Below are 246,253 nucleotides of genomic sequence, written 5' to 3' on the forward strand. Positions count from 1 at the left end.
CTTAGAATGTTTGACTCTGTTCTTCTGGCTCTGTCTTCTAAACCTGAAAACATTCTAAATCAAAAGTTTAGTCTTTTCTTCTTTTTCAGCATACTAACAGTGTACAGTGGATCTACCCTTTTCTCTCTGTTCCTGAAGCCCCCGATTCCATGCAAATGAACCACAAAGGGCATGCTGGGCCTCTGTATCTGAATGGACACAAGGAGCCTTCTACTTTTTTCCACAAGCCCTCGTAAAATATTATCACAGTTACTTACATTCCACAATTAGTGTTCCTCCTAGAATCTGAATATCTCTGCCGGACAGGATGGTTAGGGAGGGAGAGATTCAACACGTCAGCCAGAGCCAGGTATAAAAGGCTTGGCAGAGGAGCATCATGTCTATCAAGGGTCCTGAATCTGGTGCAGGGGTGGGGGGTGGGGGGGGGATGTGATAATCTGATCACCAGGCCACTTCCTGCCCCTGGGAAGAGCGGGGTGGTCCCAGTGGCTCTGATCTCTGGTGCCCATCATCTAGCCTTCTTCCGCCTTCTCCTCCAGTCTTTCGCTCCCTGCCCCCTCCCAACAGGAACTACATCCCCGCCCCCTCCCAGACGCTAGGCAGCATCTATTCTCACGCCTCCTCAGACAGCGGCTCCAGATTCAGGTAATAAATTGAAGTACAGCATTTCATGGAATGAAACTAACTCTGTCTATACGGACAGAGAGACCCAGTCTGAAGTACTGATAAGAGCTGACCATTGGGGCCAATTGGTTTAAGTAAAATTAACTGTTGAGCAAAAGGACTTTAGAATCAACCTGATGATGTACTTTAAGGCAGCCCCAAACACTGAGTATGTGTTCCCTAGGGACTGCCCGCCTTCACCTCCTTTGTTAAGGCTCTGAAAGCCACAAAGTCGTCTCTGTGTAGACCTCTCCTGAAATTATATTCTTCCTTTTAAACTGTAATGAGAGGAGAAGTTAAATAATAATTATAATAGGCACCGGTATTAACTGAGCCTTGTTAATATGAAGCACTTCATATGCATTATCTCCTATAATCCCTACATTCACGATCTCCGTTTCACTAATGAGAAAAACAGAGGTCTTAAGACCTGAGTAACTTGCCCAGGTTTTAAACCGAGTTCTAAGTACAAAATCTGCATTCTTAACAGCTATGCCATAATGCCTGCAGAAAATTAACTTCTTTTTCCGTTCACTTTGGTTTATGTCTTCTCTGTAGTATAAGGGTCTCTTCTACACATTTTGATGTACAAGGGTCTTAGCTAATATGCCTCCATGAAATTGGCTTTACTTTTTTTTTTGGTCTTCTTAACACTTCCATGTTATTGTTCTTTGCTCTTCCACATTTGTTGGATTGGTTCAGTAGAAAATAAGTCTGCAGCTTCATGCTTTTATTTTAGCCAACTGGAGTACTGCCTTTACAAAATGCTTTTTTACATATAATATTTAATATACGAAACTGGGAATTAAGCATCATACTACTTTTGCAGATGAGGGTACTGGAGTTCAGAAGAATGAAGCAACTTAATGTCATATTACTCCAATATCAAATACAGGCCCTTTATCTCCAAATTGTATACTCGTTGCACTGGACTACATTGCTTCCTAGTCCCATATATTGTGCCAATAATATATGCTTACCACTGCTTTATCACAAAGACTCTGGCTGAATTAGTTTTGTTTTGCTTTTTATACTAATAATATAGCAGGGCTCTGAAGTCAGGCTGCCTGAGTTAGAATTTTGGCTCCATTGCTTACTGTCTTAATGAATTATTTAACACCTCTAAATGTCAGTTCTCTCATCTGTAAAATGGGAATATTGGGGCGCCTGGGTGTCTTAGGCGGTTAAGCGTCTGCCTTCAGCTCAGGTCATGATCTCAGGGTCCTGGGATCCAGCCCCACGTTGGGCTCCCTGCTCAGTGGGGCTCCCCTGCTTGCCCCTTCCCTCCACCCACCCCCAGCTCGTGCTCTCTCGTGCACACTTTCTCTCTCTCCCAATCTCTCTCTCTCTCAAATAAATAAATAAAATCTTTTTTTAAAAATGGAAATACTAATAGGGCTCTTATAGAAGGTTGTTACAGTTATGAAAAGTGATGGTGCCAACACTACCAAAAGTAAAGTGTCCAACACAGTGACTGATGCATAGTGAGTTCCCAATACAGGATACCTATTATTGTTATTTATAGATAATGACTCAAATACACATATATGGAAATTTCTTTGAAATTTGCATACCCTGTGATTTAGAAATTGCTCTAATGCTCCATGCCATCCACACACAGTTTTAGAGTTCCTTAATTTGTAATTGGTTCAGGTATTTGCCCTAAGATCTTGACATAAGCCCCCAAAGTTTACAAGCTTAGCTTCTAATGGGAGTAAGATTGAGGATGAGCAGACCAGTTGAAGCCAAATATTGTGTTTAAAAGTAATTTGTGTGATAATAATGTAATATATGGTGATTAACATAACAATAAAAAATTTAAAAAAAATAAAAGTAATTTGTGTGAGGTGAAGACAATTTACCCTAACTCCAGAGAAATGTAGAACCAGTTAGAGTAGATTACTACAAGTTGAATTGAGTTAAAGCGATCAGTTAGTTGGTTTATAAGAATGTCGTCTCAGACCCCTCAGCTCCATCTCAGCTGTCCTCTTGCAGTCTGTCGCCGCTTTCCTTCACAGTTCAGAGTTCACTGTTGTTAGTTTTAAATGTTGATCCCAGGAGGCTCCAGTTAAAAGATGTTCATTTTCTGAATGGGGCTTTCTAACAGGCTGCTTTGATCTTAACATGAGTCAACAACCATTATGTCATCCCTGTCACATGCATTTGGGTGAAGAGCTTAGCTACCAATAATAAGGTGGTCTCTTCGTTTGTGGAATGTCATTGTCATTTTCCCTTCCTTAGTGAATGTAATTCGGTTTGAAAACATTGCAACTCTATGCTAAAATGCTGAATACACTGGGAGAATTGCATATTTCATATTTGTGATTGGATTTCATGCTTTAGTTTTTATATTGTAGACATACTAGTTAAAATTTACTTGCCTAACTGGAGACCTGTCATTAGTTAAATCTGACTGGTTTGGAAAGAATCCTTAGGATTTTACCATTTTGGCTTTTGTTGTTGTTGTTGTTAGAAGTGATATTTGTTGTTGAAAAACAGTATCTCTGTTAACTAACGGACTTCCCTTGGTGATTTTGTTGATGTCATTTCCATTAACCCTTGCTCCTCACCTCCTAGAAACCTGTGGTTCATGGCGGCTCTTCCTTCTTCACCTGACCTCCTAGTTCATAGGTAACATAGTGTTATTTATGGTGTTATTTACATGTTAAAAGAGAAAAAAAAAACAGAACCTCCAAATCAGCCTATTAAGATGAATACATATACCATTGCATAACCAGCTAAGGTAGATAAATAGTACCTAGTCAACTAATTAAAAACACATAACAAAAGAGCGCATTGAATAAAATGACAATGTCAGTAAACATTACGAACCTGTTGCTTCGTGAAGCAGAATTATTTGAAAGAGGATTTCTGAAAATATTTTTATTGCGTTTTAAAGCATGGTGCTTTGTCAGCATCGAAGTTATTTTTAGGTAGAAACAGTAGTAAAGGTATCTTCTGTACACGCACAACTAAATTATATTAACGTCTTGCGTTGCTTAAGGAAACAAACAGATTTCAAAGGTTTATTCTAGAAAACGGTGTTTAATCAATTTCTTATACGGTCTTTGAACATAATCTAGTAAGCAGATGTGGAGTTAACGGCTTATTATGTTCTCACTCCCTGTATCCATTCAGAGTCTGCCAGGCTGGGAATAAAAGTCAAGACATGTGCACATAGAAACTCTGTAGATGTTTGTAGCATTTGGAATTAAAATAGTGAGAAGGCTGCCTGGGTGTCCCTTCAGACATGGCACAGTAGAGCAAAGGGGACAGGAAATATGCCAGACTGCCTCTGCAGGAGACTGCTGAGAACACGTGCATCAAGGAACAAGGAACTGCTTAATGATTAATCACTGTCAACCTTTGTTCTCGTTAAAGACTTGATTGTCGGACAAGGCTTGTAATGAGGGACTGTTTTGGTGCCTGTTGCTACGAGATGGTGTTCACTGATCCTCCGTGGATGTAAGCCGCCGTGCCTGGCTTGCCCAAGTCGAACACATTAGAATGAAAATGCTCTAACAGTGCCCGCTAGTGGTGCTGGAAGGAGAGGCTCCAGACATTCTGTTTCCCGAACGTTACTCCCAAATTAGAGGACGGCTATCCAAGGGTTTGGCTCGGCCGACTTTTGGCACATGAGATTTTAGCAAAATAATTTTGAGCAAGTTTAACAATAGAAGAGATAGACAGAAGTAGATTTATGGTAGTGATGGTTTAGAAAGACTCTTCCCCAGCCACACACACACACATACGCGCAGACACCTTTTCTTTTTGACAAACACAGATACTCAGAAATCAAAATTTAAAGTCGTGTTACCGTTTCTTTTGCCTTCTATAAATAATATATTGAATCGTGCTTTGCAAACCAAATCCTTAACCACCAAATCATGTGAGGCTGAAGTGTGTGTTGGCATCGTTCTAAAGGCTAGGGAAAAAAATCCCACTTATTCTGTCATTGACTAGCTGGCTTATGGACTTCTGCGTAACCGTTTTTTAATCTTTATTTTACTGCTATAAAAAGATCAATGGGACATTTTAAAGGAGGAAAAATGCTATTTTTAAACGTAAAAAATTATTATTCTGGGTTGATGTGACCTTAAAAAACTCTAAAATTCTTATAAACGTCACTGCATCATTATCATGAAATTACTTCTAAAATATATCCTTCTGTGGAAGAACTAAAAGATACGGAATAACTAAAACTGTTGGTGATACTATCAGATTATACCTACTACTCCCTAGCCAAAAAGAGTTCTCTATAACAAATAAAGCCTGCCACGGTTTTTTGATGTCTGCACGAAGCAACTTTTCTTCTGATTTAAGCCTCATTTAATAACTGTTTGGTTCAAAATATTATAGGTCCTCTTCTTCCTTCCTTTTTTTCCTGTTCCTCCTAATTCATCCACAATATAATCAGGGAAGTTGAATAGGGACTGCTGGACCTCCAGCAACATAAAACGGGGCCCCTGCCAGCATCCTGTGCCCCTACGGAGTCTGCGGATAACTGAATATTCTGCCCATACCAGAAATGATCGCGTATAACTCAGGGAACTGCCTCTCCAGAGTGTCCCCTGCATATAAAGGTAGCCGGGGGTCTGGGAAAGCCCCTTTGGTCTGCCCCTGTATCTCTCAGTAGATTTGCTCTAAATCCTCCCAAACAGGAAAGTCGGTTTTTATTTACATCTCTAAATAGCAATCCAGTCTGCTTGGCAGAACAGTCACAGTATATAACCTATAAACACCAGTTTTCATAGTCTCACCTCTGTGTTTATATACGTATCCACATGTGACTAAAGATATGGAATGGAAATGTTCTCTGATTGCAGTATTTATCTGCTGAGGTTACAATGAGGAAATACCCTAAATTAAGACAGAAATCAGGAGGTTTTCAATGATACTGATAATTATAACTGGCTTGGTCATTTAAGACATATTAACGGTGTGTAGTAAGTAGATCATCCCCAGTGCTACAAACTGTTCCCAATTCAGTTCATGGAACTGCAACCCTCTAAGGAATTGAAATATGAAATATGAAAGGATTTTCATAAGCCATGCTTTATAAATCCTGGTAGGCCTGATTGGTTTTTTTATCCTTGACCATAGATAGAGACGTTAAGGAATACTCGACCATGTTGTGAGGGAGAGCCTTGAACAGACGTCCTTGGACAGTATTTCTAGTGGCTAGCCTAAAATCCTGGCAGGAAGAACATATTGAAATAAATCACTCTTTATACAACAAGGTGAATTATTATTTGCATTTAAATAGAAACGCTGCAGCCTTCCTGTACTGTAATAGATGCTTACAGGTAAATTACCGCACTTTTTATGGCTTCCCTAAGAAGTGAAGGGATCATATATCAATGCCCCTGTTTTCTTCTACCCTCTCAAGACCAGTGTAGTAGTAAGTACCCAAGTTAGTTTCACTGTTGATAACTTGCCTAAAAGTTATTCTCCAGATACCAATAGCCTCTCTTTGATCTTTGTAAATGATCAATATGATCAAATTACTAAAATAAGCTATATTATCCAAATGTATTGCTTTTCCTCCTAAAAGCAGTGATCACCTCACTTGCTTTTATAACCAAACGCCAGGTAAGATCCCAAGATTAATATCTTCTTGGTACGGAAAGCTATATAGCAGGGTATATGAATGAATGGTGTATTACCTAGGAGAAAACCACGAACCCAGCTGCCAAAAAAAAAAAAAAAGATTCAGGTAGAGTAAAAAAAAAAAATGTGAGGAAAAAATATTCAGATTTAATTGAGAAGTAAAGGAAAAGTTGTAGCACTAGGGGATAGAAGAACTGCTGTACATGAGGATGGCCATCTTCAGCACTGAGTGGGCTATTTATTTCTTTTAAAGGAACTGAATTGCCCTACCTTTTGGTCAGTTGTGCATTAACATGACATCTACCAATGTTATTTTGTTTCTAAAGAGCTCAAAATACTTTAGCTTAATTAACCCTCAAAACATTGATTAATTTAATCACATTTCTAAAATGGAATACTGGGGTGCCGGGCGGGGGAGGGGGGCTCAGTTGGTTAAGCGTCTGCCTTCGGCTCAGGTCATGATCCCGGCGTCCTGGGATCGAGCTCCGTGTCAGGCTCCCCGCTGATCAGGGAGCCTGCTTCTTCTCCCTCTCCCTCTGCCATTCCCCCTGCTTGTGCTCTCTTACTCTCTCTCTTAAATTAAAAAAAAAAAAAAAAAGACCTGGCAAGGATTAAATAATATGGTGAACTTCAACCGAAAATCTATCAGGTAAATCAGGTCCTTAGAAAAGATAATCAAGCTGTCTCTTACCAAAAACAACTGCTTGATTGAGTTAATTTGTTTAGTTGAGTAACATTTTCAAGCCAATTATTTGGCAATATTGTAGGCAAAGAAGATAGTTGGCGGGTTTTAAGTCTCCACCATATCCAGTATTGTGACATTTCACATACTCGGCCCCCATTCTGTTAAGTTTGTGAACAGGCTAGAAATTTTAAAAATTATTTTTGTGGGTTTTTTTTTCTTATGTGGATGGCTAGATAACAATATTTTTCAATTATAAAGGGAATCCAATTGGCTCAAATTTAGTCACAGTTTTGATTTAAATATTCAGAAATCTCAGATATATACTAAATGAACTGTTACTTGGATGCAGCCAGCAGCTGAAGAGCTGTTGCAGTCCCAGATGTATATCCTTTTAAAAAGTACCGCCTGGATCTGGAAAACACAAAACAGTGTAAACACTGGTAACTGTACAATATGTCAGTCTCCCCTCATGCATTCTCTCCTGATCGGCCGTTAGGAACATAAGCCACAAATGTTTACCCAATTGAAAAATCACTGGACAGTTATGTTCAAATCAAGGATCTGTTTCCAGTTACAAGTAACAGAATCCAGTACAATCAACCTACCCAGATTGCTGAGGCAAAAAAAGTTTAAAAGTTCACAGAACTCTGTATGTGCTAAATTTAAGGTCAAGTTTTAATTTAGAAGCAAAAAGACTTGTATAGTATCTTGAATTGACAAATAATATTAACTATTCTTAGGTGAGGCATTTTGTATGATATTTGATATTAATGTTATTTCACTGAAAACTTTTGATATATATGTTACTTTCTTAGTAACACCTAAATAATTGCAAATCATCTTATAGATTAAGTTTATCTGATTTTCAAGTTGTTGCTTAATTATTTATTGAACAACAAATATATTCCAAGTATCTGTTTTATGTCAGGCTTATGTGTGCTAGTAGAAATGCATAGATGAATAAAAAGTCCAAAAAAGTCTTTTTGAAGTAATAACAGTGACATAAGAGAAGACATACATGTAAATAAATAACTGATATATTCTATGACAAAGAAAAATACAAGATGTGATTAGGACTCAAGATGTGATTGGACAGTGCCAACATAGATTGTCTTACTCTGAATTCTCTATTCAGATGAATTGGTGGGTTCAGCTTGTGAACCCAAAGTTATACTAGAAATCCTTGTAAATGAAAAAATGTCATAAAAAGTGCTCGATGTCCAGAAATATTTTAGTAGTCTCCACCATCTTGTAATCCAAACAGACATGGAGAAGCTAAAACACTGCGTGTGTGTGTGTGTGTGTGTGTGTAAGACATCCCCCATTTTATTACTCAACAGCATTGATAAAATTTTTAGGTACCTTCTTTCTAGATTTATAACCATAAAGTAACAGCAGATCTGGTAATAGTTGTACAGCTGATTTGATCAATGTAGACAGATAATCAAACCAAAGAAAGTTGACCTTCATCATTCTTTTCCACGGTGGACTTTTCATTTAAGGTTATCGTTTTTCTAAAACATTGTTTTGGTACTCTGCAGATCAAAATGTGTTTGTATGGTTAGCATAAATAAGATTTGGTAAATAACCTGATTTTCTGGGAATTGATCCAAGTGAAACCTCTAATCTTTTGAAGCTCATCCCTTAGTGAGTCTTAGGGAGAACTCAGCTTTTTTGAAGTCCCACTGAAATATTTAGTGGCTTGCTTTGCTAATCCAAGGGAGACTTCAGGGCTACATTTAACAGAGAACAGATGGCTCCTTTTTAAATGTCCTTTGTGGTCATTATAATAATACATTCAAAAATAGCTAATCATGTCACAGTAGAGTATTTGGACACATTTGAAGATATTGGCCACAGTCACTATTTTTGTGTCAGTGCATCGAGTTCCATGTTTACTAGATAACCTGCAATCACCAAGGTATTCTCTCATTTCTCTTACAAGGAGATATGTCAGAATATGTGGGCTACTTTGTAGGTTAATATATTTTGTATATTTTAGCCCAGAATGGATAGCCAAAGCATAAAAATTACCTCTAGCAAAATGTTTTGTAGATTGTTTTTTTTTTTCAGAATCAGAGAAAAAAACCAGACTTTTTATAGAATCAGTTCAGAAAAGTCCAATGTTATTAGGAAAGCTATATATATATTTTTATGTTGTGCCTTCCTCAATGAAGTATATGAACAGATCCCGAATTAAGTTTGAAATTTTTTCAACATTCCCATCCCTAAAGCCTCAATTTTTGTTTACCTCAGTCACTTCAGAAGAAAATAACCAGTGTGATTTCCTGCTCCTCACCCCCAACCAGATCAGTCCAGTATTTGTACATTATAGTGGCAAAACCACTGCATGGCATGTTGTTAAGTTGCATTGTAGACTCCATGAAAAAGAGAAATTGAATTATTTCATGACAGTGGTATTTATTGTTAGCTTGATCCAATAAAAATGGAATTTCAACAACTCTAGCACTAGAATGGAATTTAGAGATTATAATCTAACTTCCATTATCTTAAGATTGAAGAAAATAAGGTCTAAAGAGTTTAAAAGAGAAGACTATGAAATTAGCAAGGTGCGCAGGTCACATGAACCAGATTCCTACAAGAATCAATGAAATAATGTCAGTTTGTGTAAGTAAGAAGAATAAGGAAAAATTATCAAAGAAAACCATAGTTTCAAATAAATGCTAACTTTTCTTGCATACCTCCTATGAGCCAAAGACTGCCGCATATTTTACCTACTTAATTTTATTTAAGCCACACAGCAATTATATGAGGAAGGCAGTGTTATTTGCCCCTTAACAGAGGAGAAACTGAGACATTGAGACTTTTATAACTTGCCTGAGAACAATTAGTAAGTCATGGAGGAAATATTTAAACCTGGGCATGTTGACTACAAAGGTTACATTTTTCATCATTATAGTGTTTTGTCATGTGATACCACAGGAGGCATGTAAGAATTTTCTTAGATTTCTCACTTCTCTATCTTAAAGAGATAAGAAGCTAAAAGTAGTCTATAAAATTTTCATTAAAGTGAAATTCTAGAGTCAAAATTCTGTATTATTTTTTTTTATTATTATTTCCAAAGGAAAAATCTTACATTTCTCTCCAAGTATTAGAAGCCACCTAGGGAAATCAATTTGTAAAAATCCCAGATTTGTTTTGTGTATAATTTGGACATCATTTTGATTTGAGAACCAGCCCTTTAAACTGTTTTTTCCTTCCTTCTGAACAGTGGCGTCACTTACCTCTTCTTCCTTCTTTGTCACTACTTGTTTACTGGATTGCCTTCACTTTCAGTGAGAACAGAAAATGTTGATATTTATCTCATCCAAAACCATAACACCTTCCAGACACTTCTAGAGGAAAAGCACAGTTTTAGGGTAGAAAACCGGTTCCTGATATATGTCCCTTTGAAATGAATGTTTTTGTACAGAGGAGTTATAAGCCTAATGTAGTTACACATTATACGGAAGGAAGAAGAGGAAGGGATTAATATCAACATGAGTTATAGAATAGGCTCAACAAAAGATAACATTAACCTTAAACACAATTCCCTAATCTTGTTTTAATTGGTGGAGACAGTGGTGAAATGCTTCGCTATTGTGAAGTGACTGAGCACATCTCTGGACAATTATTGCTTGTTGGTTCATTGCTGGTATTATTGTAAACAGCATGCTGTCCTCACTATCTGAGGATCAGAAATTACATTTTGTTTAGTCTGGTACCTTAATGTGTGTGTTTGATATTCAGTAAATATCAGATTTATTTAAGAAGAGATAATATTTATTTCGAGTCTGTTGCATACCAGATACTACTATACTAAGCACTTCACCTACTTTCTGCCATTTGTTGAGGTAATATTGAGGAAGATATTATTACCCCCATATTTGGGGGTTATTTGGGATTGGGATTTGGACCCAGTTCTGCCTGATTCCAGAGTCTACTTTTCACTATTGCTGTCTACCCACTCAAATTGCTTTTAGAACAGAGGGATATTTTTTAAATATTTCGCCAATTACCTTATTCTGTTAAGCCTTTAAGGTTCTTTGCATTTTAAAGGCATATGTTTTTTTAAAAAGACAAATTTCTTAACCTATCTCCTCATCTTAAAATGGGAATCATAATTAAAACAATTATTGAGGAGATTAAATGAGGTAATAAATGTCAAGCCCTCAACACAGGGCCTTGTACATAGCTTTCAAAAAATGATAACTATTGGTAGAAACTGTACTCCAGTGGTGTGCCTTCTTCCTGCCTTCCAGCATATCTACTACTACCCACTACCACCATCATCATGTTCTCCATCATTGCTTACCACTAGCTCTTTTTCTTTCTAGAATATCCTTTATGCTGTGGGCCATCCTAAAGTGATACACTCAGAAAAGCAACACTGGATTCTACAGTGTTGCTCAACCTTTGCCTCTCTGTCCTACATTGGCTTTCCAGTTGCCTTTGAAAAGAGCTAGGATTTTTATCCCATGTGCCTGACAGCAGGAAGTTCTGACCCCATTTTCTACTTCATGTGGCTTCTTCATTTATCTATGTATTTATTTATTAAAAAAACACATGTATGGAGGGTCTGCTGTATACCAGGAAAAACATGATGAACGTCCCAGCCTTCCAAGCCCTTCTACTGGGAGGTAGATATAAGCAAACAAAAGTTGTGATACAGAGTAAAAAATGGTCCCTAATGAGCCAGTACCAGTTGTTACGGAAGCACAGAAGAGGGGCACCGAAGAGCGCTGGGAGGCCAGAGAAGACTTCCTGAAAACACGACATCTGAACTGAGCCTAGAAAGAGTGAGTGATCCCTGGGTAGGGAGGAGCAGGGCCAGAGGGCTCCAGGCAGAGATGTTGCGAGCAAATGCAAAAATTCAGAGAGGAGAAGGAGCTCTGTGAGTTTGAGGAATTGCAAGTAGGTTAATTTCACTCTAGGACAGAGTGAAGAAAGCATGTGTTGAGAGATGAGACTGGGGAAAGATGCGGAGGCCAGATCAGGGAGGGCCTTCTCTGCCATTTGCAGGGGCTAGGACTTGATTCCAAAGGCCGAGAGGAGCCAGGGATAGTTTTAAGCTGGGAGTGCAGTGTAGGGGATGTATCTGAGTGGAAAATCATTTCGTTACTTTCATAAACACTAATCTTTGAGGGGCAGAAGGTGGAGTTCTAAACCTGAGGTCAATGGATGGTCTGTGGATGTTTAGAAAATGTGTAAACTCCCTGAAAATGTAGACAAAATTGTTAGTTGTATGTGTACGTGGGGGGGGGGCGCGAAGGGAGGAGAGGCAGAATCCATAGCTTTGTGAAACCTTGCAAAGACTGTGTTATCCAAAGAAAAGTTGGAAACCACTGCTCTAGGGACAGAAAGCTAAACGCTAACTTACAGAGCAGAAATTTCAGGTCTGCCACAAAGAGCCCTTCTAAAGTTAAAGAGTTTCTCTTTTAAGAAAAATTTCTCATTCCTTCCCCTGAATTACCAAACTCTTCCCACTCCGCCCTGACCCACTGACGTTATGTTCCTGGCTGCTCTCCCACCTAAATGCTGTTTCCTCGCTCATGGAACTGGTCCTCTGTGCCAACCCATAATAAGTGTCCACCCCAGAGGCTAAGAATAGATGCAGTGTCCTGGTGACTTGAAAATTAGGTAACATCTGAAGGATGAACTCTACAGTGACCACAAACTTCATTCTGATCATTTGAACCAAACAAATTATAAACATATGATCAGGGTTTCCCTGTAGGGTAAAGGAGGAGGTTCCGAGCAAGCAGAGAAAAATGCCCTATTAAGTAGAAGGAAAAGGCAGCTACTATTCGTAATTGCAAAGGACAAAGAAAAATACCAGTCCAAATAAAATCTTCTGTGTTTGCATGTTCCACCTTCCCACATTTTCCCAACCCCACCCCTCACCCCTAACAAGCCAGTTCCATCAGACAAGCTACAGTTCTCCTAGGCAGATAGGTTTGGTTCCATTGGTCTCTCCTTAATACATTTTCCTGGGTTTGTGTTGTGTTCTTCATCTTTTAGGTAGGTCTGTGACCTCGTGCAAGTCATTTTGTTAAGCTTTCTGGGCAGTGTCTTCATCTGGAAGATGAAGCTGGATGCTTTTTCAGCTGTCACAGTTTGTAGTGGTGGCTGGAGTGGAGGGTGATTGTAAACAGATCTCTTGATAGCTGTTTCTCGTTCCCAACTCACCAGTCCCTTCCAAGGATTGCTGGGTACTTTCTCGAAGGCATTTTATCAATTTCACATAAGCAGTTCCTTAGCCAGTACAGCCAAATAGGGCAAGGATCAGGAAACTCTATCCACGAAGGGCCAGATAGTAAATATTTTAGGCATTGGGGTCCATGAGGACTCTGCCACGGCTCTTCAGCTCTGTCATGCATGGGAAGGTGGCCCCAGACAACACGGAAATGCACGCGCATGGCTAGGTGCCAGTAGAACTGTGGTTACCAAGAAAGATGGCAATCTGGGTTTGACCGGTCGTGCCACAGTTTGCGGACCCTTGAGATGGACGACAAGCAGCCTGAAGACAGGAGTGTTTCATCCCTTCAGTCTTTCAGTTTGAAAGTTGTTTCCTGGACAATTTCCTGATAATTGTTTTTTTGTCATTGTTGCCATGAAGGGCAAGAACAGTTCGATTATTTTAGCCCCACACAGCCACCTCACTCTCTGTGCCCCAAATAAATAACTTTAGTGGGGCTGCCAGCTTGCAGGGAATCTGAAACAGTTCAGGCAACTTGTTTCTCAGGCGTAGAGATAAATAAATGGCTTCATAAGTAGACAGTTCAGAAGATGAATAGCCTGGAGGAACAGTTAAGCAGTTAGTTCATGGAGACAGGCAAAGAAGAGGGAGAGAGAGAAGAGCGGGGAAGAAAGATTGAATAGCAAACCAGTTTATGAGATCTACTGTACAAACTTGCCCAGCTGGGTACTTTATCTTGAATTTGCTTTGCAAATTGCAGATGCCGAGCTCTGGAAGCCAAGAAAAAGAAAGGGCAGTCATCCCACGCCAAAATACTCTCGTGGATCCCAAGTAACTTACATTACTTCATTTTTGTGGGGGGAAAAATCATTATATATCCCCCTTCCAAAATAAGAAAAACAGAGAGCCATTTTACCCAGATGCCCGGAAGAAGACAAATATTTTTTAGAGTGTTTTTTTTTTTTTTTAATATTAAGAGAACAATACCTGCCTGGTAACTTTGCTTGCTTTGTGAAATGAACGAGGTCACAGTGTTCAGTCCACAGAACTGTTTTAACAGTAAAAATGGCTGAGTTCAATGAGTCTTAATATCTCAACATACTTCAATGAAACCGGGGATATTTTTGTTTGCTGCTTGAAGACATGTCTAATTGGACCCTATTCTAACTTTTGCTGAAATCAATCCTGCTTGACAGAGCCTTTGCATTCCATTAAATGGAAGAAAGTGGTAATCACAGTATTTTTATTAGTTAACATCTTTTTGAAAGATCCCTCACATATTAAGCATGGCTTACAAAGACATTTTATCAAAGTAAAACCCAGTGGCCAGGACTGTCCTCCAATGTGTGGTACTAAGAGTTACAAGATTTTTTATTTTTCCTACATTCTCTTTAAATTTTGATCCCTGACATTTTAAAGAGGTCTTGGTGAATGAGCTGCTAGGGCTAGAATAGTGGAATTTATTTCTAACTGTACAATTTGGACATTTTTTCAAAGGGACTTCAACCTGGCTTTGAGAGAAATAGTTAATAACAGGAAGAACAAGTCATTTGTCCCCTAAAGAAAAGGGTGCCCATTTACAAGAGTTCAAGTATCTCCTTAATTTTCTGCCAGGTCTTCGAGACACATGTTTTGCCTCCTTGCTGAGTTAGCACTTCCCATAGTAATCTGTGGACAAAATACTAAGCAACAAAGTAACAAATATGGGAAAGCATTCTTTTACCATGCTTTCCATACATTAAACATGCTTCTAGCTTCCGATGAACGTAAATCAACCTCACACACTGCCACTTACCTTTGGGCAAACAGCTTTGGTCATCACACACCTGATTTACCAATGGTTTTCTAGCATCCTTGAGACCATTCTGGAAGATATATTTTCCATCAGTAGTCCAGCTGGAAAACTTGAAAGTATAGACAAGCTGCAGGGTTTTTTCAGCAGGCTGCCTGGACTCTGATCCCCAAGGCCTAGAAGAATGCATAATGCATAGTAGATGCTCAACAAATATTTGTTGAATAAATGAATCAGGTAGAGTGAAGATAATAATTCTAAAGACATAACTTAATTATTGGCAGAACTTCATTAGAAGAATACAGGTATGCTTTCATTGGCCTGGTAGTCCTGTGCTGGTGAAAAGAAGGATCAAGAAGCTTTAACCATATCTCAGCGCTGGCGTACTACTCTAACTCAGTGGCTTACCTAATACTATAACAGGACTTTAAACTCTTAAATACACACACACACACGCACGCGCACACATGTGCAAATGTGAAAAACTAAGTGCGTATTAAATGTAAATTTATATTAAATCCCAGGAGGATAGGATCAGAAGCCTATTTTGTAGGTTAGCATCAAATACTGTAATTTTATTGGTAGAAGGAGAAAATACACACACACACACACACACACACACAAAATGAAAGATCATTCAGGTTCATGATTTGAACCAATCATATGGCTGTTATTAGCTGCCAGATCAGCCTTTAACTCCAGTTTCTCTAGAAAACTGGGTTTTCTGTCATAAAAGACTGCTTCAGTGGAAATGGCCTAAATCATTCACAATCTCTCTCTCTCTCTCTCTCTCTCTCTCACACACACACACACACACAGACACTCATCTACAGGCTGAGGATGTGCCATTTTTACCATGGTCTTCATGAGCTTTAAGGAGACCATGCGTGTTGAAATAGAACCAGACTGATTTCTATAAGGCCACGTTCTACATGGGCTGAGCGGAAGGCAAAGAGTGAGGCTGAATATGGAAATCAAACCCAGCGCAGCAGAGCATATTTTTCTTTCAAAATATTTTATGTACTGAAGTTTGCACAACATCTTGGCAATGACAGCAAGCCTGTGTAAGGAGGTGTTTCGTGTTTCATAGCGAACATAAGGGCAAAAAAGTGTAGCACCAGCCAAATATTACTTCAATCATGCAATGAAAGAATGTGCATGGTGGAGTACATGGTAAGGCCCACGGGCCAGAAGCTACAAGGCTTAAAAATCTTGTACAGAATTCCAAAAGAGAGCTTATCTCTTATTTTTATATCTTTTGGTATTGTGAAGGGATGAAACTAAATTTAGTTCCATCCATCTGTTTGATTAGAGAGAGAAAGAGATGTAGTTGCATTTTCTTGGTAGGCAGATCTTTTCTAAATCTTAGAGGAGGCTAGTTTTCCAGATTTCCCTGGAAATTAATTTGAAGTTCACCAATTTTGCCAACACTAAGCATTCTGCCCACCTCTTTCTCTTCATCTTTCCCCTTTCTAAATAATTTTTTAATCTCTAGAAAATCTCTAGAAAAAAATAGAAAACTGCCTAGCATATTGTAGATATTCAGTAAAATTTATCGGAATTCATGAATGGACGGATGGATGCACAGGTGACTAGATTAGGCATTAGAAGATCTGGATTTTAATCATAAAGCTGCAGTAGGTATCATACCACCTAATGGAAATTGTTATGCATTGCTTTTTCCTGCAGCAACTTTGAGTGAGGATGTCCATGGGGGTATGTGATGTGTGCCTCTTAGATTCCCAGATAAAGGATAAGCCAGAGATCTTATCTTCAAGTGCCTACATGAGCCAGGCAAGTGATAGAAATGAGGGAAATGGGCAGATATAATAAAATAAGAAATAGTGGGGACTATGGCCCACTGGAGGGCACAACTTGTGTTTAAAATATGATGGGGGCATGGAGTGTGCTCAGAGCAGGGAACCTGAAGAAATGGCCCCTCTGTTTATAACACACCCAACAGGAATCTGGGTTCGCTGTGACAAGGGGCACAAAACGTGTGGCCTTCCTATGAACAGACACCCTACATGTGTCCCAACCTGCATCTCCACATGGCTTCTGGATAGGACCAGCAGCCTAAGGCTTTGTAGGCCTCAATCCTGGAGGCGGAAGCCCTGGGAGTGAGCGTGGGAGTGAGACATGGGCTGGAGGGTCAGAACAGCCCCCCACCCCCACCCCCAGGAACTGAGCTGCAGCACTGGGCCTGGGAAGGCGCCACCTGGGAGCCACTGGTACAACAGGTTTTCCTGGCTGGACGCAGACGTTTATCATCCTCCCGCACTGAGGTACCTGGAATACAAGAAGATCCCCAATAGCAGCCCAGTGGAGTATGAATTCCTCTGGGGTCTGAGAGCCTTCCACAAGACCAGCAAGGTGGGTGTGCTGAGATTCATCACCCAGCATCAGAACCAAGATCCCGGGAAGGGAAAGCTCATTTCTTAGAGGCTGTGGATGATGCGTTCAAGATGATGGATGTGGATATGGCTGAGGAACATGCCAGGGCCCAGATGAGGGCCCAGATGGACATCGGGGATGAAGCGCTGATTGGATGGTGGAGCTGGGATGACACACAGGTGGAGCTTCTGACGTGGTATTAGGATGGAGATTTTAGCAATCGCTGGGCCGGGGTTCCCTTGGCTTTCTGGGCTAGATACCATCAGTAATTCTGAATGGCAACCGTGCCAACTGGAGAGGCACCAGGAGAGCTGGCATCAGCCGTGGCTCCAGTGGGGGGGCCAGCACCACATTCTTGATGGGCCCAGCACCAGCTCCATCATCCCCGCCAGAAATGCTGCCAGAGCAAGTGCCAACTTCTCCCAGATCCATCAGTGCTGATGACCTGCAGCAGTCACTCACCAAGCCAGAGTGCCTCCTCAGACTCCTTCTTATAACACAGCACTAGGGGCACCTTCTACCTGCCTATCCAAGGTGGCACGCAAGAGGAAGCTGTCTTCGCCCTTCCTGCTTTCGTTGTGTGCTTTTGTCCTGTTGTCATGTTCTTGGTATCAGTATTATATTAAAGTTGCAACCTTAAGAAAACAAAAAAATAAATTAAATAAAATATGGGAGCTAAACACACCACATCTGCAATCCAAATACACTTACGGCATAAGCTTCTTAACAAACATAATTGTTTCTAGAACATCTCTGCCATATGCAAAATAATAAAGGAAGAAAGAAGAAAAATAGTAATTGCTAAAATGTAATCGAGTACCTACAAAGTGCTTAGAACTGTTCTAAATTTCATCTGGTTTAATTTTATGTCATTAATATAATTACTTCTGTTTTACAAATGAAGAAATTAATTCACAATACTTAGTAAGTGTATATTGGCTGCTCTATTAATAAATAATTGGATGTTAAGAAATAAAAACTAGCACAGAAAAAAACAACATATCAGGGCCCTGAGCCAAACCCCTAACCCTGATGAAGGAAGCACCCTCCAAAAGAGCTTCCATCAGAGAATGGCTCTCAGCTCCTCTTCCGACATCTCCAGGTAGGAGGATGAAGGTCATTCCCCGAGCCCATCAGTAGCTCACTCTCCGCAATGTAACTGAGACCTCGGCATTTCTGATAGAGTCGACACAGAACAGCTCTGTGCCATCTGCAAGGCCCGTCTCCCTTGTTTCGCAGTCAACAAACAAAACAGACTCCTTCTCCTGTGTGTGGATATAACGCTAACAATTATGAGCAGCCGTCGCTTATTAAGTGCTAACTCTGTGCTTAGTGTTATTGGCATTGTAGCATCTCCTCTCATTCTCACAAGGATCTCATGAAGTCAGTACTGTTCTTGTGCCCATTTTACAGATAAGGACATTGAAGCTCATGGAGGTAAATTAACTTTTCCCAGATCACACAGCCAACAAGTGCCAGAACTGGGATATGAATTCCAGTGGGCTCATCTGCAGAGCTCATGATCTTGTGATCGTGCAAAGAAGACTGAGAAGCAAAATGCATTGAGTTTTTGTGTATGTTTGTCAACCAGTTTCTTAAAACATGAAATCCTCTTTTCACACACAGTCTTGGCACTAAACTTCAAATTATTATATCCTAGAAAAGAGCAGATGGTTTCTATTCTGGTTGAGGGTGGAGAGTGAAGGGCCAAACACTGCCTCCACTATATTCTCTCTCACCTTGATTTCCTCTAGCATCACTGTTGGTCATCTTTACTCTTGTCTGACGCCCCTCCTCCTGCCCCCCGTTTTTCCCTGTTGCAGGCTCTGCTTTGCTCTCATTCATCTGGGCGGACCAGAGATTAAACACTCAGTCCTCCAGGTACTCCCTTCTCTACCTGCCCTCCAAGAGCGCTCGACACACAGATCATCCACTGCCATTGTGTTAATGACCCTCATGTGCTTGTCTCCAGGCCCATATCCCTAGCGGCTTGTAGGACATGTGGGGTGAGCATTTTCCCCCAAGAACCAAGATGGATTTAACTCTGAGAGAACTGACTGGGCATTGTGTGCAGAGGTGTCAGAGGATGGTTATTTAAAACTGCACGGAGGATGTGTCCGCTTCAGAGATGGCTCCCGTTATTTTTAGGTAACTGGTGAGGAGGACCGCCCCCTCCCAGACCCCACAGCCTGCCCTTCTCCCCACCACACTCCCTTCCACGTGCCTGATTGAGGGTGTTCACCCATGCAGAGGGTGTTCAATCAACATGTGCTCCATGGGCAGGTGGGTCTGCACAGTTTAGAAGCATGAGCACCTTTTTCCTCAACATGTCTGATCCTAGCTGAGAGACAACAGGTACAGTGATTGAGAAAGAATTCTGAAGTCAGACAGACCTGGCTTCAAATCTTCCTCAACTACTTGTGTGATCTCTCAGCTCGGTTTTCTCATCTGCAAAATTGGGACGATATTATTAGTTCTTGCTCATTGTTTCGTTGGGAGGATTAAAAATGTGGTCAATCACATAACACATTGAGGACAGGGCCTGGCCTGTAATAAGGCTAAGTGCCTGGTCATCTTTAGGATTATTTTGTATCCCTTTGCTTTTGAGGTCGTTGATGAGCTCTGTAGCCCCAAGAATTACTAAAGCAAGGTCACATTTCCTACTTCTCCAGGCTGTGGACTTTTTTTTAAAGCATAGCACATAACTAAAGAAAAAGAAGGAGATAAAAGGGAAGAGACTTTCCACAAATGGAGTATATACAACTGCTCATCAGGCATCATGAGAGTTGCTTTATCTTTTTAATGTCTTGTAACTTCACACAGTCCAGATGGGGAATGAAAGTTGGATTTTATTGCTCCCACATGCCAGTGTTTCTCAAAGAGCATACTCTGGACCAATGAGTATTAGAATTTCCTGACCAGGGACCCAGTCTATAGCCTCGGAATTTCTGGAGCAAGTCCAGAGCATCTGTCTCCCCAATGAATATCATCAAAATGTGAGGACCTTTGACTTAGTACTTGTATCATATCTAAGACTTGATCCTGTATTTTCTTGTATTTTTACATATAAGCATGTCATTTCTTCCCTAACTAGATACATTCTTCAAGGTGGGAAGAGTTCTTGTAACCCCAACTGTGTACAGCTAGAGTTTTCTAAAGTTCTTGTAACTCCAACAGTGTCCAAGCCTGCACATGGCATTGGGAATTCATGAAAACGTTTGGCTAGGTTTAGCTTTCTGCCCTGCAGGGTCAATGCCTTAAGACTGATAGAGACCTTGGGGCCCTGGGTGGCTCAGTCATTAAGCAACTGCCTTTGGCTCAGGTCATGATCCCAGGATCCTGGGATCGAGCCCCACATCAGGCTCCCTGCTCGGTGGGAAGCCTGCTTCTCCCTCTCCCACTCCCCCTGCTTGTGTTCCCTCTCTTGCTGTCTCTCTCTGTCAAAATATAAATAAAATTAAAAAAAAAAAAAAAAAGATTGGTAGAGACCTTGAGTTAGAATGGCAGTTCACCAATACCCAGTATTACTACTATACAATGTTGAGTTTTTAATCTATGCTTTCTCATTGTCGGTTGGGTGTGCTTTTACTGATTGATACACTGAAATTCCTGACTTCCTGACCAGGGAGCAAAATTGACAAGTCTCTGAAAACTAAAGTCCCTTCCAGGTTTCAGAATGTTTGTAAAACAGAAACTCACAGGTCTTCCCATCTTAACACAGAAAGCTGGGCCCCTCCTGACCAAAATGGTTATTCAACTTTTGAACATATGCCTTAAAACATAATTTTCGTTGCAGGATCAGCAATGATCTGTGCTAGCTTTAAGGAAAAGGAAGAACTTGTTACTTTATGATGTGTTTGTTCCTGAGCAATTGAGAGGTTTGCCATACGTTTTTATGGTCGTTTTCTTTGAGGTTCCATAAATGCCTTCTGGAATGTGGAGGTTCCACCATCAGAGTCATATGGGAGCTTTTCTAGTGCCCTAATGTCATTAACCCAGCTGCTTTGTTTGCTATAATACGCATTGATTTCTCCTACATTTGAAAGGCAATTCTCTGATCTCCAACCCATTTAACCATGTTTGATCTCAACAAGATGAAAAATGTTTGGAATCTAAGCTTATGATCTTTGTGCTACATTTTTCTTCTTTTAATTACAGTAGCTTCCCCTTCTTACCCCCTTCTCTCCTTTAGGATCAACACTCTGTGGTAGGCCAGAACACAGGCCCCAGTCCAAGTCCCAACCCCTGCTCAAATCCAAACACCGGAAGTGGTTATGTGAACTCCCAGCCATCACTGTTGAATCAGCAATTGATGGGAAAGAAACAGACTCTACAGAGGCAGATCATGGAGCAGAAACAGCAGCTTCTCCTCCAGCAGCAGATGCTGGTTGATGCGGTAAAACTTTCTCCTAATTTCTACTACACGTACCTATTAGCCTAACAGAGGGAATTAATTATTTTCCCTTTCTGGTCACTGCCTTTTTCTCTGTGCCTGCTTAGGTGAGAGCAACAAGAGTATCCTGGCTATAAGAGAAGCTAATTCTATACCTAAGTTAAAGTGCTGCAGGGAAAAAAAAAAAAAAAACACTTGATTTACCAGCTGGTGGACAGTTGGAATGCATGGCACCCCACCTAACTAGCCCTGCCCAGCCCAGGAATGTTAAGAACCACCAGCATGGGTGTTTGAATCAGGCAAAAGGAGCCATTTTGGGGCTATAGCCCCGAGGAGCAGAAATCGTGGACAGAACTTTAATCGACTTGAATTCAAACTGATTTTAGAGATAAAAGGAGTTTCCAAAACAGTTGTAAAAGCCAGCATGGGGTTTCAAAACTGAAAATTTGACTTCCAAAATAAAGCATCTCAGAAGGGGGGATGTTTTTAACGAAAACTGAGGATATATTTCCAACTTTCACCATAGTTAACTGGTCTTAAAGAAAGGCAAGATGGTTATTTCCCCAGCAGGACCCGAGCATTAGCCCTTCTTCACTGTTATCTGCTCTCCCTTCCGCGTCCTCAGACATACACTCAGGCACAGGTTCAAACCCCCCTGCCTCCGAACACCAAGCCCATCTCCAAGTTTCATTCTCTCCCTTTAGACAGTTTGGCAAATGAAAGAAAAAAGGGGCAAAGTTAACCATCTCCAAGTTGATAGAGTCACGGTACACAGAGATGTGAAAAACAAAACAAAACAAAAAATGTTTATACTCAAGGAGCTTTGTAGTAAAAGTCAGAAATCTAGGATGTGGTAAGTGCTATCATTCGTTCGGTAAATATTAGTGAATTTACGCTGAGAAAATGGCTATAAATAAGATAGACCGTGTCTTTGTCCTTAAGGAGCTTAGAGCCCACAAGGATGTGAAATACAGGTAATTGGAAGGCAGGTGATTAAATGCTGTAATGTAGTGAGTACTGGAAATGGTTTCAGAGAGGAAGTTATGTCTACTGAAGATCTGAAGGTGAAGTAGGTGATGGGAGAAAGAGGAGGGGAGTGTTCAGGCCAGAAGAACCAGCATATTCAAAGACTCAGAGACAATAACGTATAATGATGTAGTAGATGGAAGTAGAGGTTAAGGAAGTAATAGGCAAGGAGACCAGAGATGAGAGGCCCTAGGGTAGAGCTTGATAAATTCACACTGTCTGAAAAGCAAGGGAGAGGACTTTAAGGATTTGAAACAAGGAAGTGCTAAACTCAGATTTGCATTACAATAAAGGTGTGAACAGAGGAAGAGAACAGGTAATGGAGGAAAGATAACATCCATCCTGGAGAGATTAAAGAAAGTCTCCTAGAAGAGGTAAAATTTGACTTTGACTTTGACCTTGAAGACTGTTGGATTCTGATGGATAGACTAGGTGAGGAGGGGCCAACAAAAGGTACAGCCCAGGTGTATATTTGTTGATGGGCCTGAGACTATATTCTAAAATATTTAATACAAGATGAAAAGTGTAAATAGGAACATAATCATTATTTTTGAGGAATGACAAATGGAGTAAGTTTGGAGTCGAGAGCAGGAGAGAAGATATAGTTAGGGATGAATAAGGAATAGTGAGCAATAAGTGTACAGGTGACCTTGAGTACTGCCCTAAGGTACCAGGTATAGGGGTGTCAAGGACTCGATCACAAAGCAACACAACCAATTTCTTCTACAAATCTTCTGTAAGTTTTGGAAACTCCAGCTGTCCCACCAACTCCCTCCCTTTTTTGATCTTCATCAGCTAAATAGCTCAGAAACGAGGGCGCTGGGAGAGAAAAACATGCAATCTCCGATTGACTCTCATTATTCCCATCAGTACTCCTGTGTTGAATTATAACATGCAGAGGTCGAATTTCTGGATTTTCAGCTCTGATTAAAAGGCAAGGAAACGTGCCCCAACGGTCGTGTCCTGGCGCTGGCCAGACTCTCACTGGGCCCCAGTTGAGTCACCTCTGGGACAGTTGCAAAGGGCAGTGGCATAAGCTGTGAGAGATGAATGAGAAATGGGACTGCTGTTTTGTGCTTTTTACAAACCACTCACATTGGTCTTTGTTTGGACGCCATTGAGGGTGCCTGTGCTTTTTAGCATATCCAGGAAGAAACAGTCTTTGATCTGGCTTTACATTATCATATGCTAATGTAGTCATTTCCAATCAGTTGGCAAGGCCAGAAAGGCGCCTAAATTGAGACATTTTCTCATGAAAGTGCGTTATCCTTACTCCCCGTTATTCTCCCACCAATGAAGCCCAAAGAGGAAAGACGAGTCATGAGTAACACGATGGGCGTCATGATAACCAACACATTTCGTGCACCTTCTGTGTGCCAGGTGCCATGCCAAGCTTTCACAGAGGTAAAGGACTGGTCCTTACAATCGGAGTTATGAGGGAGGTCCTAGAATTATCTACATTGCACATTTTGAGATGGCAAAACTGAAGCAGGACCGATAAATGCGACAGAGATTATTTCTATAGTAGGTTTTCAGGTTATTGGGTTGAATTATTGGGTCCGAGATGAGACATTAGTTGAGAAGTTCAATTTCCTGTAGTCTCAGGGATGGCCTGTGAGTTTACGCTTACACAGAAGGGGACTGTCATCCTCTTGCATGGAATGGGAATGGGAGCAGCCCGCATTCCCTGTCACAATCGGGTCTTTGCTACCTCTCAGCGTGAAGTGACAACAGGGCCTCTCCATGATAGTCCTTATACCAGGCCGTTAAATCTAACTCATGTGCGAGCAAGTAGTTCAAGAAACTCAGGTGTCCAGAGATGTGTTGTTAACCCTTGGAGCAACCTAATTTAGGCCTCAGGGAAATAAAAGGTCAGTAAGTAGATTGAATATACATAAAAATAAGTTCAGATTTGAGATCTAGTCTTTAGTGGGGAACCAAGAGCCCGACCCTCTCTTCTCTGTTTCTCTCTCTCTCTCTGTCTCCGTCTCTCTCTCTCTCTCTCTCTCTCTCTCTACACACACACACACACACACACACACACACACACACACACACCCATGGACAAATCCTGTTTTCTTCAGTATAAACAGCAGAAACACCTACTTACATAAGAAAAAATGATAGAAAAAATGATAGAAATTCTTCTCTTTTGAAAAAGAGAAGAATTCAGAAAGTCCCATGCTTGGCAAAAAAATCAAAACTGTCAGCTTGCACAATAGTTTACAATAGGCATGGTTGAACATCACCACATTTGGGTTCATGGAACATCTCAAGCTGTTTCTTAAACATTTAGGGTTTGGGCAAAACCATAAAGACTTTCACCAACCACTTTTTTCCTTAATTTGTAAACCCATATTTAAAAGAAATGTAATCCATATGTTTCTGATTCATTTACACTTAGCTCATCAAAATTGTGTTTCATACGAATTACTTGATGCCCCAAAACCCCTGTGAGTCTTTCAAGTTTTTTTCTTAGAACCAAAATTTGAACTTGGTTTGTTGTTGTGTTAAGGTCCTTTTTTTTTCCTTTGTAGTAGATTTGTTCTACTTTGAAAGTTTGGAATTTGATGGGAAACTGAGAAATACATGGTTCAAATGGGATCTAAGTTGGCCAGTGCACATTTGGCCTCCATCTAATTTATCCATCTATCTTTACACAGTTTTCTTTTCTATTTATTGACTTTTCTATAATTATATTGTTCTCTGTCTACCTATGCCAGTTATGTTTATCTTTGAAAATGGAGGTTGCTTTGGGGTGCATACAAAGTTGCAGTAAAGCAATTCTAAAAACTTCCTGATCCACGTTGAGGAAAAAAAAAAAAAGCAGTCCCTGATTGTCCAGATGGATATGACACTTGCAGCGAGGCCATTTTGGTTTTTGTCAGATGAACGAATACCAACCTCAGATGGGATTACTCTGAGACCATGATAAAATGAGACAAAATAAGGCCACTTCATAATTTTATCTAAATACAGACACAAGGTCACTCTGTAACCCACAAAATACCAACCCCTCCTTTTGCTAAATGAGCAACGGCTACTTCTTTACTCAATAATGGAATCAACCTCACTTTGACAGCTTACAGCCTAGAACAAATCATTGCTTCCTTAGACCCTCCCTAAATCATCCAATCAATGCCCAAATCCTAGGATAGGTTCTTTCTAACGCTCTAGTGCTGAGACACCCCAGTGTCCCCCATGCTGCAATGAGTAATAAACCCAGCAGGTGTGTTCCTGGTAGTCTTCGGCTAAAGGCGTTGACAATATAAAAAGAACGTACCCATTTCCTCTCTTAGCTCCCAAACTGACCTCCTCTAGAGATCTAAAGGTGGCTGATTCTGGAAGGAAGAAAAGAAGGGGACCTGGGAAACTGCTGTGCTTTGAGAATGGGGCACAGAGAAACAGAGAAGCAAGTATTGTATTGTGTGGCAGGGAAAGGGCCAGAGTCTTTGACTCAGGATTCGATTTCTGTTCTACTGCTCTGATCTTTGGCAAGTTACTTGGCCTAAGGAAGCTTCCATTTCTTCATCTATTAAGTGGGAATAATCACACCTATTTCAAGCGTTATTTTAGAGGGGGGAAAATGAGGTAATAGGTAATAAGGCCCCTACCAATACCTGATAGGATATCTGCTGGCATCTTCTCTTATCTGGGGTTGCCAGACTTAACAAATAAAAATATAGAGTTTCCAAGTGTCCTGTATTTTCTCTGGTAACCCTACTCCTATGCCTTCCACACTCCATGGGACCAGAATTAAATAATAGGTACCAAAGCATATCAGGTGTGCTACAAAATAAAACTAGAAACACCATCTCAAAAATCACAGGAATTTAGCTCTCACTGAAATCTAATGGCAAAATAAAGAAAATGAGATTAGTTGCTAGACCCAAAACACACATTGAGTGTTGAGGAGAGGTAGAAATTATACTTCCACGCAGGAGATTTATTGAAATTGAAAAGACCAGTTTCTGAAGTAACACTAGTATATAAGGTGTATGATTTGCAACAATGGCTGCAAAATTTTTCTTGCAGTCTTACTTTTTTGAATGACAGTCTATAAATGTTTACAAGTGAGAAAGTAAGCATGCAACTTAACGTGATTTCATTTGTATATTCAAGGAGAAGATTGCTCCGCAGGATCAGATAAATAGACATTTGACAAGGCCACCACCAGATTACAAAGACCAAAGAAGAAACACGGGCAATATACAGCCAACTGCTGCTCAGTATTCTGGTGAGTAGTCTTAAAAATCAGTTAAAAACGGGGCACCTGGGTGGCTCAGTCAGTTAAGCATCTGCCTTCGGCTCAGGTCATGATCTGGAGTCCCGGGATCGAGCCCCGCATCGGGCTCCCTGCTCAGTGGGGAGTCTGCTTCTCCCTCTCCCTCCAGTTCTCCCTCTCCTTCTCCCTCCGCTCCTCGCCCCCGCTCATGCCCTCTCTCTCTCTCTCGCTGTCTCTCTTTCTAATAAATAAATAAAATTTTTAAAAAATCAGTAAAAATCATAACTGTCGAAGAAAAAAACTGTTCCGTTTTTAACATTTCCTCCTCTCCCCACCTCATAGGGAAATGTAGCATCTTTCTTAGATCCTGCGCTAGCTCCCATTTAGCTTGCAGATCAAGACCAAAGTTGAGTGGTGTTTAGTCTTTTCATCATTTCTTGCCAATTCTTGTCCTCTATTCATGTATTTCACCGCCCTTCGAAGTACCTCTGAGGGTTCAAGAGAGCTTCAATATTTTCTAACTCCTCGGTTCCACCATTCTCCTCCCAGCAAGGTACCCTGACCCAGATCATGGAAGGTAAGCCGACATCCTTCCCTCTTGGCACTTGCATAAAGCCCGATCCTCTTGTCTCCACTTGTCCTCAGTGCGGCGGAAGGACACGATGGAGGTTCATTGGGAACATGGCTTCTTACACCATGGCCTATCAGTGGGTTCAGAGGAGGCTAGGAGCCTTGGAAATACTATACAAAATTCAAGGTGGATGTTTGGGCTTTTCTTTTCCCATTCATATAAAAGAGTCTCAAGGATTGCAGTCTCAGGCTGATTAGGTGGCTGTACAGTGTTGTCAGGGGTCAAGGCTTCTTCCATCTCCCTACTCCACCGTCTTTCACATGGAGCTTCCACCCTAAGGGCTGCCCTGTGGCCACCACACCACCATCCTTCATCGTATTCCAGGTAGAAGGATGAAAGAAAGGAAGAGGTAAAATGCCCTCCCAAATGAGTCAGATTCTCTTTTTAGAAGAGGTTTCTTGAGGGGCACCTGGGTGGCTCACTTGGTTAAATATCTGCCTTTGGCTCAGGTCATGATCTCTGGGTCCTGGGATCGAGTCCCACGTCGGGCTCCCTGCTCAGGGAGTCTATGCCTCTCCCTCTCCCTCTGCTTCCCCCCCCCTTGTGCTCCCTCTCTCTCTCTCTCTCTCAAATAAATAAATAAAATCTTTAAAAAAAAATAAAATAGGTTTCTTGTAACTTCTACTTCTAGCCAAAATTTACCTAGTAACTTCTGCTTCTAGCGAAAATTTATTCATCTGGACCCCTCCATCACTGAGGAAGTTTGGGAAATGTGGTTTTTCAGCTTGGCACATTGCTGCAAAATCAAGGGTCTGTTTCTAAGGGAGACAGGGAGGTTGGATGCTTGGTAGGCACCTGCGAGTTCCTTTCACAGTGCACATGGGCTTCTTCCTAAGGGAGGGATCCTTGGCATCCAATTGCCGACCCCCAAATGGATAAGAATCAGTACTCTAGAGTATTGTACTTCCCATGTCTTCTGAGAATGAAATAACCAACAAGCGCAACACAAACTCTTTTATCATTTTTTATTTTAATCTCAGTGCAGTAATAGTCACCTTGCCCAAATTGTTAATATTAGAGATGATGTATGAAAAGTACATGGAACAATTTTTACCACATATTCGGGACTTCTAAATATTAACTGTGATTACTATTTTGTGACCTTTATGGAAATTCTCTCTATTGTGGTTGTTTAAAACTATTGCTCTCCTCTTAAAAACCTTCTCAGGGCTTATTGTCAAAATAGAGGGCACCTAGAGGGAATGATTTTTAAAACCTCTAAATTTTTTTCTCATAGCACTTTCATAGTGTCCATTCCCTTCCCGTGAAATCCTTAGATACCGAGATGCTGTTGCTTACCCTCATTGGCTGTCTGTCAACTCTTTACTGTTCCAGCATCTCATACCCGACTCTGATCCCTCTTTATCAAACTCTTCCTGCCCTCCCAGTGCAGGGCTTGTCTGGACATACAGGGAGATACAAGAGACTGTTCCTGCCTTCAAGGGGTCTATAGTCTAATGGGAGACATTTTAAAACAAATAGCAAGGACTTGAGCCCTTCGGGGTAGCTCGAAGCTAACCATGCTAGCTATCCCCAAACCGTTCTGGGGTTCCCTAGAGCTACAACCACAGCCATGTTCTTCTCCTACAGTAATGTTCTGATATTTCTGTGTGTGTCTAATTCTCCTTCCTTAGCATTTCTGATTCTCTGGGCATCCCTGCATCTGTGCAGGGAGAGTACTTTAAAAGAGTATCTTTCTGCAAGTTATATATTTGCTTCAATCTCTCATTTACTCATTCATTCATTCAATATAAATCAAATACCTACTTTGCACCATCCACTAGACTTTTCTCTAGGACAGTGAACCAAACAGGCAAAAATGCTTTCCCCCGTGGAACTTAATCATCCACCAGACACTTACTTTTTATCTTTCTGACATTCCATTTTTGCTTCTCAAGATGTCTTCCCATGATGACTTTCACCTCCCTGAGTCAGGAAGATTTTAACATGTTGACTAATCACTATCTGATACGTGATACGCCTCCCTATCTGGCAGCCTATGATTCATGGTTCCACTTTGAGGTTCCATGGATTTCCCAATACAGAAGCTTTAAGTGCTAAGTGAAAACTTCAAAGAGCAAATCCTGCTGGAAAGAGCAGGCTGGAGTATCAGGCGAAGCTCAGTGAAGGAGCTTAGACTTTGGCCTGAGCTTTGAAGGAAAAGTAGGGTTCGGGGAGTTAAGGGCATCATATGAAAGGGACATAACATGAGCACAGGTGGCTCATGGTATGTGGATAACAATGCAATAGTAACTATACCTCCTGGAATGGAGGGCTTTCTACATGGAAATCATCACTGGAACATGGACACCTTGAATTCCAGATGTTTAAAGAGATGGGAATTTTCCCTTTGGACAGTTGGGGGCCACTCATGGAAGCTTCTTGATGGGGATGATGCGGATGAATAACTGGACATGATTTTCATGGCCATAGGTGTGGAATATTAATCTAGCAGCCATATATAGGATTCATCCACACTTTCTTATTTGGACCCTGAGGTAACCAGTAGCCTGGATTTCACAATAGCTGATTAATCAAGGTTCTAGCCTTTGGTCTTGGAACAGAGTAGAGCTAATTCAAAATGAAAGGAAGATTGACCATCACCTCCCCTCAATGACTCCAGAAGAGGAATAAAGTAAAACCTAAAAACCAGAGCCATTTTACCGTAGGCTTTTTCTCTGTAATATGTAAACTCTTGACCAAGGGATGACCTAGATGATACTTCCCTCCAAAAGCTGTCTTCCTCCTTTTATATAAGATGCTGTAATGGTGGTTTCTCTTTATTTGTTCTTACACCTGAAAACAGTTTCAGAGTGGATAAGTTATTGCAAACTGCTATAAAAGAGGAGATAACCTATGGTTATAAACTAATATAATTATCTTCTTTTTCTCAGGTGGCTCATCAGCTGTGAGTTTAAACTCTAACCAGGCTTTGGCAAACCCAGTTTCAACACATACCATTTTGACTTCGAATTCCAGCCTCATGTCTACTTCGCATGGGACGAGAATGCCATCGTTACCCACAGCAGTTCAGAATATGGGGATGTATGGAAATCTGCCTTGCAGTCAACCTGGCACATACAGCGTCACTTCAGGAGTGAATCAGCTGACCCAGCAGAGAAACCCAAACCAACTGATAGCAAATCAAACCACCCCTCTGATGCCACGGCCACCTACCTTAGGGGCAAGTAATAATAATAATAACGTGGCCACTTTTGGAGCTGGACCTGTTAGCAGTTCGCAGCAGGTAAGACCAAATTTAACCCACAGCATGGCAAGCATGCCAGCGCAGAGAACGTCGAATGTAATGATCACATCCAGCACAACAGCACCAAACTGGGCCTCTCAAGAAGCAACAGCCAAACAACAGGAAGCCCTGAAGTCCACAGCAGTCCGCTTCCCCACAGGTGCACCTGCAGCCTATACTCCAAACCAGTCCCTACAACAGGCAGTGGGCAGCCAGCAGTTTTCTCAGAGGCCAGTGGCTCCTCCTAACCAGCTCACACCAGCAGTGCAGATGAGACCCATGAACCAAATGAGCCAAACATTAAATGGACAGACCATGGGTCCACTCAGAAGTCTGAACCTCAGACCCAGTCAGCTCAGCACACAAATTTTGCCTAATTTGAACCAGTCAGGAACAGGGTTGAGTCAGTCGAGGACAGGCCTGAGCCAGCCGCCATCCCTGACCCCGGGCAGTTTCCCTTCGCCCAACCAAAGTTCCAGGGCTTTTCAAGGAACTGACCATGGCAGTGACTTAGCTTTTGACTTTCTCAACCAACAGACCGATAACATGGGCCCTGCCCTGAACAGCGATGCTGATTTCATTGATTCTTTATTGAAGACAGAGCCTGGTAATGACGACTGGATGAAAGACATCAATCTTGATGAGATCTTGGGGAACAACTCTTAAAGGAGAAGAGGGAGACAATTAATAAACTCCACGCACTAAAAGGCAGTATTTCACAAGGACTCTGTAAAGGCCAAACTCTTGACTTTTAGTTGGACTATGTGAAGATACCTTGGCTTACACGTGGAAGCAGAAAGTTAACTGCAGTGCTTGGTTCAAATGTTTGTTTTAAGTCTCAAACCTGAAAGTAAAATCTTGGGATCACCTTTCCCTATCTAAACTCCAGGACACAGTATCCAGTTTTCCCAAACAGAACTGTGATGTTGATGTGTAATTAGTTGTGTAAAATAGGCTTCCCAAGCTCCTTTCCTCCCTGAAAGAAAAGTAATAGAGCTTGTCGCTTGCTAAATCCCATGTCATATGGAGGTTCTAGTTCCCAGCAACAAATTCCTTCATTTGCTCTAATAGATAATAAGTGTGGTTTAATCTTCACACTCCTGTCTTTTCATTTAGTTTTCCTAAGACGTCCAGGGTAGATTAAAATGTTATAGGTTTGTTTGGAGTAACCAAACAGTGCCCCAAGTAGAGCAAAGCCAGAGAAACTAGAGAACATCCAATGGATTATAGAGTTTCTTCCCCAGATTCACCTCTCACTTGGTCAGTTTTCCCACATACGCCATACTTCCGCAACATGCCATGTCTAGTGGTGAAACAAGATTGCAGCTCTCCAACTTTATTTGGGCTTCCACAATCAATTCCTGAATCCATTTCCAAGTCTTAGATAAAAATCACAACTTGTCCTAATCATACTGAAATATTGGTGCATATATGTCTGCATCAGATTTCACTATTTCAAAAAGAAAACATCCCATGGGACATGGCTACAAAGGAGATTTATCCAGCCACAAATAACCTGGGGTGTTGCTTCTTGTGATCAAGCCTGCTGGTTAGTTCCCATGCCGAGTGAAATTGAGCCTTGTCTTCCCTGCTTATTTTGATGACCAGAGACTGACTTGTAAGAAAACGGAGATAAGAAGGTATCTTGTTTTGATTGGAGATAAGAAACAGAAGATCAGGACAAGAAATGGTGGGTATGGTTGGGTACAGATCTATTTCACAGGGTTTGAAGGAAAGCATAATTGAGAGAGAAAACAATCTGTCCTGATTTGGGCATATTTTGGGTGAACAGCTAAAGAGAATGTGATCTGTTCCAGTAGCAATGTGTTCATTCTTGGCTCCCTGATATGATATATCTTCACCACATGCTAGACGGACCCTGCATTATCCAGGTTTTCTCCCTCAGGGCTGAGCACTGTATCAAAGAAGGAGTTTTTGTTGAGTCATCTCACCTCAGCGCCCACACACAGATCAGCTATAAAATGGGGAGGACATGTGCTGATTTGGAATGGATGCAAAATATCACTATCATTTTCCTCGTTACAGAAGAACATAGGTTATCTTCAACCTTTTTAGTTATATGCCCACATACTCAATTATCAGATGTAATTTAACTGGACTTGTTTAATAACTAAGTCTTTTGATACCTGTGCTAAAAAAGATCATATTTTGAAAGTTCTGCAAAGCCCTCTCTCAATCTTTAAAATGTCTAGAAGAACACTCTTTCTTTTACACAATACCAACATCACTGGCCCAGAATCTTTTCTGTGCTAGGTTGTAAATATGAATAAATGACTTGTTTTGTAAACTTTTGTAAAGAATATTTTGGTAGAAATACTTAAAACATATTCTTTGGGTTATATTTATACATATGTGAAATAAATATACTATCAAAAGGTTATATTTTATACAAAAAGTAAATTGTTACCTTTTGTATGCTAATATACAAAGTTTTGTATAATATGGTTTATTTTTAGCTCTACACTTAAACCGTAAGAGGTCAAGTGGGAACTTTTGAAAACTATCAAGAGGCTTGTTAGACAAATTTATATTCTGAAACCTCAAGAAGAAAGCATTCCAGGTTTCAATTTTTTCTTTTTTTTTTCTGCTCCCAAATTATTTTTTAAACCCATAGTTCTTTTGTCTTATTTGATCCTACTGCTGTGCACATTGTATTGGTTCTTGTTGCATGTGGTCTACTGTGTGTTTTCCCATTTTATAAAACAGTGTTTCTCCATGCAAAAAAGGAAAAAAAATATGTACATATAAACACTTTTATTTTATGACTCCTCCATGTTACTGTATATATTTGCCAGTACTTCCCAGTTACACTCCTGTGATTCAGCTTATTTTTACCCTAACATAAATAGTATGTTTTGTAGTAGCTATCAAATTTAAGAGATAAAGCAATCAGAATGTTTGGATTTTCTTCTATCTTAATGTGAATTTCATAATTAATGTCTATTTATTCAGCTACTCATTAAAATACAGGATTCTTTGGAAAAAAATGGTGTAGTCTATAGTTTCTGTTTTTTGGCAGCCTATGACCAAAGATGACGTAATTTTCCTGAAAGCTGAGATGATGACAATTTGATAGACAGAATATAGCCAAAACTTGAAGATTTACAACGTAAAAGCTATTGGAATCCAATCTCCCATTTATAAAGATACCGGACTACTTAATTCTTGGCATTGTTTATCATTCTAACATATTAAACAGGAGGTAGAAGTCATTTTTTTTTTTTAATTCAAAGACTAGTAAGCAGTTTAGGCAAATAATTCATTCTTGGCTTTGTGTTAAGCCCAATGAAGATAAATAACCTTGCTCTGAGTGAATGCACTAATATTACTTGCATTACTGTAACTGTACCCATAACTGTAAAGATTTCAACTTGTAAAACAAGTATTTTGTATTGTGTGTAATTTCATGTGTTAAAAAATAGTTTTAAAAAATTCGGAAGTGGTTCTCTTGTATGAAATCATACTTTCAGTCACCAACAATATTGTTGCTATATCACAGAAAGTTCTGAGAACTATTAATAGCGATGGGCAGATTTAGTCTCTGGGAAGCTTCTAGTGAAATGCTGTCTTGTCTCTTTTCAGTGCTCTTTAGTTCACTTAGAAGGTTTGTTTTAAAATCCTGTATGCACAGCACCAATAAATACCGAAGAAACACATTCTCAGGCATGGTGGGCCTTTGCCTGGGCACCTGTTCAGGCCAAGTCTGAGTGAACACAAGGCCAGGTAAACACAGCTTCACTGAGCATATTTACACATTCCTTCTTGAGGGTCAAAGAGGTTAAGAAAAAGGTGGGAGGAGGCAATGGGAACCTTTCTCACCAATGTTCTTGCTCCCCTGTTGAAGTATGTTGCTGGGATTCCATTGTCCCTTCCCCCTCTGCCAGGAAGATGTGTGGCATTATCCTCTTTATTCGTGTTATTAATGGAGCAATAATAAAATTGACATTCTATGTGGTCCCGGTCCAATGACTCTGGGAAGTTCAATAGTAAACAAAATCAACATCAATAAAAATAAAGAAAATACACACAAATTAAGGGAAAGAATTGTGTAATTCTAAAATTGCCTATGGATCCCGGGTTGCACCCATGGAAGCAGGCTTGAGAGAAGAGAGAGTAAAAGCAAGTACGAATAAACCAGGAGCTTTGCTTCTTCCCATGCTGTGGTTGCCAAAGGCAGTTCAAATTCTTAAACATTTTATCTATTTCCATTTGGTATCTCTGTAACTATTGTTTCCTCACCCAGAAATGAGAGCACAGGGCTGAAATAGTTCTATATTCCTTTTCAACTATAAAATTCTGATTGTTGTTTTTTTTTCAAAGCTAAATGGAAAATGAACCACAAAAAACTCAAATACCATTATTATTTTTAAACTAAAGAACTCACTGTTCAACCTTTTGAAAATCTTCAGGTTATCAGTCAACTTTACGGAACAAAGCAGCCACCTCCTTTAAAATTAAATCACATGAGGGGCACCTGGGTGGCTCAGTCGGTAAGCGTCTGCCTTTGGCTCAGGTCATGATCCCAGGTCCTGGAATAGAGCCCCGCATCAGGCTCCCTGCTCCAGGGGAGGCCTGCTTCTCCCTCTGCCACTCCCCCTGCTGTGTTCCCTCTCTCACTGTGTCTCTCTCTGTCAAATAAATAAACAAAATCTTAAAATCAATCAATCAATCACATAAAAAGAGCGCTCCTCATAGTGAGCCAAAACTAGACCGTTCACAAACAGGCAACGTCTGTGATTAGCCCACTGACTACAAATCAAGTCCTAAAGATTGAAAGCTGGAATATAATATTAAAAGGTCATTTTCCTGTGAGATCATAGGATTTCATAAAGAAAATATTTGCCTGCTAGGAAGGAGGAAATCAATACTTTGAGTAGTGTCCGCCATGGGGATATATTAGGGTTTGTGAGTTTAAATGATAGTAATATCTTTTAAGTATACTTCCTAAGTTGCTATAATAAAGTACAGGTAGTGGCCTAGGATCAACTTCATTGGCAGCTTTAACATAACTAAAACATTGTATCATGGGAGTTAACAAAACACACTGACCTTAGATTTTTAAAAAAAAAACAAATGGTCTAGTCACCTCCTTCCATGCAGTAATAAGAGGGTTGGGGCGCCTGGCTGGCTCAGTCAGTGGAGCGTGAGACTCTTGATCTTAGGATTGTGAGTTCAAGCCCTGTGTTGACTGTAGAGGTGGCTTAAAAATAAAATCTTAAGTTCCTGGTGGTCGGTTGTCGCGGTTGGTGGATAGAAACTGAGCCAAGATGTGGAATCTGCTGGCTCTTCGTCAGATTGCCCAGAGGACCATAAGTACTGCTTCACACAGGCAGTTTGAAAATAAAGTTCCAGAGAAACAAAAGCTATTTCAGGAGGATAATGGAATTCCAGTGCATCTAAAGGGTGGAGTAGCTGATGCCCTCCTGTATAGAGCCACTGTGATCCTTACAGTTGGTGGAACAGCATATGCCATATGTCAGCTAGCTATGGCTTCATTTCCCAAGAAGCAGGATTGACTTCAGTTTATCATCTCAGCAGGCGGTTGGTCCAGTTTCATTCAGCTCTCTATGGACCAGATAAATGAGTTCTTCTTTGGGGATCAATATTTATTGACATACTAACTGCCACCAATAAAGCAGACTTTACCATGAAAAAAAAAATCTTAAAAAAAAAAGAGGGCTTTTGTTTATTTACATAAATGGCATTTAAGTTCTCTTTTAACCAAATTTAAGTCATTTTTAGCTCCAGGACATGCATGAGCATACATACTTTTTTATAATATTTAGGGCTCTTTCAGCAGATGGGAGGGAAAGAAGAAGGAAAAGAGAAGGAAGGAAAGAAAACATCTCAAATAGGCTTAGGAAAAGGAATTCACTGGTTGACACAACTGAAAAGTTTACAAGGTTTAGGCACAGCCAAATCCCTCAGGTAAACCATGTCATCGATAATTGGTTCTTTTCTGTTTCTCACCTTTGCTTCCCTGTGCCTTGACTCCATTCTCAGGCAGGCCCGGCTCTCATAGTGGCAAAACTGTTGCTAAAAGCTCCAGGCTTAAATCCTCACAACTCCAAGTCCAGCATAAACAATAATGAATGCTTTCCTTTCAAAAAATCAAGCTTTGCATCTCAACAAGCTTTGACTTGGCCAACAAGAGTCGGTGTTCTAATTGGTCAGGCTTGAGTCAAATGCCTATCCCTGGAGGGGATTAATACCACCAAACCATATGAACTAAGAGAGGGAAAGAGGTGATTTCCCCAAGGAAAATCAGGTTGCTATTATCAGGGGGAAAAAAAAGGTAGAGGGAAAAGAAAGAGAGAGAGATGTAAAATAAAACCACAAATGTCTACTGTCCCTTTCTGGCTGTTTTATTTCCACACACACTTTTTTTCCCATATTTTCAATTTCAAAATGTCACTAACCCAAGTACTCACCTCCTCCCCATAAGGAGGCAATCCAAATGTCACCACATCTTATTCTGTCGCATCTAAGTGAGGTAAACTCTTTTCTGCCAGGTCAAGATGAACCAGCAATCTAAGTCCAAAAGATGCTTATCTATTACCAACGTATCCAAGTGGAGAGTGGAAAAGGTAATAATAACTTCTATTTGGAAGAGACACTAACATGTAGATCACTTCCTTCTGAACAAGAAGAATGAAGACTATTTTGTCTCTGGGTTTCCAAGTCAATGACCTGGGGAGGAGAAGTATTAAAAACTCCCCTCTTTCCACTCTTTCCTCCTGTCCCCCTTCCCAGGATGCAGGCCAGCTGCATTTTGCAATGGGAATAATCACCCCTTCCTCAGGGAGGATATTACATTCACTCCTGGGGAGGGGCCCAGGGAATCAGACTTGAGTTCTCAAGTTCCAGTCATATCTCCTGCTACGAATCCCATCTGTTTGACTTGGCGTGCAATAATTTTAGCCTAGGACTGAGAATTCAACTTTTCTCCCTGGTTTTCAGTCAGGGAAACAAAAAACCACTTTAAATAGTCTGACTGTCAGAGAGATTTTAATGCAAGGCATTGGTTACACAGATGATGGATGAGCTGAGAAGCCACATAGGGGATGGTGAGGCCATCTTGAGATGAGCAAAAGCAGGAAGACACTACCATTCCTAGGATGGAAGGACAAAAAGACAAGGGGCCAGGAATCACTAAGCAGATGCTGCAACATTGGCTGGCCTGTCCGGTAGGAGCCAGTCTGGTAAAGAGTTTCAGTTGTAGAGATGCCACCCATGACAGGGAGGAGAAGGAATACAATTCTTCCTTCCTCTCTTCTACTCTCCAGGCAACACATCTCAGTGGCTGAACTCAGCTGGTCATAGTTCACCCAGAGCATGGGGGAACATAGCCTGGAGCCTTACATCTCAGGCTAGGAAAGGGCAAGGAATAAATCTGCCAATAAACAGGCCCAGATCTGACACAACATGCCTGCAGATTTCTGGATCTCAGCCATTTTGGACTGCTGACCTGGAGCAAAAAGCAGATTTCCTAGCAAAGCCCAATTTTCTTCCCTACCTGCTTTCAGATACATTAATTTTGATCTAAATTTGTCTACTTATTATAAAATGGCATCAATTAGGAAACTGTTCAATTGCAACTAATGGACATTTAAAAAAAGGTTTTTAAAAATATTTTACTGACTCCTAGAAACACGTTTTTCAAATTTTCTTGTTTATAAAATAAGGTTATTATTTACAATGATGTGAAAAGAAAGCATATTATTGTATAGTTATCAGCACCTTTTTTCTTTCTTAATGATACATAAAATAATGCTGTGTCTTACAATCTATGACATCTTGGATGATGAAATGCAATGCTGCAAATGCCTCATGCAACAAGGGGTCTGAGGTGGGCAGTCCTAACTTAGTCCAACAATGCTATCAGGTACCCAAGCTATTTCCATCTTCATTTCTGCCATGAGGAAGCACAGAAATTTTCTTCCTCATTATTGTCAAGTTGTGGTGACAAGATAGTTACCTCAGCATCATGCCTATGTTCCAAGCTGGAAAAATGGAAGGGAAAAATTATGAAAAGAAAAAGGATTGTCTATAGCAAGCCTTTACTTTCATCTGGGAAAGGTCACCCTACCCAGAGACTTACCCATGCTCATTAGTCATGACTGAGTCTATGGACCTTCAGATCTTCAAGAGAAGCTGGGTGTCAAGGATTTAGTGTGATAGCCTCTATAGCAGAGGATGGCAAGAGAACAGGCTGTTGGAAATGATGGTAAATAAAAGTATAAGACATTCTTGGGAATGATAAACATAAATTCAGGATAGTGATCATCATTGAGGGAATTTAAAGAAATGTGATTGAAGAGGTATACACAGGGACTTAAATTATGTTATTTTCTAAACTGGATGGAGACTACATGATTGCTGCATTTTTTAATGTCTTTCTGTATACCTGAAATAGATCATTAGAAATGAAAAGAAAGCTAAGTTAAATTATTTGAAGTTCTCACTAAAAGCATTCTGCTACAAATAAATGAATAAATAATGATTGACTTAGATTTATGGCAATATGCAGATGAAACATACTGAAAGGTCCTCCTGACTAAAATAACTAAAATGCTAGATTTAAAAATAGAAAGGAAGATTTCAAAACTTCCTAAAAAGCTACAAAAATAAAAACCATGTGGTTTTATACTGGCATGAGCAAAGACATAAAGACCCATAGAACAGAATTGAGACTCCAAGAATAAACCCTAACATTACTAGTCAAATGATTTTCAACAAAATGCCAAGACAGTTCAAAGAGGGAAAACAGTCTTTTAAAAAAAAATATGCTAGGACGAGTGGATATCCACTTGCAAAAGAATGCTATTAGACCCCTACCTCACACCATATACAAAAGTAGACTCAGAATGGTTCATAGACTTAAATTAAGAACTAAAACTATGACGTCCACAGAAAAAAACAAATGTAAGTCTTTATGACCTTGGATTAAGCAATAATTTCTCAGATATGACACCAAAAACACAAGGAACAATAAAAACAGATAAATTGAACTTCATTAAAGTAAAAAACTTTGGTGATTCAAAGCCACTATCAATAAAATGAAAAGAGAGCTGTGTTAGGAATCTCCAGAGTAAAAGACCCACAGAACTAATAGGAGCTAGATCTATATATCTAGATCTATATATATGTTTATATCTGTATCTATATCTATCTATCTACCTATCTATCATCTATCTTATATCCAGAGAGAGAGAGAGATTTATTATGAGAAATTACTTCATGCAGTTATGGAAACTAAGAAGGCCCATAACCTACCATTTGCAAGCTGGAGACCCAGGAAAGCTGGTGATATAACGCAGTCTGAGCCTGAAGGCCTGAGAACTAGGTGAATGATAATGTGAATCTGAATCCAAGGGTGGGGGAAGATGAGATGAGATGTTCCAGCTCAAGAGGTATGGCAAAAAAAAAAAAAAAACAGAAGAAAGAAAGAAAGAAAGAAAGAGAGAAAGAAAGAAAGAAACGGGATGAATTCCTCCTTCCTCCTTCTTTTGTTTTATTCAGGTTTTCAACAGATTGAATGATGCCCACTCACAGTGGGGAGGGCATACTTTCCTGAGTCCACTGATTCAATTGCTAATCTCATCCAGAAATGCCCCCAGAGACACCTTCAAAAATAGTGTGTAATCTGGGCAACCTGTGGCCCAGTCAAGTTTACACATAAAATTAACCATTAAAATAGCCCATAGAATAGGACAAAATATTTGTAAATCATATATCTGATAAGGGACTTGTATCTAAAACATATAAAGAACAGTTACAATTTAATAATAAAAAGACAACCCAATTTTGGGGTCTCTGGGTGGCTCAGTCAGTTAAGTGTCCGACTCTTGATTTTGGCTCAGGTCATATCAGGGTCGTGAGATCAAGCCCCTCATTGGGCTCTGCTTGGGATTCTCTCTCTTTTCCTCTCTCTCTCAAAAACAAACAAACAAACAAACCAATTTTAAAATGAGCAAGCTCAATAAATTTTTCACCAATGAAAAATACAAATGGCCAATAGCACATGAAAAAATGCTCAATATTTATAGTCATTAGGGAAATGCAAATCACTTCACACATACTAGGATGTCTATAAACAAAAAGACAGACAGTAGCAATGTTGACAAGCATGTGGAGGAATTGAAACCTTCATATACTGCTGGTGGGAGAGTAGAATGGTACAATCATTTTGAAAAACAGTCTGGAAGGGCCTCAAAAACTTAAACATAGAATTTATGTGAAATATATATCCACTCAAATATTTATCCATGAATATTCATAGCAGCATTATTCATAATAGCCAAAAGCAGAAATATTTCAGTGTCCATCAATTGATGAATGGATAAACAAAATATTAATATAAGGGATTATTATTTGGCACTGAAAGGAATGAAGTACTGATACATGCTACAGCATCGAAGAACCTAGAAAATGTTAGCTCAGTGAAAGCAGTCACTGAAGACCATGTGTTATATGACTGCATTTCTAGGAAATGTCCAGAGGCAAAGCCATAGAGACAGAAAGTAAATTAGTGGACACCTGGGTTGCTCAGTCTGTTAAGCATCTGCTTTGGCTCAGGTCATGATCACAGGGTCGTGGGATCAAGTACTGCATTGGGTTCCCTGCTCAGTGGGGAGTCTGCTTCTCCCTCTACACCTTCCCTCTGCTTGTGCTCTCTCTCTCTCATGCTCTCTCATAGGCTCTCTCTCTCTCTCTCTCAAATAAATAAATAAGATCTTTAAAAAAAAAGAAAGTAAATTAGTGATTGTCTAGGGCTGAGGGGTGGGGGGAGAGGAGAATGACTGCTAATGGGTAAAAGGTTATTTTGGGGGTGAAGAATATGGTTGCCCAACTTTGAAAATTCTAAAAATCACTGATTGGACACATTAAAGGAATAAATTTTATGGCCTCTGATTTAAATCACAATAAATCTACTTTAGAAAGAAAAAAAATACAGAGGCATTTAAAAATAAGTCAGTGAGTTGCCACAAAAGTAAGTCATATACCATACCCAGAAGTGAAGTAAAACCAGGAATCCTTGGACATGCAAGTATCAATGTCGGCTTTGCCCCTGACAGTTTCTGCTGATCTCTGGAGAACTTGAAGCTGCATTGTGGCAACTTCCCAGGGGGTTGGGGACAGGATATACAGACTAGGCATGTTGAAGGTGAGGAGTCTTTCATAAGATCCCCTATAAAAACTGGTACTCCAACAGAGTAAGGGTGAAAATGAAATAAATCCTGGTATATTACAAAGGGGAAAAAATTCTTCCTTGGAAACATATACCAAACGTCCACATTCATATGAGTTTGGATTTGTATTCATAAAAATTTGTGTATTCAAAAACAACAACAACATCAAAACCTGACTGTAGAATTTTATGTGAAGTTCCCCCCCGCCCCAGTTGGGTGCACCCTCAGGAAACAGAAGAAAAAGGCAACTGATCTTATGAGGCTTCAAAAAATCCCCACAAACTTACAGACAAAACGAGCATCAGATCCATTATCAAAAATCACAAACACATGAGTAAACAAAGCACCATGAGGGAGAACCAGCACAAGCAAGGGTCAGCAGCAGAAGACTCACAAAACCTTAGATACTGGAAATAAGAGACATCTATAAAATATGTACATTTAATATATTTTCAAAAAATAAATAGAAGCTTAGAAACATCACCATGAATTGAGTATTGTCCCCAGAGAAGGGAGAATTCTTTTTAAGCGTACATAGAATATTCATGAAAAGTGATAACATTATAATGCCAAAAATAGCCTTGTTAAATTTCAAAAGATTGGTATTGTACTGACCACATTCCCTATCTACAATTCATTTAAGTTAGAAATGAATTTTAAAAGATAATTTGGAAAACTCCATGAAAATTAACTGGAAATTAAAAAATTAAAGATGGAAAATGGAAATTAAAAAATCTTGGAAGTTTAAAGAAATACAACTCATGGGACAATGAAAACACTGTAATAAAATATATAAAATACTTGTAACTAAACAATAATAGAACATGTATGCTGCTTAAGGAGTTCTGGGAAAGAAATTTATTCCCTTAATTGCTTTTCACTGGAAAAAAAGGCTCAGAATGAATTTTTAAAATCCAACTTAAGGAGTTAAAAAAAGAATGCAAGATAAATCTAAGAAAGTGGTGGTAAATAATAAAAATAGAAAAAAATAAAAATAAGAACAGAAACAAACATATAATTGAAAGACTTAAAGCCAAAAGTTGCTTATTTTTTTAAAAAGATTTTTATTCATTTATTTTACAGAGAGAGTGAAAGAGCACAAGCAGGGGGAGCAGTGGAAGGAGAGGGAGAAGCAGGCTCCCGGCTCTATCCCAGGACCCTGGGATCATGATCTAAGCCAAAGCCAGACTCTTAACCATCTGAGCCACCCAGGCACCCCAAAAGTTGGTTCTTTAAATTAACAAACTACTGGAGAGACTGATCAAAGGGGGGGGAAAAGAGTATTAGGAATTAGAAAGGAACACAAGTATTAAAACTGTAAGTATTAAACAGATAATAGGATACTGTGAATAAATTTATGGCAATAAATTAAAAAATTTAGATGTAATGGATGAATTACCACAAAATACAACTCACCAAAACTGGCTCAAGAAAAAACAGAGAACCTGGATAACCTGATAATGTTAAAGCAATTGGGATACTTGTTCAAAATCTTGTTATCAGGAAAACAGCAAGACAAAGCAGCATAGCAGAAGCATTTTACTAAATAGTCAAAGAATAGTCTTATTCCCAGTCTTATGGGAATTTTTCCAGAAAATTGAGAAAGAAGTAATACTTTCCAACTTTTTTTTTAAAGCTGGCATAACCTTGATACCAAAACAAGACCTGGAATGGCACATAACAGGAAATTACAGACTAGCCACACTCATGAACATAGTTCTGAATATCCTAGACCAAATTTTAGCCAAAACAACCTAATAGTATATAAAAAAACACAGTACATAATGACCATGTTGAGTCTCTCCCTGAAGTACAAGTTTGGTTTAATATTTAAGAATTGATAGGGATAATACAAAGATGCTCACTGTTATCACTTCTACTCAGTCTACTTAGTGCTGTAAAACAAACAAACAAACAAAAAAGAAATAAAATTCATCAAAGTTGCATAGGATAACCAAAACAAACATTATTTGGATAATCACAAATTGATATGACTACCCATTTAGAAAACCCCCAAGGAATCCAACAAATTTTCTTGATATTAAATCGATACATAAAAGCAATTTTTATACATCACCAACTACTAAAAAGTATGACTTGAAAACCATGTAATTCATAACATCAAAAACATTCAAAAAATCTAGATGATATATATATAATATATATCCTGTGCATATTATATAAAGCCATACATGAATAAAATTGACAAATTCTAATTTTAAATAACTTAAAGACCAAAAAAAATAGAAAATTATACCATGTTTTTGTCCAGGAAAATTCTGTATTATAATGTCTTCAATTTTATCCAATGCAAAGGAATTTGGTGCTTCCATGCCCAATGATAATAGCACATAAGAAATTGCAACAAACTAGTCTTGAAAAAAGTATGATAACCAAGGATTCAGTTCCCTCAAAGATGAAGGATGAAGTCATCCTACCATGCAATCATCCAAGAGAATTTCTAGCATACCTAGAGAAATCTACAATGGGTGGTAAAAGACAGGTGAACATCACTTGCAGCCTTAGGACCAACTACAGACTCAGGGACTGTACTTTGACCCATTAATCCACCTATTGTTGCCTTTTACTATTTTTCCCCTTTTCAGGGACCTGCACCTTAAACCTCGAAAAATTAGTGGCAGGATAGAGTAAACGTAAGTGGGGCTTGAGTGGATCTGAGTGGTACAAGAGGTGCATTGTAGCAGATCCAAAAAGGGTCCCACCTATACGCACTTAACCTATCCTGGAGGGTTTCTGAGCAGGATGATTGCTTCCTGCCTCTCTCTGCCTGGGGGCATCCTTAGTGTTAGGAAGTTAATGCCCCGGGGTGACCTTTAACCAATTTAGAACAGGAATTGGTGGATAAAGACTCTAGCTTCCTCCCTTAGTGGATAAATCTCAAGTGTGTTTCACACTGTCTTTCAGAGGTCCCAGCAAGAATAAGCCCCATAGCAATAACTAGATCATTAACACACACTCCTTCTCAGTGCTTCCCAGTGTCACCTCCTAAATAAGCTACTTGCACCCAAATCTTTGTCTTAGGACCTACTTTGGGGGGGAGGTAAAATACAGCCATTCAGTAATGTGGCAGGATACAAAATAAATGCACAGAAATCAGTTGCTTTCTTATACACTAACAATGCAACTGTAGAAAGAGAAATTAGAGAATTGATTCCATTTACAATAGCACCAAAAACCATAAGATACTTCGGAATAAACCTAACCAAAGAGGTGAAGGATCTATACTCTAGGAACTACAGAACACTCATGAAAGAAATTGAAGAAGACACAAAAAGATGTAAAAACATTCCATGCTCATGGATCAGAAGAATAAATGTTGTTAAAATGTCTATGTTGCCCAGAGCAATCTATACCCTCAACGCCATCCTGATCAAAATTCCAATGACATTTTTCAAAGTGCTGGAACAAACAATCCTCAAATTTGTATGGAATCAGAAAAGACCCCAAATCGCCAAGGAAATGTTGAAAAAGAAAAACAAAGCTGGGGGCATCATGCTGCCTGATTTCAAGCTATATTACAAAGCCATGATCACCAAGATAGCATGGTACTGGCACAAAAACAGACATATAGACCAATGGAACAGAATAGAGAGCCCAGATATGAACCCTCAACTCTATGGTCAAATAATCTTCGACAAAGCAGGAAACAATATGCAATGGAAAAAAGACAGACTTCAATAAATGGTGCTGGGAAATTTGGACAGCTATATACAGAAGAATGAACCTCAACCATCCTCTAACACCATACACAAAGATAAACTCAAAATGGATGAAAGACCTCAATGTGAGACAGGAATCCATCAAAATCCTAGAGGAGAACATAGGCAGTGACCTCTTCAACATCGGCCACACCAACTTCTTTCAAGATACATCTCCAAAGTCTAGTGAAACAAAACAAAAAATGAACTTTTGGGACTCCACCAAGATAAAAAGCTTCTGCGCAGCAAAGGAAACAGTCAACAAAAAAAGGCAACGCACAGAATGGGAGAAGATATTTACAAATGACACTACAGACAAATGGCTGATATACAAGATCTATAAAGAACTTCTCAAACTCAACACCCAAAAAACAAATAATCAAGTAAAAAATGAGCAGAAGACATGAACAGACACTTCTCAAAAGAAGATGTACAAGTGGCTAACAGACACATGAAAAAATGTTCATCATCATTAGCCATCAGGGAAATTCAAATCAAAACCACACTGAGATATCACCTTACACCAGTTAGAATGGCAAAAATTGACAAGGCAAGAAACATCGAATGTTGGAGAGGTTGTGGAGAAAGGGGAACCCTCTTACACTGTTGGTGGGAATGCAAGTTGGTACAGCCACTTTGGAGAACAGTGTGGAGGTTCCTCAAAAAATTAAAAGTAGAGTTACCCTATGACCCAGCAATTGCACTACTGGGTATTTACCCCAAAGACACAGATGTAGTGAAAAGAAGAGCCATATGCACCCCAATGTTCATAGCAGCAATGTCTGCAACAACCAAACTGTGGAAAGAGCTGAGATGACCTTCAACGGATGAATGGATAAAGAACATGTTGTCCATATATACAATGGAGTATTACTCAACCATTAGGAAGAACGAATACCCAACTTTTACATCAACATGGATAGCACTAGAGGAGATTATGCTAAGTGAAATAAGTCAAGCAAAGAAAGTCAATTATCATATGGTTTCACTTATTTGTGGAACATCAGGAATAGCATGGAAGCCATTAGGAGAAGGAAGGGAAAAATGAAGGGGGGGAATCAGAGGGGGAGACAGACCATGGGAGACTATGGACTCTGAGAAACAAACTGAGGGTTTTAGAGCGGTGGGGGGTGGGGCAATGTGTTAGCCTAGTGACGGGTATTAAGGAGGGCACGTATTGCATGGAGCACTGGGTGTTACAAGAAAACAATAAATATCAAATGAACATCAAAAACTAATGATGTACTGTATGGTTACGTAACATAATGAAATAAAATAAAATTTAAAAAAAGTGAAAGCTACATTACAGTAGAAGGGTATAAGCTAAGCACATCAGCATACTGTTGAGGGGAAGAAGCAAGTCACAGAACAATGCTTACAACTCTAGTCCATTTATTTAAAAAAATAGGGGGTGGGGGGGTTGTGGGCCTGGGTGATGTACACTGGGGCGGGTATGTGCTTCGGTAAGTGCTGTGAATTGTGTAAGACCAATGAATCACAGACCTGTACCCCTGAAACAAATAATACATTATATGTTAATAAAAAGAAAAAATCGTAATGACATATATGGGACAGCGAAACTGGAAAGAAAAACGAGAGAATGATTATCATAAAAGTTGGCCTGATGGTTGCCTCTGGGGTGTGGAACCAAAGGGGTTCTTAAGGGACTGGTAATATTCTATTTCTTAACCTGGTTGTTACACATCAGTGTTAGTTATATTTTTATTCCTGAAATGATACATCTATTTTTTATTTACACTTTGTGTATTTGATGTTTCATAATAAATAAGCTTTAAATGCTATCAAATTACTATGTGGAAGACAGAAGGGGAATTGTAATCAATCAGCCAATCTATCATTAAGTACAAGGATTTTGCACTTGGATTGCTTTGAATGTGTTTTAAGTTTTCATTCCATTTTAATGAAATCAGAACTTGAAATCACAGAAGATACATTATGTATGTGATTCATGCAAGAAAGACTTCAGAGACCTCCCATCAGCAAAACCATACTAAAAAGAAACGCCTTGGTACTAACATCAAAAGATTTATGAATGAAGGCACTTTATAAGCTATAAAATGTTTAAATTTTATGTTTTAAGTTAAAACATTTAATGTATGTATATTTTTATGTAGGTATGCATGTATATCTATGTGTTATCTTCTCTTTAATCCAATTTTATTTATTTTTTCATAAATTAACTGACCAACTATCAGTTTTATTCATACCATATAGGAGGACATCTACTCTATTAAACCTTATGGAAATGAACTAAGATTTTGATTTTTTTAAGACTTTGTTTAGGAACTAATGAGAGGTAAGGATAGAATAGCATAGAGGTTATGCATGCTGGAAAAATAAGCTTGACCTTTAACTTTTATTCCTGAGAAAATATAAAACTTAAATATTAAGAAAGATTATCTCCAATATGAGTGAATATAGCATAAATCATCTTCAAAGCAGTTTTTTCTCATCACTTATTCTCATACTAACTTGAAAGCAATATGTCACTTTTCAAACCACTGAAGCAAAGTTAAATATATAGAGAGAAAGATAGATATATAAACCTCATTTATATATATGTGTCTCCATTTGTATAGGTCTGCCTTTCAACACTAACTGGGAAAATAGAAGATTATTCTACATCTGGTCTTTTGGTTAAAGTTAGCAGTGATTCTTTGGTTAATCTTTGGAGTGATCAGGAGTTTTGAAGGATGTCTTAATCCTGCTCTGACTGTGTCAAAGTAGATGTCTTTGTTCATTTCACAAAACCAATAAGAGTGTTGTTGTGAGGATTAGATTTTGACAATTCAATCCAGATGACTACTTTATTATGGAAAAGTATTCTGCATCCCTATCTAATCCAGAAAGTATATCCATAGAGAAGTCACTACTCGCTATAAAACAGTTGCAAATATTAAAATTAAAGGTTGTAAGAAGAAACACAGCTGTTAAAGGGCAGTGACTGAGTGAATTCATTTCAGTGTTACATATCTATGATGATGTGGATTATTCAAGATTTTTTCCAAAACTCATTTCAAAGGCTCTCACTTTAGCATTTCAAAAGTGGTGGATAATATTTGGGGGAAAAAAAGTTTCACTTCTTTTAAATAAAATAATAATAGAGTTTGAAAGCTAAATATGCAAAGGCTTATAAAATAATGTGTGCCAGGGAGTTCTGAATGTCAATTGTGTGCACAGATGTCTCAGTTGGAGCATAAAATATTGGCATGTTTCATAAGCAGTTTTTCTTTCTGGAAGAAATTACTTGCACTCGTGCAGTGACAGGAGCTTTCTTTATGACATAGAGGAAAACCGATAATCTCCAAAAAAAATGGGTAAAAATGTGGATCTCCAAGTTTAACTGATACTGGGTGTGAGTTATTAAACAAATAAAATGTTTCATATGAGTATTATCTGCTTTTTTGCTTCTATTTTAAAAATTCAAAACATATCAGGGCCTATTTCACCTCAGAGAAGTATGTTCAAACTATCTTAAGCTTTAAAGTTAAAACATGTGGTGCTCCATTCCTGAAAGTCCAGATTTTAGAAAGAACATTGATTTAACTCTACATTTTCCTAAAAATATGATGCTTCTCTTCCCATTGCAATATAAAGTCAGAGGCTACTTTATGAATATTTGCTATTAGTCTCTTAGTGACACAATTGGATTCAGAGATTGTAAAGACTTTGAGAGTGAGATTTTCCACCTCTATGTGTAATTCTTCTTCTTGAAACTCTGCTTCCCAAAGTGTATTTCATGAACTACTTAGTTTGGGTCTTTGCAACATATAGTCATACAAAGATTTCCATTGCCAAAGTAGGTTGAAAAGTACTAGAAGGCATCCATAGAGATATATGAGACACTGGTGTTTTGAAATTTTTCTGTAGCAGACAAAACTGTTTAATTTACTTCTAAAACTGGAATTTCCTAGTTTGCTTGACTTTTTGCACATAACTCCAATTGATATGCTACGGTATGGGTAGGCAAATGCTGTCCTATGTAATGTAATCGAGGAATACATTCTGGCTGGCCTTTAAACAAGTATTCATTTCTACAAAATGTAAACATTAATATATTTATATTTATAATAAAAATACTTTGTATGTAATCGTCAATAAGAGCCTGGTATTTTACTGATTTCTCTTCAAGATCAGCGCCAGGCTTCCCAGAGATTATATTTGTTTGTTTATTCTGCCTAACTACAGTGGTACAGAGACTAAAGAATTTTGGGGAGTATTGTCTCATAAAATATGGGATACTTTTTAGATAATAATATCAAGAAACTAAAGCTTTCAAATGAGAGAACCAGAGTGAGGGAAACTTGAAGTTCTATCCTCTAAAGAAGGACCCAATTTGTGTTCTTTTGAGGACTCCATGCATTCCCAAACCCATCTCAGGGCCTTTTTGTATTTTAGGAATGTTGCCGGGGTTTGAAGGGCAGCTGTGAGCACATTATATTATGTGACCTACATGTAGTTTTTTCCCCCATTTTCATCTCTTCTTATAGGAACCAAGCCAAATTTAGTTTGAGATGGGACTACTCAGTTGAAGTTTCTAGAATAGTAGCGGCTGCAGCTTTTGTTGAGTTACTCGTATGAACAAGAAATTGCTCATTAATTATGCCATAACTACATTAACATCAGAGTACTCCAAGAGCAAGGTACTGACCTTGAAGTTTGCTCTGTTGCAAGTGCCCTTCCTGCCTACCTTCCCTGGGCTAACTCATACATCTCGAGGTCCTATATTATCTCTGGGAAGCATCCCAGACTAGCCCTATTCAGTGCTCCCAAAGGAACTTGTACTTATTTCTAACCATGTCATCCATTCATATTTTAAAAACTATTACAAGAAATAGTCATATAATACAATGGAATATTACTCAGCCATCAGAAAGGATGAATACCTACCATTTGCATCGACATGGATGGAACTGGAGGGGATTATGCTAAGTGAAATAAATCAAGCAGAGAAAGACAATTGTCATATGGTTTCACTCATATATGGAATATAAGGAATAGTGCGGAGGACTGTAGGGAAAGGGAGGGAAAACTGAATGGGAAGAAATCAGAGAGGGAGACAAACCGTGAGAGACTCTTGACTCCAGGAAACAAACTGAGGGTTGCAGAAGGGAGGGGGGTGGGAAGATGGGGTAACTGGGTGATAGGCATTAAGGAAGGCATGTGATCTGATGAGCACTGGGTGTTATATGCAACTAATGAATCATTGAACAGTATCTCAAAAACTAATGATGTACTATATGTTGGCTAATTGAATTAAATTTAAAAAAAGAAATAGTCATATAAAATAAGCCACTGCACTTATTATAAAAATGCTGTTGAGAATGTTATTTTATAAATCACTCTATATCCTTTATATAAAATTTCAGAGAGCTATTTCTTGTATAATTCAGTGCTATAAAAAGCTTTTGTCTCTTCTCAAAGACTCATATGATTCTTCTTTTTGATAATGAGAATGATATAACTGATTATGTATTTACTTTTAGATATGGCTGCCAGGAGGCTTAGGGCCAAATCTAAGATTTATTTCAGAGAAAATTTTAAGGTTCTTGTAAGGCTGTTTTTGTACAACTTTTTGGTCCTTTTTTCTTTTTTTTGCCATTTTGTTTGTTTTAATTTTATGTATATTTTGTCATAAGCCGCCTCACAACTTTTGTGAAAAAAGTAGCGCTTTGATAAATATTTATAAAAATAAAATGTAGATGAAGAGGCCAACTGTCCAGTGAATTCCTTTGTTCTTGAGCAAACGTGTATTATTAAGTCAAAATCCTTTATTTGTTTTTTTTAAAGATTTTATTTATTTATTTGACAGAGAGATACAGCGAAAGAGGGAATACAAGCAGGGGGAGTGGGAGAGGGAGAAGCAGGCTTCCTGCAGAGCAGGGAGCCCAATGCGGGGCTCGATCCCAACACCCTGGGATCATGACCTGAGCCGAAGGCAGATGCCCAATGACTGAGCCACCCAGGCGCCCCTATTGGTTTCTCTATTTAATTTGGGTTCCTCTTTTGTTGTCAGTTGCATCAGTTTAAACCTGTTTGAATAGTCCTAATGAATCTGGTTTTGGTAGGGAATAAATTTATTAAACCTGAAATTATATTCCAAAGATTTAATTAAGGAGGTTTGGCCCTTGTACAACTCCTCCTGAAAGCACACTTCACAATTAACCTCCCTCCAGCTTGTTTGCACTCATCTCGTTTTTTCCCCTCAATTTTGCTTAAGCACGTTTCCTTAATGTAAACCTTGCTGACCTGGGAACACATATATAAATTCTCCATATTTTGAAACTGTAGCCCTGAAATGCTGGGGTTGTTTGCGGGGCATTTTCTGCTGGCGTTTCTTCTGTGCCATTAAATTACTCCTAAGCATGTCACTGTTTTTTTGAGATTTCCTATTACTTTGCTTTTCAATTTTTTAAAAAAGTCAGTATTTAACTTGCCTTAAGTCTTTCAGAGTATATGAATAATATTTAACAACAGCATTGTGATGGTAAAATCCAAACTTCGGAATTTAGACCCAGAGATCCAAAGATCCCTATTTTGGATCCCTATTTGGGTCTGTTGTTTGTTTTTTCATTTTGTTGTACTGCACAGATGTTCTATCTTGAACTATAAGTGTATTAAAAATCATGAATAATGCAAAAGCATTGCAAAGAAATGAACATGCATTTTATTATTTTTAAAGATGTATTGATTTATTTTAGAGAGAGAGTGAGGGGCAGAGGGAGAGGGAGAGAGAGAGAGAGAATCTCTAGCAGACTCCCCACTGAGTGTGGAGTCCACCCCATGATCATGAGACCATGACCTGAGCCAAAATCAAGAGTGAGCCACTTAACCGACTGAGCCACCCGGTGCCCCTGAACATGCATTTTAGAATTAAACCTAGTGATGGAAAGATTGCCTGAAAGAAGAAAGAATACAAATATATTCTGCTGAGGGAACATATTCTTCGGAAAGTCATCCCTCACCCAAAATTGTTAAGAGTGAACACCATTTTCCCTTGTGATTAGCTGTTCTCATGAGCACTATCAAATCAGGTCAAGAATTTTCTTAGAGGCACCTATGAGACAGTCATTCATTTATTCATTCAAATATATATTTATTGAATGCCCACTTTGTCCCAAGCATTCTTCTCTGCTTGGGACATATCAGTGGGCAAAACCAGCAAGAATTGCTAGCTGGCAGTGACACTTAATAGCAATAGACAGAATAAGTAAGGATAAAATAAGCAGAAGGTGACAAGTGCTATGAAAAACATTAGAAGAGGATAAGGAAGATATGAATGTGGGGGTGTATAGGAAAATTTTAAAGGATATTCAAGGTAGAGAAGGAAACTTTTTTTTTTAAAGATTTGTTTACTTATTTTAGCAGGGAAGGGGAGAGGGAGAAAGAGTCTTAAGCAGACTCCCCACAGAGCGCAGAGCCCGACACAGGATTTGATATCAGGACCCTGAGATCATGACCTGAACTGAAATCAAGAGTCCAACACCTAACCAACTGCACCACCCAGGCACCCTGAGAAGGAGACATTTAAACAAAGATTTGGAGAAGGTGTGAGAACATTCATATGAGGATAGAAAAGTTGTTAGCAAAGAGATGTCAAAATCAGCTGGCTCTGACAAGAGAGAAAGAAGCAAAAAAAGATGTCAAGTTATTTTGACTCAATTTTATCTTCAGATCTGAATGTTTCAGAGTAATTGCAGCCCTAAGTGAAGATAAGTAGGTTTTTTTTAATTAGTTTTCAGTCCCAAACACAAACTTTATTTAAAGTTAGGAAGGGGTGGTTTTTCTCAAACACCCCCTACAGTTATCATGAGTTGGAACAGAAAAGCAGTAGATGACCTTGAAAGTAACAGCAACTCACACCACATAAATGTGATATACATTTGATACCTAACATTAGACACTGAAAACAGGTACCAAAGCTTGACAGTTCATACAACATTTTCCAGGAGATTCAATAACAATACATCAAGATGTAATCTCTTGCAGGACAAATTCATCCTTCCCAAGATGCCAGAAATCTTTTATCTGCTTCCCAATGCCTGAAGTCATATATCAGGCAGTCATGAAAATGCCATGAATACAAAAGTAATTTTAATGAATCAAAAACGGAAGGCAACATGTCCACAGATGTGTAGTTTAGGAACTGTGATCAAACGGACAATTTAACTTATTCAATGTAAAAGTGACTGTTGCTAGATTAAATCACAATCATAGAGATTATATTACCTGAAAATATGAGATGAATAGATTCAAAACAGAGATTTAAAAAGATGTATTTTCAGATAGTTCAGTCTATTGATATTGTTTAACAGGTCCCCAAGGTCAATAGAAAAAACTAGATGCTGAGGTCTTCAATTACTGCCAAAACTCCAGCAATCCTCAGCCTCTGTTCTTTCATCTGTTCTCCTTTCACCTCTACTGCCTTTTCTTATTCTTTTAATGAATTACATAGAGAACTACCATCAGAACACATATAATGTACCAGGCGCCATCCCAGGTGTTTTACATGTATCATCTCACTTAATTCTCACATTCTGAAATGTATGTGTGTGCAGCCACCTGTGCATGATGTAGCAAGATGGGGGTAGAACGTGGAATCTGAGCGACATTTTACAGGAGCTCAGAGAGGATGACTGCTTTAAATTCAAACATGTAGGAAGTATTAAAGCCAGGATTCTGCTCAGGTTTTGTAGCCCTGTTGAGCCATCTGCTACTTCAGAGAGGCCACTATGATATTTACTATTTGCATAGCATTGTATTGTTTATAAAGTACATTTATATTTTATTTATTTAATTATATCATGATCCCTAAGATCATTATCTTGGTTTTCTTGAAAATTATCAGTCTATGGTATTGACATAACTTTGAAAACCCTGCAGAATGCACAAAAGCCACATGCCTATCTTTTGTGTATGAACAATTATAAACTCCACTTATATGACAGACTCATTGGATTGCCTCTATCTGAAGATAAGGAAGACTGGATTTTCAGTAAATAAAATAATGCAAAGTATGGCAAATTACTTAAGAATATTTCCTCCACTATAAAATGAGGATAATAATATCTACCTACTTATCTACCTCACAGGATTATTGTAAAGACAAAGTGGGATAATATTGTATAAAAGAAATATACATACAATCAATACAAAGATAATGCAATATAAAAGAGAATTATTATAATAATGTTTTACATTATTTAATGATTACTATTAAAGATTATAGGTATCTTTATAATATATTTGCTTCTTTATCTTCATTGCTTTTCAACTTACATAAATACATGCTTGATATTAAAGGTTTTTAACATATCAAAATATATGGAGAAGAAAGTTAAAATTTCATTTCATACTTACCTTCCTCAATTTAACCAATTTTCCTTTTCAAGAGATGATAATGATTACTAATTTGATACTTGTTCTTGCAGATCTTTTAATATTCATTTATATTCATGAATGTAAATGTTTTAATTTTTCTAAATACGTATCAAATATATTTTACTTGACATTTTTGTCTGTTTGTTTTTGCTTAACAATGTGTCCTGGAGATCTTGAATAGCTATGTAGTAGTGTAGTACTCTATAATGGATAGTTAAGTTATTTCCTGGGATGCCTGGGTGGCTCAGTTGTTAAGCATCTGCCTTCGCTTGGGTCGTGGTCCCCAGGGTCCTGGGATTGAGCCCTGTGTCCCTGCTTCTCCCTCTCCCACTCCCTCTGCTTGTGTTCCCTTACTGGCTCTCTGTCTCTTTCTCTGTCAAATAAATAAATAAAATCTTTAACAAAAATTTAAAAAAGATGTGGTGTATATATGAAATGAAATATTACTCAGCCATAAAAAGAATGAAATCTTGTAATGACATAGATGGACCTAGAGAGTATAATGCTAAGTGAAATAAGTCAGTCAAAGACAAATATCATATAATTTCACTCATTTGTGGAATTTAAGAAAGAACAAAGAAAAAAGAGATAAACCAAAAAGCAGACTCTTAGAGAAAAAACTGATGGTTACCAGAAAAGAGGGTTGGTGGAAGGATGAGTGAAATAAGTGAAGGGATTATGAGTGTTATTATCATGATGAGCACTGGTGATGTACAGAATTGTTGAATCACTATATTGTACACCTCAAACTAAAATAACACTGTATGTTAACTATACTGGAACTAAAATTAGAAAGGAAAGGAAGAGAAAGGAGAGGAAAGGAAAGGAAAGGAAGAGAAGGAAGAAAAGAAGAAAGACAGAAAGAAAGAAAAAAAGAGAGAACGAGCTTTGTAAGCATATTGTTTTTTTTTTAAGATTTTATTTATTTATTTGACAGAGAGATAGACAGCACAAGTAGGCAGAGCAGCAGGCAGAGGGAGAGGGAGAAGCAGACTCCCCACCGAGCAGGGAGCCCTATGTGGGGCTCGATCCCAGGACTCTGGGATCACGATCTGAGCCAAAAGCAGATGCTTAACTGACTGAGCCACTGAGCCACCCAGGCACCCCAACATATTATACTGTTGCAATAAATTTGTGAAATATAGCTTTCTTGGAAAAATGCACAGATTACAGAGTGATTTACTTAAGTATATTAGCATAATTTGCCAGCATCGTTTGTTTTCTGGAATCTGGGAGAGAACCATTAAATTTTGGTTGGGTGAGTTTTAGGACACTTCCAGACTAAAGAGGAATTTAACTGAGAAGCTTATAGAAGTACACTGTAGCAAAGGAAATTTTGTGGCCAATCCCCAATCAACATTTAACTCAAAGGCTTGTTGTGAGAATTACATGAATTATTCATGGAGAATCACAGCACAGCGATTAAGAAGATGGGCATCAAAGTGAAGTTGACCTAAACTCTAGACCCTATTCTGCTTTCTGTGACCTTGGGATATTTAAACTTCCTAGGCTTCAGAATTTTTTTCATCTATAAAATAGGGATATTTTATATCCCTATAATAGGATATAGGGATATAAAATAAGGGATATTATATCCCTATAATATCTTAACAATAGGATTCTTAGAATTCACGTTGAACCACTTCACATAAAATACACAAACTTTGCAATTATATAGTCCCATTTACAATGAATCCCTGACAAACGCTTTGCTCTAATTTTCATGTATGTTACATACACATACATTATAAACTCCACAGAAAATGTTGTAATGTTTGCTTTAAACAGTCTCATGTATTTTAAAGAAATTAAGAGGGAAAATAGTATTACACTTACCTAGATATTTCTGATTTTTTTTTTTTAAGAGAGAAAGAACATGAGTCAGGGGAGGGGAAGAGGGAGAGGGAGAGAGAGAGATTCTCATGCAAACTCCCTATTGAGCATGCAGCCTGACACAGGGCTTGATATCATGGCCCATTAGATCTTGATTTGAGCTGAAATCAGGAGTCAAACAGTTAACTGACTGAGCCACCCAGGAACCCCATATTTACCATTCTTAATCTTCATCCTGAATACCCAAATTACCTTTGGTAACATTTCTCTTGGGCCTGAAGAATTTTCTTTAGCAAATTTTGTGCTTCTGTTGGCAACACATCGTCTTAATTGTCCTTCATCTATTTTTTTTTTTTAAGTAAACTCTATGCCCAATGTTGGACTTGAACTCACAACCTTAGATCAATAGTTACATGCTGTACCAGCTGAGCCACCCAGGTGCCCCTGTCCTTCACCTAATATATATATTCTGTTTTGACTTTTTATCTTTAAGCACTTTAAAGATGTTGTTCTACTGTTTTCTATCATCCATATTATCTGCTGGGAAATCTGTGACTTTTAGAATTGTGGTTTCCCTGTGTGTAATGTGTCATTTCTCTCTTGCTGCTTTGACGATTTTCTCTTTATCTTTGGTTTTTATGATGTGCCTGGTCACGGTTTTCTTTGTATTTATACTGTTTTGTGTATGCTGAGCATCTTGAATTTATAAATTTATGCTGTTGGACATATTTGGTAATTTTTTGGCTATAGTTTTTAAATAGTTTTCTCTAATTTTTTCTACTTCTTCTAGGATTCCAATTATTTGCATATTAGGTCTTTTGATATTGTCCCATATGTCCCTTGGGGTCTGATAATATTTTTTTTCTGATAATGTTTTTAAAATATTTTTCTCTTTTTCATATTGGACAATTTCTATTGATTTGTCTTCATGGTCTTATATTTTTATATGTTAAGTCCATTTAAGTCCTTTTATTTAGGGATTGAACTTTTCCTAAAATTTTTATTTGGATCTTTTTTATGTATATGATTCCCCTGCTGAGTTTTACTATCTTTTCATTGATTACAGTATATTTTCCTTTACCTCATTGAACGTAGTTATATTAGTTGCTTTTGAGCCATTGCCTGATAATTCCAACACCTGTGTCATCTGAAATTTAGCCTCTCCTTATTGTCTTTTCCTTTAAGAATATATCCAATTTTCCTATTAGTTTTTATGCTAAGTAAATTCTAAATTTTGTGCTTGACATTATGAACATTGTTTTGGAGTTTCTGGATTCTGTTTTATTCCTCTATAAAGTGGTGAGGCTTTTGTTTAGCAAGAAGTTAACTTAATTTGAAACAAACTGAAAACTTTGTCCTGCAAATAGTGGGTAACAGCTTGAATCTTGCTTCAGTTCTTTTATCTGGAAGAGTAGAAGGATATTCGATCTTGAGTTCTTTTATCTGAGCAGTTTGCATTCTGTCTTTGTTATTCAAATTGAATTAGGGCTTAGCCAGCGATTGTCTGAGTTTATATACAGAGTTTAGAGTTCTCTGGTTCTCTTTTTTGGAATTCCTCCCTCATTCTCTAGCTGCCCTGGGCTCCTTTCTCTTGGTTCCTCAGGCTAGAAAGACAGCAGGCTTTGTATATGAGTTTTTGCCACCTTGTACCACACCACAATTTTTGTCTGTCCATAGGTCAAAGCCACTCGAAATGGGAAATGATTCTGTGTTGGTCACTTCCTGCACATTTTGATTCTGTGTACTTCGGTCCACTCTCTTGACTCCTCAGGTTGTTGTTTTACTGTCTGGAGTTTCCAGTTGTTACCTGTGGAAAGGTCAACCTGTTATAAGTCTACTTCTCCATACTAGAAGAGGAACTCTCCAAATCAAAGTAATAAAAAAATTAAATTTTTGCATATAAATAATAAATTATTAGAATTATGCATGCTTGGGGTACCTGGGTGGCTCAGTCAGTTAAGTATCTGACTCTTGATCTTGGCTCAGGTCTCCATCTCAGGGTCAATGGTTCAAACCCTGTGTTGGGGGCGAGGGTGTGCCTGGGTGGTTCAGTTGGTTAAGCATCCAACTCTTGATTTTGGTGTCTCAGGTCATGATCTCAGGGTCTGGCTCTGTGCTGGGCATGGAGCCTGAGTAAGATTTCCCCTTTCTCTCTGTTTAGTTCCCCTCTCCCCCACACTCTCTCTCTCTGAAAAAAAAAAAAAAAAAAAAAAAAAAAGAATTATGCTTGCTTGATCTAAGGATTATATTTCTGGCATGTGTGTTTAAGAGAATTTTCCCTCTACTTGTCCATTCCTAACCACCATTTTACTATCATAAGAGAAGTTTATTTTCTTATTCTGCTTCAGATTGTCTAATAAACACCCTTTGATAAGCTGATAGGCAACAAACCTATAGATCCAAGTCAGTGCTATTCAAATTGTGGTTTACCAATCAGTGCCTGTACATGAACTATTTATTGCCTGTCCATGATGAGATGAGAGCAGAATTGAGAATATGTGCTAAGGAACCTTCATGTAACTTTCATGAAGTCATTTTAGATCCATTACTTATAAGAAAAAAAATTGGCCTTGCATATTGCATGCCTTCAGGTTTTGTTTAAGTTTCATTTATTTAGTAATTAATTCTTCTATTTAAAAAAAACATTGGTTGATGACAGCTTGGAAATTAAAAACAAAACACTTGTTCTTCCCACAGATCATTTGAGAAACACTGGCCCAGATTTCAAATAAAAAAATTACTTTTGGGAAGGTCTTAAGTTAACCATTTAATAGGAGAGATTGAAAGAGGACTTCAACTACCTCCATTTTGACCTCAGTCTATACCTTTTAATTAAGTTCCTCTTTCCAGCTTATTTCTTAACTCAGGCAAAAGACCCTGTGGGCAAAGCATCCCTGGACTGGGAACAGAAACTACCCACTTAAGCAGTAAGGACTGTCCAGAGCCAGCAAGACTCCGCCCATGGTCCATGACTGACTCCAAGATAATGATCAATTTACTTTACTGCCCACCTGCACATACCCACCAACTTTGTTCCCATTTTTCCTTATATAAACCTGGAAGTATTTTCAGCACTTTGAGATAGTCGAGAGGATAGTCTGCTGTTTTCCCAGCGTTGACCTCACTGTAATAAATTCCTTTCTTGTTTCACCACTACTAGTTTCTCTGCCTTTGGATTTTGTAAGCTGGGAGTGGCTGAACCTGGTCTGTTTGGGATCCCTGGAGCCAGGTGCTCTTGCACACCTGCACCCCGGCTACAAGATGAACCTATGCTGTAATTTAACTTTAGCAATAGTTCCTGAAGACCTGGGATAAGCTAAAGTGTTCTGTTAAAAGACAAGAAAACTGGGACGCCTGGGTGGCTCGGTCGTCAAGTGTCTGCCTTCGGCTCAGGTCGTGATCCCAGGGCCCTGGGATCGAGCCCTGAATCGGGCTCCCTGCTCGGTGGGAAGCCTGCTTCTCCTTCTCCCACTCCCACTGCTTGTGTTCCCTCTCTCGCTGTGTCTCTCTCTGTCAAATAAATAAAATCTTTAAAAAAAAAAAAGACAAGAAAACTGAGGTGCAAAGTCCTAATCAAGGTGATTTCTCTTGGGTATATGACACAGCAGCCAACATGTCAGAAAAAGAATTAAGCACTAATTTAACTTTCAGCTGAAATTAAAGTATTCTTTGCTTGTTATTCATTCTCAGAAATCACTGCTTTAATATTTAGAAGTAAAACGTAAGATCAGAGGAAGAACACATAATAATAGCAACAGATCCATTGACTGAGATCCTTCTGCAAAACCAAATCTGTATAGGGAAAAACAATCCTTTTATGTGGATATTTTTAGAGATGAGAAAGCAGTGTTGGAGAAGCAACTTAATTGAAATCATGTGAGAGAGTCAGATCCCAATTCAGATTTGTCTGGTTCTAAAATCTCTACACTAACATTATTTTTTTCTTTTTTAGATTTTTATTTTTAAGTAATCTCACCCCAAAGTGGGGCTCGAACTCACAACCCTGAAACCAAGAGTCGCACGCTCTACCAACTGAACCAGCCAGACACCCTGCATTATTGTTCTTTATTAATCACCAGATAGATTCATATACAAATTGTTACATCATCAGGCAGGCGGTTTCAAGTGCTCTATTAACACAGTCCTAGAAACAACTGGGCTGTAGAGAGAGCTTGGATCTTCCTCATCAGTCTTCACCAAACTTAGCTTAGCAAAATCTATGTCAAAGTATCAAGTGACAGTGAGTCAGCATTTTGGAAGGCAGGTAGAAACTAGGAATCAATAAGCAAATTCTTCTATGAATCATCGTAGATGTTTATGCTTGTTAAGTGTTTCTGCCTATTTTCTTTGCCTATTAGAGGAGTACAGTTAAGGTCCTCTTTAAAAATTATATAAATAAAAACTATCAGCTGCCATCCTATCCTTGCCAAGCTAGAGAATGGAATAAAAAGGCAAAGGCTTTTAAAGTGCTTAAAAACATTTTATTTTAGGGACGCCTGGGTGGCTCAGTCACTAAGCATCTGCCTTCAGCTCAGGTCATGATCCCAGAGTCCTGGGATCGTGCCCGGCATAGGGCTCCCTGCTCCACAGGAAGCCTGTTTCTCCCTCTCCCACTCCCCCTGCTTGTGTTCCCTCTCTCGCTGTGTCTCTGTCAAATAAATAAAATCTTAAAAAAAAAAAACCCAACATTTTATTTTAATAAGTATGCTGAACACAACTAGGTTAGGTTGTTCTTTTGGGGAATGTACTTCAAGTTAATACTTCACTGGCCCTATACTTTAAGATTTTCTTAAAACATCAGTTGTCAGTATAAATTAAATCTAGTTTAAATGAACATAATTCTATTTATCCTAGCAGGGAAGGTTTTTTAAATGATTCATTGTTATTTTTTTTACAGAAATAATCCTTGCATCATTTTATACTTCACACGAGGTAACTGTGATTCAGTCTCAACCAGAAAAATCCCTTTATGCTTTCCTTCTTTTGTCCTTCCTGTGTCTTCCATAACAGAAAATTACCAGCAGAAGCATTTCCCCTTCACCCAGTTCCTATTCTCTTATCACAGTTCTATCTCTCTACCCTCCCTTCCTGCTCTGCAGGGGAATTTGAGAGGGCCGGGAAAGATTGCTTGTTTGTCCCCTATCCAACATCACCACATACAATAGTGTATGTGTCTAATTCTCTTTGCATATTTATCAGATCCCATTTTCCTCTTCCATACCTCCTTGGGTGTACAATGGACTAATGCCAAAGTGCTTTGCCCCTGCACCCTTCCAGACCACACAGACTTAATCCAAGTCATAGTTTGAAAATTTCTGCTTTTCTAGTGCCCTTTCTACAATACTGGGAAGGTGGTAGAATGAAGATAGGAGTTGAATCACAGATCTGTACCTCTGAAACAAATAATACAATATATGTTAAAAAGAAGAAGAAGAAGAAGAAGAAGAAGAAGATAGCAGGGGAAGAATGAAGGGAGGGGAACTCGGAGGGGGAGATGAACCATGAGAGACGATGGACTCTGAAAAACAAACTGAGGGTTCTAGAGGGGAGAGGGCGGGAGGATGGGTTAGCCTGGTGATGGGTGTTAAAGAAGACACATTCTGCGTGGAGCACTGGTTGTTATGCACAATGAATCATGGAACACTACATCAAAAACTAATGATGTAATGTATGGTGATTAACATAACAATAAAAAATAAAAAAAAGCATTAATTTTTTTCCTAAATGTCCTGTACTTTCTCTACTACCTTTCCCATACCAATCACTTCTCTGCCCCCTTCCTATATATTCCTGCCCTATAGCTACCATTTTTTGAAGTTGTTTTAGAAACCGTTTATGTGCATTAATACATCACATCCTAACAACACTTATGAAGTAGGTAGTAATGCTAACAGCTAATATTTGAGTGCTTACTATGCGCCAAAAATTTTTAAAGCATTTTATATGTATTAATTTATCTAATCTGTGAAGTTATTATTTTTCCTATTTTACAGATAAGGAAGCTGATGTTCAATATCTTGGGTTACACTGCAAGCGACCGGCAGGGGCAGGACTTGAATTCGTGTCTGACTGGCTAAAGCAACCTTTAATCACTATTTAATTATTAATCATTTAATTATTATTTTCAGCCCCAAATCTGGTGAACACTTTGCCATCTCTAGTACCCTCACCCTTTGTGTGCCCCTATGTTCTCTTCCTCTCTTCGTGCACCCCCCCCCCGTCCTCTCCGCCCCTTCATCCTACTGTTCGCCCGCACGCCTTTACTACCCCGTCTTCTCCACCATTCCTGTCTCAGGCATCCCCATCCCTATGATCCTCGCCCCTAGTATTCCCTTACTCTTCTCTCTTATTTCTAAAATTCCCCCTTCCTCCCAAGGGGTCCTCATCTCCCCCAGCCTCAAGGTACCCTCTCACCGCGGGAAGGGCCACTTCCCCTTCCCAGCCCAGAAGAAGCGCGCGGTACGCAGCGAGCGCACGTAGGGAGCGCAGCGCGTCGGGGCTGGAGTCGGAGGGGAGCCGCGGGGTCCTCCCGCTCCTCGGCCGTCCCTGGGCGCGGTGCAGTCTGGGGGAACATGGCCGCTTCCGGTCTCCCTCCCGGGCCGGCGCGGGCCTGACCGCGGCCCCTGCCCGGCGCACTCCGCCCTCCGCTCCTCCCGCCCCGCAGCCGCGGAGGTCCCTTCAGCCTTTCCCTCCCGCTGCCCCCGCCGCGCCATGGAGAAGAGCTCGAGCTGCGAGAGTCTTGGCTCCCAGCCGGCCGCAGCACGGCCGCCCAGCGTGGACTCCCTGTCCAGGTAACCAGGATGCCCAGGGCCCCGCCCAGCGCCCGAGAGGGATGGAGAGGGGCCGGGGACCCGCTGGATGGTGCCCCAACTCTTGGGCTTGCTTCCCGAAGGCTGCGCCGAAATTCCTTTCCTGGGACTTGGGAACCACTTCTTCCTCCCTCTTTGGGGTTTAGAGGCTGGGGAAAAGGGAGGTTAAAACTCACTGCTGCTTTATCTGTGACTCTACGTATAACGATCTCTTTTTATCCCTGGTTGAGGGAGTCCCAGTTCATTAGTTTGTCTTGTTTCTCATTCCCTCTTGAATTATTTTTTTGGACCGCCCTTCCCCCAGCCACCACCCCTCATTTCCTCTCTGCCTGCCTTTACTCTTTTCCAAACCATTCTCCAGTCTTTCTTCCATCTGTCCATGTTTCTTTGATTTTGGGATTCTTGCCCATCCTTTCCTCTTTTTTCCATCACTTTACTTCCGTATCTGTTTAATGATTTTCCCTATACTCTGACCCCTTCCCCCCATTTCGTTTTAAAAATGTAAATAAAAATGCCTACTGTACGTCTTTTCTAAATCTTGCAGCTGAAAGTCATTATCTAGGAATCTGAGCAGCCCTTAACCCGGAGTGAGTAATGAGTGGTAGTTTTCTTCCTTCTTGGGCTACCAGTTCTCCTGGTTATTTCTCTTGTTCCAGATGGGATTTTTTTTTTCCTGGAATTTTGAGGAGTACTTTAGTATGCAATTTTGTAGACAGCTGTTGTGAATATTAACTAGACATGTTTTAGATGAATATTTTCCCTTTGGTTTTAAAATAGTGATTTAAAATTTTAGGAAGAAATAATAGAAGACCTGTGTTTGTTATGTAGCCACAATGAAATCGGTTCTTTCCCATCAAAAAACAGTCTAATTATTATTAGAGAGTTTTTGGATACTAATCTGTGTGAAAACATTTCATTTTCCTCTGAATAAATTGAAGTTTCTTTCTCTTAATTTACTTGGGACTCCACTAAATATGGGTGACACAGCTATGTTTTCCTATTACTGTTCAGACCTTATGGGAAATTATTAGCTGATTTCATCATTATAAATTAGATTCTCTAAAGCACTCATAGCAGCCTGCCCACACCTTTTTCAGAGTTCTTAACAAACAGTGTAATTGTTGGTTTAATTGACTTTTCTCCTTTTAATTAAGCTACTGTAGGACAAGGACCATATCTTACTTATCTTCTTGCCCCAAGCATTTAACAGAGACCCTGCATGTCAGAGGTGCTCAATAAATTTTTTTTTTTGAATCTGTAGATGTAATTATCCAGGAGAGAAGAATTTTTCTTTGCATTCAATCATATTTACCGTACATTTAAAAAATTTTATGTTTATTACTCTGAAATTTAGGAAGTGGAGGATTTACATTCTCAGTCAAAATTATGCAGAAAACAGGTTGGAAAATTGTAATTTTATAGGAAAGTTACAAATGGCAGCTATGGTTCAGAATAGAATGTAAAGAAAACAAGTGAAGCAACCAGTAATCTCACCCAAGCAAGAGGATTTAGAACCACAGGAGGCAGCATAGTCTGTTAGAATGAAGAATGTACTGGAAGTTAGAAGGCTCAGACTCTTAAAAGTCCTTGGCTCTGCTAGCTTCTTGGCTTGTATCATTTAACCTTTCTAGTCCGCAGTTTTCTCATCTTTCAAAATAAAGAAGTTGATCTAGAAAACCTGTAAGGTCCCTTGGCAGTCTAAAGTTCTATCATTCTTTCTCAATGATAATAATGATTAAGATGCATTCTTAACTACTAAGATATTCCCTTTGCGGATTTTTGAAATTATACAAAATCCCTTTATGGATTTTGAAATTATACTAAATAAATAAATTTATTACAAATTAATGTACCTAATTGTGCCATTTAAGTACATTTAATTCCCCCCCAAAGAAAGCCCAGTAACTTTAAAGTTTATATATGCATTCTAATTCTTAATTAAAAAATTATGGTGACTAGCAGAACATAATAAAATTTAAAAAAAAATTATGTTACTGATATATGAATTTGAGGAAACTAACTCCTTGAAAGAGTTTGGACTAGAATATGTTAGCCTCGTCCTCTCTGGACAAAAACATAAGTATGATCTACTTTCCATAGGAAAATGACAGCTTTCTCCTTTCCTTTGGAAGGTAGAAAAAATTACATTTATTGAATGTCTGCTATGTAGAATTCACCCTGCTAAATTTTTTCATGTCTTTTATTTTATGAATCATTACACCTGGTTGATCAACAGTATAGAATAGCTGCATTGTAGATGCTTGTTAGCTTAAATTTAAACTTCATCTAGGCAAACAATCAATTGTAGATGATTCTGATACAGAGGCAGGGTAGACAACCATGATTATAATAGCTATGCTAAGTGGCTATCCAATTGTTTAAGTTTTTCCTTTGATAGTCTATGATAAAGCAGAATATCTATGTTTGGACTGTATTGTCTCAGCCTTTTGCAGAAATGTTGCCCTTAAATAGTTTATTTTTATGCTTTCTGTTTTTTACAATTAGGACATTTTCAATTTCAAATTTTCAATTTTTCAATTAGGAAATTGCCATGTGAATTTGTTTTGATACCTCCCATACAATAATAGTTAATATGTTCAGTGTGTTCCATATGTCTTTTACAGACTAGATTGACATTCAAAAAAAAGTGTGCTTCCTATTTGTTTGAAAATGCAAACTATGTTACTGCATGTTTCTCTTCAAATTAGCAGAAAGACTTCAGTCAGATTTGTAACTGAAGTTGGTAATATACGCCTATCTAATTTCTTCAAGTACTTCTATTAGATGAATTCAGTTTAAATATTATATTTAAATGTGTTAATTTGTAAGTTTTTTATGTTTTTCTGGGAAATAGGAAGAATATAAATCTGAAAAATTTTACACTAATCCGTCTGGTTGCCCATTGTTTTTTTGAAAATGACACACTCATTGAAGTTGGGTGACAGGCTCTTGTGGGATCTGTAGTTCACACTAAATGTATGCTGAGTCTTGGGGCGCCTCAGTGGCTCAGTCAGTTGAGTGTCCGACTCTTGGTTTCAGCTCAGATCATGATCTCGGGGTTGTGGGATTGAGCCTGGAGTCGGGCTCTGTGCTCATTGCAGAGTCTGCTTGAGGTTCTCTCTCTCTCTCCCTCTGCTCCTCCTCCAGGCGTGCGCACTCTCTCTCTCTCTCAAATAGATACAATTTTCAGATGTATGTTGAGTCTTGATATGTCTGTCTATCTGTCTACCTATATATGTGGTCGTCTCAGAGCTGCTACTGCTTTTGGCTTTGCCTTTTAGGTCATCATAGGCTTGATGCTTTTGGCCACAAAGGAGTGATTTAATTTTTTTATATGATAGCTGGCTAGCAGTTTCCTAGTCAGCTGTAGTTATGTCATTCTTCATCCTTAAAAAAATGCAGTTTTCTTTGGTGAATCTTGCTTGGTGTTAGTCTACTTCAATGAGCTGTTCAGCAGCTCTTGTATATCCTGTGTTGTCCATTCTTCAGTGTGTCCAGCCCCAGAGAGAGAGTTGTGAAAAAGTTCACTTCAGCACCCTGATAATCTGGCTGCATTCCATAATTTAATTCCTGTTGCCCTTGCTCTGATTCTTGACCTAAGTATGATTTATACAGGATATAGATAAAACAGTACTGTAGGCTACATATGATAGCTAGGGTAGGCCTGAGCCTTAGAATTGTATAAGTTATACAGCAGGATTTGTCGCTATATTGATATTATTTCTGCCTTCTTAGTCTGGCTTTCCATTTTTTGTTTGTATACTGTTATAAAATGCACTGCCTGAGTGGGTTTCTTTGATTATTTTTTATTATGCATAATCACATGCTATTATATCTAATGCCAAATAGGTGTCTAGTAAATGTTTGAATAAAGAAATGTTGAATGTTCACTGCTCCTTATTTGCTGTCTCCATTCAAAGGATTACAAAGGGTTTTCTTATGTTGAATTTGGCCAGTAAAGATACAACTTCAAGTTCAAGCTAAAGTTATTCTTGCATGAAGCCTCTTGACACGCTGAGCTGATTTTATTGGCTACATTATCTTTTCTGTGCCCAGTCATATATTTTCACAACATTGTGTTCCTTTAACCTACCTGCTTTTCCATCTGCTACTCTTGATTATTTTGGTCTCTTTCTGTCTAACTTATCTTGTCATTTTATTTAATATCTGTTTCTTTCATCTTTTATATACCCTCATATACTCTAGTTATTCTGGGCACCAGTTGTTTGTCTCAGATTATTTTGGTTTATCAGTTGATTTCTAGTCTATAAATTCATTAGCATTTATATTTACATATTTATATGTATATACTTACATTTAACTTAGATAAAAAAAATCAAAGTATGGTACATTGAATATACTCAGAAAAGTAGTCTTCAACTAATTACATTTTTAAGTTACATGTCTTCCTTTAAAATTATCATCATCTGAAAACAGCAGATTCTGGTTGTTTCCATGAATTTTGATGGTACTTATAGTCTGAAAAGGGAGAAGAGTTTTTAAGATTTCTGAAACACATTTTTTGTAAGATTTCATCTCTAGTTTCAGCCTCAAGTTCACTTAGAGCTGATATGTTGGTAGGAAATGTGTTTTGGGGTTGTTTTCCAGTAGTGGTGATAGATTTGTGTCCAATCACACACTCTTACCCACTGACTCTTGGCATGTCTTCTGAGGCATCTGGCCAGGATTAGTGGTAGAAACTAGTTATGGAACTAAGTGAAACTTGCAGGTTGAGCTTCCAACCTTGGCAATATAATTAGGACCTTGTGTCAGACATTGGACATACTTACTTATTTTGTATTTCATTATTCCAGGACCCAGAAGTACTTTAAAGTTCTGTCAGATAAGATCCAATATTATTGTGAACTTCAGTAATTACTGTATAGATTTTTTTCTGAAAGACAATTTAAAAAGATTAATTACTAGTCAAAAGTATACAAGTGTACTAAAATTGAGATTGGGTCCCATATGTGTTTTTTTCTTTCCTCTTTATGCTGTCATCAGTAGTCTTCTGTTAATGTCGATCAGTAGTTCCCAGATCAGTAGCATCAGCATCCTTTGGGGATTTGTTAAAAATACAGATTCCCTGGTCCTACCTCAGATGTAATTGGATAAAACACTCTGGCAGTGGGGCCTGCAGTTTGTTTAAGCAAGTCCTGCAGGTGATCCTAAACTAAAACTAGAGTTTGAGAACCACTGCCTTAGGTCTTTTGCTAATTGTTTTCTAGTAACTCCATCAATATTTGTTGAAACAAACTAAGTTAAGGTCTGTGTTCCCGCTACCATAAGCCTATTACTTGAAAGCATTTTTGTAGAAATATTGATTGAAGTAGTGAAAGGTAAAAGTCATCTCTTTAGGGATTTATGACATCTGATTTTTAGGAAATTGCCTGAGGTTTTTTTCTTTCTCAGCTATGAGTAACACATCAGGAATACATGTTTTAGGTCTTTTCTTAAAAATAGGTCCTTGGGGTGCCTGGGTGCCTAAGTTGGTTGAGTGTCCAACTCCTGGTTTCAGCTCGGGTCATGATCTCAGGGTCATGAGATTGAGCCCTGCAAGGGGCTCCGTGCTCAGCAGGGAGTCTGCTGGAGATTCTCTCTCTCCCTCTGCCTCTCTCCAACTCGCGCATGCACGTTCTCTCTCTCTCAAATAAATAAATCTTAAAAAAAGAAAAAGGTCCTTGGTGAAATCCATTAGTGGTAACATAAATTGAAAAGAATATAAATAAGTAATTCCAGGAAGCCATCACCTGAACGAATGAAGTCTGGATTACGCCCAAGGGAAGGAAATAACCCAGATACAGATGTCCAGAAATCAGTTAAGTTTATTTTGTAAAGCTGCCAAGTTCATGCTATTGTATTCAAAATCTCTAGGGCCAAAGTTTGCATGTGAATCAGGACTTGACCAGTGGAAATTCTTTAGATTTTAGTAGAGTACTTTTTCTTTTGAAGAAAATTAGTTTTGAATAGGTAAAGCACTTGCTATCTTTGTCCCATTGTTTGAATTAGTTAAATCTGTGGATAGGACTAAAAACTATTGAGAGTTGATAGTTAAGGATAGGCAGTGATTTTATAAGACTGCTTCCCACAGGAAGTCAGGTTAAAAATGGAACTATCAAAAAAAAGATTGGTACAAAATTATTAAAATCAAAGGGACTAGAGACGATGCCCTCTTAGTGAAAATAATAATCTCCGTTCCCTTTCCTATAATTTTATTACACAAAACTAGTTGTGCGGTCCCTCTTACTGTGCTTCTGTGTATGTGCCAGTCCTGCCATCACTATAGACCATGAATGTGCCACCTTCGTAGTTCTTCCCCCACTGCGCACCTGGTACTTACCATGGCAGGCATCGCTGATGACTTTTCAAAGGCTCTTACTGGATGAGATTAGCTCTTGAGCTCTTTAAATACTTTTTAGCCTACATTAGGTAAGGGCAGATGCTATGTTTTCAGTATAGTAAGAATTCACTTTTTTTTTTAATTTTTATTTTTTATTGTTATGTTAATCACCATATATTACATCATTAGTTTTTGATGAAGTGTTCCATGATTCATTGTTTGTGCATAACACCCAGTGCTCCATGCAGAACGTGCCCCCTTGAATACCCATCACCAGGCTAACCGATCCCCCCACCCTCCTCCTCTCTAGAACCCTCAGTTTGTTTTTCAGAGTCCATCGTCTCTCATGGTTCGTCAAGAATTCACTTTTAAAGTACCTTTTGAACTAGATACTTCAAAAACCCTAAATACTGATACTTGGAAAATTCCTCTTATTTTTTTAAAGTTAGGGTTTAAGTTTAACAGATTATAACAGAAAATCCAAACTAACTGTGGCCTAAAACAGATGATTTTAGTTTCTCTCACATATAAAAGCCCAGAGATAGTCCATACTGATCTGATATAGTGGACCTGAAGTACCAAGAACACAGTCTCTCTATTGCAGTGTTACCTCATGAACCAAAATTGCTGTTGGAACTCTAACCATTGCATTTATTGTAGTCAGAAGGAAGGATGAAGGGAAGAAGAAAGGCATGTTCTCTTTCTTAAGGGATACTTTTTTGAGGTTATATATAATCTTTTAAGCTTACATCCAGTTGGCCAGAACATGGTTCCATGGTCATACCTAACCACAAGGGAAGGCTAGGGTGTGTAGTCTCTTCTGGGAAGCCTGTGCTGAGCTAAAAATTGGAAGTTCTTTCCAATAGAAATAGTAGAAAATGGGTATTGGAGACAGCAGCTTCTCCATAGCATAAATGAATCATTTTAGCAAGGAAGACATTTTCCCATTAAAGTCAACAATACTTCACTTAGGGCAGAGACATTCTTAGACTTGCAAGAGCGGTGACCAAAGTAGAAAATACGCTGAGAGACATGATATATTGTAGCAGGCCAGAAAAGAAAACTGTATCTTGGAACACTCTAAACTCAAGTTTTTTAACTTTATACTTTTTTGCGTGTATTATCTTGGGCCAGATTTTTGTAATCCTAACCTGGGATCATAACATAAAAGGGATACATTTCATAATTGTCAACTTTTAAGTGAAAGGTAGATGGAAATCAAATGAAGAATGATCAGCCGTGCTATTTCATTTTTTATTTCATTTGAAGAGCTCAAGGAATTGCATGGTAAAGTAGTGGTGGTAATGAGGATGGTGGCCGACACTGCTTACTCTTCTGCTCTTTCCAGTTTGCTTCCCAGCCTTGTGTCCATGTGTTTTATCTCCCCCCAAAAATATTGCCTCAGGTTTCCACTTAGGTATTTTCTCTCATTTCATTTCTAAAGGTTTGGTCTCCATAGGGGAAATAAAACTGGCCATTTGGGACCATGTTAGTTTATGAATGCTTTTGCAATATGTTTTGTGTGCTTTTGTATCTTTGACCTTAAAACTTGAAAATTCAGAGAAATCCATGTTTATGCATTTTTGTTTCTGAACTTAAATATTAATATTTTAAGCATGTAATGTCAAACATAGGTGTTTAATCATTTGGAAGTGGGTAGAAGAGGGTAGAGAAGGTTCCTCTGGATTGGTAGGGCATTGTTCTCTGGGCTCAGAGGATTTAAAAGGCATGAGTTATATGCCTTTTAAATATACCCATCTCCTTTCCTAGCAAAATTGCCTTTACAGATCACTGCAAGTAGGACTTTGTTAGAAGGTTGTGTATTAGCAAAAGGAATAATAACTGGCTGAAGACAGACTAGTGATTTCAAGCCTTAATTTTCTTGAGCTAAGCAGGATGCCCAGCAAGGTCAAAAATAAAATTTTATATGATACAGATGTCCTCTGTTACTGGTATTGGATAATATTCTTCCATTATAACCAAAGGCAGTATGTAAAAATAGAAACACCTAGGATAAACTTTGCTTTTCAAGTGGTAGACAGTTGTTCTAGAAGTAAAATAATATTGTGATTGTTAATACTAATATAAATAATGGCACTTAACATTTTTGAGTGCTTGCTGGGCATGGTGCTAAATCCCTTAGTATACATTTTCTCATATTATCATCATAATTATATAAAATAAACAGTATTATTGTTTCCATTTTACAGAGGAAAAAACCGAAGATTAGGGAGAGCAGTTTGACATTTGGACCCAAGTCTGTTTAATGTCAGGGTCTTTGTAAAGACCTGATCATGCCTGAAGACCTAGGTCTAGGCCCAAACCATGTTCTAGGTCTAGACCCAAAAGAGGGGCAGTCCCAGGGCAGGATGATTGGGTGGTAGTGGCAAGGAAATGAGTTTCTTTGATTGGCTGCACTGATGAGCAGGAAAAGGCTAATGTATACACAATACATCGGTGAGTTCAGAGTGTCCATATTTGGAGAGAATTTTCTCTGACTATGAATGTTTTTTGCTTCTGACAGAAGATAGGATGATTTTTTTTTTCTTTGCTTGATGATTAAGAGGACATTGTCATTAGAACGATATTACATTTTGAACATTGGATACATTATGAAGCAGGTAAACATGGTACCAAAGCCTCCTCCCCCCGCTCCCTCCCCTGGAGGCTTTACAGAATAACTTAGAATACTTTACTGTAGGGTTCCTTAAGTATCTGAATTCCCCTAAGTTCCTTTGTGTGTTTGTTTACAGTTAATGTGTTAAGAGCCATTGACATTTGAAGATCATCAGAAGTGAAGATAAAACATCTCAAAAATTATAATGTAAGTGAATGGGAAAATGGAATTAAAAAAAATGGACAAAAGTTAATATTGTCACCAATATTTCTGGAATCCATATACTTTTATCCCAAATGAAATTTGTGCCTTTGAGAAACCAGTAACTTCAAACTTTAGTCCCAATTCCAAGTCCCAGTCCTTAAAATTCTGTGTTCTCTTCTACCCGGAGTAAACAGTTGCTATGTTTTAGTCACCAGTAATTTTCCATTAAAATTCTTTTGGCTTCTGTGTACTGTTTTTTTCCCTTTTTCTCTTTAGTAGTTTGCTGTTTGACAATGGCTCATGTTATATTTAAAATTGAATGTATGTAGAGACTGAGGTCTTTGCTCTTTGGCTGCTGATGTTTTACTCAATTTTAATTTTACTTCCATTTTGTATGTTTCTTAGCCAGAAATATGACCAGTTAGCTAGCTAGCCTCCTCCCTTCCTCCCTCCCTCCCTTTGTTCCTCTCTATAAGTATTTGTTTAGCATCTACTATGGCCTGCACATTATGCTAGATCCAGAATTCCTAACACCTTGGTGCTGAAATGAGTTGTGTCATCTTTTTATACAGTTAGGGACGTTAGAGATCATCTGGTGTGACTAGGACTTGTGATGACCTTAAGTGTGGCTGAGGACCATCTGCATATTTCAGTTACCTGTGATACTTAGGAGACATTTAGCTTCCTAGCTTTCAGCGCAGACATTCTGAAACACTGGGAGTGGGCCCAAAAATCTGCACTTAAAGTGAGTACCTTCAATCCAGATACTTTTTGGACTCTACATGTTTGTATAGATGCAGAAAGAGACCTAGAGAAGTTTAATAACTTACCCAAAGGTATAGTATGTGTTAGAAGGCCAGAGACGATTGGTCTTGTTGCCTTCAAAGTCACAGAGCTAATTAATGTTAGAAGTGATCTCCTGACTCCCAATTCTAGACTTCACTAAATCACATAGTGACTTTTAGGCCAGGCAGCTTTCCTGTGTATATATAAAATTGTAATGAATCCGTTACTATTATTGAAAAAATTAACTAAATGCACATACGGGTTTTGTGCATGAAAAACATGGACTATTTCTCCAGTAGATATGTGACTGGTTCTGATTTTGAAATCATTGGGTAGAAAAAGACCCTAGTAGTCCAAGTAGAGGACCACCCCCCCCCCCCCCCCCCCCCCTGGTACTATTCCAACTTGGCCTTTAAGTTTTATGCTTCTGAGAAGAAGGGATTTGATTTAATTTTTGAATGATGGTAGCTAGCATAGTGCTTTGCAAATAGTAGGTGCTTGCTCAACTGTAATATGAATAATTTAATGTTAAAACTTTGTTTTTTACCCCGTTTGGATTCTGTGAGGTACTTTTAGAAGTGGTTTTATTTTCTTGGTTCAGAATCTGATACTTTATATACCAAGCCAGAGATATTAAGCAATTGAAGTTATTTTATATTTTTAATACTGAATTATTATGGCTGATAGTCACAGTATCTTTGAGTGACTGAAATAGTCTAAATTATTTTCTGAACCGTATGAGTTTAACTTAGTTTTAGTATTGTGTATGGTTTATATTGTATTGTGTATGGTATACTGGTACTGAATGATAATCTTACATTAGTAAAAGTAGTTATCCAATTTTGGGGAGATACTCTGTAATTCTCGAATTTATTAGTAAGTTTAACTACAAAATGCCACTACCCAATTTTCTGGGTATTTTGAGACATGTCTTAATTATAAGATTTAAAAAAAGTGATAATCATGTATTCATTTCTAATAGGTTTAAATGTTATGCATTTTCTTTCCATTAAATGGTTTTTGCTCTTTTTTAGCCGCAGACCCAAAATCACAAATACGATAGCTATAAAAGGGAACTTTATTATGTAGTCTAACTCCTTCATTTTTTATGTTGGGACACTAAAGAGTGTCTGAGAGTGGAAGTTTTATGAATGTTAACATATGTTTGTGAACAAACAGAACAACGTGGTATTTCTGTGATGACACGTGTGAAATGCTTTCAAAACTGTAAAATGTCACATAAATATAATGTATTATGATTACTGCTATGATGATCATATGTCTGCTGAGTTTCCTTGTGACTTAATTGAAAATATTCACTATCATTTAGTCTATAATCAGAAAGAGAAATACATATGTTTGTTTCTTGGTCTTTTCTCTTGTTTTCTGTGGTCAGATTTTACTAAGTCTCCTTTAAGCACATGGTTTTAGAATTGATACTTTGCAGGTTACCTGAATTTCTCTTTCACTGTGTTAATCTAATCCAGATTGTCACCTTATGAAATTACACAAAATACTCAGGGTGATGTTTCTATATTGGAAGAGTTCTGTCAGCCATTTTCTATGGAAGAATGAATGAATGCTCAGTATTATCCCTCAATGTAATTAAAGTAGCTAATAGTAATGTTAACACATTTGGGTATAGTTTTTGTAGTTACAATGCTGTTTGTCCTACATCAGCTCCATTGTTTCTCATAACAGCTTCGTGAGGTCAGTTTTCATCAGACAAATGAGTAACTGAAGCTCAGAAGTGACATGACTGTTCACTGTCTCCTGCTTATAAGAGATGGAACTGGAACTTTGACTCTAAATGCCATTCTGTTTCCACTGCCCAGCATGAATCATAACATGGAACTCTTGAAGTTTCATGGGGTATATACATCTTGCTCTTTAAAGGGAATTCTGAATATTGGAAAATTGATGACAGGTTCATCTCATCCAGCCAGCCTAATTATTCAGTGCATACTTCTTTTTAGAAGTCTGACTCGTGAAGTACTAATAAGAGATGCAGGTATCTTTTGGATCAAAGACTCATTCTCAGCATTGTTATCAGTGTGTGCTGCTTAAAATTATTTGAGTGTTTAAATGTTTAAAACGATAGTAATTATAGTCTTTAGAAGTATATTGAACTATATAAACTCAAAAAAAATATACTGTGATACGATACAACACAATGTACTGAAAAATCTTGATTCCTTCTTAGTCCTTGGTTCTTTAGTTCTGATTCTACTTCTTGACTGTGACTCTGGATGTGTCACTTGATTTCTGTGAGCCCGATTCCCTTATCTGGAGTAAGGGTAAAATGATACCTGCTATACTGCCTGTACAGGATTGTTGTGAGGCCTAAATATGAAGATTGATGATGACAATAAGAAAAAAAAAAAAGCTGACAGCTATGTAGTATGTACCAAGTGGTAGGTGCTGTTTTAAGTATTTTATATAAATTCATTTAGTTCTCATAACAGTCCTGCGAAGTATAGGAATTATCATTATTCCCACTTTGTAGATGAGGAAACTGAGAGGTGAAGTAACTTCCTCAAGGTCATACAGGGTGATTGAATCAGAACTTAGTACCAGGCAATCTAGCCCTAGAGTTGGTAGTATGTATGGAAGATAATGTATGGATGAGAGCACTTTGACATTTGTAAATGACTATGCTAATGTTCAGCATTAATATTTAAAAAAAATGTTTAAAAAGAGAGATGTGTTCCTCATCCTTATTATACAGATAGAGAAAAAAGGCAAAAACAACTAAGAAAAAAGTGTCTTGTTATGATTTATGATTTTTAACAATTGACTAATCTCGTAAATTTGGAAGAGTTTTCAAAATTATGGAGAGATACATGACTGAATGATGCTAATACATTTGATTTTTAATTCCTTTTCAGGCTAGAATGAGAGACATTGAACCCTTTTCCTACTGAATGTTTTAACTTAATGGCTGCAAAACAAAACAAAATACCTGTGTTAATTTATGGGATTTTGAAGTTTGTGCAGAAAAGCTTTATCTCATTACACTGTAGGAGTGACCAATTAATAGTAATAATTAGTTTTTCTCTGTCTAGGATTAAAAAAAAAAAATCTCTCTAGGTAACCTGAAGAATGGATATGTGACTTTCTCATTTTAATACTGAATTCAGATTTGCATGCTGGGGTAAGAAAATTACAAGTGAGGTCATTTATCAAGGCATAAATTCCCTATGTGTTTTCTGTTTGTCCAGGTAAAAGTGTTTTTGAGCAGGCATTTATTGCATAGGTCAACTCTCCTTTTTTAGTATTTTTGACCTTATATTTCAATTTGGATTGGAAGTGTTTCTAAAAGGAAATGTAATTTCAGAGTCGTGTGCTTTGAGTTCTAATGCTGTGACCAGTTTTCAGTTGAGTATGACATTTTCTGAGCTAAGCTGAAATATAAATAACTTTTCCCCTCTAGGCTACTTATGAATCCATATAAGTTTTAATTTTAGCTCTCGTCTGAGTTTGAGTCAGATTTAGAAGTTCTGAGAAATTCTTTTAAGAGGTTGCTGAGGGTGTAGGGATTGGCACTGGGACTCAGGCTGCCTCCTACTCCATTTTTCCCCATCCCCTATGGACACATTCCTTTTGGCTAGAATGCTTTGGCTTTTGCTTGTTTTACCTATTTATATTTCCAGATAAGAGCTTTGAAGGCAAACTACTCTGCAGAAAAAAAGAGAAGTATGTAAGGCATTTCCTTTACAGCCTGGTTTTTCACACTTGCTGGTGGATTACCAAGTTATATGCCTAGACTTTCATTTTGGGAAATATGGTTGTTAGATCTGAAAACAAAATAATGCGAATTAAACTGTACCCAAGGTCACATGTACCTTAGAACCTTGGGATTTTCCAGACTAAGTATCAACGTGCTCCAGCTGTCCCAGAGCTCAGATCCCCTTTGTGTCTGAAGAATGCAAAATGTTCTCTCTCATCTCTGTCTATCCGATGCCATGATGATAAGATCAATAATGCCGTATCTTTTGTTCTACAGACTGGTTAAGCAATTTAGGATTCTGGTGTAGCATTTCAAAAAATCATTATAAGCTGTAAATTAATTTGTTTTTGGTAGTTAGTTGTTTTTCTATTTGGGGGATCCTGCAAATATTCTGACAATAAGTCTTTTGTTTCCCAATGTTTTATACACACTGCAGGCCTTTTATTATTTTTTTAATAAAATTTTGAACAGAATGACTAATAGAGCATGAACATTGGGTATGACACTGTAGTCCATTGTGTAAGTACTGAAAGCAAATTTGCATTCCTCGAAAAGCTTGTTCACAGTCAGAATATAGACCACGTTCTTTAATGTTCTTGGGCAAACGTTATATATGTGCTCAGGACATTACTTACGAGAATACTTTTTTAAAAAGAACCTTTTCTTTCCATGGAATACTGAAGATAAGTTAAATTGGCGGATAGGAGTGAAGCGGTTTGAATAAGGCAAGTGGTTTAGATTTTAATGTAATGACTGTGGTCACTAATAACTGGAAATAAAAGACATGCAACCTCTCCCAAATCCTCTGGAGACATTTGTTTACTAGGATATAGGAAAAGATAGGTGCCTTGTTTTCAGATTGTTCTGAATTAAGAGTGTATAATGCTTGGTATGTTTATCTGCACCTTTAGTTTTCAGACATGGTAGAAATGTCTTTTTTGGTAGAAATGTTTTTATTGGGTTTTGAAATATTAGATCAGGAGAGGTAAGAGTAAATATAGTTATGGCCTCTGTTAGGACTTGGATTTTATATTTCTGTTCATTATTATGAAATACCTCCAAGTGTACTGTGAATGACAGTAAAGTAATGATAATTCCATTAACAGTCCAGCAAACTAGTAGAGCCAGAGGGGTTCAGTGCTTTGCTAATGGATACATTGGAAAATACAGGTAATGGTTTTATGATCGAAGCTTTTGGCAGTGTTCTGTTTTGATATATCAGAAGTTACATAAGATGTGTCTGTGTCTCTATGTGTGTAATATATGTATAAATATAAATATGAAAACATTTGTACATAAGAACAAAAATATAAAAGCATAAATATAACATATTTATACATACATAAAAAACTTCACTTTGATATTTGTTCTTTAAGTGATTCATCCAACTCTTTTTAAGTTTAAAAGTTTGTACATTCAGTTATCTTAATCAAATGAGGGCAGTTTACAGTAAAGATCTAAGTGAAAAGTACTTTTAGGGCCAAGTCCTTTTGCTCCATTTTAATTTAATTAATGGGTTCCTTCTTAAAAGGAGACCCTTCTGATCTCATCTTGTTTTCCCTTCTGAAGAGGATACGCTTGTATTTCCACAATGCTATTTGTTGAACATTTTCTACCACTGCCAGTTATTTAGCATGAATAACTTCATATAGATCATGTTTTTGATCCTTATTACAGTCTTAGAAGGTATCATTTTATTTTATAAAGAAAGAACAGAGATGGGGGCTGGCCCTGGCTCCACCCCTCCAAGCCCAGTGGACATTGGGTGCTGGAAAGGAGGCTTTTTTCCTTTTTTTTTTTTTTTTTTAAAGAAAAACACATCTGAAAGAAAAGAAATGCACTTCATCCACTCAAAAAAAAAAAAAAAAGAACAGAGATTAATTTACCTGAATTATTATTTGCTAAGTGGTGAAACCAAGTCTCTCTGACCCTGAAGCTTATGTTTTCGGCCACTAAGCACTTCAACATCTTGTTCTGTGCGTTGTTGTCCTCTTCTTTACTTTGCATCCTTTATATTCTTCCATTCCTATACTGTACTACTGTGAGATACTTATAGATTTGGCACCTTCCTTATTAGGCTGTAAGTCCCTTGAAGAAAATGAATCTGTTGTCAGCTCTATCCCCAGTACATAATACATTGTTGATGTTAGTGGACGTCTGTGGAAGAGATAGATGGGAGGCTGTGATAAGGGAGACTCAGGAGGTTCCTGCTCCCCAAATGGAGGGGAGACATGGGAAGAGCAGGAGGGCAGATGGCTGAGAGGCCTCTAATTGGAGGTAGACATTCTTAGTCTCCATCCTTCCAAGGAAGCTGAAGGGTACTTTGAGGCATGGGAATATTTGGAGGTGAGAGGCTGCCTCTCTGGAGGCAGATTTCTCTCCCTTTGCAGCATTAACAGTGATGCTTGTAAGTTTAGTAGTATTGAGGCATGAAATACTTCTGTAGTAGGTACCAAAATTTATTTGTTTGGACATAATTGTCTTAATTTGCAAGTTTTTAGCTTGACTAATTCTGAGGAATGAGTATAATTTTTAAAAAATGTCCTAACTGAAACAAAAAATAGAAAAAGGGAGAGGACTTTATCTTATTTACGCATGTAGTGATATTCACTGGAAAAGCACCTAAAGAGTAATTCCTGTCCCCCTACCAATAATTAGTTTGTATAACTCTGTTCACCTAAATGCTGTACTTTGAAATAGTAGAACTTTTGAGACCAAAAGGGTGGAACATTGTTCTTAGGAATAGTGTGGCAAGGAAAAAGACATTCTGTTATAACAACAGCAGACCAGTAAATGTGGGGGAATGACTAAGAGTCAGATGATGGGATTTCTGTTTTGGTCTTGTGGTGGAAGGAAAACTGTGTCACTCTGGCTAAGACAGTGGCAGAACTATTAAAAAACAGTATGACTAGTGCTGTTCTGTATTGTGCCTTTCTTACTCACTGTAAACCTAAGTTCTGTTCTTCAGTATGTATGTGTGTATGTGTGTTCATTAGGTTATTTTGTGGAACCAGAAGTTAGCATTTAAATAAGATTGATTTGATTCTTTTTAATTAGGAATCGAGAGAATAATGTGGTTTAGGATGGAGTGAGGAGTGGGTTAAGGAGGGGGGAATTCTGGTGAGAGTGACTTCTCATTCACAAGGACCATTGCTCTGCAAATTTGGATAAATGCATTTGTGAATGTAAATTGTTTGCATGTTCATGTAGTCATTAACTGCTCTTCCTAAGAGTTGATAACCAATCAGAATTTACTACGTTAGACTACAATTATAGTTTTATTCTAAGAGGTATTTTGAGCCTCTTAGGAAATGGACTCTGTATATGAATAAGTGTAAAGAATAATTGGTATTATTAACATGCATATTCCACAGTGCTAGTTATGTTTTGATCAGTTTTGTTGCTTTTGAGAAAATATTCTTCCTATAACAACTTGATTACTTTCTAAAATGTGTGTTTTATTAGAATTTTTTTTTGACATAGCACACTTGACTTATCCAAATAAAGGTATTGATGCTCTTGAGGGCAGGAATATGTTTTGCCTACCCTAGAGATATTATGACTGTTTTTATTTCAAAGTACACTTAAGTCTCCATTATTCTGAATCTTTTTTTTTTGCTACTTTTTAAAAAAAACTTAAATTCAGTTAATTAAATTGTAGTGTATTATTAGTTTCAGAGGTAGAGCTCAGTGATTCATCAGTTGTATATAACAGCCAGTGCTCATTACATCACATGTCCTCCTTAATGCCCATCACACAGTTACCCCATCCCCCCATTGATCTCCCCTTCAGCAACCCTCAGTTTGTTTCCTATGGTTAAGAGTCTCTTATGGTTTGTCTCTCTCTCTGATTACATCTTGTTTTATTTTTCTGTCCCTTCCTGTATGCTCCTCTCTTTTTTTAAATTCCACATATGAGTAAAATCATGTGATAATTGTCTTTCTCTGATTGACTTATTTCGGTTAGCATAATACCCTCTAGTTCCATCCATATCATATAGCTTATATATTTAACCTTGTCAGTGGTTTTTTTTTTTGTACCTCCATTGAAGGACTGATAGGAACAGAAGGGAATCATGATTATAACTTAATTTTATTTCTTTTTTTAATTTAATTTATTTACTTATTTATTTTTTAAGATTTTATTTATTTGACAGAGAGAAAGAGCAGGAACACAAGCAGGGGGAGTGGGAGAAGCAGGCTTCCCGCGGAGCAGGGAGCCCGATGCGGGGCTCGATCCCAGGGCCTCGGGATCATGACCTGAACCGAAGGCAGATGCTTAACGACTGAACTGCCCAGATGCCCCATTATTTTTTTTTAAAAGATTTATTTATTTAACAGAGAGAGAGAGAGAGAGAGCACAAGCAGGGTGAGTGGGAGAGGAAGAGCAGGCTCCCCACTGAGCACGGAGCCCGATGTGGGGCTCAATCCCAGGACCCCGGGACCATGACCTGAGCCGAAGGCAGATGCTTAACTGACTGAGGCACCCAGGCGCCACTTAATTTTATTTCTTAATAACAACTCTGATTAGAGATTTGAGCAGAAAAGTGCCCACCCTAATTAAAAATGAGGAACAAAATCTCATGTTGTTGCAGTTGGGTGAGGGTCTTCCCATGGGGAAAGTTTATGCAGTATAGCTAAGAAATGATATGGAAGGACAAGTCTTTGAATCACATTTACATGTGGGACAATAGTTCATTTGTATATGTGTGCGTGTGTGTGTGTGGGAGGAAAAAGTTGGGGGCATTTTAACTATCAAGAGATGAAGGGAATATAAAACATAGTAGAACCCAGTTTAGCACATATTGCCAGTATTTAGAACTGTAACTCAACTCATTTGTGATCCCAGAATTTTGTTTTTGCTCTGAATCATAGATCTTAGCTTTGAACTTTGAGACCATCTTGTATTGCAGCTCAACCCTTTAGTCTTCCTTATGATTTGAATGTCACCATTTTGACATTGAATTCTTTTGAATGTCATTGAATAACATCATTCACAAAGCCCTACGTCTTCAACACTTCCTGCTCTGTTTGGAAGACCACTGTCATGATGAAAAGAGGACTTGGATATAAGAAATGATGCTTTTTGTAGCCAGTCAATTAAATGGAATATGGATAATGGAGAATGATGGCTTAGTCTGGAAGCATAATTGTATTTTTCAGTTAAGCATGCATTGGGAGAAATCTGTGCATGTAGGGGCAGGGGAGGTGGCATTTACTGACTGAGGCAGATACTATGCAATGAATATAATTTTATTTGAATAGTGACACCACAGTTCTAATCTTGACTGAACTCTCTCTGTGAAACTGTTACAAAATAAGGGCCATTTAAAAATGTATTTGAGGGGAGCGTGGGTGGCTCAGTCGATTAAGCATCTGCCTTCAGCTTGGGTCATGATCCCAGGGTCCTGGGATTGAGCCCCACAATGGGCTCCCTGCTCAGCAGGGAGTCTGCTTCTCCGTCTCCCTCTGCCTCTCTCCCCAGCTTGTACTCTCTCTCTCAAATAAATACATAAAATCTTAAAAAAAAAAAAAATATTTGGACCACTAATCTATGAATCTTTATATATCATCTTTCCATTTGTTTGCCCAAATTCTTAAGTTGGCTTTTGCCAAAAATGAGATAACATGTTTTTTTTTTCATATTTTATGACATTCCCCACCATTCTTTTATTCTTTGTAATGATTGAATTGATCATCTTAAGTATTTATTTGATGTTTTTTCCTGTAAATCAGTTTTTCCTTTAAGTTATTCTAGTGTAAATAGATTGGGCCCATTATTTTATTGATGCCATTTTTAATACAATGGGTATGTTTTAAATGCTAATCTCTAAAGAGTTCTGATTTTCATTTGGGAAGTTTTCTTGGCGAATACGGGTTTATCTAGTCTGTGCATTTTATCAAACTAGGAAACATACATTGGCTTGACAACATTAGCAAAGAACTAGTAAGAAATAGCTATGAATTTTTTTTTTTCCTAAAGATTTTATTTATTTGACAGAGAGAGACACAGCGAGAGAGAGAACACAAGCAGGGGGAGCAGGAGAGGGAGAAGAAGGCCTCCTGTGGAGCAGGGAGCCCGACGCGGGGCTCCATCCCAGGACCCTGGGATCATGACCTGAACCAAAGGCAGATGCTTAACGACTGAGCCACCGAGGTGCCCCAAGAAATAGCTATGAATTAAGGACGAATGTGCTGAATGAAGCTGGAAAGTCTTCCTGAAAAGATGTCTTGTTTCTTAGAAAGCCCCATACGTATTTATTTTTTTGCTTTAAACTTAAGTCTTAAACATTTTAACAGTAACTTCATTTTCCACATTTTAGCACATTATCAGTTGCAGGATTTCCATTCCATCCCCCCTTTTTTTAGTAATGGGATTTACCCATAAAAGAATCTTACAATGCAGATAGCATTTTCAGTTGTTTTTTATAGCTACCCAGTGAGATAAAAAGAGCAAGTATTTTTATTTCTACTTGTAATATGAAGTCAGTGCTCTGAAAGGCTAATCAACTTTCCATGATTTATGAGACCAGTTTTTTTCTTCCTCTTCTTGTAGTTTAAACTCACATGTCCTGATTGGAGTGGGAAAGTAGCTTATCTGTGTGCTAGCATTTGCCAAAGTGTCCCTTGCTTCATATGGTGAAGATGCTTTTTTAGTATGATGATATAATCCACTATTAAATGCTTAAGTGTGGACATCCTTTTTTGGTTATGAAATAAAGTAGTACGTGGCATTTGTGATGAAAGCAGAAAGGATCTATGTTTCCAGCAATGATTTAATAATTGGAATGGATTGCTAGAAGGGAAATATAAAATTTCCTTTTCTAGAGGTTATTTTTGTTTGCTTGTCTTTTTCTTTAAAGATTTTATGTATTTATGTATGTATTTATTTATTTGAGAGAGAGTGTGAATAGGGGGAAGAGCAGAGGGAGAGGGACAAACAGACTCCATGCTGAGCACGGAGCCTGATGCAGGGCTCAGTCTCACAACCCTGAGATCATGACCTGAGCCAAAGTCAAGAGTCAGACACTTAAACTGACTGAGCCACCCAGGCGCCCCTGCTTGTTTTATTTTAAATGAATTAAGTTTTCTGTGGCAGAGACTGTTTGATTATGGACAGTTTAGTTCCTTGGTTCCTTAAGGATCAAATCATTAGAGCCTCATTTGTTTCACTCCTCCAGTCCTGTGTTTGACCTTAGTCTGATAAACTAGCATTTTCTGATGGCAGTCGGAGGGGTCCTATTCCAGTCTCCCTTGGTAAAAATACTTTACATAGTTTTGTTGTTTCTGTTTGTCAGGTAATGTGCTAAACTCTTTGCATGCGTTGTTTTATTTAATCTTTATAAGTAGGTGAACTCTTCCTGGCATATTGTAAGCAGTCAGTAATTATTAACTAAATGGAGGAGATATAAAATAAATAAGTAAAACACAAAGTATGTCAGATGATAATAAGCACTCTAGGGAAAATAAAGCAGGATGGGAATAGAGAATGAGTTTAGAGTGGTTTGCACTTTTAAATAAAATGACCGGGGCGGTCTTACTAAGAAGGGAGCATTTGCACAAAGAAGCTGAAGGAAGTGAAGGAAAAAAAAACAGGGGAAATATGGGAGAAGAGAGTTAGAGGTAACTGATGTGTTTGAGGACCAGCAGGCGTCTATTTTAGTGCAAGGGAGCGGAAGGAAGAATAGTAGAAGTTAAGATCTGGGAGGCTAGGGTGGGAGCAGATTGTGAAAGGCCTTATAGGCCGTTTTAAGGACTTTGGTTTTTATTCTGAGTGGGATGGGAAGGTAGTGGAAGTTTTTTTTGCAGAGGAGTGACAATCTCAGATGTTTCAAAAAGATCACTCCAGCTGCTGGGTTAAGAACAGACTGGGATGAGAGCTGAGGGTGATCTGCCTGTCTAGGTGAGTGTCCCATCCTCCCTCACCATTCCATGTGCATGCCTCCCAAAGCTGTTTTCTCGGTCGAAGAGGATGACTGTCCCTGATAGAGGAGGAGCGTTCTTCTTAGGTCAAGGGTATACGAGTAGCTGCGCTGCCCTGCTCTTGCCTCCAAACAAGCTCTCAAGGTGCATTAGGGTAGTTGAGTTTCCAAGACTCCAGTTACATCCAGATGAGGTGCTGCATGAGGCAGTCTGCATTTCTTAAAAAAAAAAAAAGAACCAAAAAACCCCCACAGAAACAAACAAAAAACACTGGGATGCAGAAGCAAGGAGACTGGTTTACAGGCAATTGGAATCACCCAGCGGAGGGAAATGATAGAAGAGGTGGAGAGAAGTGGTTGGATACTGGACATGTTTTGAAGGTGCAGCCAACAAAGTTTCCTGACTCCAGAGTTTTTGGTCCAAGAAAGTAGAGAAGGACAGGATTACCATTTACTAAGATGTTAGAGCTGGTTTCAGGACGAAGAGTAAGAATTTGGTTTTTGGCATCTTAGGTGTCCACCTGGAGGTGTTAAATAGGTTATTAGAATCTGGAATTCAAGAGAGAAAACTGGGATAGCACTATAAATTTGGGTTAATCGACTTAATGCTCTTAAAGCGGTGAGGCTGGGTGAGATTATTAAGGAGGGGAGCTAGACATGGAGAAGATAAGAGGTCAGGGACTGAGAGTTCAGGGGTACTCCAATGTTAAGAGGTTAAGAAGGTGAGAAGGAACCATAGGAGATCTGTGAGAAAGAGTGGCTAGTAGTTAGTAGGGTAGCCATGAGTATAGTGTTTTGGAAGCCAAGTGTAGAAAGTATTTCAAGGAAGAGAGATCAATTATCAGTTAAATGCTGCTGATAGATGAGGACTAAGTATTGACAACTGAGTTTAACAAAGTGGATGTTCTTGATGACCTTGACAAAAGCATTTTTGCTGTCCTGATGGAAATGGGCTCAAGAGAGAATGAGAAGTCAGGAATTGGAGGCAGTGAGTTTAGACATCTCCTTCAAGGAGTTTTGCTAGAAAGAAGCTCAGAGGAATGAAGTGGTATCTGGAGAGGTTGAGAGAAATAACATGTTTTAATGCTTGTTGGAATGATTGAGTAGAGAAGGACAATTTTATGATGCAGGAACTGGAGGGAAGAATCGCTGGAGATTTTCTTGTATAGACGAGACGAGCTGGAGTTCAGTGGAGGGGCTGGCTTACCTGAGAGTATGGACAGTTTCTCCAAAGTAAGAGATGCACGTGAGTTGTAGTTGGGGAGCTCATGGAATATCTCCTTTGATTCCTTCTGTATTTTTCAGTGAAATAGGAATCTAGATCATCTACTAAACTGTAGGATGGAGAGGGTAGTAGAGAGTGGAGAAAGAAAAGACTGAAAGAAAGACCTGAAATAGTTGGGAAGAATGGGAGAGCCTATGGACTGGGGAAATGTGGTGTGATTGCTGAGCAGTGTTAAGGGCCTAGTTGAGGGAAGTTAGAATTCAAACCCAGTCCAGGCTCTATGGTTGTATGGTTTTCTCTGTACTGATTCATCTGTGTGGGTGCCGGTCTGAAGTAGGCAGAGAGGTGGCTTTAACTAGCATTTGGGTGTTGCCAGGTTAGTACCATGAAGCAATCAAGGGCAAGGGAGTGATTGTCATGAGAGGCCAAGAAGTTAATAATTGGGGAAAGACAGAAGTGAGGACATGAAATAATAGGAGTAGTGGAGGTCTTGGCAGGATTGAACAATTAAATAGATTAGCTGGTATGCTAGAGAGAATGAGCTGGAGGTCAGACAGCAGAATGTTTGAAATTTAAATTAAGGAGGGCTTACAGTTAATTGGTACTACCAGTGTTTAGGGTATGATTATAATCTCTGAGGTAGAATGGAGGACAAGATCATTGGAGGAGAGGAGGTCCAGGACCTGAGAGGCCAGGATGTTGAATGCTCATTGATATTGGATATTGAAATCAGTAAGAATTTTGGCAAGTGTATTAATATTAAAATGATGTGAGCCTGGAGCTAATTCTTCAGGGAATGAGAGAGAGTGACTTAGAGGTTAGTAGATGACGTCAACAAGGACTGGTCGTGGGTGGTATGGTCTAATGGCATGAGATCGAAGGCTTGAGTTGTTTCTGAACACAGACAGGAAGAGTAGTCTGCAAGTGGCAGTGAGGAACAACGCCCGGTTTGCAGACACAGTGGTGGGAGAGGGCTATAGGACAGAAAATGAGGCCTTATTTTTCCATTTGAAAGATCTGTGGGGAGAGCAGTGACCTTGGGAAGACCAGGCTTTAGTTAGAGCGAAAAAGAGGCCATTTGAGAGAGAGAAGAGGAAATTTTGCTGATGCTTGACCTTGAAAATCCAAAGTACAGGAGTTGGGGGTGAATGGAAGATAGGATCAGAAGAGGCGACGAGGGTCTACAGTTCTGACTTCTTTTGGGAACTGTTGAAAACAGCTAAAGGATATGATGAAGTTAGTCCTTACATTTTTTTAAGATGGAGTGTGGTGAGACTGTGAGTGTTGAGGGGGGAGGGAGGGTTAAGCTCCTGCACGGGTCCCCCACAGTACCTCTTTACTTTTCCCAGTGGTGGTGGTACGGCCGGGGGGAGAGATGGAGGGACAGTCTTACTCCTCCAGAGCATTTGGATTTCTGATGCCCTTTCTTAACTCCTGTTGATGGAGGGTAGGTGCTGGGGAAGAGTGGGTGGCCTTACTTGGAACACAGGGAGCTGAATAAATGACCAAGTATATGAAGTAGATTTTATCATCTCCATTTTACACATAAAGAAACTAAGACTCAGAGAGGTAGAGCATCCTTCCCAAGGCCACATGGCTACTGAGTGGAGTAAAAGGAAATGAAGCACTTGTACATAGTGAAATGGATGAGGAGTCAAGGAGTAGTAACCTTCTGTCAGATAATATTAGATTGTCATTGGAGCCTTATCTTTATTTACTTCAGATCCTGCAATATCACTTGGCTTTATATTGAATTCTAAATGAGGGATTTAAGTAACAATCTAGTCTTCTCATAGACTGTGTTCTCTGTGTTTGTTGTCTAAAAACTTAAAGGAATTATGGGAAACGGGCCTAAAGGTACTGATTTCTGGTAGTCTTATTCTTTTTTTAAAGATTTTATTTTTATTATTATTTATTTGAGAGAGAGAGAGAGAGTGAGAGATAGCACGAGAAGGAAGAGGGTCAGAGGGAGAAGCAGACTCCCTGCTGAGCAGGGAGCCCGATGTGGGACTCGATCCCGGGACTCCAGGATCATGACCTGAGCCGAAGGCAGTTGCTTAACCAACTGAGCCACCCAGGCGCCCTGGTAGTCTTATTCTTAACCCACATCTAAATCCAGTTCAACTTTATCTTCTCCGAGGAGTATTCTTTGATTGTTCTTAACTGATCTTCATCCTTATGCAGTGAGCTTATGTGGAAGAAATACTGGTGTGTCTGTGTTGTGCATGTGCACACACATGTGTATATGCGTGTGTGTTTTATCTCCCCAGTTAGAGAATAAGCACCCTGAGGGTATTTCTCCTTTTGGTTCTGTACTCCATGTACAAAGCAATGTGATTTAGTCAAAAGGGGGTCTGATTCTATAGCTGGCTCTGTCACTAATTTGGTAAGATATTTCAAACCATTCCCTTCACTTTTCTGTGCTGTACTTTATCTGTATAAATGAGAGGAGTTTCACTAGAGTAATCTCAGAGGTCTTTGGAAGTGATAATATCCTATAATTCACTGGCTGACTATCAGAATAGTTGGTTAACTGATACTTCTATTTGCATTTGAAAGAAACAATTTGAAAAATATTATCTGGTGTTAGTTACTTATTACCCAATTTAATGTTATCCTACGATTCAGGCAGTCGATTCAGGCAGTCGCCAAGCAAGATCAGAGTGAGAAATAAGATTGGAGAGAAGGTGGGGCCAGATGGTCACAGTAGCAAGTATTTGTGGATGTGGGACTGAGAAGACTAAAGATCTGTTTGAAAATCTTTTGCACAGAGGTGTTAAGTGAAGCTGTGGGAGTCTGTATTTCTGAGATTGAGTACAGAGAACAGAGCCAAGGTTAGAACTTTAAAGAGAATCTATCTATGTTTAGAGGGCAGCTGGAAGAAAAGCACCTAGAGAAGAATATTTGAGTATAGAGAACTCTAGTAAATTTTAATGTCAAAGGAAGTTTAGAGAGAAAAGCATCCCAAGAGGGAGGCAGTGATAATAATATCACATACTGCAGAAAGGTTAAGGAGGGTGAGCACTGGAGAGTGGTATTGGTAGAGTAGTTGAAGGTGGAATTCAGTATGTTGTTAATGATGCCGAGCAACTCACCATTGAGTTCCTGCTAACTGTCCAGTGTTGTGTAAAACCTGTGCATGTACACACATGCACACATGCACATGCACACACGCTTTCCAAAGGAGACCAGATGGAATAAAATGGAGAGCCTGGGAGGAAAGACTGCCCTTGAACCTGAGAAGAGACATGTCATCCATCATCTAAGGGAGAAAGAATTGGTTTGTATGTAGATAAATTTGCTGAGGAAGGGGCAAGAAGTTGAGACAGTTCATGCCTCATTATCTCAGTTTTTTTCATTCATACTAGATTATTGTTGCAAAAACGTTATATAGACCATGTTGACATATTAGTTGATTTAACATATATTAATAAATCCATTGGATTTTTCTCTTATTTTCCTTTGCTGTATAGTGTTGCATACTGTTAACTATTGATTTTTTAAAACACTCTTCTTGGCTTTCACTACACTTTTCTTTTGATTTTTCCATCTATTTTTTTCTGTACTTCTACCTCTCTACTTCTGCTTCTCCAGTCTCTATTTTGTGAAAATAAATGTAATTCCATTCACTAAATCTCACATCTCTTTTTGCTGTATATGCTGTTCCTAGGCTACATGACTCAGTGTTGTGGGTTTAGCTAAATAAATGTAGCTGTAACCTCTCCAGGAAATCTGAAAACTGGAAAAGTATTGTGTTGCCACTTACTTGGTAAACACATTCACTTAGGTATTTTGTGAGAACCTCAGATTCAACAACATCATCATCAACATCAAAATCTAGTGCATATTTCCACATACCTCATTCAAACTTTTTCTTCTGTATTTCCTATTTTTGTCATTTTGTGGCCTATTTCAGTTGTCCATTAAGACCTAATTCACTAACCTATTAACTAAGTTTCTGTAGAATTCCGCCCCCCCCATCAATGCTTCCTAACTCCAGCAGAATATATAACACTTCTTAGAAATGTTTGATGGCCTCCCACTGTCTCCAGAATGGAGTGTGAGCTTTTCATATCCAGGTTTCTTCATGAAACATAGTTCAGCCTTTCTTGCCTCCACCCCTGCCGTGACCCACAGAGCCAGTCATATCGGCTTCTCCAAATCATCTATTTATGCTGTTCTCTGTCTCCGATGTTTTCCCTCTTCCACTCTACCATCAAATTCTAACAGGCCAGTGTCCCTCAGAAATGACACATCTTTCAGGTCGGCCTCAACCTTTCCCAGCCACATTGAATCTTTTCTTCCTTTATTCTCCTATAGTATTTTTTAACTGCCTGTAAAGCATTCATCACAATCAATTCCTAGATATTTAAATAGGCGTTTGCCTTTCCCATGAGGCTACAGTTTAGGAGCACATGGAAGATTGCTGTATCAATATATTGTCACAGTGCACTCATCCAACCCTGAGTAAGCAATAGCTCAACACTGCCCGAATGAACGAATGAATGAATGAACAAATGAACGAATGAATGAATGCATGACCGGGTAAAATCTGACTGAAATCTTTTGGCCTACTAGTGTATGAGGTGCTGCATGTCTTCCCTGTGGGTGCCTTGAGGCCACCTCAATCTTAAAAATTTCAAGATGGAACTCTCAGCTCACCATTCTACCTCCTTTTCTTTTTTGCTATTTTGGCACACTGGTTTCTGAGTCAGCAAGACTTGGAATCATATTTTGACCCTTTTCTCTCCCTTTCTCATCATGTCGAGTTCTTTGCCAAAGTCTGTTGATTCTGTCTCCATGGTGTTCCTTGCATCCACTCGTGTTTCATTTTTACTGCTAGCTTAGGCCCTCAGTTCCTCTGACTTGGGAAGGTCTCCTGATAGATTTTCCTGCCCTTATCATCTGTTCTTTGACCTGTTTTTAAAATAATCTTTCTAATAGGGGCATCTGGGTGGCTCAGTTGTTAAGTGTCTGCCTTCGGCTAAGGTCATGATCCCAGGGTCCTGGGATCAAGCCCCGCATCAGGCTCCCTGCTCTGCGGGAAGCCTGCTTCTCCCTCTTCCACTCCCCCTGCTTGTGTTCCCTCTCTTTGTCTCTCTCTCTGTCAAATAAATAAATAAAATCTTTTTTAAAAAAAATCTTTTTAATAAAAACTTTCAGTAGCTTCTCACTGCTTTCAGAACTAAATATCTAAATATCCACGTATTTGTCATGACCTTCTACAGTCTAATCAAAACCTGTTTCAGGCTTATCTCTGATTGTGTGTTGTAAGTATCCTGAACTCCAACCAAAGTGGTCTATGTCTTGCAATAGCTTTAATATCCCCTAATTTCTCACTTCTTTGCTTAGTGAAATTGTTGAGAAGGTGTTGAACCTCTTCTATATTTTCACTAACCTCAGATACCATCTCTTTCATAAAACCTTTCTCAAGCCCATAAATTAAAGCTGTATGTGAGCTTTTCAATTCCAGACCTCTAAGTGCTTTATTTCTCTCTTGTTCATTTTTTTTTAAGATTTTATTTATTTATTTGTCAGAGAGAGAGTGAGAGCGAACAAGCAGGGGGAGTGGCAGAGGGAGAAGCAGTTTCCCTACTGAGCAAGGAGGCTGATACAGGACTCGATGCCAGGACCCTGGGATCATAACCTGAGCCAAAGGCAGACGCTTAACCGACTGAGTCCCCCAGGTGTCCCTCTCATTCATTTTTCATATTCTACATTGTGGTGTATGTATGTATGTATGTATGTATGTATGTGTGTGTGTGTGTGTGTGTGTGTGTGTACTTAAGTACATTGGAGTAAAAAGTCAGCAGAGGCAGAAAGCCTGTTATCTCTGTATCTTTAGGAGTTCCTAAAACAGTAGAACCTTGAGTATAGTGGGTGCTCAAGAGTATTGATTACTCGTCACCTGAGATATGAGATAACCAAAACCATATGCTAGTGAAAGGAGATAAGAATTTATAGTATCAGAACCGAGAAAAGAGCATTTAAAAATTAAAAAAAATTTTTTTTTATACAATTGAATCATTAGTAATCACAGAGTCATTTTACGGGATTCATTAGGGGCAGAAGCCAGATGGCTAGGGATTAAGGAGTGGGTGGGTATTGAAAAAATGGAGCCAGTGAGGATAGATACTTTGTTGTGATGTGGAAGGTAGCAAACCTTGTAAGAAATGGAATATGATCTGTAGATTTGGAAAGAGACTTGTGAAGGAAAACCACAGGTGGTGTTTGAAAGAAAAATGAGTGTGCTGTCAGAGATCCAAGTGCCAGAATTACTCCAAATCATACGTTTTCATTTTTCACCTTGGCGGCGGAGTACTCCAGATGAGTCAGGCCTCTGAAGCTAATACCAAGTTTCAGTGGCCTAAGGTCACAAGGTTAGAGTAAATGTGCACACCGTAGAATAAGAAGCCTTGTAAACATGACCATGTTTAGGACTGGCAAGGGTGATGTTCCCGAGTCAATTGAGTTTATATTTCTTTGTTCCAGTTCAATGTGATGAAATTATTTAGAGAGAAGATTTACTGAGCCCATCTTATATATATTTTTAGGGGATCTCTTCCCTTAGTTATCACACATATATATTTTAAATGTAATAAATTTGAAAAAGAATCATTACTTAGCTAAATTAGAATATTTTTCCAATACATTTTAAAAGATCTAGTTTCTGGTAAAATCACTTAATATGAAAACAATAAAAATATTTAAAGAAATTGTAGCTTATATTTCTTGATAGGATGTCATTTCTGTTTACCTATAACCAGGGTGTTGAATTTACATAGTGATAGCCCAGAGCTCCTGAAATAAGTGTAGCTATTGGGTTTAGTTTCCCTTTGACCTTATTATACACAAATATTCTCTTAAAGACTTTATTGTAAGAAATAAAATATTAGAATCTTTCTATTTAGTCTGAGTCTTCATATTTAAGACTAAGGCTGTGATTATAGAATTAGAAAATATAGATACACACACATACACTTTGTGGACAATTTAATTTTGCAGTATTTATTTAGATACTGTATGGATATAATGAAAGGTAGAATACTCATTTCAGAAGCCCTAGACTACATTGAACTAAAAGGGGCGCCTAGGTGGCTCAGTCAGTTAAGTGTCTGCCTTCGGCTCAGGTCATCTGAGGGTCCTGGGATTGAGCCCCATGTTGGGCTCCCTGCTCAGTGGGGCGTCTGCATCTCTCTCGCCCTCTGACCCTCCCCCTGCTCATGTGCACGCGCGCTCTCTCTCTCTCAAATAAATAAATAAAATCTTGAAAATAAAGGGGGGGGATCATCTAGGCCAGCGTTCTTAACCTTAAAGTCCCTGACATTGTAAACAAATCAGAGAATAGCTTTGAGATTCTCAAAGAGGTAGAAGACCACCAAAAAGCACCACTAAAATAGTCTAATTGTTACTTTTCACAGATAATAAAACTGTAACGGGGAATGGGGAGTAAGTCATTTGGCCAAGGATACTGCTGTTAGCTTGATAGTACTAAAGTTCTGGTTTTTCAATTCCCAACTATTAACCATCCCAGTGGAAATAACACATAGCCCAAACCAATTCCCAGCGGTTAACGATTAGTTGTCATTCACTTAAGACATAATCTCTTTAAAGAAATGTTTGCCCCATGTGCTAAGAAATGTTTAAGTGGAAATGGGACACTATGATATATAAAATAATATACGCACAGTAACTCCAGAAGGCAGATGAGATCATTTATCTTCCTCTGTCCTTGTTCTGATCCCTCCCTCCCTTTACCAAATTTCTTTTTAATTTTGTCTTGGATATTCTAGTTATGGTCTCTGATGATTTTGATTAGAATAATCCAATCTTTTGATCATTCTCCTTCATTCTTTCACTCATTAATTAATTCAACAAATATTTCCTGAGTGGTCCTGGGAACAGAATGGTGAGCCAAATTGACATGGTTCCTTCTTTCTTGAAGTGTGTGGTCTTAGGGGACATGGATGTTAATCAAACATTTGTAAAGAAAAGTAAGAACAGGATTTCTCTCTCTTTTTTTTTTTGTAAGATTTTATTTATTTATTTGACAGAGACACAGCGAGAGAGGGAACACAAGCAGGGGGAGTGGGAGAGGGAGAAACAGGCTTCTTGTGGAGCAGGGAGCCCGACGCGGGGCTCGATCCCAGGACCCTGGGATCATGACCTGAGCTGAAGGCAGACCCTTAACGACTGAGCCACCTGGGCACCCCAGAACAGGATTTCTTAGGTAAAAACTAAAAACACAAAGTGCTATGAGCCAACAACTGCTGAAGGATCTGGTCTGAGGCATCTGGTCAGATTTCCCTGAAGAGGTGGTGTTTCAGTTGAAAACTTAAGTCAAGAAGGAGTTTGGCATAACCATGCTCCCTGCAGAGGGGCCAGCATGTTTCAGGATCTCAAAGAAGACCAGTGTGATTGAACTGAGGAAAAGCAAGGGAGAGAGAGAGATGCACAAGAGGAAGCTGGAGAAGGAGCTGGGGAGCAGATCCTGTAATGATTTGAAGGCTATTTGAGGTAAGAGGAAGTGGAAAGCCATTGGAGGATTTCTAGCAGGGGGATGACATTGACTGGTTTGGACTTTTTGGCCATTATGAATAATGCTGCTGTGAACATTCATGTACATTCATGTGTATTCATGTGTTCTTTCGTGTGGACATATGTTTTATTTCTCTTGGGAATATATTTAGGAGTGGAATTGCTGGGTCATTTGGAAGTTCTGTTTCATATTTTAAAGAACTGCCAGACTGTTCTCCAAAGTGGCTCTTACCATTTTACAGCCCTACCAACAGTGTAGGAGGGTCCCAGTTTCTCCGAATCTTTGCTGACATTTGTTATTATATATCTTTTTAATTGTAGCCACCCTAGACGGCCTTACTTTGAGCCCCTTGCCTTTTCCTAGCAAGGCTTTTAAGCCTGGCATTTAGGATTCTCAGTGGTCTGGCGCCAGGCTACCGTTTTGCCCTTTTATCCACTTGGTTTGAGTAAACTACTCATTGTCCACAGAATATGCCCTATACTTTCCCAAGCTGTTTTTTAAAATTTCTTTTCGTGTATGCATATGCTTGTAATATACAATGCCCTGATCTGTGCCTCACAATCTTTAAAGACCCAAGTAGATTTTTTTCTGTCTTATTCATTTTATCACATTGAGCCATATGGAATAGTTGATATTTGACCATTTTACCTGTAGAAGTAGCAATTTTAAATGCTTCATTTTAATGTATGTCTTGCTTTCCTCTAAACCTGAAATTACTTCCATTTCCTTTGAGCCTTTTCTCCTAGTACTTGTTTGTACCTCTCATGGTATTAGTGATGTGCTCATGTGGTATGATGTCTCTTATAGGACTGAAATCTCAAGGGCGGAGGCTATTCTGTAACCCAGTGTTCTGTACATGGTAAGGGTTTGGTAATTGTTAACTTTCTTTAAAAGGAGTATGTGTACTATATAATGAGTCAATATGAACAAAACGAATCAATATAAACTTAGCATATCCATATAAACATAACTGTAACTGAGTACACATGCAAAGATGTTGGAATGCCTAGATTTACTGGAAGGATCCAGAAGAATAACTTAGGACTGGTTTCTTGTGGAAAATGAACCTTCATCAGAAGACTTAGGTAGTAAAAAACCACAGTTGGTCAGAAAAGACATTTAGAGAGTAAATTAAAAGATATTCAAAGTAGAAGGTAGGAAGAGTCTGATTCTCATGACCAGTGGCAAGGAAGAGGTTTGTATAGCTTTAGGGAATGTAAGTGTGGGCTAGAATTAGGTACGGTGGGGAGCCCTGACACTCTGAAAGCTATGATGATGAGATTTAATTCGATTTGGAGGCTGTTGGGTGCCTGTATAAGCACCTTTGTCATAATAAATGCAAGTGCGAAGGATTTGTTGGAGTGATGCTTGAGGAAAGTTATGCTTGTAGATTTGAAAATATAGCAAGGACAGATGAGACTAACATCTCTGAGGTGAATGTAGGTAGGAGCTGGTTCTGGCTTTTTCAGCCCAGTTTTATTGCTAGACTGAGACATGAAAATGGGAAATAAAACTTATATTCAATGTGAAAGAAAAGGGAGCAAGAAAGGAAAATACAAACTGTTTCTTCTTGGAAACTGTGCTTTGGAGTATCTATTAAGTTGAGGTAAACAGTTCTGGGAAATGTAGTTCCCTGGAAAACAAAAACAGGCCAAATGAATGAATATTCATCGTCTACTCACAGTTTTCTCAGAGAAGTGTTTTTCTTCTTATTTACCTACTCTGGATCTGGACAACGCTGGCTCTTCACTAACTAGCTGTGTGACTTTGGGCAAATTACTCAACATTCTCTTTCTAGAGCACTTAAAGCTGTTTTTAAGAAATTGGGAGAAAAGCCCATGGTCACAGATTTCTTGTTTGATGATGTCAGAACTATAACTTAGGCCAATTGATTTTCATCTAGTAATATTTCCATCTTCCACCGCTGCTTTTTTTTTTTTTTTCTTTTCCCACCACAGCTTTTAAGACTGCTGCTTTTCAACAGCTTGGTCGTTGAGTTCAAATAAATACTGAGTTCTTAAAATTACTAGTATTTTTTTCTTTTTTTAAAATTCTAAAGCTATTATATTTTTAAAGAAAAAGATTTTTTAAAGATTTTATTTATTTGTCAGAGAGAGAGAGAGAGAGAGCGAGCGAGCACAAGCAGGGGGAGCTGCAGGCAGAGGGAGAAGCAGGCTCTTCGCTGAGCAAGGAGCCCGATGCAGGACTCGATCCCCATGACCTGAGCTGGAGGCAGACGCCCAGCCGACTGAGCCACCCAGGCGCCCCTAAAGAAATTTCCAAGTGTATACAAAAGAGAGAATTGTACAATAATCCTCTAATGACCCATCACCCACACTGAATAGTTTGTCATACTTGCTTTATCTCTTTTCCTTGTTCTTTTTTTTCCTGAACTGTTTTGAAGCAAATCATGTCTTTTCATTCCTACATACTTCAGTGCACATATTTAAAAAGTAAAAGCATTTTTTTTTTTTTTTACATAATCTCATAATCACACCTGATAGAATTAGGATCAGTTCTTTTTATTATGTAATGCTCCTCCATACCACAGGATGGCTTAACCAACAGTAATTTATTTCTCCCAGTTCTGGTGTCTGGGAAGTCCAAAATCAAGTTGCCAGACAATTCCGTTCCTAATGAGGTCTTTCTTTGACTGTTATGTAGATAGCTGTCTTCTTGCTATGTCCTCGAATGGCCTTTCCTCTTTCCTAGGTGCATTCATTGTTGGGGGGGGTGGATTGGGGAGGGAAGGAATTGGGGGAAAAGGGGTGGCAGGCTTTTTCTCTCTTCTTCCTATAGGGCCACTAATCTTATTGGATTAGGAACCCCACCATTATGACATCATTTAACCTTAATTACCTCCTAAAAGCCCTGTCTCCAATTATAGTCACATTGGGGGTTAGAACTTCAACATAAGAATTTGGGGTGGGGGGCACCTGGGTGGCTCAGTCGGTTAAGCTTCTGCCTTCAGCTCAGGTCATGATCTCAGGGTCCTAGGATCCAGCCCACGTCAGGCTCCTGCTCAGCAGGAAGTCTGCTTCTCCCTCTCCTCCCCACTCGTGCTGTCTCTCGCAATCTCTGTCTCTCTCAAATAAATAAATAAAATGTTTAAAAAAAGAATTTGGGGTGGGGGCATAATTCAGTCCGTAGCAATGACAGACTTCATTTTTAAATGGCATTCACAGTGGGACACCTGGGTGGCTTAGTTGGTTAAGTGTCCTTGATTCTTGATCGCAGCTCAGTTCTTAATCTCAGCATCGTGAGTTCAAGCCCCGCATTGGGTTGCACACTGGCTGTGGAATCTACCTAAAAAAAAAAATGGCGTTCAAAGTGCCAAGACACGTGCTTCTATAATGATGATAATATTCATTTTTCTAATACTTCTAACATAATACTGTCCAAGAGACATAATAACTTATTATTTTGTCAATACCAGGTCTTTAATTGTAGTTCTTGCTGTTTTTTCCCCTTTAGTAAATCTTTGGTTACAGTCACTGGGGGGATTTATATTCTCACTTGTAATATGTCACGGCAGAAATAGCATTAATAAGAGGTGACACAGCAGCTTTGCCATTATAAGTATTTATGCAGCTAATCTGACTTGGGGAATAATACATGTGCAGTAATATTCATTTGTCATAAATAATAACTAACACATGTGCCTGATAGTCTTTTTTCAGACACTTTCCGTGTTTTATTGAGAGCAAGGAGGGGAAATGGTCTGTGGTAAAGAAAGAATCTTGGAAAAGTATACAATAGTATACTATTGTAGTATAATCTTGGAAGATAACAATACTGTTATATTAGTAACAATATAAGAGGAGGAGCTTGTAGATGATTAAATGCAATAAAGTATACAGTTATTATAAAAATGTATCTAGTGTACAGTAAAGGAAGAGTCATGCCTACAAGATGAATAGGGGCAAAGAGGGCATGGAAGCCTATGAAGGACACTGCAGGCAATGTCAGCAGGGGTAGCAAAGGAACAGAGGCATGAAATGGCTAGAAGATATGGGGAATCTGCAAGCCATTCCCAACGGCTTCAGGTGAGTTGAAGCTACAGCTAGTTATGTAGAACAGGGGCCAGATCATGGAATACTTCAAGTGTTATGCTAAGGAGTTTGGGCTCAATTTGGGAGGGATTGAGGAATTACTGAAAATGTAAGTCGGAATGATATTATCAGATCTCTGTTTTTGAAGGATCACTTTGGTATTGGTTTGGGGTGACCTATTGGATGAGTAGGAGAAAGGAGACTGGTGATTTGCTATAGTCCAGGTAAGAGGTGTTGAATTAAGGCAGTAAAAATTAGGAGGGAAAACGGATGCGTTCGAAGTGATAGGGAGGTGGACTCTGTAGGACTTTGGGTTGATTGGATGTGATGGGCTGCTGACCACTGCCCTGGGCCTAGCTCATGCTTCTAACTGTGAGTCTTAAGCAGTCCCAGTTTGCAGATTTCTTCCATAATAGCTAAGCTTTAGCACAGAGATGATAGATAGTTATATTGATACAAACTTAGGGATTAGCAGAGCAGTGATGGCCAATGGATAAGAAATAAGGATGCTGAAGGCTTGCCAAAGAGATTTGAAACTATTACTGTACATTTCAGGTAAGACAGAGAAGTGAGAGGAAGGAGAGCAAAGAAGCATGAAGGGTAATGACCAGTGGAGGGGCTGAGGGATGATTTGTCTTCAGCATGTTGAAGACTAGATGAAGGAAAAGTTAAGAAAAGTGAGATATTTGGAAAGGATACCATCTGTAGACAGGGATTGGTTTCCTTGAGTGTAAGATTATAGACACTGAGTAATTCCCAGAAATGATGAAGTCCAGGCTATGACCAAAGAAGCACATTGCTGAAGTGGGAATGTGGGTGAGGGGCATAGGAACTGAGGAATTTTGAGATAGGTGGTTGCTGGTTTATCCTTGGGGACGTTAAAATTCCCACGATGATGGCTTTGGAGCAGAGGGAAGCTTTGGAGAAGAGAAAGTCAGACAACTGAAAAAGTCCTTACTGAGGGAGTGGGGAGTAATGAAAAGGTAGGTGGCTGACAGTAACAGGGAAGCTGTAGATGCAAATGCCAGAAGGAGGAGGAAGAGGAGGAGTCAGTGTTTTACATATGAAGATGGAAAAGTAATACTAGTGTAGAAACGTGAGTGAGCTGGGGAAGTGCTGGTTTCACCTCTGGGTTTAAGATGCTGGAGAAGAGTCTCCTTTAGAAAAGGCTACAGGGGAGTGGGTTCCTGGGAGGAGGGGTCAGCTGAGGCAGAGAGGTGGAGGGAAAATTCCGTGGAAGATGTGAGGCATTTGAGTCACTCTGAAGTAAAGATTCCGGTGTAAAGGTTAGGAACAATTAGTAGCTGAAAGAAGACCTGAGCAGGGAAAATGGATGGAGGAAGCATAGACAAGAAGGTCTGGCATTTTTGCAGAGAGGCTTGGGATGAACAGGATAGCAGGAATGTTTGGACTGACTGCCTTGAAGTTTGTGGGCCCAAGAAAAGTGGTATTGGTTACTTAATGAGGTTAGCAGACTGCAGTCTTTGCTCTGAGTTCAAATGCCTTGCCAGTTACAAGATTCTTATCCTCTAGCAGTTTATAATTTAAAAAAGAGGTGGCCATGTAACCCAAGAACTCTGGTCTAATGTGGCAAGTGTTTGGTGTAATTACAGAGTATAGGCAGAAGTCTGTGAAAGTGCAGAGGAATAAGAGGTTAGTTCTGGCTGGAACAGCAGGGGAGGACTTCTTGGAAAGCTTGCTTTTTAACTGGGTCTTAAAGAGTCGGTAGGATGTTAATAAATAGATGGGGATAAAGAGGCATTCTGTTTTGGAATGGCATGCGCAAAGATGTGCATTCAGGGAAATACAGAGCTTGTTTGTGGAATGGTTCATAAAAGATCAACATAGAGAGTTTGACCTCAACATAAGCAAGGGAGCAGTGGACATTAGGTTGTATTATACCAGTGGCCCGTGGCGATCAGAAGCATGCACAGAGCGCATCTGACAGAAGGAAAAAAACACTGAAAATAGAGCTCTGCTTTCTAGGGTGTCTGTGGCCACCTCCATTCTGGCCTAAAGAGCAGCACTTCCTGTTTATACCAGGAGAACTTTGAGTAGTTCTCCTGGGGTGTGTATGCGTATGTGTATGTCTGCCATCATCACAAGAACAGCACTAGGATATACCCTAGCCCTGTCTCTTCCAGTCTCTCCTTGCTTGCCTGGGGTTTAAAACCTTTGTAAACTGGTCACATTGAACTACACATCAGTGCTTCTTCACATATAACACGGTGGATTATAATATCTACTACCCATGTTTATGCATGTCTGGAAAGAGAAGTTAATAATTAAAAGCTATTTGCCACATTTATGCTTGAAGGACTGATTCTTTGAATCCGAGACTGCAAGTTATTAGTTACAGAACCTGGTTTTGTTTATTTCCCTTAGATATATTTACTTCATACTTTGACTTTAAAGAACCCTTTGGTTTCTCAGTGGGACATGCTATTATAGCTTCTCTGTCAAAATTATTTTTTCTAAGTAATATACTACCCATAATTCCAAATTGTGTTTTATTGCCATTAATTTTATCTTCTCTCAGAAGGTCATATGTATAACAAGTAGTATCATACATTTGAACTTGTCCAAAATAGACTTTATGAGGTGCTGGTTGCCATATCATTTAGAACTGTGTTTGGCTATACAGAATATAAAACTCTATTACAGTGATTTTAAAAATTGAATTTCAGAGGTGCCTGGGTGGCTCAGTTGGTTATGCATCTGACTCTTGGTTTTGACTCAGGTCATGATCCTCGTAGGTTGTGAAATCGAGCCCTGCCTCGGGCTCCATGCTCAGCGGGGAGTCTGCTTGAAGATTCTCTCCCTCTGCACCCTCTCTCCACTCGTGCATGCCCTCTACCTCTCTCTCTCTCATAAATAAATAAATCTTAAAAAAACTGAACTTCACTTTTTTACATAAAAAAATCCCATAAGTAGGGAGTTGGTGTGGATTCAACTGCTCAGTGATACCATGAGGACTTACGTTCTTCCTGTTATTTGGCTCCCTGTTCTTAATAGGCCAGCATGTTGGTCATATTTACAGGATGGCTACAGTATTTCTAAGCTTTACGTTCTTGTTCCAGTCAAGAAAAAGTAGGAAAGGTTAAGGGCTAACCTGCTGTTCCTGCTCACCTTTATTATGAAAATAAAAAGTTTCCGTAACTATTAACATAGTTCCTCTTAAATCTCATAGACCATAGTTGTGTCACATGGTTCTCCCAGCCACAGGGGAGCCAAAAGCAGGCATGTCATGTTGGACTGGGCACAAACTGCCCTAATCAAAGTCAGGGGGAAAAAAAAGAGGTATGTATATATACGGAGTAGGCAACAAATAATGTCTCTCAAAGTACTGTGCCAAAGTTTGATTATTTTACCTGTTATTTTAACACAGATGGCATTTAATTAGTAAGAAATTGGCTACAACAACAAAACAGAAAAAAGAAGAAAGGGAGAAAACATTCTCTGTCAGTTTCTCTATACTTACATTATAAAACTAAATAGAATTTCTTATGACTGCTCCTTTGTGTAATATTATACGTTGTTGGATATAAACAAATAACAACTACAGTCATACCTTGAAATAGTTAATAAAATAAATATATGTTTGCATTTGAAAAAATGTTATGAAGTGTTCCAATTGGAATACTGTTTTTAATCCATTTAAGTGAATTTCTTTTGGGAGAGATGATTTTCACGTTGTATGAATATATAAAAACATTTTGCAGGGTGCCTGGGTGGCTCAGTCAGTTGCGTGTCTGCCTTCAGCTCAGGTCATGATCCCAGGGTCCTGGAATTGAGCCCCATATCGGGCTCCCTGCTCCCGGGGAAGCCTGCTTCTCCCTCTGCCTTTGCCTGCCACTCCCCCTACTTGTGCTTTCTCTCTTTCTCTGTCAAATAAATAAATAAATAAATAAATCTTAAAAAAAAAACAAAACCAAACATTTTGCAGATGGCATGATCTTATAAATGGAGAACTGTAAAGGCTTTACCAAGAAACTGTTACAACTAATAAACAAATTCAGGAAAGTTGCAGGATACAAAATCTACATGCCGAAATCAGTTGTGTTTCCATATGGTAACAACAAATCCTCCAAAAAAGAAATTAAGAAAACAGTTCCGTTGTAGTAGCATCAGAAAGAGTAAAATACTTAGGAACAAATTTAACCAAGGAGGTTAAAAACTTGTGCAAACTATAAAACTATGATGGAAGAAACTAAAGGCATAGATCAATGGAAAATTATGCTGTGTTAATGGAGTAGAAGAATTAATCTTAAGATGTCCATGCTGACCAAAGTGATCTACATTTTCAACGCGTTCTCTGAAAATTCCAGTAGCATTTTTCATAGAAAAAAACAATCCTAAAATCATTGTGGTAACACAAAAGACCCCAAATAGCTAAAGCAGTCTTGAACATGAAGAACAAAGGGGGAGGCATCATACTTCCTATCTTCAAACTATATTTCGAAGCTGTAGTTATCAAAACAGTATGGTACTGGCATAAAAAGACACATAGATCAATGGAATAGGATAGAAAGCCCAGAAATAAAACCACACATATCCAGTCAACTTGGCTTTGAAAAGGGTGCCAAGAATGTAGAATGGTTTTGGTAAAAATGGATATCCACATGCAAAAGGATGAAATTGAACCCTGATGTTACACCGTACACAAAAATCAAACCAAAATGAATTAAACATTTAAATGTGAGGCCTGAATCTGTAAACATCCTAGAGGAAAATAGGGGAAAATCTCCTTGGCATTGGTCTTGAGAACGGTTTCTTGGATTTGACATCACTAGCACGGCAACAAAAGCAAAAATAAACTAGTGGGACGACGTCAAGCTAAAAAGTTTCTCTACAGCAAACGAAACAACAAAATGAAAAAAGGACCTACAGAATATGAGAAAATATTTTGGGCGCCTGGGTGGCTCAGTTGGTTAAGCGACTGCCTTCGGCTCAGGTCATGATCCTGGAGTTCCAGGATCAAGTCCCGCATCGGGCTCCCTGCTCGGCGGGGAGTCTGCTTCTCCCTCTAACCCTCCCTCCTCTCGTGCTCTCTCTCTCTCTCTTTCTCTCTCTCAAATAAAATCTTTAAAACAGAAAATATTTCCAAACCATAGATCTGAAGAGGGGGAAATGGAGAGATACTGAGCAAAAGGGACAAAGTGTTAGATATAAAGTGAATAGTTCCAGGGACCTAATGTATAGCATGGTGACTGTTGTGAGTAATACTGTATCATATACTTGAAATTGCCAAAAGAGGATCTCAAATTTTCTCCCCCCCGACACACAAAAAGGTAGTGTGAGGTGATGGATGTTTTCGTTAGCTTGGTTGTGGTACTCATTTCATGGTGTATACATATATCAAAACATCATGTTGTACACCTTCATGTGTCCTACACAGTTCTGCTTTAACAGTCACACCCCAGTAAAGCTTAAAAATGGAACAAGAGAAAATGAGGTGACAATTTTTTTTGGAGGAGATGATTTTCACATTGTATAAATAACTTAGTTATTGTTACAGGCAGGTTTATGGTGGACAAATTTTAGAACAATCTGGTTTTTAAGTATCACATCTCAAGATGGATTATTTTATCAAAATCTAATGAAAAAATTTTGACTTTGGGTGTGAGGAAGACTTTCATTATGTTGGGAATGGAGCTTTAGAAAAATATATTTTTTAATTAGAACTTTAAACTTCAATGTGTCTGAGATTTTTCCACCATTTTTTTTTACTTTAAATAATTTTAAATTTGTTTTACTGATAAAAGGAAATGATGTAAATCATTCAGTTTGTGGCATAGGTATATTGTCACTATGTTTTGGAATTTAACAAACATAATACTCGTTAACAGTATACATAGGCACTGAGGTAGATTTTGTGGAAAATGAAGACACAATTCTCCCTTTTGGGGTAATTGGGGTAATTAATTAAATTGTGATTACTTAATTATTTAATGGAAGAAGTAGATATTTAAGACAGGCTTATACAGAATTTGATTTGGTGGAAAGATACAGGTGCAGAGACAAGCTCATCTTTCTATAGCTTTTGTCCCTCTGCTTCTCTAGCCCTGTTGAACTCTTTGTAGTTTCTCAAGTGTTCTGGGCTCTTTGATTATTCTGTATCTTTGCAGGGCTTTTTATTTGTATGTTTTTAGAATTCCCTTACTTGTTTGTCAGCTTGGCAATTTCCTGTCTTCCAAGACTGTTCAAAGAACATCTTCTCTGTGAAATCTTCCCTGAACTTCCTGGGTAAAGTTGGGTTCTTCCTTTACCTTTCTCCCACAGTGCATTTTCTCTGTTTCTGTCTCTGTCTCTGTGTCTCTCTCTGTGCTTGTAGTGTGTTAACCTCGAAAGTAAAACTGTCAGTTACATTACCAGCAAAATGGATTTATTGAGGAATAACGGAATTGCAATTTGAGACATGCAAGTTATGGCAAAACCATAGGCAAGTCTAGAGAACAAAGGAAAGGAATGACTCTTTAATGTGGAAAAGGGGGCATTCAGAGAAGCAGTTATAAACTTTGTGTTATAAACACAAAGCCCATTGGACTAAACTGGGTGTTTGAAGTATAGTGGCTTTATTTGGCTGAGTTGTGACAGTCTCTCTTTGGCTGGGCTGTTGTCAGGCAAGGAGAAAATCTTCCTCCTACTGGGGTAGTAAAATATAGGCTTCTTCCTGTTGGGAATGCAGAGGGCTGCAAAGAGTAGTAGGGTGTGAGAGTTCCCCCTTCTTGTCTCCTGTTTCAAAGGGGGCTTCCTTTATTCAGTTTCACAGGGCTCAGTGTCATTATCACAATACACCATTTATTTATTTGTCTCTGCCACAGTTTGTGAGCTTCATGAACATGAGGGCTAAGCTATATCATATTTATCTCCAAATCCTAGTGCCTGGTGTAATGGTTTTATATATTGGATCATTCAGTGAGTGGTCATTGGATGAATGAATGGATGGTTGAATAAAGAGAAAGCATTAGCCCAGAGTTTATTCAGGAGTACTGGGGAAGTCTATCCAGAGGGAATGTGGTGAGAATACTTATCCCTGCAGGTATGGAGAGTTTGTAATTTATCTATATTTAGAGATAGGCTTGAATAGGCAAAGTAAGACTGGTTGGCAATGGAAGTTTTAATAAATAATGGAGTAATAATTAGTAAAAGTTCTGAAATTGTTCTTTAAAGCCCCCATTGTTGAAACACACTTGCTTTTGTATTTCGTAGTGCTTCCACGTCTCATTCAGAGAATTCAGTGCATACAAAATCAGCTTCTGTAGTATCATCGGACTCCATTTCAACTTCTGCAGACAACTTTTCTCCTGATTTGAGGGTATGTACGCTATTTTTTGGTGCTGTTTTGATGTATCGTTTGTTAGCTGTTTGTGGCCAACACTATGAATATAGCCTTGCACTAAGTAAGCAGGAGATCTTGATGGAGTAGTCTCCCAAGACTTACGTCTCTATAAAATAGCCCAGAACAGGCCAGCAGATTTAGAAATCTTACTTATTTGTAAAAGAAAAATGTGTAATTCATTCCTAAGTTTGATAACTTTGAAGTTCTTTACAAAAAGATAATTAATGGGTTTTGTTGTGGTATAAAAGATTTTCATGATTTCTCCCATAATGATGGCCACTAATAGCTAACCTTTTTTGGGTACTTACCATGTCCCGAGTGTTGTTCTAAGTCCTGTAATGAAATATCTCTTGTAATAGTTTTTCCAGTTCTATGAAGTAGAGACTGTTTTCATCACCATTCTAGGGATAATAATAACTCATAGAGATTAATAACATGTCCAAAGTCTTATCGCTAATAAATTCTCTAGCTAATCTTCTAGCTCACGTAGTCCAGTTTTAGAGCTAAGTCACTTAAATATTGTACTATAGTTGCTACACATCTCATTATAGTTTAAATATTCTTGTATTTGTTCAAGGTCTTGTTGCTATGAAATTAACCACACCAGTGATATCCTGTAGCACTTTGTATGTTTTTGGATTCATCTGCCTTGGAGAAAATGAATTTCATGTGCAGTGCTAACTCTTAAACCTTAGAGTCTTTTTATCCTGACAAAGTGGCTTCTTTCCCAGTGGTTATACTTTCACAATTTTAATGAGAACATTGTTTATATTCATGAAATCATTTGCTGTTGAGCATATACTGAGACTATATCTTTTTCTTGTGTTTCATTTTCAAAACAGAATCCAACAAATAAATATAAGAATGCAGATTACAAACATCTGTAAAGGCTTCTGCTTTTTTGTCCTTATGGATTGTGAATTGTCATAAAATAAAGTTTGGGTATAACCTGACTTTAAACATCACTAAAAATAATAAAGATTTATCTTTATAATCTGGATATATGTTGTGCTAATTATGAAGTCTTCATAATGTCGTTAGCTGTTATCTTGATGCATAACATACATTAAGGGCAGGGTTCATCATTCTTTTTTTTTTTTTTTTAAAGATTTTATTTATTTATTTGACAGAGAGAGACACAGTGAGAGAGGGAACACAAGCAGGGGGATTGGGAGAAAGAGAAGCAGGCTTCCCACTGAGCAGGGAGCCCGATGCGGGGCTCGATCCCAGGATCCTGGGATCATGACCCGAGCTGGAGGCAGACGCCCAACAACTGAGCCACCCAGGCGCCCCAGGCAGGGTTCATCATTAATAATAATGGATATAAACCCATCGTTCCCTCTCCTTAATTTGTTGCTATTTAAAAACATATCTTTTATATATGTATCAAACTTTTGTTTATTCATTATGTTAATAAAAATCCACTGAAGGCCTGTGAATTTTTTTGGCCTACTTCTAGGCAGATTATATTAGTTAAAAACATCATTTTTTTTTAAAGATTTTATTTATTTATTTGAGAGAGAGAGCAAGTGAGCAAGCACAGGGGGAGGGGCAGAGGGAGAGAGACAAGCAGACTCCGGGTTGAGCATGGAGCCTAATGTGGGGCTCAATACCTCAACCCTGAGATCACGATGTGAGCCAGAACCAAGAGTTGGATGCCCAGCTGACTGAGCCCCCCGGGTGCCCCACATCATTTATTTTTAACTTTATGTTGTGATTGATAAAGAACTCATACTGGGAATGGGAGAAATGTCACTTTTGCTTCTTGCTATGCCTGCATTATTAATATTCAACCTGCTGTTTCTTGCCTGAAATAAAGTATAAATAAATGGTTCAAAATAAACCATTTGTGTGTTCTTGTGAGGGTTAATTTAGTTAAACTGTTTAGGCACACATGTGAATTGCAGTACATTGCAGGATACTGAAAGGTGGCCTCTGCTTTCAGATTTTTTGAAGGCAGGTCTACTTCATTTCCTCGACACCTTATGTATAAATAAGAGTGACTGACTTACATTGGGACAAAATGAGGGTCATAATGTTAACTTGTATATTAAACATTATAATTTATTTCTTACTAGATATTTTAAAAAATTTAGAACACTTTTTGGATTTACAGAAAAATTGCAGAGATAGTAAGGAGTTCCTATGTACTTGACCTTCAGTTTCCTCTATTATTAATGTCTTACATTTGTGTGGTACATCTCTCAAAAATAATGAACCCATGTTGATACATTATAATTAACAAAAGCCCACAGTTTTTTCAAATACCCTTAGTTTTCACCTGATCTCCTTGTTTTTGTTCTACGATCCCATCCAGGATATCACATTACATTCAGCAGTCATGTCTCCTTAGGTGTCTCTTGCCTGTGACAGGCTTTTCGACTCTTTGTTTTTGATGATCCTGACAGTTTTATTTTTTTTTTTATTTTTTATTTTTTTTAAAGATTTTATTTATTTATTTGAGAGAGAATGAGAGATAGAGAGCACGAGAGGGAAGAGGGTCAGAGGGAGAAGCAGACTCACCGCCGAGCAGGGAGCCCGATGTGGGACTCGATCCCGGGACTCCAGGATCATGACCTGAGCCAAAGGCAGTCGCTTAACCGACTGAGCCACCCAGGCGCCCGATGATCCTGACAGTTTTAAAGAGCACTCGTCAGATGTTTTATAGAATGTCTGATATTTTACCCATAGACCGGGGTGATGTCTTTTGGGGAAGAAGACCACAGAGGTAAAGGGCCATCTTCATCACATCATGTCAAGGGTATATACCATCAGCATGATTTATCACTTTTGATGTTAACCTTAATCACTTGGTGGAGGTAGTATTAGGGTTTTTCACTGCAAAATACTGTTTTTTATCCCCTCCTTTTTCTACTATACTCTCTGGAAGGAAGTGGCTATGCACAGCCCACATTTAAGCCCACCTTGTTGAGAGTGGGACATCTACATACATTTTTCTTAATTCTTCTGTGTGGAGATTTGTCTCTTTTCTCTCATTTATTGCTTTATGCAGCCATTTATTTATATCAGTATTTACTTATGGATATCTGTTGTATATTTTGGATTTTAATCCAGTACTACTTTGTTGCTCAAATTGTCCCAACTCCAAATTGAGAGTTATTTCAGTCAGATCTTCTGTCCCTTTGATGTTTTCCCATCATTGTGGTTTTTTTGTTTTGTTTTGTTCTGAGCTCTGTGTACTACTTTACTAAGTAAGCACTACAGGATACTCCAGGCTCATCTTGATATTTCCTGCCTCAGTCTTAAAATAGTCATCCATTTCTCAAGGAGCCCAGGTTTCTTTTATTGGAGAATGGTATTAGAAACCAAGATCTGGGCACTAGGTGTCCTCCCTCCCTCCCTCCCTCCCTCCTTCCCTCCTTCCTTTCCTCCCTCCCTCCCTTCTTCCCTCCCTCCCTCCCTCCCTCCCTCCCTTCCTTCCTTCCTTCCTTCCTTCCTTCCTTCCTTCCTTCCTTCCCAAAAAAGAACAAAGTTATTTTCCTTCTGAAGGAAAAGGTCATTTGCATGCATTTTATTTGGAAGTAATATCATGGGTAGGGTGATCATATATGTACATTTGTCTGGAGTATTATTTTATGCATGTTGTCCCTTCAGATTTAACATTAGATACAAAAATGTACCGAATTATTGACTTTCTTAGCACTATAGGGTACCAAGGGAATCTTTTGAAGTTCTACATCAGCTCCATGACTGTAGGAATTCTATTAGTGCCTTATGAATTTAGCATCTTTCACAACTTAGAGGGTCCCTCAGAATCTTTATGAGATGAATGAAGAGACAGTTGTTAAATGTTAAACTAAGGAGAAGATGGTTTTGGGCAACAAAGGTCAACTGTACTTTCCTTAGTAGTGTGTAGGCTGCCTGTTACCCTGTTGCCTCGATTTTAAAGTTATCTTTGATTACTAGTCTTTTTTTCAGTTGTGGAAGGGAGATGAATGATTAACATTACATTAAAGGTTAGTATCCTTTAAAAAATGCAGCCTAATTGCAAATATGTGCTCTTTTCAGAGGTGGAGAGGGAAGAAGAATGTGCTTCTAATACTTGAAAAAAATCTAACTTGGTACTGATAAACATTGATATATGCCTCATCTCATTTAACTTTCACAACAGTCCTGTGAGACAGATGCTATTACTCCATGGGACCAGTGAGAAACCTGGTATTCAGAAGAGATTATGTGTTTTAAGGCACACAGCTAGGGGTTGCCCTTACTTGGGCTCAGGTTGGTCATATTCCTGTACAGCACATTACCTAGAGAGACTAGCCTGCTGTGACTTTGCTGCAGTTTTCACATGTGTAGTGAGCTTTTCTTAAGGGACAAAGAATATTGTTAATACATTTTTTGGGGTAGCAATAGCAGTTTTCAGATTACTTCCTTAATAAATGAAAATTGCTTTTCTAAATAATCAGAAAAAGAGGCTTTTTGTAGTAAAGATCTGATCGTCGCTCTCCTCAATTTTGTTTGTTGATGGATATTTTGCTTTTAGTATGTATACCTTTAGTGGCCATAAAATAGAAGTGTGCTAGTTAATTATAGGTGGACCTAACTGCAGACAGCTATGTGTTGTTTTCTGCCTGATCGTGGTTTGGCTCTATGCGTGAGATGAGGGGCTTGGTATGGTAGTTGTGAAAATCATCATTCACAGATGATTTGAAGTTGGTTAACCTCTATAGACTTTGAGTTCTCCATATGGGCTCAACTGTTTATCCCTGCCCTAAGCCTTAACCTTTTTAAAGCTCCTTTAGTAACAGCCTTTAAATAGAAGTATAAAAAACACCATGCATTGAAAAGCTAATCCAATTTCACTAAGAATCTTAAATCAAATTATAGAAGTTTTCTGCTATAGGTATTATGCAGTGACACTTTCCTGAAAAGTTGATTAACAGCTGAATGTGAAAGCTTCTGTTGAGGATTTCTTATTGAAACAAGATTTGTTGCTTCTGCATCAGTAAAAGAATGGAAAATTAGAGGGGGTATGGAACTATGCTAGATACCAGAAACTTGTATTTATTCAAGTGGAATTCTCTTTGTATTTTTCACCTTTTCAGCATTGCTTGTTGTGGAAAGAGTCATATACAGGTAAAATCCAATACATATGGTTCTGAAAAATTGAGCACAAATTCAGCCTTGGTAAATTCAGTTGTGCTTCCTTAGTGAATAATTGTAGAGTGTTTCTGTTTGCTTCATTTCCTCTTCACTTGGCAGTGGAACTTAATTTCAATAAAAAAGTTTCAAAAAAAAAATCCTTTCATACAAAATTTTCCCCTCCCCCCTTTTTTCTCCACCCTTCTTTCATATAAAAATTTTAATGCAAATGCATTTTTTTTATAAATCTGCAGTTTTTAAAATTCAGCTTTCTTTAATAAGAACTTTTTTTTTTCCTGTTATGGTAGACTTTTTAAAAAAAATTTTTTATTGTTAATCACCATACATTACATCATTAGTTTTTGATGTAGTGTTCCATGATTCATTGTTTGTGTATAACACTCAGTGCTCCATGCAGAACGTGCCCTCTTTAATACCCATCACCAGGCTAACCCATCCTCCCACCCCCCTCCCCTCTAGAACCCTCAGTTTGTTTTTCAGAGTCCACAGTCTCTCATGGTTCATCTCCCCCTCCGATTTACTCCCCTTCATTCTTCCTCTCCTGCTATCTTCTTTTTTTTTTTTCTTAACATACATTGCATTTGTTTCAGAGGTACAGATCTGTGATTCAACAGTCTTGCACAATTCACAGCGCTCACCATAGCACATACCCTCCCCAATATCTATCACCCAGCCACCCCATCCCTCCCTCCCCACCCCCACTCCAGCAACCCTCAGTTTGTTTCCTGAGATTAAGAATTCCTCATATCAGTGAGGTCATATGATACATGTCTTTCTCTGATTGACTTATTTTGCTCAGCATAACACCCTCCAGTTCCAAGAACATATTTTTAAAGTTTGACACTTAGTGGAATTAAGAACCTAGGAAACTGATGTCTGGTTGGTTTATTTGCTGACTGAAATAATTTCCATGAAATGCAGGATTTAAAAATTCAGATGCATAGCTCTGTTTATTTATAAAGTTTAGTTTGTATAGCATTGGGTTTTAATTAAAGAAAGTTCCTTAAGTGGTGGTGACTAAAAGATAAATTAAAAGTTGGGCTATGCAACATTTCCTTTGTAGATGTCTGCAATAAGGCATTTATACCAATGCTGGTCTGTAATTCAAAATCAAATATTAAAATGGAATTGTACTTTATGTCTTTTATCTCTATCTTAGAAGGCCTGTTTGATCTTAGAATATATATGTTATATGACTTATATATAATTTATGTGTATATAAGTATATATTATGTATATGAGATAAAAATTGTAATATTTTGGGTTTTGTTTTTAGCCATCTGCCCCTATCTTACAATTTTTAGTAGGCTTAAATCAAGTAAATTTGCTTATCTTTTTATGTTACATTATTCATATTTTCTTTATGAAACAAAGGTCAGGGATAATTGGATTATTTCTTACCTAGAGTGTGTGCATGAAAGTTGACATGTTCTGAAAATATGCAAATCTAGTCAGAATGAGTTAAGACTCATAGAGCAGATATTAAATAGACAGTGAACAGTGTCTATTACACATAATCATTTCAATAGCCAGAGGAAAAATGATTGAAGTTAGCACTTACTAACAGAAGTTAACACCACTACTGCTCACACTGACATAAACTCTTGAGAGTCTACAAATTGAAAAGAACAACTTTAGCCAGGTAAAGGATATCTCTCAAAACTCCACAATAAAGTCTTATACTTAGTGGGGAAATGTTAGAAGCATAGTCTTTAAACTTAGAAACACGATGTTAGAATTCCTAGCCAGTAAAATAAGAAAAGAATAAATAATATAAGAAATGAAAGTAAGAAAGAAAGCTTTTTTTATTTACAGATGATTGTCTATATGGACAATTTAAGAAAAAGCTTTATGCAAACTACCAACACTGTTGCTGGATACAAGGTAACTTTAAAAAAGATAAATCATGCTTCTGTTCCTTAACAAAAATGTTTGGACAGTGTGATTTTAAAAAGATTTCCAGTCATAAGAGCAACAGAAGTACATTACTCAGGGATGCATCTAATAAAAGATGTGTAAGAACTTTATGGAGAAAGTTATAAACTTTATTAAAGAACTTAAATCTAAATAAATAGATGAGTAGATGCAATCGCCTGGAGATGGCAAATATTTTCAGTATCTATTTGTTAATGCAATATAACTTCAAACCAAATTCAAAAGTTTGTCTTGCAGAACTTGGCAAGTTGATCCTAAAATTTATATGGAAAGGTAAAATGTCAAGATTATTTAGGAGGAAAAATGAAGAGGGGGGATTCACTTAATTAGTTGGTAAAGCTAAAGTAATTAGAACAGAAATAGATCAGGGAGACACATGACAGAGTTCAAGAATGACTGATATTTGTAGGGACTCTGTATATGACAGAGATGGTGTAACAAATCAGTGGGGAAGGGATGAACTATTTGGAAGTCATGCTGGGGTAGCCATATTGAAATTAGAAAAAAAAGTTAAGTTCCTAATTCGCACATACACAAACAATGAATTCATTAGATTAAAAACCTAAAATTGAAAATCAGAATATTAAAATTTTAGAAGAAAATATGTGATAATATCTTCATTACTTTCATCAAGAAGGAATTCTTAAATGGGACCTAAAAATATTAAGCATAAAAGATTATTATTAAATAAAAAAGAAATTTAGAAAGTTTTATTTATAAAAAAATAAAGTTTTATTGTGCTAAAATGGTAAGTAAGGACCTTTTCTTGCTTCTTACTGTTCATCTGACCTCTCTAATTGTAAGGTCTACCCTTAGTTATATCCCTACTGCATAGAACAGTACCTGAATGAATGTGACTTAAAAGCTATTTCATACTTGTGGCCAGTTGCAGCACTGGAGACATTTGTCCTCTCATTTGCTTTGTTTAGTTGGTGGAAAAGTTTGAGAAGCACACCTGATCAAGTGACTCTTGAAACCACTTGTTAGCTATATCTGGGAAATGGAAGAAGGAAATTCCGTGTTTTATTCATCGTTCCAAATAAAATCTGTGTCTTTATTCACTAACTCACTGCACTCTCTTAAAATTTCCTGGGTGTTCTGAGGAAACAGTGTCCATTAAGACATGGTTTCCGCAAGCATGAAGCTTAGAGTCATGTAGTGGGAGAGGAGGTAAGGAAATCAGTGATTCTTGCGTGATAGATACTATGAAGAAGGCATACTATGGGAGCAGGGAGGACAGAACATTCTAAAACATTCTGAAGCAGAACATTCTGAAGTTTATATTACAGGTGAAGTGCTGCTACATTTAAAAATACTTAGAAAATATTTGGAGGGCATTTATTAAAAATAAGAATTTAAAGAAAAATTCATTGGATAAAAAAAAATGACTTGCTGTAAGCCCCTTGAGGGCAGATATATTTGCCTTATTCCCTGTTGTATCCTTAGAGCTCAGTATCTAGAATGTGGAAGGTACTCAGGAAAAATTTATTGACTGAATCAGTAGAAGAGAATGAGAGATATGAAATTGTTGATGCTCATTTTCCTTTCATTCTTTTTTTTTTTTAAAGATTTTATTTATTTATTTTGACAGCACAAGCAGGGGGAGTGGCAGAGGCAGAGGGAGAAGCAGACTCCCCACTGAGCAGGGCCCTGGGGTCATGACCTGAACTGAAGGCAGATGCCTAACCAACTGAGCCACTCAGGCGCCCCATGAGTCTTTGCATTCTTAATAGTCCCCTAGGTCTTTTGTCTGGTAGGTTTGCCATTCTCTGATCTAGCTAATGCACCATCATAAGGCTGATCTTCCTCTGAAATCACTTTCATAATATGATACCCCTATTTAAAAATGCTCCAGGGAGGGGGGCCGCCTGGGTGGCTCAGTTGGTTAAGTGTCTGACTCTTGGTTTTTGCCCAGATCATGATCTCAGGGTCCTGGGATTGAGCTCTGTGTTGGGCTCCCGCTCAGCGGGGAGTCTGCTTGTCTTCCTTTGCCCCTCACCCCACTTTTTCTCTCTCTCTGTCTCTGGAATAAATAAATCTTTTAAAAAAACTCTTCCGGGGGATCCGTGTTTCTTACAGAAAGTGTAGACTTCTAAGCCTTGTGTTCAAGCTTCTCCATGTTTGGTCCCATCAAAACTATCACATTGTATGTCCATCTTTTCCAAAACATACCCGCACCTCTGTAAACCGGGATTCTTTTTTTATAGTCCCTTAAATGTCATGTGCTCATTCCCACTTCCATTCATGCTGGCTCACACATCTGGAATGTACTCCCTTCTGCTCTTCAGTGAAACAGATCATGGTCAGTATGTTAATAATAGACTCAGCCCCATCAGGTGATTCCAGTCCGTTATGATCTTTTTTTCCTGATAGAAGATATATGGATAATAATCAGAGAGATAATGTCAAAAAAAACTTTGAAGAAATTATATGAGGAAAATTTGGAAGAGAGACAGAAGGTAGTCACTAATTCATTTCTGTCTTCAAAAAGCCACCAAAATCCATTTGAAAATGTTCACAATTGTCTCATTTCTATCCTTAATAGGGAAATGATTTCACTCCAAACTCTCATGGCTTCCGTTTTACTGAAATTTTTCTCTCCAAAGTTACCATCATCTCTCTTTTGTAAGATTTTATCTTTTATAACAACACTAGTTTTTTTTAAATGAAAGTAATATAATGAAATAAGAATTTGTGAGAAATAGAAATAGGATTAAGGAAAAAGAATCACCAACACTTTTACTACTCTTAGTATGTAGTACGTAGAAACTCTTCCTTAAAAATGTCTACTTTTACAGTTACAAGGCTGGGTATCAGAGTAAAACCTCCTCAGCTCTGCTCACCACAAGCTTATGATGGCAGCAGTTGGCTAGGCTCTAGTAAGTAATGCCTTGCCTACCATTCTGTTAGGTTTGTAATTAATTTGATGTGATTTGAAGATATTACAAACCCCCCGTAAGGTTTAAAAGAATAAAAACTCCGAATGTGTTAAGATTAGTAAAAAGAGCCAAATAATTACAATAGAATCATAAATAGATTATTTAAAAATCGGAAAGTATGAAAAAATGATACATGTGAAAGCAACAGGAATAATATCAACTATATTCAGTTGATAGTAAGGAGATAAGGAATAGCATTATGTGCCTAAAGGTTATTTAATTAGGTGGAATACTAATTAATATGATGCTAATTCTGGAGAAGACAAGGAGTGTTTCAGACTTCAAGACTGAGCATAATGAAAGTGCTGCTAGTATAATTTCTGTTACAACCCACACATGATTCCATATAATCATCTTTTTATATACAGAGAAGGCACATAATGAAAGATATTTGACAAAATTCAACATCTTTCAGATTTTTAGAACTTTTTAATTAGAGGGGAATAGGTAAATATTTACATAAGCATCTTAATAGTACAGTATTAAAACAGAAGTATTCCTATTAAAGAACAAGATAGGGTTACCTCCTATCATGCCTATGTTAATTAGCATTGTGTATAAGTACTATCTGATGCAATTAGATAAGAGAAATACATGGTAGGCATATTATTGAAAAGGAAAGGCAAAATAAGCAAATTTTTACCTGGAAATTAAGAAAATCAAATGAATATTATTAGAAACAAAAGACTTTAATTAGATGACTAGTTATAAAAAGGAACTTGGAAGTCATCACTCTGTTGTTAACAAATAAAAAGCAGAACAAGTTGAAAGTCAACAACTCTTCTTAGATCGATCAGAGAACTGAGGTCACAAGGCAAATTGCTGCCCTCCAAATTGGCCAGACAGGTAGAGCAGAAACCCACAAGCAGAAACCTTCTCAGGAACCAGTTTGGAGTATCAAAACAGGAACTGTAATTGATGAATTGCTGGAGGCTCAGTGTGGACAAGTCTGAGAGTTAATAACTCCAGGACACCCCACACCTAGGAGGAGGTCTTCATACTTTTGTGAGTTTTACTGACAAAAACCCTACCAGGTTTCCACACAGAAGAGTGAGAAAAATCTCTTGCTTTCCGGCAGAGGGAGGGGAAAAATAGCCAGTTTGAAATAAGTCCAAAGCATTCTGTTCTTTTTGGTAAGGCCTACCCTCAAGAGAAACTATTTTACTAGCCTATCCTACCTGGTTTTGTCAGAGCCTACCCGACCTGGGAAAGGGGAAATACCCAATTCTAGCCTCTAGTCTTCTACCTGGGGGAAGAGAAGTAGAAATACAAACTCCAGTATCCTCTAGCCACCCTGTCCCACCTTGGGGGTGGAGACCAAGAAGCACTTGTGAGTATTATGGTCCAGGGGCACAAGCTCCTTCAAAGACTGAGGACTATAGGACTTAGTCATAGGACTAACACTTCCCCTCCCACCTCCACGCCTCACCACCACATCGCGAAAGGCCTGCTTATTTCAGTTCATTTTACCTAGTATGTCATGTCCAACTTTCAATAAGAAAATTACAAAGCATACTAAAAGCCGAGTTTGATATGTAAGAATCAATAGCTTCCTATTATGAAAATAAAATGTTTTAAGTATACTTAATATACTTAAGTATATATACTTAAGGGAGGGATAGAAATGCTCAGTAGTGTTCAGATTTTAATTCTTGCTTATTCTGTAAATAATATGGTTAAAACTTGAGAAGTTGATGCTAAAATTTGTAATGACAAAAGTCTGGAAACAATAGAAATGTTTTTTGGGGGGGTGATTATATGTTTATAATTGAGTACTATGCAGCCTTTGGAAAGAGGAGGTGGATCTCCACACGTGGATATGAAAATATATTCAAGACAGTTAAAAAAATCAAGAATTGAACAGTGTGTGTAAGTTCACATTTATTGGGAATTGTGGGGGGAGGAGTAAAAGAAAATGTGGCTACACAAACAGGTAGAATTACTTAGAGGCAGGTAGAAGGAAAACAAGGAGACATGTTTGGAGGCCCTTTGAACAATTCCAAGTAAAAATTGATAAAAGACATGTACTAGGGTAATGAAAAAATGCAAAGTAAGGGACAGATTTGAAAACATATATATGTGGACGTAATGTGTTCAAGCTGCGTGAATGTTGTAGATTAGGGGGAGAGAGTCAAAGACGATGGCCCCCAATTTCAAACCTGATGACAATTTTTGGTTCGCTTCTTTTCTGGCTGCCCCTCCTTTGTACACTTAGCTCTTCCTTTCTCCTCAGCCAGAAGAGATGACCTTAATGTGTCCTTCAGCCCTTACTCACTCCCTCACTCCCTTCTTTCTTCCTTATGCTCTTCCCCGCCCCTCATATCTTCAGCTGTTGTTTCTTTATGGATGACTTCCACCTCTTAACCTCTGGTCCTGATCTCTCTCTCAGCCTCCCATCCCTCATGCCAGTTGCTTGCTATACAGTTGCACTAGGATGCTATCATGTCATGAGCATAATCTTTAGTACAGTTATACAGTTCAAGTTTAGCTGCTGTTGCAAGGTATATGTCACCTTGGAAAAGTTGCTGAACTTCTTTTAAGTGTCAGTTACCCCATTTATAAATGGGAATAGCACTACTATTACTTCTCTTTCAGGGATATTATTAGCACTAGTTGAATAATGATCTTCTAAAAGCAGTGCATTAACTAGGCCAGTTCATGATTTTATTTTCCTTGGTGTGGGGTTAAATGAAAGTAATTAAGAGAATATTTCATCTGTCTACCTAGCTACTTCTATTTCATTTTGACAGATATTCTGTTCCTGAGCCATCTTTTTATCAAGGAAGGACTATTCTGTATCACAAGAGTACATCCTCCTAACTTTTTTTTTTTTAAAGATTTTATTTATTTATTTGACAGAGTGAGAGAGGGAACACAAGCAGGGGGAGTGGGAGAGGGAGAAGCAGGCTTCCAGCCAAGCATGGAGCCCAACTCGGGGTTCGATCCCAGGACCCTGGGATCACGACCTGAGCCAAGGGCAGATGCTTAACGACTGAGCCACCCAGGCGCCCCAAACTTTTTGGTTTTAAATAAGATCTTTCTGTTATAAAATGATGTTGCTCATAGATAGTAGTCATTATTGTGGTTATTTTAATGTTCTCAATCAGAAAATAAAAAGTCTGCAGCCCTATGTTCCCCCGCCCCCCACTCCCACGGTTTCTCCTATTTACATCTTGTATTAGTGTGGTGCAGTTGTTATAATTGATGAACCAATACTTACACATTATTATTAATTAAAACCCGTAGTTTACGTAAGGATTCACTCTTTGTGTTGTACATTTTGTGGGTTTTGACAAATGTATAATGACATGTTTCCACCCTTACTGTATCGTGCCTGGTAGTTTCACTGCCCTGAGAATCCTCTCTCCTCTGCCTGTTTGTCTCCCCTCCCTCCTTTCACTGAACCCCTGCGACTCATCTGTTTACTGTCTACATCGATTTGCCTTTTTCAGAATGTGTATAGTTGGAATCATCTAACACCTAGCCCAATTGGCTTCTCTCACTTAATGGCATGCCTTTAAGTTTCCTCCGTTTCTTTTTTTTGTCTTGAAAACTCATTTCTTTGTATTGCTGAATAATCTTCCTTTGTATAGATGTACCACAGTTTAGCCATTCATCGTCTGAAAGACTTCCAAGTTTTCACACTTAAGAACAGCTTGCCTTTAAAATTATTCAAGATTCAGATTTGAAAATTTTTCTTGATCTTGGGTGTGCTCACTGTGAGGGCTTCTGTAACAGAGCGCCGTGAACTGAGTGGCCCCGGACACACAATTTATCCTCTCACCTTCTGCCGTGTCGTAGTGTGATACAATAAGACACACGTATTTTGGTCTTCGTCCTCAGCTCCTGGACAGAGCTCCTAAAACCTTTGTCATTTACTAAGTGATAAGAGTCATAGGAGGATCTTTTAATAAAATATTTGGCTTTGGTTTCTGGCTCCTGAAACAGTTCAGAGTGATAAAAGTGAAAGAAACATCTTTTGTTACAACACACACCTTTCAACTATACCTGAGTTTATGTTAATGAGGTGATGTTTGGGGAAAGCCTCAAAGGATGGGGGCCCGGTTGTCAGGGGAACCATCCTTGTGACTAGAGGTTTGGAACTTTCAGCCCCACTCCCTTCCCTGGGAAAGGGAGAGGAGCTAGAGTTTGATTTAATCATTAATGGCCAATGATTGAATCACTCATGTCTGAGTAATGAAGCCTCCATAGAAACATCCTAACTGAAGGGGTTTGGAGAGCTTCTGGACTAGTGAGTCCTTGTAGGTACTGGGAGGGTGATGTGCCTGCCCAGAGAGGGCATGGAAATTCCATACACCCTCTTACCTTGTACCTTGCCCTCCAGGTTCTTCCAGCTGGCGGTTTCTGAGTTGTGTCCTTTATAATAAACAGGTAAATGTGGATAAAGTGTGGCCCAGAGTTTTGTGAGCCATTCTAGCAAATTATTGAACTTGGGAGGGGACTCATGGGGACCTGACTTATGGATGGTTGGTCAGATGTACAGGTGACAGTCTAGGACTTGAGATTGGTGCTTGAAGTGGGGGTCAGTTGTGTGGACTGAGAGACCTTAGCATGTGGAGTCTTTGCAACTTGTGAGTGTTAGTGTAATGATTTAATTGTAGGACACCTAGCTGGTGTCCACTGAGAATTATGGAAAAACCCACCTTTATCTCTGTGTCTTCATGGGGTCCTCTTCTTATAAGGACAGCAGTTATATCAGGTTAGGGGCCATCTGACTCCAGTATATCCTCTTAGCTAATTACATCTGCAGTGGCCCTATTTCCAAATTCGATCACATTCCCAGATACTGTGAGTCAGGACTTGAACCTATCTTCATTAGGGGGAGGAAGGCACAATTTAACTCATAGCATGAAGTGATGCTTTCCAAACCGTTCCCCTTTAGATACTTACTCTTTTTTGTTGTTGAATCATTGATGGTGATACAGTGTTATCCAGCCTTTGGTAGTTGTGGTTTCAAGTGAAAACCAAATTGTCCTTGGCAGTGTTATAATAAAAAGGGGCTTCCCTGTGCTCAGATTTGTACTTTCAAATATATAACCAATAAGATTTATCCCAGATGCCAGTTTGTGGCTCTACCCTGTTCAGATTTTTGTTTGTATGGTTCATTTGCCTACTTTGTGTTTTGTCAGTCAAGTTGTATAAAAAAATAAAATTGATGTTAACAATTTTTTTTTTTTTTTACTAGAATTACCTAATGAAGAATGAGTACGTAACTTTTTTCCTCACAGTTTTAGTATATAAAGAAACTGTGGAGGGTAGTTTGTAACTTTTACAGACTCATTTTTCCCTTTCAGGTGACTATAATGTAGTGTTTTGCAGATTTACAAAATATTCTTTCCTGTTTTTCTGTCATCTGGCATTCCATGTGAAAACTGACCCATAAACTTGCTCACATCCAGATCATCATTATAGACAAGGTTTCTGAATTTCCTTTATAGTAATTTCCTGATTGGAGAGAAAGGGAGAGAGAGGGAGAGAAAGGGAGGTAGCTTAAAGTCACATGGAAAGTTACTGAGCAGTTTGAAAATAGTTTGATCAAGAGGGCGTGGAAGAAAATGGGGAACATTTTCATTGGGGAGAGAGCAAAACTGAATTATGTTTTAGGAATAAAAGAATTATAAAGTTCAGTCTGTATGGATGGCTTTTTTCCACCAGTAAGATTTTAATATGATGAATAGATTTTTCTTAATAATAAGAAAAGGATTAAATACTGTATTAAATGCTATCAAAGAGCAGACCTGATAGCATCTTATCCACTGATGCAGGCAGTATCCACTCTTCCCCCAGGCAGAGTTCCTGAGGCAGGCAGGGATCTCATGTATCTGTATCATGTTTTGTGTATTCCAGGGAACTGCTCTCCTCCTCTCATATTTGAGAGTCCTGTGACTTTTTCTACACTAAAGGTATTTCTATGTTAATGCAGAAAGACCTAATGAATCAGTCTGGGTTTGCTGTCTTCATTCTTCAGACCCCATTTTAGGAAGGTAGGCCCTGGTGTTTTTGAGTTCTCCTCTTGTTTTGTTGAATCTGTATTTCTTCTTTATTACTGAAATATCTGAAATGCAGTTCTTCTGAAGTAAAAATTATCAAGTGTTACTCAAATAATTGCTTGTATTTGTTTCATAAGCTTAGGGTCAAATCTGATCACTTCTTCCAACAAGTATCAAATATTCCTTTTTATTTCTACTACCACAGAGTAATCCAGGATTTTCCTATTTCTCTCTTAGATTATTATAATTTCACCTTTATCATATTTAGTTTTGTATATCTCCTTAAATATGTCATTTACCTCTCTCAGAGGCCTCCCATGATTTTCCTTTACGTGACTGGTCAAGTTTAAAGTCCTTACTCCGCCTCCCCCCCCGCCCACCTAGTATTTTATTATAAAAATTTCCAAATACATTATTGAGTTGTAGGAGTTCTTTATATATTTAGATATTAACCCCTTATCATGTTTGCAGATGTTTTCTCCCATCAAGTAGGTTGCCTTTTCATTTTGTTGCTGGTTTCCTTTATTGTGCAGAACCTTTTTAGTTTAGTTTTTTTTTTTTTTTTTCATTTTGCCTTTGCTTTTGGTGTCAAATTCAAAAAACTTTTGCCAAGACTGATGCCAATGAGTCTTACCCTCTATGTTTTCATCTAGGAGTATGTTCAAATCTTTAATCTATTTTGAGTTGATTTTTGTGTATGGTATAAGATAGGGGCCCAGTTTCACTCTTTTGCACATAGTTGTCCAGTTTTCCCAGCATCATGTATTGAAGAGACTATCCTTTCCCCATTGTATATTCTTGGCAACTTTGTTGTAATTAATTGGCCATATATATATGTGGGTTTATTTCTGGTGCTCTGTATTCCGTTCCACTGATCTTCATGTCTGTTTTTATGCCAGTACTATAATGTTTTGATTCCTATGGCTTTGTAATACAGTTTGAAATCAAGAAGTTTACCCTCTAGTTTTGTTCTTTTTCAAGATCGCTTTGGCTGTTTGGGATCTTTTGTGGTTCCATGTAAATTTTAGGATTTTTTTGTTCTATTTCTGTGAAAAATGTCATTGGGATTTTGATAGAGATTGCACTGAACCTTTTATGTTTTTGATGCTGTACTTTACCTCTTTTTTATATTGTGTATTCATGAAATTATACTGGCTACAGTTATTTTTAATATTCTTTTTTTTAAAGATTTTATTTATTTATTTGAGAGAGAGAATGAGAGAGAGAGAGAGAGCATGAGGGGGGGAGGGTCAGAGGGAGAAGCAGACTCCCGCTGAGCAGGGAGCCCGATGTGGGACTCGATCCTGGGACTCCAGGATCATGACCTGAGCTGAAGGCAGTCGCTTAACCAACTGAGCCACCCAGGCACCCTAATATTCTTTTCTTTTAACCTTTATAATATAGTTAAGAGTTTAACATACTATCCTATTACAGAATCAGTTTTCTGAATCTGACGATATATTTACCTTTACCAATGAGATGTATATTTTCATATGTTTTTATGTTTCTATTGGTATTTTTTAAATTTCAGTTTGAGGAACTCCTTTCGGCATTTTTTGCAAGGCAGACCTAGTGGAGATGAACTCTCTCAGCATTTGTTTTTCTGGGAAAGTCTTTATTGTTTCTTCAATCCTATCCTTCTGAAGGATGCCTTTGCTGGATATAATATTCATGGCTGGCAGTTTTTTTCCTTTTATTACTTTGAATATATCATTTCATTCTCTCCTGGCTAGATTACTGCTGAAAAATCTGCCGAGAGCCTGATGTTGGGGGTTCCTTTGTACTCACTGTAGGTGAGGAGGGTTTGGTACTTGGGATGTTGAGGGTTCCTGTGGCTCAAGAGGAGGGCATCTTTGGGTGAGGTTTTCCCAGTGACTCATGGGGGGGCTTCCTATTGGAGTACACAATGAAGAACAGCATCCCTTTCATGCCCTCTGAAATTCTTACCTGTCTCTTTCCTGAGCTCCTCCTTTCCCCCTGTCTTGGAGCTCTTGTGTTACTACTTTGGGTGCTGTGGACGAGAGGTGGATTTCTTTAGCTGGGCACTGACTCACTGCTCTCCCCTTTTCCCCATGGGAGGGACTGCCACCCTGCTTTCTTTCTGAGCTGTGGAACCTCCTGAGGAGGGGTGATGCTGGCAAAGCTCCTCTTACCCACTCTCATGTGTCCAGACTTTTTTTTTCTTCCTTCCAGTGGCGTGCTGGAACTTCTCCTTTAGAAACCTGGACTTCTGTAAAGGCTTGCTCATCCATGGGGATCTGCCCAAGTTAGTGTTTTCCAGGTATTGCAGCCAAGAAGGTTTGGAGGCCGTTCACAGGCTCCTGCTGTTTGCATAGCCCGTACGTGGTTCTGTCTGCCTGTTACCTGCTGCACAAGTGGGTGAGGCTCCTCCTGGGTCCCTTGATTCCAGAGCTCCCATGGAGGCACTTTGGGTCATGGATAGGTGCCAAATTTTAGATGTGAAGGGGCAACAAAAATGAGGGCCATCTTAGAGTGCCATGATGTTGACATCACTCTTTTGGCTGCTTTCCTCGAAATGGTAAGATGCTTGTTATTTTGTAGCTAAATTTTCAGGGGTGTGAGAGATTTATGATACGAGGTCTCAAATATTAATTCCTGTCTATTTTAGAGCGGAGGACAAAACACCATGTGATTAGGCCATTGTGGAAAGAGACAGTAAAAACTTACCTTGATGCTACTAAGTGAATAATAAGTATGTTTTGCATTTTAATAGCACCTTGCAAAGGCCTTTATGATGCAGCTATCTCGTTTCATATTCACAAACCTGTAAGGTAGCTCTTGATAATATAAATGCTGAAACTAAGATTCAGAGAATTTAGTATGGTAGCAGTAAATGGATTTTTGGGGGGGCAGGAGGGTTGTTAAGATGTAAAACTTAAGTCTTTGCTATACATCACAGATTTCTTATATAGAACTTTTAATTTTGATTTCCCCTTTTCAGCTTAATTATTGCCTCAGGTAATTTTTTTTCTTTTTTAAAAGCAGGACTTGTGGGTTAGATTTTTGGTGACTTAGCATATCTGAGAATAACTTCCTGTTGCCATCAAACATGTCAGAGAGGTCACAGCATTTTCTTTCAAAGATTTGGTAACATTTCGTTACTGTTTTCTAGAATGTAGTTTTACACACAGATTGAAGCTGGCCGGATCTTGTTTTTGTACACAACTACCCCCAAACCTCTCTCTTTTGGCCTATATTCTGATGGGTTGTCTTTTAATTCTTCCAATTAAAAAAATTTGCTGCGATTCACCTAGATATATCTGTGTTCATTGATTTTTTTTTTAGGGGGGGAGAGGCAGAGGAGGAGGGAGAGAAAGAATCTTAAACAGGCTCCATACTTAGCCTGATGTGGGGCTCCATCTCACAACCCTGAGATCATAACCTGAGCTGAAGTCAAGAGTCGGATGCTTAACAGACTAAGCCACCCAGGTGCTCCTCTGTTCATTGATTTTTTTTTTTTAAAGATTTATTTATTTATTTATTTGTCAGAGAGAGAGAGAGAGAGAGAGAGAGAGAGCCAGTACACTTGAGCATGAATGGGGGCAGGGAGGGGTGGCTGGCAGGCAGAGGGAGAAGCAGGCTCCCCACTGAGCAAAGAGCCCTATGTGGGACTCGATCCCAGGATCCTGAGATCATGCCCTGAGTCAAAGGCAGATGCTTAACCGACTGAGCCACCCACACATCCTGTTCATTTTTATGTGGAACGTGGCAAACTGTTTTGATCAAACTTAGAAAATCTTTATTCATTTCAAAAGCATGTTCTCAGTTGTGTCTTGGATTATTGCTCCTATTTTGTTTCGATTTTTTTTCTTTTGGGAAATAGAAGTCTTATTGGTTTTTTATCATCTTCCTTCATGTTTTTTTTTTTTTTTTAAGATTTTATTTATTTATTTGACAGAGAGAGACACAGCAAGAGAGGGAACACAAGCAGGGGGAGGGGGAGAGGGAGAAGCAGGCTTCCTGCAGAGCAGGGAGCCCGATGCGGGCTCCATCCCAGGACCCTGGGATCATGACCTGAGCCGAAGGCAGACACTTAACGACTGAGCCACCCAGGCACCCCTTCCTTCATGGTTTTTATCTCTGTTTTTTCCTACAAATTCTTAGAGCAGTTTTCATGTTTGCCTTCAACATAAATGCTGTTTTCTGAATAATCAATTCAGTTCTTTATTATTTCCAACACAAATTTTGTTGCTACATGTTTAATTTTTGCAGTCATTCTTTATGTTACCCATTTTTCTTAGTCTCACTGTGTCTGTCCTTATGACTTTATGTTTTTATTTCTTAGGGAATATGGTTGATTTCCTTTTGGGTATACCAAATAGCTGATAAATGTTTCTACTAATGCCTATAGAGAATTCTTTTCAGAAGACTGCTTTTTTGTTGAGCCTCAGGCTGATACCTCCTTTTCCTTGTCAAATAATCTTTTTTTTTGTAGGCCCTGTTTTTTCTCTTCTATATGAGGATAGATTTGTTCATAGTCAGCGTTTGCCAACAAAGGATCTGGATTGCCCTTTGCCCTGCTCTATTCACTCTTTTGAATTCCTTTTTATATCTTCAGTTCTGAAGTGAGTTGTTTATGTATATCCGCTAGTGTGTGTCTGTTGTTAAAAGTCTGCCATCTGGGGCAGCTTTTCTGGGCAGATATGGGATCTTGACTGGCTTCTCTTCATTGCCTTGCTCTCTGACATTCTGGTCAGAGCAAGTATAAGAGAACATATGGCTCTCAACGTGCACGACTTGCTTGAGTCTCCCTTTTTTTTCACTTTACAAAGCTTTACTTACGAAGATTACTCCTCCCGTACTACCATGTGTTTGTGCCAGAACTGCCTTCCTCTCTGTTCCTGTATTACAGCACACACTTTCTGGGCTTTGTAGTTTTCTTCTGAGTGTAGGGATGTAGAAAGACAATAAGTCCTGGGGAACAACACTGTAGTGGCTATAAGGATGTATACCTGTGCAGTGTAGGAACTCCCGCGGCCTTGTAAGGGACAGGATCTTTGTATTTCCAAGTCAGGTGGTAGATGATAGGCAAAGGATAAAACATTTTATTTTATTTATTTTTTAAAGATTTTATTTATTTGGGAGAGAGAGTGTATGCATGTGGAGGGGGAGGGCAGAGGGAGAAGCAGACTCCGCGCTGAGCAGGGAACCTGATGTGGGACTCAGTCCCAGGACCCTGGGATCATGACCTGAGACGAAGACAGATGCCTAATTGACTGAGCCACCCAGGCGTCTCAGGATAAAGCATTTTAGGTGATTTTTCACATGTGTAGCATGTTTGATTTTTGTTCTTTGTGTACTATGTTAGTTATTTGTATTTTTCAATCTAATTCTTTTGTTTTCATAATTAGAAATTTTTACCAGATTCTAGTCATCAGTTGTTAGTCTGAATTTTTATTATTGTGATCAATAGAAAACATTAAGTATATATTATGTGACAACACTGGTATAAATGCTTTAAATGTATTAACTCATTTAACACTTCTGTGGGGTAGTATGATTATTACCATTTTATAGAGGCATAATGAAGTTGAGCACTCTACCCAAGAGCACTTAGCGTGTGGCACAGTCAGGATTTGAACCCAGGAAAGGTCTATATATTTGCATATTGTAAGTTTGTATCCTGTTTTTCTGCATCTTTATAGGCTCATCCTTCCTCCTTCTCTCCCTCCCTCCTTCTGCTCTCTTTCTTCTGTGACTTCATAAAAGGCTATGTCGTGAACTGGCAACTAGATGCCATTCAAAAATATGAATGAGTTTTAGAATGCGGAATATAAAAAATTATATGTGTGTGTATGTTTTAGATCTTTAGGTATTGTGTTAAGGTTACTTTATGAAACAAATAGTTAAACTTTCAAAAGTATGATATAATTTGTTTAGATTGCAAGCTTATTGAACAGAATTAATTTGTTCTTTGTAGTTCTTAGTTTATTGGCCTTAGGTAAACATTGGGCTATGGCAATAATGTCTAACTGTTTTGTCTAATCCTCCTAAGCACCTAACTTAAAGTAAAGAATGACTTAATTATCAAGAAGAATTAGATTCGGGGTGCCTGGGTGGCTCATTAGGCTAAGTGTCTGCCTTCGGCTCAGGTCATGATCCCAGAGTCCTGGGATCGAGCCCTGCATCAGGCTTCCTGCTCAGTGGGGAGTCTGCTTCTCCCTCTTGTGCTCTCTCTCTCTCTCTGTCAAATAAATAAATAAAATCTTCAAGAAAAAAAAAGAATTAGATTCATTAGATTAGTATTGCCCAATATGGACACCACTAGAAATATGGCTGTTGAGCACTTGAAATGTGGCTGGTCTAGATTGAAATATGCTGTAAGTAGAAAATACACTCTGGGTTTCAAAAGCTTAGTATGAATAAAAGATTATAAAATATCTCCTTAATACTTTAAAAATACTACATGTTGAAATCACAATATTTTTTATTTATTTATTGGATTAAGTAAAATAGAATCAGTTTTGCATGTTCCTTTTTACTTTAATGTGACTACTAGAAAATTAAAAGTTATGTATATGGCTTGTGTTATATTTCTGTTTGGTATTCTGAAGTGTATAAGATATGATACCTCTTCTCTCAGAGTTTGGTAGCAAGAAAACAGATAAGCAGAGTGGTGTGGTAAGTGCTAGATAGGAGCTCATGCAGAAGACACCTCTAACCGAGTTTGAGGGCCTGCAGAAGGTGACCTTTAAAGCAGCAGTGGTTTTTTTCTTCCTTTTGACCTTCTTTTGAAGACTCTAAGTCTACTTTTTGGATTGAAGGAAATGAGAGTCAAAAGCTGCTTAAAAAACTGAGCATCTTTTTTCTAGTGGTATTGGTTCTCAGTCTACTGAAACGAGTCAAGGTTGAAGCAGAAGGCCCGAGTCTGCACGGACACCACTGCTCCGCCTTCCCCCAAAACTGGCTTAGACAACCAAATAGATGCTGGTGTCCTTTGCTAAGTATGGAACACAGGTTAATTTGAGATCTGTTGAGTTCAGGGTGTCTGGGGGACATCTGATTGGGGAGGAACATTTGTAGTGGGATGAATGGAACCTATAGGGAGTCCAAGAAAACTCTTGGTTGGCAGCATGGATAGTTAGGTGAAGTCATAGATAAGGTATGAGATATCAGGAAGTGAGTAAAGTGAGATATGGACAAACCGCTGGGGAACGGGGGAGGTTGAGGAAAGGGAATTAAAGGTCATTGAAAAAGAATGGTCAGAGAAGGAAGAGTTTAACAGGACAGTATGTTTTCAAGAAGCAGGCAAGTGTAGGCAGTGTCGAATGTCGTTAAGAGATAAAAATAAAGACTGAGAAATGTTCATTATCTTTAATAATGAGGAGGTGATTGGGAAGAAAAGTGGGTTCCCTAGAATGATTGGGTTTGGTGGCAAAGCCAGATAGCAGAATGTTGAGGAATTAATGGGAGCTAAAAAAATCGGAGACAATGAAGATTATTGTTTGGTAGTGAAAGGGGCAGAGGTGGGGAGGCTCATGGTAGCTAGGGGGACGTATTTATATTTAGCATATGACAACTGTGTGTGTGTGTGTGTGTGTGTGTGTGTGTGTGTGTGTGTGTGTGTTGTTTGGGTTGTAAATCCATTATACAACCATGTTTCTGTATCTGTACATTCTTGGAATCCAGTGTAGCGTCCTTTGTAAGGTAACTATTCAGTAACAGTTGTTGATCATGATTTTAATCTATTTAATATCTCTTTTTCAACAAGATATTTTATCACCATCATTTGCAAATTCTCTAAACATTAAATGTACATAAGAGTTTGATTTTATCCTGGCTTAAATGCACTAAGGCCCCTGGGCATGGCTTAATGGAAAGAACATGGGCTTTTCAGTCCACTAAATTGTAATTCATACGTAGATTCTGACTTGTTAGCTTTGTGATCTTGAACAAATCAATTGTCACTTCTGACCTGTTTTTCTTCATTTAGGAAATGAGGATAATAACACCTACCCTTTATAGGGCTGTTGTGGGATTCACTGAGAACATGTCAGGTGTTTTGTACGGTACCCTACACGAAGTAGGCACTCGTAAATGCTGGGTAGAAAAACAGCAACTTCACGTGTTACACATACCAACACCACAGTTTCTATAGTTTGATTTAAAGTAGTATGTGTGATATAATGTTATAACTTTAAATAAGAGCAAGCATGCTCAATTGCAATTGGAGTGAAAAAGTAGCCTTTGAATAAAACGTGTTTCTTTTCTTGCTCCCTCCTCCCCTTTCCAATCCAGGTCCTGAGGGAATCTAACAAATTAGCAGAAATGGAAGAACCACCCTTGCTTCCAGGAGAAAATATTAAAGACATGGGTCTGTAATGGCATTTTTTGTTGAATTTCCTTCTCCTTTCTGAGTGCACAGACTATTCAGTACTCTCAATGTACAGAGAACAGGTTGAGACACCCCCTGTCTGGCAGCACTCATTACTGCCACCCTTCCCGACATGTGGTGTGTCCTCTATGCCTAGATCCACTACACCTGCTGGTTATGTTTGTAGTTGGACTATAGGGAAACATGCAAATTGAATTATATATGCTGCTGCTTCTCTGGTTTGCTTTACATTCATTGGAAGTAGGGGGCTTTTTTTTTTTTTCTAACTGTTGATGAATTTTCAAGAGAGTATTTCATTATTTTGAATGACTGCAGTAAGATATTGGTTTGTCTAGATAAAGCATTGGATTGTCACTTTGTGCGAGTAATTTTTCTTAAAACACATTCTTTCTTTCTGTTTATTTTTTCTACTTTGAATAAATTTGTGTCAATTTTTGGATAAAGATATTTCATCTCCATTGCAAAGCAAGCTGTTTGCATGTAGGCGCTTTTCTTTTGCAGCCTAAAGAACTAAGCATTAACTTATTGTATGGACTGGCAACAAGCATTTAAGATATATATATATTTTTTGTCCTCATGCTTTTACTTTATTAAATCTGTGTGGTAGTCTACAAAATACCATAGCTTTTGAGGAATAAAGTAATGTATTAGGAGAATAAAATAAATGGTTTCTTAGCCAAAGAAATACCACCTTTCGTTTTATTGTCAATTTACAACATGTGGTAGAAGAGGAACCAGGGAGGGAAACTGAGGAGTGAAGAGAGTATGATACAGTCTGAAGTAGAGAGAGCCAGACTGCATACTGACCTTTGTCTAGGTAGGTCCTTTACTCCTGCACTCCTGGATCTTGGATTCGGTTCTTCCTGTGCATTGAGCGCCATCTCACCGTCTCTGCCCATCTAATGGATACCTGCCATGGGGGCACAACTCACATGCCTCTGTTCCTTGAACCTTTTCTGATCCCACAGCGGGGTGGACTTCCCCTTCACTGTATTACTTAGCATATGTTTTAGTGCCTCTCTTTCTGTACAGATTGCTTGCTCTCGTTTATTACATTTGTTTGTATATATTTTATATCCTTACAGATATGTATTTTCAAGGTCATTTTAGTCTACCTCACAGAAAATATTATGGCTTCTTCCCCTGTGAACTCAATGAAAATTTGAGAGGGTTAGTAAATCTAAGCTCTTTTGGTACCACTAGGCAGTATCAGTATTGCAAAATTTAGAGGAATACCTAATATATTAAATATTCTGATTCAAAATTATCTATCTAGACTTGATTATATGCAAAAATGACATTGAACATAAAGTGTAAGGCTAGAATAACCTAGAATATGTTAATTCCTCTAGAAAAGACATTTGATTTTTAGTTGGCCTAATGTTAATCTTCATTTTAGTTTTTTAAAAGTTAGAGTAGTGCTGGGAACATCAACAGCATGCTTTAAGGAAGTAACAGTCTCAGAGTACTGTGGCCTGGGCATATCAGAAGTAGAGATAGCCCCAGACTCCAGTATTTCCACCTTTTAACACAGGAGTCGGATGGTGTTCGTGGCTTAGCTTTGCATGACGTGGTGGAAAGAGATTTGAATTTGTAGTCAGATGAACTGCTTTCAAGTCTTAATCTTAGCAGTTCCTGGTTCTGAAATATGAGGCTATTCATTATACTTCTCTGAGCCCTGGTATTCTCATCTAAAATTTTCAGATGTAATTATAGGTCTTATATACAAGGTTTGTTATGAAGGTTAAAGGAGGTACTCAGGTGAAAATTACCTTATAAACTCTGAAGTGCAAGGCCATCAGTGCTGGTTGTTACTACTGTCTTTTGCTCGGATATGGTTCCTGGTCATAATCTCTCGTCTACTTGGTGCAAACCCTGCTAAGCACAAATTCTCTCTTCAGTGTGATTTGGCCGCCACCAGACTGAGAAGGAAGGATAAAGGGAGCAGAACAAATGATCAATGATAAGAGTAACGTAGCTATAAACCCTTATGTAGGTACAGTGCTTTCAGTTTTGGAAGCACTTGCATGACTATTATCTCATGATTTTAGAATAAAAGGTAAGATGAAACAAAAACATGGGACTAAGAGGTTCATATCTTGTGGCAGCATATAGACTGATGAGGTTGATTTTCTTGTGTGAGTAAGAAAACTGGCTCTGAAAAGAATCCAGAAGTGTTTTAGCAGCATTGACTAAAGCTTTTCTACTTGAGGCAAAAATTTATAAGGGCAAGAAAGTGTATGCGAGGCAAGTTTATGTATCTTTCCATAATGATGGGTTTATTTAATTTTAAAAGCATCCCTCTAAATGAAACATGCATTGGAAACAACGATTTAAAAAATGTAGCTCATACTTGAACATTCCTGAGGGAACTATTTTGAAGGTTAGAAATGTTTGTTATAAGATCAGTCTCATTTCAGATTCCATACAAAGCGTTCAGTCCTTCAAAGTGGTGAGTAAAAAGCAAAGTCAGGAAGCTGTAATACCTTATTAAATGTATTTTATGTCACTGCATTTTCCCAGAAGCCCCTTGGAAAGTTCTTAGCAATTTATTGCTCCTAGTTGTGCCTTACTTTCTGGAGTGGTGAAGATATTCCTTTATTTGCTCATTTGCTGCTATAATGATATACCAGGGATTTATAAATATTTTAAGATGTAAAAAAGTTTGTAGTGGGCATTATGAACTCTACCATATTAAATACTATTTTGAGCTAGTGGTAGCTGAGTTATCCTGCTTCATTAATGAATGTTTTAAAAAGCATTATACTGTGTAGATTCATCATTTATCATTTAATAGAACAATGCTTGGGATTGTTTCTCTACAAAGTTTGACATCAGTTGCTTGGTCAGGAATATAAAGTCCTCTTATTTTACTATTCCCTTTCTAAGAAATTATATTTTGTATCCATTGCATTTCTCTTACACTGTTTTCCCCGGAAGTATAATCAGGTCAGGAGTTTCTGATATATATTTCAGATATATTTTTAGAGGAATGTTGACAAATTAGACTGACCAGAAGACAACCAGCAGATTGGTGAGGTGATCTAGAAACTGTGATGACTGGTGACTGTGGCTTGTGACATCTGCAGTTGTTAACCACCATTACTCCTACCCTTCCACCCGCTACTCCAGCTTCCACACGCATTTTATCCAGCAGGGATAGTGGCTAGTCTTGTCTCCTGTCTGAGGGTTGGGGTTATCTCTACCTCTTCAGCCCTTCCCAGATTTCTGCATGGTTGGAAGCCTGCATTTGGCTTCTGAGTTCTGTTGGAACACGGATTCTGTGATTTTTTGAGCATAGGTTAGAACAGCAGTCAGAATTTTAGTAAATTTCACCTGTGAAAAGACAAGAGTGCAGTTTTTAGTCGTGCATGATGTATAGTAAACTGTGGACTCTTTGCTTTTGCAGCCAAAGATGTAACTTATATATGTCCATTCACTGGTGCTGTCCGAGGAACTCTGACTGTCACGAATTACAGGTTATATTTTAAAAGCATGGAACGGGTAAGACTTGTTGGATTAGATTTTTATATGTGCATCTGTATGTTCTTTGCAGTTTTGTTCATTTTTGATCATTTTCAATGCAGGCATTTCTAATTAAGATAATTGTACAGTGTCAATTGCTCAGTTTTAATTGTTTTTTTCTTTCCTTCCTTTAGGATCCCCCATTTGTTTTAGATGCCTCTCTTGGTGTGATAAGTAGAGTAGAAAAAATTGGTGGTGCTTCTAGTCGAGGTGAAAATTCTTATGGACTAGAAACTGTGTGTAAGGTAAACGTTATATTTATGCAATTTTATTTGGTTTGAAAAGCTTTCTATTAAGTAGAGCCTGTGTGTAGAAACTGGTTTCCAAACTGTCAAGCACATTTCATACTGGAACATCATTCTAGAAGACAACAACAACATTTAGGAGTAATAAAAGGTGATCTATCATGAATTAGGCTTGAATTCTTTTGGACCCAGTACAAGGCACTTTGACATTGATTATTTCATGTTGAGCCTCAAAATATCTGAAGTAGGCATGATAGACATTATTACCTTTAATTTACAAATTAGAAACATAAGGCTGGGCAGTTAAGGCATAGGACTTTATAGTGGAAGAACTGGCTCTGATAAATTCATCAGTGCCTGTTTCCTATTTCTAGTTCTTTTAATTTTTCTGCTTCCTGAAACAGTGGTGTGGAAAACTTGACATTGTAGACCTTCCCTATTTTCTTACCTAACTCCTGTTCTTTTTTTTCTCATGATCAGCTCCATTTAATTTTCCTCCCCATATTTGTTTGCCATGAATATTCTTTAACTCAAAGAATTTACCTGTTGTACTTTTTAAGAAAATTTTAATTCCAGTGTAGTTAATATACAGTGTTATTTTAGTTTCAGGTGGACAGTATAGTGATCAACAGTTCCATATGTTACTCAGTTCTCTTAATCTCTTAATTAAGTGTACTCTCAATCCCCTTCACCTATTTCACCCATCCCCCCACCAACCTCCTCTCTGGTACCCAGTGATTCTCTATAGTCGAGAACCTGTTTCTTGGTTTGTCTCTCTCTCTTTTTTTTGTTCATTTGTTTTGTTTCTTAAATTCCACATATGAGTGAAGTCATATGTTATTTGTCTTTCTCTGACTAGATTATTTCACTTAGTGTTATACTCTCTAACTCCATCCATGTCATTGCAAATGGCAAGATTTCATTCTTTTTATGCTTGAGTAGTGTACCATTCTATACATATGTATATAAAATCTTCTTTATCCATTCATTTACTGGTGGACACTTGGGCTGCTTCCATAGTTTGGCTATTGCAAATAATGCTGCAGTAAACATAGGGATGCATGTATCCGTTTGAATTAGTGTTTTTCTATTCTTTGGGTAAATACCCAGTAATGTGATTACTGCATTGGAGGGTAGTTCTATTATTAATTTTTTGAGGAACCTCCATACTGTTTTCCACAGTGGTTGTACCATTTTGCATTCCCACCAAGAGTGCATGAGGGTTTCTTTTTCTCCACATCCTTACCAACACTTGTTTCTTGAGTTTTTGATTTTAGCCATTCTGATAGGTGTGAGGAGAGATCCCATTGTGGTTTTGCTTTGATAATGTCTAACTGGTATTCCTTAAATGTGTTGATACTTGAAGGAAACTTAAGATTTTTACACTTTCATCATTCTCTTCAGTCATAGATATTTCATACCTGGTGCCACTTCAGTAGGTAGCTGTTCTCCTTGTGGCCTAATTAACACCTGTGCACATTTCAATTCTAGATCACCCTATTTTTTTTCCTGCTGTTCCGCCGGTGCCAAAAGTAAAAGCAACAGCACATGCCTAACTTTCAAATTACTTTCTTATGCTAATCTTAGAAGTTCTATAAATCTAGTAATAAAGGTAATGACTTAGTAGTTATTTTTATGTGTTTTCCTTCATAGTCAGAAGGGTGTAATAGCTGTCAACCATGTGTCGAGCACATTGTCTCCTGATCACTTTTCTGTAACCTAATAGTAAATAGAGCGTAGAATATAAGAGGACATGAAAGAGGGAGACTTTGGAATCTTAATCATTTTAAATATAATTTTTTCCATGGAACAAGACAATTATCGACAAACCCAAACATTTGTAGGGCCCTGTCTGTGGTACTTTTAGATAACTGGGTGATTAACAGAGTGATTATGAATATCTCTACTAGTTGTAAAGATATTTACTGAGGGAAAAACAAGGTATCAACTTAGGTTTCCCCACATGTTTGTTTTAAAATAAGATAAAGCTAGCATCCTAGTTTTGGATCAGCTTTGTGATAAAATGTCCTACTTGTTCATGTACTGCAGGTGCATTAAAGTGCAGTGTTCCTGTATTCAGTTTTACAGAACGGGGTATAATAAAGCTATTTTGAATTCTGTTTAGATTAAAACACTTAGATAAGATGGGTAGTCTTGAAATTATCCTTAATCCCCAAGTTTTTCTTAGTGCAGTTAAGATGTCAGTAAACCAGAACATGAATATCTACATTGATCCTGAGCATAGAGAATTGCTTGAGGACAAGTAACAAAAGGGAGCCTGGGGCTTTAGATCTGACTGTAGAGCCAGGATGATATCAACCAAATATTTCAGAGTTTATCTGCCAGGAGATGTTTGAAGAACTTGGACATGGAGGAAGAGTAAGAGATTTAAGCAGAGTTTGATTCTATCAGTCTAGTAGCAGGAAACTTATGAAGATCCAAAGAAAATGAGCCCTGGGAAGGGATCATAAGTAGGAAAGTTATCACCAGGCATAATAGGACCAAAGACACTTATGAAATATAACAAGAGCTAATCAGGTTTTTTAATAGGGAAATTCATGACAAAAAATGGGCTTTCACAGGGAAAGGACATACACTAAATTGTGTATCAGTCATGATAGTGAGCTTCAGATACAGTATCTCTTATCTCTAGTGCCTGCTCAGATGGTGTCTCCTTTACTGGCCTATCTTGAGTAAATAAGCAGAAATAAAATTTCTGTCCTCTGAATTTTGCCTTGTATTAGAGTGCTTTGTGGGTTTTTTTTTTTTTTAATTTCTTTCAATAGGCATTGTGATTTCCCTGCCTCCAGGAGCTGTTGTCTTATTTTTGTATCCCACATTCACAGATCTTAACATTTTACAAGATAGTTCCAAGTTACCTTTTGTGTTCATTAAATAAAAGGTGAACAGGGATCGATGACTTGGATCCTAAATCTCTTCCAGGATATTCGGAATTTACGGTTTGCTCATAAACCTGAGGGGCGAACAAGAAGATCCATTTTTGAGAATCTAATGAAATATGCATTTCCTGTCTCTAATAACCTGGTAAGAAGTTTTTATCTTTGAAAAATGTGTATTGTAAATTTTGGCGTAGTATAAAGAAACTTGTATAGGCTACCTAGAACCTACATTTGTGATCCTACTTTGCCATTAAACCAGATGCATAATTTAGGTTTAATCTAATCTCTTGGAGCAGTTTCTTTTAGGTATGAGATGAGAAGGACTGGACTAGCTGATTTCTGAGGTCCATTCCTGCTCGTTGACATTCTATAATTATATGATCTTTCTATAGGAGGCGTTCCCATGATGAAAAGCTATCTGTGGTCTTCATTAGGATTTGAAATCTCCTTTTTATTTTTTTTAAAGATTTTATTTATTTATTTGCAATCTTTTTAATTAGGAGCTGAGAGTTAAGTCTAGCAATTTTAGGAGGAAAGAGTGGGCAAATACTTAGCTGAGTTCCTGCTATCTGCTAGTAATGGTGTTTCCTCATTAACATCACGTAATCTAACCTCCACATTAGCCCCGTGGTGGTAAATTTTATTTATCCCTATTTTAGAGTTGAAACCAGGGGCAGGTAAGCAATTAATGTGGGCACAGCTAGTAGGGAGTAAAATTTGTAATTAGTACTGGTTTTTTGACTCTTGTTTGAATGTTTTTCATCATAGTTTTTCCTGTCATTCTGTCTACGTAAATGATAAACTAGATTTTCTTCTTTGGTATACTGATCGCATGCCAAAAAAATAACATGTTTATTCAGTATGTTTTAGAAAATGTAGCATTAACGTCAGCTGCTTAACTGCTGACATCTGTGACGTCAAGCTACTTAATTATGTCAGAAGATGTCTTTTGTTATGTAAAGCCTTTGATTATTTAGAAGAAACCTAAACAGCTTGTATCTGAAGGAAATATGGAGATATGTTAGCATTTGATACGTCTTGGTGGTAGGCCTCTGTGCTTTTCTATGTGTTTGAAAAATATGAAAAAAACAATACGTTTTCAAAATTCTAAAACAAGAGCCAAAACAGCAATATAAAGAAAAAAAGACACCACTACAAAATATCCTTGCGGATAAATAAATGAAAACTTTGGGTATGCTAAGGATTCATTTCTGATTCATGACCTCCTGAAATGTCATTTTGTAGCTATTAACTCTGTTTACTGTTCTGTAGCCTCTTTTTGCTTTTGAATACAAAGAAGTATTCCCTGAAAACGGGTGGAAGCTATATGACTCTCTTTTAGAGTATAGAAGACAGGTAAGTACTTTTGTTCTTTCAGTTTTAATAATACAACAAAAAACTTAAGGGTAGAAGTATATAGTTTTACATAGTTGTGTGGGTTTTGTTGTTTTAATGAAGGCTAATCCTGATTTCTTGTCTACCTTCAGTTTCTTTAAACTGTTTTGAGACTATGTTAGTGATCTTTTATGAATCTTTACTTATCTAAGAGCTAACAAGTAAACTAGCTTATTAAAAATGTTTAATAATAAAAATTAAATGGTAAATATATTTACATTTTAATATGCTTATATACCATTCAACATTATTCACTCACCATTTTCTCTTTTGGATATCCTATAATATAATTCTGAAAAAATTTCATAGTAGTTCTGCTTATAACTTAGCTCCCCATGAAATTTTGAAAGTTTTAGATCTTCATAGAGGACACACATACATAAAATATTAACAAATCAAATCTGATAATATATAAAAGAGATAATACAACATGACTAAGGTGGGTTGGTTTACTATGAGAAAACCTATCAGTGTGATTCACCACAGTAAGAGGTGAAAGCAGAATTCAGTCTGGAAATCTGTGTGACAGTCTGTCATCCTCCCTATTCTCTCTCAGTACACCACTTCCCAGAGCCCTTTACTGAATATTTAAACTCTACCTAAAATAGTCTGTAAGTTTCCGCATGTTCATTCTGCTTTCTTGAGAATTTAAGTTGAGACACATTGATTGTTTCTTTGGTAATCATTAGATTTGAGATCCAGATTATTCTAGAATTCAGATATGAAAATAAGCTGTGATTTTTGTATTTAGATTTCAAACATTGCGTTTAAATTATAGAGCTTCTAATTTACTTAAGTTTGTTTCACAAAGCAAAGAAGAGTAAAAATCCACCACTAGAGAACTAAAGATATCCAAATGGTTTGAAGTTATCGTTTGTTGCTCAGTGGCATCTGGCCAGTAAAACTGAAAATTTCTTCTTCAGTTATAAAGCCATCAGCTTGGCAAAGTATGAAGCAGAATACGCAGTAAGTGAATCAACTAAAAATCAAGAGTCTGTTGCAAGATTTTTGCTAATTCAAAAAGCCGATGTCAGAATTAGGTGGGAAAGCAGTCAGAAAATCTAACAAATGTCCTGAGAATTGTCAAAATGAGGAATATTCTCTAGGAATCTGGGCAAAAATTGCCATCAACATAGAATTTTGGAAAGCAGGTGAGATAAGTGTGTCCAGAGAAAAGAAATAAGTTATTATGGAAAAGAGAATATAAGTTAAAAGAGTAAGTAAACAACTATACCCCTACAGAAGGAGAATTATGAGATTAGGAAATGGGGCTGTCAGAATAGAGCATTGAACTCTATGTGAAATGATACAGATCTTTATGATCTTTGACTTACTGGATGAATTTTTGAGTTTTTTTTCCTGCAGAGCTAGACACTTTTGTCCTCGAGGCAACTAAACTGAAGTGTAGTATAGAGAACACCCTATTTCCTGTGGTTGGAAGACTCAGGTTTGGGGGTTGATTTTGATGTATATTAAGTTTATTACAGGAGAAAATGAAGATAATCTTTTAATATAAACCTTAAGACTAAAGATAACACATCAGAGTATTCTTTTTTTTCTTTTCCATTAAAAAAAATTAAAAGTGGTTACACTTGCCTTCTGTATAAAATTCAGAAGTTGAATTTGAATTGAAAGGTCGGTTTCCCTTCCAGGACAACCTTGTCCCCCAGCCACCCCAGTTCCTTTCCTTTTAGGAAATAATGTTGCTGGTTACCTATGTATGCTTTCAGAGATTTTATGCCTTCTTTTTCATTTAGTGTATTCGGGAGGATACATACCATCTCAGAACATACAGACCTGCCTATTTTTTTCTTTAAAGTTGAGGTATAATTCACATACCATAAAATGTACCACTTTAACGTACAGTCCACTGGCTTTTAACATATGCACAAAGTTGTGCATCTGTTACCACAATCAGATTCCCGAGCATTTAGAAGACTGAGTTTGAGTCTTTTCTTCATATCTGTAGCTCTTACTTAGTTCTCAGTCTTAGGTATATGTTCTTGAATGAGTCATTTATGTCACAGTGCTTTTATTTTTTACTTGGTCATAGGAACTGCTTTATAAGAATGTTTGAAGGATTAGTAATATACAGGAAGGTATTTTATTAACCAAAGAAATCTATCCAAGTGATTATTATTGTTTTTATTACTTTGTAAAGCTTTCTAAAAAGAGAAATCATGACTCGTGAGCTTCATTGTGTGTAGCCACTAAAACGCAAAAGGAAAGCCACATTAATTCTGCAGACCTATACATTATAGTGCTGATCATACATTATTTTTAATGGGCAAAATTATTAATAACTATTTAAATTTGTCATGTAAGAGGATGTTTCTTTAATTTACTCTTGATGCATGTAGTGATTATACAGAGGACCCTTGAAATTTGTGGATAAGATCAAGAAAAATCATCAAGTTGCTAACACAGTAAAAGTCAGTCTTAAGGAAATGAACATGGTCTTCTGCAGAAATATTCAATCATAAGGTAGATAGATGTGTTGCTTAACAAATTTGCAGAACACTCAAGTCCAGTCAAGGAAAACAGAATTTATCCTTAGCACTGGAATGTAAATAACTAAGGAAAGCCATGATCCAGTTAATTGGGTTGTAACTTGACTCTGACAAATGGATACATTAACTGAAGGACAGTGATTTGCAGGGCAGTTATAAATATGTATGCCAAAGATCAGTAGTTGTGTCTATAAAGAGTGTATGCTGACTAGTCAACCTCACTTTTCGGTTTGGAAGGCAGTTCCTTTAGTGGAGATAGGTGTATCACCTTATCTAAGTATGGGAATACAGTAGCCATCAGTGCAATTTAAATCAGTGGTTCTACTCCCACTTTGCCAATTTCCTGAAGAATGTGACACAGTCCCACTGGTAATAGTTCTCCCTGGGAGTAATTTTTTAAGGATATGAGAAGGGATTGAGAGATGAGAGTACCTCCCTGGGTTGGGGGTGGTACATTAGGATCTCAGGTGATGTATGCTTCTCCGGTGATCCAGCCATCTTAGCTCTGACTCCATGTTTTCTAAGAAAACCTGAGAAACTAATTTTGCTTCTTATGAAGGCTTCTTTGTGGTTCATTGATTTTTATTCTTTAATCATTCCTTCACTTATCCATCCATCCATCCATCCAATTTATGTAGCACTGCATATACTAGTGGCTGAATCTGTGAAACTGGAAGACATAATCCTGACTTCCAAAGAGCATATATTTAGAGGATTCAAAGAAGTAAACTGATGATTAAAATATACAGTGATGAATACAGTGACTGATAAAGCAGGTACTTCAGTGAAGCCCTTTGGGAACTGAAAGTATTGGTATAGGTTTGACTAAAGTCTTGGGCAGCAAGGAATCAGACTGGGGAAAGCTGGAGTGTGAAGGGCTGGGCCTTGCTAAGTCCCATAAAGGAATTTCTTTCACAGTTTTATTGAGAAATAATTGACGTACATCACTGTATAAGTTTAAGGTACACGGCATGATGGTTTGATTAACATATATTGTGAAATGATTACCAGAATAGATTCAGCTAACATCCATCTTCTCATATAGACAGAATAAAAAGAAAGAAAAAAAGGAAAACATTTTCTCCTTTTGAGGAGAATGCGTAGGATGTACTCTCAGCAGCTTTCCTATGTATCACACAGCAGTGTTAGTTGTAGTCATCATGTTGTACATGACACCCCTAGTACTTATTTCTCTTATAGTGGAACTTTGTGCTTTTGTGCCACCTGGCCACTTTCCTGCAATTTTCCTTCTCCCAACCACAAGTCTGTTCTCTTTTGCGATCATTTTCTGTTTTTTTTTTTTTTTTAACATTCCACGTGTAAGTGAAATCATATAGTATTTGTCTTTTTCTATCTCATTTCCCTTAGCATAATACCCTCAAGGTCCTCCCGTGTTGTTGCAAATGGTAAGCTTTCCTTGCTTTTCACGGCTGAATAATATTTCGTTGTATAAGTATACCTCAACTTCTTTATCCATTCATCCACCAGTGGACACTTATGTCCATGTCTTGGCTATTGTAAATAATGCTGCTATGAATATGGGCGATGCAGGTATCTTTTCCAGTTACTGTTTTCATTTCTTTTGGATATATCTGCAGAAGTAGAATTGTTGGATCATATTGTTGTTCTGTGTTTTATTTTTTTGAGCTTCCTCCATACTGTTTTCCGTAGCAGCTGAATCAGTTTACAACCCCACCAACAGGGTTTTCTTTCTCCACATCCACACCAGCATTTGTCATCTCTTTATTTATTTTTATTGTTATGTTAATCACCATATATTACATCATTTGTTTTGGTGTAGTGTTCCATGATTCATTGTTTGTTCATAACACCCAGTGCTCCATGCAGAATGTGCCCTCTTTAATACCCATCACCAGGCTAACCCATCCCCCTACCCTCCTCCCCTCTAGAAACCTCAGTTTGTTTTTCAGAGTCCATCATCTCTCCTGGTTCGTCTCCCCCTCTGACTTACTCCCCTTCATTCTTCCCCTCCTGCTATCTTCTTCTTTTTCTTTTTTCTTAAAATATGTTGCGTTATTTGTTTCAGAAGTACAGATCTGTGATTCAACAGTTTTTTTTTACTTTGTATTTTATGATGGCCATTCTGACAGGTCTGAGGTGTTATCTCATTGTGGTTTTAATTTGTATTTACCTAATGACTATATTAAGAATCTTTTCATGTGTGTACTGGCCTTTCATATATATATATTTTTAAAGATTTTATTTATTTATTTGACAGAGAGAGACACCGAGAGAGGGAACACAAGGGGGGGGAGTGGGAGAGGGAGAAGCAGGCCTCCCACTGAGCAGGGAGCCCGATGTAGGGCTCGATCCCAGGACCCTGGGATCATGACCTGAGCTGAAGGCAGACGCTTAATGACTGAGCCACCCAGGCGCCCCTTTCATATTTTTTTTTTGAAGAAATGTTCATTCTGGTCCTTTGTCCATTAAAAAAAATTTTTTTTTAATTTGAGTATAGCTGACATACAGTGTTACATTAGTTCCAGGTGTACAACATAGTGATTTGGTTTTTGCTGCTGTATGGCATGAGTTCTTTATATATTTTGGATATTAAGCCCTTATTGGATACACAGTTTACAGATATTTTTTTCCCATTCTATAGGTTGTCTTTTCACTTTGCTGATGATTTCTTGGCTGTGCAGAAACTTTTTAGTTTGATATAGTCCCACTTGTTTTTTCTTTCTTGTGCTTTTGGTGTCATAGCCAAAAAATTGTTGCTAAGATCCATGTCTAGGAACTCTATTCCTGTATTTTCTTCTAAGGCTTTCATGATTTCAGGTATTACATTTAAGTCTTTAATCCATTTTTTTTTTTTTTAAGAGAGGGAGAGTGAGAGAGAGAATCTGAAGCAGGCTCCATGCCCAGCGTTGGTGGCTGACATGGGGCTTAATCTTAAAATCCTGAGATCGTGACCTGAACCAAAATCAAGAGTTGCACACTTAACCGACTGAGCCACCCAGGCGCCCCTAGTCTTTAATCCATTTTAAGTTAATTTTTGTGAGTGGTGTAATACATGGGTCTGAAAAGTTTCATTCTTTTACATATCAATATCCAATTACCAAGCACTGTTTGTTGAAAAGATTGTCTTTTCTCTGTTGAGATTTTTGCTCCCTTATCAAATATTAGTTGACTATCTATCTATGGGTTTATTTCTATCTGTGTGTGGGTTTATTTTTTTCCTTGCTGGGACTTCTAGTATTATGTCGAATAAGAATGGTAAAAGTGGGCACCCTTGTCTCGTTCCTGATCTTAGAGGAAGAGCTTTTAACCTTTCACCATTGAGGATGATTTTAGCTATGGGCTTGTCAAATACAGCCTTTATTATGTTGAGATATGTTCCTCCTATGTCTAATTTGTTAAGAATTTTTATATGGATGTTGAATTCTGTCAGATGCTTTTCCTGTGTCTTTTGAGATGATTGTGTCACATTGATTAATTTGCCTGTCTTGAAACATCCCTGCATCTCAGGGATAAATTCCACTTGATCATAGTATATGATCCATTTAATATGCTGCTGAATTTGGTTTGCTAGTGTTTTATTGAGAATTTTTGCACTTATATTCCTCGAGGATATTGGTCTGTAGTTTTCTAGTAGTATCCTTTTCTGGTTTTGGTGTCAGGATGTTTAGCCTCATAAAATGAGTTTGAGTGTTCCCTCTTGTTCAGTTTTTTGGAAGAGTTTGAGAAGGATTGGTGTTAGATCTTCTTTAAATGGTTAGTAAAATTCACCAGTGAGGCCATCTGGCCTTGGCTTTCCATTGAGAGATTTTTGATTACTGATTCAATCTCCTTACTAGTAAGCAGTCTGTTCAGAGTATCTGTTTCTTCTTGATTTAGTCTTAGTAAGTTGTCTAAGAATTTTTTCCAGTTCTTCTAGGTTTGTTGGCAATTAGTTGTTCATAGTAACCTCTTATGATAATTTGAATTTCTATGTTATCAGTTGTAATGTCTCCTTTTTTATTTGTAATTTTGTTGATTTTTAGACCCTTTCTCTTTTTTTCTTGGTTAGTCCAAGAGTTTGCCAACTTTATTTATCTTTTCAGGGAACCAACTCTTAGTTTGGTTAATCTTTTTTCCCCCCTTCTTTTCTGTTTTATTTATTTCCGCTCTAATCTTTATTGTTTCCTTTCTTATGCTAACTTTGGGCTCAGTTCGTTCTTCTTTTAGTTACTTAAGATATACCTTAGGTCATTAATTTGAGATTTTTCTTGCTTCTGTTTTTTTTTTTTAATTTATTTATTTATTAGAGAGAGGGGGCGGGGAAGGGCAGAGGGAGAGGGGGAGGGAGAGAATCCCAAGCAGACTCCACTCTGAGCATGGAGCCTGACGCAGGGCTCAAACTCACAACCCTGAGATCACAACCTGAGCCAAAATCAAGAGTTGGACACCTAACCCACTGCACCACCCAGGAGCCCCAGATTTTTCTTGCTTCTTAATGTAGACATTTACTGCTTTGAACTTCCCTTTTAGAAGTGCTTTTGCTACATCCTACAAGTTCTGGTATGTTGTGTTTCCACTTTTGTGGAAGGATACTACTAGAAAACTGCAGGGAGCCCGATTCGGGGCTTGATCCCAGGACCCTGGAATCATGACCTGAGCCGGAGGCAGATGCTTAACTGACTGAGCCATCCAGGCATCCTGACTTCTGATGTTTTAATTGTAATGTGTCTCAGTGTATCCCTGTTCAGGTTCAACATATTTGGGGAACTTTGGGCCTCATGGATCTGGATGTCCATTTCTTTTCCCAGATTCAGGACATTTTCAGTCATTATTTTAAAAATACTTTCTGTCCCTTTCTCTTTCTTTTCTTCTGGAATTCCCATAATGTGACTGTTGTTTCTTTACATTGTGTCCCTTAATTCCTGTAGGCTTTCTTCATCACTGTTTTTCATTCTTTTTTTCTTTTTGTTATTCTGACTGGTTAATTTCTTTTTTTTTAAAAGATTTTATTTATTTGTCAGAGAGAGAGAGAGAGCATAAGCAGGGGCAGCTGCAGGCAGAGGGACAAGCAGGCTCCCCGCTGAGCAAGGATCCCGATGTGGGGCTCCATAGGACCCTGAGATCATGACCTCAGCTGAAGGCAGATGCTTAACCAACTGAACCACCCACGTGTCCCTGACTGGTTAATTTCTAATATCTATCCTCCAGGTCCCTGATTCTTTTGTATGGTTGAGTTCTGCTTTTGAAACTGTTGAATTCTTCAGTTCAGTTATTGTATTTTTCCACTCTAGGATTTCTGGATTTTTGTTTTGTTTTTTTGTGCCTGCTATTTTCTTGTGGAACTTCTTGTTTTGCTCATCATTGTTTAATTGTCTGTGTGTTCTTATAGCTCATTAAATTTCATTAAGAGGATTATTCTGAATTCTTTGTCTCACAGTTCATATATTTCCATTTCTTTAGGGTCAATTATATAGAGCTTTGTTAGTTTCCTTTGGTGGTATCATATTTACCTGATTTTTCATGATTCTTGATTCCTTACATTGGTATCTGCACATTTGAATGATTGGGCTTTTCTGCCAGAATTTAGAGGTTTTCTTTGGCAGAGACCATTTTTCACTAATCAGTTCAGTTTAGGTGTCTGGGAATGTCTGCTGGTACTGTCCTTGAGCAGGTGGGGCCTACTATTATGGTCTGTTTTGGGGCAAGGCAACTGTTCGAACTCTGAGGACAGAGACTGGGAAGGGTGTGCTACTGGTTGAGAGCAGTTGGATGGGATTGCTGGCTTGGTTCCCTACTCAAGTGAGGCTGTAGGATGGGTTCTACAGTACCTGGATTCTCCGGTCAGGTATACTAGATTGCTGGGACTGGGTACTGTATTCACTTGTAGATAGGGCTATTAATTAGCTTTCCTGCCCTGGCGGGACAGCATGATGGGACCCAGGGCTCATTGTTTGGGGACCCAAATCAGGTCTAACTGTTTACTGAATTCCCTCGTCCAGCAAGGCCACTGGTTTTACTCTGCACACTGGAGAAGCCATGGGCTGTGTGCTCTCTTCTAGTGTCATTGTACACAGGGCTGTTGAATGGGCTATGGAGCTTCTTGTGTTCTCTAGTTAGGGTCCCTGGCTAGACAGGCTGAGAGCTATATTCAGCAATGAGCAGGGCGAGTTAGATTCCCTTCCTGGCTGTGGCAGGAGAAATACCTCTAAAGCCAGTAAAGCTCTTTGTTGTGTTAACTCAAGTTGATCTAGATCCCAAGTTCCCTGGCCAAACAGTGCCACTAGTTTTGTTCTTGGCTATCTGCCCATTTCTTGGCTTGAGTACCATTGGACTACACTGCTACCATGAGTTGTTGCCTGCCATTTCTGGTCAAATGGGGCTAGAAGACACTCTCCACAACTGGTCGGTCTGTGTTTTAGCTTCCTTGCCTTGGTGGGAGGGGAGGGGCCTCACTAGCTACTCTCAATTTCCCAAACAGCCTTAGTGGTTGGGAAGAGCCAAGAGCTACCCTCAGCCCCAGCTAAGAATTAACTCCCTGCTTGGGAATGCTGCATTCCCAGGACTGGCTTTGCTCCGGGGGCAGTCAGCTCTTCTTTCCTGTCTTCCTGCTTGAGTGCTGCTGGTCCACACTGCTTCCAGTTTTTGCCAGTCCTTTTGGTCAGATGGGGTGGGAAGACACTTTGCACTGTGTGGGGCAATGATTTAGCTTCTGGCCTGGGGGTGGGAAAACTGAATTCTAGGGCTGGCAAAACTCCTTTGAGGGTCCAAATTAGGGAGTTCTGCATCCTGCTGAGTTCCTGGTCAGAGTGTGTGCATCCCTGACTCCACTCGGCTGGTGAGCAAAACCACCCATATGGATTCCTCCTTGGCCCCAGGAGGTGTGAACTCAGTTTGTCAAGATCCACGTGCTGGTTGTTGTAAGCCCGTCTGTACTTCTCCATCACAGTCAGATTCCCAGTGGTTGAGCCCCACAGATTCCCCTACAGTTCCTGTGGTGCAGGATCAGAGTAGGGGCTCCCACAAGGTGACCCACAAAGCTGGCGAGGTGCTGGTTGTCTCCTTTGGCTCAGGGGACACCTTTCTGTGTGGTGCCGGGCTGGCCTGGAGGGGAGGGACAGTGCGGTCACCGTGCAGCCACTTGTCTTAGGCTTCTAATGCAGTCTGTCTGGGTCTCTGAAGTGCAGGAATTGCTTCAGTCCCATGTTCGAGGATTCTCTCAGTGCTGTCTTGTTCTTGAATAGTTGTCAGTTGTTCTTGTGAGGGGGAGCAAAGTCAAGAACACCTATAATGCCATCTTGGTGAAGGAGTTATGCTTCATGTGAAAAGGAATAGGTGACCATTGATAGTTTTTAGACAGAGGCATGGCATGATAACTTGCTTCTTAGACGATTATTGTAGAGGCAGCATGGAGAATGGATTGCAGAGGGACAGGAGAGAAGTGATAATGGCCTGAATTAGGGAGGTTGCAATGAAGATTGAAAATAGCGAAGTTTTCTTTTGGTGCTTTTAGAAGAAAAAAATCATAGAAATTGGTCATTGATTGGATGTAAGGGGGTAAGGGAGAGGGATGAGTTAAAGATAGTATCTGAGGTTTTTGCTTGAGTATCACCTCTATAAACTTGCCAGTTCACTGTACTTTTTTGTTATAGCATGGAAATATATTTTAAGCCTTTAATTAAGTCTTTCTTTTATTTCTAAAAATAAGTAAGGATCTTACCTGAACAGTTGTTTAGTATGTAAAAAGTTGAGGAAAGCAAGAGGGAGGGGGTGATGTATATCATAAGAAGCAGGTTGGGACAAGGCTAATTAAATAGGGTATAGAGTGTAAGGCACCGGTAAAGAAACAGACCCTGGCTTGGAATTCATGGAAACTCTATTTACCATATGATTACTGGGAGGGAATTTTCTCTCTTTACTTAATGTAAATACCCTCTTGGGTGTTTGGCAGTCACTCGAGAAATACCTCTTTAAAGGAGAGTACATTCTTCCCTTTGATTTCAGATTTTTATAACAATTCCGTGAACCAGGATACTACTTTTTCTTTTTTTAAGGAACAGTGTACTTTTAAATAAAAAGGATAGATGTGCAATATATGTGGAGTTCTTTATTACCTCCTTTGTTTCTTCATCTATCAAATGTAGTTAACAAAACCTGGGTACAATAATATGTGCATGTTTATGTGTGTAAAGAGGTTGCTGACATGTACTGGCACGTGATAGGTACTCAGTAGAGGTTTTTTTTTTTTAAACTATAATTAGTAGTTTTAGTATAGTTTTTAAAACTATAATAAAGAAATCTTTCTTTCTTTTTCTGATTATATGAGTTGTCGGGGGCCATAAAATTTTAAATATATATATTTTCTTAGTTTGAACTAATGTAATGGTTTTATTTTCTGTAGAATGAAAGGTGGAAAATTTGTAAGTATCTTATTAGGTAAACTTTTATGTGAAGTAGTAGACTAGTTATAGCTAATATTGGAGGATCAAATGAGAGCTTAATAATGGATGTGTTTTTAAAAAGTTTTTTAAAGTATTTCTTGCCTCTTAGTTTTGCTTTGTTAATCCCTTGCTTTTATAATATGTGTTAGATTAGCAACATTCCAATTAGTACTATAATTTAGGAGGGAAAAATTCACTTTAGGTATGTAAAAGATAAATACATGTATAGTGTTCTGGTGGATACTGGGTACCTGCTCCCTGAAATTTCTTTATGTAGATGAATGGCAGCAAAATCAATCATCCAGTTAACCTCAGTGAAACTTTTTGTTTTTAAGACAGGGAACATTTGCAGTCTTACTGTGTCCTTCCCATTGGATATGTTCAGCACAGACCCAGCAATCTATCAGTATTTAATGATTTAAGAAATCTTTCAATATATAATTGAGCATCAGAATGAACATAGATCCCTACATTAGAATAGCTCATCCTAAAAGCCTGGTCACTACAGGTAGACAGTAACTATTCCAGCAACTTAAGAGATGGATAGTGGAGATAAGAGAGGTTAAATAGAATGGCTTTTGTTTCGGTGTCTTTTAATATTTTAGGTGATAATTTGTCTTATGTTCTATTTCACGTGTAGGGAATTCCAAATGAAAGCTGGAGAATAACAAAGATAAATGAACGCTATGAGCTTTGTGATACATATCCTGCCCTCTTGGTTGTGCCGGCAAATATTCCTGATGAAGAATTAAAGAGAGTGGCATCCTTCAGATCAAGGGGCCGTATCCCGGTAAGTGTGAAGCTTTGGTGAGACTTTGCAAATGCTTTTGTACTCTACGTAATGGTGAGGTTAATGAACGGGAGAATGGATGCAGGATAAAAATAGCTACAGCAACATGTCTACTATGGGGATTTTAGAGAATGAGTTATTTAGTAAAATTAAAACTGGAGGAAAGACTTAGATTTAAGAAGTTTCTGGAGAGTCTGACATGGGTAGGAGAGAACTGCACAGAATTGTGATTCTTAACTCGACAACAAAGTTGGCTCTGTATTGTTCACTATTTCTTTATTTTATTATATATTCTTTAATCATGGTGATAAATGCTCTTTTCCCTTAAATCCTAGAGAGAAGAAAACTTTACACATTTATGATGATTTACTGTGTTTTAGAAAGATTGGCTCAAATAATTTTAGGTACAAAAGTCATAGGTTCTGAAGACTTTATAGTTGGACAGTTTGGTGATTTAGTAATAAAACTTTTAAGGGGTTTATTTAACACCCTTTTAATGTACTGTGATTCTAGAGACAACACTTCTGAATAGTCATGATTTACATAAATCAACACCTGATTAAAGGATTAGACCAAATTTTCCATATGCCAGAGTTGGCTTGAGAGAAAGGTGATGATTTTTATAGCAGCCTTGAATAGCCTTTTGTGGTTAGGCTTTGGAACCAATCAGAAAGCAGAATTTTATAGAGAAATGTTTTTGAGAAGAATTATAAACAGAGAAATATATAAAGAGTGTGTCACTATTTTTTCCCCCATTAAGGTTTTATCATGGATTCATCCTGAAAGTCAAGCCACCATCACTCGGTGTAGCCAGCCCATGGTAGGAGTGAGTGGAAAGCGAAGCAAAGAAGATGAAAAATACCTTCAAGCTATCATGGACTCCAATGCCCAGTCTCATAAAATCTTTATATTTGATGCCCGGCCAAGTGTCAATGCTGTTGCCAATAAGGTGAGATTGTCTTTCAGTAATTAAGATTACAATTATAGTTTCATGAATTGGCTGGGTTGGTGGGAGCCACCATGTGTAGTAGAAAGATTTCAGGCTCTCCAGTGACAAAGATGTAGATTCTAATACTGGCTCTCCTACTTGATGGTATGACCTTGAGTTAGTTACATAATCTCTTTTTATTAAAGATTTATTTATTTATTTTAGAGAGCAAGAGCGAGCAGGGAGAGGGACAGAGAATCTCAAGCAGACTCCCCACTGAGTGCGGAGCCTGACATGGGGCTCCATCTCACGACCCTGAGATCATGACCTGAGCCAAAATCAAGAGTCAGACGTTTAACCAACTGAGCCACCCAGGTGCCCCTAGTTAGTTACTTAATCTTTTAATTTTTTATTTGTTCACTTTTTGTTGAAGTACAATTGAGATAAAACATGTTAGTTACAGGTTTACAGCATATTTCAGTATTTGTATAGATTGTGAAATGATCACGTTAAGTCTGTTTACCATCTGTCACCATACAAATTTACAACATATTCTCCTTATAATGAAAACTTTTAAGATTTACCGTCTTAGCAGCTTTCAAATTCACAATAACAATATTATTGACTACAGTCCCCAGGTAGTATGTTGCATTCTCGTGACATTTATTTTGTAACTGGAAATTTGTGCCTCCTTATCTCCATCGATTTTGTTCCCTGACAAACCCTCCACCCTGCAACCACCATTCTGTTCTCTGTGTCTATGAGTCTTGTTTGTTTGTTCATTTGTTTTGTTTTTTAGATTCCATATATAAGTGAAATAACTCAGTATTTGTCTTTGACTTATTTCATTTAACATCATACTCTTCAGGTCCATTTATACTGTCATAAATGGCAAGATTTCATTTCTTTTTATCGCTAAGTAGTATTTCATTGTGTATATACACACACAAACACACACACACACACCCCACATCTTCTTTATATGTTCATCCACTGATGGACATGTAGGTTCTTTCCATATCTTGGCTATTGTAAATGCTGCAGTGAACATAGAGTGCACAGATCTTTTTGGATTAGTGTTACTGTTTTCTTTCAATAAATACCCAGTGGTTCTATTTCTGAGTTTTTGAGGAGCCTTCATACTGTTTTCCATCATGTTTATTTTTTTGATAATAGCCGTTTTGACAGGTATGAGGTTATATCTCATTGTGGTTATCATTTGCACTTCCTGATGCTTAGTGATTTTAAGCATCTTTTTGTGTGCCTGTGGGCCATCTGTGTCTTCTTTGGAAAAATGTCTATTCAAATCCTCTGCCTATTTTTTGAAAAATAAATTTATTCTTAATTTTGTCAATGTGTTATATCATGTTGATTGTTCTGTAGATGTTGAACCACCCTTACATCCCTGGAATCCTACTTGATCATGGTGTATGCTCCTTTTAATGTATTGTTGAATTTGGTAATATTCTGTTGAGGATTTTCACATCTATGTTCGTTAGGGATATTAGCTTGTAATTTTTTTTGGGGGGGGGTCATCCGGTTTTGGTGTCAGGGTAATGCTGGTCTCATAAAATGAGTTTGGTAGTGTTCCTGCCTCTTCAGTTTTGTAGGTGTTTGGGAAGGATAGGTATTAAATCTTCTTTGAATATTTGGTAGAATTCACTGGTGAAGCTGTCTGGTCCTGGACTTTTGTCCTGACACAATTTCCTTGCTAGTGGTCCATCTATCCAGATTTTCTGTTTTCTTCCTGATTCAGTCTTGGAAGATTCTATGCTTCTAGGAATTTATCCAATTTTTTCCCCAAGTTGTCCAGTTTATTACTGTGAACCATATAATAGTTCAGAGTAGTCTCTTATGATCCTTTGTATTTCTTTGGTATCAGTTGGGACTTACCCTCTTTTACTTCTGATTATTTATTTGAGCCCTCCCTCTTTTTTTTCTTAGTGTGTCTAACTAAAGGTTTATTGATTTTATTAATCTGGCTAGTTTCATTGATCTTTTCTATTATGTTTTTAGTCTCTGTTTCATTTATTTCCACTCTGATCTTTATTATTTTCCTTTTTCTACTAATATTGGGCTTACTTTATTTAGGTGTAGAGTTAGTTAGTTTACTTACTATTTTCTTGTTTCTTCAGGTAGGCCTGCATTGCTAGAAATTTGCCTTTTAGGATTGTTTTTGCTGTGCCCTATAGATTATGGTGTGTTACATTTCCATTTCATTTGTCTCAAGGTATTTTATATTTCTTCTTTGATTTCTTTGTTGACCCATTGGTTGTTCAGTACCATGTTTTTGCTTTGTGATTACCATGAGGCTCATATATTACTGCCTTTATATGTAACAATCGATGTTAAGATGATAGCGAGTTAAGCTTGAATGTATTTTAAAAACTCTACACTTTTACTCCCCCTGACACATTTTATGTTTTTGATGTCAGATTTACAACTTTTTATTTTGTGTACCTTTAACTGTTTATTGTGGTTATAGTTATTTTCACTATTTTTTTAACCTTTGTACTAACTTTATAAGTTATTAATGCACTATGTTTACTGTAGATTTGTCTTTACAAGTGAAATTTTTACTTTCATATTTTTTTTTTTTATTAATTAGTGCCCTTTCTTTTCTGCTTAAAGAAGTCCCTTTAACGTTTTTTGTTAAGTCTGATACACTCTTTTAGCTTTTGTTTGTCTGGAAAGCTCTTAATCTCTTCTTCAATTCTGAATGATAACCTTGCCAGAAAGAGTATTCTTGGTAGGAAGGTTTTCCTTTTAGTACTTTGAATATATATCATGCCACTCTTTTCTGGCTTACACAGTTTCTGCTACAAATACTGCTGATTGTCTTATAGAGGTTTCTTTGTATGTAACAAGTTGTTTTTCTCCTGCTGTTTTTAAGATTCTCTCCTATCCTTAACTTTTGACATTTTAATTATAATGTGACTTGGTATGGCTCTTTTTGGGTTTATCTTATTTGCAACTCTCTGGACTGAAATGTCTCTTTCTTTCTCTAGGGAAAGTTTTAGCCATTACTTCCTCAAATAAGTTTTCTGCCCCTTTCTCTTGCTCTTCTCCTGGCACCCCTATAATGCAAATGTCATTTCAGTTTATGTTGACCCATAGGTCCCTTCAGCTCTGTTCACTTTTTAAAAATTCTTTTTCGTTTTTGCAAAAATTCTTTTTGGATGAGTTCCACTACCCTGTCTTTCAGCTCACTGATGCTGTCTTCTGTTTCATCTGGTCTGCTGTTGAACCCCTCTTGCATCTTTCAGTTTAATTATTCAGTTCTGTGACTTCGGTTTGGTACTTTCTAAAATTTTCTATATCTTTGTTGAAGTTCTTACTGTGTTCATCCATTCTTCAAGTTTGGTGAGCACCTTTAATGACCATTACTTTGAATTCTTTATCAGGTAAATTATTTATCTCCATTCCATTAAGGTTTTTTCCTGGTGTTTTAGTTTGTTTTTTCATGTGGAACATATTTTTCTTTCTCCAAGTGTTTCAGACCCATAGGGCCCAGAAACAATCCCCATGGCCACTCAGTGGGTGTCTTCTATGTGGGCTACACGTGCACCAGCTGGCTTTGATGTGGCCAAAGTGAAGTGGCATGTGGGGGTGGTTTATTTAATCTTTTTAGACCTTAATTTGCTCATTTGTAAAATGAGAATAATAATAGCTAACGGGGTTATCTTGGGGGCAAAACTCATCTAGTAAAAAGTAGTGCATAACTCTGTGCTCCTGTACATAATAAATAACTCTTCAGCAATTAACTGGTTTCCTTCTCCCTTCTCCAAACTTGACAACTAACTGAGCATATGCCTGACTAAACTCTGTCCAGCATGGCTGTAGGAATTGGCAAGCAGTGTTCTCAGTGGCCAGCGGTGCCCTCTTCTCCCTGCCCTTCCCCTGATCACGTCATTCACACTGCATACTTGCACTTAGCTGGAGCTGTCACCCTGGTTTCTGCCGTAGAACAGATATTTACATTGTGGAAATAGAAATTTTTGTGTGGTTGACGAAATCTGCCATAGGCGAAGGAGAGAGAAGGGATATAAATGAACTTTAGTAAGTTACCTTTTTAACCCCCAAGAAGCAGTGTATCTGTATTATAGAATCAGCTAATGCAGATAAGCAAAAAGAAGAACATATTTTAAAACACTCTAAATTCTGTAACACCATTAAAGTTTGGTTGTACTTCCAGACCTATGAGTATATGCATGCACACATGTATTTGAAACAGTGGGATGATTGTAACTTCTTTTTTAAAACACTCACACTGTATCTTTCTGTGCCAATAAACATTTATCTCTAACATTATTTTAATGGTACAAGAACTAATAATATCAACTGTTATTGGATATTTAGTTTATTTCTGGGTTTTTTGCTTTTATAAACGATGGTGAGATGATCATCCTTTTAATTAAATTATGGTGCCTGTGCCTAATTATTTCCATCCTATTTAGTGTTTTGAGGGCATTGTGAGTTGCAGGCATTCTCTATTAAACTGTAAATGTTTCCCCTTAAAGGAGAAATGAGATAATGTGTACGTGAAGCTTGCAGCACAGGGACTAGCATGTATTTTTCCAGTAATTACTTGTTTCCCTTCCAAAACTCTACTCCGAATTAGCAGGAGAGAGACTTAGTACGTTTTCTAGCATGAGAGGAGAAGGAAAGAGAAATGTAATGCAGAAAAGGTGGTAAGGCAAAGTTATATTCCCTGTCTTATTTTTTTAAAGCATTCTGATACATATGTCAGTCTGGAAATCCCCTCCTTTTTTAACAACTGATATATTTTATTTATTGGTACATTTTCCTGGTTACAAGATATGTACTAGATAGTACAGAAAAACTCGGCAGGCATAGATAAAGAAAGGAAATTAAAATCACCCATATCCACTGATATTTTGCTGTCTTTTCCCCCATTATTTTTTTGGTACACTTATATGTTGATTATTTTGTTTCTTTGTTTTTCCTCTTAATACTATAGGAATTATTTCTTCTAATACAATATTCTTGAAAAACACTTTAATAGTACTTATTACGGCTGTGTCATTATTCATTTAGTCATTTTTCTCATATTGGGTGTTTGAGTATTTAGTATTTTAAATAATACTGAAATAATATATTTTGTTCCTTAAAAGATTATCCTACATATACAATGACTGTATCAAAATTTAAAATATGTGTTTTTTAAGAGTTTTGTTACATACGGTCAGTATTCTTCAGGAAGGTCGATTCAGTTTACCAGCCTGATGTCTCTCCCCCTGGTTTTATTGAGATATAATTGATGTAGAACATTGCATAATTTTGAGGTGTACAGTATAATGATTTGATATGTGTATATATTATGAAATGATCACCACAATAAGTTTAGTTAACATCCATCATCTCATATAATCACAAATTTCTTTTTCCTTGTGATGAGAATTTGTAAGGTCTGTTTTCTTATCAACTTTCAAATATATAATATAGTATGGTTAACAATAGTTATCAGAACTTATCTTTTAAGTGGAAGTTTGTACCTTTTGACTACCTTCACCCAATCTCCACACCTACCCCCCGGCTTTTTAATTTGCAAAAATGTACATCCTTGTTGCAACAAATGTTTGTAACCTGAACTCTCAGAACGTTTTTTATAACCTAATCAATTTGAATATGACAAATCCGTTTGCAGTCATGACCCATGTCAAGAATTAAAACTTTGCCAGCCACTAAGTCTTCCATGGGTGCCCTGCTTCAACCTTCTGAGTGTACTAAAAGTAACCGCTATCCTAAGTTTTATAATAGTCATCTTGTTGCATTTCTTTACATTTCATTACTGAAGTGTATATCCCTAGACTCTAGTTTAGCCTTGTTTTTTTAAATATTGTGTTTTAAGTCTCTCTTAATCTGTAATCCTCCCCTTGCCCATCCCTTTCTTTTCTTGACCTTTTATCTGTAGAGTTTTCCAGAGTCCAAGTTTTGCTGTTGCATGGTATGGTTCATCTTTTTTCTGCCCTTTGAATTTCTTTCATGTGAATTTAGAGGTTGATTCAGATCCAGGTTCGATACCTTTGGCAAGGCTATAGGGAACATATCAGGAGGCACATCATTTGTGGCTGATTCTCTCTTTTGGGGTGTTAGCAGCTGTTAATGCTCAGTGCCTAGATACATTAACTCCAAAATGGTGGTGTTTTAATTTCATGATTTCTCTTTCAGCTATTGGTTGAACTCTTTCTGTAAAGAAACACTTTCTTTTATCTATATTTTGGTTAACCAGCAATTTAGGTCAGTTTTCCCAGTGATGAGCCTACTTCCTGTCATCATATAAAGGTGACTGATTTTTTCAAGTGTCGTTACGAATGCATGTATTTAAACATATTCAACATTTTCTAATCCATCGCAGATAATATTTTTTTGAAGTTAAAATTTCTCATCTTTGGTCAAAGGGAGGCTTTTCAAGTTATCTCCTGAGTTCTTTCGATATAACTGCAGTAATCTTCGCTATCTGGTATAGGGAGATATACCAGACTCATCAGAAAGTCTTGTTGTGCATTGCCTAGCCACAGCCTTGAAACAGCTATTTTTCTTTTCCTTTTTTTTCTTTCTTTTTTAAAGATTTATTTGTTTTTTTATTTGAGATAGGGAGGGAGAGAGAGCATGAGCAGGTGGGAGTGGCAGAGGGAGAGGGAAAAGCAGGTTCCCTGATGAGCAGGGAGCCCCACGCAGAGCTCCATCCCAGGACCCTGAGGTCATGACCTGAGCTGAAGTCAAACACTTAACCGACTGAGCCACCCAGGGTGCCTGAAACAGCTATTTCTCCAAGAAGTTCTCATTCCTGTTAGTACCAAATGGTGTTGCAAACCATTGTCTGGGGTGCTGAGGATATCTGCTACTGGATTTGTACTGTTTCGATGTCTTTCCAGTGAATAGGATTAGGGAATATTTACATATTTTTAGAGGTAAAGTACCTCCAGAGTTCCTACTGGTGTTTTCAATTTAAATTCAGTGCTAAACAATTTTTACCTAGCTGCTTCTATATTACATACGTATCTCCTTTCTTCCACAGCAGCAGTCCCGGTTCTCAAAGACCCAGGGGATGATATGTATGTTTCATAATTACTTGTGCGCTTTATCCTGCCAGTCTCAGAATAACAGTGCTAATACCACCATCGCCAGTACCTACTGGAAAGTTAATTGTTTTTCACTTGCTCTCCCCATCCTCCCCCACTTTTAAATACATTGTATTACATTGACACTGTCAGCGGATATAGCCGTAACACATTCTCCCTTTTGAACACATACTTTCCCTTTTACCTCTGACTTCCACAAATAGCTATATATTTTGTGCTCACAAGCAATTTGTAAAGATTTTATTTATTTATTTGACAGAGAGAGACAGCGAGAGCAGGAACACAAGCAGGGGGAGTGGGAGAGGGAGAAGCAGGCTTCCCGCCGAGCAGGGAGCCCGATGCGGGGCTCGATCACAGGACCCCGGGATCACGACCCGAGCCAAAGGCAGACGCCCAATGACTGAGCCACCCAGGTGCCCCAGATATATGGATGACTTTCTAGACATTATTATTATTATTATTTTTATTATTATTATTATCTGAAGTTCTCCTCTAAATATTTCAGCAAGGGTTCATGGGAACAATATTCTGAGTGTTTGCATGCTAATAGGAGCTTGTGTCCTTTATTAAAGTTTGAAAGTCAGTTTGACTGGACATAAAACCCTTAGCTTACATGTGATTTTCCTGAGTTTCTTAAATATGTTGCTTATTTTCTTTTGGCATAAAGCTTCAAAGGCTAATAATAACCTAAATTTCTTTACCTTCTACGTCACTCTTTTTACTTGGATGTTCAAAGGACTTTTTTCTTTTCCTTTGAAGTACAGTTATTGCCAGAATATATGTCTCCATGCTGTGTGTTCTGGGTCTATATTCTCAGGTATGCATGTGTGCTGTTTCAATATGTAATTTCCAATTTAAAAAAAAATTCATGCAGTTTTCTTTAATCATTGTTCTTGGCATTCTGTTTCCTTGTTCTGACTTTCTTCCTCAGGACTCTTGTGTTGGCTCTTCTTCACCTTTCTTCGTCATTTGTCACTTTCTCTTGACTCCTTCTTATGTCTTTCTAATTTCATTTTGGTTTTAAATATTTTCCTTTTCTCTATTTCTTTTAACTTGGTACCTGCTGTATTATTTATTCTTGTGTTTCTTCTTCTTTAGTCTTCCTGATTTTTTTCCTTTTATTTCTAAGTTGTTCCCAAGTTCTGTCACTTCATTTTTGAGTTTTCTAATTCCACTTTATTTTGTTTTTCATGCCTGGTATTATTTTTTAATGTCTTTAGCTTGCTTGCAAAGAGATTTCAGTGTTGAGAGGCATTTTCAGGGGATATGTTATGAATGCTGCTCATTCTCTTTTTAGGATAGCGCCTATGGGACTTGACCTTGATCCTTTCCCATTACTCATTTTTAGGTGAAATTAGTTTTCCTGAATCTTCAGGGTGGTTGGTTCAGTTGGAAGCCATGGCTCCGAAGTTAGGTGTACCCAGAAAGTAGAACTAATTTCACTGAGCTGCCTCTTTTACTGTTTGCATGTAGCATTAAAAAATATGAAGTCTTACTTTCTGGGATTTCCTGGCTCTGTCCTGTATCTCCCACTCAATCCCTCCCCCCCCCCCCATTCCCTTACCTGAGACCTCTTTTTCTTTGTCTCATTTATCTGGACCTTCTCTTCCTTTGCCTCTGTTGACTCTGTCTGCTCGATTTTGACGATGTGCTTAGCAGAAGCAATCCCTGGCTGGTCTGTTAGGAGAGTTCAGAAAGGTTAGACTGCTTTGGCCCCTTTAGATCTACTGTAGATCCATTAGATACGCGGGCTGTTAGAACGGACGGACCCTTTCCTGGTTTTCAGCTGCACTTCTTAGATTGACCTGTTGGGCTTCCCTACAGTTCTGGAAGATGAGGGCCAACACGGGAAGCAGAACAAACCCTAAAAAGTGCAAGGCTCGCTCATGGTTGGCCTGTTCTCCGGTCCTTTTATATCCATCCCTTCCTCTGCTTCTCCCCACACCTTCGCTGACAGCATTCAGATCTTGTGGCTGTGGGTGGTTTTGGGGTTTCACAGAATCTTTGTCCCCATTTCTGTTTTAAATGATTTTTGTGTTTCTGGTTTTACTGTCTAGTTGTTCTGTTTTCTTTTAAATGTCAATTTTTTTTGAAATCTAATACACATGCCAGAAAACATACTCTTTTCAAGTATGTATTTCAGTGTTTTTAGTATACTCACAAAGTTCTACAACTGTCTGATTCCAGAGCATTTTCTGTTTGTTTTTGTGCCTGGCCTGTGTAGTTTCCACTGCCATCTTTCTAGAATTTGTTGCAACCAGTTTGAACTGAAAGCGTCTCTTACCCCTGACCTGTTGTTCAGTTCCCATGCTCCAGGAATAGTCCTTGTTAACAGGTACCCACTGAAACACTGTTAACTTATGTAGCTATGCCAGTCTTGAATCCAGACTATTTCCCAGACTCTCAGTGTCAGAAACAGCCCTTCTGTTTTTTGGTAATTTGTTGTTGGTTAGGCGTTGGTGGGTTTTGTAGTTTTCGATGGTGTGAGTCATATGAACAATTTTTTTATAGCTACAGTGGCTGTCCTAGTATGCTGTGGTCTTCTGTGCTGTTATACTTGTTCCGTCTTTTTATTTGGAAATAATTATGGGGTTGAAATAGAAGCAAGTCATTATGATTGCAAAGCATTTTGCAAATATTAAGATTAAAATGAGGTGAAGAGGAAGGGGTGTGAAGAAGCATGGGCCAGTACGAAACTAGATGTCGTCCCAGCACACAGAGATGGTGATTTCAGTCTTCTCTAATAAATTATGCTTGGGTAGAACTGGAAATATAGGTAGGCAAGATTTAGTGCTTTAAAAATGTTCAAGGACCTTCATATATGGTATCACATTTAATTTTTATAACAGCCACGTAAGGGAGTCAGGGTTTGAGTGTATATTCCTGTTTTATAAAGAAGAACGTGTAGTAGGGAGTGGCTGTGTTAAGATGTCCTGAACCATTGACATTTTCCCATGGAGTTTTCCTATTCATCAGTAATATTTATCATCGGGACGCCTGGGGGGCTCAGTCGGTTAAGCATCTGCCTTCGGCTCAGGTCATGATCCCAGGTTTCCGGGATCCAGCCCCGCATTGGGCTCCCTGCTCCGCGGGGAGTCTGCTTCTCCCTCTGCCTCTGCCCCTACTGTCTTCCCACCCCAGCTCATGCTCTCTGTCGCTCTCTCTTTCTCTCAATTAAATAAGATTAAAAAAAAGAAAAGAAGAGAATATGTATCATCTTTCATGTTATTGGATATTTTATGGCACTTTTTCACATATGTTTACATGCAGTGGGGGCACATTCATTTATGAGTTCCTGTGGTGTGTGCTTTTTTTTCCCAGGCGAAGGGTGGAGGTTATGAGAGTGAAGATGCCTATCAAAATGCAGAACTAGTTTTTCTGGATATCCACAATATTCACGTTATGAGAGAATCATTACGAAAACTGAAGGAGATTGTGTACCCTAACATCGAGGAGACTCACTGGTTGTCTAACTTGGAATCTACTCACTGGCTTGAACATATTAAGGTTAGGTTATGTCATTATTTCCTTATATTATTACAGAATATCAGACAAGGACTTTCTCTGCCCCTCTGTCTCTTTTGGCACTTTTCTTACAGTTGAACTTAAGATGAAGGTATCTTTCTATACAATGAAAAATTGATAACTGCTTTGAAAATTGTAAGTACTTCTAAGGTGTGTTGCTTGAATGAATTAGTTTTCTGTCCTGTGCATTTGGTTCTGTTGTGGTCTTCTCTTCCCCTCTCTTCCCCGCCCTGTCTGAATTCTGCCCATCCTTCAGACCCCAGTTCCGATTTCTTCTCTTCCATGAAGTCTTCCCGGATTGCACCCACTTCCATTGTCTCTGCACTTTTCACTTTACTTTCTCTTTCCGACTCATCAGGTAAGACCCTACACTTCAGTTAATTACTTTGTGTCAGCTGGAGTATATTCCTAATTCATGGAAACCTGGGCTGGGTAATTTATTAGTATTTTTGGATCCCTCAGGAGCTAGGGCAGCACTGTGTGTGTGCATAACAGGCACCCGCTAAATCTGTGTTACTTGACTAGTGAAGTGAGAGGCATTCTGGTCAGAGAAGGGAGGTGAAGCAGTTGAATGAAGGGTATGAAGGCTAAATGATGTGGAGACTGCCCTGTGAACACCAATGTGCCCAGCCTGTCGCTGTCATGTTTGGAACACTGGATGTGATCGCACATGTGTTCTAAATTTCAGTAACACAGCATACAGAGATATAGACTTCTATAGCCACATACACATTCATACTGTGAAATAAAGGGAAATGAGATTTTTCATGGTAAGGAGCAGACATGTGCTCACATTCGAATCTAAAATTCGGACCGAACTGAAGAGAAGGGCAAATTGACCTAATTGAGAATTAGAGATTATTTTTATTCTTTCTCTCCCAGATGCTTAGAAGCTTGAGTGTATATGCAGAGTGCACACACTCCTCAATCAGAGAGCATGTTCTTGGGGGCCCATCTGTTAGAGCCTGTGAAGTGTCAATAGTAAACAGTAACACTTGATTGGAAACAAAAGCGAACATAAATTGCAATGTCAGCTTCTGTAAATTGCAAGGCATTCCACCAGCCCATAGAACAGTCTCTCCAAAAAGCTTGCTCTAACAGAAACAAGTCTCCTTAGAGGTATAAGAGATCGGCTGTGCCTGGACTGCCTTCTCCACCCGCAGTCCTCACACCAGCAAAGCTTACCTGCTCACCTTCTTCAGAGCTCTGCTCAAATACCACCTTCTCAGAAAGGCCTTTCCCAACCACACCTTACAAAATAACAGCTCCACCAGCAGGGGGCAGTGCCTCTGGCACAGTATGTATTTTCTTATTTACTTGCATCTGGCTGGCCTCGCCCGAGTAGAATGTACCAGCCCTTTGTCTCTTTGGTTCTCCGCTGTCTCCAGCACCTAGAGCAGAGCCTGCCACATGGTAAGGCACTCCAAAATGTTTATTTTATAAGTGAAAGTACGAAGGAAAGAAGGGAGGGAGGGATGGAGGGAGGGAAGGAGGGAAGGAGGGAGGGAGATAGATGACCATGGAAGGAAGGTGACCACTTTGGATAACTCCCTGGTCAGTCTTAACTTTCCAGCTGTTCTAATCCTTTGGGTGGGTGATCCCTAAGTCTCGATATCCATTGAATTACAAGTGGAAGATATTTAAAATAGTAAGCCAGGAATAGTGAAGAATGGAGCCCAGACACTTTAAAAAACTGCTCACAGGTGACTCTGATGCATAGTCAAGATTGACATTGCTACGGAGTACCCCATTTCCAGAATATGCCTATAGTTAAAATCAAAAGGAGGTTATCACGAGATTCTCCAAGCCTAGTAAATCTGCTTTCTTTCATTCTGATCCATGTTTGTGGACCCATACCATTCTCTAAGTCTAGCCATTGCAGAGAAGAATGGGACTGTATTATTCATTTTAAAGGATATTATACTTTTGTGTTTCTTATTTGGTTGTATCTAATTCTGTCTAGTTTTAACTCAAGATCAACTTCAGAAAAGATACTTTGCACTGTCTGCATATTTAAAAAAAATAACTGAAATTATTTCAAATACCAGTTAAGTTGACATAGTTGACATATTGATCTGATGAGAATTTTTCATTCATACTGATACAGAGAAGTAGCTTAAAGTTTTATACTGTGCTTGCTGTAAGCTATGTGACATATATAAAAATAGTAAAATAAATGCTATAGAAGCTATAGAATAAGAGAGAGCCAATTTCATTGCTTTCGTATTCTATTTTGGCTAAGTAGGGATTGTTTAACGTGTATGACTTCATTTGGCATATTATTTTTTATTTAAATAGGTGATGATGGAATATTTGAAGATTCTTAAAAACCGATCTCTTTAAAACCTAATCCTTCTTTTCTCTCACTCATACTGTTGATTTGTACGGAACCCAGAGATACCCTTCATTTGACTCTTTCATTGTGCAGATTAATAGGAGCCTGGATTTATGAGATTCTTCTAGTTACAAAGGCAAAATATTATAGATCTGCCACTTACGAGAATTCTTTTTAGGAAGGGACTGATGTTTTCTTCTTCATGTGTTATTGAGACAGTCATCAGTAATAAAACCGTATTAGTTAATTTTGAAGAAGGAAGCGCTTAATTTTTTAAAATTTTTTAAAAATTTCACTTAAAAATCTGTTCGGCAGCTCATTCTTGCGGGGGCTCTCCGGATTGCTGACAAAGTAGAGTCCGGGAAGACGTCTGTGATAGTGCATTGCAGTGACGGCTGGGACCGCACAGCTCAGCTGACTTCCCTTGCCATGCTCATGTTGGATGGGTACTATCGGAGCATCCGAGGGTTTGAAGTCCTTGTGGAAAAAGAATGGCTAAGCTTTGGTCATCGATTTCAGCTTGTGAGTAAAGAACCCTGACTCCATGTATCACATGCATCCTGCATAAGGCATGTGAAAACAGTGCCTTTTATTCATTACTCATCGAAAACCACCCCTTTACTAAAGGGGTGAACTTCTAGAGAGAACTTTCTCGTTATTTGTGGAAAGCAGTAGGATAGCCTCTCATGCTGTCGGGTCATGTGTCTCTACTGTGATGAGTGCTGGGGGAGGGCGACGACCTCAGATACCATTCCTTCGTTTGTGCACGTGTCTCTGCCTAGGAGACGAACCATGAGAGATGATGGACTCTGAAAAACTGAGGGTTCTAGAGGGTAGGGGGGTGGGGGGATGGGTTAGCCTGGTGATGGGTATTGAGGAGGGCACGTTTTGCATGGTGCACTGGGTGTTATGAACAAACAATGAATCATGGAACACTGCATCAAAAACTAATGATGTAATATATGGTGATTAACATAACAATAAAAAAAATAAAAAAAAAATGCAGATTAGCAGGAATGGTCGTGGAATTATAGGCCTCTTCTGATCTCGATGCATAAGAAGCCAAGGATGGCTTAATTATTATTCTTAATTTGAGAATACTTCAGAGTACCAGTGCTCTCACAGGAACAGGGTCTTAAAAAAAATCAGGCTGGGACCAAAAGAAATATCAGAGGAAAAAAAAATTTAACTCAGAGCGGGGAATAAAACAGCTTTTCGATTATCCTTCTTAAAGTACTAACACTGTAATGCGCGTACGTAGGGAGAGTGTTGCAGCTGGTTCTATGGAAAGGACAAATTTTTGTGCCCTCTCTTTGCCTCAGTGCCTTTTGATGTTGTCGTTCGTGTCAGATCTGAGTTGGCAGGACTTCAGTGTCCAGGCCTTATTGTTGGATGTCTTCTGCGGTGTCCCCATGAAATGATTGTTTAGTTTCTGCGTTTACACCTCCAGAAAGCAGCAGTCAGGCTCTTCCTCAGGCTGTCCAGTCTCACTTCAGAAAGTCTACCTACTAGAAAGTTCTTCCTCATAGTGGACCAAAAATTCCTTCCCATTTCGCTTTTGAAGACAAGAACAAATATGACTACTTAACCAAATAAGATAGCCCTTCAAGTATTTGGCAGTAGTTGTCTACCCATGTCATGCATAAACTTTAGTTCTTCTGGCTAAGCATTCATTTTCTTCAGTGTTTTTGCATCTCAATCCCCTCTTCACCTCAGTTGTCCTCTGGACTTAGGTCATGTCTTTCATCAAATGTGGTACCCAGAACTAATCACAGTTCCTGAAATAGAGGAATGGGGTTATTATGTCCCTTTCAAAGGATACTGAGCTTTCAATTTTGCTTTTTTGCTACATCATACTTTGGATTCATGCACCTTTTAATTAAATAAACATTCACGTGGTTTTTAGTTGTGTTTCTGCTAAACACTAAATTGGCAATCAGAAAACTTGAGAACAGTAACCGCGTAGGCCTTGGTTTTCATGTATTGCTCATCTCTGTTAGTTGTAATCATAGAATTTAGAGTGAGGAGTAGGAATATTTTCCCCAAAAGGAGGAACAGGGTGAGCAAAAGTCTAGATGGGACTGAGCTTGGCAAGAGTAGAGTTGAGGGAAGGGTGGGGTTAGAGAATCATGGAGGGGGAGAGTTAGATTGTCAGAGGCGTTGAAGCCACTGAGAGTGTGCGTGGTTCTTGGCAGCAGTTTCCTAGATTAGCTGAAAGACTTTCTGAAAGATGTTTATCCAGATGCTGTCTCGAATGTTAACCTTTACTATTCTGTAGTTACCAGGGCATACCAGCAGTGTTTATAAATACAGATGACCCTTGCACAATGCACAATGTGGGGGTTAGGAGCGCAGTCAAAAATCCACATACAACTGTTGACTCCTCCCTAGAACTTAATGGTTGACGGAAATCTTACCAATAAGATCGTCGATTAACACGTGTTTTGTATGTTGTATGTGTGATATACTGTATTCTTACAATAAAGTAAGCTGACATAAGGACATGTTGCTAAGAAAATCATAGGAGAAAATACATCTACAGTTCTGTAAAAAATCCACGTTTAAGTGAACTCGCGTAGTGCAGTGTTGCTCGAGAGTCAACAGTTAACTTGAAAGAAACAGACATTTAAAGGTAGTCTGCTCTTTTGAACTTGAACTGTTAAAATAAAATTGGGCATCTGGAATATCTTTTCAGATGGCTCACATTTTTCAATTCTCTCTAAAATAAACTTACCATGAAAAAAACATTACAAAAACCCTCTTACTTCAAAGAATGAAGTGTTAGTCATCCAGAGTTGCACGTGTTCATATCAATGTGACCAAAAGAGTAAACATTTAAGACTGTTGGAAGTTGCTGTGGATTCCTAGATTGCTAACTCTGGTTCCCTGCTCCACCTCCCCCCCGCCCCCCCGTTTATCTGAAAGCGGAATTTGACAATTAAAGGACAACTGGTCAAGAGCGTACATTCACCTGGTTAACGTAGGGTAATGAGTCATGATGTCAGGATCTCTTTCCATTCTTAACAATTCTTGATGACCGCAAAGAACTTTGTTTATATGGTTTGTATCTACCAATGTTTACCATATTAGAAATTAAATTTTAAAAAATGTTTAAATATTAATTAAATAATAAACCTGTCTTAGTCTGTTTGGGTTGCTCTAACATAATACCACACACTGGGTGGCTTGTAAAATTTCAACAGAAATTTATTTCTTGGGGCGCCTGGGTGGCTCAGTCGTTAAGCATCTGCCTTCGGCTCAGGTCACGGTCCCAGGGTCCTGGGATCGAGCCCTGCATCGGGCTCCCTGCTCAGCGGGAAGCCTGCTTCTCCCTCTCCCACTCCCCCTGCTTGTGTTCCCTCTCTCGCTGTCTCTGTCAAATAAGTAAATAAAATCTTTAAAAAAAATTTATTTCTCACAGGTTTGAAGGCTGGAAATCCAAGGTCACGGTGTCAGCATTGTCAGGTTCCGTGGAAGACCCTAGATTGTGGGTTGTAGATTGTCAACCTCTCTGTGTCTTCACATGGTGACGAGAACGAGGGAGCCCCGTGGGGTCTTTTGATAAGATCACTAACCCCTTTATTGGGCTTCTGCCCTCATGACTAGCAGCTCCCAGACGATGACTCCTGCCATTACATCTGGCATTAGGATTTCAACATGAATTTTTTTTTTTTTGCCGGGTGGGGGGACACAAACATTCAGGACATAGTACTACTATATATTAACCTAAATAACATTTTAAAGAAAACTTAACTGTGTTTTCCAAAACAACAACAAAACTTTAATGTGAAGAGTGGCATTGTTTTACATTTTTTTGCAAATTCCTTTCATGTCTGGCTTATTAGAAGACAGCCAAATTTCACAACTACTTCCTCATTCGGTTTATTGCAATGTGTGCTGTTGCTTGAAGTAAATGAGGAAAATCTGACCACACACAGATATGCAGGTTGAAAATCAGGGAGTGTCTTAATAGCTTTTCCAGGGAGTTGTGGATAGTCTTCATACTGTGCCAAAATTTAACAAATGCTAATTTCTTCGAGGTTACTTGTAATGTGGAATCCAAAACTAGATCAATTGAGTTTTTCGTTGTTTGTTCCATTAAATTCCATTGGTCTGTCTTGCGTTTTGAATAGAACTTTTACCCATGTATGATTCTGTAACATCAGGGATTGGTTATTTTGGAAAATACTGTCTTACTGACTTATACAGTTCTTCCAGTGTTAATGCATTTCCTTATATACTATCATCTCATTTGTGAGTATCACCAGTGATTTTATCAGAAAAGTCTATTATCAAGCTTATTGTGGCAGGTAGTTTTCCAAAGATCTAATGTGCACTCAAAGCTTGAATTTTATCATAGTTTTCCTTGAGATGACACATTCACTTTGTACATTAAAAAAAAAAGTGTTCAGGACTTTCAAGTCTTAATAACCATAGTTCATATATCAGTTGTTCTTTCAAGTCAAAATGATGTTCCATGAAAAGGTGGTGTTTTGTACCATCAACTTACGTTTGCAGCAGAGGAATATTATGTGTATTTCCCATTTTGTTACACAGGCTGTCCTTAAGGGGAGAGATTTAACAGGATTAATATTTACTTCTTCATCAAAGAAACTGGCTCCCCCCGCCCTTCATTTAACTGCGAGTGTGTGGCAAGGCAGGATATGACATGACTCGACCAGCTTGATTCCAGTGCCTTGCTTGGTTTCTCCTAAGGAACCCAGACACTTTCGCACCGTCACTGTAAATATCAGTGCATTGAAAAAGGCAAATAATGTCTTAGTATTATTCTGAAAATGGTTTTGATGTCATAGACCCTCCCCTCCCCCCCCCCGGCCCCTGGAAATCTATGAACCAGGCTTTTAGAATCACTGTTTTGGTGTGGGGAGGGTCTGTTTCAGTCGTCTGGGGCAAAGGTCCTTAGAAGAGAAAAAACTGAGAAAGGAGGTGAGTACATGCTTGGAAGGCAGATGTCAAGCATTCCTTAAAGGTTTTCAAGAGTTTGTGCTGATGTGATTCTTCTTGATAAAGACCGCTGAGCTAGGATAGCGACAGGTCCCCTGCACGCACTGGCCAAGCTGTTAAAGGAGACGCGTGCTTCCGGAGGCTGGTGGACAAGTAACTCTTAATATATATATATATTTCTAATTAATTATTTATTTAAAGATTTTATTTATTTATTTATTTGAGAGAGAGACAGAGTGAGCATGAGCAGGGGGAGGGGCAGAGGGAGAAGCAGACACCCTGCCGAGCCGGGAACCTGATGCAGGACTTGATCCTGGGACTCCGGAATCATCACCTGAGCTGAAGGCAGACGCTCAACCAACTGAGCCACCCAGGTGTCCCAAGTAACTGTCAATATTTAGGGAATATTAAATCTCTGGGACAAAGATATCTGGGTTCTGGGGTCTGACTGCTCCTGTCTTCCATTTTTAACCTTTTAAGATCTGGGTTCCACTTAATAAACAAAGTTGTGATTTCCTATTACAAGCATCTCATGTCAGAAAAAAATCTGGCAGTTTGTACATCAAAATGGTAATAGAGACTTTTGCTTGCTAAGCCTGTGAGTAATTTCTGTTTTCCTTGCTGTGCTTTTACTTTTTAAAATTTATTTTTTAAAGATTTTATTTATTTTTGAGAGAGGGAACAAGCCGGGGAGAGAGAGGGGTAGAGGGAGAAGCAGGCCCGCCACTGAGCAGGGAGCCCGATGCGGGGCTCGATTCCAGGACCCTGGGATCATGACCTGAGCCGAAGGCAGACCCTTAAGTGACTGAGCCACCCAGGCTCCCCCTTGCTGTGCTCTCTTAAAAAGACTTTTGAACTTAAAAAATATTGGAAGATATTACTTTTATTGGAAAATAAAGTTATTTCCATGAAAAAGAAAAATTCCACAAAACTCATATTTGACTCTTTCTGCTTCAGAGACTTGGCCATGGAGATAAGAACCACGCAGACGCAGACAGATCGCCTGTTTTTCTTCAGTTTATTGACTGTGTCTGGCAAATGACAAGACAGGTAACTTCTCTGGGATAGTCATTCTTGCATCTTTCTTTTAAGCCATCCAGAATTGGGAGGTTTGGTCAGTGATTATCTATCCTACATTTCATGTAAAATGGAAATTCTTGGAGGATTTCTCGGTAATAGAACTATTACTTGTTGTTACATTATGAACTAAGTTAAAGGATATTATTTGGAGATCGTATTAAACACTTCAAATTTCAACCAGTAGCATTAATAATAACCCAAGAGGTTTCCTCCTTCGTTTTGGACAAGTAGTTCAATAATGGCAGTATATTTACCCGGACGCTCATCTATACATTGCTAAGAAAGGTAGAGGTAAAGAAATGAAGAAATAGGCTAGGTCACTCAAACAAAATAAAATCTTATTTTAAGTAATTTTAATGGAAAAATATGTTTACGTGGGAATTATGGGTAGGTAGGTATGTAATAGATTCAGTTCTTTCTGTTCTTAGGTATAGAGAGATTGTTTTTTAGACCTATTAACTTTCTAACAAACTGATTTGAAATATTAATGGTAATGGATTTTGTCTTTTGTAAAGGTATCAGAGGAGATTGAAAAACACCTGGTTTATTATGGGATCACTTCGCTAGTGAGGCAAAACGTTGGTGTCTTAAAAATATTTAACTCAAGAAAAATAATCTCAGACCTTGGCTACAGCCCACTGCTGTGTCAGCTAATTATTTACCCAAGGCTTTATTAGACCTCAGACAACTGGGAGTCTGGTTTGTTTTTCATGAGACTGCCACACGAATATAAAACAGGGCAGTTGCTGGCTCTGCTTTGCTTTAGGATTATACTTTAGCTTCAAGAAGATCCTATTATTTCATTAAAAGAAGCTGGTGATCTTCGGGTGAAATACACCAATTATATAAGCATCTCCCCTGTAAGCACATACCAGTTTGGGTGGATTATTTTGAAGGCTGCTGGGTTAAATGAAGTGTTGTAGTAGATACGACTATGGTGTGATGAGGCTGGTCTTTTCATGTATATCCTGCAAATGCGTCTGACAGTTCAAGTTTTGTTGTATACAAGGCCCTTGGTGTGTTGGGAGGAGGGGAGACACTAACTGCATAGTTACTGGTGGTTACTGCTTCTTGGCCTGGGTTTGAATCTTTCCTTTGGGATTGCTCTTGAGTCAGTATAGCAGCTGTCCACATCCTTGCCAGTCCTTTTTTGGGTGTTTGACCAAAAACAGGAAGGCCCACTATTGACCATTAACATGTTTGATTTTAAAATAATATTTGACTCTTGGCAAAAAGTAAATAGCCCTATAAAAAGGCTCTAAAAGCTGTTTGAAACCATGGCACCATTGATGACTGAGTGTGCTGCTTCCCCAGGGCAAGTACCCTGAAGGGGCAACATGTGTGAATATATTAGCTCTGGTTTGTTAGTGATATAATAAAACCACATTTGCCAGTTGTTTGCGTAGAAGAGTACGCTCTAAGTATCTTCCTCGGTAATTGTGTCCACGTATCGCAGGCTACAGATCTAAAAGCAGCTTCACTCGAATTTTGAGCTTAAGTTACTGCATAGAAAATCAGTTTACTCTTACGTTTCTCTGACAGAACTGAAGATACCTCATATAGTGATGAGTCTTTATTTTAGATATCTAGTTCTGTTTTTCTGTATGATATTCTGGAGCATAGAACATGTTAGACATGCTTATCGGCAATCACCAGTTTTATAAATAATTGAACTTTGGTGCAGAGACTTAAGTAAGCACATTTGTCAGAATGACGCCAGTTAGATTCTACCTGTCCCCCACCCTCGCCGCAGCCCCGCACTCCTGGGTCAGGAACGGCTGGAGAAGGGCCCTGCAGATTGCCAACCCGTGAGGAGGAGGAACTGTTCCTCCTGTGCTCCCAGCAGTTCCCGCTCTGCTACCCCCATTATGTGACGGGGGCCTGCCGCTGTTGCAGCTCGCGTCTTCTCATAACTGAGCACGAGCTTTTTCCAAAAAGATGAGAAACTGATGACAGGCTTAGCTCCTTTGGACGGCTGTTTAATGAGTCAGCGCATTCACAGTTGGCTAATAAGGCTGTCCAGAGCGTGTAACAGTACAGGGGATGGGATTTATTTTGTAAATGAACGAATGGGATTTGACCAAGTTCCTTACAGGTAATTGGCTTTTTGTTGGTATGTGCTCCGGTCACCTGGTTCAGCTTCGCAGCCACAGAAATTACCATTCAAGGCAGGCTAGTTAGCCTTCATTGTTCGAGGAATTTGCCATATTATCCTGCTTCTAAATTTAGGAAATGTCTTGGCAAAGGTGGTTTCACCCCTATCCCTTGTGCATGCGGTTCAGGCTGTTTTCTTGCTCTACTAGGTAGGGATCATTCTAAGAAAAACTTGGAACCAATGTTTATTCCCCAAATCTGCAGTCCAAATATTCACAGATTTTCTTTTTCACAGTCCTAGAATTGGTACAATTTTCAAGGAGACTCTTTGAAAATTTTGAAGTATTAGATGGATAAGGATGGATTATACGAACTCTTCCCCTTCCTGGGATCTGTCATCCATCCTTGATCAGTCCCCTCCCCCCCCCCCCCCAATTGGTTGTTTATATAATATTAAGATATCTAGTCAAGCTCTCGTCCTAGGTTAAAGAGAAAGTGCATTTTCTTTTTGTTAGAAAGAGATTGCCAAAGTGCCGGATTACAGGATACTCAGGTTTAACTAGGCTGGCTTTTAAGTGATCTGCACATCTGCCTTGGATCTTTATTTTTGTGCATTGCTGACATTTTCTGGAGACAGTGATATTTTTTGTATAATTCCTAAAACCAAAACTATGTTGCTGAAAATCTCAAGAAAATCTTATTACGTTGTTTATGGTCATTTTTGGCAAAGAAAGGCTAAGAGTTGCCAGAGTTGCCAAAGTCAAAATTCATCCCTCTCCATGTTTAGGATTAACAGATCCAGGAGATACAGAAACACACCAAGGTCACACCATTCAAACTCTTGCTGCACAAGAAAAGGATTTCTCTTGGGGAGAAATCTCAGAAAAGTGGTAGTGATTTTTGAACAGAGAACGAAGCAGATAAGGCCATAATGGCTTAGAAATACATAGTTTTGAATATTGTTTAACCTAATTTTAAGAAGTATTACAAAGAATCTACCCATATATGGGGATGAATATGCTTGAAAAAATTGTCTTAATAATTTTATGTTTGTGGTATTTAATTTTCAGTTTCCTACAGCATTTGAGTTCAATGAATATTTTCTCATTACCATTTTGGACCATCTATATAGCTGTTTATTTGGAACATTCCTCTGTAACAGTGAACATCAGAGAGGAAAAGAGGTAAAATACGAGCCATGACCCTCCCCCCTCTACTCCCAGTATGTGTGATGTTCCCTACGAGGGTGCATTCTCTGACAGATTTCAACTTAATAGTCCTTTTGGATGATTTCTTTGGTCATGTTTTATTCTCATGTACTGTAATATGATGACTTCTTTCCATGTATCTGAGCCTGATTTGTTTTTAAGTACCTCTGGTGCAAGGCTGAAGGTACCAAGTGCGTTTCCAGGTGAATAGTAGTGTCTGCTAAAGAGAACTGAAGTCTGTGTAATCTTAGGAGCCCAGTCCTTGCAGGATGGAAATCCTTCAAAGCAGGTGCAGAAAAATCTAATTAGCAAAAAATATACCTACGAATGAAGAGATCCCCACATACATTGTGCATACATATGAGCCATTTTAGTTTTTTTTTAATTATAAAATAATACTGTAAAACATCCAAACACTGAAGAGCTACTATGTAGAAAGTTACCATTTCCCTGCTTCACCAGAGAGATCACTGGTAAGTGGTTGGTATTACTTAGAAGAAACCCTGTTGTAAGGATGACGTTTCAAGTTTTACTTGTGACCTCAAAATACATTATCTATCCTATGTATGGAATTCCAAATCCTCTTGATTTGGTGTCTCCCTCTGCATCAATTTTCAATCTAAAAATGTGGTTACAAACTAGTTTATTCATGCTGGGAGTGCTTGCTCTGGAGCCAGGCTGCCTGGTTTGAAATCTTAGATCTGTCCCTCCTTGTATAACCTTTGGCAAGTTCATTTCTGCTTTGGTAAATTGGGAAGAATAGTACTTACTATTGTGTGGCTAAATAAAATAAACTACAAAACACTACAGTAATTACCATGTAGCAGACCGGAAGTTCCTTGAAGGCAGGTATTAAAATTTTTTAAGATTTTATTTATTTATTTGACAAAGAGAGAGAGAACAAGAGGGAGAACAGCAGAGGAAGAGGCAGGCTCCCCGCCGAGCAGGGAGGCCGACCACATGGGACTCGATCCCAGGACCCTGGGATCATGACCTGAGCCAAAGGCAGCCGCTTAACCGACTGAGCCACCCAGGCGCCCCAGGAAATTTTGAATACACCATATCTTCAGTGGCCAGCCTGCAGTCAGTATTCCCATGCAGAGGAGGCGCTTAAGAACTTACCAAATGTTAGATAAGTAAAAATACCTAAGTTCCAAAGATACTTTTTTCTCATCTTTTGAGAGGCTTGAATAGGATTTAACTCTATCTTGATTTTAAGAATCTTTTTTGCTGAGCTGTAATTGGCAGTCTTTAAAATTAAAAGTGTATAATTTAGTAGTTTTCACTTTGTCTAGAGTTGTACAACTGTTGCCACTGTTAACTTCAGAACATTGAGAAGTAGCCGTGTCCCTGTTTGTGCAGTTTCTCCCTAGTCTCCTCTCCTGGTCCCTTGGCCATCACTACCCTCTGGATTTGCCCCTTCTGGATACATCCTATAAATGGAATCATTCAAGATGAGGCCTTTGTGTCTGGCTTCTTTCACTTAGCATGTTTCCAAGGCTCAGTTTGTAGTATGCATCAGTACTTTATTCCTTTTCATGGTGAAATATTATTCCATTATATAAATATACAATTTTATCCATTTTACCAGTTGATGGACTTTTGGGTTGTTTCTTCCTTTTGCTCTTATGAGTGATGCTGATTTGAACATCTGTGTACAGGTTTTTGTGTGCATGTGTTTCTGTTCTCTTGGTATATAGACCTGAATGGAATTGCTGGTGTGGGAACTTAACTTTTTAATGAACTGCAGTGTTTTCTAGTATTCTCTGGTCTGAATGAAAGTGGGGCTATCACTGAAGTGTCCATGTCCTCTCCCTCTAAAGAGATTTTAATAATCAAAAATACCTATGTTACCTTCTTTACAGAATCTTCCTAAAAGGACTGTGTCACTGTGGTCTTACATAAATAGCCAGCTGGAAGACTTCACTAATCCTCTCTATGGAAGCTACTCCAATCACGTCCTTTATCCAGTAGCTAGCATGCGCCACCTAGAGCTCTGGGTGGGATATTACGTCAGGTGGAATCCCCGGATGAAACCACAGGTATGCATGCTCTCAGTAGATAGTGGGAGTTTTCATCAGTTAGGTTCGTCACCTTTAAAGCAACTAGAAAAATTAGATATATTTAAAACTTTCTTTTTTCCTCTTAATAGTTATAATTGTATAGTAGAAAAAGCACTACATGGGGGTCAGCAATATTCTTGATTCTTGCCCTGCTTTTGCTTGTATGGTCTTGGATGAATCACTGTCTTTTTGTCCCTCCTCAGGAAAATGAGTGTGGTGCATTGGATAACTTCTGCAAGTCATTTTAATAGGTTTGAGGAAATAGCTTTAGGAAAATTAAAAGCCTGACACATTCTCGTCCATTTTGAAACATATTATGGAATATATACTACTTAGAACTGCTTAAAAGACTAAAAATCTGCAGCCAAGTGATAGGAAATCTTTGAGTTTTGGCTTTTAGATTGTCTTGTTACTTAGTTGTTTGTTGTATTTAAGTACCAGCTGCAGGAAATACTTGGGGGCACTGGGAAAGCCACTGAAAGAGCAGTGTTGTCAGGAGAGTCCAGTTAATTTTCACCGATGTGCTGGAAAGGTTGGCCTGGTCCCCAGAGCAGAGAAAATGCACGTTGCAGCACTTAGGGAAAGGACCACGTACCAGGATGATTTGACTCTGGGTTTGTTTAGGATTGCCTCGTTGAATGACATTATGGTGTTTTGCTCTTGTAGGAGCCCATTCACAACAGATATAAAGAACTTCTTGCTAAACGAGCAGAGCTTCAGAAAAAAGTAGAGGAACTCCAGAGAGAGATTTCCAACCGATCAACCTCATCCTCCGAGAGAGCCAGTTCTCCTGCACAGTGTGTCACTCCTGTCCAAACTGTTGTATGAAGGGACTGTTCAAGGGGGACCGGCATTGCCATGAACTCTGGATTACAGCGGCAGCCTTAGGAGTATAGTCTTCTGAAGTTAGAACCCACCCACGGGAGAAGTGCAGTTGCTGTATTTATTTTAAATCCCTCCAGGTTGGGTTTAGAACTGTGGCAGTACAGGTGGTGTGCGTGAAATAACCCCGTATGTAATTACACGATTATGACACTAATCTTCTAAGTCACCCAAAGAATATTAAGATGCTTCAATACCAGATCCACAGTGGGAACAAGCTTCTGATTTTAAAATCAAAATACAGACCACTTCAGAAACATACCTCTTGCTGGAAGAGAACTCACTGCACAAAGGGAAGGAGCATCCCATTTATCTCAGCACACCAACACTGCAGTTCCGTGGCATTATATAGATATCAAGCCTCGATGGCATGAAAGCTCAGAAATCATTAGACACTCCCTTCCCCCATCGTGGGTTTTTCTCTTCTGTAGTAAAGTACTTTACTTTGATCACCTTTCTGTACCCACACTCTTTGTATCTGATATGGCAAAGTCTTGAGGCTATTATGGCATAGTAGTAGTTGGAAATTATTGCTGTTGTCACTGGCATATGTATTGAAGATGTAGTAGATAGCTGTTCCAAACAGATGCCTTAGAGATGGGCTTGGGGGTGGGGGGCGGGACTGAGGAGGAAGAAGTGGTAGCCGTCCAGGATTTCAAAGAATTCTACACCCTTCAGATTAGTTTCCGTTTGCCCAGTTACTAGAAACATAATGAAGCGTATTTTACAAATTCATTATTACCTTACTTTATTGCATTTATGCAATAATAATGTTTTGTGCGTGTGTCTAAACACCAGTTAATTGGTTAAATTTTGAGGCAATATTTTAAAAGTTCACTGGGATTGACTTTTTTCCTGAAGGCTGTATAAATAGCTTATGGGTGAGAAATACGATGCTCAAATTTTACATGAAGTATTTTACTACTTTGCAAATTCTGTAATTCCATTGAAAGATTAAGTCTACCAAAGAACTTACTGCATGTACAAATGTATTACAGTCTCAATGCCAGTAAAGGAAATACTGCTTCAATGTTCACCTGCCAGTAACAGTTCAGCACTGGTATAAACATTTGACTCCCTGATATCTTAAGAGCCATATGTTATGTACTGTAACAAAGGAGCTTCTTGTCCCTTGGATCTTTAATTAAAAGAAAATTTCAACTGACTTTTAAAACGTCGTCCTTATCCTAAGTTGTTTGCCTGAAATGCCTTTTGCAGAAATGTTATTTGGAAAGTTTTTGAAGAAAGGGGTGGCTTAGCACCTGCTCCAAATTGAAATGTTCAATTTCAACCCATTTTGCTTCTAATACCCAAATCAAACAGTACTCAAAAATGCAGTATTCTTTCACTTGTTAATTCACCATAGTCTGGACCTCAGCCCTGTTCTTGGGTCTTGTGGTGAGGAACTATAATTTCTCTTAGTACCTCCAATATTAGCAAAATTAGTACCAAGATGATTTGGTCTTTGTATGATACTCATTTTAAGTAAAGTCGTAATAGTATTTAAGTGGCCAGCCTATCAACTGAAGCTCAGCTTTCTATTCCACATATTTTACATATCCATTCTTTCCTGTCCATTCCATTCTACCATTTTCCTTATTTAAGCCTTGATCATCTTGGTCTGATACCACATAAAAGAATATGGGTAACTGAAGAGATCAAGAATTTCAGACTTCCAGCCTCAATACCCTCACATCCACTTTAAATTCCATTCAAAGGCCAGAGCAATCTAAATGCAAATCTATCACTTACCATTTTAAGACTTTCCAGGGGTTTCCTTTTCACCTTCCACAGGAATCTCCAAAGTGGAGTGCATTTAAGATAAACCCCTGGTGGTAAAGTCAGGATCATGATGGCATGAGACATTCCTCTTTCCTCCCCTTGGATTTAACAACCAATTGTACATCCATAAGTGCCTTTGCACATCACACCGGGACATCCATCTGTGCACTTGAAGTCAAAGGAAGCTATGGAGCCAAGGGAGTTACGTGGCGGTGACCTCTCTAGCGGAGGTGGTAGAAAGAGAAGGGGGTACCTGAAAGTGCTCAGCTGCATCGGCTGCAGCTGGAGGGTTCTATTGCTTTTCAGGAACACCTAGATTTCTGAGGAGAGACCTCTGTGACTGGGTAGAGGGGAAGAAAAATGCCGCCAAAAAGAGCTGCAGGGACATGTTTTCTGCCATATGCCCTGGGATTCCAGCAAGAGGTCCATCCACGGGCCTTCTTTGGGAATCCTCCAGTCTAGGACTGCCCTACAAGACCATGGGCACACCTAAAGCCCCAAGTGCTAAGCACACATCTCCCCCACCCTGCTTCCAGTTTTTAAAAAACCAAACCAAACCAAAGATTTTATTTGAGAGGAGATGGGCGTGCATGCATGGGGTGAGGGGCAGAGGGAGAGGGAGTCTCAGGCAGACTGCACTGTGCGGCCCCCATGGAGCAGAGGTGGGGCTGGATCTCAAGACCCTGAGATCATCACCTGAGCTGAGACCAGGAGACGCCCAACCCACTGAGCCACACAGGCACCCCCAGTGTGTTTTTTTAATGTCATCTTTTTTAAGCACGTCAAACTTTGGCAGGGAGTCGCTTCCAGTAAGAAAACCCAAAAGCTAGTGCTATAGCACCACCTTCTGGAAAACAAAAGAAAGGCTTCTAACTGCCAACCTGATGAATTATTAAAATCAAAGCCTACGTAAACAAGAAAGGTTTTGCTACTTTAAATGCGGCAGCACAGGCGCATTTCATTGAACACTGAAAAATGATAATACAGTATCACAAAAAGGCAATGACAATTCTCCAGCAACTGTACCCAAAGACATGGAATACTACAATTTAACTGATAAAGAATTCAAAACAGGACAAAATTCAACAAGCTACAAGGAAATTCAGAAAGGCAATTCAATGAACTTAGGAATAAAATTAATGAACATTAAGAAGTACTTTCCCAAAGAGATTGAAATTCTAAAAAAAGAACCAAAATGAAAATCTGAAGCTGACAAACTCATTGAAATGAAGAATGTATTAGAAAGCATTGGAAATGGAGATCAGATGGAAGAGAGAATAAGCAAGCTGGAAGATAAGGGTTTAGAAATGATGCAGGAGGAAGAGGAGAGAGAACTAAGATATTTAAAAAGTGGACACAATCTATAACCATTACCAGACTCCATTAGAAAAGCTAACATAAGATTAATAGGTATACCAGAAAGAGAAGAGGAGGCAGAGAGTTTATAGAAATAATGGTTGAAAACTTCCTAAACCGGGGGAAGGAACTGGATATACAAGAATGCAAAGCTTAACAGACTTTCTCCAAGACACATTGTAATGAAACTGTCAAAAGTCAATGATAAAGCCCGGGGAAAAAACCTACAAGGGAACCTCCCCCGGCCCCCAACCCTCATTAGGCTATCAGATTTCTCAGCACAAATTCTACAAGCTAGGAGAGAATGGAATGATCTATTCAAACAATCGAAAAGATAAAAATTGCCAGGCAAAAATACTCTTAAGTGGCAAAGTTATCCTTGATATGAAAGAGAAACAAAGGATTTCCCAAACCAATAAAATGTGAGAGTTCACCACCACTAACACTGCCTTACAAGAAACATCAGAAGTAGATCTTCCAGCTGAAAAGATCTCAGTACACAACATTCTTACTAAGGTGATCAACAGACAGAAAACAATTAAAATAACTGCAGCATAAAGTTTAAAGAGCATTAAAAATGATAGCTATTAAAATCTGGTAACAATTCACAGCATCATGAGATCATTTGTGACATCTAATATAGTATAAAAGGATGAAATTAGTAAATGAAGATAAACTTTTATCAGCATAAAATGACCCCCAAAATGAGATGGTTTTATTTAGTAAAACTTCTGATAACCATAAAGCAAAAATTTAGAGCAAAAACCCAAAACAAAAAAAGGAGACTGAGCAAATCACCAAGGACAAACACCAGCTTACAAAGGTAGACAGAAACAGAAGGAAAAAGAAACAATGGAGAGATAAACTAGAAGGCAAAAGGTAAAATGGCCGTAGTAATTCCTCACATATCAATAATTACGCTCCATGTAAAATGGATTGAGTTTACCAAAAGGCAGAGAGTGGCTGGATAGGTAAAAAACAAAAACAAAACAAAACAAGGCCCATCTACATGCTCTCTACAGAATACTCATTTCAGCTCTAAAGACAGACATAGGCTCAAGGTGAAAGGATGGAAAATGACATTCAAAACAAGTAGAAACCAAAACAAGACAGGCATTGCCTACTTACACAAAATAGACTTCAAGCCAAAAATCGTAAAACTGGCAAAGGTCATATAATGATAAAGAGGTCCATACACCACGAAAATTTAACTGAGCACCAAAATACATTAAGCAAATACTAACAGATCTTAAGGGAGAGATAGACAATAACGTAAGAGTAGGGGACTTCAATACCCCACTATCACCAATGGGAAGATCATCCAGACAGAAAATCAACAAGGAAGATGTGCAGAAGAGTGGCCCAGTGATCTAAGGCTCTGGGTTAAGAAAATCAACAAGGTAAACGCTGGAATTGAATCATACTTTAGAGCAAATAAACTTATTAGACATACACAGAATCCATCAAACAACAGAATACACATTGTTCTTAAGTGCACATGAACATTCTCCAGAACAGATCATATGATAGGACACCCAACAAATCTCAGCAAATTTAGACTGAAATCATACTATCTTTTCTGACCACCATGGTATGAAACTAGAAATCAACAAGGGGGAAATGAGAAAATCTATAAATATGTGGAACCTAAACAAATTTCTCAAAAACACATAGGTCAAAGAAATCAAAAGGGAAAGAAGGAAAGTTTATAGTAATAAACACATGTTAAGAAATTAGATCTCAACCTAACTTTGTATCTCAAGAAAGTAGAAAAAAGAGATTAAGCCTAAAGTTAGCAGAAGGAAGAAAATAATAAAGACCAGAACAGAAATAAATGAGACCAGAGAAACAAGAGAAAGGTCAACTAAACTAAGAGCTGGTTCTTTGAAAAGGTAAAATTGACAGACTTTTAGCTAGATTAAGAAAAGGGAAACTCAAAATTAGAGAGATTACAACTGATACCACAGAATAAGAAACTAATACGAACAATTATGTGTCAAAAAATTACATAGCACAATACCCATCAAAATATCAAAGGCGTTCTTCACAGAAATAGAACAATCCAAAATTTTTTGTGGAACCACAAATGACCCCAAATAGCCAAAGTAATCTCAAGAAAAAAGACCAGCACCAGAGGTATCCTTGAACAACATGGTGGTTAGGGGTGCAGACCCTTCATGCAGTTTAAAATCCCAGTATAACTTTTGACTCCCCTAATACTTAGCTCCTAATAGCCTACTGTTGACCAGAAGCCTTACCAGTAACAGTCAAGAAACACATTTTGGGGGCACCTGGGTGGCTCAGTCAGTTAAGCTTCTGCCTTCAGCTCAGGTCATGATCCCGGGATCCTGGGATCAAGTCCCACATCGGGCTCCCTGCTTATCAGGAAGCCTGCTTCTCCCTCTCCCTCTGCCTACCGCTTCCCCTCCTTGTGCTCTTTCTCTAATAAATAAAATCTAAAAAACCCCCATATTTTGTATATATAGTGTATTAAAGTAAGCTAGAAAAAAAAAGGTTAAGATCATAAGGAAAATACAATACTGTAAAAAATTCATGTGTAAGTGGTCCTACACAGTTCAAACTCATGTTGTTCAAGGGTCAGTGTATACTAGTAAAGCCATAGTAATAAAAACAGTATGGTACTGGCACAAAAATAGAACAGGAGAGAGGCCAGAATTAAATCCTGGCATATGTGGTTAACTAATACTCGACAAGGGAGCCAAGAACACCTGATGGGGAGAGGATAGTCTCTTCAACAAGTGGTGCTGGGAAAACTGGAGAAATACATGCGGAGAACAATGGAATTGGACCCCTACCTCACACCACTCACAAAAATTAACTCAAAGTCTACCAAAGACTTAAACATAAGACAAGGTGCTGTAAAATTCCTAGAGGAAACATAGGAGGAAGCTCCCTGATGTTGTTTTGGACATAATGCCAAAAGCACAAAAAAGAAAAGGAAAAATTAACAAATGGGATGACGTCAAATTCAGCAGCTTATGCAACCTTCGTATTTGAGTTGACAGAGGTTTTAGAACTTTGTATCTATGACTAGCGGTTGTGCAGGTGCACTTCTTCCTTTACGATCCGGGTTACAAAACTGAGACCCGTGTGGTTATGTCAAGGCTCTTCAGCCTCCTGTAACTCGTCGGCTTACCCTTCTAGTCTCGCTTGCATACCTCGACTCTTCTGTACTGGTACCACTCAGCTAGTCAGAACTCTCCCTCGTCAACTGCAGAATCTGGCCTCTTCCTTTTCATTTTATCCCGTTGACCTGGAACTCTTCTCCCTTATGACAAATTCCAGTTCTCCCAAGTCTAGCATCACTTCCTCCTCCAGGATGTTAACCTCCACTTCTGCATCCTCACAGCCCCGTGCTCATGCTGTCACCACTGCACTCACAAGTGTTGAAATAATTCAGATGTCTACCGCCTACCCTGTATCATACCCTTCTTACTTGGCCTGGTATCCATATGGCACCTTCCACGTAGAAGATACTTGTATTTGAAATGCACTGCAACAGCGCTCTTATGACGAGATGTGGAACACCATACTCCTCCGCTGTAAACTCTCAGATAAGGAGACTGAGGGAGTATTGGTATCTTCTTGTTTTCAACTCTCACCTGAGGGTATTAAAAGCTGGAGTTGAGAGTCTGACTCCTACCTGTGGGATGGGGTAGGTTTTTAACACCATTAAACTTCTGCTAATTAGGACTGCGCCACTACAATGAAAAGGGAGTGTCACACAGTTTAATGACCTGAAATTCAAACACAGCGGTAACAAAAGTTTAATAGTTGAAATGGTGGTTGAGACACAAGAAAATATTTTCCATGTCATGAGAGCAGTGATTCCTTGGGTCTGTGGACTCACTGTTGTGAATTCAATGAAGATACAAAACTGCACATGCAAGCAAAAGTTTACATAAAATTTCAGAACATTCACAAACAGATCCAAATCGAAGGAACCTAAATAAAGAACTCTGTAAAAAAATTAATTCAATTAAGAGGCCTAACAAGCTTAGTGCCCAGTCAGGCACTACATTTCATGCTGATTATACCCAGATAAAATCCCAGAACTCCCATTTGGATCCCAGGGGAGGCATAAAAAGGAATCTCTTTAACATGTGGTTAATGTGTTCACTAGTAGTCTTTAGAGTATCTTAATCATATGCCATGAGACAGTTCAGTCTTGTTGGGTTTAGTTTCTGTGTAAGCATGAAATAGGCAAATTACGTAATACCATATATTCTTATTGTTTCTCAAAATATGTTAATGTCCTATTTAGAAATGCATTTTGTGGAGAGATTATAACAAATAAAGCCTTTATTAACAGGCTGTTAAGGAAAATTTCATTGTTTCCTTTAAAAAGCTGCTTTATTGACTTGAGTGGCAAATTTATAAAAAGTTCACATCTTGATCTAAGCAGAATTATGATTCACATTATTAACATAATGACAGTTGCACGTGTACAGTTAATGCACTCATACTGTACACCGAGAACATGTCCAAGGGGCAAGTTTCAAGATTAAAAACCATAATGCCTCAAACTCAATAGCATGATTACAAACAGGTATTATTTAAAAATGACAAATGTGTATGCTTTACAACATTTCCTCTTCTCTCTTCATTCTAAAAGCTCATTTACTTCATTAATAATTTATACTTTAAAAAATGCTTTTATAATTTTTGCAGTGAATGGACTTGAATGTTTGGGTCTTTAAAAATTTTTTAATGATGGATAACATCAATATAAGTGTATTTAATACTGATCAATGCCTGAACTGTCAAAAAGAAAAACAAAACAATCCTCTTAAATATGTATAAATACTTTTAAATATAGAAACCCTCCATCAATAGTCGAGACAAAGTATATTTAATGGTTGTGCTGGAAAGGAGAAAGGGGTGATTTGTGCCAGGGGAAAGATTTAAAAAGATTTTGTTATTTTTGATAATTTAAACCTAATTTTACTTAGATATGTAAGGAACTATGAAAAAAATCACACCCACAAGTAAACAACTGGTAATTTGTTTACAAAGTGCAGTATTTCAGTACAGCAAATTCATCTCAAAGAAGAAGAGCATGTGGCTTCCTGGCCTTTAAAACTCCCCTGGTTTCCATGTAGATGGTTTAACATTTAGTCATGATGCGTAACACAAGAAGCCTGTGTAGTGAAGCTTGGGCCCCTTAACACCGGCTATTCGTTAATTCCAACATAAGAGAGTATGAGACCTGGAGAGTAAATTGTCAAAATCTGATTGATGAGGTACAGATTATCTGAATAAAATTTATAACCGGGTACCAGTCAGTAATCCCAACATAAACTATTGCTTTGTAATGAACTCTGTATGGTTTGCATGTCCTTCAATAACTGAAGATTTTTCCTGCTTTTTTCACCAGGTCTCGGTTTGGCAACGTCCTTCTTGTTTGTGGTCCCTGTGATTCCAGAAGAACGACTGCTGCTCTTCCCTTCTTCATCAAGAGTCTTTCTGGTGGTTCGCAAGTCCCTCTTTGGCTTCTCTACCTTCTGTTTCTCCAGCTACAACAAATAACCAAGCCAGGGAAAAAGGTGCATTCAATGAAAACATTCTCTTCCGACAACCGGTATTTTTAACTCTCGTACAAACTAAAATGCGAGTAATATATTCTGGGTTTATTGTTTTAAAGCCTTCCAAAAACCTATTGTACCAGTCGTTGAACACTCAGTGTGTAAAAATACAATGTGACATATAGACAAGTGAACAAGAGTAAACACATCAATCCTGGTGCTGTTTCAGAAGGCAAGGCAGTGTTGCCAAAGTACAGAATAGAGTGAGAAACAAGAGGGTCTAGGGGAAGATGTCACAGAAAAGACAAAAAATCTGACATGGTAAGTGAAGGATAGGATAGATACTAAAGGTGAAGAACAGGAGAAGAGTGGTTCTAGAAACTAGTCTGAGGGGCAACGAAACATATTCTAGATGGATGAAGAGATGTAATGGTAATGTATTACTACAAAAGATTTTTAATTATTTCACTATTTTAGAATAATTTAAACCAGAGAATTTGTTTTTAGAGAGCTTTACTTGTACTTTAAGCTGCTGCCAAGTGGGTGTTCCATTAGAGAGAATAAAGTTAAGTCTAATGTACAAGAAACAAATTAGACCATTACTCCTACAGCAATCGTTCGCTTATACTTATTCCTCTTTTTTCAAACGTGAACTTTACAAAAAATACTTAAAAGCTCAGGTTCTGGAGTCGAGAAGACCCACGGTTGCATGCCAGCTCTGCATTTACCAGGGGGCTAGTATGTCCTTGCACAGAAGTTACCTAATTTCACTTTAGCATATGCCTACCTCCCAAGAAACTTAGCCCAGTTTCCCTGTCTATAGAATAAGACAATGCACCCAGTTCACAAGGGTTCCATGAAAATTAAATAAGAGGACATATTCAAAAGCACTTAGCATCGTGCCTATTACACAGCCACCAATCAGTAAATGTTAGCAAGCCTGTTCTGCTCCCAGTCTTTCTCCATTTCCATCAGTGGTACGGCCACACTCTCCGTCCAAATGATATTCAGCAGCAAGTCGCCCTGATCTTTCTACTTCTAAAGCCCACCTCCAATCTGCCCGCTTCTCCCCCCGGACAGAGAAGACCTTCACCCTGCCCAGCTGGTGTCCAGCCCACTCCTAGCAGTCACAGCAATCTCTTAAGCCACGAATCATTATGTTTCTCTCCAGACGAAAACCCTGGAGTGTGCCTTCCCACTGCACTTAGGAAATATTAAATGGCTGCAACAGAAATATAACTGAACATTTTTTTTCACATATTTATATCTGACTTATTCCTTTGGAAATCAAGAATTTCCAAGTGCTTTCAAAAGACTTAGGTAAATTTAGAACCGTTTAAATTCATCACGGACGTTAAGGTTTGTTCATATAAAGATAAGAATATTAAATATATTCAGTATTTGAAAGATGTATCTTTGATGATAAAATCTAGTCTCACAGATTACAAGACAACGTCTTCCTTCCTAGCCCACTGAACACCAATTCTTAATAACGAAGGGACTGAATCAGTGTCTACAGTAACGAAATGCTCCCTGTAGCTCCTGAACTGTGATCACTTCAGTGTCATCGAGGAAAAGGGTTTTTGGTTCTGCCTTGTTCTTGTTTTTTAATCATTAGAAACAGGGAAAGGGAAATTGAGTTGTAGTTACCTGGGCTTGGTATTTTCGAACTTTAGTTATTTGGTTGGCTTTGGCCTCCATCCTCCCCACCAACGCCTCCAGTTCACACTCTAAGTTGTCTTTCAGTTCAACAGTTGGGGATTCTTGGATAAGTTTCGCAAGCTGCTGGTGATCACTATACAAAAAATACAAGCAGGGCTTGGTTAAGTTTCTGGTTTCGTGGTTAGGTCCACCACAACCCACTCACCATGGGACCACTGCTCCGTGCAATAAAAAAATGACTCAATTTCTTAAACAGAGCAACAAGATGGTTTAAAGGTTCAAGAAAGGCACTGGAGGCAAACACAAAAGGAGTTCTTAATTTCAAAGACCTAATTATTTATATTCCTACCTCCCCCAGAATAGTATGCATGTGAAAAGGAAAGCCTGGAAAGAAAGGATCTTGTTCCTTAGATACATCCTAACTTATTTAACTAAACTCAATGTCTATCAAGCTCCTGAATAAGGAAATAAAACTTAAATGTAAACCTTGGTCTTGAAAACATTTAACAGTATTAGAAAAGGGAGAGATTTCCCCCAGAACAGTTGTATTTGTTAAGGTCCTAGTAACTTACTCAGTGGTTGGTGCAAGGACTGTGCTCAGGTATTTGCTGAACAAATTAACAATTAATGAAGTCACCAAGAAGTTAAAATGAAGTTTTAGAACTGTAATTTTTTTAAAAAAAGATTTTATTTATTTGAGAGGCAGAGAATACAAGCACCAGGGAGGAGCAGATTCCCCGCTGAGCACGGAGGCCAACGTGGGGCTCAATCCCAGGACCCCGGGATGACCTGAGCCAAAGGCAGACGCTTAACTGACTGAGCCGCCCAGGTCCCTAGAACTAAATGTAATTAAAAAAAAAAACAAAACCCAAAACTAAAACTCACAAGCTCATTTGCCCAAATTCATCTTGTAAAGTCTGTAAGACTTCTGATAACTCTTCATTAATGCTGTTGGAGGAGGAAGGCGTTACTGACAACTTCTTACTTTTACCACTTCGTGAAGAACCTTGCTTTGTCAAAGGAACATTGTTGACCACTCGATCATTGCACAGGGCTTTACTGTGTTGCTTCAGTAGATGCAAGACATGCTGAACATTGGCTACCACAGCATGGCTAGGACTGGTGGACTGAAGAAAAATGAGAATTAATTGAAGCCACATCGTCTAAATCTGTTTTTCTCTTTACTCCCTAAGCTGAGTAAAAAAACCCCCACCCATAAAGAGGCTAAGATCTAAATCTCCTAGAGTAAATCCAAATACCAAGTCCCATTTAACCTCTGAAATATCTCTAATCCACCTCTTAGTCTCCACCCTACTGTCATGCCCTTGAACCACTTCTAATTGCTACAGGAAGATTCCATTTGGCCTCCCTGCCCCCAGTGTGTTCAGTCTTTAACTCCATAGTGCTATCGGCTCTCCTCCTAAAATATTACTCTAATAGTCATGTCAGGTTGTTCTCCTACTTGAAATATTTGATGTTAAGCCCACTAACTCTAATGTCCAAACTCCTGAGCATAGAAAAAAGTCTCCTATCATTGAGCTGCAACCGATACTCCCTGGCCTTACGTCCCACCATCCCGACTTCTCTGCTTGCTTGATTTTAGCTTTATTAACATAGAACAACGTGGATGGAACCAAAGGGTATTATGCTGAGTGAAATAAGTCAGTCAGAGAAAGACAAATACCAGATGATTTCACTGATATGTGGAATTTAAGAAACAAAACAGATGAACACAGAGGAAGGGAAGGAAAAATAAAGTAAGATGAAAAGAGAGGGAGGCAAACCATGACAGATTCTTAATTCTAGGAAACAGAGTTGCTGGAGGGGAGGGGAGTGGGGGTAACTGGGTGATGGGCATTAAGGAAGGTACGTGGAAGTAATGAGCACCGGGTGTTGTATGCAACTGATGAATCACTGAACTCTCTCTGAAAATCTGCATTATTTAAATAAACTGTATTTGCACATACCCATTTCTTCTGTGTGGCCAACATTTTTCCTTAAAACCCAGTTCAAATATATTAACTTTTAAAGACTTCCTTAAAACCTCCAGGTAACAAATTGGTCCAATTAAGTAGTCCATTCTCAGATCACCTACAGCATTTATCTCTATCATAGTTTTTATCACATATATTACAATTGTGTTTGCATATTTATTTCACCTAATAAATAGTGTATGTACTTCCAGGTGGTAGGGACTGTTGTCAAATTCATTTCTCTATCCTCAAATAGTAAGATGCACTAAGTTCATCCTTGTCACATACACAATAATAGGAAAAACCGATCCTTCTCAAAATTTCCAGTTTTGAATATTAAACAATAATCTCCATAAGCTATTTCAATTTACAAACGGATGGCTGGACTAACTTGGCTCCATGGGCATCATCTTATTTAAAATGCAGATTCCTAGGTAGCACTCCAAACTCAATCAGTGTGGGGTCAAGGCCTGGAAATATGTATTTTTAAGTTTGCCACTTGATTCTGACCAGCAGGTTTGAAAACCACTATGCTAACGGATACTCTCTTTTATCCTACTTTCTATTGTTAGGTAGCAAACTGAATCGAGCATTATATATGAAGAAGTATGTATACCATATCCAAGTTGGGTTTGTTCCAGGAATTCAAGACTAGTCCAATTATTTTAAAAAATCGATCAATGTAATGTAGTATATCAACAGTAAAAAGGAAAAATCACATAACCATATCATTTAATGAAGAAAAGCATTTGAAAATATCCAACGCCCAATCAGGTACTCTCAGCAAAGTAGAAACAGAAGGAAATTTCCTCCTTAAATAAAGGGCGCTGACAAAGAACCTACAGCTAACATCCTATTTACTGGTGAGACTGAATGCTAATGTTCTCCCCCCACTTAAGATCAGAAAAAAGGCAAGGATGTCCACTCTCATCATTCTTGCTTAATGTAATACTGGAAATCCTAGCTAGTGCATTAAGGCAGAGAAAGAAATAGAAGGCATGCAAATTAAAAAGAAAAAAAACGGTCCCTATTTAGAGATGACATGCTTCTCTACACAGAAAATCCAAACGAATCCAAAAAATAATTCCTAGGACTAGTAAGTAATTCAGTGAAATCACAGAATGTAAGTTCAACATACAAAAACTAAATATACTAGCAATGATCACATAGAAACTAAATTAAAACTAAATACAACTTACACTTGCTCCAAAAAAAAAAAAATATGTGACCATAAATCTAATAAAACAGACATGGAACCAATATGCCGGAAACCACAAAATACTGATGAAAGAAATCAAAGATCTAAATAAATAAATAAAAGCTATACTGTACTCATGGTCTGGAAGACTCAACATAATAAGGATGTCAATTCTCCTAAGCTGATCTATAGGTATAATTCCTATCAAAATTATAACAAGACTTTTTTTTTGTAGACAGAGACAAGTTTATTCTAGAATTCATATGAAGAGTCAAAGAAACTGAAAGAGCTAAAACAATTGTGAAAAAGAACAGAGAAAAGAATCACTTTGCCTGATGTTAAGACTTATTATAAAAAGCCACAATAATCGAGGCAGTGTGGTACTGGCAAAGAGGTAAACACCTTTATTGATGGAACAGAATCAAAAATAAACCTTGACCTAACAAGCCTCTTACTGTATGCAAAAATCATTTCAAGTAGATCACAGATTTAGATGTAAAATATAAAACTATAAAATATATATGAAACATAAGTGAACACCTACAGGACGTCAGTCCTGACAAAGAGTTCTTAGACTTGACAGCAAAACCATGATCCATAAAAAGCAAAAATCAATTAACTGGATTTCATCAAAACAAAAAGCTGCTCTGTGAAACTCTGTAAGAGGAAGAAAGACTGGGAGAATATACTTGCAAACTATGTATCTGACATATGACTTGTATCAAAATACAGAACTCTCAAAACCTAACAGTAAAAAAAAAAAAAAAATAACCAACCCAATTAAAAAAGGGCAAGAAATGTAGATAAATATTTCATTAGAGAATATATGGATGGTAAATAAGCACATGAAAAGAACAGGACTACCATCATTAGTGTAATATAAATTAAAAGCACAATGAGATATCATACTCAGCAAGCAGCTAAAATAAAAAATGACAGTATCAAATGCTGGTAAGGATGGGGAAAAACTTCATCTCTTGGGCACTGCTACTGGGAATGAAAAATGGTACAATCACTCAAAAATAACTGGGTAGTTTAAAAACAAAATATACCATTACCATACAATCCAGCAATCACATTCCCGGACATTTATCCCACAGAAATGAATACTTATGTCCACACAAAAACCTGTACACAATGTTTATACTGGTTTTGTTTGTGAACACCAAAAACTTGGAGCAACCCAAAGGTTCTTCAATGGGTGAATCATTAAACTGTGGTACATTCACACCATGGCATATTCAGCCAAGAGAAAGGAAGGAACTATGGATACACACAATTTGATGAATCTTGGGATTTATATTGAGTGAAAGGTCAATCTCAAAAAGGTTACATCCTGAATGATTCTCATTTTTGAAATGGCAAAACTAGATATGGAATGGTGGTTGCACGAATATAAATGTGATAAAATCGCATTGACCTAAACCCACACATGTGTATACACATGTACACACCAACATGGACATGTGAAACTAGAGAAATCTGAGTAAGGTCTGTGGATTGTACCAGTGCTAATCTCCTGGTTGTGAAACTATACTATGTTATGTAATGTACCGCTGCTGCGGTACACCAGATAAAGGTACATGGGACCCTTTACTATTTTTGCAACTTCCTGTAAATCTAGAATCATTTCAAAATTAAAGTCTATGTTTTTATCAAGATGATTTAAATTCACCTACAATTAAAATGGTTTAAATATACACTCTCCCTTGCAACTCTGCAGTCATCAATACAACCTTGATTATCAAGAACCAAATTCATTTGTCTCATTCACAATTTAAATGCTGATACACATGGTATTCATTTAGTGTGAAAATATGTATGTGAAATCACTATTCCGCTTGTAACTTGTAATATGTATTGGCTATAATAATTGCCTATGTATGCTTTCAATAAGCAGTATATAGTTTTTAAAATTCCTTTTCCTGTTATTTTTCTGATTGTATGTATTAATGTAATTTTTTATCTGTTCAATCTATAATTTAAAACTCAGGATGTGTATTTTATGTCTTTTTAATTTCATTTTTCTACTAAATCATTTTTATTGCATTTTACAAGTGCACTGGTCTATGACAACATATAATTAAAAATAAAAACTGATCCTTCACAATAGAGAATTTGAGGAACACTCGGCTAGGTGACAGCACATTCTAAGCTATTTGAATAATTATTTTTTTAAAGATTTTATTTATTTGAGAGAGTGAGCAAGTGAGAGAGAGAGAGCATAAGGAGCAGAGGGAGAGGGAGAAGCAGACTCCCCACTAAGCAGGAAGCCCGATGAGGGGCTCAGTACAAATAACTGCAGAAGGAGTTTAGGTTGAAAAGCCTCATCTTTGAACCTGTTTAACCTTTATATTAATGAATTCAATGAGAATTATCAAAGACAGGCAATTAAATTTGGAGATAACACAACTAATGAACTAGATTCTAATGTAATGTGGGATAGGGTGACTCTATGCCTGTAGAATTTCATTTACTTACAAATTCTGTATAAAATAATTAAATCTACAAGTATAGGACCAACACTACAGAGGCTAATGCAAAGATTTAGGAAAACACCTGTTACTTCAGTTGACTCTAAAATTAATGAGAGGGAGGGATGATGTGGCTTCCCCCAGAACGTTAATATGCTAGGCTGACAGACTTTCAAAGATGACAAAGTCTCTATTCTGTGCTAGTCATGCCACATTTAGAAAGGAAGAGAGTGATGAGGAGGTAAAGAAACTCATAAAACACACCCTGAATAGCTGAAGAAAATGGAAGTGTTTATAACCTAGAATAGAAGAAGAAGATGAGAATAAAGATAAAGTTATTTTCAAATAACAATTTAAATATTTAAAATTTCCCTACAGTCAAGGGCTCATTTGTTCTATGTGGATCTCTGAGAGCAGAAAAAGAACAATGAGAATGTACAGTGAAAGATTTTAACTTATTTAGGAACTTACAAATAAAGTGATCTAGAATTAAGGAAGTCTCATCAGATGTATTTAAAAAAAAATTATTTATTTTAGAGAGCGAGTGGGGAGAAGGGAAGGGGGAGAGAGAATCTCAAGTAAACTCCCTGCTGAGTGCAAAGCAGGACTTGGGGCTTGATCCCAGGACCCTGAGATCATGACCTGAGCTGAAATCAAGAGTCGGCCGTTCAACCAACTGAGCCACCCAGGTGCCTCTAAACTAACACAGTGTTAAACATTTATTAGAAATGACCCAGTACTTGCTGATATTTGACAAAATTATCTCTACATTTAAACTCAAGGAACAGAAGATTCAAGTCTATTTCTGACTGCCTCTTGGAGAATGAGTTCTGTAAGTAATACGCATGTGAGGACAAACAGTATGTGATTTCTATTTATTTAAATATCTACCTATATTTAAATATAAATGAACAAGATTGATACTAAAAACCCAATGCTACAAATTACTATTTCCTATTTCATTTACTCCTATCTGCAAACACCCCTTCTCCAAACCAGGATGTCGGATTTTGTTCATAACTCTCCTTGCACATATGCTTTACCTGCTTTAAAGTCCCCCTAGTCTCTTCCCTGCTCCCCCAAATCCCATAAAACCTTCTATCTCGTTCTCACATCACTATGATCCATACCGGCAAAGGGGCAGAAAAATGTTTTCAACATTTATAGGCATAAAGGTGTAAGAGGTGATTTAATTCAAAGAGCTAAGTTGTAAAGAAAAAAAATCCAGACTTTGACCAACTCACCTTTCCAGCTACAAAAGGCATATCCCCCAAGCATAATCTATAATGTGGTTGTGCAGCAAAATAGTTCCTAGAACCTTTCTGAATGGAAAGGAAAGAAAAACAAGTTTACTCACATGATGATAAAAGCTGACCATACACCACTAACCTGGAATTTCACCTTATTGCTGGGCTACTGGGCTACTACTTGCTTTATCGATACTGGAATGTTCTCGAGCTCCTAATAATACTTGGCAACTTGCATCCTAGCCTAGAAAAGGCTAGGGAGGAAAAAATAATACCTGCCAAAACAGCAATTACAGTCTCAGTAAAGAAACAGAGTGTGTATGTATGTGATGTATGTATAGTTACATACACCTAAAAACATTTTAAGAGTAAAAAATCGTTAAAGCAATACTGAATAATTAAGATTTGTGTAGTGTTTTGCAGTTCTAAAATGCTTTCATATAATCTATCAAGGTAAAAATTTATATGTAGTTATTACTTATCTCAATGAAGAAACTGAATGAAAGAGATCTCCTTATCCAAGGTTGATGTACCATACTGTTTTATGAGTACTTTCACATAAATTACACTAAGTAATAATCAGCACTTTGACTTATTGGTCCCATTTTCGTACCTTTTCTGGTGGTTTTGACTTCTTTTTTTTAACTCTTCTTGCATTGGGAACACATGGAGTTGCCTTATCTTCAAAGATAATTCTATTTGTTTCTAGACCAGTCTGCAACTAGGAAAAATAGGACAATATAAAGTTAATGCTATAGAAAGAAAATTATTTAAATTTGAGATTTGCCATGTAAAGACCTGTAAAAACCTTATAGTATCTGATTGAAAAACACATCATAGCTGTGTAACCTGTCTTGAATCAATCTGTGAATCAATCTGTCAACATTTAGCACATATTTTAAATCAATACAAGTCTCTCATTTTAAGTGCTATGTTACTTTTTTTTTTTTTAAGCTTGGAACCCTTTAGCTCCATTATTTGCAGTTGTTCCATAAATTAGACCTAATGAGTTAAATGCAACATATCTAACTCCAAACCAATGCTTCAGTATTTTCTTCTTTTTTACACATGGCAACCACATCAGTGCCAGACACAAAGCAGTTGGAGAACAAAATACATTTCTTCCTCTTTAAAAAACTCATACTCTTACAATTTAAGACAATCGGAAATTTATGTCCAAAAGACCTGAAAGGTATGTCACAGCAAATGCTATTATGCCCTTTTCTCCAGAAGCTTAGTGACTATATAAATTTAAAAATAGTTTCCTATGCACATGGTAGAAATTCCATAACTAATTACTAGGGATATCAAACAAGGACTGGTGCCTTCCCTAAACCAACTTACAGATTTCCTTAAAACAACAACAACAACAACAAAACCCAAAAAACAGTTGTGTGTATTTGTCTACAATAGTGGTTTTCAAACCAGCCTGTGTATCAAAATCATCTGGAGTTTATGAGAAACATTCAGATTGTCATGATCTTCTCTGGACCTCATTGTTTTAAAAAGTACTTTAAAGTTCCCCAGGAAATTATGATGGAGCTGGAATGAACACTCAGAACCAATGGATTAAAGAAATAGAATACTAGTAATTCCTACAATGACTGCATTCATTAGGCAGATGCCTACCCTCAGGAGCACCTACATTCCCACACATCTAACTGCTTTATATATAGTAAACTGAACAGACAGAATTCACTGAACATAAAATTACTACTCTGGAATACCTATGAAGCCAAATGAGTTTGACTAGCATAGAAAGAACAATTTTTTTGAAAATTAACTTCTAGTTTATTTAGTTCTTCCCGGTCGTGGTTATCTATTTGTATGGCAGAATTTTACCATTTTAAAGTATTTTCGTTGTCTTTTCTCTTGTTTGATCTCTCCAATACTAGGAAGATATAATATGAAGACCACTTAATCAATGTTAAAATCCAAGCTCTGAATCGTTAAATATCTTGCCCAAGACTGCGAAAGTTAAGGTTAACTTGACTTGGAGATGCCTGGGAGGCTCAGTCGGTTAAGCATCTGCCTTCGGCTCAGGGTCATGATCCCGGGGTCCTGAGATGGAGCCCGGCATCTGGTTTCCTGCTCACTGGGAGTCTGCTTCTCCCTATCTCCCTCCTCTACACCTCCCCCCAACCATGGGCTCACACTCTCTCAAATAAATAAAATCTTAAAAAAAAAAAAAAAAGCTTGACTTGGAACCATGTACGATCCCTGGTCATTGTTATTCCACTATAATAGTTTTCACTATCAGAACTCAAAACCTTTACTGAAACAGAATTCAAAACCTTTATTATATTATCAGTAATAACTATTTGGTCCCTTCTTTAATGCCTGAGAAATGAAAAAAAGAAAGCAAAATATTGTAAATTAAAATTTAAGTTAATAAAATAATGAACTTAATTTTTATTTCATGTACAATAGAACTCACCACCACAATGTATATAAAGCACAATCCATGAGTTTGCATGTTACAAGTGAGGAAATGGAGACACAGTAAAGTGCCCTACCCTAAAGTGGAATGGGCAGAGAAACCAAGTAATTTCAAAATTTGTTGATCGAAAATAAAGCCACATGACTATATAACTCAGCACACTGAAGCAAAAAATAAATAAATTAATAAAAACAAAAGTATACAAATTGATCAGAAGGTAAATATTTGAGAAAGAAAATACATCAGGTTTAATAGAGATTATGTTAACTCAGTGAGCCCTGGGAAGTAACGGAAGAAGTAGACAAGACGACAAAGATAACAATGTTTACAGTCCTGTGAGCCCATACATGAACTGAGCTCAGGAATCCGCTGGCATTGGACCATAGCCTGAACTGCAGAGCCTCCATTCCTAACTGTTTTGGAATCAAGACCTGCTTCTCGTGTTAATATGATGAGAAGAGACACATACAAATTTATAAAACTTAAAGACTTTGAAGTGGGAGGGCAATATATGGGAGGTATTTGAATAAATAAGCTCTTAAGAGAGTCTTCAGTTACAAACAAGGTGTTTATTTGTAAGACTTACGGCATACAAAAGTATTACTGTATCTTTTAGAAAGGCAGTTCTGGTTGGTATACATAAACTCAGTGTTTCTGTGAATTCACAGTGCCTCACCTATTCCATCTGGTAGCCAATGCATGGGATAAAATCAAAGACTAGGAGCAAACAGAGCTCGCTTTCCTTATATGGTAGCTTTTGTGAATTAGGATGGGTCACTAGCTATTGGGGTAGCCCATTACCTCAATTTCTGTCCTGGTGTTTTGAGGCCACCAAGGAAAAGGAAAATGTGTATGAAGGAAACTACATGATGGCTTTCAAACATTTCCAGTAGTGTCCCATGTGAGAAATTTTACATGATTAAGTATTACCTTATTATATATACTATATCTTTGATGTTTTTTAGTCTATTGATTTTTTTTAAAATGCTGATTGAAACCCCACAATTTGAACTCTAAAAACTGCTCAACTTTTACTCTGTCTGTAAAAATAGAGGTTTGTAATTTTCCATACCAGGCTATGTTTGACAATTTATATACTGGGCTATTCCAAAATATAAATAATCTAAGAAGCCCACATTTAATCTTTTTTTTATATATAAAATATGAATTATGAGGAGCCTACCTGCTGACACTACAACTTACCTGGGCTGCCTTAGCTTGCATACGTTTCCTTTCCTGTTCTTCTTCACGGAGTTTTGCTTCCAACTCTTGCATTTTTTTCTAGTGATAAAAATATTAAAAGTGGTTAGTGAAAAGATTTAGTGTCTTTATGTAAAATTTTAATACAGCAACATAGTAATCCGCTATAAAATTTTAGCACAGTAAATATATGCTTGTTAGTTCACTCTAATAACAACACTGTGCTTGCCAATAACCATGACACTCTCCTTTGTGATTCATTATTAGTCATTTGTGAAGTAGCTGTGAGGCAGTTGAACAGAATTATGGGTAAAATCTATGGCTAAAAAACACAGCTCTGTATGAAGGCATATAGGATACATGGAAGCTAAATTGGGAACTTAATCTCAGTGGTATTAAAAACTTCCCAAGTGAATCAATTAAAACTAAAGAGAACAACTTAAACCAAGTAATTCAAGCCTTAAGGATAATCAAAAACATTTAAGCTTCTAACATTTTCAAAAAGAACTACTTCCTTATGTACATCAAGATTATAAAATGTGAACACTTTCTCCAAATGTACATTTTTATCCTTTAAAAATTCCTGTTTCTTTGCTACAAGGTCACTTTTCTTCCTATGGATATCCAGTATTTTAAAATGATCAATTTTACAAAAGAACCAATATTATGCACTGATGAGTAAAAGAAACATTCACTGACTTCTGCCAGGGCCTGCATTGTGGTAAGTTTGTTATACTCCTGTTCCAGAAGATCCAACTTTTCAAGCTGGCTCTGCACATGTGTTTGATCATGTTGTCGTTCTCTTCCGAGGGAAACCTGGGGAATAGTATTAAACACAGCATGATAATTTGACAAAACAAAAAGCAACTGACACTGGGCATATATACTATATTTGTCTGGCCTTTCAAAGAAGTACTTAGATACTAAAGAGAAATTCTAGGAGAACAATATCAAGATGAAACCACAGGGAGAAAACAAATAAATACAAGCGGAATCCTGTTCTTACCATATACTATTATAATAATTGGGTCCATATACTGAGACTTTCATTACACTCTGAGATAGCAGGGATTTATTAGATACATAAAGACTAATACTTTCAATGAGTCTGGTTCTCTTACACAGTTAATCTCTTAATTAAGGTAATAACTATGTTTTTTGTATCTATCATTTATACTTCCTCTCAATTCTAAGCAAAACATCTATTATTATTTTTTTAGGTTTAGTGTCAAGGCTTTGAAAAGACTAACATCCTACAGTCACAGAGTAAACCATTAAACTAGGCTAAATTGAGGTCTGTTGGTAAAAAAAAGCCAAAACACTAAGTACCTAAATTTTTAAACAGTATATCTTCATCTATAAGACTATGGCAATAAGTGTCATACTAACAGAAATTTGAGTAAGATAAAGTAAAACTGTAATTTTCCCAGGAATTTGTGTGAACTATCAATTCCCTCAAATCCACCTTAGTGGACAGTTACTGCCCTAAAAAATACACTGTTAAAAATTGGCATAAATCATATTTTATTTCCAGTATTGGAACCATTCTTATGAAATGGGCTATTTAAAACTTACTAATGAAACAAGGTTATTAGTTCAAAGACATTTATTATATATGCCTAACAGATACACTAATCAAAACATTTTACTCTTCTCTTGTAGATGCTTTCTAACCTAAGAACTGCAATAACCCCCATGAAAGAGTTACTATATTACTGTGTATAATGTTTCCCATTTCCAATCATGTGGCAGATTGAACTGATTAACCCCTTCCCCACCCTATAAATGATTCAAGTAATTTCAGTCTTGGGCTGTTACACTGTTCAAAAGCCAGAAGCTATCAAAGCTGTATGCAGAGGATATGGCAGGCTGTGTGAAGATCAGCCAAAAAGGAAACCTCTTTTTTTTTTTTTTAAAGATTTTATGCAGTCGCTTAACCAACTGAGCCACCCAGGCGCCCAAAAAAGGAAACCTCTTTATAGCTATGCTGAAGAAACAAATCGCATTTTCCCTCAAAACTTACACTAGTTGTTCCTCAAGATGAACTACTGGGACTGCTATCAGTGATTAGGATAAAAGGAAAAATGATTATAACAGAACCGAGTCTTTACTGAGAAAAAAGATCTTTAGGTCAGTCTAATTTTCCCCATAACTAACTGTTCCTGAAAACGAATCTGTGATGTATCATACCTGTTTTTCTAAGACAGATGTCCTTTCCATTTCTGCATGCTTTATCATATTGCGCATGTATTCCAACTGTTTTTCTAAAAGATTACACTTATTTTCTGCAGCTAACAACTGAGAGGTCAGTTCTAAAAAGAATACATAAGAAAAGCAGAAATTAACTCACTCATGGAACAGTTGTAACAAGCTGTTTAATGGGAATTAACTCTACTGTGTATACAACAAACACTTTCCAGTCGTTCTAGAAGCCTATTCAGATGACCTAAGTCACTCTCTCCCTATATGCTAGGTCCAATTTGTCTTGAATTCGGTCAGTAAATATAATGCAGGACCATCAGGATGTGCTCTTCAAAATGCACTTGAGTATAATGCAATTCTGGAGTGCCCAAAGAGACTGACTACTAGAAAATACGAACATGAAATTGCTTTTAGAATAATTTTACAATACTTATTTTGTGTATTTCATTTTGTATTTTGTGTATTTGTAGGTTTCATTTCCTTCATAATTAAACAAACCTTGATTGTGCTTTGACTCCTCATTCTTTGAATTCTCTCTTTCTTGTATCTGTTCATCCAATACTTTCTTATATTCAATTGTTTCTCTAGACAAGGTTTTCACACTTTCTTCTGCCTGAATCCTTTCAAGTTCCAAGCGTCGAATCTTATCTTGAAGATTCTTCAGAGCAGAAAATATAGCTGCCAAATCCAAACATGAATAATATATACGGAGAAGGTTCAATGAAAAAAAAAAGAACTCATCTAAATAAAAAATAAAATATGGGTGGGCCCAGGGGAGAATCATTTTTTGGGAAAAATGAAATGCTAATTACTGCCACATAATTGTTTTTTTTTATATCCATTTAAAGACATATGCTGAGTCTCTGAAATGCACTACTCAAAAACCAAATTATGGTAAAACATTTTAAAGATTTTATAAAATGGTAAAAATATTTAGCTAATCATACAAAATTCCTAACCGTCCAAAAGTACATTAACTACCAATCCTTCTTCTGTTTCATTAATAGGATCACATGCAGAATCCAACTGCAGAGTTAAAGATCTCAAGCACAAGAAGGACTATTTTTTTAAATCTCAAGTTTTCATTATATAGGAAAAATCCTAATTTTTTTTTTTTAAAGATTTTGTTTATTTATTTGGCAGAGAGAGACACAGCGAGAGAGGGAACACAAGCAGGGGGAGTGGGAGAGGGAGAAGCAGGCCTCCTGCGGAGCAGGGAGCCCGACGCGGGGCTCGATCCCAGGACCCTGGGACCATGACCTGAGCCGAAGGCAGATGCTTAATGACAGCCACCCAGGCGCCCCTCTAATTATTCTTTAAACTGCCCCCCAACCCAAAGTTTCTGATTATAAAAGTAATACACATTCCCTATAGAAAGCACAGGAAAATACAACAAAAAGGACAACTTATACTCCTACTACCAAGAGATAATGACTATCACTTTGGCTATTGCTTTCAATCTTTTTTGATATGCATAAAATAAACTGAGATCAAAATTTATCTAAGTTTTCTTTTTCACTTTAGCACTATGAAACTGTGAGCATTCCCTCATACAATCAGATAATTTTAAAAGATTACTTCCTCATAATCAATAATTAAAAACTGAAAATTAAGTTGCTGGGTCAAAAAAATACCCATATTAGAAAGGCTCTTGAAAAATGGTACCTTCATAAAAGGCTGTATCAATATATACTTTCACCAGATGTATGTGTCTTTGGCAACACATACCATTATTAATTACAATATTTGTTATTTTGATTAAAAAACAAAAGCTACTTCTGGTTATTTCATTTTGCATTTCTATTAAAAATTTATATATACAATTGGTTAATTTTCTTTTGAATTCCTTAAGAAAAAGTCCCCCCCATCACTTTTTTATCGGTCTTTAATTCCAGAAAATGTAGCTGCCAATTTAGATGTTGTCAGTTTTGGTATAAAGATGTTCTGATTTTTCATATCATCATAACAATACTTCACATCAAGTTCTTTATATAGGTAGAACATTCTTCTATAACTTCAAGAATATATAAACTTTATATTTTCCTTTATTGTACTTGTAGTTTCACATATGTTTACATTTAATTCTTTAAGTGAAATAAAAGTTACTTTGGTACTGAAGGAAGAACTTTAAATGGCATCTGTATCATATACCAAATTCACACAGGTACCAATATATACAGATGTAATTATTACTCACACACACATACCCACTACAAAGTTTCACACACACATACCTGAAACCACAGTTTCAGGGCTTTTAATCTGATTTCATTATTATTATTATTCTACTCTTTTAACTATTAAAACCTTATAAACATCGATACTGCCAGTCTCTCACACTACAGAAATCTTTAAAACATTTCAAATTTATTACCAATTAAATATTCAGAAACATTTCGCTTGAACAATGACTTACATCAAACGTCATGTAAACCATATAATACGTAGGAAGAACTGTCATCTTGTAAAAATCGAGGCTTCTTACTCAAAACAAGGTATACTTTTCCGTTTATTAATGTAGTTCATTCATTCACCGAATTTTTAGGGCCTAGAATGTTACAGGCCCCAAACAGGAGACTGATACATTTTATAATATAGTCAGCTTATTCTATTATGCAATGGACTATAGTGTAATTAGAACACAGAAATGAAACACATACAATGCAGAAACCTGAAAAATCAATGGAAAAGACTAGGAGAAGAGGAAAAGAGTCCAGATTTAAGATTAGTATTTAGGCTGGCTCAGTCGGTAGAGCATGTGACTCTTGAGCTTGGGGTTGTAAATTTAAGCCCTGTGTGGGGTATAGAGATTACTTTAAAAATAAAAGATTAGTATTTAAAGGAACTATTCTCTAAAAAACCTGGAGTAATTAGATAACAAATGCAATAGGAGATGGGAAAATTAATATATGCCTTTAAATATCAATTCAGGTTTTTTTTTTCAAGATTATTTATTCCAGACAGAGAAAACACGGTGGGGAGGGGCAGAGGGAGAAGGAGAAAGAAACTCAAGCAGACTCTGCTCTCTGAGCACAGAGCCTGATGTGGAGCTCGATCCCACCACAAGATCATGACCTGAGCTGAAACCAAGGGTCATACACCCGACCAACTGTGCCACCTAGGCGCCCCATCAATTCAGGTTTTTTTAAACCTCTTCTGAACTACTAAAACTTTGTAATACCAAACATTTCTTGCATTCCTTCATTAGATTATACCTCACAGTGAATGATTTTGCTAGTATTTTATTTTTGCACTTACAGCTTTTAGAGCAATTGGCTGGAACACACCATTTTATTTCTGTATGTCAGCAAATGTAGTATCAAAAATGTGCTGGATTAACAAAAAGACCCAATATGAGGTATATGCTCTCCTTTTCTACATTCTGGAATGGCTTATATATCACCAAATTATTTCAGCGTTTCTCAACAACACAAAAAAAAGGAGACATACCATGCTCATGGATTCAAAGAATTGTTAAAATGTCCCTACTGCCAAAAGCAATCTACAGATTAAATGTAATCTTTATCAAAATACCAACTGGAATTACTCACAGAACTAGAACAAATGATCCTAAAATTTATATGGAACCATAAAAGACCCTAAATAGCCAAAGCCATCTTGAGAAAGATAAACAAAGCTGGAGGTATCACAATCACAGATTTCAAAATATACAACAAAGCTAGAGTAATCAAAACAGTATGGTACTGGCACAAAAATAAACACACAGGATCAATGAAATAGGATGGAGAGCCCAGAAATAAACTTAAAACTTATATGATCAGTTAATCTGTGACAAAGGAGGCAAGAACATACACTGGGGAAAAGACAGACTCTTTAATAAGTGGTACTGGGAAAACTGGACAGCTACATGCAAGAGAATGAAACCGGACCACTTTCTTACACCATACAGAAAAATAAACTCAAAATGGATTAAAGACCTAAATGTTTTGAGACCTGAAACTATAAAACTCCTAAAAGAAAATATAAGCAGTAATCTCTTGGACACTGGCCTTAGCAACACTTTTATGGATAAGTCTCCTTATGTCAGGGAAACAAAAGCAGAAATAAACTACTGAGACTATATCAAACTAAAAAGTTTTTACACAGCAAAGGAAGCCATCAACACAATGAAAAGGCAACCTACTGAATGGCAGAAGAAATCTGCAAATCATGTATGCTGATAAGGGGTTAATGTCCAAAATAGACAAAGAACTCCTAAAACATAACACCAAAAAAAAAAAAATCCACAAATAATCCAATCAAAAATGAGAAGACATGAATAGACATTTTTCCAAAGAAGACATATAGATGGCCAAGAGACACATGAACAGATAGAAGTTCAACATCACTAATCAGCATGGAAATGCAAGTCAAAACCACTATATCACTTCACACTAGTCAGAAGAGCTAGTATCAAAAAGACAAGAAATGACAAGTGTTGACAAGGATGTGAAAAGGGATCCCTCATGCACTGTTGATAAGAATATAAACTGGGGAAGCCACTGTAGAAACATTAAGGAGGTTCCTTAAAAAAAAAAAAAAGAAATACCATATGATCCAGTAATTCCACTACTGATTACCCAAAGAAAACACACTAATTTGAAAAGATACATGCAATCCTATGTTTACTGCAGCGTTATTTATAATAGCTAGTCTAAGCATGCATCCATAGATGAATAAAGAAGATATGCAAGTGGGGTATTACATATTCCACACATATATACATAATGGAATATTACTCAGCCATAAAAAGAACGAAATCTTGCCATACATGACAACATGGGTCCACTTAGAGGGTTTTGTGCTAAATGAAGTAAGCCAGAAAGACAAATACTGTATGGTTTCACTTGTATGTAGAGTCAAAACAAAAACAAAAACAAAACCCTAACAAACAAACTAACCAGAAACAGACTCATAAATACAGAGAACTGGTGGTTGCCAGAAGGGAGGAGAGTGGGAGATAAGGCAGAATAGGTGAAGGGGATTAAAAGATACAAACTCCAGTTATAGTAAGTCACAGGGATGAAAAGTACAGCATAGGCAACACAACCGATAATACTGCAATAACACTGTATGGTGACAGTAAACTACACTTATTGTGGTGAGAAGAGTATAATATATAGGATTGTTAAATCACTACGTATGTCAACTATCCTTCAATTAAAAAATAAATTCTTACAAAAAAAATTTATACAGCATGCCTGAACCTTGGCTAGCCTCTGGAAACTAGGCTCTTGGAATGTTCCCTAAGTTACTAATTAATAAGGTTTTGTATGTCTAAGGCACTAAATCCTGCTGCACAAGTCTGCCTTGACTGCGTAAACAAAAGTATTTTATGGTGAATATCATGACTGTTTGTGCAGGTGCAAAGTGTTTGTGTGACTAGCTCCAAATAAAAGCCATAGTGTCTGAGCCTTAACTGGGCCTTCCTGGGCAGAAACACTACACATGTTATGCAGTTTATTGCTACAGGAAGAAGTGTTTTTCTCTGTGACCCCCATGAGGGAGAAATTTGGAAGCCTGCATCTCGGTTTCTCTAGATTCTACTGTATTAAGCGTCAGCCATAATTACAACCACTTCTGAAACTTGTAAGTCTTCTGAGTTAATCTCTCACCATGTAGGTGGTCCTGAGGTCCCAGAATATGAAAAAAAATTCATGATGTTTTCAGATTCCACAATGCAACTAAAATTTTAAGAAACCGCTTGCCAAGTTTTGGTGTAATATCAAATAAAAATATCCACAAATTGTTGGAAAGGCTATTAAAAGTATTACTTCTTTTCTGCCTACATATCCGTGTAAGGCCAGATTTTTTTTCACATACTTCAATTAAAACAATTTATTAACACAAATGGAATGCAAAAATAAATGAGAATCAAGCAGTTTTCTATTAAGCCAGAAATAAGAGATTTACAAAGTATAAAATAAAACAATGTCACTCTTAGCAGTTTATTTTTTAAATTTGGAAAACAGTTATTCTATTTATGTAAACATGCAGTGGGTTAATTAGGGTTTCCTGAATTAAAAAACTGGAGAACCAGTGCTTTAGAAGAACAGATGGGCAGTAAATTGTTATCAATACCTAGCACACTAGTTATAACTCGACTTGTCTCACTGGTGACAATAATGCTGAGCTTTTTCCAACAGGTATGACACAAATTTGTAATAGATAGGTCAAGATGTTTTCTCTCTCAGCTCTTACAGGGGCCATGAGTGGCCTGGCACAGTGGAAGACCCCAGACTAGTTCCCATCAACCCCATCAGTTTATCTCCATGTGCTGTACATGTGTTACCATTTCATTCTCCACGTGGACTAGGGTAAGTGAAAGGTTTAGAAAGCACTGGCCTAGCAGAATTGCCTCATAGTTATCTTGCTTCAAATGTTCACATTCTGCACAATACTGTCACTTGAAATGTATTCAGTAACATGAACAATGGGTTAAACTTTTTTGGATTGACATTAGTTACCGTCTTTTTAAAGGGCTCCAAGGGGGAGGGGAAAAAAAGGGGTCCCAAGGACAATACATTTTTTGAAGGCAGTAATAACTTCCAATTTCTTGCTCATCTCTTTTCTAAAACTCAAAATGAATATGAAAATGAGAATTACAAGAAACATAGTTTAATTATCTCTTTCCATGGCATTAATCAAACTATATTTTCAAAGTGATTATTAGATAGCAAAGTGAAACGGTAATTTATCAAATGAAAATATATTAAACTAGAACTAAATAACAAGTTTTTTTTTACTGTAATGTATTAGTGCAATAAAAGCATTTATTACATGTAAAGAAGAAAAGTTTATCATATAGAGTTATCTATTCAAATTAAGACTTCACTCATTCAAATGGAAGTCTTGTGTTTTGCACGAATATCTATATTCAGTGCTCAACTTACTAACCAGAAACCTCTTACTTACAGGATATAGTGTCTCAAAGATGATGATAATTAGGAAAATGCTAATTAATTCAATGGTTAATAAAACAAGTAATAAAATGCTACTCATCTGAACATAGCAGCTAAAGACTTTGGCAATTTAGAAAAATAAGAGTTGTATAACATACAAACAACATATGGTAAAAAAGCAAAGAATAAATAACTGAAGCTCACTGGATAAAAATGTTAAGATTTAGTAATAATTTATTTAAAAAATAAGCACACACACAAAAATAATCATGCAACAAAGTTCTAGCAGGAATACAAGATCTAGGAATTAGATACCAATTCTTCCACTACAATATTATATCTAGGTCTGATCTTTCCTTCTATCTAAAGAAACTTTAAAAAAAAAAGTTCAGAGAAAAGTAATTACTGAATGAAAATAATAAGTTAAATGGGGCAGATTTATTCATAAAGCAGAAAGTCAGCAAATGTTTACTCCAGCGTGTTAGCGATAATGCTACATTCTGCTGTGTGTCACTATTGGTTTTAAAGAACATGTGAGAAAAGAGGGAAAAAGGAGATGAAGAGGAAAGTAAACAAAAGAAAAAATAATGTGTAAACAGTAAATCAGCATTTCTTATCCCTTCAGAGCATGGTGGTGTGAACTGTTTAAGCAATGCCTCCGGATATTCATTATGATCCATTATGCTTTTACAGTACTTTTTCTATCAGGCCAATGATATCTACCTTCAGTATGGGATGGGCAGACAAGGAAGCCACTACTCGCTTTACCCTGACAAAAAATGAAGGCCCAAGTGAGTTTAGAAGAGACAGCTGAGGAGAGCAGGAAGAGGTCCATGTGTTGGGGAAGCTGGTAGAGAGGAAGACTTCTCAAAATAAATAATACATAATGTGGATTTTAAAGAGTACAATTCTGCAACAGAAAGATTTCAATAAGAGCGCACAGCATGAGAAAGACTTACAAGCTTGACATGGCTGGTGTGGCAGCCAGAATGGACACCCAAGGATACCTATGTCCTAACCCTTCAAACCCTGAATACCTGCTATATGGCGAAAGGCCTTTGGGAAAGGACCCTGAACAGAGAGATATGAAGCATGAAAGACATGTGACCCACCATTCCTGAAAGGGGCCATAAAGAAAGCACAGGAATGTAGACAGCCTCTAGGAGGAAAGACTGGCCCTGACTAAAAGTCAGCAAGACAATGGAACCTCAGCTCTATAACCACAAGCCAAAAATCTGAATGAGCTGAGAGCAGATTCCTCCCTGACTCTCAAGTAAGGAACACAGCCCAGTCAACACCTTGATTTCAGCCTCATAGGACCCTAAACATAAGACCCTGCTAAGCCCATCCAGATTTCTGACCTACAGAAACTGTGTGATGACACATTTGTGTTAAAGTTGCTGAGCTGTGGTACTTTGCTAAGGCAGCAAGAAAGCTAATACAGATGGCAAGTTTTGGGAACAAATATATTTCAAAGTAGCCAGGGCAAAGGATGTGTGGGTAAGGAAGAACAGAAGAGAAGATACGGATGAAATTGGTAAGGCAGGTAGAGTCCAGATTAAAACAAAACAAAACAAAACAAAAAACCACCTAGGACTTTGTTATATAAGCCGTGGAGAGGTGCTAAAATTTCTTTAAAGTAGGAGAGATGATGGCAGGAATGTTGTTTAAATGGGGATGAGAGGGAGACCACAGGCTAAGCAATTACTTCGGAGTGTATCACAATTATCTATGCAACAGATGATGAAAGTCTGAACCAAAGCAATGAGAATGAAGAGAAAGAACTAATACATCTTGGGATATTTCAAAGGCAAAAATACTGATTTTTGGTTCCTGATACTGCATATGACAGAGCAGTTCTAAATTTCTCGAAGTATTTAGCCTTGATGATTTGGTGAATGATACTGTTTAACAATCAGTGAACAAAAGAAAAGTGCTGTATTTTGAGGAGGTTAAAAATAGGTAAAGGGGAAATAGATACTCTTCTTTTTTTGAGAGAGAGAGAGCATGTGTGTGAGCAGGGGGGGTGGGTAGGGTAGGGGTGGGAGACAGGGAGAGAGAGAGAATCACGACCCTGAGATCATGACCTGAGCCGAAATCGAGTTGAATGCTTAACTGACTGAGCCACCCAGGTGCCACTCCTCTAATTTTAAAATACATGGAAGACACAAGAGTTTTAAAGCAGTGGATAAACAAACAAAAAAAACCACATCCATTTTGTTAGGCTCTATTACCTCTGCTGTTACTTTCCGGATAGGCAAATGTAGGCTTATTTGGGGAGCGTCGTAGATCACTATTAAGGAAAGGCTTATCAGGTGGATATACTACATATGGAGATGAGGAATGGCGAACCATACTTCCATTAGACCTTGAGGGTTCAACTAAGATGTTCTGAAAAATAAAAATATAGAAATTACCTTTTAAAATTTTAAACTGCAAATAGAATGTAAATACACACACACACACACACACACACAATTGTTCCTGAGAATTGTAGCGCTCATGTTCCATTGATAGAGATGACAGAAAAAACAAAGCCCACTGACCATACACAACAGAATTCAATCATTATTTTAAAATTTTCAAGTGTTTCTTATGTGTCTAAATATAGCCGTATGCCAGACACTGTAAAAAGGAAATAATGTTCAAACAACTTGAACAGAAGTGCTGCACAGAAATACTTAAATATGATACTCATAATAAATTTAATATTTTACTTAAAATATGTAGCGTAAAATATACATTCAGAAAAGTAAATATTATCTTTTTACGGTATCTGAAACTGCTACAAAATGAATTAATCTCTCCCCAATCAACTAAATAATTCCTGAATATTTATCAAATGTCCAAGACTCTGTGGTATACAGAAAGGCATAGTTCTTGCTTCAAAAAATTTATACTTAGGAAAAAGAGGTAGGAGGGGGGCAATCAGAAATATCAAATACCCAAATCTAAAATTTTATTTCCACACAAACACGATTCTATTATGAATGAGATTCTGTTCAATTAGGGATTATGTTCCACATGATTTCAGTTGCAGGGGATGCTAACTGTGGCATTTTGTTAGTTGTAGATGACTTCCTATCGGTAGAGAGACACCTAGAGTGGGGGAAGTAACAGAGAAACAGAAAGCTAAGGTGAAAGATAAAACTGCTCGCTGTTCAAAATTCTCATTTATTTTTCTTATTCAAATAACCACAGCAAAAGAAGTTCTCGACTCTTACCTTTGGGGAACTATACTATACAGCACAGAATAATCTGTGCCCAGAAAAGTACAAAGGGACAAAGAATATTTACAATAATGGTAAACAAGCTCCTGGAATAAACAAAGAAAACCACACTGTATCTAAATCTTATTAAAAATCAAAGACTGTTTCCATGTAAAACCATGCAATTTTCCAATTGATTTTAAGAAAGCAAATACAAAACACAACTATGGCTATGAAAACTAAAAAAGAGAGAAAAGACTTGGAAAAGATAGAGGTAAGTCTCAAAGTGGTACTTAAAGTAAATCAATGTTCAGTCAACAGTAAAAAGTATGTTCACATGCAACAGGACTAAGAGTTGGTATTTTTCAAACTTTTTGTCAAGCTGACATCAGGTTTTTGGAGGTGGCTGGAAAACAGGGTGAGTTTTCAATTCCTAAAATATATTATACTGCTAAAGCTCTTACAAAGCACCATGAATTATCACTTAGCTTAATTTCAAATGATTCCTCACAGAGAACCTTAGGTCTTCATACAACCTACTAGAATCCTATCATTTAACAACCACCATTCAAAGTAACTGGCCAGGAAGTATTCCTTATCAACATATATGTATGAACATAAAACACCTGCAAATTTACGTACGATTTTCAAAACAATTTTTATTAGATTACTGAATACTGCACGGATATTAACAGGATTATGCATAAATAATTTACCTTCAAAAAACACAAACCAAAACAAAATGAAAATAAACCATCTTCATTAAATTCACTGCCTGCTAGCTCTTGTGTACTATCAGTTCAAAATTTGTCCTTTTCGAAACATTTCTCCAAAGCCAACAGATACATGAAAAGATGTTCAACATTCATTAGTCATTAGGGAAATGCAAATAAAACCACAATGAGAGGGGCGCCTGGGTGGCTCAGCTGGTTAAGCGTCTGCCTTCTGGCTCAGGTCCTGATCCCAGGATCGTGCCCCACATTGGGCTCTCCTGCTCAACGGGGAGCCTGCTTCTCCCTCTCCCTCTGCCTGCTGTTCCCCTGCTTGGGGGCGCGCGCTCTCTGTTAAACAGGTAAATTTTTAAAAATTGCTTTAAAGCGACAATGACAGATCATCTCACACCTGTTAAGACTAACCATCATCCAAAAGACAAGAGATTACAAAAACTGGCATGGATGCAGAGAAAAGCGAATCCTTTGTGCACTGTTCGTGGAATTGCAAATCGATAAAACCACTATAGAAAACAGTATGGAGGATCCTCAAAAAATTAAAAATAGAACGACGATATAATCCAGCAATTCTACTTCTGGGTATATATCCAAAAGAAATGAAAACAGTAACCTGAAGAGACACCTGCACCTCCAAGTTCAGATCATAGCAGCATTACTTACAAGAGCCAAGACATGGAAGCAATATGTGTCTATTGATGGATGAATGGGTAAAGAAGTTGTGGCATATACAATGGAATATTATTCAGTCATAAAAAAAACCAAAAACAAGAAAACCTTACCATGTGCAAAAGCATAGCTGGACCTTGAAGGCATTATGTTAAATGAAGCCAGACAGAGAAAGACAAACACTGTATGAGCTCACTTATATGTGGAAACTCTCCAATTTCTCAATAATTCCACTACTAATGCCCGGGTTTGACACCACTGTGATCTGTTGTCCAGACGGCATTAGTAGCCTCCTAATCACTCTTGTCCACATCCCCTTAGCCCGTCTCCAAGTATTAATCGTTATGATTGTTTTTAAAAAAAAGTGTATTAGAGTAATACCCCTAATTAAAACCCTCCAATAGATTTCCATCACAAAATAAAATACAAAATTCTTACCATGGCTTGCTTATTTGAGAGTGAGCATACGAGTACATGCACATGAGCAGGGGGAGGGGCAGAGGGAGAGGGAGAATCTCTAGCTGACTCTGCAGCTAAGCGCACAGCCTGACGTGAGGCTTGATCTCACCACCTGAGATCATGACCTGAGCTGAACTCAAGAGCTGGAAGCTCAATTGACTGAGCCACCCAGGTGTCTCCTTACCATGGCTTTCATGGCCCCACATATCTGACCTCAGACTAACTCTGACTTCATTCCCTCCCACTCTTTCTCCACACCCCTCTGCCCCCTCATTATTTCCCAGCTATACTGATCTACTTTTGGATTTCTAAAATGCACAGTACACTGTTTTCTTTTCTTACGTTTATCTACCTGGAAAACTCCCTTTCTCACACCACTCAGTCATCTGCTCAGAAGTCTTGTAAGACTTTCCCTGACTATTCTACCTAAAGTAGCCCCTTTCTGTCACTCTGTCACCTTTATTCTTTTTTAAAAATGCTTATTCCTACTTGATATATTTAGTATCTCTATGCCCTGTAGAATAAAAAAAAAAATGTTTTTGTCCTTGGTTCCTGATACAGAGATTCAAAAACTCTGGGAATTTCTTAAGTGACAAGTGTCTTTGTTATACCAAGAGTGGGACCCCCTAGATAGCTTCAGGATGAAGGCTGGTAGCAGAAAAACCAAACAAGTCATTAGCATTAGAAATTTTAGCCCCACACCCCGACCTCAGGAGAAGGGAGGGGTTGGAGACTGAGTTCATTTACTAATGGCCAATGATTGAATAAATCGTAAGTACCTGATGAAACCTTCATAAAAACTCTTGAACAATGAGGTTCCAGGAGCATCCAGAGTGGTCATAGAAGCCCCTTTATATTTTGCCCTATGTATCTCTTCCATTTGGCTGTTTCTGAGTTGTATCCTCTATTAAAAAAAAAAAAAAAGAAAAAAAACTCTCACAACTAACTGTAAGCATAACTCACTTTCCTGAGTTTTGTGAGTTGTTCTAGCAAATTAATAAATGTGAGGAAAAAGGGTCATGGAAACTCCATTTGTAGTTGACTGGGCAGAAGTAAAAAAACCTACCTTCAGGATGCCTGGGATTAAGGTAGGGGCAGTCATGTGGGAGCTGGCCGCTTAAAGTGTGGGGCTTGCACTATCTCCAGCCTAGTCAGCAGCAGAACTGAATTGATTGTACGACACCCAGTTGACCCAGGAAAATTGAGTTTAAGTTCCCATAAAAACACTTGATAAAGATATTTAATAATCTGTTGAACGTCTATTACAAAGCTATAATCATCAAGACAGTATGGTACTGGCATAAAAACAGACACATAGATCAATGGAACAGAACAGAAAACCCAGAAATGGACCCTCAACTCTGGTCAACTAATCTTCAACAAAGCAGGATGTCCAATGGAAAAACGCAGTCTCTTCATCAAATGGTGTTGGGATAATTGGACAGCCACATGCAGAAGAATGAAATTGGACCATTTCCTTACACCACACACAAAAACAGACTCAAACAGGCCTAAATGTGAGACAGGAATCCATCAAAATCCTTGAGGAGAACACAGGCAGCAACCTCTTCCACCTCTCAGCTGCAGCAACTTCTTCCTAGACACATCGCCAAAGGCAAGGCCCTTGCAAGGGCAAAAATGAACTGTTGGGACTTCATCAAGATAAAAAGCTTTTGCATAGCAAAGGAAACAGTCAACAAAACCAAAAGACAACCGAAAGAATGGGAGAAGATATTTGCAAATGACTATCAGATAAAGGCTAGTATCCAAAATCTATAAAGAACTTATCAAACTCAACACCCAAAGAACAAATAATCCAATCAAGAAATGGGCAGAAGACATGAGCAGACAGTTCTGCAAAGATGACATCCAAATGGCCAACAGACACATGGAAAAAGTGCTCAACATCACTTGGCATCAGGGAAATACAAATCAAGAACCACAATGAGATAACACCTCACACCAGTCAGAATGGCTAAAATTAACAAGTCAGAAAACGACAGATGTTGGCGAGGATGCGGAGAAAGGGGAACTGTCCTACACTGCTGGTGGGAATGCAAGCTGGTGCAACCACTCTGGAAAACAGTATGGAGGTTCCTCAAACAGTTGAAAATAGAGCTACCCTACGACCCAGCAATTGCACTACTGGGTATTTACCCTGAAGATACAAATGTAGTGATCCGAAGGAGTATGTGCACCCCAATGTTTATAGCAGCAATGTCCACAATAGCCAAACTATGGAAAGAGCCTAGATGTCCATCAACAGATGAATGGATAAAGAAAATGTGGTGTGTGTGTGTGTATACACACACAATGGACTATTATGCAGCCACTTGCAACGACCATAGGGAAAGAGAGGAAAAAATGAAACAAGACAAAACCAGAGAGGGAGACAAACCATAAGAGACTCTTACTCTCAGGAAACAAACTGAGGGTTGCTGGAGTGGTGGGGGGTGGGAGGGATGGGGTGGCTGGGTGATAGACATTGGGGAGGGTATGTGCTATGGTGAGCGCTGTGAATTGTGTAAGACTGATGAATTACAGACCTGTACCCCTAAAACAAATAATACATTATATGTTAAAAAAATAAATCTGTTGAATGAATTAATTATATAGTTCCTCTGCAAAACAGGAAAAACTGCACATTGTCTATAAAATTGAATTATTCTATTCAAGTAAATTATAGTTACATATATTTATAAAATATAAATTACAAAATATAATTTCCTTTATACCAAACAACAAAGAGCACAAATGTCATAGAGAGACTGTGCAGAAAGGATTAACATAGCAGACATGCGACTGCTATACTTAGAGATGTCTGCTTTCAAAGCTGGTTCTTGGCTGGTGTCTGGTAACTTGAATTTTGGGAATGTTCCAACTACTGTCACCATGACTTGTGAGTCCCCAGGACCAGCCCAGGGTTCGATGATTTGCTAGAAGGACTGACAGGACTCAGCATATAGTTATACTCATCTCTAGGATTTATTACAACAAAGGGATACAAAGGAAAATAGCAAAAGCAAAAGACCCATGGGGGTGAAGTCTGTAAGATATCAGGCACAAGCTTTCAAAATTCCTCTCTAGCTGCTTACAGGATGTGCTTAATTCCTCCAGCAACTAATAGTGACAACTTTTGTGAAGTGTTTTCTACCAAGGTCCCTTAGACTCAGTGGCCAAGGTTTTCACTGGGTGCTGGTTACATTCCTGACTCCCAGAAAGAAAGCTGGTGTTCAGAATAAACCACACTATACACACAGTTTAGGCAGAGTGAGGTACTCATCATTTAAAGTCTTAGTGTATGAAATTGTTTACCATTTAAGTCCATAGCTGCCTATCAAGAGCTAACCCTGCCAAGAGACCTTTCTCAAGATAGCAGCCATCTGAGATGACAGAAGATTTCAAGTGAATTCTTTTTGCTTTCAGTGCCACATGCCATTCAATCATGGGTACCTGAGAACTACTGAAGGGCAAAGTATCTTTCAAGCAGAATTAGGCCCTCCCCCCCATATACATGCAATATATACATATGCAAAATAAAAACAACCACAAACCTCAAACTTGCATGGTACTTTACAATTTACATTTCCTTTATCTTAGTTGATCCTCACAACAATCCTGACAAGTAAGAAAGTATCTTCACTTTAGAGTTCAGAAAAATGTATTTGGAATTTTTCAGAACACTGAACATAGAACCTCAGATTTGTCAACATATTTTTTCCAAGCACACTCATATTCTCCTTTAGTTATTACAAGAACCACTGAAGGAAGCATAGCAAATATTATTGTTTCCATTTTGTAGGTGAAAAAAACAAGCTAAGAAAACTTAAACCATTTGCTTAAGGTCTCACAGCTATTATCCTTAATATCCTGAGTCTAACTCCTAATCAGTATGCTTTCCAAGACCCCAAGCATTCAATAAGTATTCTTCCAACTAAAATGATATGATTCTAAGAGAAACTTTCAGAATTGAAGGCAAAATGTTTTACCTGATCACTTTCTTCCCTGGTAACTTTAGTTCCTACTTAGGAACACTTATGATTCAAGTTATTTATTGAACATCTCTGTGTATGGCACTGCATTAAGTATGAAGGATGATAAGAAGTGTGTATTATTTGACTTCTTTTCAAATGGAATGAGCAACATGGCTTGAAGAAATCCGGTACATAAAAACTTAAATACAATTTAGCAAAACCATACTCAACTATATAGAAAAAAATAATATAGTATGTGCAAAATGGGGTTTTTCCAGGAATGTTTAAAACCGAGTGAACATTAGAACACCCATTTCACTTTAATGTGAAAATCCATATGATCATCAACAAATGCAAAAAAGTAATCAATAAAATTCAATATCGAGCCATTATTAAAGAACTATTTTCCTACAGTAATAAGAAAATTTACCAAAAAACATGACAACATATTTAATGGTACAAATTTAAAACATTCCTTTTAAATTCAGGAACAAGGAAAGATATCTGCAAGGCAACTTCTAGTCAAAGTTGTGCTGCATTTCATAGCCTGCATATTAAGGTAATGAAAGGAAGTAATAAATGTTAAGATTGAAAACAATAAAAATTTCACAGGTTATGATCATCTAAATAGAAAATACCAAAGAATCCTCAATTATTAGAATTAGAGTTTAGGACAAATTGCTGAGTGAAATTAATATGAAAGAATGTATAACAGTACTGTATAACAGCTAGAAAACGGCACTTATGAAAATATATAAAAAATAAACTAAAAAATAAATTTAATAAATGATATACAAGACCTGAAATTATAAAATTTTACTGAAAAATGTTAAAGTTCAAAAAAACTGGAGTAACAAAACACAAGATTCATATCTTAAAGGCATTGGTTATTACCAAATTGAACTGGAAATTCAATGCAGTTTCAGTTGAAATTCCAATAGATTTTATAATTTCTATTAAAGAACAGCAAAGGACCAAGAATAGCTAACACTTCTCTTGAAGGAACAAGGAAGACAGGCAGGTACTCTCTCAGAAATATAAAAAGGAGAATCCTTAATTAAGTGAGTATAGATACAAGGAGAGAGAAATACAACCATGGAACAAAGAGCCCAGTAAAACAAACATACACATACAGAAATATACTGATAGCTAGAAATGCAAACCATTGGGGAAAGATAAATTTAACAAGTAATGTTGGAGAAATTGCATATCTTAAGTAGAAACATTAAACTAGATCCCTACCACACAGCACACAAATTAACTTCGCGCATATTAAGGACTTAAAAGGTCCCAATTTAAAAACTTGTAGAAAAAATACATAATAATTTCATTAATGGCCTTTGCTATAAGAATATCTTAACCAAAAAGCACTGAACATAAAAAGGAAACACTAATAAATTTCACCCCACGAACATTAGTAGCTCCCATCAAGAGATCTTAGACAAGTGAAAGACAAGCCAAAGATTAATTAGAATACAGCATTAACATCCAGAATACACAATGACTATAAATCAGTAGGAAAAGACAAACCGATTAAAGACAGGCAAAAGACACAAGTATTCCACAGAAGAAAAAAACTATTAGCAAAGTTATGAAAAAGTAAAACGTGCATCTTCTCCACTGATCAGGGGAGCACACGCGAGAACAAGAACAGGAGAGCATTTCACACTCTCTTCTTGGCAAAAATTCAAACGTGAGACAATACCACCTGTTCAAGAGGATATGGATTAAAGGGAACTGTTGGTGGGAACATACTGGTACAATTGCTTTGGAAAACCATTCAGCATTATCAAAGAAAGCCAAAGATGCACCCTCTATGACCCTGCCATTTCAATCACAGGTCTGTTTGCTGAACTATTTTCTCTCTTTATTCTTTTAAAAAAAAAAAAATTATGTCCTTAGTCACTAAACATATTCCACAACCCACCACCCAGTTGTAACCCACAGCCCAGTTTGCAGTTTATATATTTATTTTTAAAAATATTTTATTTATGTACTTGACAGAGAGAGAGACAGCAAGAGCAGGAAAACAAGCAAGGGAAGTGGGAGAGGGAGAGGCAGGCTTTCCGCTCAGCAGGAGCCTGATGTAGGGCTCTATCCCAGGACGCTGGGATCATGACCAGAGCCAAAGGCAGAAGCTTAATGACTGAGCCACCTAGGCGCCCCTCAATTTGCAGTTTAAACCACTGATGCCCCTCTCAAACATTTTGGGTTTTGGGACCCCTTTACATTCTTAAAAATTACTGAAGACCCCAAAAAGCTTTTTCTTCATGTGGGTTATATCTAAATGTTAACATACTTCCTAATTTAAAAACGATACACCCATGATGTTACCATAAATATAATTTTTGAACGAAAAATGACTGTCATCCAAAAAAATGAAAAGAGTGACTTTTTTTTAAAATACATTTTTACAGATCTCTTTAATTTTTAACTTAAAGAAGGCTGCTGGATTCTTATATCTGCTTCTGCATTCACTCTGCTGGATATGCTATTTTGGTTGATATACAAGAAAAGCTGGTCTCCCACAAAGTGGCTGCGTAAGGAAGGTAATAGTAGACCCTCTTGTGAGGGCCTCAGGCATCCCCAAAGGTCTTCGGACCATGCTTTGAAAACTGTTGCTTTAGAGAAATTTTTGCACTTGTGGAACACGTAGGGATGATCACGAGAATTGTTTTTGAATGCCTGGCAAACCAGTGAACAACAAAACTGGCTCTACCATTTACTAGTTGTGTAAACTTGACTTAACCTCTGTGCCTCATTTTGCTCATTCAAAAATGGAAATACTAATGAGTTACTATATGAAAAGCATTTAAAACCATGACTGCCAGATAATACTATATATTTTATATTCTCAAAATGTATGGTGGTGGTATGTATGAGAGAAAAAGCAGGAAGAAGCAAGAAGAAGCATAAAGTTATCCATTTTATTATTCTCAAAGATAAATCTTTTATATATTTAGTATTAAAAAATCTATGATATATTAATAAACCTTTTAAGAGAAAAAAATATGGAGTACATTAGTTACAGGGCCTGGTTAAAAAGGCAGAGAGACCAGTCAGGAGATTAGCATTAAGTCCAAAGTGACAGAAGAGTTCTGACTATGGATACTGAGAAAATAAGAAAGGAAAGATACTCTTCTATTTCAAGACTATGCTGCCTATACTTCTACTTAACGTCACTGTGCCCAGTCATAGCTGCTTTCCTGAGGTGGCCACTACGGAAAGGATACACAGCAATCACTCAGTCCATGTTACCTGCTGTTGTTACTCTTCTTGCTGCTGTTGCAAAAAACAATCTGAACTTACACCTCCTTCCACACTGTTCACATTTGAGATTTACATAGTCGCTGCTTTCTCAAGAATGCCATTTGTGAATTTGCCTGTTAAAAATCCTTGCCTAATAAAAGCATCTCTATTTACTATATAGCAAGCTCCAAGCTGGGTCTATGAGTGATGAGTGTTGAATACATATGAATTTTTTAAATATGATTGTTAATACAACCCTAAAATCTGAATATGAATAGCCTTTGAGTTTATGCTGTAGTTTTAAAGGTATTTTTGTGTTCTCTTATTTTATGATTGGCTGTTTGCTAAGCTAAATGCTTTTTAAATTTTGTTGGAAATGCCAGCCTTATTTCTTACAGGACAGTTAAACTGAGCAGGGCCATTTCTTATACACTAATAAAGTAAATTTAGTCATTTTTGTTTTGAAACTGACTTCCAAATTAGACATTTTGATGTAGCAAGTCAAATTAAGAAGGTCATTACACTTTTGATTTGCAAAAGATCCTATATATTTGAAAAGTGTATTCTTGATATTTAGAATACAATTAAAGCTGAGCTTAGCATGTAAAAATATATATGCTTTTCTACTAAACACTCTAGGAAATTTATGCCCAGGCCACCTTAAGGAATAAGGGTTGACAGCACATCCCAGTACCACTGCTCAGCTAGGTGGACTTAGCAGAGTACAACTCAATTAACACAGGAGTATTTCTTGCTCAGTCTCTAAGTGCTAAATTTTGAAAGCAGTGAAAAGCCACCTTCTCCCATTTAAATTTAATCACAACTCCTATATAATCTCATCCATCTACTTAGGGACACTTCCTCCTAATAGTTCCTCTTTTTATATTCCCTTTTACCAAACTAATTCCGGAATGAACTCTTAAGTGCTTCATTCATTCCTTCTCCTTAATCTTCCCTGACTGCCCTGCAATCTCGACTCCCATTATGCAGAAACTGAGTTACTTCGGGCCTCATTATCATAAACCTTAAGTCACCAAAAGCTGAAACTGAGGAAAACTGTGTTCCCCAAGGTGACTGCTCTTAATGCTCCCTAAACTTCTCCCCGTTAGAGTCTATGACATAACTTTACCCTGAGAGTTCCCTGTTTTCTTCCCTCACTTCTTTTTTCACGTTTTTACCTACTTCCACAATTCATCTCACCCAACTCTACCACCACACGACCTCTGCTCATTCCTAATTATTTAGTTTCCTGAAAGCTCCTATTATCTTGGCATATACCTAGAAACGCCTGTGGTGCCTTTTTCTTCTTTTCTTTTCAGTTCTTGTGCCAAGCATTTACAATTCCTTTCCCACCCAGCTAGCTAGCTCCATTTCCCGACTAGGAAACTGTTTCTAGCTTACACCCAAGAACTACTAACCATTCATGCCTAAGTTATTCTACCATAGCAGCATTTATCAAACTGAACTGCGTAACAGCCTAATTACATGCAGTTTCTCCTCAGTGTCTTCTCCTTCAACGCAGGGATTCTACCTCATTCACCTGTGTAATCTTAGAGACTCAAAGTATGCCAGGCACTCCGCTTTAGCTAAATGAAGATACAACGGCTCTCACTTGAGCCTCCCCCCATTTTCTGCCTATTCCCAATGTGGCGGATCCCCAAACACTAAGCGCTGACATTCCAATTCGACAGATAGTGACTGAACCGGCTGGTGGCCCCTGGAGAGGCGAAAACAATGTTTAGGTTCAGCTCTCCCTGTCGCCTCTCTAGAACGGCATGTACACGCTGCACAGTAACACCGGAGGCGGAAAGCGCGCGCTCTGGGTACAAGCAAGAACAAAGTCACTGGGAATATGCGACGGGAGGCACTGCAGGCAATGGAATCAGCACAAGCAGCAACTAGTAAGCACTCGATCCTGAGGACTATTCAACAGCTGCCAATTAAGCCAACTCAGGGGCCTACCTGGTCTCGGCGAGTTTCCAAGAGGGGCCGTTACACCCACGTGACCAAAGCTGCACTGTTTTCCCAAGGCCAGGGCGTGGGTAGACACCCTAGCGAATCCTGGTAAAGTTCGGCAACCTGCGCTGCTAGGCCGGAAGGTGAAAGGAGCAGAGGGGATGGACGGGCCAGGCCTGTTTCGAGGTAAGGGTGCAGCCTCCACAGAGGAGCAGTGAACATCCGGGGAGCAAGGGGCATCCCCGGCCGTTCCCCAGAATGGGGTGAGACTCTGGGCCCAGAGCGCTTTGAAGGGTGAGGAAAAGCAAAGAGGCGCCAGGACTGAGCCTATTTGAACGTCAGCCGCTTCTTACCGAGATCTGAGAACGAGAAGTCGCAGAGACCGACGCTGCCGCCATCTTCCTGCCTACCCAGAGGGCCTCCGCAGCCCTGGGGGGATCCGGGTTCTCGAGCTCTTCCTTAAGATTCGAGAGCCGCCCACCAGGGGCGACCCTAAGCCGAACCCCTGATGGAAGGGGCTTGGGGTATTGGTGCCGGGTCTAGAAACCCCTGCACACACCCCCACAGGGGCACCCACGCTCGGAGTGCACACTGAAAAGGCAACACGTCCTAACGGGCGTCTTGAGTAGCCAATCAAAAAAGCGGACGTCTTCCGGTAGTAGGAGAGAATCCGCCTCTTCCCTCGCTGACGTCACAAGGTAGCGCATCGCTGAAACTGCGGGGGCTGCTAACGCTGCCGACTACCGCACGGCTCTGAGGACTCTACAAAGGGGCGGGCCGCATCGAGGAGGAAATGTTGGCTATGGGTTGTGATGTCTCCAGTGGCAATGGGATAGAATGACTGAAACAATAAAAGCAAGTGCGAAGTTCAAACACTCCATCAGTTCCCTTGGACTAAACGCCGGAGAGAGCGTGAGCTCGAGTCGGAGACGCCTCTCTAGGTGAAGTACTTAGATTTTGACCAATAACAAAATAGAATGTGGAGGGGCTTTGGTGACTTTGCCCAATAGAAGTCAAGGGAAAAAAGAGTGGAGGCAGAGAGTAAACCTTCACGAACACTTGCCCAATTGGATTGGGGCGTTCTCACTCAAACCTGGGACTGGCGGCTACATACGGGCGCTGCGGGGGGCTTTGGGCGGAGCGAGTTTGAAGCGGATTTCGCGCGCTGAAAGCGTAGGGCCGTCATTGGCCAGCAATTTCCTCCCTTTGTGGGAGCTCCCAGCGTAGCCGGGGTTAGGGGTTGGGAGGAGCGACCGAGTGACGCAGTAGCCTTCCCAGCCAATCAGAGATGGGGAAGGGAGGCCGAGAAGGAAGCGGATCCACTGCCGCGCAGCTAAACCGCATCGAACTATCCTCTTCGTCTCCCTCCGCCGCTATAGGGGCCTAAGCCGGAGCGGCCTGGACGGCGTCACTGAGAGGGCTGGGGGGCGGAAGTGGAGGCGGAGGGAGACGGTACAGACCGCAGGGCCTCGGGCCTTCGCGGCGAGGCTCTGGTGGGCGCGAGGCAGGGGAGGGGGGAGGAGGAGGAGCCCGCGGCCCGGGCGGCGGCGGCGGCGGGGGCGGCGGCGGCGGCGCCCGAGTCCGAGTTCCCCGTAGGGCCCCGCCTCGGAGCGGGCGGCGGTGGAGGAGGAGCAGGATGGCGGCCTCGGCCCTGTACGCCTGCACCAAGTGTACCCAGCGCTATCCCTTCGAGGAGCTCTCCCAGGGCCAGCAGCTCTGCAAGGTCCGTAGGTGCTGGGCGGTGGGCGGGCGGGGTTTCCTCGGCCAGAGCCCGAGGGAGCTGGGTGTCCTCTGCACTGCAGCCCGGCTCTCTTCGCCGGCGCTTTGGGGGCTTGGAGCTCTTTCTTGCGTTCTCACTCGGGACCCCTTTATCCGAGGACGTGGGCATCAGATGGGAGGGGCCCCTGAGGAAGACAAAATTCTGTTTTCTTCCAGGCGGCCCAGGAGGGGGCCGGGCCCCACCAACATTCAGGGGTCTCAGGGGTGGGGCTGAGTGAGGCGGCAGCCACCTGTCTATGCCGCAGAGACCCTGGGGTGGAGATGTTTTCATCTCGGTTTTCTGCCTGGACTGTCCTCTCCTTCCACTGGGAGGCAGGGGACGGTTTTTGCACTTTCTTGCTAGGAACCTGAAGCCGCAAAGCTGATGGCATCCTTCTTCCCTGTCCAGGAAAGCGAAGCGACTGGTTTGGGGACAGAATGCTCTATGATTTGGAGCTCCTCCCATCCCATTAAAGCCGGGATGCTGTCTGTGAGCAACGGTGCAAAATATTAAGTAGTTTCACATTTAACCAACCCTTGAAATCGGCCCTGACAGCTTTCTTAATTTATTTGTAGCATACCCCCCACATCAAATAAAGACAAAGACATCTATGCCTTCCCTAAGAAAATATGCTGTAATTGGCTATTTATATGATAAATTACTCAATTGTTTACGTTGGGGGACAGGTATTATTGATGTTTTAGGAATTTGACTAGGTTGTGTAATAATTTTCTACCAGAAAAGTGAAATTTGGGTCTTTGAGATAGATACTAATATATTGTCTTATTACAGGAATGTCGGATTGCGCATCCTATTGTAAAATGTACTTACTGCAGATCAGAATTTCAACAAGAGAGGTTTGTATACTGAACAGTTTTTGATTGTTAAAGACACAATTGTCTGTAAGGAATACTGGGGGGTTGTAATCCTGTATTTGTGGTAAAGTATTCTTAAATATGGTTTAGCGTCTTAAATTTTAAGTTGTAAACCTTTTATGTGTGGTGGGAGAGACCATGTTGACAAATAATTAATGGCTGTTTTACAGCTAGACTTCCGTTTACACATGAGGAAATGGAGAATAAATTATTGCATGGAAAATACACAGCCTCGCTGACTAAAAATGCAAATATAAAGTTACTATTAAGCTGTAAAAAATGACAAAACATTAGTGCTGACATAATGTTACCAACTATTCTCAAAGTGAAATCTAGTAACTTGTTACCAGTGGAAGAACAGCACATACTTTTTAATAGGGTGATTCCTGTTGAATGTTTAAGAGAGTAGTAGCCTAAGGAGAAGAACGAATAATTTCTTCATAAGTAGATAACTGGCATCATAAATAGTGGAGAAAGCCCAGAGGAAGGTTAGGTAAGCACTGAGATATAAGGCTGTGCATAAACAGTGGCAAATGTGAAGATTTTGGAACTAAATAGGAAACATTAGGATTTTTGTTTTGTTTCCTTTACCAAAGGATACACAATAAAAATGTATAAAAACATTTATCATTTATCTAAAGTTAAAGAAGAGAAAATGTAAGACACATCGCTAAAAAGATTTTGGTCTATATTAGAGGAAGTTTTAAGAAACACTAAATAGTCAAATATAAACTGCATTTGCTTTAATTCAACAGTGTGCTAATTACCTCAGAAAGCTATGTAAATTTGATCATTTATATTCAATTTCCTTTTCAGCAAAACTAATACAATTTGTAAGAAGTGTGCTCAAAATGTGAAGCAATTTGGCACAGTAAGTATGTCTTACATTTTTATTTCATGTTACTGTTACTAGTCAGTGTTTTTCACAAAATGGACTTTAAAAAAAATCTGTGTTGTTATGTTCTTAAATATTCAACATGGTAAGATATTCCGGGAAAGAAATTTTCTGTAGACAGTCTGATTGGAGGATGACAACATTTAAAAAACAGTCATATTATGTGCATCTTTTGTGTATATTGAATTTCAGTGTGAAATGTATGATTTTATTCTTTAAAGATTCAAATATAACAAACTGACTCCTAGTTATGGAGAACCCACTTAATCTATAAAGTTTGCATAATCACACTCCCCCCCCCATAAAGTTTGCATAATCACTCTTCCCCCCCGCCTCCCCGCCCCGAACCTCTAACAGTTTTTATATAGTAGTACAGTTCAGGCATTTATTCACAAAAGTCATGACATTATGCTAGTATAAATTTTTTCTCACATGCATATGACAGTCATTATTGGTATAGTACAGTCATGATTAGTCAAAGTGCTGGCCTTAAGGTTCTGTAAAATCCTGAATTGTCTTTTGAGTATCAAAGAAAATCAAGCTATGTTTGTTACAGTTTAGGTTGAATATGCTTGTGCCAATTTTTAAGTTGAAAGCTCATGTGTAATGTATATTCTTTTCATCACCTATACCTGTATATGATAAAAAGTTGTTAAATTTTTTTTAATGAAACTAATAAAAGTAATTAGGATATTAAATATTTCATGCTCCTAAATACTGGATACATGAAACTTTTCTATCAGTGTGTACCTTTATTTTCATTCTTTGAGACTTTTTTCACATGTAGCTTTTATATAACATACTATCCAATCATAAATACATTTCTCATGATCTTATTTATTTAACAGAGTTAACAAAAAGTTGTGTGACTAGAAACAATAGGAACATGAAGAATGTCATTAAATGTGACAGGGTAACATACCTGACAAAATTTTATCTGTTTCCTTAATTAGTCCCAGAAATATGTCTGTATACAGGTGTATATTTTATGCGGCAAATTTTTAATATTTTTAAATGTCTCAGTTAAAATGTATATCTGCTTTTCAGCCTAAGCCTTGTCAGTACTGTAACATAATTGCAGCATTTATTGGTACAAAGTGTCAGCGTTGTACAAATTCAGAAAAAAAATACGGACCACCTCAGACCTGTGAACAGTGCAAACAACAATGTGCTTTTGATCGAAAGGAGGAAGGAAGAAGAAAGGTATTTATATTATATCTTCTGGAAATTGAATGAATCACACGGATTGGGAGTTATTTTAATGAATACACTACTGCTACATGATGTATCGTTTGGATCCCTGAAAATGCTTAGATGGAAGTGCAGGAACAGTGCATTTTCTCTGTTTGCATCACACATAGATTTATGTTGATGAGTTGAGATTACTGTATTTTAAAAAAATATTCTGTGATAGCTGTTCTGTACTATTTGGTTATCTAACATTTTGTTCGGGAGAATTACTAACTGCTTTTAAATCCTTTCAGCTACTTACCCTTTTGCTGGTTACCTGAAATTGCTGGTGTGAAAAAATACCTGATGGCACATTAACATGTATAATTCAAAGTTAATCTTGTGCCTTTTGACTTGGGGCTCATGTTTTCAACCATTGTTTGTTTTTCTCTACCTACAGTAACTTAAATAGTATGTGTGTGCCTGTGGCATTCCTCTGCTTGATCAGCATTCACTTCACATAGGCCTCCTGTTTTCTGTCAGTTTCAGTTGATTTGGAGGATGACTGTCTCTTTGAGAGGCTCCCCCAGGTTCTTCCACAGCAGTATATGTACCCTAGTTGTAAGACATGTCCCTCCAGCACTTCTTGTGTGAACAAGTAGAAGAAAGAAATTTAATTTCATTGTTACAGGGTTTTGTCTTGATTTTGGAAAGAAGTCTCTTTTCCTCACTCTTGACACATGTACAGTTGATCCTCATTATTCGTGGTAGGTAGGTTGTGTAAAGTTGCTGGGAACACTGAATTAGCGAATATTGAACTATTGCTTCTAAGAGGGCAGTATAGGATTAGATTTTTGCCTCTGGTCACAACATGGTAATCTTTCGATCAATACTTAATCTTGTTTTGTGGATGTTTCTCTTCAGAGACATCTTAATATAAATTGTTGTTCGATCACATTGAAGTGATGGCAGATAGCAGTTTATGCCTGATGGAACTTATCCGAGTTACGTATTTTCTACATAAGGCATATCACAGCCTTCTTGAACTAAAGAACACTATACATCACTTCAGCACTACACTTGGGGACCATTATAAGCAGTGGAATCATCAATAGAAAGCACCGATGCAGAAAACATGGCACTAAATAGACCGTGAAAAGGACACTTGTTCATGGTGTAAGAGCGGAAAGAAGACGACTGCGGAGTGTCACCTTGTTAAACCTCTGCAGGGATTGTTTGCTCTCCGGCTACAGAAATTTTTTGCTGCTGTGTGCCTGTTCGTGAATGATCATGAAAGGACTGCAAGTTGATTTGGGGGTTACAGATAAATTTTAGCAAGTAGGTGGTGAATTTGCAAATGGGAAACCTGCGAATAATGAGAATCAAATGTATATGTCATTCAAGCTCTCCTTGTTTCTATAAACTAACAGTTTTCACTGTAGGGGGAATTACTTCGTCATTTTAGTAATTGCACAGTGACTTAAGAATTCAGGCTGGTGCTTAGGTAAGATTCTTTGAAGTATGTAAATTTATGCTTATTTCCCAGTAATAAGAAAACAAACTCTTCTCTCCAAATTAAAAAATGCCTCGAAACTAATGGCAGTCCAAAGATCATCCTCACCAATTTTACGACATACCAAATGAGATTTTCCCAAGTTTCATAAAAGTCTAATTTTATTTCCATTTTGCAACGATCTGTGTATGTGTGCATGTGTGTGTGAGAGAGCACAAATGTGTGTGCACCTGTGCTAGAAGTTGAATATTTTTCACTTAAACTCAGTTTATAGGTACATTTAATCTAATACAAATTTTTTCTTTAAAAAGGTTGATGGAAAGTTACTATGCTGGCTCTGTACTTTATCATACAAGAGAGTTTTACAGAAGACAAAAGAACAAAGGAAGAGCCTGGGATCTTCACATTCAAACTCATCTTCTTCATCTCTTACCGAGAAAGACCAGCATCATTCAAAACATCACCACCACCATCATCACCATCACCATCGTCACAGCAGTAGCCATCACAAGTAAGTACTTCAAAAGCAGGTTTTCTAAGATCCTCTTGGCATTTTAATGCCAAGTATTGGTGTTTAACTTTTTGCAAATACTACTTTTGTGCAAGTCTAGTTTCTGTTGTACATGGTAAGCTTCTTGAGTGTTTTAGGGCCCTTTCCCTACTTTATTCAGTATATAGCACACCTTGTTTTATCACATTTTTGCTTTATTATGCTTCACAGATACTGCATTTTTTTTACAAATTGGGGGGTTGTGGTAACCCTGCATTGAGCAAGTCTGTGGGCACCATTTCCAACAGCATTTACTCACGTTTCTGTGTCACATTTTGGATTCTCACAATATTTCAAACTTTTTCCTTATTAAATTCGTTTTGGTGATCTGTGATCAGCGATTCATGACTTGCTGAAAGTCAAAGGTCAGATGACATTAGCATTTTTAAGCAATTTTTAATTACTTTTTTAAGGTATGTAATGCTCTTGCACACTTAATAGACCAAAGTATGGTATACCCATAAGTTAGGTGCACTGGGAAACAAAAAATATATTTGACTTGCTTTATTGCAATATTCATTGCGTGGTCTAGAACCCAACCCACAGTATCTTTGAGGTAAGACTGTATAAAATTATACACCTGGAGTGTGTTGTGGTAAGCTGTTTACCATAAAAATAATAGTACATTTAGGGAATTACATAAAATTATCATATGAAGTAAAAATACAGGTACACCAGCGTTAATACTTCATAGGTTTATGTTATCAAAGTCCTCAATATCCTTTTTTTGTTTAATTGTTAGGATTTTACTTGTAAGAATTGTATTTACGGTTATAAATACAAATTATAGTCCTATGCAGTTATATTTATCAATGACTAGGATATGCACATTCAGTGTTTTTGTAGAACAGATTGTGAGATTATCATTTGTGATCATGATAGAAGCATTCTAAATCTTGAAGTTTCCAAAAGTGTGAAAAATAATCTTTTAAATTAGCAGTACTTTGCTGCTTTTTAAAAAACACATAGGCAGGAATTCTGTTTAAATATAAACAACTATTTGATTTTTAAAGTGCCTTGGGAGGAAAAGTTACATAGTGGTAATATGTGTGTAGCATAAAGTTTTTTGAACTGTGGTTTTAGTCTTCATGGAAAAATCAAGAATATTAAAGCACAAATTAAACACAAAATGGACAAAACAGGGACATGATAACCAATTTTCAGAAGAACTTGTTTTTTTCCTGAATTCTCTATGAGTCTTTAAAGTTCTAGGTAGATAAAACATAATTTCATTTATAGAAAATTGATGCCTACAACATTTAAGAAAACATTTTTAGAATATAATGTAGTACCAATTAACAAAATTTGATTCTAAATTGTAGGCAAGCATGTATTACGAAGTTTTATTGAGGTATTGATGTTTACTTAGCAGTTTTTCACTTGCTTTACCCTGGTGGTGTACTTTCTGCATGTCACAGTGGTGGAGTGCATAGTGACTTCTAATCTGACTCTTTTGAAGAAATCTTGTGGTGCTTCTGTCAGAATATCCCAAGGAACAAAGGAACATAAATCTTCTGGATTTTGCCTTTTTAAGAAAAACTGTGACAAAGTAACTATAACAGACCTACTCCTGAAACTCAATTCAAGTGTCCCTTTCCCCTGTCCTTTATAGATGAATTTTTCTTAGTGTGTGATAGGACACAGGGTATGTTTATAAAGATCAAATTCTATGACAGTAACTTAATCTTTAGAAAGAAAAACAGGTGTCAAAAGTAAAAGGAATAAGGATGGTATTGAGCTTTATTTTTTCCTTTTTATTGCTTAAGAAATAGAAATACTCTTTTGTATTTGATGGATATAGACCGTTTAATGAGTAGGCAACCAGTTTGTGAGGTTCTATTTTAAGTTTAGTAGGTTAGAACAGTTATGAGGAGTGTACATATTGTGATATATAGTGATGGGTGGGGATAGAGGAGAGCGAAAGCAGGTCAATCTGGATCCAGGAATGGCCACCTCAGAAAGCAAGGCTGTGAATTCCAAGTGTTTTTGTTAAGCCATTACTGATGTGATTGTTCTCACTTTGAGATCTGGATAGTGCTGTTAATTCATGTGTGATTATATGGTTTGCTAATGCTTATGATGAAATTTGTAAAAGAAAGGGCAACTGAATTCCTCAGTAGTGTTGATATTTATTGAATTTTTAGGTATGTAATTTTTTTTATAGAATTTATAGGGTTACAGCATTTTCCCCCAACTTAGTATTTATTTACAGCTGATTTTTAAGAACATGTTCTGATTTTTTTCCTTGCTCGAAAAACTTACACAGCTACAATAGTAAATTTTATATTCATAAACGTATGTACATGTTTTTATTTATTGTATATACACTAGTAATGTATGAAGTGTTTTATGTATATAAACTCATTTAAGTCTGATATCCCTATAAGGTATAAATTATACCCATTTCACAGATGAGGGAACTAAGGCTCAGGAATTTTAAGTAACTGGCAAAAGGTCACACAGCCTAGGTTTTTTTTAACATCTTACATTGGATAAATATGTGGCGTCTGGTATGTAGGAGATGCTCTATACATGTTGAATCAATAAACTAGGGGTTAATGCAGGATTGGCTGATATGCAACTGCAAGAAAACTTGATTCATAGTGAATTATAAAGTCATTATTAGTGTTACGGCATAATGGAAAAGAATCAGTAACACGGCATTTAATTATAAATAAAAGTAAAATCAGTTCTTACTAAGATATTTCCCAATATTTTCGGTATGTCTTTTCCACAGTACAGACTAAAGAAACATGTAGGGACTTTGGAGAGGGCTCTTAGGAAAACTAGGAATGAAACAAATTAAGGTATTTCCTGTTTGAACTTGACACACTATTCTGAGCAACTTGAGTTACTCTAAAGGAGGAATCTCCAGACAGGATTATTAGGAAGGCCTTAACTTTAAAGATAGAACATTTTTTATCTGAAATAGTAAGGGTACCCTTAATATGATGATTGTCATACTTTATAAATTATAGAGCCTTATCATGGTGGGTTTCATGCTTATATACCCCAGCTTTTAGTATGATATTTAAATTGACTTTTGGAAAATGATCTGATTAAAAAAAGAATTTAATCCCTGTCACTGTACCTTTGTTAGAGAATTTAGTAGCAATTGGCTACCAGTTATTTGAATCAAACTTAGCTCAATAGAATGTGATTAGCTTTAGTTCAAAAACTTAATTGAATATGCATTCTTTGAACAAAAGATTCTAAACATACGTAGTTTGAACCCATTAGGAAGAATGTTGTTAAACAAGATGTATTAAATAAATGTTGTTGTTAGATGTCATTTATATATTTTTCAGAATCAGCAATCTGAGTCCAGAACAAGAGCAGGGACTGTGGAAACAGAGGTAAATATGTTAACATATTTTCTGAAGCATTTTGAAGTATATATTTTTTAACGTGACATCCCTTTAACTTTGTTACTTATGTTTTTAAAAGATCAATGATATTCGGTAATATTTTAGGGGAAGAAGAATGACTTACCACTTGGTGCCTCTGCCCTTTTTACTCTAATTATTCTTATCAATGTTTGGTTTCAGCCATAAATCCTCTGCAGCAATTCAGAATGAAACTCCAAAGAAAAAGCCCAAATTGGAATCTAAGCCATCTAATGGAGATAGGTAAAAATGAATTCCTTTAGCGCTACGAAAATTCAAGTTAGTTGAACAGTTACAGTTGATTGCCAGTTATTACTAGGTAAAAGAATAGAAACATGTATCTTCTTCATTGACTTTTTTGAGTCACCTAGAAGAGTAACCATAATTAGTTAAAAATTTTAACTTAATTTTGGCAATAAGCAAGTGGCACTGAACTGTTGTTCTATTTGGGGAATACATTGGGTTTTGAAAAAAGGAGAACAAATCTGAATAGAACATTCTCTTGATCTTAATTATTCTTCAGTGAAACACAGATCTAAAAATCTTTAATTGTGATGTTTTAAATTGACCTGCTTGGAAAATGTATTTAAATTTAAAGTATTATGAGCGTGAGGTTGTTTATAGTTCATTAGCCAAAAGTTTGCTGATGTTACTGTACAAATTGGCTGCCTATTGCTTTACACTAGAAGTATTGACCCCCTAAAAGCTAATACTGAATTATATTTCTGCAGGTGTATGTAATGTGTGCCATTAGTAAGGTAATTTGCCAGTTGCATCCATTTCTGTCAGGTACATATTTTTTTGCATTAGCCTTAAGGATGTTTGTGGAATTGTCTAATTTATGCAATTTGAACACCTGCTAATTTTTCTTCTACTTCATTTAACTGTGTTTTACTTTTTTCTTTTTAGTAGCTCTATAAATCAGTCAGCAGATAGTGGGGGAACAGACAATTTTGTCCTTATAAGTCAACTGAAAGAAGAAGTGATGTCACTTAAACGTCTCTTACAGCAGAGAGACCAGACTATTTTAGAAAAAGATAAAAAGGTAAGAACATGGTTCACTGAAGCCTGGTAAGATTTACATCTTGAGTTTTGCTTGAGAATGCAAGTTTTATTAGACTTTAATAATTTGGTAATGTGCATGATTCTTACAAGACACATTATAAAAACCAAATTGGATCATAAGCCGTCTAAAGAAGATAGGTGGAAATGGTGAATTCAAGCACCACTATGGGTACTCAGAAATAGAGGTAATTCATATACATATTTATAACCAAGTCTTATTCATAATTTTATGAATTATGGCTGAAATAGGTCTTTCAGAATTTTAGTTCTGTTAACTGAGAGCTAATTAGAATTATAATAATTTCTGAACATTAGCTTCCAGTAGCCTGTAGCTTAAAAGTAAGCCTACTGTCTTAATTTGGAAATGACATGAAAATGGAATATTATGTAAATTCTTGTGATTTGAGAAAGTATTGAGTGTAGTCCTTGACATACCAGTCGTGTATTTCAATCCAGATCAAATAACTGGTGAAAGGTAGTGCTATGGAAATTTCCTGTGTGGTAGTCAGTGATTAGCAGTAGGTGTCTAAGATCATTTTGTAGGAATTGAGTGTACTTCTGAGGACTTTGTCAGTTAGATTAGGAGTATCAAATATATTGTCAATTTAGTGAAAAGTTCCAACATTTTCTGTGTGAACTTGAGCAGAATGCTTTCACATCTTTGGTCCTCAGTTTTTTTAAAAAATGGGAGTATTAATGCCATCTCAGGAGACGGTTGTTAGGATTAAATGGAAATCTAAAGTACTTACTAGAGCTCCTGCCATGTATAAATGCTCATAGCTGCTATTACTGACGTTGGGTCATCTTTGAGGGTAGAACCAACTTTTGTACTTGTTTATAGTCGTAGACTATTCTATAAGTTTGACTTTCTTCAAATGCCTTATGCAATAGGAGAACATTAAAAACATTCCTTTTAAAATTGTAAGACTTAATTATAAATGTATGAATTATGTCTGCTTCTGAGTATCTGTGGTGGTGTTTGAATCTGAGCTTGGCATTTAACAACTTTTGTGTTAAATTTTCCCGTGCCTTGATGGTTAGTGGATTTAAGTTTATTTTAATATATTTGTATCTTAGTTTAAGCAAATTCAGTATATGAAATTTAGGATTGACATAAGAATAGGTTAGTTAGGAGTGTCTTACTTTTTATGGTTCTTTTTGATTAACAGAATTTTTTGAATTAACTTTTATGGAAATTTGTTTTATGCACAAAATTTTAAAGACATTTCTATGCACAAAGATTTATCTATATTAACCTAGGTAATCTAGGTAAAAGTTGAATAAAATAGTAAATTTGCTGTAAAGTAACAATTCCAAAACAAAGTAGTAATGCATTGTGGAATTTTGACTTTTTTATTAGATTTTTTTCATAGCATGACTCTTCTGTGTTAGTGCAGTTTGTGAAAGTTTTCTGCTTTTGTTAATGTTCCTATAAAAAAAAATGGGAATGTAAATAGGCAGTGTTGTCAAGGAAAATAATAATTCTGAGCCTAAAATAGCTACATATTTGCTCTTTTTTCTTATAATGTAAATCTGAGGCAACCAAGATATTTTCTTAAATTTATTTCACTTTATTCAGTGACTTCTAGAGCCAGCCATGTATCCTCTAGTGATCATGAAGATACAAAAATGAATAAATAAATTGGATATGATCCTTATCTTCCAGAAATTCATAATCTGAAGGCAACACACAGTGGAGTGACAAGAATAATTATCTTAGCTGATCTAATGTGAATTGGCATTTCAGAACAGGAATTCCTTTGTAATGTAGTAAACAGAGAGAGAATTTAGTTATTCTTTGAATTTGGCAAAAGCAAGGGGTTTTATTCAGACAGTAAGAATATAATACACCATGACTCCTTTTCTCTTTTTGCTGTTATATATCTATACCAAAAAAAAGAACATGTAAACCGTTAAAGTTTATATATAATGAAAGCCATTTAAAAATAACCAGAAGTTTTCTTCTCCATGGTTCTGATAATGAAATTATATAATATCAACTTAATTTTTCGTTCGAGGTCATAAGGATTATGTACTTTTATGTATGTCATTGGTATTTAAGAAGAAAATGTAGCTTCCTCAAACCACTGATTTTTTTTTCTTACATTTGCCTAAGTTAGCAAAAATTTTAAATTAACTCCCTTTTCTTTCTTATTCCATGTTGTATTTCTGTGCTTTGTTCTCCATTTTACCTCAAGCCTTAGGTTGTATTGGATACATAATTCCTGATGTAAATTATAAAGTAAAAGCAGTATAGCTCATGGTTGATAAAACCACTCCTCTTTGTACTTGCCCAGAGTGAAAGTTTCTTCTTTTGTCATTAAAGGATTATTTTAACCTGACACCACTTTTAACATTTACTTTGTTTATATATAATGTGAAGTATGTTATAATTGAAGCATTTTTCCCTGACATGAGCCATTAAATTTTCCTGTTGGCATTCCAGTTGCCAAACGCTGTGTACAGCGAAGCCATCCTTAAATTGAAACAGAAAAAGGCATCTTCTCAAAAGTTTTACTGACAGTTCAATATTTATCTTAACTTTAAAATATACTATAATAAAATAGAATTTCATTTCACAAAACAAATTCTAAATAAGTTATAAAACTCAGGAAACTGCTGACATCTTCCACCTCTATAACGAATTGTGAATTTATAATGAAGAATGTTTAAAATGATGTGTGCATGTGTATATTTTTATACATGCGCATATATAAATTTATATGCTTATCTGTTTCTCAGTTAACTGAACTAAAGGCAGACTTTCAGTACCAAGAGTCAAATTTGAGAACAAAGATGAACAGTATGGAAAAAGCTCACAAAGAAACTGTGGAACAACTTCAGGTAAATGACATTATTTATATGAACTGTTAGGCAAGGAGGGCTAACCTTGCTTAATTGTTAATAATATTGTCTTAGACTGGTATTGGTATCCCTATTTTATGTGTATTTGGTGCATTTTCACCTTCAATTTTGACTTTTTAAAGATTTTTATTTATTCATTTGAGAGAGAGAGTGAGCAAGAGCAGGAGCAGAGGGAAGAGTGAGAAGCAGACTCCCTGCTTAGTGGGGAGCCTGTCGCAGGATCCCAGGACCCTGAGATCATGACCTGAGCCGGAGGCAGACACTTAACCGACTGAGCCACGCAGGCCTCCCTGATTTTGACTTTTTACCAGTTCTTAATCCTGCTCCCAGGTGGCTCAGTTGGTTAAACGACTGCCTTTGGCTCAGGTCATGATCCTGGAGTCCTGGGATCGAGTCCCACATCGGACTCCCTGCTCAGCGGGGTGTCTGCTTCTCCCTCTGACCTTCTTCCCTCTCGTGCTCTCTATCTCTCATTCTCTCTCTCTCAAATAAATAAATAAAAATCTTTAAAAAAAAAAAGTTATTGCTTGAAATCACTTGATAAGGGGATTCAGTATATTAATTCTGAAAACTTTTGCTTAAACTCGTTATGGGGTTTTTAGAGGAGGATACCAGTGCAGTATGTTCAATTCGTCATGGAGTGAAAAACAGAAAATTAAAGATCGAATTCATGAAACTAAGGTGAAAATAAGGTCTTTAGTACATTGGTGCAATCATTCTTCGTGTTTTTGCCCAGATAATGGGAAGGGAGGTGGGTGTACAAGACCAATTCTCAGGGGCCTCAAGTGGAGGAAATTTATGCTACATGCGCAGTGATGAAAGGCAAAGGAGTGCACTTTAACCTTGTACTGTGATTTTCAAGGTGCCAAATAGGATTCTGTGTGCTGCAGCAGGGAGCCTCTAGTGATTAAGGCCAAGGCCAGCCTCCCAAGGTTACTGCAAGGTATATTCAGGAAGATTTCAATATATAGAACAACTAAATGGTGAAGCCAAGAGTCACCATAGTGACAGAGAGGGTAGTATCTGATGTCCGGCATGCGGAGATGGAGAGCATCCAGCAGGGATAGACATTACTCCCTTATTTAAGCCTGTTCTCACCTCAGTTTCAAAAATTTAGAAATCAGACCACATTAAATTAACTACATGTTCTGTCGATTTATACATTCTGACATCTGAGGCATTAATCTTTGGGTAACAGTGCTTTTAAACTTTAGTAGTTTTGTCTTAAAAGCATAGAGGATGCATGTCAGCATGTAGAGTTTAGACTTCATGGGAGAGTGCAGCTTGGAAAGGAAGGGAGTAATACTGCCCTGAGGTGTTTTGTTTTTTTTTTCTTCATTGTAAAACCAGGGTATATGTGCTATTCCTGCCTTTTGGTTTGTATTCCTCATGCTTCTTTGAAGGTAGCTTAAATTGCATGAAATTGTAAAATGGATTTAGGAACCTGAATTTCAGTTACAGCTCTAGTCTTAACATTAGTCTTACAAAAGTTTTAAAGAGAAACTTTGTGTAGAACCTGGCACATAGTAGGCATTCAGTTTGTTGAATGAGTGTTGATTTATGGAAGTGTCCATCTGCCTTCTGTTGAGAAATTGCCCATATAATTGGGTTTTTGGACATTATCCACCAGTATATATTTGCTTTATGATTTTCTTATTTTTCTCATTCTGTTATTACTGCTGAATGATTACCTGGAAACAGAATCTTCTGCATGATGATCTCTGACTTAAAGTGGTGTAACCAAAACTCTGGAGTAAATCCAGAATTGAGGTAACAGAAAAACTGTGAGCAATACTTAAATTTATGATAAAACTTAGTACGACTCACTGTCCAAAAGAGCAGTTTGTTGTTTTATTTTGTTGTTGTAAACATAGGGGACCTTCTCTTTGACATCTTAGCCTGATTAGTATCTTAAGCCTAGTAAGTCTTCTTGGTCAGTAGCTGAACTTCTATGTAATAGAATAGCAACTAATGTTTAGATAGAAGTATGACATTTCTAACATGATTTTACATAGGCTGTCTTATTTGCTTTTTACAATAACTTTGAGTTCCCACTTTACAGATGAAATGGTGGTCACATAGTTAATCAGAACTGACATAGAAACCTACGTCTTGTGACTCAGATTAAACTGTACTTTCTCTTGTGTTCCCACCACCTCAGGTCACTCGAGTTTCTGTTCCTTGTTATGAGACCACTTCCCTATGTCTTTTGTGTTAATTGCTGGAAACATTCTGTTAAAGTTGTGTACTCTCTTTTAACTGTAGTCCCTTTAGCAGCCATGTAATAGTAGGGTTTTCCATTTAGTTGAGTAAACAGAATTAACTATTTTTCTTACCTTTTTGTTCTAACAAATAACCCTGTAGCAGAAAATTTACTATGTTCTGGGGCGCCTGGGTGGCTCAGTCATTAAGCGTCTGCCTTCGGCTCAGGTCATGATACCAGGGTCCTGGGATCGAGCCCTGCATCGGGCTCCCTGCTCAGCGGGAAGCCTGCTTCTCCCTCTCCCACTCCCCCTGCTTGTGTTCCCTCTCACGCGCGCTCTCTCTCTCTCTCTTTCTTTCTGTCAATTAGATAAATAAATAAAATCTTAAAAAAAAATTTACTATGTTCTAATAGTTCTCAAAACATTTTAAACTATTAAACCTGGGAAATAAGCAGTGAGCATCACAAGAAAAAATTGTGCAAAATACCAAAGTAAACAAACAACCTAAGTTGTCCTAACAGAATACCAAATAAAAAATCTACCTTTTGTTTAGGAGTAAAGTGAATGAAGGGGGGGAAAGGGGATTAAGGTTTGAGTGCCTCTGTGTTAGGCTAAGTGTTTTATATATTTGATTAGTTCTTTCAATTCCTCTTGGGGTGGTGGTGAGGTTTCTGTCTTACGTATGAGAAAATGAACTCAAGGTTACACAGCAGGATCTGTGTTACTCCAGATAGTCTTTCCTTTAGGCCAGTTTCTAAACATTTTTAGCTTAACTTGTTAAGAATTTTAAATTATTTGATTTTTTTTTGCAGGGTACATAATAAAGACATAACATTAGGATAAAAATTTTAAATGCATACATATTTAAGCATTGCATTGTAAAATACATTTTTAATGTATCTGAATTAGAATAAGACACATTTGGACTTATCTGCATTTAACAACTGATACATTGTTTATTTTTCTTACATAATTTATCAGTAAATAGATTTATTGGTGCTGCAATTAGGAGACCAAATATATAAATGCAAATTGAAAAATAGCTGCTAAAAAATTAAAAGGGAAAACTGCTTTCAACACCTGATGTTTGAGTTCTTGTGTTTCGTACTTAGAATATGAAAATTAAAAACTCTTTGATTTTTGTGTTTGCTTCTTATTGATGTCTAAGGAAAGATAATTTGAATATTGTCAGTATATAAAAGGTTTTGGATAAATATAACTTAGAGATCTGATGGTAATCTCTTTGAGGCACATTTGCAAACATACCATTTTTTAATGCCCTTCATTAATCTGTATTTTAAAATTTCTGTTAAGATTTGTTTTTGGCAAAGAGAGTCTATTGTAGTTACAAATTAAATAACATGTGGCTAACAATAAAAAGAAAACAATTTAAAACTATTACACTGACTAGGACCGATCAGCTGAGAAATAAACCAGTTGATCATTAAGTGTACTCACTTGACTTACTGCTAACTACCAGGCATTCTCCTTATTTGTCTTCTGAATTTCTCAAGCTGTTTAATTTTAAAGGGAAAACAAAATCCTATTAAATGTTTTGTGATTTTTCTAGATTTAAAATTGAAATTGAATTTGAAATTAAAACTTTTTTTTTTTTTTTTTAAGAGCGCTGGGATTAGAGGACAGAGGGAGAGGGAAAGAACCTTAAGCAGGCTCCATGCCCAGTGCAGAGTCCATGATGGGGCTTGATCTCACAACCCTGAGATCGTGACCTGAGCTGAAATTAAGAGTTGGACACTTAACCAACTGAGCCATCCAAGCACCCCTGAAATTTAAACTTTTAATTACCACCTTAATTTAACAACTGTTGAATAGAGATAAATTCTGTTAATCAGGCAGTCGAACCTAAAAATGGTTAGGTTTGCAAATATGAAATCGTTCTAAGAATATTTGCATTCAGAAGGTAATGGGTATTAATTGGGGAGAGTTTGGTTTAAGAAAGGTGGGGGAGTGGAAATACAAAGCTTTGGAAAAGGTTATGTTTCACAAAACTGGTTTAAGATGATGTACAGAGAAGGCAGGGTGTTATCTTGCCATACAAAGGCCAAAATTAGAGTAGAAGATGAAGCCCTGAGGTTAAAAAAAAAGTAGTACCTAGATAATAAAAAATCTTGAGACTTGTGAAGGAAAATAAATGGTTTTCCTGCATAAACCAGAGGAAAAATTTTGTTGCTTTTAGGGCAGCACTCAGATTCTAGTCTGTTGTCAACACTCTCCCCATTTTGGCTCAAAAACTCCAAAAGTGTTTGATCATTGATGTATTTATATATATGGAGGGTTCTTATTACCTGTGTTTCCAGAGATTAAGAGATCACATAGGGAGACAAAGGCAGTCAAAATATGAAAGTCCCTCTTTACACATTCCTCTTCACTAAACGCTGGTGATTGTCATAGTGCTTTGGCTCAAGGACAGTGTCTTTGGCGGGTAGAACATTTGAATGAAGGGCACATTCGGTTCAGATCAATGGCAAAGTGAAACTTGGAGTCTGAAAAATAATTTCATCCTTTCACAGATCTGAAAACAATGATGTGTAGATGTTCGAATTACATCAAAGCCAGTACCTAATTACTGTTATGGCAATTAAAGAAACAAAAATCAGATCAGAGAGGGCATTTCTGATGGATACTTCAAAAAAAATTAGTTGAATAGCATTAAGTTGAGAGAGGGTCCCTTTGGCAGTGATAAAGTGTGAATATTTTTGCAAAACGGACCTCTTTTGCTTATTCTATAAATAGGTAAACATCAAATGGAAGACTTTGTACAGTTTGTTGGGCAGTATTCCTCCCAAATCATTACTGGAGTCATTAATTATAAAATTTATTTTCATAGTTTTCATTTTATGTTTTTAAGTTAAAGAGCCAGACGTTTTTTCCTTATTTAAAATTTGACCCTCTCAAATGGATTGCCTAAGTTGCATTTTTTCTAACTGATTGTATCTTTGAACAATAGTTACATTGATATCAACATTTACAAAAGGGGCTGATAAACCAATCTAGAATATTCCTTCTCCAATATCCAGCATTATAGAGATGAACCTTAATATACCAACTCTTTGATCTGGTCTTAGTGTTTCAATGAAATCTTGTTGTACAAGTGAAAAGAACAGCATTAAATAAGTACTATTCTTCAACATGACTTAATATTTCAAGCATTTTTCATCTGAAATGTTTTTGTCTCCCACAGGCCAAAAACAGAGAACTACTCAAACAGGTCGCAGCATTGTCAAAGGGTAAAAAGTTTGACAAAAGTGGAAGCATACTAACATCCCCTTGAGAAAGTAGTTATTCATGTAGTGTTTCTGCTGAAAATGTAAATTTGAGAAAAATTCTGTGAAGCCCTTAAATGTAGTGGAGAAATATTTTTGCACACCAGATGAATTGGCGTGTTTCCTATTCACTTTTGTAACTGATATACAGCATTTTTTAAGTTGTAAAACGTTCAAATAAAACTTCAACTGGCTTGAAGTTACTTTTTAATGATTTGATATCCAGGAACTTTTTTGCCAGCAATAGTATTAAACACTTGTAAAGGAGTGCATGAGTCGTGCTCTTTATAAAATGCAACATGCAATAATAGAGTAGGTGACGGTGTTCAGAAGTCAGAGCAGCAGGGCTTTCAGTTTGTTTTGTTTTTTGTTTTACACCATGTTGATTTCCGATAAACAGTTTTCACTTTAGAAATACAAAAACTTTTAAACAAGGAAAATGGTAAACACTGGTTTTTTTGGTAATTGTGTTTTTACTTTGCATCAACATGAATTTAGGAGAAAATCATGGTGCTTTTATTAAATGAACTTCAGAGTATATGTAAATATGTTTTTAAAAGTTACATCATTAACATTAGTTATTAAACTAGTATTTTCATTATTGGTATAAGAATTAATGTTTATTGTACAGTATCCAAGGTAAAATGTGTTCTGTTTTGTACAAACTACTGTAGATTTTTACTTACAAGTGCCTTTTTGCCACCTAATGTTTTTATTTATAGGAATGCCGATCTTTTGTACATACAGTTTGTTTTAAAATCATGTTTAATAAATGTTTGTATATAAATGCATATGTACAGAAGCCTATTTCAAAAGGAAATCAAAGTTGTTAGTAAAATGTTTGAGATCGCATTAAGAACTGATGATGCATATAGACTCTAGATGATTTTGTGGTTTGTTTCTGTGTGATATGAGAAGCTATTGGTCACTGAATTCATTGAATTATGTAAAAGTACATCCCCCAAAGATTTAATTTTAAATCATTTCTGATAGAGTAATTTTATTTTTTACGTCATATGGCTTCATGTTCATATTTCGTGAGTTACGTGTTCTGCTTTATTTTTCTTTTATAAAAACTTAAAAATTTATAATTTTCTGCAGTGGTCCATATATCTGCCTTTTATCTAAGTTAATATTTATGTACACCATGTTTGATTTGTAAGTTTAAAGCAAATCTGGAAAAATTTAAATAACTTAATCAATCCATGAGTATCTTTGAATAAATTGGAATCTACTATAAGATACAGGCACTATTTATAAGAAAATTATATCAGAGTCTTTAAAATTGTCTATAAAGGTTAAGGTAGGTTGGGATAGGTTATGTAAAGTTATTGACTCATTATTTTCTGACCCAGTGGTTTTTCAGCCTTTAATGGAATTGATCTCCTTAATAAATGCCAGTTCAGACTATTCAATTGTAAAACATCAGGCATTGCTTGATATACTGGAGAGAGTGGAAGAGAGTTCCTTCTCTTAGGAATTTATGGGCAAGGATAAATTTGTTTTAAGTAAACTGTTATTAAATGTATTAGTTCTTAAGTTTTTAAACAAAACTGATTATGAATGTCAGGTCAAAGATCATCTTTCCTCAGAACACAGGATGATTATAATAATTGTTTTTAACATAACCGATGTTTCAGGAGATGATTCCTGCAGTTTTTCATTATATGTTGATATCAAATAATTTTTTGTCCAATTTGAGAACATTAGGGTAATTTTGAAGTAATATAGCAAAAGATTGAATCAGACTTGGAAAAATTAAACGAGTTTATTTTTATGAGCTCTTCATGCAATAATCTTCCTAAATTTAGTACTCTCAACAATGATAGATAATGCCTTCTTAACACAGATTTTAATGTTTGTGGGATTTGCTAAATTCGTAAGATAGTCATTACCTTTCTTTAAAATTTATAATGTTTTATATTCTGGTTTCATAGCCATTTATCAATCCACAGTGCTCATTATGGTTTTAAAATAAACTGTGTAATAATTCTTATAACATGTTGGAGCTGCTACTAAAAACCAAGGTGCCCCTTCCCCCTTTTTTAGGAAACAGATTAAAAATTGAAAATCAGTCTCAGTAATTAAGCTTTGTAAATTCCAAAGCTAAAACTTTTTAGGGGCTTCACAGTATTTAGTCCTAATTAAATGCCCTCTCTTTATTCCATGACCTTATTTTATAACTTAATTTTTTTGAAATTGTATAAACTAGTAATTGAGTCCCAGTCCTGGATCTGTAGTGTATTGACATAATGAGCTGATATTCTTTAAATGTGGACCTGTAAGGAGATACTATGGTGTGCCGTATTGTGCTTTTTAGCCCGTTTTCAGCTATTAATTAGCATTTACCAGTGAGGGTCATTTTGGCCCAAGTTATTTATGTATTAATAGCCTGTGAATATTGCAGTTCTTTTTAGATTGTATTGGTCTAAATATGCATTCTCCGGTGAACCTGGTAAGCTGTTCACATGTATAGATTATTGATATACTGTACTTGTACACATCTGACTGTTGACATTTTGTACTTTTTTCTAAATCCAATATTTCACAATAAAAACTTGTCAAAAGTTTTGTATTAGTTTCTTGTTACTTCTGCAACAAATTACCACAAGCTTAGTGGCTTAAAACAGCAAAGATCAATTCTCTGACAGTTCTGGAGGCCAGAAGTCCAAAATCAGTATTACTAGACTAATGTCAACTGTCAGCAGAGCTGGTTCCTTATGGATGCACTAGGGGAGAATCTGTTTTCCTGCCTTTTTCAGCTTTTGGAGCTGCATTCCTTGCATTCGTTAGCTCTGCCCTTTCCTCCATCTTCAGAGCTAAAAAATGTAGCATCTTCAAGTCTCTAGCTCTGTCATCATGTGGTCTTCTCTCTCTTTGGTCATGGTATTTCCCTCTGCTCCCATCATTGGGCCAACCTGGATCATCAGGAGTCTTCATATCTCAAATTTAGTCACGTCTGCAAACTCCCTATTGTCACATAAGGTAACCTATTCATAGAGATTAGAACGTGGACTTCTTGGGGGACCATTGCTGAGCCTACCATAAGCTTCATCTACATTTCCCCAGTATGAGGCTTTAAAATTAACAGATTTAAGAGAATTGGCTCAGGCAAACACATTCAATTTTGTGACATGTTCATTAAGACTGCTGTCATGAAACAGGTTATTGAGCCGTTTGAAGTATTTCAAAGCAACAGTAAAGCAAATCAAGCTAGATGTAGTTACATTTTTGCAAACTTTGGAACATGACTAAAACCATGCCATGTTGTTTGATAAAATAAGTTAAAGACCTGATTTATAGACCTTTATAGTCTAGTTGGGGAGACCATATACGTGAAAATATATCTGGAGCTTTGGTATTAAGTGCAATAAGAAGCTAATAGCTTTTAGCAAGGGCATTCTAATAATTGTGGGAAAGGTTAATCTAAGTCATTGCTTTCTTAAACTTGAGCATGCATCAGTCACAGGGCGGGATGGGGGACCTCGTGAGGCACATGTGGCTGGGCCTCTGCCCCAATTTCTTCAGTCCATGAATCTGGGATGGTCCCAAGAATTTGCATTTCTAAGTTCCCAGGTAATACTAATGCTTCTGGCCCAGAGGCACACTCTAAGAACAAGTGGAATATAAAAAAAGGCATGAAAGATTGAAGGGCTGATGAGTAGAGGATATTTTGAGAATTGGAGAGTGACCTTAGAAAAATTATTTGAGCTACATTTTAAAGGCAGTTTGGGTAGTCTACTAGAGTTTTGAAAAGGAGATGATGTCAGACCAGATAATTGAACACGTCAAGAAGAACGTTATGTATCATTTTCTCCAACTGCTTTATTTTGTAGCCAAGGAAATGGAATGGGAAGTGGTAAATGACTTGAGTATTGACTTATTAATGCCCTGCCATTTTCCAAAAGGAATTTGAGGTAGCTTGGTTGAAGTGACTTGTACCTAGACAGTTTGCCACACAATATCAGTTATTAAGGAGATGTGTGTATAGTTGTCCTCTCAGAGCCAAGAAGTTGAGGACGATGAGAATCATCAGTTGGATGTCAGTTGGATAGGACAAGCTTATGGGCAGAGAAAAACTTCAATTCTAAACAATGTCTTGGCATAGAAGGTGCAGAATTTGGTTTTTAATTGACAAGGGGATAGTGGATGACAAACCCACTGGTTTGATGCTCATGTTTGTTGCTGCTATGACTGAATTTGGAATTGTGCTAGTCACCGCTTTTCAAGAAAAATGCGATCTGAGAAGTTATACGATTAGAGGCTTGAAAACTGTATTTTGACTAAAATGATTGACTTGTTTCTAAAATAAGGAAAAAGACCAACAACCATATAGAAACTGGGCCAGAGGAATGAGTAGACTGTTCACAGGGAAAATGCAGATGGTTTTTACGTGAAAAAATGACCTTATTCATAATAAGAAAAAAAAAATTAAAAGTGTATGGAGTTAACCATTTCTAACCTATAGGTTTACAGTATTCCAAATCTGACAACATACAGACACCGTTGTGAGGAAACAGACACTCTCTGACATTCCTGGTGGCCATTGCAAAATACTCCTATTTTAATCCTGAGTTTTAATAACTGGCAGCATTACATATACATTTATGCTTTGATCTAGCAATCCAATTTCTAGGAATCTGTCCCAAACACACTCTTAGGAAAATGAAGACATACGCACAACTCAAAATTATCTGCAATAGCAGAAACAGAAAACAGGCGAAATTAAGGGGTTGCTCAAAAAACTTTGGGACAGCTATAATGGAATCTATGTAGCTGTAGAATTTACTCAGCTAGTACTCACACTACATTGTCGAAGCAAGAAAAGCGAAGAAGAAAGTATGCTGTAGCATGTTAAGGGTAGGGCTACACCCACATACATACACAAAAGGTATCTGCTTATATTTTTTAAAAATTGAAGGCTTAACCCTAATTGTTTAAAAATAAGGGGTGGGGGAGGGAGCAAGATGGCGGAGGAGTAGGAGACCTAGATTTCGTCTGGTCTCAGGAATTCAGCTGAATAGGGATCAAACCATTCTGAACACCTACGAACTCAACAGGAGATCGAACAGGAGAGTAGCAACAACTCTCTGAACAGAGAAGCGACCACTTACTGGAAGGTAGGACGTGCGGAGAAGTGAATCCGAGGCGATATTCGGGAGGATAGACGGCGGGGGAGGGGCCTCCGCCGGCCGCTTCTGGCAAGTGCTAGAGCCGCGGAGCACAAAATCGGACCTTTTAGAAGTTGGCTCGGTGGAGGGACGTCGCTGCAGTGGCTAAGCGGGGGGTGGAATCCTCCCGGGACAGTGTGGTCTCAGGACCCTTGGGGTCACGGAGAGACCGGGGGTGCCTGAGTGCGCCAGAGCTCCCAGGTATCAGAGCGGGGAAGCCGGCTGCAGAGACGGAGCTGAGGCGCGGGCTCTCAGCTCGGGGTTGCCATAAACTGTGATCTGCGGCCCAGTTGGGGCACGGCTCCCCCAGCAGGGACCCAACAAGCAGCAGATCCGGGGAGACTCCCCTTCCTTCCCGGGGAGGAGCGGTGCGG

At 37.9% G+C, this 246,253-nt stretch overlaps 4 protein-coding genes, 1 long non-coding RNA gene, 1 other non-coding gene and 1 pseudogene across 16 annotated transcripts in view; 5 read left to right on the forward strand and 2 right to left on the reverse strand.

The window, feature by feature from the left end:
* The window catches only part of MAML2 (mastermind like transcriptional coactivator 2), a 341,184-nt gene extending 306,896 nt beyond the window's left edge, over nucleotides 1-34,288 (forward strand). The window contains exons 3-5 of the mRNA XM_025893542.2: nucleotides 21,536-21,739; nucleotides 26,885-26,999; nucleotides 30,513-34,288. Of these exons, the coding sequence (XP_025749327.2) occupies nucleotides 21,536-21,739; nucleotides 26,885-26,999; nucleotides 30,513-31,531 (1,338 nt within the window). The 3' untranslated portion in view covers nucleotides 31,532-34,288. The remainder of the gene's footprint in view (nucleotides 1-21,535; nucleotides 21,740-26,884; nucleotides 27,000-30,512) is intronic.
* Nucleotides 13,618-17,468, reverse strand: LOC141371543 (uncharacterized). Its single transcript, XR_012376581.1, has 3 exons — nucleotides 17,239-17,468; nucleotides 14,953-15,125; nucleotides 13,618-13,756 (listed from the first exon to the last, which is right to left on the reverse strand). It is a non-coding gene; the product is annotated as an uncharacterized lncRNA (long non-coding RNA).
* Nucleotides 16,851-16,980, forward strand: LOC112840681 (small nucleolar RNA SNORA11). The gene has a single exon (XR_003212570.2). It is a non-coding gene; the product is annotated as a small nucleolar RNA SNORA11 (small nucleolar RNA).
* Nucleotides 34,289-35,840: 1,552 nt separating the features above from the next.
* LOC141371542 (cytochrome c oxidase subunit 7A2, mitochondrial pseudogene) lies at nucleotides 35,841-36,520 on the forward strand (annotated as a pseudogene).
* Nucleotides 36,521-63,524: 27,004 nt separating this feature from the next.
* MTMR2 (myotubularin related protein 2) lies at nucleotides 63,525-178,081 on the forward strand. Of its 7 annotated transcripts, XM_073887132.1 has the most exons (17): nucleotides 63,527-63,823; nucleotides 72,935-73,005; nucleotides 106,469-106,574; nucleotides 130,870-130,945; nucleotides 132,052-132,136; nucleotides 134,376-134,470; nucleotides 134,626-134,736; nucleotides 137,680-137,781; nucleotides 138,909-138,992; nucleotides 150,581-150,730; nucleotides 151,491-151,679; nucleotides 162,086-162,271; nucleotides 164,940-165,146; nucleotides 170,547-170,639; nucleotides 173,834-173,947; nucleotides 175,837-176,013; nucleotides 176,701-178,081. In XM_073887132.1, exons 6-17 carry the CDS (start codon nucleotides 134,462-134,464, stop codon nucleotides 176,860-176,862), a joined length of 1,584 nt encoding a protein of 527 aa, XP_073743233.1. In that variant the 5' UTR covers nucleotides 63,527-63,823; nucleotides 72,935-73,005; nucleotides 106,469-106,574; nucleotides 130,870-130,945; nucleotides 132,052-132,136; nucleotides 134,376-134,461; the 3' UTR covers nucleotides 176,863-178,081. The 7 variants fall into 7 exon arrangements, with proteins under 7 accessions (XP_025749207.1, XP_073743233.1, XP_025749208.1 ...); XM_025893423.2 differs by lacking the exon at nucleotides 132,052-132,136; XM_025893422.2 differs by lacking the exons at nucleotides 72,935-73,005; nucleotides 132,052-132,136 and having other exon boundaries at nucleotides 63,525-63,823.
* Nucleotides 178,082-183,792: 5,711 nt separating this feature from the next.
* Nucleotides 183,793-221,777, reverse strand: CEP57 (centrosomal protein 57). 3 transcript variants are annotated; one of them, XM_025893427.2, is made up of 11 exons: nucleotides 221,496-221,777; nucleotides 209,133-209,289; nucleotides 200,495-200,674; nucleotides 199,985-200,106; nucleotides 198,494-198,610; nucleotides 197,798-197,875; nucleotides 194,768-194,875; nucleotides 194,152-194,229; nucleotides 188,148-188,389; nucleotides 187,251-187,395; nucleotides 183,793-185,591 (listed from the first exon to the last, which is right to left on the reverse strand). In XM_025893427.2, exons 1-11 carry the CDS (start codon nucleotides 221,538-221,540, stop codon nucleotides 185,358-185,360), a joined length of 1,506 nt encoding a protein of 501 aa, XP_025749212.2. In that variant the 5' UTR covers nucleotides 221,541-221,777; the 3' UTR covers nucleotides 183,793-185,357. The 3 variants fall into 3 exon arrangements, with proteins under 3 accessions (XP_025749212.2, XP_073743248.1, XP_073743249.1); XM_073887147.1 differs by lacking the exon at nucleotides 221,496-221,777 and adding an exon at nucleotides 221,149-221,428; XM_073887148.1 differs by lacking the exon at nucleotides 221,496-221,777 and adding an exon at nucleotides 212,743-212,834.
* A 658-nt stretch (nucleotides 221,778-222,435) lies between these two features.
* Nucleotides 222,436-243,279, forward strand: FAM76B (family with sequence similarity 76 member B). Of its 3 annotated transcripts, XM_073887149.1 has the most exons (11): nucleotides 222,436-222,865; nucleotides 223,694-223,758; nucleotides 224,593-224,647; nucleotides 225,719-225,874; nucleotides 227,666-227,865; nucleotides 231,213-231,260; nucleotides 231,453-231,533; nucleotides 232,200-232,335; nucleotides 235,098-235,199; nucleotides 236,922-236,990; nucleotides 240,627-243,279. In XM_073887149.1, exons 1-10 carry the CDS (start codon nucleotides 222,779-222,781, stop codon nucleotides 236,943-236,945), a joined length of 954 nt encoding a protein of 317 aa, XP_073743250.1. In that variant the 5' UTR covers nucleotides 222,436-222,778; the 3' UTR covers nucleotides 236,946-236,990; nucleotides 240,627-243,279. The 3 variants fall into 3 exon arrangements, with proteins under 3 accessions (XP_073743250.1, XP_025749214.1, XP_025749213.1); XM_025893429.2 differs by lacking the exon at nucleotides 236,922-236,990 and having other exon boundaries at nucleotides 222,437-222,865; nucleotides 232,203-232,335; XM_025893428.2 differs by lacking the exon at nucleotides 236,922-236,990 and having other exon boundaries at nucleotides 222,439-222,865.
* Nucleotides 243,280-246,253: the final 2,974 nt, after the last annotated feature.

This window comes from Callorhinus ursinus, unplaced genomic scaffold (genome assembly GCF_003265705.2).
Source record: "Callorhinus ursinus isolate GAN/ISIS: 27379988/994484 unplaced genomic scaffold, GSC_fseal_2.0 scaffold76, whole genome shotgun sequence".
NCBI classification, from domain to species: domain Eukaryota; kingdom Metazoa; phylum Chordata; class Mammalia; order Carnivora; family Otariidae; genus Callorhinus; species Callorhinus ursinus.

Coding starts and splice junctions, on each gene's coding strand:
- MTMR2 (XM_025893422.2), top strand. CDS start 63,744: ATGGAGAAGAGCTCGAGCTGCGAGAGTCTTGGCTCCCAGCCGGCCGCA. Junction 138,993..150,580: donor TTTTAGAGTATAGAAGACAG/GTAAGTACTTTT, acceptor TTTCACGTGTAG/GGAATTCCAAATGAAAGCTG. Junction 165,147..170,546: donor TTGGTCATCGATTTCAGCTT/GTGAGTAAAGAA, acceptor TTTCTGCTTCAG/AGACTTGGCCATGGAGATAA.
- CEP57 (XM_025893427.2), bottom strand. CDS start 221,540: ATGGCGGCAGCGTCGGTCTCTGCGACTTCTCGTTCTCAGATCTCG. Junction 200,675..209,132: donor TCCGGAAAGTAACAGCAGAG/GTAATAGAGCCT, acceptor TGGATTTGGCAG/CTATATTTTCTGCTCTGAAG. Junction 185,592..187,250: donor TTCGAAAATACCAAGCCCAG/GTAACTACAACT, acceptor TATTTGTTGTAG/CTGGAGAAACAGAAGGTAGA.
- FAM76B (XM_025893428.2), top strand. CDS start 222,779: ATGGCGGCCTCGGCCCTGTACGCCTGCACCAAGTGTACCCAGCGCTAT. Junction 222,866..223,693: donor AGGGCCAGCAGCTCTGCAAG/GTCCGTAGGTGC, acceptor GTCTTATTACAG/GAATGTCGGATTGCGCATCC. Junction 224,648..225,718: donor ATGTGAAGCAATTTGGCACA/GTAAGTATGTCT, acceptor TCTGCTTTTCAG/CCTAAGCCTTGTCAGTACTG.